At 40.6% G+C, this 288358-nt stretch overlaps 7 protein-coding genes across 23 annotated transcripts; 4 read left to right on the top strand and 3 right to left on the bottom strand.

Moving 5' to 3' along the window:
* The first annotated feature begins 15551 nt into the window (after positions 1 to 15551).
* ADAM23 (ADAM metallopeptidase domain 23) lies at positions 15552 to 91416 on the top strand. 10 transcript variants are annotated; one of them, XM_055718861.1, is made up of 26 exons: positions 15552 to 15918; positions 17017 to 17243; positions 26776 to 26852; positions 38905 to 38968; positions 43421 to 43503; positions 44200 to 44263; positions 46581 to 46653; positions 47177 to 47250; positions 48157 to 48222; positions 52050 to 52121; positions 53730 to 53896; positions 55918 to 56002; positions 56805 to 56895; positions 58506 to 58554; positions 60557 to 60656; positions 63266 to 63337; positions 64105 to 64191; positions 64337 to 64417; positions 66350 to 66400; positions 66866 to 66929; positions 68541 to 68646; positions 70071 to 70190; positions 71132 to 71300; positions 73156 to 73267; positions 76441 to 76531; positions 88132 to 91416. In XM_055718861.1, exons 1-26 carry the CDS (start codon positions 15738 to 15740, stop codon positions 88178 to 88180), a joined length of 2475 nt encoding a protein of 824 aa, XP_055574836.1. In that variant the 5' UTR covers positions 15552 to 15737; the 3' UTR covers positions 88181 to 91416. The 10 variants fall into 10 exon arrangements, with proteins under 10 accessions (XP_055574836.1, XP_055574835.1, XP_055574839.1 ...); XM_055718860.1 differs by lacking the exon at positions 76441 to 76531 and adding an exon at positions 81720 to 81810 and having other exon boundaries at positions 15553 to 15918; XM_055718863.1 differs by lacking the exon at positions 76441 to 76531 and adding an exon at positions 81720 to 81810 and having other exon boundaries at positions 15554 to 15903.
* Positions 91417 to 103135: 11719 nt separating this feature from the next.
* FAM237A (family with sequence similarity 237 member A) lies at positions 103136 to 110457 on the top strand. Its single transcript, XM_055718874.1, has 3 exons — positions 103136 to 103201; positions 105376 to 105791; positions 109953 to 110457. Exons 2-3 carry the CDS (start codon positions 105383 to 105385, stop codon positions 110090 to 110092), a joined length of 549 nt encoding a protein of 182 aa, XP_055574849.1. The 5' UTR covers positions 103136 to 103201; positions 105376 to 105382; the 3' UTR covers positions 110093 to 110457.
* A 2492-nt stretch (positions 110458 to 112949) lies between these two features.
* On the bottom strand, positions 112950 to 116568 carry DYTN (dystrotelin). Its single transcript, XM_055718873.1, is given in 5 exon segments — positions 112950 to 113003; positions 113006 to 113094; positions 113659 to 114139; positions 115388 to 115541; positions 116510 to 116568. Coding segments are annotated over 4 exon segments (774 nt in total). The 5' UTR covers positions 115538 to 115541; positions 116510 to 116568.
* A 10678-nt stretch (positions 116569 to 127246) lies between these two features.
* On the bottom strand, positions 127247 to 148042 carry MDH1B (malate dehydrogenase 1B). Of its 2 annotated transcripts, XM_055718872.1 has the most exons (14): positions 147950 to 148042; positions 147427 to 147539; positions 146349 to 146483; positions 146043 to 146185; positions 144881 to 145383; positions 143672 to 143813; positions 142590 to 142753; positions 141365 to 141504; positions 140565 to 140649; positions 135220 to 138830; positions 134152 to 134264; positions 133737 to 133783; positions 129700 to 131602; positions 127247 to 128020 (listed from the first exon to the last, which is right to left on the bottom strand). In XM_055718872.1, exons 1-10 carry the CDS (start codon positions 147969 to 147971, stop codon positions 138799 to 138801), a joined length of 1479 nt encoding a protein of 492 aa, XP_055574847.1. In that variant the 5' UTR covers positions 147972 to 148042; the 3' UTR covers positions 127247 to 128020; positions 129700 to 131602; positions 133737 to 133783; positions 134152 to 134264; positions 135220 to 138798. The 2 variants fall into 2 exon arrangements, with proteins under 2 accessions (XP_055574847.1, XP_055574846.1); XM_055718871.1 differs by lacking the exon at positions 127247 to 128020 and having other exon boundaries at positions 128035 to 131602.
* A 25-nt stretch (positions 148043 to 148067) lies between these two features.
* FASTKD2 (FAST kinase domains 2) lies at positions 148068 to 160453 on the top strand. Of its 2 annotated transcripts, none has more exons than XM_055718870.1 (12): positions 148068 to 148123; positions 148711 to 149451; positions 149861 to 149964; positions 151438 to 151546; positions 153021 to 153144; positions 155377 to 155516; positions 155824 to 155996; positions 156363 to 156526; positions 157474 to 157695; positions 158596 to 158680; positions 159763 to 159877; positions 160314 to 160453. In XM_055718870.1, the coding sequence occupies exons 2-12, from the start codon at positions 148807 to 148809 to the stop codon at positions 160431 to 160433; spliced, it is 2001 nt and encodes a 666-aa protein (XP_055574845.1). In that variant the 5' UTR covers positions 148068 to 148123; positions 148711 to 148806; the 3' UTR covers positions 160434 to 160453. The 2 variants fall into 2 exon arrangements, with proteins under 2 accessions (XP_055574845.1, XP_005442870.3); XM_005442813.4 differs by lacking the exon at positions 148068 to 148123 and adding an exon at positions 148307 to 148451.
* A 12125-nt stretch (positions 160454 to 172578) lies between these two features.
* CPO (carboxypeptidase O) lies at positions 172579 to 187453 on the top strand. Its single transcript, XM_014282902.3, has 11 exons — positions 172579 to 172724; positions 175989 to 176064; positions 176485 to 176609; positions 179145 to 179259; positions 181029 to 181130; positions 181907 to 182011; positions 182667 to 182777; positions 183949 to 184039; positions 184616 to 184818; positions 185754 to 185838; positions 187057 to 187453. Exons 1-11 carry the CDS (start codon positions 172642 to 172644, stop codon positions 187323 to 187325), a joined length of 1365 nt encoding a protein of 454 aa, XP_014138377.2. The 5' UTR covers positions 172579 to 172641; the 3' UTR covers positions 187326 to 187453.
* On the bottom strand, positions 175043 to 287401 carry KLF7 (KLF transcription factor 7). 6 transcript variants are annotated; one of them, XR_008733524.1, is made up of 8 exons: positions 286892 to 287396; positions 256112 to 256724; positions 237637 to 237760; positions 229504 to 229898; positions 228776 to 228860; positions 220657 to 220755; positions 215708 to 215870; positions 175043 to 175160 (listed from the first exon to the last, which is right to left on the bottom strand). XR_008733524.1 is itself a non-coding variant. In XM_014282900.3 (4 exons), exons 1-4 carry the CDS (start codon positions 286991 to 286993, stop codon positions 229847 to 229849), a joined length of 891 nt encoding a protein of 296 aa, XP_014138375.1. In that variant the 5' UTR covers positions 286994 to 287396; the 3' UTR covers positions 221708 to 229846. The 6 variants fall into 6 exon arrangements, 3 of the variants coding, with proteins under 3 accessions (XP_014138375.1, XP_027666355.1, XP_055574280.1); XR_008733523.1 differs by having other exon boundaries at positions 175044 to 175160; positions 228776 to 229898; XR_003561547.2 differs by lacking the exons at positions 175043 to 175160; positions 215708 to 215870; positions 220657 to 220755 and having other exon boundaries at positions 221708 to 228860.
* Positions 287402 to 288358: the final 957 nt, after the last annotated feature.

Here is a 288358-nt window from a genome sequence, read left to right as displayed (position 1 = left end):
TGTGTAAAGCATTGAAGCTGTGGTGGGTTTGTGGGGTTTTTTTCCTCCTTTCTTTTTCTTCAGCACTGTTTTAAAGAGCTACATTGCACTTTTATCAATGTCTTGACAGTCAAAATACGCAGGCTGTAAGTGGATTTGAAAGGACTGAGTGGTGAAATTCAAGCGCAAGTTGACCCTTGTTATTAACTTTAATTTTCATGTTTCTAACACTTAGAAGAGGACTATCACTTATATCACAGTCTCAGGTTTGTACCTACAGGAAAGGAAATTTTTGTTTCTAAATTATGAATTATGGTGGTTGTATGCTAAGTGTGGATGCTTCTGTGAGGAAAGGTTGTGGTGGTTTTTATTTTTATTTAAAGGAAATGTTTAAACCTAATGCATTTGATGTAAGTGAAGGTCACACTGCATCTCAGATGACTAGAAATCATTTTGTAAGCAGTGTGTGGGAGGATTTTTCGGCCACTTGGTATTACATCACTTAACACACACAATTTCTCTCTTGTGATTGCAAAATAAGATGTCTACTACACTGAAAATTAATGTCAGAAGTAGTATTAAGTAAAGGGGCAGGGAACACGGCTCTTGATTGGAAAAAAATGCGTATAGCATGAATTATGGCATTTACTGTCTGATATCAAGGTTTTATCCATTTGTATTTTTGCATGTGCTGGGCTTGTTTGTCAGCTAGAAAGTGTTTCATTGAAGGGTGGATCTCAAATTATTATGTTGAAGTAACTGAGATTTTGGAAAGTTTGTGTGTGGATCCTAATTTTGCAGTTTAGACACATTAATAAATACGAAATAAACTTTAGATTGCTATATCAGTTCCACTCAAGGCAGGGCAACAGGGCATGAATCCAGTAAGTTAGTGCCCAAATCATCAAAGGGATAACCAGCAAGCTTCTGTCAGTTCAAGGGGCCTTCTGAGCTTCAACTGAAATCTTTGATGTTTTGTGCTGATTCAGAGCCAGAATGCTGCAGGTATAGCAGAATATTTATCCGTATGATTGGGCTGAAATTGGCTGGTGTCAATGCAAAAGTCTCCAGTGGGAGAAGTGAGCCTGGGTCAGGCCCCAGACAGGGTGTGCCATTGCAGGGGGTATCCATTCCACTATGCATATTCCGAGAATATTTATGCCATTCATTTGACTTAAATATATAAATTATTTTGCTATACAGTTATCAACAGCGAAAAAACTTACAGGAAACAGTAATTTTCACAAGAGTCTACCTGCCTTGTACCAAAACACCCAAGAAGGTTAGTTGCATTAGTGTTTCTTACCTGCTGCTTCCAATTAAGAATCTATTTAGCTTGCTTTTCTTCGATGGTTAAAATGTTGGATAACACCCAATCCAAGACTGTTTCCTATCACTCTGCCTCGAGCCAAAATGCTAATTCTTCCTGCGTAGTTAACCGGTGTTTTGATAGCATGTATGGCAACACAGGCAACTGCACAGCTAGGCTGCCAGCATACGTTCTTCTCCCAGCTGCGCCACTGCCTCAGGCAAGCTAACTATAGCTTTGTTTTTGTGAGTAGTATGTCAAAACCATCTATTTATAAACCAAATTAGAAAATGCCTTGGAACTGTAATTTTTCTTTCAGGCTTCGCTTTCAGCTATCCAGAAGCTCAGTATTCCATATTAATGGATTTGGTTATAAAATTTAACTTGTCTGATGAATGAAAGTAACATACTAAAATATAAATATATATTCATATATAAAATAAGAACCCTGTTAAATTATTTACATTTTGGAATATAGATATCAATTATAAAATATTTTAACGTATTTTTATACCTTTACCTGCAAGATGAAATGTGAAGGATGTGGGGATGCACTAACAAAATATAGAAAAATCACATTTATTTTTTCCATTTTCCATAATTTCCTATTAGTTGTTATTCTTGAAAATATATCTTAATGATTAACTCTTATGTTGTTTTAAAGGCTGGAAAAGTAAGGCAAGATGCCTAAGGGAAACATTGTAAAGATGTTCACTAGGTTTTGACCTCCTTCAGTCTCAAATAAAGGTGCCCACTGACTAACATTCAGGGGTTTGGATGGTCTGGACATTGGTCCGAGTCTTTGCTAGATATTTGTGAGGATCAGGATACTGAAGTAAACTGAAATAAATATCAATAACAATGGAATTCAACATAAATGGAGATCCTTGAGAATGTGGAGATAAGCAGCCTTCCAGAATCCACAAAAGAAACACAAACCCTCCAGTTCTTTCAGATCTATAAACTGTATTGCAGGGGCTCAATGGTTCTTGTGACTTTGCTGGGACCTGGGTGATGTGGTGGAGTTCGGATCTGGATTATATGGGCCAAACTGCACTCACGCCCTGTGGAGCAGTGTTTCAGTCTGTAAGCAGCCAGCCTTTCCTCAGGGGAGCCGTTTTCTAAACGTGAAAGCAGACAGCACAAGGAACAAGTAGCCTGTGGTTGCCCATAGGCAGGTGATGCTAGGAGTTTCTGCAAAAGATTTTGGAAGTGTTTTCTCTATTTAATAGTTGCGCTCTCTCTCAGATTAATCTCCTATAACTAAGCGCTTTCTTTAAATATAAATGGCTGTATGCCACTTTTAGAACACTTACATTACTTTGTTAAATTATTAACCAGTTTTTATCATCAGTTGGGGAGTTTTTATAGAAATGAGAACAGGATCTTACTCACTGGTTATTTTTAAAATGTGCCAACGTGAAGGCTTGTATTTGTGACAAGGCTCATAAAGCATAACAGAGCTGTTGTACAGATTTTAAAGGAATTAAAAAGATTAGAGTTAGAAAAAAATCTTTTTAGGTGTAAAGCTCCATGCAGGTTCAGCCCTTGCAGTGTATTTTATGTTCTGCTTCTGAAATCAGTGGATGCTGGGGCTGCTTAGCCACTTTTGGTAAGTTTTTATCCTACTTCAGGATTCAGCTAGTAGGCTATGAATATTGGAGCAAGGGGAAAGCTGGTATTTAAGATTTAATTTATGGGTAAGCATTTTCTGCCCTGACATAAGACAAGGGTTGGCAGTAGGCTATATGTCTGTCGTCATCTCTCGCTTCTCCTGCTGCTTCTGTTGTTTGCATTGGTGCTGTGGGTAGAGAAGCACTAAGGTCCTTTTTTGCTTGAAGGCTTGACAGAAGGAAGGTCCACCTGTAGGGATGTAGCTGGTGGATTGCTGTGGATTAAATATTTGGAGGTCCTTACTCCCAAGCTCTCCATGATTTGCCTGGAGAATACTGATGTACCTGCTACCCAGCAATTCCAAATCCTGGGCAAGTGGAATGGGGTCAGGCACGGAGAAGCCTCTGTAATGATGCCTGCCAGCTTTTGAGCAGCTCGGCTTCTGGAGAGACATAGGCTCTTCCACAGCTGGAGCTCTATCCTCCTTGGCAGGCAACTGAAAACAAAATAAGTCTGTTTTGCTCCAGACTGCAATGAAACATAATGCAAGAATATATCAAAATCCACCAGAAAATTGAATTACCTTTCTGCAGAGTACAACTTAATCTGTTGTGACTGAAAATACTTTGGTGAAGGATGGAGTAACAAATGAGAGTTGAGAGAACACGGGTGTCTTCCTCCTAGGCCCTGCAGCATTACTTTCTCCAAATAAATTTCAAAGTCTCTGTTTTAAATCTCACATGACTGTTCCATATTTCCTATTCAGCTGGTTAATCATCTTGCTGAGCAAGTATGGATATCATGAAGGTGATTTGTGAAGTCTCTGAGAACTTGCATTACATGCTGGTTTTTTTCATACCAGTGTCAGTGTGCCCGAAGTTAAAATTAAAGATTCAATAACATCACTCCCTGTCTTGCTGTGCTGCGGTGCATGCGGTGCACGCCACCTCTCCTTTTTGCGCTATGCAAAACCAGATTTTATTTTCAATGGAAAATTACTAAATTTCAAAATTGTATACGGATATATGCCTTGTGCAGTTTATATAGCAAAATACCCTTCTGACATTGGCAAGGCATATTCAGCAGATGGCTGGGGAGAGTCTAATCCTCTCCCTCCTGGCACAAGGTGTGCTAACTACTATGTGCCTTGAGCAAAAAGCCTTCTAGATGTTCAGCTGCCTTTCATATTGGGATAGAAATGTCTGCTGGGGAAGGTAATGCAAAAAGATATCCGTGTAAATTCCTTGAGGACATCTTTACTGTAAAAATGAAAAAAATGCCAGAAATTTCTACTGTCTCCAAATGTCAATTGGAAAAGTAACAGGGCTTGCTGTCAGCCTAGTTCAGATCCCACCAGGGATTTGTGTTGGGTGGAGGTTGGTTTTGGCAGGATACGTGGGAAGAGATTACAGCTGCTTCCATCAAAACACATTTCAGGGAAAGCAGCAAAGGATCTTTCTGTGTCTCCTCCTGACCCAGCTGAGACCTGTGAAAGACATGGTATGAGGGTCACTGGATGAGCACTTGGCACTTCTTGTCTCATTTGCAGTTCCATCGAGGTGACAACATAGCATTGCAGCAGAGGAGCCAGAAAGAGGCCAGGAAAAACACCACTTGCCCAATGCAGGAAAAATCACTTGATGGAACCGAGATGCTCCACCACGAAAGCAACAGCAAACTCCCCTTCCTTCAGCTGTTCAAAGAGGGTAGGCACTCCTAACGCTGACCCAAACCTTCATTCGCAGGTGCCTCAGTTCCAACAGCAACGTGACAGGAAGCCAAGGGATGGGAAAGACAAAGGGACGCTGTGCTCGCCCTGGCACCTGCAGAGACCTGGCTGCCCTTACCCCACTGCTGCGGCCACCGAGCCTCCCTGCCCCTGCCCTGCCACTCAGCACCGCAGTGAGTGTGCCGGTGACCTTGCTGCAACAGCAAGTCTGCTGGGGGTGCTGGCGCCTGATCTGGTTGGCAGCAGGGAGCTGGGGAATTTGGAGAAATGCTGACCAGCATCTTCAGCTGGCTGTGAAGTTTCCTCCAAAGAAGAGGCTGGAGATGGCAGTGGGAATAGAGAAGGAGCTTGGTGCCTGGCCCACATACCTACCTTCCAGCGTGTGGTGGGGAGCCTTCTGGGCTGTTGGGAGGCAGCCAGTCACCTGGGGACATTCTTGTCTTTGTATTTCCTGCAAAGGCCACCAGACCCAAACCCTGCAGGTCTCGGGCACGATGCTTAACCCTTTTCCCTACACACCCTTGGAGTCTTTTACCCAGGGACTTACTCTGCCAAGATGACTCGCACCAGACAAGCCCTCCCATCCATGCCCAAGGTGGATGCCACGTGGCAACCCAGCCTCTGGAGAGGCAGCAATTGTGAGCTCCTCCAAGCTCCTCTGTGACAGTAAGCCAGCTGGGAGGATCTCCCTGCCTATAGGTGATATGGGCAATACTAACCCATTCTGGCTGATACTGTGGCATTAGCAAAAAAAAAAACCCAAGGGAAGGTGCTTATTTACCCACTATTTGCGCTTTTTAGAAGTTACTGTTGTTACCACCCGCTGTTTCCCTTCTTAATGCTCCTAACATACCAGCTGCTAACGTTTCAGTGCTGACTCTTTTCACTTGCCTCTAGAAGGTCGCATTTCTGCTCATGGTGATACTGGTAGAGAAGCTCTCAGGGTCCATCACCCCTGGCCTGTGTCACTGCTGCTGGGTGCCCTGCGAGTCCAGCACCAGAACTGGATGGGAATAGCTGAGAGGCAAATGGGGCAGTCCAGTCTAAGCTGTGGTAGCAAGCTGGGAAATAAGCTATCTGCACGCTCAGAGAGCATTCCTCTGCTGTGTGAGCACATTATTTTCTCAGTAACCTAGTTTTATGAATAAAAAAGTCCTCCCTCTTCATAACTACAGCAACAGAGAATTTTATTAATGTTCCCCACTGTAAAGAAAAGGTTACTGTGTCTTATTTTTACTAGGTTGCTTGAAAACCTATAAAATCTCTGTGGAAGTTAAGAGGTAGCTTGTGATCTGCTGTCAGTCCTATGTGCACGCTTCTTCTAGAAATATGTCTGTAGGGATGAGTCAGGCTTGGCAGCCCAGTGCATAGGTTCCCTCTAGAAAACAGTTACATCCAAAAATGTAAGACTCTTTCTTCATTTCTCTCTTGGAGGGGGGGGGAAAGATAAGAGTGCTAGGACGATCATAAATATTTTAAAATTGAGCTCTGCAGTTCAGCTGCATGGCAGCTCATAGAAGCCAAATAATGTTTTATAGCCTGACTGGATAAACACATTAGTGCTACCAGTACAGATTCTAGAAGGGTTCTAGAAACCAGTATTTAAATGGCACTTAAACCTGTTCAAGTGCTTATCTAAGCCTAGACTGAGGGCTGTTACCATATGCCCACATCTGTAAGGGCTGCTCTCACACTAGAAATCATTAAATGCATGTGGAAACCAGGAAGAGGTTTCAAGCAGGGCAGCTCCCAGGTGGTAACCTGTGCTATTTTACACCGGTCTGGATGCTGCACTGCAGTGCAGAGTGGGAAAGTCAAGTTTAAAACAACTGGGGTCAAGAAACTAGGGTCATTCTTTAGCTATCATAAAGCAGGCTGACATTTTGAGCTATGCTGTTGAGTGGCCAACCTTCCTTAAAACAGAAAAAGAATTGCATGAATTTCTTGTCGTTGTTAATTGGCAAAATAATGTAAGAGATGATATAACTCTGGTTACATTGCTTTCATTCTAAGTTGTTTGGGTTTTTTTTATTACAGTGATGCTCTTTCTCCATATCCATTCAGCTGTTATTTCCTCCACAAAGACTGTAGGAGGTACCATGTTGTGAAGGAGTTTTGTATTGCTTAAACAGTCACCAAACCAACGGATGGCAGTGACTGTTTAGAAGCAGTTTTCTCTGCTACAAGAAAAGTCAATTTATCTGTAGGCAGAATGAAGAAAAAGAGACATTTTGTGCTCAGCAGGATCTCTGGTAAATGGAAGTTCATTGATTATGCAACTGTGTTGGACAGCAACATAAATTTTGGGATGGGGCTAAAATAATATAAAGGCAGGAAAACACTGTCCAGTGGGAAGGGCCTTGAATTGCCTTTGGCCTGCAGAGGTCAGACTGTCCTTTGGACTGTGCAGCTAATCTGCTGTGTACCTTTGGGCATGCTTCCCTGCTGTTTAATGCTTCAATCCACCAAACTCTGTCAGTTGAAGTGTATTTGTTTGTTTGTTTAAGAAATTGTTTTGCACCCTAAGCTCCACATGCAGTATCAGCACATAAGAACAGTAATAAAAATAAAGAATAATTCAAGTTTCTGTGACTAAACTCTTTATTTTGTAGCCCTGTGATCCAAGTTTTGTGTATGCGTTTGTTATGGGAAGAGGGTTTGGTCTGAAACCCAGTTTAATCAGAGGTGAGATTTCTTTTGATTTCGGTTCTTGCTCAGGCACTTGACGCTTGCAATGCTTTGATTATCAGCAAACTGATCCCTTTCAGCTACAAGTAGGAGCAGCTAATTATCTGGAGTTGCTTACAATGAGCAAATATTTTCTGCTGCATGTTAATGTATACCTATAGTTTTCTTAACATTTATGTGAAGTTCTCTAACTGTGATAGTGTAGTTGGTGCAACCAAACCTTAATTGGAGGTGTGAACTGCTTTCGGTGATGTCTCACTTCAAACATTAGCTGGCACATGTATGCATACAGACAATTTTGCCATGCCATTTTAGCTCGTCTGCAGCAAGAAGCTGTCCTGGCATCATTATGCATTGAAGCCTTTGGTTTCTCAAGGCAACAGTCTTGAGAAAGAAAGTGACCTCCTTCTTTATTTATGGGGCTTCTGGTGCTCACAAGCAGGATGAAAAGGATGAGAAATTGAAAGATGATCAAAGTTGGAGCATATCTTAGCCATAAGATATGGATGGAATTTAAGAGAGGAAAGCAAATTAATTCCCCATAAGAAGCAGTTTTGTAACTAATAATTGAAAAAGTTAGTTTGGAAGTATGGCTTTTGAATAATAAATGCATTCTTTGTGGGGGGTAGTACAGGAAAACGAGCACTTTTTCAATCATGTATGCTACAAAGATACTCCATGCAGGATAAAATACTGCTGCTTTAATTTCCAAGGAGGTCTTAAAAAAAAAAAAGGTACATTTCCATAGTAACAACTAATAACGTGTGTTTAAACTTATAGTTAACTAGTGGGATAAGCAACTCCAGAAAATCATGGGGAACATATGCATATAGAGAAATAATAAGATTTTTGAAGGGTGACTAAGTGTGAGTTCATGTGGGTGAGAGGAAGAACGGAAGCAGCGAGGTAAAGGGCATAATTTCACCACCCCCAAGTGCGGGTTCTTGAAGGACAATCCACATGGTCAGGCTGTGTGTGGCTTCTGTGGGTGTGAGAGAGGAATATCCGCTTCCATGGTTGTGACAACTTGGGGATTAATCGAAGTTTTTATGCTCTAGAGATTTGTGGCTGAGATTTTTGTCTAGAAAATTAGCAAGAAGACTGAGGGGTGCACACTGCATCAGGAAAGACTGTTGGGGTCTTATTTGCCTTTGTACCAAGCTGACAAAGCAGAACTAATCCCCTGCGTTATTACTAGCTGCATTATGGCCCTGGCTGTTCAGCTCTAGTAAACTAGTAAAATATTATTGGGCTGTGATTCTTTCTGTGCTTTGGGAGACTGAAAATTTAATGGAGCTTCCTTAGAAAGCAAGAATCTGCTCAAGGTATTAATAGCAGAAATCATGCAAAGCATTCACTGGGATCTGCGCATAATTTTGATGTGATGTTGACATTACCAGATGCTGTCTTTGGCAGATAGGTCATGAGAATCACCAGATCTGTGACTGACCTCTAAAATCTGGGAATCCATAGGTCCAGACTGATTGTTGAGGAAAAGCTAAAAGAGGACTTTCTGTGGTCGAATATCAAACTTGTAAGGAAATTCGTTTAGAAGGTCTTTGGTGAGGGGGATGATAACACATCAATCTGTGATCCGCATCCAACACTGAAAGTTATTTACATGAAAAAAAATATATTCTAGTAACTCAAATATGTTGGGGACACCCTAGGACTTTAGTGTAACACTTTGATAAACCTTTGCATTGATTTTTCTCAAAAATTCAGACCATCTCTCCAGAGAAATCACAGCTAAATGGCTTTCTAGAGGAATCAGTGCCAAATGGTAGATACACCCTCAAATAGCAATCTTTCAGGATAGTGTGTTTCATGTCTGATTCATCCCTATGCCTAATCAGGAAAGGAGCAAGGAAACTGGTCCAAGTTTGTCTATGGAGAAAAGGCAGGTTGCCTAATTGGATATAGCAGTTTGTATTTATTTTCTTCCCCCTATTTCGTAGGGCTGCACTTTATGGAAATGCCAGGATTTTCCTCATCTGACTAACGTTGCTACTTCTTGGCATTTTTACCTACCTTTTATAGCATAGGATGACAGCAGCATCAGCACAGGTGTCTCTGTTGAAGGCAAGGCTGTGTAGAAGTCTCTTACTTGAGCAGCAGCCTTAGCATCTGCAAATTACTAGAAGAAGAATTTTTTAATTTTATTTTTGGGTGAACATAAGAAAAGCAACTACAAAACCTTTAAATGCTGCATGTCCATGCCCAGTGAACCAGCTTCCAAGTAGTAAATAGTAGCTGTAGCTAGTAAATTCTGTTTCCCGGTGAGGTTTAGTAGCTCGTGCATACATTGTACTGGCACAGCCATGTTCCTTCTGCTTCTCAAGCTAATGCAGTCCTTGCTATTTGGGGGCATTTCTGTGCTGAAGGTAACATCCTTTATGTTTTCAACTACAGTCTCATGAAATTTTTGCCTATCACTTGGGCTTAGATGCTGTAAGCATCAAGAGTCTAGTAATTTCTACCAGCAGGGGGAATGAGCTATTAATGCTAGTGTTGGCACAAGAACAAATGGGTTTCTGTTAGGCATGAATAAATTTAGGCTGGGAGGTAGGAGGATTTTACTTAGTGATTCTAATAATGAGCTTCTGGAACAGCCTTCCAGTGGGTAGTAGAAGGGCAGAAACCCCAATTGCTTTTAAATGCAATGTATGAAAGGAACTGTGTGACGGAATAGCCAGTGGTAGCTGGGGGCTAGACTTGATAACTCAAGAGATCCAGTGCAGCCCTTTCCTCCTCTGTGCATGTGCAAGTGGGTCAGGGGAAGAGTGATGATATCTTCCCTCCGCTTTGCAACGCTGTGCTGGAATAGCTGCAATCTGCTTTTTTACAACCTACCAACTGGAAGTGTTTGCTCGCTGTGGCAAGTCCATGGGATGTGAACTCCATGGTTTTAGTTTGAAGGAAATATAAATGAAAGCACCTATTTAAGCAAGATTTCCTCTGTCGCCCCATCTTTCTTTCTTGATGCTATGTTCACGTTTTAACTCACAAAAGTGAAACGAGCCAGCAAGGGCAGCAAGGGGCAGGCTGATGTCACAGCCACATTTAGAAGTGCTTCCTTATTAGAAGAGAAGCATTTTTTTTTTTTCTGCTGGTGGCATGTGTTTTACTTGCTAGGTATAGCTGTATCAGAACAGCTGACAAATGTGTTCTAGGTAGCCTCATTGACTAGCATGTTTCTGCTGCTGCTCTAAATTGGACGATATGGTGAATAACTGGAGCCTTTAGTATCATATTATTTCCACTGACGGCAAAAATACCTCACTGCGGTATCTTGTATACAATGACTTATGTGCAGTTGTTTAAACGTTGCTGAGGGATCCTACTAAACAACTTGTAAAATCCTTTGGCTGTGAATGCTTAGTTAATTATCCAAGAGTACACTGTGAATTAATGCTGAAATTAGTCTGGTGTGGTTTATTAAAATATTTTTTTTCCCTCAATCAGAAGATTACTGATGCTAAGTTATACCTAGATACGAATTGAACTGCAATTAATAAAACCTCCAACTTGTTTGCTATTAGCAGCACAGCTGTGTTCTCTTCCTGGCTGAATGTTGGTAAGGTAAGTTCTTTTTATCATCTTAGTTTCTTCACTTGACCTTATCAATAACATTTCACAATATTGTGGGGAGGGGGCTGGCAAGTATATCCTTACCAGTATGTATATTCTAACCTGGTGTGCTGCAGCATATGGTACTTGCAAATGAGTTCATTGGTGTAGTACCACTAGTGAGAGGAGTAGTTAACGATGATGTGCACACAGATCTTGGCAAATGAATGGCAGTTCTGATGGGGAAACAGCATTTTTACTGTATTCTATTTTATAGTATTACTGTGTTTAAAATAGTGTTGTGCCTGATATTGTACATTGTTCCACTATTGTACCTGGAGGGGAAAGCTGGGTTTTGGGCTCTGTTGAACTACACAGTAACAGGAGAAAGCTCTTCCTCTGAAGAGTACAAGGTTGAAATAAAGAAGATGGAAAAGTGAAGAGCATGGAAACCCTGTTCTGTTGGATCTATAGTTTGGAAAGCGATGCTTGCTTCAGAAGAATCTAGAGCCAGTGGTCTGTTTCCTGAGTCTTGTGGTATGTGTTTGTTGTGTTACTGCAACACTTGTGCTCCCCGCCCCCCCCCCCCCAGTTGCTAAAAAGTATTTAAAGAAGCTAAAAGAAACAAAATAAATGAAAAGTACTTATTCTTCTCTGACTAAATGCTGGGCTGCTGCTGAGCTGTTAGGTGGTGGGATGTATAGCAAGAGATGATCACGTTTTTTAAAAAAAAATTGTAATAACCATATAGAAATAGTCTCACAGTGACGACTGAGGAGCAATTTGAGAATAGCTGAATATGGAGAATCAGTGAGTATTCAAACAGGTATGATTAAGAAAAAGTTATACCGATGTAATGCATTGTTCATTGCAATTACCATGTTTCTTCCAAGTGTAAATTATCTGTACTCACATTGCATGTGATATGAAGTAAGGAAATACGAGTGGCATGAAGTTTCAATATAGCTTTGTCTTAGCTATTAAGCCCCTGCTGAGAAACAGAGAATGGCTACCACAGTCTTTTGCATGCAATATTACAGCTTATGTGGATTAGTTATGTGCCAGCTAATGAGGTCCTATTGTTGTTCAGTGTCCCCTGTGTAGTTACCTTTTAGACCGGTAGTGTGCTTGGTACCCCTCCTAGAGCTGTTGTTATGTTTCTTCTGTTATTTACAGCACTGGCTGGGTTATTTACTATTGCAAATCAAAAGGAAATGTCTCTTAACAGGCCTGCCATTTTGTCCTGTGTCTTTACAGCACAGAGCACAGCGGGACCTTGGTCTATGGCTGAGCCTGCTCATGCTATGGTAATATGAATAAATCATAATTATACTTGACAGCTGCACTTCCTTGATAGCAGATTCCAGCAATGGCTGCCTCTGCTGTTTGTGCTGCCTGTTCCCTATGGTGTTACATCCTTCATCACCCAAGGCCAGTCTTGAGCTGCCCAAGTGGTATCACCTGTTATCACCAAAGTAACTATGTGAGTCTTCTATGCTTAACCTCCTGTTAGACTGAATATTTGATATTGTGGTTTCCTCTTCTGTAATGATCATCACTATTGTAAACTTGATAGCCAGTGTACTTACAGCATCCTTGCAAAGAATTTTTTGATAAATGAGTCATCCATGTTTGTATCTCCTGAACTTGTCTCTTTCATATTCCATCTGCAACAGAAATATTCCCCTTTCTATTAAAATGGTAGACAGTTTGTCTCTGTGAGGAACATCCCATCTGCTCATTTGTTAAAGGCCCTAACTGGATTCTTGAAATAAGTGTTAGGTAAGAGACTACTGCTGAAATTTATGAGTTTTCTTTATTACCTAGGAAGACGCAGTCTTACTGTGCTCACTCAGCAAGATCAATATTATTTATGCCTTGCAAAGGGGTAAGTTCTTTAAAAATGTATTCTGCATAGAGGCTTTCCCAAGTCAAGTGATAAGGTGACTTCTTTTTTCAGGTGGTATCAGAAAAGGCATTTGATCGTGTTGGATGGCTGTATCTTTACTATTAGGTTAACAGAGCCTGGACTATTTCCCGACTGCCTGTCAATTATCAGCAGTTTTGCATCTGAACCTGTTTTACTTTGAAATGTAGCATTACAAGATTTCACGCCATGTGCTCACCGCGCCCCATCCTGGTAAAGGAGGAGGGAATTTAAAAGCTCTGGACAATCATCTGGAGATGTGATGTGAAGTTTAGTTATCACCCAGATTGACAGCATGTATATACCTTGCATAGTTTGCCTTTGCTCCCTCACCAGTCTTGAAGCACTACCAGCAGTTTCCTGTGTGCCTGACATGGACTTTCCCTTTTCTTTCATTTGGTACAGATGCTGCTATGATAATCCATGCTTCTGGTATTTTGTTTTCAGACATCTGCAGTGCAATCTATCTGGGATTATTTCATAGTGTCTTTCAGAGATGAAAGCAGGTTTAAAAAAAAAAAAATAGCAGCTGTCATTGCTATTGGGGAATTTTATCTTGAGCTGATTGCCCTCTGTGAACTGCGTGTGAGTATTTGATGGTTTGTAGGTTTATGAGACACAGCTTGAGTTACGTGTCCATCAGCAACTGGGAGAGTAGGCATGTCTGCTTCAGATGGTTATTCAGGTGATTATTTCTGTTGCAGACTTGTACATGAATTAAAAGAACTTTACAAAATCTTTGCCCTAGACAACTTTTGTAGAAAGAGGCAATCATTATTTTCTCCCCTTGAAATCTTGACAGCAAAAATAAGAACTGATCATTTCAGAGAGCAGGTGTTTCTGGGATTTGTTGTTGCTAGATTTGTTAATTTTTGTTGTTTGGTGAAAGTTAGTTTCTGGGTTCTATTATTTTGATGGTATTATCATTCTACTCTTTTGTTCTTTGCTTCTAAAATATTTTCTTAAACTGTATTTACTTATTTTAGAGCTAGATGCACTGACATGCAGTGACTATGACTGGTCCTTCTATCTGTTTATATGTTTATGGGGAGAACAGGAGATGCTGTTGCTTGAATTGTTCTAGTAATATCTAATGATGAGGAACAGCTGGGCTATGTGGGCTGCATGAAATGTGTCTGGGAGTGTAAGCATAAGGAAGGCCATTTTATACAGAAAACTGGTACATATTTCTCCCAAGACCCAGACAATAGAGGAATCCTAAGGCATGTTTTCTGTTACTTTTCACACCTGGTCATCTCATGGGTCTGTGTCTTCTATGCGTTTGTCTGCTGTTGAGTGCTTAGATTTTGAGCTTCCACAAGTAGCACCTATTGGACCAGGATGAGAATTCAGAATTAATTTTTTTTTTAAAGTATTTCTATGAAATAGTCTACACAGCAATGATTTGTTAAACTGCTTGTACTTTCTAAATTAACAATTATAATGAATTCTGGCTGGAATCTAAAGAAAATTATGCAAAGCAGAGAAAATTCCTATCTTTCTGGAAATCCATGTGGTGCACAGAAGACTCAGATTAGAAGGAATAAACTGACAAAAGCAATATCCAGACAAAAAGGAGAAACATCTTTATTTCCTCAGCAGTGAGACCTTCACCAAAATAAAACCTATCTATTCTTGAGTGTTAGAAGTCTGCTGGACAAAATGTGCACTGAGAACTCGGTATCTAAACTTGCCTCTGAACTGAGCTTCAGGTTTTCCGACTCCTGAAGCCATGGAACAAATACAAAGTAGCAGATTAATCTTCTCGTATGTGTTTGAAGTTATTTTTATCCTTGCAAATATTCTTCATAGTGGTGGCTCACCCCAGGCATGCTGAAGTATAAGAGATACCACTCACTGTGCAGAAATGTACTGCTACGTCTTTTTGTTCATGGTCCGGTGTCTGCTGCTGTGCGCAGCGAGCACGGGTAGGTGTACACCAGGTGCAGACCGTGCACCCTCCTGCACTGCTCGTCTTGTGTTGGTTGTGCACACGTCCATTTTCTGTGTCAGTACAGACACGCTGCTTTGGTAACGCTTGGTTCTCACTGCCACAGCCCTTGCATCGCGGGTTGGCCGCGGTCACAGGGACGGAAGCAGGGGGAAGCAAGGCACCATCTGTTGGCTGGCAGCGCTGAGGGGCAGCAGAGGGGAGCCTGGCTCTCCACACCAGCGGGGAGCAGAGGGGAGGGCAGGGGCAGGGGTGGCGGGGAGGGCCCCCCGCAGTCTCAGCCGCACAGCGGGCTGCGAGTGCGTTGCATCCCCCTTCGCCCGTCCCCCGCTGAGCCCCGGGCGCGGAGCCCGGCCCCTGCCCTCAGGGGACCGATCCCTCGCAGGCTCTGCCGAGCCTCGCTCAGCGGGGCCGGTTTGCACAGCCCGCTCTGCACGGCGTTCCAGGCGGCGGCGGGGTGTTTCCCAGCGCGCCTCGCGCAGCTGCTTCGGGGCCGCGGACCCGCGCGTGCCCCCTGCCCGCCCCAGGCCGAGCCCCAGCGCCCCCCGGGGCAGTGCGGGACGCCGCCTGCCCCCGCCGCGGGCAGCGCCGGCCGGGCCCGACACCCCGCCGCCTGCCCCCGCCCGGCGGCGCAGCGGACGGCGCCTGCGCGGCCCCGCCGTGGGCCGAGGTCGGTGCGCGTGCGCCCGCCGCGGGGTTGGCGGTTGGAGCCGGGCGGGGGGGGGGGGGGGGGGAGGGGGGATGTGTGTGTGAAGGGGAAGGTGCGCGCGCGCCGCTGCCCGCCCGCCCTCGCGCTGAGGTAACGGTCTCCCGTAACGCTGAGGAGAGGAGCCAGACGGGCGGGTGCCGCCGCGGGGAGCCGCCCGCCGCGCTTCGCCTGCGCCCGCCCGGGCCCCTCCTGGGCCGAGGGCGCCGCGCTGCCCCCCGGCCGGCCGCCCCCGCGCCGCCCCGCCCCGGGGCGCTATGAGCCATGAAGCCGCCCGGCAGCATCTCCCTGCGGCAGCCTCGCTGCGGCCGCCGCCTCCCCGCCGCCTGCCGCCCCGCGCTCCTGCCGCTCCTCGGCCGCCTCGTCTCGCTGCTCCTGCTCCTCCATGGCTCCTCCTGCCCCCGGGCCCGCGCGGCTGCAGCGGCCGCCGGTGGGTATGGCGGGGGTACGTGTGTGCTGGTGTGCGTGAGGCGGCTGCTGCTCCTCGGGCCCGTCCGCCCCCTCCCCGGCCCCGCTGCCGCCGCCCCGGGGGATAAACCCCCGTAACATCCCTCTCCCCTGAACGGTGTCTGCCTCCGCCCCTTCCAGCTCTGTGTGCGCCTCTGTTTCGGCGTGTAGAAAAACGGGGCTCGGTGAATGTTTCCTTGGCTGGCATGTGCACAGAAAAAGAGAGAAATGTGAGGTTTCCCCCCCGGTCTCCTGAAGCCAGTGCTGCAGTGTTTCGGGTAGAGGATGGGGTGAAACACGCTGGTGAGATATGCGACAAAAAAAAGGCTTAGGTGGTTTTTGTGTGTGTTGGGGTGCATCTGTACGGGCATCTGGCTGGGAAGCTAATTGATTTGTTTGGGGTTGGTTTTTTTGGGCTTGCTTTTTGTTTGCTTTTGATTGCATGTAGAGATATATATGGAATGCTGAGTATAGTCGGTTTGTGCATCATGTTATTACTGTTGCGTTGCTCGTTGATTGACTGCATCCTGAAATTTTAATGAGAAAGGCTACCGATTTCATCTGAAAAGCTGCCACTGAAGAAAAGGGTTCTTGACAAAGTTAAAAAGAGAGAGGCAGAAAACTTCGTATTATGTAAGAGAATTGATTAGCATTCGGTGTCCATGGACTGTGAATTCAGTTTTTCTTAAGAACATGAGGAGTGTTCTTAGCCTTTTGGAGATATACATTTGTGGTGTTTTTTTTTTTTTTTTCTTGCTTGTGTGTGTCTGAGAGAGAGAAGAGAACCAGCTTGGCTATCAAAGAGGGTGTAGGGGGTAATTACATATCCATTAAGTTGGTTTTTTTTTCCTCTTGGAGGTTGAGGCATTAAAATATTTATACTCCATGACTGCATATGAAAATGTATATGCATTTAAATAAATAATTTCTGAAATAATTTTGTGTGTGAAAAGCGAATCAGATCTAGCTCAATGAGTAAGCTATCTTTTTGTTTGCTTAAGTGATTAGAATACTGCAAGCTGAATTATGTAGCTTTTTTATGGAAGCAAACACATTCTGCCATCTAATTCATGGTTGGCATATCTTTCTTCCTCAGACCTGCACTGGAATGAAATGGCAGGCGATATAGAAGGAGTACTGGCAGATGAAGAGAATACATTTCAACAGAATAAAAGCAGTAACAGTAAAAATAACAGTTACAGCAATGTAATCCAAAAAGAAGTCACACTGCCTTCAAGACTAATCTATTACATCAACAGAGACTCTGAAACCCCTTACCATATCCTGAATACCAGGGCAAGGCACCAGCAGAAACATGACAAGGTAGGGTAAAAAGAGGCTCATCTGCAGAGTTTTCAAAATTGTAATATGTGATGGTGGAACTGTTTGAATGTTTTGTTATGTAGATCTTTGAGACTTTATGGTGGTCCTTCCCACCATTTTTAGGAATTAAAGGAGGACATGTAATTAAACAAGAATATAATTTCCCTTGTGTTAATTTAAAAATAATTATTTTGAATTTCAGGATGGTTCAGACACTGAACTGTAGATAAAACAAATGGGAATTATGTAAAGTTGACTTGTTTGATCAGCACAGAATCTTGTGTCTTGACTTACGATATACCATCATCAACTCAGTGCTTCTTCCAAAATAGCTCTACACTGCAAAAATGTCTGCATAAGGAGTTTCTTTAGAATCCTGAACTTACAGTACGAGTTACTTGGCTTTGAGTGTATCATGCACTACCTAATAAACGCAGTATTGGTTTCCTGCCAGTGTATGATCAGTGAAGGCCACTGTAAAATGTTACTGGGTTTTGTCAGATAATACTTGTATTTTTCATTTGTAATGACAAGATCTAATATTTCATTTTACATAGATGCAGATAGTAACTTTTTTTTCTGAAATTGCATGGGGTTGAACAAATTTTGGTTTTGTGAAATAACTTGGCAAGAAGTAAACCTATTCTAAACTATATCACTTAAGAGACACCCTTTAAAGTGATTCCATCCTGTTTTTATAGATTTTTATTTAAAAAATTAATTTCTTCCCACAGGTTAAAAAGGTAAAGCAAAGGTAAAGATGGTTTGTATAGGAGTAGATTGCCGTGGTAGAAAAGGTAGCAAGCCCATGAGTGTGTATGGTATTACCTATTGAATTGCATTTCTTTTTGAACTTTGTGTTGATATTGATTATGTACCGTTTCAGACGTGGAATTAATACGGAGGCACTGTGTAATCTTTGAAAAAAAGATGAGATGGTTGTATAGTTTTGATGTTTTCAGAGGAAGAAAGGTTGCTTCCTAGCTTACTGAACTTGCCATACCAGTATGCACCTCTAGATGCATCTGAATGGACCAATACGTTATGGACGGCACAGAAAAACTGTTCAGTTGTTGGTATCTGGAGCTACTTAGGAGGATACTACATTCAGAACTAATACCCCTTTAAAGTGAGACCACTCTTTTAAATAAACTTAAAAACTAGGGACTTTCTGTTCTCTTTGGAGGGGTGTGTGGGAAGAAAGAGATTTGTAAGTGCTTGCAGACCTGCCTTTGGGAATAGTGCTTCCTCTGTATTTCTACATGAGTTTTTTCTTGGGAATCCATGGAGGAGAATGTCTGCCAGTCTCTTCGCTCACCCAGCATTGCCCACAAGAATATTGCTGCTGTTGCCTATCCTTCCTATGCCCTACCTTATATTTTACCTGTTGGGGTAAAGCTCTGCAGAAATCAGTGCTGACAGAATCGGTATTGATTTCCTTGGGTATGCTTGCTGCTGAGTATTGTGTAAAGAGGATCTCCTTTCTACTTACTGTGTCCCTTTTAAGCGCAGAGAATGCTAACACTGCAGTTTTTCCCACAGGAAGAGTTCTTTAAGCTTGGGGCTTCGTGGAGAGTGACATTATGTTGACTTCATTCTTCTGGCATGAAAATTCTATTGCTTTGATCCATGTAATTGAAGGAAAGGGCTGATTATGTTCCTTGCCTGGATTGATTTTTGCATGTCTTGCCTCCAGAGCACCATGGAGGGCTTTCCTCCTGCTGCAGATTTTCATCTTGTGTTTTTCCTTGCATGAAGTAATTTCTTCATGCAAGTAATGGGGAGCAGGGAGACTGCCTGGGATTTAAAAGGAAAATAACCCATAAAGAAAACATGGTGCAATTGGATTGTGAAAGATACAAGAAGGTTTTGATATTTTTTTTTTGGGTGGTGGTGTTGTAATTTTTTAGTGCTTGCTTTTATCCTTTCCCAGAATTAAATGCTGTATTGTAATGAATCCTACTTGCAGGATTTTGCTGTCTCCCACATTGGTAATAAAAAGAAATAGCCAAAATACCTTTACGGTTAGGTAAACAAAGAAGTCCATATTTAGGATTGATTTTTAGCATGTGAAAAAAGTAAAGACAAGTATGATGACCTATTATACATACACAGTGGACAGCTGAGGAAGAAAAAATACTATTTTTTTTCTTTTTTTTTACTGTTCTTGGAACCATACATCATGTAACCTGTATTTTCTTGTCAGCCTTAATATAACATTTATAGGCATATGATGTGGATATACTCCCTATGGACATTATTCAGTAGACACCTTTCTGTGGAACTTCATTATAGTGGCTAGAAGCATATAAGCCATATGGGTAGTTTGTGGGATTAGGCCTGAATACCTCAGAAATGCTGAGTCACTCACTATAAGGAAAGGGGAAGAGTACAGGACATTTTGTGCATGTGGGAAGAAACAGGTAAAGCTAGAGAAATACAATTGCATAAAATGATTTAAAATATTTTGGTTTTTAAAGTCCCTTCCTCAAAGTAAGGGTTTGCAACATTCTTCAGGAAATATATGTAGAAACAAAAGGCTGCAGAAGAAAATTGTACTAGAGAATCAAAAATTCAAATAATAAATCGCTTTCTTAGCATTGATCCTCTTTATCCTTTTTTTCATTCGGTGAAACGCCGTCATAATGAGAGGGTGTATGTGATTTAAACTGTTGGTGGAACCTCCTTTATTTCTTCTTACTCTTCACGGAAGCTTTTTTTCGCTGTTGGAAAAAAAGGGATGTTCACCATAGTTTTGACTAAGTGGTCTATCTCCAAGATGGACAGAGTTCTAGTCTATAACCTATTTTATCTTTGTGCTCTAAAAAAAGCATATTTTAAATACATATTACTTGAAGACTCCAAAAACTGTATACCTGTTTCCTCATAGTCAAATTAAGGCTAGCTGATTTTGAGTTCTGAAGTTATTTTTAGTGTGAAGTGCTCAAAAATGAGCATCTGTTTATAAAAACACACTGAAGAAGCTGACAAGAATTCTTAAACGTGCTGAAGAGGTCTGAGTCACCTGTGTTCTCTTTCTAAACTTCTGCAGATGGAGGTAGCATTTTGAATGAACTGGTAATCTCTTTATTGAACCAGATGACTCTTTTATTTTCTCAGACTGTGTATACAAGATTATTAGGACCTAGCAAGAGGACTGCATGGGACACACATTGTCACAAAAGGCTAGGAGCAAGTCATTATGGTTGCCAGCAGAGGGGAGAAATCTTGCAACACAAGATGGGGTCTCAAGAGAATAGGATTGCCAGAGAAACACAGCTTAGGGCGACCTTACCAAATTTTGAGTGAAAAACAGCTTGAATGAGTTGCATATGAAGGAAGACTATCTGCTGGACAGTTTCTAATTGTTTTTAGATAATTGAATCATAAATTCTCAGAAGCTATAAAGAAGCAGTGTCTTTGTGCATAATTCTAAGCTGTTTGTGTAATTTTGGGGAGGAGGGAGTTATTAAGAAGACTGTGTGGCAGACCCTAACGACTGGGGAGGGGGAAGTATTATATTAGTTTTGACTGTGAAGACAGTTCCACCCCACCCCCCAAAAAATTTGTATTCATTGTGGGCTATCTTTCTTGAGGTGAAAATCCCAGGTGTTTCTGTTCAGCTCAGCTGTTTGTCATTTAAATAGAGAATGTAGTCCTGCCAGGCTGAATGCTGTGTTTCCTGCTGTGTTGCCCCACTTTAAACTTCGAGATACAGTGCTGCCTCAGTCCATTATGCAACTTTGGTGTGTAGTGTATGAAAGTTGAGAGGGAAAGCATCCTTAAGATGAAATGAAAAACAGTGGTATCGTTGTTGTAAAGGAGATGGTATTGAAGAAAAAGCAAACTCATTTTGTAAAAGATGAAAGATAGGGTTAACAATCTCTCAAGAGGTGACATCATGTGAATTCTTACTAAAATCCAGGTAAAAATCCTGTGCATTAATTACACTCTTCCCTTCCCTTGCCTCTATTAGGCCAGATCTTCACTTTTAATCCCCATGTAATGAAAACTGGTCAAAATAATGACTGCATTTTGTGGCTTATGTGTATGAGTTTAAGACTGCTGGAGAATCTTCGTAGTATTTCAGCCGGCTTTGCATTTTCCCCCCCCCCCAGAATTTTCTGTGGTGCAGCTTCAATTTACGTTACTTGCAAATGGGTGATTTTGTGTACTTTGTTTTGTTTCCTAGTCTATATTTAATTTATATTAATGCAGAAGGGTTATATGGACTCTGCATCTTCAGTAGTTACTAACAGGAGAGTTGAAATAGGTCTTCTTATCTTTGGTTTATGGGAGTAGAAGGCTGTCTTCCTTATGCAAAGTTCTTCTCAAGTAGAACCACATATCGGTTTCCTAGCTGAGATGTGGGTTGTGGTATTTCTAAAACTTTGTACTTTTTAAAAAAATTCCATTTTAATATAATTCTGGGTCCTCTCATGAGCTTCAAGTGATAACCTATAAAAGGTTTAAGTTGCGAAGTGTTAGGTAGTGCAGCACTTGCACTTGTTAGGCCTTGTTCTGAAGTAAAAAAGTTCATAGGTTTTCTAGCATTTGGGGGAAGCTGGATACTGCAGGAAAGTGGCCCAAGATATGGATGCACTACTTTGTAAAGTCTTACGAACAAAACCCCAAGGGGGATGTGAATTTTAGAGGTCAGTGTCACTAAGTATGTCATGTTGGGAGAGAATGGTGGGTTCTGTTCTGTGTGGTTAAAAGACCAACATTAGGCTTGCATTCAGAGGTAGGCCTGAGCCTTCGTTTGTGTGCTGACAACCATTCTTTCAAAGAAGAGTCTTCAAGGCTTGAGACTCAAGTGCTTCAAAGTAACCAGAAATAAATCATCAACATGAACTTTCCTGAAATACTGTATGTTTTAAGCAGGAGTTTTTACATGCTGCAGTGGCATGTATGTATGCTGTTCCCGTATGAAATGCTTTATTTCCAATGAATACCGGAAGGTTATCTTGGTATATGTGCCTTACAGTAGGTGTTTTCCAGACACTGAAGAAGGATGGCTTTTGTATGAAGTCTGGGCATAGGCAAACAAGCTAAAAGAAGAGTAAGGAACTAATATATAATAAATCACATTGATTTGTGACTAAACTTGTACTATTATCAGGATGAAGATCAAAAATATGTTTTAACAGTGTAAAATCCATCTAAATCTGACTTAGGTTTCTAATTCCAGAATGGCAGTGATGAAACCCCTTGGCCCAGCTGCTGAAATGAGGGAGGCAGATTTGGCCATTATTTTAGTCAGCAGAACTATATGCAAAAATGGATTTCTAAAAGCAATGAGCTTGTCATTTGGAGATCGTATCTGTATGAATATAGCAAAAGACCCATAGGTACTATCAGTCAGTTAAATAATGCTGTTACTTTTGTTTAAAGACTTGTGACAGAACTTATTTTTGAAGGGATAACACTTTATTACATGTGACATAGTTTTACTGTAAGGAAGTAAAACCAATATAGTACTTTTATAACTATCATCAATAAAAGTAAAGATAGAAAGTCTGGAGAAAGTGGATTATGGACAAATGATGCCCAAATGCAATAATGAAAACAATTAAAGTGTTCAAGTTGTGAAAAGCATCAGTAGAACTGAGATTCCAGTTACAGCCTTCTAATCCATTTTTATCTTGAAACTTACAGCAAGATAATGACTGATGTGAAACAAACTGGAATTCTTTATGGATTTTTAGCTTGGAAAAAACCCTGAGAGCTACTGCTTTGCACAGCAGCTACAGCAGTGTTAGTATGTCCCTAGTATGAAGAAACTCTTATTACAGTGACCACACTAGTAATCTGAGCTTCTGGAATAGTGAAAAAAGACCTTTCTCCCCCACCCCACCCCCATCTAAAATTTGGGTTTGGAGCAGGAAAAGTTTTAGTCTCAGACCCTCCTTCAACCAGCTCTTCTATATATCATCAGTAGGTCTTTGCTGCAGAAAAAACATGTAATTTTGCAGCTTTGCCATGGGAGTAGTTTATGCTGTCAAAGTGGGAACCTCTACAGAGGTTTTTAAATTATAAACATGTACAAAGGAACTTGGTCTCCTTTTTATGTAAGTAAAGAGTACTCATGCAGATGTGAACGTATGCATGTATACAAGTGGTACAAGAAGGTGATGTTTAGACATGGTAGGATATCCAGCCCATATATATTTTTCATAATATATGCTGATCTACATTATATTCTTGTTTGAATTTATATTTCTGTGCCAATCAGAGAACACTGTATTTCAGATTATACTTTAGGCATTGTATTACACAGTGGCTGATAAAAAAATAGTGTGAAATGATGAGCTGTGTAACAGAATTCCACAGATGCTTTTCTGAAATGCTTCCTCCCATCATGATGGTACATTAGGGTTAACGCTAAAACACCTAGTGACTTTTCCCTGGTATCTTTCTGTGCTAAGTTGTTACAGGAAAATGTCAGTTTCAGGATTGAATACTTCAGCCTCATTACCTTCACCAGATTTCTGGTTTATAGCTTTCATGGGTGGTTATCTGTTATTAAACTGGATTAAAAAAATATGTATTTTCCTGTAGCAGCGGTGTGTCCCACTGACCTGAATCAAAACAGTGTTTTTGCTAAATTGCAGTATTAAAATCCAGTGTTCTTTTTGTAACCAGCGGTTTGAGCTGAGTTTGGTGGAGAACATGCCCTGCTACAGGGTAGCAAATGAGTGTCAGCTGCTTTGCAGCAATTGCTTATGTGTACAGGCTACATCTGTTGTGAGGCACAGTAATAGATAGCAAATGGTGCTTTTATATACAGAAGTAATTGTTTTCAGAACTAGCAATGATATTCTGTCTAAACCTACAGGATCACCTAAACCTACTTTTTCTTAGGATATTGTAGGCTGAGAATGCAAATTACTTAAATAATACTGAATTGCAGAAAGATAAAGAATACGTGATTGATGTCTTAGAAACTTAAAAGATGATATACATGTATCATTGAATGTATACTGGACAAAATGACTGGACAAAAGAAAAGCTATAGCAGATCATGTCAGATGTCCACCTAGCTGTTTCTGAGAGCGATCAGTAGCAGGTGCTTAGGGGAAGGATATAGGCGTGTAACAGTCGTGGGGTGCTACTTCCTCGACTGGTCTCCCAGACTCCAGCAATTTGTGGCTCAGGATCTTCTGGGAACCAGAAGTTGTCTTTTGGATTTAATAGCCCTTGATGGGATTTCCTGATCTTGAGATTATCCTTTGGGTTTTTTTAATACATGTACATTTTTAGTATCTGTGATGTCATATGCTGAAGTTTCAGGATTTTGTCACATTTCAGTACACCATGATTGCTTTTGAAGTGCGTTTTATTTTTTGAGGTGGTATGTCATCCTCCACACTTAAGATTCAATCTACTTAACTGATGAAGAAAATGCTTATTGAAAGGAAAGATATTCAAGAGTTTGGCTTATTTAGTTGGCTTGGAATTGGCAGTCAGAACCACAGTAGTAACAGAAACAAAAATTTAAAGTAGGAGACAGAATACTTGGGTATCTCTCTTGCAGGTGATTATTTAGCCTCAATGCTGCTTGTGTTCCAAACAGTGTTTCAAAGAAAACAGACTGCATTACCTAAAATGCATAATGAGAAGTGAAAGAAAAGCTGCACTTGTATCGAACTGTAAAGAAAGAGTGTATTTTTATTTCTAAACTAACCCTGGAAAAAGTACAGAGTCACTTTTGATGTTGCCCTTTTGCTCAGCTTGGCTAAATATAGTTTTTGGGTTCGATGGTAGTTAGTGTTGTTTCTAAAATGACTTGGTAACATAATTAATGATATACTACACTGAGTAAATCCTGGTTAGGCAGTCACTTTTTGCCACATTATGTGTGTCAGGAATGTTATGTCACAGATCTGTAAATGATAATCTTACCTTAAAGGTAAGACCTAATCTTCATGGTTTGTATGTAAAAATGCAACATGGTCAAAATTACCATGTTTATCTTCAAGCAGGATATTTTGAAAAACTTTCAAACTGATTATATATATAGATATGTATGTATAAAACATAATAAATGCTAGGTACTTAAGAAATTTCTGTGGTTCTTATTTCTGATGTTTCAGAATGATCTTAATGGAATAGCACATGCTTTTAAACTTTCCAAATAGTTAATATTGAAGTCTTGTTTGTGGCATATATATGAAGACACACAATTTTAGGTAAACATTACATGTGGAGAAGACAGAAAGCAGCAGCTCCTGTAATTCTAAAAAAAAAAAAATAAAAAAAAATAATTCTAAGTGGGCAAAACTCATTCCAACCATTTTCCTGCAACAAAAACAGGTGCTTGAAAAGGTGCTTGTGACACTTGTTCCTTGGTTTCACTGTGCAAAAAAAATGGAGCAGGGAGTGAAAAGCCTCTCCTACTAGGTATGCATTTCAACTGAGATTCTAGACCTTGGGGCTGTAAAAGCTAGCCTTCATATTGTTTAAATTATGCTGGAAACGAGATTAATTTTATATAGTTTTTGTGACATACCTGAAGATTCATTGTGGTGTTTAATTAAAGTGGGGCTTTTTTGAGTTTTTGATTAAAGGTCTTATTCATAATGTTCCAACTTCATGTAATTATTAGTGCTGTATCAAATTGGTATATAAGTAAGCATGATTTGATTAGAACGTTATCAGGGAAGAGGTTCTATGAAATTCAGATCTAATCTCCTCCACCCTGCTCGAACAGTGTCTTCACAAAAAGAAATTCTTGAATCATATCTAATCTCCTTATTTTTCTAGAAAGCAGATGAGCATGTTTTCAATGTCTTTGGCTTCAGTATAAAACAGTATAGGTTAAAGAATAATATTTATATATCTGAAAAAAATTGAATATTGTGGAAGTTAATGTTAACTCCCTATGCGAGACAAGTCAATGTTGGGGTTTTTTTGGTGGTGGTTGTATGTTGGGCAGCATCAGTCTTCTGTACACTCGTTTGGCTATGGTGCCAAGTACAAAGCCTTCAGTTGTGAAGGGATTACTTTGAAAGGAGACTTTCTTAACATGTAATGAAAGTCTTGCTGTGGTTTTCTTATTTGAAGTTATGTATTACAAATGCTTCAATTATTTCAGGCCTTTTAAAGTGAATGAATGCATTAATATAATTAAAGGAACAGTGTACTACATTACTTATACTTTGTTACATAGCCATGTGGTTATGGCAAAATGTAGACATTTATGTGGGTCTTTTTTTTTTTTTTTTTTTTTTTCCTTCTTGTTTTTGTGAGGAATGAATATGTATTTGAAAGCATGTTTTTCAGGTACCATTTGCTTCTCTTTCTTCCTTACCGTCTAAAAAGGTAAGGAAGATTCCTTTTGAATCAGAATTTGGTACAAGGGCAGAGCTTATCATATGTCTGAGATTCATGAAAATAAGCATGTTTTCCATTACTTTGTTTTCCATGGGTCTTTATCACATATTTGTTGTATATAAAGCTCGGTGATTCTTTTGACAGCTTCAGTTATTCTGCAAAAGTGTAGAGTACTCCTGTGTGTTCATGTTTACAGGCTGTACATCTGGCCCAGGCGAGTTTCCAGATTGAGGCCTTTGGCTCCAAATTCATCCTTGACCTCACATTGAATAAGTAAGTACAAAATTTGGGGTTTCTTTCTTTCTGGCTCTTACTGTCTTTAACTTACAGTGCAAGGTCAGGGCATGGGAAATCTCAAGATCTGTGAAAAAATATGCTGTTATCCAAGTTTAATACAAAATAACATTTAGCCTTTTTAAGCGAGGTAACTGTTACCCTTGCTGATGCCCGTTACATAAATACCTTTAAAATTTTTATTGTTCATGATAAAATAAATGATGATAGAGAGATTCCAGTACCAGTAGTGCTTGAAAAGTGTGGATTTTCTTGTGCATTTTTTTACTTACTGATGAACTGTCACACAGATGTTGTTTTAGCTGCTCAAGTCAGTGTGTAGAAATATTGTAAATACTTGTATGAATGGCTCATCTTTAATGATGTAGAAAACATGCTATTATCACTATAATAATGGGTTCCCACCTCAACAGGAATTTCTAATGGTTTGCTCTACTGAAAGATGCAGCTACAGTCTGTTTACCAGTAAGGCTGACGATTTTACTTAATCATCAGGTCCAGAAGATCTGACTTGTAATACAGGTCAATGGTGGTTTAGTTGTTTGTATCATGTCTATTTATATCCCCAGTTGAAGATATGGAGCTATCTGTTTTTCTAAACATTTTAATGACGCTGTGGGTTTTTTTGCCACTAAAGGTTTACACTGAGGAAGTTCAAGAATAAGGTAGAAGTATAAAATCTGTACTAAATGCTGGACAGGTGAAATTTTCTACAGTATTGCTTAAAAGTACATTTGCCCCTTCTTCTGCCCTTGAGCCTTTCAGCGCACTTAAAGGAGAAACAAATTTACAGAAGCAATTGCATATTGGTTTAAAAAAACCTCTGTGTTCCTCTGGTCTTGAGGACCGTATGAGGTTTTATTTTGATTTGAACTGTTGTGTAATGAAAGTTTTGTTAGGGAGAAAAATGCAAGCTTATGAAATCTAAATTAAAGCAGGAAGCTATTGCTTTATAAAATTTGCTGAACTGATGTATTCATGTATTTTGCTGCTTGGCTATGAGTTATTAGATGTTTTGCTGTTAAGGTGAACCGGAAACATTTTCCTTCATCCATGCATGATTTTGAAGTCAGATTGCGCTTGCAGTTCCGTATTTTGAAATGGACACAAAACCTTGAGTGGCTGGCATAAGATAAGTTCATAGGAAGGCAGGGAATGGTGCAGACAATGGAGGGAGGAAGAAGGCTTGAAGATACTTGGGTGTTCTCTAGTCTCTGGAAGAACTATAGTGTAGGGCAGGACTATGTTGTTTTATGAGAGCTGGAGTGGGACTCATGCAGAGTAATTCCAGTGGAGTAATCATGATGTATTCATGAAGGGAATCTATGCCTAGTGGCCTCTAAGCTACAGGGAATTTCTCCTGTTGGTCTGCTTGCCATTGTTCCTGTTTGAACGTCAGCCAGTAGAGGGACTGAGCACACGTTCACAAGGTGGCACTATACGTAGGATATGGCTGGTTGCATAGACCATCACAGAGAAAAAAACATTGCCTTTACTGGCACCCCATATAAAAACAAACAGGACTTGGGTGAATAATATTACAAACAGCCTGATAAAGTTCTCCAGCTGATGAGCATTGGAAGTTTGCTAGTGAAAAACATGCACCAGCCTTCTCTGGATTCACAAACATGCCCACGTTCACAGACTCAAATGTTAACACAGGCTTTAAGTTCATCAAACATTCATGTCTAGGCCTCAAGTCTCTTACTTGGTCACTAGCTTAGACCTTAGTCTTTCCAGATACAGGTCTCCTCATAGTTGTTGACTGACTCTGAAGCTTGTTTGCGTATCGGACCTGCGCAGAATAGAGAGCAAAGTCCCATAGAAAACATTACAAGTAGGACTCAATAAAAACAGGTCAGACTGTAGAGATCAGGTGCAGGGCTGGACCAAGCAAACATACTAACTTGCAACTTACACAAATGACTCCTTTTTATGCCACTTCCTCTCCATTTTCCCGCATTTGCTGTGTCCTCATTCACCTTCCCCACTTTTGGCACTTCCCCTGAACAACCAATAAAAATGTTTGCACATTTGCACAAGCCCGTGCAGGCATGCTGTAATAAGTTTGTTCTTTCCCAGGAGACCCATGATGACATTGTTTACCACTTCTTATCTGTTCAAAAGTTCTGGTTGAACCTCTTCAAGGCCATGCGTGAGTGGCTCCTTCTGTGGCCTGTCAGTCAGTGACCTAACAGAGATAATTAACAAAGACCAGAACTCTTAGCTTCTGTTCATTAGGGTTTGTGTGTTCTGCTTATGGTTGCTTTTCCTGTCCTAGTCTCTTATGCTGAATGTCTGTTAGCCAACAATTACAAACCTGACAGCCTTACGTTCCTCATATCTCTTGGTTAACGCTCTTGGTACAAAAATGAAAGATTATAAGGTACTCTGGAGTAACGATTAATCCTATTTGAAAAGTTAGACTTTAGCTATAATTGTCTGCTCAAACTTGATAAATTCCCTATGCAATAAGCAACGTGTAGCATTGTCTTAAAACCCAATTTATATAAAAATCCTTTAAAAGTGTTCATTAACTTAAGTAAATTCATTTTTTGTCCTCAAACAATACTGTCAATTCATTTGTTGTAATTGTTTAATACATTACATTAGTATTTGAGTAATGAATGATCCTAGTATATCTGAAAAATTTCTTATTTTTTCATTTATATATTACATACATAAAAAGATGTCTGTGAGGTGCTGACAAATTACTTGCTAATGATCTCTTTTCCACCAACATGTAAAATTGCTGTTCTTCTGTTGTGTTGCAGAAACACGTGTTTCTGCAGGTAACTTATGTCTTGTTTAAATCTAGCGGTCTCTATGTTCTGGTGTAGTACTAAAACACATTAGAGAGCAATACTACCAAAAGCAGTGAATTAAAAAAGTCTACTTGCTGAGGTTTTTTTAGTGATGAGGGAAGCTGGGTGTATTGTCTGGCAGTTTTCAGCTGATGATTTAGCACCAGTCTCTAAATAAAGGAGTCTCCTCCAGCACTGGAGGCTGGGGCCATGTAGAGCCTTCCCCCATGGGGACTGTGGTGGCTGAGGCACATACAAGGAATGGGAAGTTAGGTACCTGAGCTGGACAGAAACATAAGGTAAAAACTGAAGGCAAAAAATTCTCTCCTTCCTACTGAAAACTTTCCTCAAAATCTCAGATTTTAGGGGAAGCAGGGCCGGGGGGAGGAAATCACTAGACCCAGCTTGTATGTTTCTGCTTTCTTTTCCCTATAGAAGTCCAGCTTTCCAGGAAAATCCATTTCCAGTGAAATGGATTTTCTGTTCATTGAAGAGATCATATAAAAAATATGTTATATTTGGCATGAACTGAGAAAAAAACAAAACAAAAAGCCTGCCGCACTTGATTGTAACATGACTTAAATATTAGAGACGTTAACATATGATGAGTATTGTGAAAAGTCAGTCTCATGTGCAGTGTTACAGTCAACATGTAACAGCCAATTTTGATTTTTATTCATCAGTTTAAAGCTTGTAATTGTTGTGTACTCCTTGTGGTGTATGTTTCTTAGGGCTGAATTTAACCTGAGAATAGTCCCAGAGGAGATTACATCATTAGCATAATTTAAAAACCAGTAGGGCAGTAACTGGACTACTTGAGAATCTATTTGATTTTTGGTTTTTCTGAAAAATCTTTAATGGAGATGAGAAAACTAGTTACAGTTTTCCAGAAGGAAACGTTAAATATTTATAACATTTTCTTAAATAAAAGCTTAAACATTTAGGGTACTGAACAGATCCTATAATATACATAAGCTGTGTAAATTAACTGTGATAATGTTACTCTGGCAAGATTTAACTCTAGTCTGCCTTTTAAAATTTGTTACAGATGAGATGCAAAGAACTCAGTGTTAGGATTTTACAAGAATGCATGTGTACTCCTGTAAGTGCAGTCTTGAGTGTCTCAGCTGTAGGTAACAGAACTTTACTGCCTCCTTTGTCACTCCCAGAACCGGAGGCAACCTATTAAGTTATCATTTATATCAGTAGGTGTTTCACATGTAAAAAGACTTAGACATAGATACTAAAACATCTCCATATTTTTCAAGACTTCTTAAGGCATGGGAAAAAGCTTTCTTTTGTTGTTTTAAAAATTATAAAAACATGATGGTATGAAGAAGCTTCCTTCTCAGTTACTGTGTTCAGCTGTAAATTAAAGCACTCATTATAAGCAGTTATTCTGTTTTATCTTAGTATTTTGTTTCTGTAATTTTAAGTGTTTAGTACAAGTCTCTTCAAGGGTTCTTTTCTATGCTTTCACTAAGGTTATGATAAAAATATGTATTCTATAGTATTATGTATGCATGCACTTCTGTATGTTCACTAATGTGCACTGTAGTATTTTACTCATTCACTCTTCCAGGAGTACGGTAGGAGGCAGCACCAATCCTGCCACCGATCAAGGGCTTGTACTCTGAGCTCAATGTCTCAAATACTTCTTTTTCAGCAGTATTTCCAGCTCCTTGTCATCTGCTTCTTTCATTCCTCCTATAACTTTACAGATCAGTCTTTGTAATATTTTTTCTTCTCTTCTGATCTCATTTTTCTTATCTCATCTCCTTCTCTTTAGGAAATGTTTCTAAAATAAAAAGTGTGTATATATGTCTGTTTCTATATATAGGGGAGAACTTACAACTGTAGCTACAGAAATCAATGTTGCAGTCCCTGACTTTCAAGCATTCAAGTTTTGGATTTCCCTGTAGTAATTAAGTAATATCCCTGTGCCTGCTGTGCAATGCATGGATAAAGTTGTATTCTACAGAATGGCTATCAATAAAATCATTGACAGCAAAGCTTATTTCAACAAGACTATAAGAAACTCGGTGTAAGCTGATTTGTTTGAAATTCCAATTTTCTTTTTTTTTTTTTCTGATGTAGGATCTTTTGGGATGTATGTTCCTACATGGGATCTGGGAGGCATCTTAAAGAATTTGTCTAAAAAAAACCCCCACACCCCAACAACCAAAAAAAAACCCCAAACTAAAAGAACTCAACATACCCCACCCCCAAACAAAACAAAAAACCCCACCCCAAAACCAACCAAGTGAAAAAAACCCCACAACCAAAAACCTGAGAGGACATGCTGTTTGTCTTTTGAAATGCAGAGGCATTGGTGTTGTGAACATGAGCCCTCTTGTCAAACTTCTTGCTTATGGACTGAAAAGGCTATTCTGTGCCCTCCTGATCCTGGATTTAATTGTGGGTCTCACACCCACCTCAACAGGGTTTTGAATGCCTGTCAGCTGAGATGTGAACACAGCCGTTGGTTTGGTGAATTGTTAGGGTCAGCAAGCTCATGGCAAGGTAAATGCACATCTGAGGCAATATGACAATGCTATAAAATTCTGTGTGGCAGGATGAAGGTGTTTATTCCTTCTCCCATGTAACAATGACAGGTATCAAATACAAGAGTTTTGAAAGGAGATGCTTCTCACAGAAAAAAATTAAAATGCAAATCTTGTCACAGGATACTGCACATTAAATTATTTACAAGAGTTAAAGGATTGGAAGAATTTACAGAAATCTGCTGGGGATGTTGAAAACAATTATACTAACTGGCACAAATGAAATGTGACACTAATGAAATCCTGGTGTCACAGATCACTGGGTGCTGAGAAAACTCCCTCAAAAATAGCTGCATGTGTGTATTTGCTGTCAAACATGCAAAGCAGTTGTCTGACTTGATGCATCCTTTCTTAGGTTATGTTCTTACTCTTTCCTCACATGTAATCACTGTGATGTGTCAGTGGTGAAGAACTGTTATCTTTCTAATCTAGTAGATTTTTTAGTCTTTCTGAGACTGTCCAGTCTTCTCAATAGTGAGGTCTTTATGCTGAAGTGAATTACTAGGTTCTCAGATTCTGGTATAGTTGGGCTGAAATCTTTGCATGTGGAGCTAGAATAAAGCCTGTATATACTTCACATGTAATTAAGTTTATCAGACTAGCTCCTAAGAGCCTATGTCACTGAGCTTAACTTGATTCAATGACAGAGCTAGAGTCATGCAATATAGTTCAACATGGAAGCATGGATTAAGGGAACAAAAATCAACTCTTAGTTTGCTGGAGAACCAAAATGTATTTCTGATTCTGCTGTAGTTAATCTAGTCCGAAAGTGCTCAAGTCAGCTCTCTATAAGTATAAATAAATTTATGTCACTAGTTTTAGTATTAGAAGTAAAATGTAACAAAAAACCCCCACATCCTCATCTCATTGGATTTTTCCTTGGTAGTAAGAGTTGGTTTAAATTAACATTAGACACAAAGTATCAGACCATGCCCAACATTTAGTGAATTCTTTAAGAGGAGAAGAAACCCAAGTTTCTTTTGTGTGTAAAACAGCTTGCTTTAAATGAAGGAATCTTTGGCAAATACTGGTTACCACTGATTGAGACCATTCTGGCAAAGACAGATGGCAGCCCTCAACCTTGCACTACAGGTTAATAAAATTTTTACTGATAATTCAAAACTACCTGTTTTTCAAGCTGGTGGTGGAAGAAAGGGATCAATTAAAATGCAACACTGAATGAACTTGAAAAGTTGTTTAAATGAAATCTTTATTTTGTCGATTGCTTTTGTGGGAAAGTTCTATCAGCAAGTTATTATGGAGGTGTTTCCCATGACACAGTACTTGTATCTTCTGTAATATCATCTTGTTATTCACTTCTTCATATCCTTTTATATAGCACACATAGTATCATCTTCATTGCTATGGTAAAGGTAAATACGGCGGAAACTGAGCAACATAATGTTCTTAATATTCAAGCTCCTACTTTTAAAATGCTTGCTGAAGTAGGCATTAAAATAGAACACGCTCTGTTCTCATATGGAGGGCGTCAGGACATAATGAGAGAAAGGATCATGAAGAATTTGTCTGAACTCCCTTAAACTGACTCAGTGCTTTTTGCACTGAGGGAGGCAGACAGGTCCAGAAAACAATCAGGAGTATTTCCTGCACCATTCTATATGACTTCAGAACACACTTTCCTGTCAGTCTTTTTTGGACTTTTCCCCATTTGAGGACCTCTTAAAAAATACTTAAAGTATCACCTAGGTAATTTCAGTTTAGTAAATTTGTTGTCAGGTCATCCTTTTCTCTATCCAAAAGACAAACCAAACAAAACCAAACGACAAGAGCAAGACTATGCAAGAAGTGATTTTTAAAGAAGTGTACTGTTCACTGTTAAAGAGTCATTATGGTATTAACAGCAGAAGTGAGTGTGGACCTTCTTTGATTCCATAGTTATGAGAAAGTTTACCTGTACACCTGGATCATCAGTTGTTTCTCTTAATTGCTTGTAATTGTAAACACAGATGCTTGATCCCAGTACCACATTTTGATTTTTAAGCTCCTTCAAGGTAGTAAGTAGTGAAACCTTGCTGTGTTTTAAAAAATAACAATGAATATTTGCAGTATATTTATTCATTGGAGACACTCTTGTCAGAGTAGCTTCAAAGACAACAATCAAGTAAAGACTACTCAAAATACATACTGGAAACATAATAGTAAATTCCTGTAAGAAAAGTTGCTTCAACAAAGCTGGTGGATATAATTGAAACTGGTAATAGAAACAAGGCTACAAATGGCCACTTCATTAGGTGACAGTGTCTTGATGATCAAAGAGAATGCTGTAACATGGTTTCAATTTGTTTTTCACATCTTTATGTGCTACTAAACTATATCTGTCAAATGGACAGAAGCATCTGATGTGTGTTCAGTTAAGTAATTCAGCTAAACTAGGTTGCTCAGACACTGGTACATACTGTACTTGAATAATTTCAGAATACTTAAAAAGATATTGCTTGGGAGTAGGTTAGTATAAAGATTATTTTGCATGCAAGAAAGGTAATTCAGCTGTAGTCTGATTTCCTGCAGTCTGCGTACTAGATTCCTGGAAGCAAACTTGGTTACTTGAGGTAACTTTTTAGTCATTTCATAGCCTTTACCTACCCCAGTCAATGCTTTTCATCAGGATAGTTAGATGCCAGCTGAGGTAAGCCACTTTTCACGCTGCAGCTCTCCTGCTAATGAAAACAGCAGCAGTGAAATATACGTGCCAGGGAAGTGGATGTGAGTTCTTCAGAAAGCATCTGCTGTTTGCTTTTAACAGCTGGCCTGTGTCTTCAAAGGCAACAGCTACTGGGAATGGCATATCCCTTTGCTGTTTATTAGCATCTCTCAATGTAACTCAGATAGGTAGTTGTTTTTATTCAGCTGTCCTGCATCACCAGTTCTCTTAAGACAACCAAGGCAGGATGGGAGGAACTATAGAAAAGGACATGGCAGACTAAAAAAATTTTTTTCTCATGCATTCATTAAGAATGTTGCAATTTGATGTGTTCACTGTAAAGCATCATACTAATGTGTCGCTAGCCTAAGTATGCTTTTGACTTAAGTGATCATGACTTACACAATTATTTCAATTAAAGCTTGCACTGTTTCTGGTGCTCATAGTATTGAGCAAAGCCAAATTTGCTGTACTGGATGCATTTCTGTTCAATCAAAATGTAAATGGACCAACTGAAAGGTGACAAAACACATTCCACTGTAGATGAGGTACAAATGTATTTTCTGAAATTCAGAGCTGCCCTTCAGAGGTAAATTTAGACATTCTGTAAACGATAATGAAGGAATAATAGTTATTTTGTGATGTGGAGACCCATTATGCATGAGTTCAGTATCTCATTCCTTCTTGTACTTCTGCATGAGCTCTGTGTATTCTGGGCCTTTTTTTTTGATGCCGCTTGCATAAAGGTTCCCATCACACCTACTGGTGAAATTACAGTGCTCTTCTGTGTATGTCTTTCGTGTTAGAAAAAAATGAGTTCTTTTCATTTTTTTTTTTCTTTTCTAAATAACTTCTCCTGTCTTTTGTCAGATTTGTCAGCATTAATAACAGGTAAAAGTTGTGGTAGGGAAAATTTGCAGTAGCAGCTTTATGCTTATTTTTACAGCTGTTGTTATTCCTGGAGCTTTAGCAAAATACAGAACAAACTCCTTTACTCAAATTCTATGATTTTTCTTTGTGGCAGTATTCAAATATTTTTTTCAATCCTAGACTACTCTGCAATGTCACACTTAAATACTAACCATTTATAAGTTATGGATGTGTTTGTACTGATGTTGCTACAAATACAGAGAACAGGACTGAGACTAGCTTTGTTACAGAAGCGACTGGTTGTGTGTACTGGCAGAGCTGTGCTGGAAATGCCTGTAAACATACTGTCCCCCTCCCGTTCTCCCCTATTCCCCTGAATAAGGTCATAGTTGTCTCAGATCAGCTATTTCTAAAAGACTTGAGAGATTTCTGGATGATTGGAAATAAGGTCTTCTTTAAGATGTTTGCTAGGGTAGACAGATACTTGAGATAAGAGTAAGTGATACAAGGTACAGAATCTGGGTACCTAACCAAGGTAGAGGCATACAGTTTAAGGAGAAGCTGGCTGATTTTTTTTCAATGGGAAGTTCAAAATTCTTGCTACCCTGTGGGAAATGTCAAGAGGAAAATACCCTTGCAGTACCTTGGTGATTGTGTGACCAGCGTAACATAATAATGATGAGAAAGTAATGTTAAATATCTTGTTACAGTGTAGCATGAAAATGGATTTGTGAAAGAGAGTAGTCTTACAATAGATTTTCTACTCCAACTTCTAGGTGGTAGATACTGTGTTACTTTTGGCAAAAGGGTGGTTCACAAATTACAGGTGCATTTTGTTTATGGCATACGTTTGAACAGTATGTCATGAATAGTACGCCTCAGTTTTCTCTGGCTATAATTTGTTTACTATGGAGAATTTCATCATTGTGCCTTATATTCAGCAGATCTCACAGGGCAGTAGCATTGGAAAGTCAGCAATGAAAAAAATGTAGAGACTGCTGGAAAAGCCACTGTGCTGCATCCTTGCTTTATGCTTGTAACGCATATATAGGAGTATTCCATCATAAGCATGCCATGTTAGATATTGTGTGGGACACTGTATTTACTACTTGAATCAGAAATCCCTTTGCAGCTGGAAGTAATGAGAAGCTGAAGAACGGCAAAGGTTGCAAAAGGTGAAGTAAAGAAATTTTGATCAGCCCTTATGTCACATGAAATGGGATAAATCTAGGAGATGAATGCAGTAATTAAACTACAGTTATTTGTGTGTCAGTAGACACAGTTGGAAGTCACCTACTATAAGTCTTACAAGATACCAAAAGCACTAGATAGCACTGATAGCAGTTTTGAGATCAGTCGCGTAAGGTTGCTAGAGGGGTGTGGGATTGTGAGCTTGACTTGGAAATGGGCGGATAAATCCTGATACTGGAATTGGTCTGAGGAAATCAAATGGTCACTGTGAATTCAAGCGGTTACCTCTAGTCTTGTCTATATTAACCTGTTAAGTACTGAAGACGACAGTGCTTATGCTTCATAATAACTATGAAAAATGCAAAGAAGAAAAGGACATTATTAACACTCTAAAGTTTAATTGCTTTGTATACGTAATCCTTTTCAGAAGCTTCAAACCTTGCCACATTGAAGAAGTGGATGTTTGCGTTGTAGTCAAGTGCTTACACTATTTATAAAGTGTTTGTATTCTCTTGCATAAAATTTGTAGCTTACTATGATACAAATAGAGAAAGTTAATTGATTTTTTGCAACTAGATTTATTTTTAAATCTGCACTTTAAAAATATATCTATTAAATATTGCTATCAAAATGAAGTTTAAGACAAGTGATGAGACTTAAGTAATTATTTATGGCTCTTCGTGTTGGTTTTGCAGGCACAGGGTGCCCATAACATGGTCCCTTGGTTCCATGAAAAAGTACTTTTTAAGAGAACTACTGGTAACTGACTTCTGCAGAACCTTCTCTGATAAATGTCGTGTCTAATAAATGTGGCATGAAGAATTGATTTTATAAGCCAATAGTCCTATAGTTAGAAGTGTTATCAGGATTGCTAATAGCCTAATCTGAGTTGAAATATCCATTATCATAAGTTGTTGCTAGTTGTGAATTCCCATCAGAGCTATTTTGTTAGACCAGGCTTCCATAATGATGGTGGTTTTTATTCATAGCAACAGTATTTTTGTTTTGATATATGTACCACTATCAGACTCTTTAATGATTTTTTTTTTTTTTTTTTAAATTTGGAAGGGTGCACACTCTTAGAGGCTTGAAAAATGCTGAGAATTCTGGACCACATTAAGTAAAATGCTTATCTTGTGTATATGGTGGGGCCAGTTAACATATTTAATTGCTTTGCTCTCCCTGGGCCGCTGTGCTGCAGGCCTGATTATAACGGGCTGAGAGGTGAATGGGGCATTGATGTTATCCCAGCATATATACAGGCTAGCTAATCTTATTAAAAAAAAAAAAGAAATTTGAACTGTAAATTATACAGTATGGGAAATTTTTATGCTTCACAAATTTGTCTTGTCAGAGTTAGGATAAAAATAAGAATCTGAGAAGAAAAAGCAAAAGGAAGAAAAAGAGTATTGGGGAGGCTGGGGGTGTTGTTTTTTTTTAAAGAATATTACTTTTTTGTAAAAAAACCCGGAGTATTTGCAGTTGTGAAAGTGAGGTACGGGTAAAGTATGTGTTTTTGTCTTCAGAACAATTGTGTATCTATTTGTTCAACCTTATGCTCTGTTTAACTTTTAGATAAACTACAGAACTTACTTAAAAACAATAATGAACTAAATATACATTTCGTCAGTACCAGTTACTGGAAGAAAACTAAGTCCTAAAGCCATGGGATTTTTTTTGCATATTTAAAAGGCTGATACTGTAAAGTTAAAATACAGGGGATTAGATTGCAGAATGAAATTCCCCCTTCTGTGACACACTCTGATTTCCAGTGCCTCAATAAATAGTTTAATGGATGGAAGCTGCTTGATTTCTTTTAAACTAATTTACAAGGAAAGAAAAAATGGTTTGAAAATTCTAACAAAAAACCCTGAAGCCATCTATAGCAACAGAAAGAATATTCAGATTTTTCTCATCTTGATTTTTCCTTTCTTTGATAGTGACCTGTTATCTTCCAATTATGTGGAGATTCACTATGAAGATGGAAAACAGAAGTTTTCTAAGGTACTGTGCCCCTAAAATTTGTCAGAATGGTCTTTATGAAGGAATAATGCCAATAAAATGTTAAAAAAATGGAAAAAAGTTTTGCAAGACTTAAAACCACCAGAAGCCTTTTTCCGTGCATACAAGGTAACTGATTTAATCTTGGAAGAATACCTCAGTAATGCAAGAAGAATTGTACAGGAAAGGAAAGCTGTGTGTCAGGGTGGGGGGTAGGCAGTGGTAGGTGGTGTTGGTAGTGAGGATGATCCAGATACTGCCAGAACAATTGCATCTTGTAAAATGTAGGGGGTGGAGGGGTTGAAGTCATCATCAGTATAGTCTTCATTAATTATTTACATGTCCTTAGCACGAAGAGCAAGGGAAAGGGATAATGGTAATGTAAGACATTTGAACAAAACAAAAAGAACTTGCAGTGACTTTTCTTTGTAAGAATTATACAGTTGTGAAACAGAAAATGAAAGACTTAACTCCAGAGGTTAATGTTTCAGTTATTACAAAACCAGCATATTCCTTGACATCCAATCAAATTTATTTGTCAAACTAGTTCCCAAATGGCATTTAGTGCCATAGGCTATTGATCCCAAGACAAAGAGATTAAAGTTATGCAAGATAGTTCAGCCCTAAGGGAACCAGATTAGTCTGTTTGTTTGTTGTAATAACAAAATGAGGACTGGTGGGTTCCTAGGAAGGTTATAAACTATGTTTTCAGGAATGACTTCTTTAATATTTGGTATGAATGCTGGAGTATTTGTTGTGAGCTTATTACATGTGAAATACATCTCTACTTAGAGTGAAGGGAAGCAAGCATTCAAGTTGCATTTATGCCTTTAGCAAGTCAGGACTGTTTGTCCAATTATTAGAAGTCTAGTTCATTATTTCACCCTTGTTATAGAGAATCACAAATAAAACAATATACTGCAGATGAGGGCAAAATTAAACAATTACATTGCAATACAATGATTGCAATATGCTGTTCTGTTTTTTTCCACTGAAAATAGAAAAACAGTTTCATGTAACATACTAAGAAAGTTGTTTCATTAAGACTCAGTACTCTGCAAAATAGGCAAAAATGCTAAATGATGCAAGAAAACAATTCCCTCTGGCATTTAGACAAGCTCATGCAATTGTCAGCTGCAGCACTAGCATACAGCACTGCGGTTGCTGAATCATGAATCTGACTGGAAAATTATATTAGAATTTTAGACTCAGCAAATGGGACTACCTTTGTGAGCTGCAGTAATTTGATACAAACTTCCTAGGGGATGTTTTTGGAACTGATTTCTTTAGAAACAATAATAGAGCTCCTGAGGTCACATTAATCTGTAAAAGGCCTCATTGTAAGTTCAGAAAAAATACACCATTTGTGTAGGAAATCAAATAAGGACTGTATCGTGGTCTTTTGCAGTATCTTACAACCCTTTTTAGACCTATGTAAGTAAAAGATCGTTTTGTTTCCTGATGTGGATGTAAAGAAGTGAGATCTTGATGAAAAGTATTTTCTAGAAAGGGCTAGTTTATTACTAGAGTGAAAACACTGAAGAACAAGCAGCAATTTCTTTACTTGGATGACTCTCTTTTGCAAAAAATTTTTGGAAAGCTACTTGTGTGAGAAAGTTAATCATGATTTAGTTGTTAAAAATTGGTGTATGCATTCTCACTGATGGAAAGCTAAGTATGTAGTGATTACTTTCTGTGTAGTACTTTGATTTAATTATGCACAACAGTCTGTTAGGAATTTGATTAAGTATTAAATAAGATTAAGTAAGATGCAAAATGCAAGTAATGCTGTGCATACTTAAACAAAGAGTACTTGCGAATTTGGTACTTCCTTGACTTCTAATAATTGCAGAAGGAATGCATGCAATATGCTTGTTGGTATTCAGATGACACGACACCAGAATTAAGAATATTTTGATGATCAATGATAGGTTTTTCAAACAGTGTGTGAGAGAGCCAACCATACTTAAGGGTTTTTAGTATAACTTTAGTTTAGCTGGGGTTATTGTTGGTAGACATTAAAGACCAACTACTTAAATGAGGTAAATCAGTATCATTCAGTTTTCCTCATTTTAGCTTCACTGACCTATAGCAGCAGAATTTCTGGTGTTTAACAGCTTCTAAATTCACTAGTCCTTTTCTTTAGAAAAGCCAAAGTAATGCTTCTTTGTTTCTTTCTAAACATTCATAGCTTGAACAGTCTGTTAATGTTGCTCTTGATGCTTTGTTTCTGTTCATAGGATATACACATACCGCTCTTGTTTACTCAGTTGAAACATTCCTATGAAGCCAGTTTATTTTACTCTTAGTCATGATAAGTAGTTCTGTAAGCTTCTAACAGGCAAATTAATTTATTCCTCAGCCATTTGTGAAGTTTTAGGGATTAGTAATTCTGCTATCCAGCAATAAGGATAGAATTAGTTTCTATATCAGAATAGAGATAAAGGATTTAATATTTGCCATGTGGCTGCCAGTAGTATGAAATGCTAAAAATATACTAAAGATTTTAGATTTTTATACATATTTAGCTATTTAAAATCACATAATACAAAAATCTTGATAGTCCAGTAGAACTCTACTTTGATTACATGGAGAAATTAAATCACACAAATGTATTACATAGAAGAGAATTACAACATACAGAGAAAAACAACAAACTGTGAAACTACAGACAGTAAAAAAATGAAGATTTAAAAAGATCTTAACAAAATTATTGTAACACTAGCAATTCTTGTATGTGAGTAGATAGATGATGCTTTGATAAAACAGTTATCGCTGCATTTCTCATGTGAATCATTTGTTTATTGTAGTCTGCTGTTAAGTAAGACCTCCTGCTAGAATTTCCTAGCCTCTGGGGTACAGAATCATGCTCCCTCTTTCTGACCTCATAAATCTTTGTGTTTTCTACAAAATGACACTGCTTTAGCTTGATTCATGTAGGGTGCTCTGACACAAAGTAGCCAGTAGCTTTGGAGACAGAGCACACTTTTAGAAGATGAGGAGATGTAAGTTGACTCTCCTCAAGGTGATGGGGAAAATTGTTCGGCAGTTGGGAAACCTGGGATGAGTGCTGTAGTTATTAGCCAGAGAGGAACATTGACGTGTAAGGGTCAATAGTTTGAAAAGAAAGCCACTGCAACTCTTATTTTGTGAGGATCCATCTTGTCACTGTCTTACTTGTGTTCTGAGCACACTTTAAATTGTCTGCCCACTTTAAGGAGGGCTTAGATAGGAGCTAGTTGATTCAGGAGAGGAGAGCTCAATTTAGGTCATCCTATGATGCGAACCAGGCAGGTCCAGTGAACCTGCACTTTTAATTCAGAGGAGGATGTGTAGCATTCACTAGAGTTTAGCTGGCATCAGACCAAGTTTTTTCTGGATTAGAACATTAATATTTTAAGTTCTTCTCTGTGGTATTTTGGTCTCCTGCTCTGTGCTGTCCCCCCTCCCATGTATTACACATGTTGTAGTTTCCCTTACGTTCTTTTGGAGAAGTGAAAGACTATACAGAGCTTTATTGCACACCCATTTGGTAGCACATTTTGCAGCAATTCTATTCAGCCTAATCCTTGCATCAGTTGACTGTTTGAATCTTGCATTGCAGCATTCAGCAGTGTCTCCCTTATTTTATATCATAAGGCCCTTTGAGAACTGAGGGTTTGGATTGCAGTTTTGGATGTAGTTTGCTTAATTTGGGGGTTTTATTTAAGTCTAAAATTTAAACACACTTGTAGGTAATTAAAATGTTACTATTTTTTAAATAAAAGGCAGGACCTTGTCTAAAACATGATTTCCAACTTACTTAGAGAAACACAAAAATCATGCCTTTTTTGAATGATTTGGATTTTGCATCTATTTGGAATTTTATGCAGTTAACAAGAGTTGACTTGTAGTATAGTATAAATGCAACTGTATGCTTCAGTGTTGCTGCACTGGATTCACTTTCTGGCTCATTCATCATTAGTGATACCGGTACCTATAGTCTAATGATGTAACATTTTAATTGATGAATTTTTACTAAGACAAAACTGGTGGAATCCAGTTCTAAGTCAAATGCATGCCAGGTGATTGATGAACACTGACAGTATCACTTGTAATTTTAACAGACCTGGAAGGCTTCAAGAAATGATTTGATGCTCATGTAACATACATTGCATAATATTTTTACAGAATTGGTTTGCAACAAAGAAATGCACTTAACAAATGATCAAGAATGCTGTGACTTCAACAAAAGAATAACCCATGTTATGGCTTGAAGACTTATAAATAGCCTTCACTGGGCACAGTTCTTGTCTTCCAAGCAACTAGGTCTGGTCATTGGTATTTACTTTAGCAGTCACTGGTTTCTCTGAAATTTTACCTAATGTGTTAGATCTTTTTTTTTTTCCTTCGTTTTAAGCAACAGACATTAAATCAGTGTAATTTTATGTGTGTGATTGTTTTAAAAATTATTAGGGTGGAGAGCATTGTTACTACCATGGAAATATCAGAGGTGTCAAGGATTCCAAAGCTGCTCTTTCAACTTGTAATGGACTTCAGTAAGTGCACATTCTCATTTTTCAAACAAGGCTATTCACTAATGAATACTCTTCAGTATTATCTCTTAATATGTGAGGGACTGAAATTCTACAGGCCTAAAGATTTTTCATGTTTTGAAATGCCATTAGTAGGTATACCAGGCTGCTAGCATTTGTTTTTAGTATCACTGAGATTAAAATCTTTTGATGCTTCCTCATGAAACCTTTGCATGTGGTAAGTGCAAATAAATCTTTCACCATGTGACTTATTATGGTAAAAGTTAAGCAAGAATTGTACTTCAGCAGTTTGCATACTCAGTATTCATGTATGATTCTGTCAGCCAATAGACAAATTGATCTGTTACATTGTACAAGGGAAAAATGTAAGAAATTAGTCCTTATTAGGATTAGTTGCTGTTAAGTGCAACTCAGCTATTGGTTATATTCTGCATGCTAATGTCTTCCCCTTTCCAAGGTCAAATCTTTACCCTTTGGTGCCTTTACATTCAGTGTTAGTTCATTAAAATGCACCTGATCTCTTAGAAAAAAATTCTTAGCTTTAGCCTAATGCAGTAATGTGAACATATATGGAATGTATTTTAATATTGATCAGGTTTTCAGCCCCAAGTTTGGTTTTAACTTGTCAAAAATCCTATCCTGGAGTGAAATTAATTGCCATGTAATCCTAAATATCACTTCTTTTTCTCCATGTTCTAGTGGCATGTTTGAAGATAGTACTTATTTGTACTTGATAGAACCGATGGATCTGACCCACAGTGAAGTAAGTTTATTTTTACGTAATTTATTTGGTTTGGGAAAGAGAGTGCTCAAGGAATAGCAAATGAAAGTGTTAGAATAATCAATAAATGAATGACCTCTCTTATACATTCATATGAAAAACAAAAGTATTTTAAAACACTTGACTGGAATTTATGTAAGGCAACAATTATATAAGTATGAACTACCTAAGATTTTTCTCTGCTTCTCTTTAATCTTTCTTTTCCTAGTTACTGTTGATCATTTAGATGTTAAAAGTAGACTAATAAGACTGTTTCCATAGCAAATGGTTATGGACTATCAAAAAGTGTTTATCAATTCACTCTAGTACTTGAACTAAAGGATTTATAATTCATAGAAGGGATCTCTGGAATTCATTTATTCATCCATCTCTACATAGTTGGATCAGATTGCTCTTGACCTGCCATGTTTCCACAAAGAGCTTAATGAAGTAGATTATTATATCTGGATGTCTTAAACTTCATATCTGTTAAGTCAGTGGTCATATCTGTTAAGTCAGTGGTCACTGTATAGCTTAAATGATTCTGATCCAGCGTATTCAGATATATGACTATGCTGGATCAGCATGTAGGACTGCATTTACAGAAATGTCTTGATAATTGGAGTACAAAAATAATAATATATTAAGTATTGTTATTGTAATACAGCTGTTCCTAAAACTTTAGTTATTAATAGAACTGACTCGATTTCATAGACAGTAAAACCAGGTAAATTTCTACCTCTTGCATTGATTGGAGTAATTTTCAGTGAAATGACTGCAACGTCAAAACAGAGAATTCTTAAGGTTTGTACCCCGCTTGGTCTGTAGGATGTATTTCTGATGCTCTATAACAGCTCTCAAGCTTGTCTCATTCTGGTACTTCCCAGTATATGACAAGTAATGTAATGCTGCAGAACTGATATATTTTAGTGACTATAAAGCTAACTTACAGTCCAAAGAAAGTTCTGGAAAATCTTTCTACTCCTGATACTTTAAAAGAAACTGGATCAACATTCAGAGGAATCAGTATCATTTGGATAGTCAGTTACTGTCCTGTGAATTAAACTGTAGAGACGCAGGAAAATAGTACATCCCAAAAGATTTCTCAGTCTCCTCAGGACCAATATTGCATGCCATGTGTTAAGCTATATAATGCATTTTGACATAGCAGATATTAATAAAGGTTGTAAAGCTGAACACTGACAGCACAGATACAGTACATCCATGGATATTATATTTATACAATAATATCCATATAGTAGGCAGAGGAGAACTTAACTTTTTCTGCTTGGGTGGACAAAGGAAACCAGGATCTCCATGTGATGTTTCAGTAAAACTTGGAAGTAGAACAAAAGTTCTAGTTATTAAAGTGAGATACCATCTGCCAGCTCTGCAAAGGATTCACATGGAGTTCTAAATGGTAAGACAGAGAAGATGAATTTTTTTCCAAACTCACTGAAGATCAAAATAATACAGGTACAGAGAGCTTCAGAGGCTCATTTTTTGATTGTACTATATGAGATAAATACCTTGGACACAGCCTTCAACACGTAGTTTGTTTGTTATAAATCTTAAATGGTGATTAACCGTAGTAGATACTGTATTAAAATCCCTCCACCCCCCCCCCAAAAAAACCTCTCAGCAAAAATATGCAGTATTTTCTTTCAGTGCGTTATGTATTTCTTATGGTAGTTACAGAACAGTAGCATCCGACCCTTTGAAAAGAGTTGCTTGTTTTGGCAGGCTCTGCAGAGGAGGTGTTACAGAAAAAAAAAAGAGTTGTTTTCTAGAACAGATACCAAAATGTAGTAATTTGGGGCATGTCAGACTTCTAAAGAATATATGCATTAAAAGTCTTCTCCTTTTTAAGTGTTGTATACACCAGTAAAACTGGGTGAAATAATCCTCTTAAAGATAGCATGTTGATTAGTTTCTTGCATTTTGCTGCAATTAGAAAGATAGATCTTTGTCATAAATAGTAATACTTGCTTTTCATCTGGGGGAGGAAGATTTCAACTATATACATACGTTCTCATTTGATTTATTGCATTCAGTTGTCTGTGTCCTCTAACACTAAGGCTTTTAAGACATCTGTGATACTTCAGTTTTGTAGGCTAGTAAATGCGCTGAAGCAGAGAGGCTCCGTGATTTGCTCAGGATTGCAGGTAGATTGCTTCAAATTAGTGCTATGCCAGATTGGTACTATGGTTGCTTGCATTTTATGGAAAAAATAATATAAATTATAAGTACTGAAAGAAGTGCCTCACTTTTCACTTGGCCTTATTAATTAGAAGAAAATGTCAAATTTTTTTCTTATCAGGAAAGTAAAAGTAGGCCACATATCATCCAAAGAACTTATGAAACACAAGCCTCCAAGCAGTTGCAGGACCTTGGTATGTTTTTGCTTATGTTATGAGTTTTTCAATATTGGAAATAATTGTATCTATAACTTGAAAAAATTGAAAATCAGGCTAGCAATCTATATAAAATTACTGATTATTTAGAAAAACTTGAAAAATAGATACTAACCTGACTTGTTTCACAATTATTGCGATGGAATTTAGTTGTCAAAAAGCAGCTGAAAGATTTCCTCCATGAAGAGTTGTATTTTGCTTTCTGCTGCAAATAATTTAATCAGTGATATTAATGCTATGGAGGACACAAGATGGAAGAAAACATATATTCTAAGCTGAAGTTACAATCTCTTCACCTCCCCTTGCATGCTTTATTTTTAACTTCAGATTTCTAAATTACTTTAGTTTTGATATATTTTACATTTTGTGTATTTTAAAAAATGAACTTTTTGATAGCAAAGGCTCTTCTAATTGTGGTGATCTTAATCTACTTTTGGTTTGGACAGTGTATATAAGCAGTTTAAAATAATGCCATGAAATTCTTAAATTGTAATTTGTACAGACACCGAATCTAGTTCTGAATGGCCCTTTCTGTCTGAACTACAGTGGCTGAGGAGAAAGAGAAGAAAGAGAGCAGTGAGTAGAAGTGTGACCTTGAGTTAAGACCATATTTAAACCCAAACCCACTAATTTCCAGATTTTTTAATGTTCAGAGAATGTAGGCTTTGGAAAACAAATACTTTTGGAGCGTAATGCCACATAATAAAATTATCAAATGATAAAACAAGAAGATTATTCTTTAAAAATAGAATATTTGGAGAAAAATGAATAAACTTTCTAAATTGACAGCAATACTGTACATCAATTGAATAAAACTTTAATAGTGAAAATGAGTTCAGAATTTTAATTTTTGAGTCCACTTGAGGATAAAGAATAATTCTGAATGAAGTCTTGCTATTTTGTAGATATCTGACTTTATTTCATTTGGCTTGTTAAGTTGCATGATTAAAAATCCAAATGAGGACACCCAGAACTGGGTTTTTGAGAGAACAGAAGTGGACAGTCCTCATGATCTGCACATGCATATGTGTCAGTTCAAGAAATAATTGAGGTAAAGATTAATCTGTATTTCTTTACAGAGTTGTACAGTCCACAGCATATTGTTTGAGAGTGCATCTATTTTCAGTAACTTCCTTCCTCATTATATCTTTGATTAATAGTACAGTAGACCAAATGGTTTTAGTGTTGATTTTTCTCCTTTATGAAAATAAGAGAGGAGGAGGGAGGTAGTGGTGGCTTCTGCGCTGAACCAAAAAGAACATTAAACATTCTTAATGATGTGATTCAGATTCTCAGCTAGTGTTTGTTATAACTCACTAAGTTACTGGAGTTGTCATTGTTTACCCTAGTTGAATGTCTGACCCAGTTTTTACAGGTTTACACACCCTATGTAATATTTATGGGTAATCTTATTAAATCAGCTCAGTTATTTTTGAAAATCACATCTTCATGACTTCTCAGAGAATTTCTTTAATCCATCAGGTATCTCGTGGTATTTTTGAAGAAATGAAGTATCTGGAGCTCATGATAGTCAATGACCATAAAATGGTAAGTGTATCAACTCAGGTAATCTTCCTTTAGATTATAATTTGTAGGTTGATGTACAGCACTGTGCTGCTTCAGCTACTTTTGGGTCAAATATTTTATTTAGCAGCAGCTGCTAACATTTGGACTGTAAGACACAGTATAGGCCATAATACCTAATAATGCTTAATGTTACCTAAGATTTTTCTACAGCAATTATATATTCAAAATATGTCTGAAACACTTTAGTATCATATGGATAATTGAATATGCCTGTAACCAGCAAAGTAAAGCAACAAAACGTTTATGTCCAGAACAAACGCTATAAACTTTTTAAAATTACATCCTAGCCTTAAAGTAATAAAGAGGTCAGAGCTTGTTACTTTGAGTTCAATTTTGCTAATTTAAGTTTTAATGCAGCAAAGCGTGTGGACAGAACTATCTGATTGTTCTTCCTGACTATTCCACACTTACAAACCAGATTCATAATGAAGTGGAAGATAAGTTGTTTGTTCAATTCAGAAAGAGTTGGCCATTTGATTTAAAAAATGGGGGAGGGGGGGGGCGGGAGGAAACCCCATTTTTTTTCCTTTTTGTCTTGAGAGATGACTGGAAGAAATCAGACCAAGAGACGTTTGTTACTTAAATGTTACTGCTTTCACTAATAATGCCAGGTAAAGCTATCAAAGTGCCTGTGTATTACCCTTACGAAAAATCAGGAGAGAGGGGGCTGGGGAGTAATAAGTCTTGGAAACCTGAACAACTGTTTTATAGGCCCTTTTTGAAAAGCATCACAAATTTGAGTCCAACAGCTACATTTTAACTAGAGCATATCTATTATGGAAAACTACTCGGTGTAGGTTTAAAAGTTTTATAGTAACAAAGAATATACTGCAACTGACGCTGAGTTACTCTAAAAAGAGCTTGATTATGCCTTGTCTCAGCCCTTGTCTCACTTAGCTTTCTCAGCTGTTCATTGGCTGAGGGGCAAATAAGGACCATGAACTCTTGGTATGACTTTGCGTGAACAAGACCTTTTTTTTTGAATCATATTCTGTTGATAAAAGTTTCTGCTTTTATGTACAAACAAAATAAACTTTTTAGTTTTTGTAAGAGCTCTTTGCATCTCTCGCTCTACTGCATATTTTCCCAATGCTTTATGTTGTTGTGGGCTTTTTTGTCAGCACTGAAGGATGATTTTAAAGAGCCAGAAATAGCAGATAACAGAACAGGATGCAGTTATTTTGTACTTGTTCCAGTGCTGAGCAGACAGATAATACAACCTTCCCTCATCTGTTTATTAAATCATAGAAATAGTCTGGGCAAAAATAACCTATATTTAAGCCGTGTCAATTCGGCGGGGGGGGGGGGGGGGGGGGGTTGGGGGAGCGGACTTTGAATGGGTGGAAAGAGTAGGACAGAAATTTCAACTGTTTTCACTTCTAAAGCCACCTGATAGGAAACCATTCTAAGAGTGCTCAGGAGTTAGTTGTTTAGGGGTGGGGCACAGTAACTGAAGTTATGGACATTTTGTTGTCTTTTTTGAGGTCTGTGGTTGGTGTTTCATGTAAAGATAAAATATTTCTATGTCTGTGTGTTTCCTCTGGCGTCCTGTATTACAGATGTGCTTAAAGGACAACCATCTTGTTCACTACCTTTGTTACAGACACTAACTGTTGTCTCCTCTCAAGCTTTATTTGTTAGAACACAAGCAATCAGGACTTTTACTTCAGGATTGTCAATGACTCAGAAGCAGATTAATAGTTCTGTTCAAGGAATAAAATGGACGTACTTAAGGAAGTGTTCACAAGTACGAGTTACAGCCCACCAATCCAGGAGATCACTAAATGTACTTCTAAGGTTTTCTGCTTACCAGTAGAGGGCAGATTTCTCCTGCAGCAAGGTTCTTTGGTCATTGTGTTGTTAAGTGATTAATACTATGCATTTTCACAAAATTTTCCTTTCCTGTAGCACTAAAGACACAGCTAAACATATTTAATTAGGTTGTTGCATTTTTTACTGACTTAGCTTAATTTCTGGTTGAGGAGCTGTGTTTAAACATAATATGTTGTATATCGCTATTAATTTTGGCATTTAAATACTTTCATGAAAACCAAAACATTTTCCAGAGCATGTTATTTTACCTTTCCACTTCTGGGAAGGTTTTGGATTGGCTCAAAATAAAAAACCCAAAGCCACCCTTCCCCCCTTATTTTGTTCTGGTGTCATGGTTCCCTAGGGAGCAAACAAGAGTCCCATCATACTTTTCTCAGTGTACATCGTAAGTACCTACTAGCACTGTAGCTGAAAGTGCTTGGTTTTGAGAATAGTTGTAGGGGAGGGGGGTTCTGCAAAGTTACACTGAAGGATCTTTGAGTATTAAAGTCTTCTGTGGATGTGCTGAAGCATTGTGGAACTTCACACTGAATAACTGCATATGTAAGAAATTTCTCTTCCTGCAGTCAAACGAATGAGTGTCATTATTGTTTGAACTTTTTGTTACCTCTGTGGCATTTCGTCCATATAAAAATAGATTGCTTGTGCAAAAATAACTGTAATTTTAAGGGATGAAAAATTTGTTACCTAATAAGATTGTGTGTGTGTCACTCTCCTGACTTTCAATTTGAGAAATGGATTATTTAATTTTAGAATTATTTAATTTTATCCGGTTTTACTTTGACCTTCGCACCAAGCATAATTCTGGAAAACAGGGGGTTTATCTGTTTTTTAATTCTAATTTGGGAAGGTAGTTAATCATAAAACTTAGTTGATGAGAGTAGCCACTCAGTTGCTCAGAGAAGAGTCAGACCCTCTTGTTTCAAGGCCTCTTTGGGTACTGTGTTTTGGAGTGGGAATAGCTGACACTTCCTGGAACTTGAAAACGTTTGTTCATGAGGTGATGAGATCTGTTGCTTTTAACCAGTAGTTGAAATCAGTAAGGGTTTTTTAAAGAAGACTTTTTACCCCTTTGTTCTATGCAATTTTGTGTTCCTTTTCTGTGAAATTTTGAATACTTATTTTTCCTGCCTGCAAATCATATTGCATAATGCAATTTTGGTTTATAACTTTACAGTTTTTTGAACATATTCAGATACCATAGCAACATCTTCGGAAGATTTGAGTTGGAACAGAGGATAGTTGTGGGACAGGATGAGGAAAGACAGGAAACAATTGTAATGACATGCACAGAAATTAGGAGGCAGAACTTGCAATATGGCTTATCTAAGTCTATAGAAATGTAATGAAGAAATTGAAATTAAAACCTAAAATATTCATCTTAACTCTATCCACATTCAGACATGTATTTACTTTTACCACTCATTCCCTCTTCCTTTTTGCTTTTTGGTATCACTAATGCTACTTGTCATAAGTCTTGTGCTATAGTAGAGAAATGATGCCTTTGCAAAGAGCTGTACACAGGACAAGTGATAAATGCTTCATCTTCGTGTCTCATAGTTACAGTCATGGAACGTGGCTAGTACAGTCTGACATTTAACTCGTCAGGTTAAGCACAGTTTTAATGGGTACAACATTCTCTCAATTTTAAGCTCATGTTTATGTTCGTGTTTACCTGTAATTTTGTCTTGAACATTTGAACTCTGATTCTGAGCAGTATACTTCTTGTGGCTAAATGCTCCTTTTATAGATCTGAAAGGCTGTCTAGCATACATGGCTTCCTTTATCTTCCAGGGATTCTTGTATATGAGATACAGGGTGTGATCTGAAAAGCTTTTCGAATTTTTCTCTTACTCTTTCCTAAAATATTCATTTTCCTTTCTTGCTGTAAAAATAAAGAATTAGTAATAAATATTTAAATTCTCACTGTGTTCTACTTTTTCTTCTCCTTTTAGTTCAAAAAGCACCGTTCTTCAAATGCATACACAAACAATTTTGCGAAGTCTGTGGTAAACCTTGTAGATGCTGTAAGTATCAATGTTTCTACTGAAAACTATGTCACTGACTGTGTTAGTTTAGCACTGTATTTAAAAAGTTAATGTTAGCAAGTACCAGGATAAAAAAAGAAAGAAAAAGAGCAGCTATAAAAATTATATTTAAAAACTAATTTCCATTTCCTCTGCAGAAGAATAGCCTGAGGTGAATGTGTAAGAAACCACCAAATTATCCTTGGCATTTTCCTCAAAGCTTGCAACTGCCAGAGTTTGTCTTTGGTATGGGGGATTTCAAACTTTAAGAAGCTTTCAGTATCTGTTTCCTTCCTGTTTGCTTCAGGAATAGTTCTCCTCTCAGCAAACACAAGTAAAGTCTTTATTGATCCACTAATTTCTGGGGTTTAACTTTATTGATTTCTCTTACGTGTCACTAATCATTTTCTATGTATGTTCTCAGTGTGTCTCCCTCAGATTGAAGCATATTAATATTATTTTTTCCTTCAGAGTTCTTGGACAAAATTGAGCTTAGCTGGTTGCTCTCTCTTGCTCTTACATTTATTGCCTTTTTTCCTAAGCTGAGTATTATACATTGAGGTTTTTATAAGGGTAATACTGCCTAGGTACAAGACTGGCATGATAGTCAGTGCTAGTTTATTCAGTGTAAATGTCATAACTGCAGGAGGTTATTTACAATTTATGTTGTGTGGTGTAGGTGTAATTTGACAAAAGATAATAAAAGCATTTATTTCATATAGTGCCTCATGGAAGTGACCAATTAAATTGCCTTTTGTGTATTTTATGCATTAGGCAGCCAATGTATTAATTACTGACTGCTTTTAGATCATAACGAAGTATGATCAGTAAGTGTTGCTCATGTCCCATGTAAGACTTGATGGGCAGACTGTCTATTTTGGATAAGGAATGCATCTTTTGTAGATTTGCAAGTTCTGAATAATATTAGTTAATAAAATTTGGCATTTGATGACCTGAACCTGAAGAGAGAGGCAGTTTATTTCCGTATCATGCACAAAGTTAAAATGGGTATTTTAAAGCTGTTTTGTAATTATTATGTCCTGATTGTCATTTCCTTGTCTGTCACTACAGTGACATTAAAATTAATAGAAAGATTAATATTCTTACTTCTCACATTACTTGAGTAGCATGAAGTGATCATACCATAAATGAAAACCAATCGTTATGTGAATTAAATTTTGGATATATTGGAGAACTGAGAAATTATTTAATCTTGACTTAAGAATTGGCTTTGGCTATTCATTGTCTTTGAGATCTTTCTTTTCTTCTACTTTGACATCACCCAGTGTACCTTTACATTTCTTCTTCGCTGATTTTTGTACAGGTTTTCTGCAAAACTCAGTGGTGAAATTATTTGACATGAGAATTTTAAAGAAAACGGAGCAGCTCACAAAAGGAGCAGCAAGGGGTTTTTTTGTCCTCTAAAACATAAAATTTAAGTTGACCAGAATATTAACTTTTGGGTAATCCAAGGCATTACCAGCTAACTATTTCCCCATGTTTCCCTCCTGCTTTATCCCTCTTGTCCTTCCGCTTTATTTTTGCTGGCTAACTGTGCATGTTTGACCCAGTGTTCTACTCCTGTGCCTGTCCTGTCTCTGCCTTCAGATATACAAGGAACAGCTGAACACCAGGGTGGTTCTTGTTGCTGTGGAAACCTGGACAGATAGAGATCGTATTAATATTAACCCTGACCCTCTGCGGATGCTTCATGATTTCTCCAAATATCGACAGCACTACATCAAACAGCATGCTGATGCTGTGCACCTGCTCTCGTATGTACCATTATACAATGATTTAGACTATTACAGTTTTACATGCTTTTCTGTTTACTGCTTTGGTCTACCTGACTCTTCTTGCTTACTTTTTTGCCTGGTATTCACTACATCAATCATCATCTGCCTGCCTTAGGTAGGTTAATCTATTTTTTAACATGTTAGTCTATTTTTAATAGGCATAGTGTATACTGTAGTCATGTTGATATGTATCTGTAATGAAATTTGGATGTCTTTGCAACATGGAGACAGTGTCACATATTTGAAGTGTCTTCTGATGAGCCTTTGACAGCTAGTTCTGCTCATCAAGTGTGTAACGTACCGCTTTCCCAGTAAAGAGCGGGAGAGGGCAGAACTGACGGTATCACGTGTTGCCAAAAGAGCATTCCAGTTACTATATTTATTCACACATGTAGCTGCAGTGATAATTTGTTAATAGGAAGTCTCCTCCTTTAGAGGAGTAATGATTTTTTTTCTGTGACACAGTGTATTTTGAGGGGAAATTCCACTTCATCAGACACAACATCAACCTTGGGCAACAGTATCTTTTTACTTCAGGGGACTGTAAACAAAAGAGGAGGAAGAGTAGGTCCCCTGTGCAGCTTAAAGATCTAAAGCCTTCTACCAGCAGCATGGCATACTATGAGGACAGAGTGAAAAAAGTCTTCTGTGTGGTTCTCCTATTACTCAGTTTCTGCAGAGGAAGATAAAAATAGGGGATGAAGACTTTCCTTCAGCTTCTGTCATAGCTGTACTGCCTTAATACAGGCATTGCAATACAATGCTTACTGCATTTTTTGTAACATATGTAAACTGTTGATGATGATGCAGTCTTATTTACATTTATGCATGTATTGTGTCCCTTGCTGAAGAGTTTGTCAATGGGCAAACGGGCTTTTCTCAGTGGTGCACAGTGAAAGATTCCAAATACAAACTGAAATACAGAAAATTCCATTTAAACATAGGGGGGAAAAAACCCTTTCATTGTGAAGGTGGTCAGGTGCTGGAACAAGTTGCCCAGAGAGGCTGTGAAGTGCCCGTGATTTGAGATACTCAAAAGCCAATGGGACATGGCCATGCACAGCCTCTTCCACCTGAGCTTCCTTGGAGCAAGGAGGTTGAATTAGACCATTCCCTGAAGTGCCTACCAACCTCAGCCCTTACTGTGGTTGCCTATTGTAAAGCATCTAACTTCAAGCGTTTAGTATAGTTAAGCTGTCATCTGAGAGTTCTGATGCCTGTCAGAGTGTTCTGCAAAAATAAATATATACCTGTATGGAGTATCCTGTCATTAAAAAATGCAGGAAGGTACATTGATTTTGCTGTTGTAAAAAGTTTTCATTTTCAGAGATTAGGGTCATTTGTTATGCATGCCCAGGACTGTGCAGATTTATTATTATGCCTGTGAAGTTAAAATAGGTATCATTCATAATAGTTTCTAGACATTTTATAGAATAATGTATATCTTCCAGATTACATTTACTTAACTGAATTATTTGGGACTTATTAAGAATAAATGAAAGGAGGCAGAGTTAAAGAACAGTGTTGAATTACTTTCCCTTTAGGTATATTTCTCAGTCCTTTCATTTGGAGTTGAAACTAGAACTTGAATTGGTTTGGATTAAGAGTATAATAAAAAAATAATTCAACACTGATACATTTCAGTACAGAATTATTTCCTGACAGATTATAATTTGGAATATATTGTTACCTTTTAAAGGAAATAGTATCATTGTATTTTCTTAGGAATCTAGTGCTTTAGCTTTCTCTGCTTGGTTTCTTTGTGGGTTGGGACTGATTGTGAGTCTAAAAGATAAAAATAGTATTTTTGTTGAAGGTTGTATCTGATTGGTTCTTTTGATGCCGGTGTTCTGTTCACAAACTTGCAGTTGCTTTTGATGCTAGATTAGGATTAATGTGCATGCAGTGTATCATTGTGTGTGTGGAAGTGTGATCTTTCAATAAGTTCTTGGTGCCCTATGTCAATGTATTATTTTTCTTTATTTTTATTTGTTTGTAAGGAATGTGACATTTCATTACAAAAGGAGCAGCTTAAGTTACTTTGGAGGGGTTTGCTCTGTGACCAGAGGAGTAGGAGTGAATGAGGTAAATTTTTTTTCACAATTAAAGTGAAATAAAATAGAAACTGTAGATTATAACCTCACAGTTTATATGTTTCAGTATTCAGGGCTGTAAAGGTAACTTACATATTAACAAGTTAGGATTCTCAGAGCCGGCCTTCTTGTATCATTATTAAACTACTGCACACTGTGCTTTTCTTTTTTAAAAGCATTCCTCCTGTCTGCATTATTCTCTCATTATTCTCTTCATAACATCTTAAACTTGCTTTTAGTGTATTTAACAAATTTAGACCCCAAAATCTCAGACAGAAGTATTTGAAATATAGCACTGAACATCCTTCTGTGTCTTCTCACTGTAAGAGGCTTCATCTTCTGAGGTGCTGATGACATGTAATTCTTAACTGATCTTTTTTTAACATTAAAACTAGAAAAATTTGGTCCTTGTGCGTTGATGATATTATTACTGTTATCCTCAGTGCAGTGTTAAATTGATAGTGAAAATCTCATGTTTTAACATGGATTAATCATACTACATGAAACTATATTACATATATATCAAACAGCCTCCTTTCTGTAGGTTAATTAGTGGACAGGGATTCCCTCAGGTTAAAGAGACAAGATTTTTTTCCATTGCATACTTCCTCATGTTTATTTTCATTATATGCAGACAGAATCGTGATTGGCTATACAGAATTACTGAAGTAGTAGGTCTGTGGTAAGCCAGAATGAGCGGGTGTAGTGTTCATTACAATAACTTAAGTTTTTTGTTTTGCTTTGCTTTGGTTTTGTTGTTTTTGTTTTTTAATTGTGCTCCTCTTGCAATGCAGTATGGCCTCCCTTTGGCCATGGCACAGGAACTAGCACAAAGTCTTGCTCAGAACCTCGGAATACAGTGGGAGCCAGCTGCCAGGAAACCGAGTATGTACATGGACATGGAGTCTTCCTCTGTCCTCCTTAGCTAATATATAAGCTCCTCCTTTGCAGTATTTGAAACAAATACCAAACTTGCTGTGACTGTAGAACAAGAATTGTTGCTTTTGGAAATATATGCACCAAAATTTGAGTTTAACCAAAATAAGAGCTACCAGTTTAGGACTCATTTTGCAATGACCTTAGTGATGTTCTGTGTCAGGAGGTTAGATTCATAACCAACATTCAAAGGTACAATGGTAAAAACACCATTAATTTAACTGAGAACTCCTTATGTATCGTAATGAAATCTGTAAGTACTATAAAACTATCCCTGACTTCTTAAAAAAAAAATAATACCTGATACATAATGGAAGAAATGGTAAGAAACTGTAACCTAGTCCAGGGTGACATTTGCTCAATGTGTTACCTTGCTGCTTCATAGCCAGATTAGACTGATGTGGCCTTAACACATACAGTGCAAAAGTCCTTTTGGGGCTAAAGAAGATTGTTGAGTTTTTCCACTCATATCTTGTAAGCAATTTGGCTACTTTCTGTCTTTGCTGCTTCTTTTAAAATGTGAATGATTATGCTGACTTTATTTTGGAATCACTTCAGAAATCTGTGAATTGGGAAACAATGTGGAAAAGTTTAGGGAATGTTGGTTTGTAAAGCCTTTTGAATTGTGTAAACTTGCAAATTGCTAAAATATTTTCTGTATTTTTTTTATTACAGGTAAAACATAGTTCATATAATTTGGAAATCAGAACCTTTTTTTAATTGTAAGATAAAGGTTTTTAAAATGATAGCTTAGTTTCCCTACTTGGATACTCTTTATAGTGAATGATTAATGAAAGACCTGCATAGAGCAGAAATAACTATATAAATAATCTGAATATTTTCTGTGGAGAAACAATACGGTTTTGCAGTAGTAACTAGAATACAGAACCTTTCTTCTTAAGAATGCTACGTCTTTCATAGATAATTTTTATGGGTAGTTTGTAACTTCTTTTTATCAACCATAAGATGGTGACCTTTTGGTTTTATTTTATGAATTTGGTTACTGTTGATTTACATGCTATAACTGTAAGGAAACTGTAAATCCATTTTCACTCAATTGCTTTTTCTAATGAATGTTTGATTGGCTGATTCACATATTACTTTTAATAATGCTATACTAAAGGGAAAAAAACATGGCCTGTCCAGTAACAGTTCTTATTCAGGGTGTTCTGTTTTAGGTTCTCTGTTTTAGGGAGGAGGAAATGTGAATACTTCTAATTGTCAGTATCATGGGTACTGCACATACCCTTGTGCTGCCTGTTTTGAGAGCATGTAGGGAAGAACATTGCCAGCTATTTTTAGCTTCTATACTGCCTGAAACTTTGTGTTGAGTCTAAGAACATGCACATATGGTAATTTGAAAGTACCACATTTATATTAAGTATATTATTATCTCTTCAAGTCAGCGTGATTCCCTTTTAGGGCTAGAATCTGTACAGCCAAGAAACCATCTTTGTATAATTAATTAGTCGAGGTCCATTTATATAGTGAGTATGTTTATTGTAAGCATATTTATAACTGCTTTCCTTTTCTGTGGTGTTTTGGTCTTGTCTGAGAAGAGTGTGACTGCACTGAATCCTGGGGTGGTTGCATCATGGAGGAAACAGGGTATGTCATAACTATCAGTAATCAAGGGCTCTGGAATTAGTTCATAGTTTACAGTATGACATAAATATTTGTGTATTGGGTTTTGTCCATGTGTTTTAGTACTAATAAATGAAAAAACAGAAGCAGTCGGAACAACTCAAACATGCAGATCAATTATTTCAGTTTTCAGCAATTCATTCCCTTTGCCACTTACATTTTAGGAAGTTATTTATAAATCTTATATTTTGAAGTGCAGTGCAGTGTGATCACTAATGCTTTGCTGCACTTACAATGATTGAAAAGTAAAGAATGTGTATTTTTCATTAAATATATCCAGTTATGCTTTTTACATGCAGCTGGAAAAGTGTTATAATACAGTTTTCATAAGTGATATTTTCAGTTTTCCTAGATTTTAATGATTTTTCCCTGCCAATTCCTTCAGAATTCTAATTTTGAGCAATCAGAGTCTTATAAATCACTTCCTCTCAGCATTCTTTCTCACTGTGGAAGCTTGATGCCAAAAATCATGGAGAAAATTATTTATAAATACGACAGAAGGAGCTTAGTTTCTTCATGTGGTATTTGGAAATTGGTTCTTCAGCAGAATTACTGTGTGGATTTCCTGTAGACTTGTAATTGTCAGCCACCATATGAATGTAACAGAAAACTATTCAGTAAGTTTGCTTCTGACATCCAAAGTAAGGCATTGATCAGAATAGGTACTAGCTTCCTTCTTCTGGTGAACTCATCAAAGTATCAGTCTCAGATGGAAATACCAGTAGAAGAGGTCGCGGAACAAACCTTTTGTGTAGATAAGGTAACAGTAAAAAAAAGTGCCAGTCACCCAGAATCCAAAAAAGGGCTGACTAATGAAATGAGTGAATAATTAGCTGCAGTGTTAAGCCTTTTCACTTAACTCCATCAGTGCCAGAAGATATTTTTTATATGTAGAATAATTCAGTGGGGAAATGTCAGCTCATTAGCAGTGAGCTGCTAGGAAAGGAATGGAGAACCTCCTTATTATGGCGTGGTTACCCCCATATTTAATAGTGTGAATAATCCTCATTTCCAGATCTCAAATCATGGCTAGTGAAGTATCAGACAGTTTCTGTGTGAGAAATTACTAATAAAGTATGTTTTCATCGGGCTGGGAAAAGCTGGAGATGAAGAAATATGAGAGAAGTCTGTAACACCATGAACAACATAGCACATGATTACTGTTTCTTCCAGTGTAAGACCTAGGGAGACATGAAATGAGACTAGCAAGTAGGTGACAGAAAAAACAGGATGACATTGTTCTGTAATTAAGCTGTGAAACTTCTGCTATAGCACCTTGCAGATGCTAAAATGCAATAAAGATTGTTAAATAAGACAAAATAAGACCTTCTGAGAAAGTTATTGAGCTGAAAATCGTTGGAAGCTGGAAATTTTTTCTGCAAGTAGTAGTACAGTGCTCTGTTCTCTACTCTTCCCTGGGCATATTCTCGGGGCCAAAAACAGAGATGAATTTGGGTAAAGTGGATTTTTAGTCTGAACCCTATACAGCTGTTCTTATGGCTACAATTAGTTTTACTTCAAAAAATAACCTTATTAACGGGATCAGATTAATGAACAGTTTTAAAACCCTGGCATGAGATTAGGGATCTGGAATGTAATCCATCTTTTAAAGTGAAACTGTGGGGGAAACAAGCTCAAGAGGACACTGGGTTATACATGCAACTGAGAGGGTGAATAGCAGCTATTTTGATAATGTGGTTTCACCTTATTCAGAAGATTAAAAGACTACAGTTTCATATACTCTAGATCCATATGATAGAAATATAAAAATGCAATATGTTTAAAAACTTTTTCTTCTGTTCTGATATTGTTGTTTGAGAATAAGAGTGAGCTGACATACTGTTGCTCTCAGTGGTTGTAAGAAACTGGGGTTTACATTATTAAAAAAATGTTGTGATCTCTCCACCCCCTTCAGTAACTGTTGCTGTTTCAAGGCATTTGCTCAGCTAATTCTTTGCCATTTTAGGGTATACCATTCCAGGAAATTCTCCAAATGCAGCATTGCAGAATACAAAGAGTTTTTACTTCGTGGGGGAGGTGCCTGTCTTTTTAATAGGCCAACAAAGGTAATAAATAATTTCACTCACACCCATCTGCTCTCATAATCATTCAGATATCTGTGTGTGTATTTTCTTGATGTTGTTTGTAATTAGCTGACTGGTCATTCCCATAACATTTAAAAATAATCTGAAGAAGAATGCAACTTGTTTTCTATCAATTCTTCATGCTCAAATAATGACAAATATTGCAGTTGATTTGTTATAGCTAGATACATCCCCTTTCAGCCTAAATGCAATACTTACTAAGCTGGAAACAGCGCAGAGTAAATCCAGAAGTGAGGTGGTCATGCATGCTCCACATACACTCAATTTGTGGACTTTTTGCCTGAGGTTGTTAAAAAGGCCAACTACCACACTAGGAATTAGAAATCAATAGCTTACTTCATATAGACAGTAGCAGCTTGTGGGTTTTCTCAAAGTTAAATTCATTTCACTTAATTTCAGATGTACATCATTTAGCAAACTCTAATTTAGAACTGTTTCCTTGTACCATCTATTGCTTTTTTTGTCTAAAAACTTACCAAGGTCATAATTTTTTCTAAGGCAGTATTAGTATGACATCCTCCTAAAGCTGAGTAGTATAAAAATATTCCATTTGGCTCTTTTTGCAAAGTAAGATCTATCCAAAGTATTAATATTCTATTTAATCATGGTGTCAAACTTGCTGTCCTTGTAGAATTTAATACCACATGAGACTATTAGGCTGTTCTGTTTACTGTGCTGTATCCTTTGGTAGACCAGCACCTTGCACAACAATTAACTAAAAAAAATTTGCTTGTTAGAGTGTTTTCTAATCTTTTCCCAGGGTAGCAATCTTTGCTTACAGAATAAGAATGTAAGAATTTTTACAGACAAGAGTAAGTAGGGAGAAAGAACACAGCTTCATTTCTTGATTATGGTTGTCTAGCAAGGTAATGTGAACAAATTGTCAAATTGATTATACAGAATAAAAATCTGGTTTATTTCCATGAAAATGCTCCCAGGAGAATTGGTGAATTATCTTCATATGTTATCTGTGTCAATGTTTCCCAGCTTTGAAGTTAAAATACTTTGGGGGGGGGAGGCGGGGAGAAATAATCTTACAATGTTTAGTATCCTATTATTTGGAGGTTGGGAGGTAAGATAGAAAACGGTGTGTTTAATCTTTAGGTAATAAAGCATAGTTGTGTTAAGCAGTCACCATGATGTCATTTTTAATTATAATCTTTTAGTTATGCTCCCACATATATATGATGGTTCCATAGGAAATTTTGTGTGTGTTCTCTTATTTTCTTGCATTTCTCTGGTTGACCCCTTTTTGTTTTCTTATGGGCTATAGGTCAGATAACCAAGTCTGTCTGATGGAGAACTGAATTTCAGGTTTAGAATAAGATCTCTTGCTGTTTACACTGAAGCGTAGTAGTAACAGTGGCTTATAGAGGGAAAAAAAATAATTCGGTTTTCTGAATTTTGTCAACATTGCTAGTGAGGAAGAGTACATATGGGTATTGCTTTAGTGTAGTTTTGCTCCTGGCATCCAAAATTCTAGGTGCTGGTGATTGCCTGTGTGGTTTATGCAACAAAAGTACAATGTTTTATTTCTTTTTGATTAGGCATTACGATTCCTCCCTGCCCCTCCTAAAGTACCAAAGAAGAATTCCATTCACATTTATAACGAATCTGTGTTGTATTACATGTTATGTTTTATATCTTGATGATCCTCAACAGTGGTACTACCACTAAGCCCACAGAGAAAGAACGTTTACTTGCACCTTTAACCCTTATCTAACTGTAGATTTATCTGTTCTCATTTGAACTTAACTTTGAACTTTAATTTTAACCATGTTCTAGTGATGAATGTATTTGTTGCTAATATCCTAGTTAAATGGGAGATTCCTGATATTATTACGTGATTTTAAAGTAGAATTATTATATTGAAAACAGACAAGTTTTTTGTGAAATTATTTCTGTGACAAGACTGAAAAAATCTTAGATCACCTTTAATCAAAATTATGTGAAACCAGTATAGAATCTATATAATCCTGAACTGTAGAATTTATCTGTATTGTGTATATATCTGGTCCTAGGATTAACCGTTTAGCACTATCTGTGTGTGGTTGCATTATTCTAAGTTACTAATAAGGCACATAGAACTGCATTTTGGCAGTGTTTCTTGATGTTTTTTGTTTTTGTGCACAGACATGTTACACTGGAATAGACAGTAGCTAGTTACAAGAGCAAGTATGGGTACCTGGGTAGACTGACATCATATTGCTGACTGGTTTCTTAGAGGAACTGTCAAAGAAATGGGAGTCCGTAGAATAGGAATGAAGTTCAACTGTTATCCCCTTAAGTATGATTTTATTGTCTCTCTGTTTATCATAATTCTCCGAGATCAGTATTCTCCCTTCTAAAGAGTGTTAGCATTCTAATGATTTAGCTGTACATCTTCCATGTCTGAACAATTCTGGCTAGCAGCACTTGAAAAACACGCTGCCTTCCCATTTCAGTAGCACAGCATGTATTTTCTCTGGGAGAGCATGTTTCTGTAGCATTGCAGAAATGGGCTATGTGTGACAGAAAAGTCGTTTGATGCTAGTTGTATTCTTACTTGGGGGGGGCTTTTTTGCTTTCAGCTCTTTGAAACCACTGAGTGTGGAAATGGATACGTAGAAGCAGGAGAAGAATGTGATTGTGGTTTCCGAATGGCAAGTAGAGTTATATACTAGTCCACAAGTCTTTCTTGCAAAATATTTTAAGATAACCTTTCCCCTTCCCTTACCAATCACATAATTTATGGAAATGAATTTGCTTTCCTTATTGTTTGGGAACAACTTTAGTAAAAGACTGTTAAAACATTTTTTCAAGTAAGAATGAGTGCAAAACCAAAGTGTGTCCTCAGAACAATTCCTGTTACAGTAATGATAAGATGTAGCTGTTGCCCAGCAATTTTTGAACTGCACTGTGGAAGTGCTTACCCCTTTACTTTTCCTGGATAATATGCCTGGAGTGGTAGACTCCTTATCGGTGCCTTGGAGATATGTTGCTTGTGTTCTGACAGAAGAAATAAATGTTTTCTTCTCTATAGTAGAAATATTCCAATAATGTTTTTGCAAAAATCTGCCCTGTAGATTTGAGTCCTAGTTCTAGTATTTAAATGTAATTGGACCCATAATTAGTTTTCTTTTTTCTGCTATTTAACTAAGCAGCATGCATTTGGCACAGGCTATGCCACACCTGTGTAGAGGCTTCAGAAGGTGCGAATCCCCGTATATGCTGTAGCATATATGTCACTGTTTTCCCTTTACTTTAGTATTTGAACATTGCAGAGGATTCTTCCCAGCTGGTAATTTCAAGTCATCGGTACTGGACTGAATCTTTTATCTGCTGGTATATAATAGTTTGTTGGAAAGATTGTGAAGAAAAAACTTACTTAGAATGGAAAACTAAAAATTTTGCTTAATGTTTTCTTTAGGAATGCTATGCAGACTGTTGTAAGAAGTGCTCTCTTTCTAATGGAGCTCATTGTAGTGACGGACCCTGCTGTAATACATCATGTCTTGTGAGTGTTGCTGCAGTATCTGTTGTTCTTGTCAGTGGAAGTCATGTGCAGCCTGTTATAGTTCAAAGTGTGTTTTATATAGAATGAAAAGGAATGGATTATGTACATATAATCTTAGTCCTGAGCTATATTCTTCGTTTTCTAGTTTTTCCCACGAGGCTATGACTGTCGATACGCAGTGAATGAATGTGATATTGCAGAGTTCTGCACTGGAGATTCTGGCCAGGTATGTATGCAGAAGCTTTCTCTGCTTACACTATTGATACTTGTTTTTACTAATTTTTATATCAATTTAAAAATAAAATCCAGATTCACAAATAGCATACTCATATACCCAAAATAACTATGGGGTATTGTTTTTTAATCCTAACAAAATTTTTTAAACATACAAATAAACTATGATGAACTCAAAAAAGTAGTCTAAGTAGAGTCAAAATACAACTTCTGTAGGTTTATTTGTTTTTTAAAACTCATGGGGGTTTGTGTGTCTGTTTAGTATTTGTGTCAGATATCTGTCTTTACTCTTTGTCTGGACTGTAGCGTAAGTACTAATAATATACTGCAAATGTGAATGGATTCAAGGGTAGTAACAGTTAGGATTTTACGTAATAAAATAGTTTTAAATATAATTGTTGAAAATTACAACTAATTGAGTGTAGATTCATAGAATCATTTAGGTTGGAGAAGACCTTTAAGATCATCAAGTCCAACCATTAATCTAACACTACCAAGTCCACCACTAAAGCATGTCCCTGAGCACCCCATCTACACCTCTTTTGAATACCTTCAGGGACGGTGGCTCAGCCGCCTCCCTGGGCAGCCTGTTCCAGGACTTGACAACCCTTTCAGTGAAGAAATTTTTCCTGGCATCCAATCTAAACCTCCCCTGGCACAACTTGAGGCCATTTTCTCTCATCGCTTACTACTTGAGAGGAGAGACCAGCACACGCCTCAGGACAGCCTCCTTTCAGGTAGCTGCAGAGAGCGATAAGGTCTCCCCTCAGCCTCCTTTTCTCCAGGCAAAACAACCCAGTTCCCTCAGCTGCTTCTTACAAGACTTGTGTAAAGTGTTATGTTTTTTAAGAGTGTGCACATGTATGATAATTTTAAAAGTTGTGGCTCTTATGCATTACTCTTGAAAACATTTGGCTAATACTTAAAACTATAAGAAGAAACAGCAACTAAAAGGTTGTTTTAACTTGAGTTCTTTTAAATAGCCAACATTCTGTACATCTTCCATTTTCACAGCAACTTTACTGCTTTAGGTGATACATGCTCCTTTTCGATACTGAGTATTTGGCATCAAGGGTATATAGGAGCTTAGTAACTCTGCTGCAGTAATCTACTGCATCAAGTTCTTAGCTTTAAGGGAATAAGATTCAGGATAGACCACATATCTCTGGGTATTGGTTGTAATTATAAATGCCAATAAAGTATTTTTTTATTATCATTCGAGACAGCCACACTTACACGTAAGTAGATATTGCTGAAGTTTTATTGTAAATCTTTTATTCTCTAGATGGAGCATTCTTAATGGCAGAGAGAAGGGCTTTCTTAAGATAGAAAGGCTGCCCTCAAGGTATTGGCAAATGTGGCGCATTGCAGCAGCATACCCTTTCCAAATCTTCACAAGTCCCTTTTTGATGAGGAAGAGCTTTGAGAATGGTCTTTTCCTATCTTTAGTAATCTGAGGCTTCTGTACCTAGTGACTTTTCATACCGAAAAGTGCCAAGAGAACCTGACATCATTAAAAAGCCGCAGCTCTGTGAGCAATAGACTGGTAGGCTACAGCTAGGTGCTGGCTTGCTTTCTTGGTGGAACTGCAATGAATGCAGTAACAGTGTTGCAAACACAGACCCAATGCTGGCTAGGAAATACCTTGTTACTGAACACATTTGTTTTGCTTTTCATTGTGCCTTACCTCCTTAATTTTCTACTTGGAATATGCAGAAAGTTAGAATCAAACCTTGTATTTCATGGCTCAAAATGTTCATTTTTTCATTTGTATTTGTAGCTATAAAGATTCTTGCACTAATCTTTTTATTTGGCCCCTTTATGTGGTGTGCAATTGTCTTTTAAAACCGGCAAAATTACATGTGTGTTCCTTTGATGTATTATTACAGTACACATGATAAAAAAATTTCTTAATTTTTTTCAGTGTCCACCAAATCTTCATAAACAAGATGGGTATGCCTGTGATTCTAATCAGGTATGCAGTGTTTTAAGGTCCCTGCACATCAGCAAATAGAAATCAACCAAACATAAGTTTTCTTTTTTTCTTTTGTAATCCTGTCTTCTATATTTGTTCATAAATTTTGTCTTTTGGACATCGATGTTGCTTTTGCTTTATGCACTCTATGAATAGTAAAAATTTCTACTTTGAGTAAAATCTGCTTGATATCTTTACATTTTACATGTAGATCTCCATGTTAATAAGTTCTTTACAACTTCATAAATGAGAGGTATAAAGCTGCTGCTGAAATGTCAGTACATATAGACACCAACTGGCTTTGAGAATGTGGGCCAAAATGTGTACTCCCTCTACCCAAAACCATGAAAACTATTATATAGCCCATTAAGTGTGTGAAGAATCAAATTGAGATGTTTGTTGGGGGAGGGGAAGGAAATTAAATAGTGTTCAGTTCTCCTTGCTAACATGTTGTGTTCTCTTTAGGGTCGTTGCTATAATGGTGAATGCAAGACAAGAGATAATCAGTGCAAATATATCTGGGGATCTAGTAGGTTGACTTTAACTACCTTAAATGTATTTTATTTCTGGTTCATTCCTGCCTTTGTTTTGTATTTTTATTTTTTGTTCTTGCCACTGTAAATTGAAGTTTTCTGCTCAGTAGAATAGACAGCATTGAGAAACTGTGGCTTGATTGCCGAGTGAAATTTCGAGTTTGGGAGTGCTGACAGTGAGATTGTTCTGACGTGATGCGGTTGCAGACACAGGTAGGGCAGCAAGTGCTGGACTCTGGTGGAATTAGGTGAGAAAACATACAAAGTATTGGCAACTTTGAATTACTGTTACCAGGGGGAAAACACCCACAGGATGTTTTGAGGATTTTTCTGGTGTAGTTCAAAACAGGTGTGTTTGGGTTTTGTAATGACAGTTGTCAACTCCATTATCCCAGCTAATAGTTCATGCTAAAGCTGCTCCACCTTGCCTCTCTTTGCTCTACCATCTTACAAGTCAGGAAAATTAGTGTGAATTTAAATATACATAGTATGAATTTAAGCCCAGAGGTGTTGAGTAAAATAGAATTGCAGTTGCAATGGATTTTGCTTGTGGCTGAGAGGGGATAGATGCTCTGTGTAATGACTTTGAGACAGTTCAGCAGAGCTGAACTATCAGGATGTCCCGTGCTACAGCATTTAATGTTTTCTTGTGCATTTTGTCTAATCTTAACTGCCGCTGCTGGCACTGCCTGTTTGGGGCAGAAGAATCACTCCATTCTGGGAGGGGAGTGAGACAGTTTTACTATTTATTGACTTGTACGATACAAAGATGCTATATAAGTGTAAAATTGGATGAAGACAACATTTTAGCTTTATGTTTCCACCTCACATTTATTGATAATATTAAAGGCATTAGGTGTTTTTGTTAATTGATTTATTTGTATCTTTCTTATATTTGGGTTGCCGTCTGTACAAATCATTTTACTAAAACTACCCTGTCTTATTTACCTTTAATATTTTATCTTCTTCTGTATAATTGTTGTGCCTTTCTTTTTTTAATTGATTTTAGAAAAAACAATTGAGCTTGTTAGTAAATAATTGCAGTTTTAAACCTGTTAGTTCAGATTTCTCCTCCTAAAAAGCCATAGAAAATAACTTGACTGATCAACTTTTTCTCTGTGAACTAAAAAATTATATAAAATAAATATTGATGTCAGAACATATGCTTATGGTATATGTTTTATTTATATATATATATATATATATAAACTTTGATCTCCTGAAATACAGATCAGGAATAATTGCAGTGAAAACATCTAGATTAAATCTATGTGCAACTGTTATGAAGTGAAAAAAATTAGGCCACAGATAAATTCAGATGCACAAGGCAGTACAGGCACTTTGGAGGTTGCTTTTTTTTAAAAGTTCAGAGCAAATTTTGAACTTTGAGCTTTATTTTAGAAAAGCCATCTGTAGGTATTGCGGTTCAGTCTGCTAGGTTCCCACTGTAGTCACTGGAAAATATTATCTGTGAACATACACATGTGGTTAGATTTGTGTTTTGTATTAAAAACATACAGAGAACTGCTGCAATAAATTATGCAAGTTTTAAAGCTGTCATGTTGCCGGTGGAAAGTACATTCTTTTTTTCCTTTCTTCATCAACAGAGTCTTCAGGATCTGACAAATTTTGTTATGAAAAGCTTAATACGGAAGGCACAAAAAAGGGAAACTGTGGAAAGGATGGAGACCGATGGATTCAGTGTAGCAAACAGTAAGTTCAGCTTGGTAGAGATTATTTGTATTTTAAATAGATGAATACTGGTTTAAAATTGTCTTTCTTTTTCATGAATGCTTCAGCAGTTTTGCATTATTTTGAATCTTCTTTCCCTCACAAGGTTGGCATCTTGAAAAGTTCCATTCTGACAAATCCACGGGTGACAGCAATACACTTACAAAGATTCTCAGATTTCCAGAAGAATGTGCTGGGACTTTAATTCTTTCAGAGGAGCTGGGGGACAAGGTGGCAAAAAGTCACAAGTTCATAAGATACAAACACCTCAGACTTGGCAGGGATAAATTAGGCTGCAAGTACACATACTGGTTTTGCTTGCTCTGGGATTGGTACCAGGTTATGCTATTTGAAGTTAGTTCCAACCTTTATTTTGCCCAGAGAGGGCTATTAGACATTTGGATGCTATAGAGAAAAAAGCCGATTCATTTGCAGGTGATCATTACTAGATGGATATTTGATTATCTTTACTTTTCAAGTTAATGACCATTAGTGGATAGACTTAAATTTCTCCTGGTTTGCTTACTTTTTTGTAATTTTTAAGTATGAATGTAAGAATTTAAGTCTCAGAATGGCGTTCTCCTTCTTTTGACTCTTTGATGTTTGTCAAGTATCTTTTTTTTATTTTATTATGTAATTCACGTTTCAGATAGGATCATAAGGAAAGGAGTTGTTTAATGGCTTTTTAATTTTTTTTCCTTTAGGTGAAAGTAGTGTTGTTGTTATATGTATGTTAAAACCCTCTATTGTATAAAAGCTTTTCTTGGTCAGTAGAAACATGCAGAAAAGTGGTCTAGCTGAAGGGCCGTTTACCATTTTTGTAATTTTAACAAATACAATTTCCAGCATTCATCCAGCTGCTTTATGACTTAGGACAATTAGAGCAGGAGATGGAGGTTTTAAGCTGATATCCTCCTATTGAAGATTGCAGATATAAAATAAGATCAAATAAAGCAGATTCTTTGCCAAAATTCAGACTGCATGCTAACGACTGTCATTATGGTTCTGTTGTCCTGCAAGGGAAATAAAATTCATCTAAAAATTCAAACATCACATTAACTTACAGCATCCAAGCTGCTGGAGATAGGGAAATGTAATTTAGCCTGCTATGACAGAGCTTTGTACAATTTGGCTTTTCTTAATTGTATTGTATTTAGAGTACAGATAATTTTTTTGTTCATGTGAACATTCACTGGTGCCTTAGAATGAATAATTACTTGTTTCTGCCTCTTGTCATTTATATCAACCAATATTTTATTTCCAGGCTGGTACTCTGAAAGTCTGTCGTGTGTGACTTATGGTAATATATTACTTAATGTGATCAGTAGCATCATTGCCACTCTTTCTTTTTTGTAAGTTTATTTCATATTTTTTCAGTAACTTTGATTTATGTTTTCATTTTACAGTGATGTTTTCTGTGGCTTTTTGCTCTGTACTAATCTTACTAGAGTTCCACGAGTTGGTCAGGTTCAAGGAGAAATTATCCCAAATTCTTTTTATCATCAAGGACGAATAGTGGACTGCAGGTAAAAGATAATGCAGTGTTCCAACGTGATTTTGCTCAGTCAAACCTAATTGAATTAAAGTAAACATAAACGTAAAATTGTGGGATTCTTAGATAATGAATATCTTACAGAAAATCATTATTCTGAGTGGTATTTCTATTAAAAAAAAAAAAAGCTTGATCACATTTAAAGAGGGTAAATTTGGGTTATCCACCTGATTACTCTTACCTTTAACGTTCAGAGTTTAATGCTCAGCATTATATTTTGTGGCGGGGGTGGGGAGAGGAATTGTAATTGCAATTGCCAAAGACTTATATATTAAACATAATGATTTTGATTATTAAATACTCAGAGAAATAGCTACAGGAAAGTAAAGGCTGAAAAGGGGTGAAACTGGAGTTGTGGCAGGATAAGATGTTAAGCTGCAGTTCAGTTAAAGGGCAAGTTAAGTGAGGTTTAGTCTACTGTGCATGATACTGGATTTGTATTTTAAAGACATCGGCAACATTGCTGTCATGCTAAGAATACTTTTACATAGTTAGGTCCTGAGTGAACAATGATTCTTAACTCTTCTGTTATTCCACTAGTGTTTTTACTTAAATGTCATCACATGGGAAGTTAGTTTTTTTACATTTTTCTAGCAATAATATTTCATAGCATTTGGAGGAAAGAAAAGAGAAAAAAAAAAAGCATGGCCCGTCAAAGACTATTAAAAAAACCCCAAAGCCTAAGGTGTCCTTTTTGAGTATTTAAGTCATTATAAGGCTAAAAAGAAGTCTGGATAACTGGAACGCCTTGTCAGTGCTGTGGACAGACAGAAAAACGTTCTAATTTTGTGAGTCTGTCTGTATGCTTGAATGAGAGAAAGGTATGAGGCTTTTATTATCTACACTGACATGTTTAATATTTTCAAAAGACTCCAGTCATAATACTAATAGTATCTTAAAACTTGTTTCTTCTAGTGGTGCTCACGTTCTTTTAGATGATGATACAGATTTAGGTTATGTGGAGGATGGAGCTCCATGTGGACCTCACATGATGTGTCTGGACAAAAAGTGCCTGCCAATTCAGTCCTTGAACATAAGCAGCTGTCCCGTTGGTTCCAATGGAAAAGTCTGTTCCGGGCATGGGGTGAGTCTGTACTGGGAGTTTGCAGCTAAGCTTCTCCGTCTCTCTCTGCTATGTCTGATCTTAATGCACCCTGCGGAGTTCTCTACCTGAAACTGTTCTGAACACCTGTTGGTCTGAAAATGCAAGTGTTAGGTTCAAGGGAAGGCTGCCATTCTGTGAAGCATAGGTAAAATTTCAGAAAGCAAAGCTGTCAGATTAGTTCTGCAATTACATCTATGTGGTGTTTTCATTACTAGCAAAAAGCTTTGACATCAGTTATTGTAAAGACTTGTAATGTACTACCCATATTTCAAACTACTTGCCATCTTCAGTTAAACTGTTTCGTGCATACTGTCATCTTTATAATATCGGATTCATACCTCATGACTTAAATAATCAAAATTCTAAGCTGTTGGACCACAACAGAGACGATACATGCTTCTTGAACAGATGCAGTCGATCATTTTACATTAAAGCACATTATATTCTGTTACTCTACGCCTACGTCCATTTGTCTAAGACATTAGGTATGTTTTGATGAACAGAGTCACTGTTCCATTTCTTAACTGTAATACTGATAAAATCTTTCCACTATGGGATGCAGTGGACAGATACTTGCACGAGGGGCTAGACTTTATACAGGAGGGTGTTTTTTTTTCTTCTTGTTATGTGCAATTGAAGATGAATTTGAATGCTTCAAAGAGGGTTAAGTTCAAAATCAAGAAGAAAAATTTTAAAATTGGAAAGGAAAGGATCTAGGAGATCTAGAAATTATCTTGGTACTTCTGGAGAGTGGCATGAGTGGTGAGAGAACTATTACCTTTTTTGTTTTGCTTTGGATTATTCCAATTCATAATTTTAAAAGAATACTTCAGTTGGTCAAACCTGCCATAAAATGTATTTATCTTCAGCTTCCTAGGTAAGATTTTTCTAATTTAAGAAGCAGACTGAGATAAAACTTTAGATTTTAAAAAATCACATGTACTACTTACTTGTAATCATCAGTGTGTACGTTATTTTCTGGGGTTTGGACACTGGAACATAATGTTAAAAATGCCATTATTAGCTGATGCCTAATGATCAACTTCAATTCTGGTCTCATCATCAAAACTTCATTCTTTGTTTTGTGTCTGTTTCTCATGTCATGCTTTTTCCGTAGTAACCTCTTCTAGCCACACATTCCGTGTTCTTTTTCATACGGAACATTTAGAGATATTAACTCGCACTATTGATCTGATATTTTAGGTTTTGTCGGTTGGGTAGGTTTTCCTGTATCTGATAAACGTACTGCCAATTCTACTGAGTCCTAAGTCCTTTTTTAGAAGTCTTTCAACTAAATGTAGACTTAGGAAGAACTGTTTCCCCTCTAGAAGACAAGCAAGCACTCCTCATTGCTGCTTAGAAAAAAACCCCGACAAAACCAATTACAATCTTACTATTTTTTATACATAGGAGCAAACTGTAAATCAGTGGTTATAAAGCATAACCATCAACCTTTTAAATGCAAATGCTTATATTCCTTCTGGACATCCAGGCTCAAAGTCTAGACAGTTGGTTAGTGAAGATCTAACTAATCTAGATAGGGGTTTTTTTGGATGAGAATTTCTGGGTTTTACATTTGTACAGGTATGTAGTGCAAGTGATGATGAGGCCAGTGGGAACAGTTCTGCTTTTCTTAGCATCTGAGTATATTTAGTGGGTAAAAGCAAACTTTCAGGTTATCGATGTATTATAATCATTCTAAACACTCAGTGCTATTGTTACAGTATATAGATGGATAAGTTTTATACCGTCAATTAAATGCCTAATTACCTGTTAAATAAACTTCATAAAATGTAGTTAACAAACAACTGCCGTCATTTCTTTTCTTTTCCAGATTTGCAGTAATGAAGCCACTTGCATTTGTAATTTCTCCTGGGCTGGGACAGACTGTAGTATTGATGATCCTATCAGGGATACTGGTAGCAAGAAGGATGAAGGACCCAAGGGTTTGTGTGATTTCAGTTTTGATGTCCTTTCAAGTATTTGTGACATTTTTCTGTTGATATGTGGCAGTAGAATTAGCATACAGGAAGAGAATACTATTGTACAGTCCTCTTTAGACCCAGACGGTAAAATTCTGCTTTGTGTAGATGAAGTAGGTCTTTCTGCTCTGAGAATTGATGAAACTTATTTTTCTAACCTAAATTTGGGGAAGGTTCAGTGCGTAATGGTATGTACTTTCTGTTTCTTCCTTCATCTCTTAGTCTCCATTTATATTTACAATAATTTTCTGTGTGAATGGAATCTAAGTGTAGCACTTAATATTTATATGATAATTGAGTATTTATGGTTTACTAAAAATTTCCAGTTCCCTTAGTTGTTCTCAGCTAATTCAGAGAGCTGTGGCATAAAAAAAAAAGGGAAAAGTGGAGTGTCCCTGGCATGAAAAAAAGCTTTGGATCAGATTTCAATGGGAGGAAAAAAAAATACATGAAGATTTTAAGGACTTTAATTATTTTTGCAATCATTATTGCTTACTGTTATGTATTTAGTAGGTATTTCAACTGCATATGAAGTATAAACACAAAGAGGAGCTACTGAGGAAGTATTTGCTCAAAAAACTTTTTTGAAGAGGAAGAACAGCACTTGAGATTCTGACTTCTCTGCCAAAGAATGTCTCTGGATTGTGCTGTCCAGTTTTTTTATGTCTTTCCTGTCATCGGGACATTGTCCAACATCAGACTGTATTTTTCCGGTGTTACGCATTTACAGATAAAGTTCCCAGTAAACAACTGAGAAACCCAAACAAAATTTTTCTGCTATGTCCCGGTTCCAGTTCTTCTGTCCCTTTATATAAGGCTGATGGAAAGAAGATAAAGAGTTGTTTAAAAACGTAATTCTTGGAGGTCAGAATCTAATTGATTACTCTTTAAAATACCCAAGGTTTCAAGGGAGGACAGGTATATATTTGATACCTGTTATTCCATTTCCTATAAAAACCTTCTAACTGTGGAATGTTGCTTACAGAGTCTTAAAAAATGGTGGAGAAAAGCACTATGGAGCTGGTTACTTCTCTTTGTGTGTGGATGAGGAGAGCAGTATTTACAGTTGTGACACTAAGAGTAAATTAATTTTCTATTTTGAAATCCTATAGTTAAGAAATAATTCCCTCTTCTGTAAAAAGATCTATAGGAAAGACAACACAGAAGGTATGCTTTTCTTGGTTAGATTTTTGTAATTCAGATTAACTCATCTAATTCAGAACGGAAATACCTTTATGAAAATTAGTGTGTTGATGCTGAAACATTCTGGGAAAAAGGCTTAAATGAGTAGTATGTGTGTGGTTTTCTGCCAGTAGGTACAAACATAAAATTTAGACTGCATATTTCAATGCAGTCCTCTGCAAAAAGGCAGAACATGTTTTTGTACAAGGTGCCTCAATGATTTCAAAAGATGGATGATTTTTACTTACATTGTTACAGTACTTCATTGATGTTGAATCACCTAGAAATCAATTTAGGAGCCTGAATACCGACAGCTACTCTAATGTCTTTTGGTGTGCTAATAGAGGAATTCCTTTGTCATAAGGTGTCAGAAGAATACAGTAGTTTTCTGTAAAGATCTAACATACTCAAGTAGCTTCCATTATGTTTTTTCCCCTTATTACCAGTACTTCCGATGTCATATCCCAGTTTACAAGCCTGAGACAGAAACCAAAATACCTGTTTTTCCTTAGCCCTAAATCTGAGTTTTGTTACGTTTCAGAAACAGAACACTCATTATGTGAAAATCCACTTAATGGACTTAGGATTTATGGTGTGAAAAATCCAAACCTTTTTCTTACTAAAGGTAGAGAATGTATAGCTAGGAAGTACTGCTATTTATGTATGTATTGTTGTGGTAACTGACAATTGACTGCTACTCCTGCTGTACTTTTCAGACCTTTTCATCATGCATCATTGCTTTTGGCTCCATACTGTATTTCAGGATTTAAAAAATCAGTCGTCCTTAATTATGTTGGTATCAATACATGAGTCTTCAATTACTCTAAACTTGGCAACCTACTGTGTCCTGCACTAGCAGACCTACACGGCACGCTAGCAGTTTTTGGAGGACACAGAGTTCTTGCAGTTACATTCTGGCCGCTGCAGAAACTTTGAATTACTTTAGTGTTGGCCAGTAGGACTCCATAGGAACACAAGATTCTTCCTTTGCCATTTCATTTGCAGAATTAGGCCTTTGTTTGACTTTTTGGAATAGTGTTTGTTTGGTTTTTAATACAAAATGTCTCAAGTGTGTGTTTGTGTGTGTGTGTGTGTATATGTATGAACCAGGAAAAAATTTTGAAACCATTTCAAAACAGACTTCATTCAATGTGAAGGCTATAAAGTCTTTGTCCCTTGGAGAAGTTCTCATTAGGGAATTCTGCTGCTTGCTTGTGCTCTATTTATGACTCAGTGAATCTATCAAGCTTTTAATCTTTAACACAGAAAACGTATAGATGTTTTTTTCTCAAAAGAGTTCCCTTAAAAAATGAAAAATAAAGCCAATGTCGTAAGAGAGGCTATTTGAACATATTCCAGAGTGTTACGTGAAGCACATTTCTAGGGTAGGTTATTCCATTTAAAATGTATCACCTGTCTTTAGGGCGTACAGATAAATAGAAAGTCCTATTGATGAATGCAGTTACAAAGGAAAATATGACTAGTAAAGGAATGAATTGAAAAGTTGGGTGTTTTCTTTTCCTGCAGTGGAACTTTTTCCAAACAGTTTTCATTTGCTTGGTTACATTATGGATACAGTAAGTTTCTGGTGATCAAAAAGAAGTTTTCTAACCGGTGGTTTACTTACATTTTGGCTGTTTTAAGTAAGCAGTAGGTGGAGGATGTTCCCTTTTAAAATAAATAATAGAATCACAAGCTAAAGGGAATAGTCTTACGTTTACAGGAAAACTTCTCATTGCGGTATTTGCAAGCATTCAAAGAAAATCAGATATAGCTTATTTCAGACTTTTTAAAGCTACAGTGTTTGGTAAATAAAGATTTGTGAGGAGTTTTAATTGTTTATCTGATGATGGATTATAGTATAAAGTAATCCTGTGAGGAATTATTTCATGTTTTCATTTCAGACATATATGTGATCATTTCCTTAAAAAATCTTCCCTTTTCCCTCCACACAGTGAGCATGGCCACTAACAGGCTAATAGGTGCAGTGGCAGGGACCATTCTGGCCTTGGGGGTGATTTTTGGAGGCACAGGGTGGGGAATAGAGTAAGCATTTTTATTAGTTTGAGTTTTATGTTTGGTGCCTAGTGTGTGAGGTAACCGTATGCACCTGAGCCCTCTGTGTATTACCCCGTTAGCTTTGTCATGTGGTGACTGTATTTGTCATGTGATTTGACTGTGTCTGTGTCATGTGGTTTGCTCATGCAGTGTTGAACCTTCTCCCGTCTGGGATAATGTGGGGCATAAAACAATAAGTTTGTGAATTTTTACATTGTCACGGTAAAATTAAATGTCTAAATGTTTCCATTACACCAAATTATAAAAACAATGGGGGGAAATGGAAGGTTGTGATTCTATATATTTGCAAAATAGACTGAGTAACGTGGACTATTTCGTAATATGCAGGAATTGTTTATTACGATGTGTGGGGCTTTCAGCCTAATAACAGGTCACACGATCTAGCTAGGAAGATGCAAGCTGCTGATAGTAGTATAGACAGCCAGTTTTACAGCAGAGCTGCCGAACGTTCCGTTGCTAGGATTGTGTTACCTCAAGGCAGAAGAATGCTGAAGTACACAATTCATATATAAAGAATATGTATGAGCTATTTTTATTGTCTTTTCATAGTTTTAGGGACCTGTAATCTTCAGTGTTAGCCCATTACCTCAGTTTCGATAGCGACTATGATTTAAATACGTGTGTGTATGTGTACATATACCCACATAAAAATGCCCGTAGAAGTTCTGTCTTCATTCTGCATTTACTGTGCAAACTACAGAATAAATTGCAGTTATTCTGCTCTTCTGACATTTCCAGCTTCGCTGTGTTTCTAATGCTGCCTCTTACCTCTGCTGTGTGACAGTGCCATCTCGCTGAAGGGGGACCTGTAACAAGACGGTTTGTGATTTCTAATCAGGCTGTGTGAAAAAACGTTCACACACAGTTCTAACTAAAGCTGCACAGGCAGCCTTTTGCTAGGCAGCGTTTTGTGCGTCTGAGTTCGCAGCCCTAGATACAAGCTTGTTAGCTTTTGCTGAACTGGACTGTCAGATTAAACTCATTTTAGGTTCTCAGAAGAGCAGAGACATTTGCACTCACACAGGACAGCTAACAGTAAAACAAGTAGAAGGCAATAGATCACCTGCTCAAGAAAGATCAGATTGGTGTTTTACTGGTGGCTTTTACCACTGTTTGCTAAAAATTGAAGACTGTGAAGATTGTAGGGGTTTGGGACCCAGATTGTGGAGCAGAGACTTTACCTACACGTTGAGGACCATTTACTTTTTGCTTACGTTCTGCCTTGTACCCTTCTGTTTTTATTTTCCCTTACCTGCTGTCTCAATCCACTCAGCTCTGACCCACGTCCCTGACCATTTGTTCTTGCTCCTGTATCCTGCTCTAATTCCACTTTTTCTTCGTTTTTCCTCTGCTCTTACCACTCAATACCTGACTCATTCTTCTTTCTGTTTCCATCCATTCCTCTCTCCTGGACCCCATCAGCCTTTCTCTGTCCGGAGGTTCCTTCAGATACAACATCCATTTAGGGCAAGCTGCTGCGCCTTTCTGTTGCTTGCTTTGAAGAAAGCACGTGGGGGACACAAACACCCTCTTCTGTTCCTAATGACCTTCAGGCCCTGGTGGCTGTCCCCGTCAGGCTGCAGGGGAGGCTGCGTTAGTCACAGCCTGATGTCAGGTCCTGCCCTTCTTCCTCCTTCCTCGCCACTTCACTTGCAAATTGCAAACTTTTATTCAAAGTGCTGAAATAACTTTAATTTCTTAATGCTTCATTTATTTATTTTAGTAATCATGAGGGACAAAATGGCAGAGTAGTGTTTTTCCAGATTTCATCCTGAAATGGACACTTGGCTTTGATAGCTTAAACCAGAGGATTTGGTTGGCAAAGTGACAGGCAAGAGAAGAACACGTAACCACCACAGTGCGTTGTTACCTGCGGGACAACCTGCAGCAAACTTGCCCCTTCTACAACTAGCAGAGTTGCAAAGCAGTGTATAGTAATTCTTGTAGAATCTATCTGATGATGATGAAGATTTAGGGAATGGTCTGAAGTCCACTGAAATTATGGGTATGTTCTGTTTTAACACCTTCGGCAGGATTTTTACAAGGGTCCTAAAAGCTGGCTAGAGATGATGCGGTAGCCATGCCAAGGCAGGCAGCGCCCGGCGGGAAGGGGGGGTGTGCCAGGTGTTGCAGTGCCGTTAGCTGCAGGAGCTTCCTCCTGGTCAGCCTGTCTGCAGGTCATACCAGTAGTATTGTGGAAAGAACGAGTACACCAGAAGTGCTGCATCTTGTGATAGTCTGGATGGAAAATGACCCCACAGTGTGGTGGTGGTGAAAACCTTCCTCTTACTTTTGGTTTGCATGTCAAGCATCTGAGTCCAGTGACTAGAGAGGCTTATTTAGCTGAACCGTACTGATTCATACTTTTCTTCATAAATTCCACTAACCAAAATGACCTGATGCAAAGTGGGCTTCATACTGGTAGCAATATTCTCGTTTATTAATAATAAAATTTCCTTGATAATGCTTAATAAAACATGAGGCATACACCCTTAAGGTAAGGTACAACATGTAAAAGTAGTCCCATTGTAAGTACTTTTACGCGCAGTCTGTTACGGTCTTAGAACGGCTTATCAATAATCCTCTTAAATCTCTGTATTTTGAAACTGGAATTCGTTAATTGGAGGACTCCATTCTCATAAATGTGTGGTTGCTGTTTAGTAATCCTAAGTATTCCACCAGCTTTGTTTTTCTATTAAAGTCATAAATGAAATTATAGTCTTGTTGATTATCACTAAAATTCTACGCTGAATGTAGCCCTTTCAGTTTCTGTGCTAGGGGAAATACAGATGTTTCTCTGCGTTTGTATGAGCTGCCACTCCCAGCATACTGTGAAACAGTTTTCAAATTATTCCAGAGGAATGGACGTGGCTTTATCCACAGCCATCTATCATTTACTCTGCTCTTAAGCTCTCTCTGGCAGATAGCCTAATTCTCACAGGCATTTGATTTTCAGGGTGGTTTTTTGTGTTAAAAATGAACATAACCTCTTTAGACACTGACATTTTATAAAATTGGCTCAGATCTGAAAAGTGGTTTTATCAGGGCCCATTTATTATTTAACATAATTTTAGTAACTTTTCTATTAACTGAACCTAATTGTTTTGTATTATTATCCTCTTCTGTTTAAATTTTGATTGAATTTTTCCATATTTATACTAAATAAAACCAATATTGATTTTCTGTATTGAAAGAACAAACTGCTGTTTGTTAAATTGATGTGCAGTATGAAATGGATTCCCCACTTCCCGAACACTCAACAACCAGGGAACATAGTAAGAAAAGGGATGTAAAAAAGTGGTGATTTGGTACTTCCTTAGCTACGTTATGACTATGTTTCTATCAGTTAGTCGTTGTACCTTTTTTGTGGGAAGAAAGCATTCTATGGCTAGAAAGAGATCAGCTTTAGAATTTCCCAAGGCTTCTGAAATTTATTACAGATAAATTACTTGCTGTGTTTTCAGTCTTTTCTTATGTGCAATAATTTGATGAAATCCAGAGTAAGCCATAGATCCAAGTCAGATACAGTAGCTCATGAGGCTGTTGTTGAAAGCACGCCTTAATTGGGAATATAATGCCTGTGGAATGGCATTCATTTACCCTCCCCCATGCTCACTCCTGTTCATTCGAGCCAGGTGTGACTTTAAAGGTAAGTCCAAATAAGATATGTTCTTCCAAATTCCGAAAAATTACCTTGTAATTATTGTTGTCAAATTTGTGCACTGCTCATATCTGTAAAGCTCACTGTATTTCTTTTCAGTCCAAGTTTTTTATTCATGTTCCTGAATACTCTGCATAGGAATTGCAGGAAGCAATTTTTAAAGCAATGTTTAGAAATTGGTTTTCTTATAGCTAATCTGATCTGCGGAAGCAGTGATATCGGAACCATGTAATGGATGCCATGAAGTTAGGTCACTGCAGTAAATTCTGTAATTTAGGGCACGTACTTATTGTAGCATCTGGGATGGGGCAGAAGGTGGTGTGATCTGACCTAACAGCTTAAAACTTTCAGCTCTTGCAGCTGCCCTTGCCTCTTTCCTTTGCTGATGTCTGGCTGCTCCTTTTTCCTCCTTATGTTGGCTGTCTGACAGTTTTCCAAACTCAGTTTCAGAACATTTAAAATAGGAAAAATTCAGTTGCTGTGTAGAAGTGTTGGTTTGGGGAGACTGGGATAGGAGGTAAGAACTGTTTTTGAAGGCTGTTCCCAAATATGTAAATGTTGGAACAAAAAGTGTGTGACATGCTGCAAAAGAACTGTTGGGATGGTTTCATTTTGCCTTGAGCTCAGATGCAATTAGCTTTACATCAAAGACCGCTCAATAGGGAAAGTTTTGTGCAGAGCAATTAAAATGTTACTCAGGCCTATTGTCAGTTTTCCTCCGCCCTGTGTAAATAGAGCACTTACGGGTCAATTATGAATATCTTATTTAGGTGTTCCCTTGCCCTCTTCAGAAAATTGCACAAACATATTTTGTGCTGCTTCTTATTGTTGCTCTTATTTCCTGCTCACTTTCCTTCCTCACTTTGTTGTTAAGTAGCTTCTTGAGGATGATGAAGAGATGCTTTGATGTTTGGAAAGCTTAATGGGAATAAAGCTTTTCTTTCAACTTTCGCTTCTTATTATACAGTCCTTTGCTTTTGTCAAACAAGTGTTTGTAAATTTAGCATTGACGTAACTGTAAGGAGTCTGGACTCTGATTAGCTAGTGGGGCTATGTGCTCTCAGCCTAAATCTCTACCACTTTTCAGGATCTCAATGGAAAAAAGTTAAGCTTTTTGATTTTTTCCCCTCATTTGCTGTAGTCATACAGCATTCGTACTTTTTCCTTTGAGTTGAGGAATTTTTCATGAATATCTTAGTGTCCTCAGCTGGCAGTTCATTCACTAGGTAATGGAGTTAGACACAATGGAATTTACTGTCAAATACTTGGTTTTTATCTATGGTAGAAGTCAAAGTAGCACAATGTAGAGACCAACAGCTTTGTTCATTCTTACTGGTAAAGATAAGTAAGTTGGGCTTGCTGAAATTGTCTGGAGACATCACCTTGTGTGCTGTCTGTATTCCCTGAATTGTTTGACTACCCTTCAGTTGCTTCACTTAATGTGAATAAAGTGGTTGGTTCTTATGTCTGTCTTACCATAATCCTTTATCACAGGTCCTAGTGCCACCAATCTTATAATAGGCTCCATCGCTGGTGCCATCCTGGTAGCAGCTATTGTCCTTGGGGGGACAGGATGGGGCTTTAAGTAAGCAATGCCGCATGTCTTCTCTTCAGTGGCTATGGCATTTCTATTTCTTGCTTACATCACTAAATTTTGAGTTCCTGCTACAAGATTTGTAAGTTAAATCCTGTCGTGTTCCCCTCCTAAACCGTAACAAACCGCTTTAAACGAAGTGCGAACACACTGAACAAGAGGAGGAAACTGATTTGAAACTAGCAGATGTTACCAGGGTGCAAAGTTGAAGAAAATAAAAGAATTAATTTAACTTTCATCAGTTCACCCTAACACTTCAGGAGCAAGGTCTTTTTTTCACCTCCAGTTAGTAGCTTTGTTGTCAGAAGTTGGCTACAGTGCCTGTCACCATTGGTGTTTTCAGAAGGACGCACTGATTTTTCTCTGAACGCTTGTTCTGAGGGAGGAATGCTCCCTGCGCGTCCCCTTGATGTTGGCAGGACCTGTGTGCATCAGCTCGGGGAGTCAGTGCTCCTCATCTGCTTTAGTAAGAGAAGATTAAATACAAAATGTATCAAAACATCCATCTTTAAGCATGGGTGTATGATCTTCATAAGCCTCTTTAATTCCTGCTGATAAATTTGCCTTGAGCTGCTGTTTTCTTTTTTCTTACAGCTTCTTCTCAGTTAAATAAATTCAGTCCACTTGTACAATAAATACCCCTAGGCCAGCCTCCAGTATTTACAAGTTACTACAGGGCAGCTCTAGACAATATATATATATTTTCCTTCTTTTAGTTTTAATTAGCTTTTAAAAAGGTTTTAATACAGTCTTTATATTTTGCATTGCATCTCATCTGGCTGAGATTTGTATTTTTCATATTTATAAACAGTGAAATAGTTTAGTATTTATGCATTTTTAATTTGCTATGCTCTTTCATCAAATGTATGTCCAAAGGCAGAAATTCAAATGAGGTGTGTATTTTAGAGTATGCAGCGACAGACATGGATTCGCATGTGATGTTAACACAAGAAGGAATTGGGATTCTTTTCATTTGATGGATTGAAAGGTTTCTTCCATGTAAAGGCAAAGGCCTAGTCTGGGAATAATGCTTTTTTACAGACTCTGTAATATTTGGACATATTCTATAGCATTAACTAGGTACAAGTGCATTTACAGTTTTTCTACCATATCCTACTACAGGCAAATTACAGGAGAGAGTTGTCTTTTAACCCAAATAAAGCACATGAGCGATAAATTAAAATTTCAGTTATGTGCAGAACTGAGGGGCGTTTTTTCCCCCTGCACTTCACTGCAATTAGCTTTTTAAATAAATACAGCCAAGTTTTCTGCAAGGTTTGCATTAACATTTCTGTCAAAATACTGAGAACAACAATGCATACATATTTAAAGCAATAATGTTAGGAACACCGATATTGCAAGTTCCCATGGGAATTAAGCAAGCTAGATTTTGATGGGGGAAAAAAAAAAAAAAAAAGGTCACATTGTACTTCTGGACCAGTTTTCTGCTGTCAGACACATCTGTTACTTCGCAGTTCGTATACTTTCCAGATACAGAGTCCTCATCCCCGAATAACACGTTTGTACTGCAGAAGGGAATTTGTTGAGAACTCAGTACAAGTAGTTAAAAATATAAAAACTCCAGGCAGTTTCTTCCCTGAATCTTTGTAAGCTGCCTTGTGCCCTAACAACCTTTGCTTTTTGGCATCAGTGTTGCAGCACCTGCTAGCAGCTGTGTGAGCAGCCTGGCTGCCGGCTGGGGCCACCTGTGCTTGAGAACTTGCACGAGCACCGCAGGTCTGTAGAAGGATCCTTCCCTGTCTGAAACAATACGGTTTTTAATTGATTATTTCGTCTTTGTGCTCCACATCTCTCAGACTACCCTCACAAGTGTTCAGCTTTGCATCCTGGTGTCATTTGTTTGCTCAAATGCAGAAGCTTGTTTATCCCTGTAGAAAATCTGTATTGGAAACATCTCTGGAAGCTCTTTCTCTCAAAAGAGCAAGATACGAATGTTTATTCTGTAGCAGAACCTCAAGTACACTGGCCTGGCCTAGCTCACAGCTTGAAGTGCATGATTCTTCTGGGGGTCAGAAAAAGCTTTCAGCTTGTACACAGGGCTAGCACACATAGACCCTGATACTTTGCTTCAGAGATATCTGGAGGGACAGGTGAGGGTAATTAAAGAGGATTTTAACTTTTCCTTTTTAAGCAAGTGATATGTTTAGTCTCTGCAAGTATGAGAGAAGGTAGCTAATGCTTTACAAACTGGGAGATGTGATTTCTGTTTCACAGGTTATCAGATGTTCATATGAACATACGGTACTGTGGTGTCAAGTCCATATCAAACGTAAGCTGCAACTAAGCAAACTTTGTTCATGAACTGAGGGGGTGGGGGGTGGAGGGGAAGTGTAAAAGGCGGCTTGATGCAAGTTTGTAGAGAAACAGTAAAAAAAAAAAAAGAATTCCAGTTTCAGGAGTAAATCCTAGTTACTTTTTCTAATGAAATGTGTGGCTAGAATAGGAAAGAAAAAAGTTAAATGACAATTTTAGGGGGTATGGAGCCTCATTACGCATTTCAGGTAGCTTGGAGTTAACGGCTGCGGGTGGAAACCTTGTTAAGAAATAGATTTTACTTCACTTGAGCCTTGCATTGGACTTTTAAAGCTGTTGGTGTTTAGGCTGCAATAAGGGAGTCCCACATATTTCTGCTGAACTCTGCTGGGTAATGTACAGAAGTACGGCATTCGTAAGCGTGAAGTTCATTTTGACGTAGCAAGTCTGGGCAAGATTTCAATATACAGTGTTTAATATAGGACTGATATAGGAAGAACGTTCTTACCACTAGAGTAGTTCTTCTGTGCATTGGCTGCAGTCACAGTCCCAGTGGCCCACACCTGCTTTGCTTCCTAGCATATATTCACTTACTTTTGCAAAGCTACAAGCAAATTAAATGCTTTTGGTGCTGATTTTAACAGCACTAAAGCGATTTTTGGTAATAAAGCAATACTGCTAAAAGGCAGTGCTAGAAAAAGTGACGGGGAAATGCACATGAAGAGCTACTTCTCATTATATCGAATGCAAAAGGGGCTGACAGAGAAGGGTTGAATGCAGGCACAGTTCTATTTCCAGCAGTGGTTTCTTAACTGAAGAGCTGCAGGGTTTTCTGTCCCTTTAATGGAAGATTAATGGACAGACCAAAGACTTACCCAGTATAACAGATGCCAAGTTTTTAACTGGTCTGTGCAGATGCATTTAGACCCCAAAAGTTTCTGGCAGTGGGATGCTGATGGCGACTGTGGGGAAGGAGGTTTCGGTCCCTGACCAGCATTTCCATAAAGCATGTGTCATGGACCTACATACCGTCACAACTACACAAGCTGCAGCAGTAGAATCAAATGTGAGCCGTTTTCTCACTTTTTTCCCAAACTACTAGAACAAATGGCAGGGTAACATCTTATTTTAAGCTTGCTAATTTTAGTCCCTCATTTTGTTAATTTGAATCAGTTTTGTGGCAAAAGATCATTTATTTAAGCTCTTCTTCAGCATTTGAACCATGCTTTAGGAATGCCTATGAAAACATTGGCTGTTTGAAGTGGTTAAAATATTGTTTTCTGATAAATCTTTAAATACTTTGGTAAAGCTTGGTATTTTTGTGATCACAGACAAAGGCACAGATTTGCAAGTAACGTACTGCGTAACCACATTCCTAATTAGTTGCAAAAAAATTGCAGAGGATTGCAGCAAGGTATTTCTTGCATACATTCAGCCTTTTTTGAACTCAGTTTTTCTTCTCTGAAATATTTTTTGTTTGTAAAGATGACCATGTTAGAGACACATTTTTTGGTTGGATTACAGACAGAAAGGCTGACCCTCATTATTTAAAGAGGCATTAGAACATTAACTTCTTTTTTTGCACTTACATGTTCTAAGATCTTCCATATAAAACAACAAGGAACTAGGGAACAGCATAATTCTGCTATGTGTCTGTCCATCAAGGACTCTTCTTGCCCCCTGCTTCGTCATTTTCCTGAAGCATGCTGAAAAGAACCTTGTACTAGTATGATACATCCTTATAAAGAGGTGCAAATATCCAGGACCTGATACTCAGCTGGTTTCCTTTCTCTTTATTGTAATTTTCTTGAGGAAAAGAGAAACTTGTTCTATTTGCCAACTTAATTAAGACTACTGTCTTCATTTGTGTATTAAAATGGTTGGTAATTTGGAATGAAGCTGTTCAAGCTGGTTGGGGAATCAGAACAGAATTTCAGTTCCTGCAGGGTAACACCGACTGCCTACCTCAATAAAGTGCTACAACTGCAGCAGAGCTGCAGCAGGCTCTTGTGTGTGCTACGTTCCCTTCTTGACACTGTACCTGATGCTCCCTATTTCAGTCTCTCAGGTTAAAGGCTATTTTCAGTTCTTCACATATTTCTTTCTCATGCAACACTGTTCGCAGAATATCCCAAGTGAAGAAAGGCAGTGGTTTGGTTAGTATCTTATTCCTTGAAGTGCATATTTCTGCTGGATAAGACTAGGAAATGAGTAACTATATGGTTTGGACAGACCACACAGCGGGGGCGCAGCGGATCTGCCTGTTGCCCCATGGCATGGGTGCTGCCTGAGCTGTCATCTAACTGAATGGTCCTTACAGGCAGAGAGCAGGTTAGAAAAGATTTGATAGGATAAAAGTCAAAATGAGTTTTATTACAAGAGTCGTATTGGGAAGCTATCATAGCCTCTGTCCTCTGTATCTTGTTCTAAGACTTTTAAAGTCCATTTCTTTAATTAAAATAAGCTCGGGTAACAGCATAGTTCAGTGTATATTCTAATAATTTGTCCTCTTCAAGCAAACAGGAATACACTACTTTCCTGAGAGGAGGACAAATTACATCCTGCATTACATCATGCATTGATGATTTAAGGGGACTGACTAATTACTCACTCATTGATAGTATTTGAATTCAAGTAGGCTAGACAGTATTAAGAGGGGGAAGAGAAGCAGACATGTCCTTTCCCCATTGAAACTGGCAGGACAAGTAGACACAAAGCAGGCTTTAACTCACATTTAACCAAGTTGTATTAGATTCATACTTCCCACCCTGCAGTTCTGCAAGTTGGCCTGAAAAAATAACTTGCTCATCTTAAATTTTCCTATAGTACAGAATGAGATATTGAAGTAATGTCAGCTTAATTCAAAAGGAGCATTAGGACAGTACTCCTGGAGGGGAAATGATTGAAAGATGAATACCGTGATCTTTCAGAAACCAGCAATTCTTAAGCATTCACCTTGTAAAAATGTAGGTGCTTGTACACAAGGGGAAAATAATAATAAAAAAAAAAGCAGCAAAGTATAGCTAAGAATTACCAGTCTCTGGAGGTCTTCTCAAAAAGAAGTTGCTTTTGCGTACATCCATTAGTTTCTTAAACCACCAGGCAAACCTTGTATATAGTGTATTTATAAATATTGTAGCAGTTAGCAGGGCAGCAGAAAATAGAAAATCCTGGGGCTGGTATGTAGTTTCAGGGAATTTATGAATTCCTGTTCTGTATTTTTTGCATGTTGGTTTGGTGGCGGTAGTGGTGCATATGCCCAACGTTAAAACTAAATGCATGAGCCCCTTGCTTGATGCCCCACATAAAGCCAGATACTGGGGAGGTTGCACCCAACTTTTGTTGTAGCTTCCTAATGTCTTGCTGTTGGACATAGGAGATCAGTATCGCAGGAGACTGGATATCACTGACCAGCTTGCTATCACTGTTAACACCAAATTCTAATCAGGCAATTTACAAAACTGTCCAGTCTCCTTCGAATGCAACGTCTTTGCTGTATTTTGCACCTTACTAAAGATTCACAGCAGTTACGGTCAATAGTTGGTAAGAGCTCACAGAGGCACTCGCTCTTCCGTCACGCTGAAATACGTAAACAAAATTCCAGTATTCTGGTACAGCCAGAGACGAGCACTTGCTCTGCAAACTCAGGTCTCCCTGTGCTTATGTATCTCCAGCACTGGCACTCCTGACTCATTCCTTGTAGGTGTACACATGCTTTCTTGGCCTAGCGGATGCACGCGGTACTGTGGGCTGAAAGTTTTCTACAAATTTAGAGCACTACTTGAAGTACTAGGGAAATAATTGAATTCTGTATGCCAGCATGATCTTTAAACTGCATAATGAAACCAGTGCTTGATACTATGCTACAGAAAGCGTGCCACCAAATTCCTGAAATTGTTACCCCTTGGAAAAGCTACTTGTTCAACTGTCTGTGAGCCTTTTACTTTACTATGACCTCAGCAGTGGCTTTGTTCCTGTTATATCTAACTAATGTATTGCATTTTTCTCTTTTCACCTCCTTTTGATGCAACCTGGAAGAAATGTCAAAAAACGAAGGTTCGATCCAAGTCAACAAGGCCCTATCTGAAGAAATACGATTCAAAAAGCTGCTTTTGCACTACTGGATTTTGGGTATGATGTCTTTGCTGTCGCTGCACAGGAACTAAATCAGTAAGGAAGAACATGAGAAACAGTAACTGTAAACACATTGTTGGGATGTTAGGATTTGAGGTGGTAGAAGACTGTCCTTTTTGGAGATAAGTTCAAAATACTTCCTCTCTTCACCTTTCTCTTGTTAACATTAACTGGCAAGTGGTACAAGCAAACTGTCGCAAAATCAGGTGGGTTTTTTTTCCTCAAGCAAAGGAGGAGACACACACAGACCAAGTGCAATAAGAGAACTGCTCCAAAATAATGAAATACAAGATTTTTTTCCCCAGCCTGCTGGCACTCTAACTTCACTTGAGTTCGCATGACTTCCTTTTTCTTACCAAACTCCAGTGGCATGAGGAGCTAATTTTGAAAGGGTAACCTGCATGGCTCACATACAACCAACCAAGCTAGCAAGCTGACCCCAAGCAGAATCCGCAGCCCAAAAAATACAAACCACTGGGAGGCCGATACCAGGCTCTGATAGCTTTTTGCAGCCACGCAGTGCGTTCTGCTGCTGGACTTCAGAGTTCCCTGCTCTGTGAGCTCACTGTCCACCTTGTTTTGGTCTCCTGGGCCAGGAGTCTGTCAGGTACGGAAGCTATCGAGTGATGGGTGTAATTCTTCCAAGAAGGAACAAGTGTAAATATGGAAATAAGATTTTGATGTATCATTTTCACAGATTATATATAAATATATATATATATGAGAGAAAAGGATTTCCATATAAAAAGGTTCTATTCTTTATGTAAATCTATTTTTGATGTTGGGTTTGGTTTTGGGTTCTTTTTGCTCCCCTTTTTTTCTGTAGCATGTTGTACAGCGGATGTTCTGGGCTTGCTCAAAAAAGGCAGATAATAGCATGCAGATGCAGGGAGTCCTGACACCAAACAGATGTGATCTGAAGTTTGTATGCTTGAAACCAAAAACAATTAAAATGTATAAATGCATATCTATGTATTGACTATAAGTCTGGATTACTGGTTTTTTGGCTGTTACAGGTTTTCTGTAATACAGTGTAAGACAAGTGACACCCTTTCAAACTAATCACAGAAGTGCCAAGCTTTTTTTTTTTTAACAATAGCTGCTTTTTTTTTTTCCTGTCTCAATCCCGCAAAATAAAAACTTACATAAGCCTTAAAATACTCACAAAATGTTAAAAGCTTCTTCTCTTGCCTTCTGCTCACCCACCCAAACCAGCTTGCAAAGGTGACTGAGGTTTCTAACTCACTCCCTCTGTCTCTTCAATGCATCTCACTTTCCAAAGTCTAATGCAAAAGCAGAGCTTTGACCCGCAGCTAACGATAGGTAGTTACTGTCACAAAGCGTGCAAAATCCCATGTCATTTCAGGGGGTTACGTGTTGCAATTACTTCTAGGTACACCTTGTGCACAAACAGATTTTTGCAGGGAAGGGCTGGGCTGCAGTGCGGTGCCCCTGGTAACCGGGCTGGCCCGGGTGTGTCTGGCTGGAGAAAGGCAGGGAGGTGTCTCACGCAGGGCCCTCAGAAGTACAGAGCTGTGCAGCCGGGCTCATCCTGCTCGTCTTGATTTAAAACCCAGGTAACGCAGTTTGTGTCAGCAAAGTGACCTGAAAATTTCATTGTTGCATCTGACAATCAGAATTAAAAACTTGTGTAGTTTGGGGTTTAATTTAAAGGTTGGATACTAGTAACAGCAGAAGTCCAGTTACACTATTTACTCCGTCTTTGTTCAGTGGAAATCCGTTTCCTGAGTTAGCTTTAAGAGCCAAAATACTAAGAAAATGCTGCAGATTTCCTGTGACTTACAAAATCTCATTTCAATTATATTTCTTACTATGATAATGTTCAATCAAACGGTCTCACAAGAGAACTGCAATATATTGTCTTGGTTGACAGTTACTATTAAATGTTTTTAAACAGCTTTAACGTAATCACATTGACACTACCTTATGAGTTAAAGGTGCTGCACACAGGTAGTCAACATTGATACACATTGTAGATCTTATTCTGAAAAATTTCTGCCTGGCCTCAAGCAGAATGAACTTAATGACAATACTTTTACGGCAAACCAAAAATACTTGCAGCTGTATTACTGTCCTCTAAAAGTACTTTGCTTGGGAACATAATCCCCAGCTTTGTTAGGGTTCTGCTCCCTAAGCAGGTGTAACCCACAACAGAAATACTAGCAGATTCTAAAAATGAAAATAAGTCGAATCAACTGGATATACATAAACTACCTGTGTAATAAACCTGTGAGAAGCATTTCACAAACAACATTGTTAGTGTGTGATGTGATGTTTTAAATCAGACCACAGTGGTCCCCAGTTACTATGTACATATGTTCAGTGCTGGAGTAACTTTTTTATTTACACCAGCAGTTTCATAGGTATTATGATTTCTTGACTGAATTTATGCTCCACTCATCTGCCATTGCGTGTGCGTGGAAGAACACATTCGCTTTCTGTCCTGTGTGCACACAACGCAAGTGACAACACAGCTCCGAGTAGGTATGGGCTGAAGTGCTTTCTGTGGTGGTAGACAAAAGCGCGGTTTTGGTAGGCATTGATTTTCTACATCCCACCTTTGCCGTGCCTTGGGAAGTACGTATCCACCTAGCATTGATTTGTTCATCACAAAGCATCAAAAGACGACCCAGTGGGCACTGCCTGCATTTCATCCACTGCACATTTGCTCCATTGTTTACCTATTCACCTGGACAACAAACTGTGGTCACTGTATAAGCTTGTTCCGGTTTGCTGCATGATCTCACCCATTTGATCTGATCCTGCTAGGCGAAGTCTGCTAGGCATTAACAGCTGTGTAAGTGCATGTGAAAAGAAATAGATTACTTAAGGCTGGAGTTTAACTAATTTTTCTTTACTATGCAAAGATGGGTATTGCACAAATAAATTCAAGACAAATGTCTAAGGAAATGCCCTAGAATACTTGAAGTTATGTTTTAAGCCTAATCAGTCATGTTTTATATTCATTACTGCTTCCACTGTTAATCTTCCTTTTAAAAGTTATTTGTAATTAATTATTTTTTTAAGTGCACAACTTGATGTTATAAATCAGTTTTTGTTTGAAGTTAATACTCATTCATATCTTGTTGGCTGCTAATGAATGGAAATTCAATAGTCCTTGTTCTGCATCTTAGCAAAATGAGTATTAAAAACATCATGAACATGGAATGGAGTAGTTTTTAATTTTGAATCATTTTTTCCTTATTTACTCTCTCCATTTTATTTTATTTCTGTGCTCAAGATATCACCACCTTTACAGTAGTGGAAACTGACCGGAGGTTTCTTTTGTTGAAGATTCCCAGCTGGCAGGGGGGTCCTGCCCAGGAGGGGACACTGCCCACAGGCTGCCCGAGGTGCAGCCCCCAGGCGCAGGGCTGGCCAGGCAGGCAGCGGGGGGGCTCCACTGCGCCGAGTTAGGCCTGTGTGCCTTAGTGGAGGGAAGCCTGCTGCAGTTCAAAAATTGAATTACGGAATTACAAAAAGTCTAAACTTATGTCATTATTTTAAAAAACATTTTGAAGGCCTCAACCACCAAATAATAGGGCCATCACTTTAATGGACTACGGAATGAAACACAGTTTGCCTTTTGGGTTTTTTTTGCCAGACTAACTCTAGTGAAGCCAGCCTGGGAAACTAAGTGCACACATGACACAAGTTACCGAGTAACTATGGGTATTTTTTTCGCTTTCTGCAGCTCCAGACAGGGAAACAGAATACACTCTTGTCTTAGCATCTCCCAAGGTTATGTATGAAAGCATGTTTCTCGTGTAGAACTGTCAAATGAGGGAACGCTGTCATTAACAGATCCACTTCTGTTTCCTGTTGTTTGACTACAGGAGGATTTATCTGTAAACTCAATATGGACATGCAACATTTTGGCTATAATTGTAGTAGACAGCCATTCCTAAAATAGGAGTTAAGCCTTTTGCAGTATATGAATACAAAAGCAATATATAGATAGATGCATAGCTGCTTTTGATTTTACAAGAAAATATCTTAAAATTGTTATGAAAACTTTCACAATTACAGCACGAAATACCAAAGAGTAATCTTGCTGGGGCATTTACCATTAAGAACAAACACCACAACACAACAGCAAGTCATGTTGTACAAGCCCAAAAAACCCTCTTTTGTTCTAAATGCACTACAGATTCCTACCCACAAGAGCTGAAAAACTAATTTAATGTGAATCATCCGTCAGAAGTACAGCAGAGACTGTTCAAGTGCCCTCAGAAAGCTTGAAGAAAAAAACATTAAATAAGTAATTAGGAATTTTAGTAGCAGTGAGGCTCAGACCAATACTATTAAAAGCAAAAGGTCACAAAACCATTTTAAAGCTGCACATGCTATAACTCAGCTCAGAGATTTGTTGTTCAGAACTCAGCAATCGCAGCAGCACATATTCACATTTTTGTAGGTTTGATGGATAAGTTATTTAGCAGAAGCACGTAACGTGAGAGGACTGGGGCCTCGAGGTGAGCACAAGGACTCCACATCAGACTAGCACAGACGTCCACTTCACATGTCTTATTTTTGAGCAACCACAAACTGCTGAAGGTAGCATGACTAAGGATGCCCTAACTTGTAGAAACCCAGTAACTGAGTGTCAGTCTACTTGTTGCTACTAACATTTCCTTTTAAAAGAGCTTGGTTTTGTTTAAAGTCATGGGACACCCCTATCTTTACCACCAATGGTGTAACAGGCAGTGCTTTAGTGTGGCATTTTCTGAGCTTCCCCGCCAAAGCTAGTAACTCAGAGCACGAAGGAGCTAACAACTGTTTTACCTGCGCTTGCATGCAGCGTGCAGCTGTGCCCAGCATCCATCCTATAACCCGGGGGAAGCTGCTGCTGTCAGCATTAACCTAACCAACGCCTCGGTCTCCCGGCAGTCCCCCCGCAAAGGCTGGGTTCAGTCTGAAGCACTGACCCAGGCACCGGTCCTCTTCAGGACACCCACCGTTAGCTGACACTTAACTGTGGAGAGGCAGAAACCGGAACAAATCTCCTGGTGCGAGCCCAGTTCTCAGACTTCATAAGCACAGCGCTGCGCCACTTTAAAAGAATTGTCTCAGCTGTTCACACATCATACACTGACAGATTTCCTCAGCCATCCAACCAAATACTGTAAGATTTGAATTTGCTTTTGGGACTGTGAAGCAGTAAGTGTTCATCTGCACTCCTATGGCTTTGTCTGTTGCTTGAAGCCCTGCAGCTACACAGGGAAGTTCAGGTTACTGAAGCTATGCTGTAACTGATGGCCATGGTGTGCGCGCACGACATGCTTGCTGCATTACAGACTGGTAACATGCTGGGGTTCCGTAACACCAGGTTTGCCTCTCCTGCAGAAAGGGAGTGTCCCCACACGTAAACACACGCTGCTTCTCTGTCCAGATACCCGGACAGTATCCAGCTAAACAATGACACAAGCAAACGGTACTTTTGACTGGTTTCCTATCTCCAGCTAAAGTGATGACCAGTTTCTACTCAAGCATGAAAAGCACCTAGATAACCTCAAACCTAGTACTATTTGCATAAGCTTTAATCTAAGAGAAATTAAAACATGGTAACTTCATGGCAGCTGTGCTAAACTTGCTTCCTTATCAATTGCCAGAAGCACTGGGCTAACAGCTGACAGCTCCAAGTTTCCCCATTTGACTCCTTTGAAAGTATTTTGCACGTATTCATGGTTATATGGAAACAAGAATATATCCTTATGCATGCTGCCCTCACATGTTAGATCCAGTATATAAATTTGACCACTTGCCTCGGAACAGAATAAGCGCTGACCTTGTTAACTCAGGACAGTTTTCCTTAGATGGGGTCTTCAGACTGTAAAAGTAGAGGGTTTAGATACCTACTATGTACCTGCTCTTTAGCAGGGACTCCGATATGTGTATTACTTGGGTTGCTATGAAGTCACAGAATGGTGAAACACTCCTAATCACTGCATGAAAGCTTTACTGTTCCCAGGAAGGGGCATTTGGTATTCCAGAAAATCTAATCCAGGTGACGGGGAGCACCTGGATGCCCTGTGGAGCTGCAGCACAACCAAGTAACTCACACTAATTGTAACAGCAGAGGTATTTTCTTACTTGGGAGAGAAAACCCCCCCCCTCTTCCCCTCAGCAGCCACTGATTTTCCTGTGACCCTGCAGCTTTGACTTGCCATGGACAACATCCTGAGGACACTCACACGAAGGTGATGGGAGCTGTGCCGAATGGCACCTTTTCCTGTCAAGCCAAAGAAGAGCCCAGAGTGTGCTGGCACGACACTCGCCCTGCTTTCTGCTGGTCAGCATGCCACGCTGCGTGGCAGCAGCATTGTGGACACTTAAAGCTCCAGCTGTCTATTGTGCTTAAGTTTGGCAAAGCCTGAAATACTGGCCTTAGTGCAGTCGCACGAAGTATGCTTCTGCTCACACCTTCAGCTTACGTGAGCAAAGATGTTACCTTCCTAACAAGGACCTCTTCCCAAAGCATAATTTATAGCAGTCCAGTTTGCTCCAAAACACACCAATAACTATGTAATTAGAGAATGAATGTACAGAACTTGCAGTAGCAGTGCTTGTGGTAGTGTTAAGCAGCCTCAGTTGGCGCTTTCAAAGAGAAGGCTCAAGTCACTTTTAAAATACAAGGACCAAAGTCTAAGCCTCCATACTCCATTCATATATTTATGTAGGCATTTGACATACGCTGACCATCCATTTCCTCCCCAGACCTATTCCCTTGTCAACATGCCCTGCTCTAAGTAGGGGTGGCACAACAATGAAATCAGATGGATGCAAAGTGCACAAGCAAGCCTATTTGCTTTGGAGTCACTCATTTCTCCCCCGTTTCCTTTCAGGCACATCTGAGCGCTGTATTGCTCTTGCAAGACTTACTCCATTATCTGTAAGTTACTCTTACAGATATTGTTAACAATAACATAGTTTACAGACGGTGCATGCTTGACTAGGGTTTCTGTGTAATGAGAAAGCAGTTCCAAGAAACTGGAACCATTATAATGCCCTCCAACATTTGCTGAAAAGCTTCAGGAAATTAAAGATTTTAAGTTTTCCTTTGTTTAATACAGAGGTCCTGAACTCAAGACTGAAAACTGCCTTACTTGCAGGAATAAAGAAATAATGCCCTCACATGGCCGGATCCTGACTGCATGCTGGTGGATCAGTGGGCTGGACAGGTAGGCAAGAGATTCAGGTCCCATCACATTTTCCTTCGGTTTTCCCTCCTCCGATTTGCCTGGGTATTTTTCACTTCAAATGTAGTAAGATCTCTAGGACAGGAACTGTCTTACTCAAAGGTGACGTTCAGCACCAAGCCCAGGGAGCTGGTTTTAGGCAGAGCTGGCTGGCTGATAAATTATGACAACTCCACACACAGGCATTCAAAAAAAGTTACAGTTTTTCATGAAATATGCTGCCCTTTAGGCATGCCCGATTAAGAACAGGACAGGAGAGAAAGGACCCTGTTAAATCAAACTACAGTCTCTCCAGAAGCTCTGATTTAAAGATAGACTTACTACACAGAATTTCCACCCTACTATCACCTTTGTAGCATCCCTTTTGAGAAAAGGTTTCAAAAGGTACATTTGTGGAAGAAATATGGGTGTTTCAAAGGCCGAGTGCTCTGAGCTATTAAAAAAAAAGACTAAAAATATTTTTTTTAAGAAGAACAATAATGCTTTATCTGCCTCTATCACACTGTTCCTTACTGAAAACATATGGGTTTCATGTGGTCTAAGTATACTAAATAACAGATCCTGTATACTTCACTTGCAAAAATTATTCAAGGCAGCAGATTTCCCTGCCAATAAGTTATGCATGACAACATGTTGACACTTCTAATCAGGTTTTGCATGTAAACAACCATTTTCCTCTGACAACAGCAGTAGCATTAGTAGATGTATAAGGCATCATGTCTCTGGTTTGGTGAGATGCAAGCAGTTTGAGCGCCAAGGAACCCTAGGCCAGGACAGACCCTAGTAGCAGAACATACAATAAAGCAGATTGTTTGCTGGACTGAGAATCAGCAGGTAACTAATGAAAGCTGAAGATCCCACAAGTCCATCCCGTTCACAGGGGGCAGAATATCCTTGCTCCCCTCCAGACTAGTTTCCCCAAACAGCTTCAGATCTGAATGTGCAGGCTCCCAGGATCAGGTCCTGGCTGCCAGGGAAGCGCCAGTGCTGCAGGGTGACCGTGACAGTGGCAGGGCTGGCATGCTTGGCTGGCCCACTGGCCTGGCACAGAAGGTGCCCTAGGGCAAGCACGCCCAGACACCCTCTTCTCCCAAGAGCCGCAGGAAAGGAACACCCTTAGGGCCAGAAAGGGTAGGAGAGACCACACTACAGTCCTGCTCACCTTCAAGAAAGAACACACTGTGAAAGTGTTTTTCTTCCCCAGGAGATCTGGCTGTAATGCGCTAGGAGAAATTGATCCCATAACAGGCTTGCTTGCTTAGACGTTAATGAGAGCTTTATGAAAGCACATTTCACTGAACTGCTCTTTTAACTGTGACATACCCGGGGTGACTCTCACTTCTGCCTCGAGTGCCTGAAGGTGAGAAGGATTTCTCTATTGGCTCTGAGTACTTCAGGGAAGCAGGGGTGGTGGGGAATCAGGAAGAACCAGTGACTTTATTCTTGAGCACAGAGATATCAGTGCAGCATCCAAATGGCAGTTAATTCCTTCATTCAAAAACTAGTAGTTGTCTGGATATAAATGTCTGGATGCTATTAAAATTAATCAAAAGCTCTCTATAAAACTGCACTGGATGGTTAAAGTGAGACAGCTCACCCACAGGTCATGAATAGTTAACTTTTAAGGTACTATATTAATCAGTTTGGGGTATTTCTATTATTTTCTTGGAATGTTTCAGTCTGGATAGAAATATGGGAGGTTCACAGTCACATTCTTTACAGAAGTCATGTGCGTTTATACTGTCACATGCCACCAAATTAAAGTTTCAAAAATATACATCCATTTTTTAACCTACATTGCTTAGCTTGCACTTGTAAAATACCTGCTCCAGGTATCTTTTTGAAGCTTGTGGCAAATTTATTTAACACAAGAAACGTTACCTCTTTCACACATTAATTTAAACCAGTGTCCATGAAGAAGCCACTTCACACTTCTGACTAATGGCACCTAAATTTACTCACGGAAAAGCACTCCAAATACACCCCTGGTGACAGAATTGCTTGCACATGAAAGCTAGTAGACAAGGAGAGGTAGGAAAACTTCTTTAATGAAGACTGACAGATCTCTAATAAGAAGGAACTGCAGTTCTAGTGGGAGCAAAAACCTGTGGAGATAACAGAATGCACACTTGACCCGTTTATGCTAAGGCCAAAACACACCAGTGATTCAAAAGGCCTCAACACGCACTGCTGAAACCAGGTGAGACGATCTAGCAATAAGAATTAAACCTAAGTGCCAAGATTTAGATGTCTGCCACACAGCAGAAAAACCAGAACAGGAATACAACCCATCTGCTGGCAAGTAGGGGAACAAACAAGGCACGCTGCATGGCTTGCATGCCACACAAATAATCACCTAAATCAGATTTATCCAGAAGAGATTAAGAACTAGAAAGGCCCTAAAAAAATTAGGTGGGCTTTGGCCTGGTTTTCTTAAATGAAACGCTAACTGCAGCACCAGCGCACAGTGAAGATCTGTACACACACTCTCTCTCATTACACAAGCAATTACCAGTTAGCAGCAAGTGGCAAAACCCCAATGATATTTCCAGGCAAACACCACAAACATTTGATCCTAACTCAAGCTGTGTTCTAAACTGAAGGGGCACAAAAATCTATGGATTCAAATAATCTAGAAATTAATCAAGAAATTAGACTTTACATTCTAGGCAAGTTTAAGGGTAGGACTGAACAGCAGTGAGAACAACTGCCCTTTAAAGTTATAGGCAAGGAAAATAGCTCTATCTAGCATGCATCAGGAAAGAAATACCAGAGTACTGCAACTTAAAACTGGCCAAGGTTTCACCAAAGAAGGTGACAAGTCAGAGGCACTAACGAGCTCTGTTGGTGGGATACTGAAGCACTTGGACAATGGCGGTGCTGTATGTTTGCACTGGGTCAGACAACAGATGGCAACCAAGAGGGGCTCCTGCTACCTCATGAAGACAGGCTGAGGTAACTTGGCTTGTTGGGCCTGGTAAAGAGGTAGCTAAGGGATGATCTAAAGAAAGTCTGTAACTTCCCTTCAAATAATTGCAAAGGTAACAGAACCAAATTCTTCTTGGTAGAGCCATACAGGAGGCAGCCACCACAAATTAGGAAACTCAAGCTAGAAAGTAGGAAAAAAACTTCCGCCAGGAGTCCAGCAACAGCTGACTTCATCTAATGTTGGCAACAGACCTGCTTCAAGCAGAAGTTTGATCTACAGACCTTCAGAGGACCATTTTCACCAACACTTCTCAAACTCCGTGAAATCCAGAGCACAGAAGTACATCCTGGTGGAGAAAAACAGTAGAAGCAGAGTACCACAGAGCTTGCCTAAGTCATCAGGGGTTTGAGTCCACTTCTCAGGCACAGGTCAGAGATATCCCAGGGCGTCCACAGGCTCCAGCTCCTGGCCCAGAAACACACTGGTCTCCTGCCTGTCCCCCGTCTTGTCTGCTAACTCCATGGAGATGTTTCAGGTCATAAACAATAGTGTATAGCACTGAATACTTCTATGCTTAAGTAACTACATCTCTCTACCAGAAAGAACCGGTTAAGCGTCACATCACATCCACCGACTTTCCTGTTGGCCATTTCAACAGAGAATGGATACAGAGGATTGTTTAGAGCAGCGTGGGGGTCATCACACACTTTGTGACTGCAGATTCAGTCCACCAGAAAATAAAAAAAGGAAAAAAAATTGGGGGAAGATTTGACATCAGAAGTGTATCAAGACATGGGGTTTTTACCAGTACTTTGATACAGACTACTTATCGAGAGTTACACAAGCCATCCTGGATGCAGAGTATGGGTGTGACCAAATCACTTGGTGAAGAATTTGTTGAGTTTTGTCCCTCTTTCCACTTACAAAACATCAGCCTCCTGCTAATAGGATACAGACTGCACAGTATCCTTTATGATTTCCTAGCCAAAATTAATTTTTTTGAAACAGATACTCTAGTTTTCAAACAGGTTTTGCAATTAGAGGCTTTCATTGTTCTTCACTAGGCAGCAGTGTAACTCTGAGTCCACTCAGACTCCTGACTCAAAACCCTCTAAATATCATTTTAAAAATTAATAATTTTTTTTCCACAGACTTTGGATCAAGCATAAGTATTTCATTTCCAAGAAGCTCTTAGGTATATTTGTCAGGGAGCCAATTTTAAGCACAGTTTAATCTCCTGCTTAAAAGAGAATTTGAAAAGGTATAAATGGGAGTTAGATTCCCCACTTTGCCTTTGTGGATTCTGACGAAAAATCAAGTCTCTGCCATGTACCATGAATTTAAAACACTAACAGACTTTTGGGTTTGGGTTCTCCCCCCAAGAATCACAAGTTTTGCCTTCGCTATTACTTAGCTAGCTTTCAAATAAAGCTGGGATGATTTGGAACCCAGTTCGGCAAAACACAAACTTTCAGCTAAGACTATGTCTTCAGAGCATTTTTTGGATTAAGGACTAAACAGGTTTCTTTCGTCATGCAGATTGTTACAAAGTTTAATAGTGGGCCCAGGTGTGATGGTTTATGGAAGTAACAGGCAAGCTGTATGTACCGTCACACATTGCTGTCTCTCAGTCTCAGTGCTGGATTTAATATTTTTTGGTTTTAAATTTGTAAATGCTTACTTTGCTCAAGCAACCATAAGCCATTGCCTATTAACTGCTAATGTTGAACCACATCAGAGGGTTTGCAGGGAGCAAATGCAGAAAGGAAGCAATACCACACAGTTGTTTATGCTTTTACTCAAAATAAAAATACTAATGAGATAACCTCCTATGTTTCTCCCTTTCCATCCTCTACTCCTATAACCTGATCAACTTTTGCTTGTATATTCTTTTTATATTTTCGTGGTAGAAATAACGTCATTTCTGTAGCGTTACATGATCTGAACTCTCTCTCTTATCTGTAAGTTAAGGAATCAACTTTTCTTGACAGAAATACCCTTTTGCAAATGACTCTGGAAATGACCTACAGCCCATTTGAATTACATTCATGCAAAAGATATGGAGACTGAAGACGTGAACATTGGCTGTCAGGGGAATACATCATGCAGCGCAATGAAAGATTAGTGATAGCCTAAAAAGGGCACAGAAAGCTTTACTAAGGGAGAGTACGTGGGACTGAATGAGATGGCCAGTCCTATGTTTCTTCTCCACTAGGAGGTTGAGGTGCCGAATCCAATTATCAAAAAACCTCTTTCCCAGAAATAGAATATGAGTGCTCTGGTTCAGAGGGAACAAAGCATAGCGGGCTTAGGAAGTATTTGTGGAGCAGAGCATTTTGTCTGTAGCAGTATTTCCCTTGAGTAGCAACTCTTACTTCTCTGAGAAACCCTGGTTCAGCACCCTTCGGTCTACCAGAAGGATTCTGACTGGAATGAAACCAATGTCGTTCTTGATCCAAAACCAGATAAAGTGCTCCCCAGAAGGGGACTCAAAGTCACTTCTTAACAATGAATCCAGAAATGTATCAGCTCACAGGAAACATTTTGCTTTTTCCTTTCCAGCTGCAGCCTTTTGCTCTGGCCTTAACAGCATGGGACAGCGTCCTTACAACAACGTACCACAGACCCAGCAATGTCAGCAAAAAACACTCCTACACCACCTTAGTCCTGCTCTGGCCTCCTGCACCCAGGCCAGCCAATAACACAAGCAGCCTCAAGAGTCTTTTCTACCCAGGAGCTGCCTTTAGGTTACATCACAACACCCATGTCTTGTAGGCACACTTTCCTTCTCTCCCTCACCCCGTCCAACCCCCAAACACAGAGGCTAGGAGAAGCGCACTGGTTACCCACTTGCCAAGGGGGCTCCAGATAGCACGTGGGCCCAGAATCAGCTCCTACAGAGCAGACTTTTAAAAAATGCTTAAGGATCATTTTAACCCTAGAACTGGGGAGAAGGAAGCCTGCTGGAACAGCCCACGTTTGATAGCACAGAGAAAAACACGGGAGATCCTACGTGCAATGAAAGGCTTCCCCCTGCCACCTTGCAAGGGCTCCTTCCAAGGGTGTTGCACTTTTCAGTGCCTCCTGAAGTCTGTTTCAGGAGCTGGTGCTCACTATTCCCCCATTCCGAACCCCACACTTCAGAAATAAACAAAACATTTGCAAATTTGCCCGGGTCCTACAATAAAGTTATCTACATTGGTTCTAGCCACACATTCTCTTGCTCCCAAAAAGTTCCCTTTGCTTTTGTTAAAAAGTAAGGCTACTTACACAAAATACACTCTCATGTTGATTGCTCACTGAGAAGAGGAAATAAAGTATCAGGAGAAATCAACAGCAGCCTTTATTGTTATAGGTACATCCTAAGATTATGGGTTAGGAAAGGAACATGCTTCTCCACTTACATGGACTGGATGCACAGCGAGACATAAATTCTAAGGATACAGATTAACAGAAAAACAGCCAACTTTCCAGCTGGTACAGACCAGTGTGGCCCCACTAACTTCAACAAAGATAAGCCTGGTGCTACTGAAGCACAGCTGCTTCATAGAGAAAGGATTATTTTTCTAAGTGCAAAGACAGAAGGCAGCTGCCAGTGAAAGTCTTTAAAAAAATGGGCTGTTGCCCAGTTGGTATGGACTGGTGCAGCTGCACTGGCTTCAGACAGTCAGCAGAGTGCTACATGACTTAGCCTACAGACTACACGGTTACAAAAAAAGAATGGTCTTGCCCTCCCTGTTGCTTCAAATAGTGTTAAACAAGTTATGCCTGACACTGGTTAGTAGCCTGTCCCCAGAGACCCAGCTCTTCAAGTTGTATGTTTTATACGTGTGAGGGGGTGCTTACAGCAGGCACAGCTAACACGGAGGGAGTTGTCACAGGCAGCATTGAGCTTACGCTTTCCCCTCCACACTGCATGTACTCAGAGATGGCCCCTTCACCAGTGGCTTCCTTCCACTTGCCTACTGGCTCAGCCTGTTTCCCTAATGCATACAGAGGTTTTGCAGCTGTTCCAAGATGGTAGCAGTGGAGAGGGGTTGCAACCGAGAACCTCACAGAAAGAAAATGCAACAATAATAGACAACTTCCCTCCCCCCCCCGAGGGAAAATGTAGCCGGGACCCTTCTAAGGCAGCTCTCCTTTACCTACAGTTGTGTGCACAGAGCTGTGAGCAGCTCAGCCCCACTGCTGCAGTTAATGCCCTTACTGGCTTTCTTCTGGGACTCTGCTCTTCTTTGGGTCTCTGCTTCAGTTCCCAGGAGAGACGGACCTGCTGCTGCATGGGCTGAGCCCTAGCCAGCAAATAGCTCCAGTCGTGCCACAAGACTTCTGCTCTGGGGTGGAGGGACGTCCAGCAGCCAAGCGCAGCGAGCAAGATGCCTGAGGAATGAGCCAGGTCCTGACAACTTGAGCTTCGAGGTGGGGGACTTGCTTTCTACCCTTGCCCCCCCCAGAGGCAGCACTGCTAGGAGAGGGGGCAAGGGGATGGCTGCAGCTCTGCCAGGTGCCCAGGTCTGTTACTCGTCCCTCGCCCCCTGCGCACAGCTCCCCCTCGGCCAGAGGCAGCACCGCCGCCCCCCAGGAGGGCCGGGGTTCGCAGGGAGGGGGAGGCAGGCGGGGCAGAGAGCGGAGCGCGCTCGCAGCGGGGGCAGCTCCGCAGAGGGAAGGAGGGAGCGGCGGCGGCGGCCGGGGCCCCGGGGGTGGGGGCTTCTCCCCGAGCCCTGACGTAAAAACTAAGCGGGGCTGCCCGCTACGGCTTCTTAAGGAGCGCGGCGGGCGCGGAGAGCCCTGCCTGCCCGGCCCGCCCTGCACGCCGGAGGCAGAGGTAAGTGCGGGCGCCGGGGCCGGGAGCGGGCGGGGGGCGGCCGGGGCTCGGCAGAGTCGCGGCGCTGCCCGGCTGCTCGGCGTGCAGCCCCACCGGGCCGGCGTGGGCACCCGTCCGGTGCAGGACCCGGCGACCCGCCGTAAGCGACATCACCGTTCTGCTGGCTAGGAGCTAAGGAATAAGCTAATGAACTTTTTAATTAGTAGTATTATTATTGTATGCACTATTCATGATGGGGAGTGGACTAGGGGGTTAAACTCGAGGAGAAGAGGAGGAAATAAAAAGGGGAAGAAAAAAAAAAGGAAAAGAAAGAAGTGGGAGCCAGCAGGTGTAGATAGCACGCACCATGAACCTGGGTTTACGGACAGGACCTAAAGACGCGAGCATGAGTGGGTGGCTGCGTGGAAGCATTCACCGCAGCACAGGTAGGACATCAATGTAAACTGACACATCTTAAGCATCCCCTCAGCTCTCAGCCATCTAAAAAAATCCTGAACTTTGCAGAAGACTAACAGCAAAATGCCTCGAGTTTGACCAGACCGTAAGGACTAGTGCTCTTGGCTACTGGCCCTGAGCAGTGCCACTCACAGCACACCTTAAATGGCACCCACCCTCATACCAGCGCCCTGCCATCTCCCTGCCGGGGCAGCCCCTTTGCTCACACCTCTGACAAACCCAGAACACTTGTCCTTGTCTTACCCAGTTCTGTAAGTTAGAAAGTTTCCAAAGAGGCTGGGGGGGCAGAGAAAGCAAAGTGACCAGTTCAATTGTTATCCAGTGTAGACCAGATGGCAAAACCATCCTTCAAAGGCAATTTTAGTATTACTCCTTTGTTTGAACGATCTGTTGGTGGTGGGTTTTTGGGGTGGTTTTGTTTTGTTTGGTGAGCTACACTAAAAGCCACCTCCAAACCTCTTACACATTAGAAATGTGTACAGAACTGTCATATTAGAAATACTAGAAGCATATACTAGAAAAGAAATTCTGTCCCCAAAATATTATCATTCTCAGGATTTCTCTCACTACAGCTGGGACTTTCCAAGTTTCACAATTTTAACATAACAGACAATTGTTACAGTGACCTGCAATAAGCATCTGTACTTTTATATATAAATCTCAGTACAGGAAAGACATGGACTTGTTGGAGCGGGTCCAGAGGAGAGGCACAAATATGATCAGAGGGATGAACACCTCTTCTGTGAAGAAAGGCTGCAGGAGTTGGGGTTGTTCAGCCTGGAGAAGAGCAGGCTCCAGGGAGACTTTGTCGCAGTCTTTCAATCCTTAAAGGGGGCTCATAAGAAAGATGGGGACAGATTTTTTAGTAGGGCCTGCTGTGATAGGACAAGGAATAATGGTTTTACACTAAAAGGGCAGATTCAGACTAGATAAAAGGAAGAATTTTTTTGTAATGAGGGTTGTGAAACACCGGAACAGGTGGCAGATGCCCCATCCCTGGAAACATTCAAGGTCGAGTTGGATGGGGTTCTGAGCAACCTGATCTAGTGGGAGATGTCCCTGCTCATTGCAGGGGGGATGGGGGTTGGACAAGATGGCCTTTAAAGGTCACTTCCAGCCTAAACTATTCTGATTCTATATGCATGTGTACATGTTGTACAACACAGCTGCTATGATGTGGCTGTACTCTTTTTCAAACTGTTCTGCATTTTAGCAGGTAAAACATTCCTGTTGAATGGATGATTTTGCAACCTACTATTAATTCATTAGAACACATTTTCAACCAATAGTTTTCCATCTGCTGTCTACAGATCCCTGTGAGTCTGCGAACTAATTTAAAGGGCTCATAAAATTTTGAGGAAAGCAAGACTGCCTAAAGGCTTAAATTCTCTGTAAAAAGGAATGGATTTTTACTGAAAAAGGTTAGAGATCTGTAAATCAGGAAAGGCCAAAAACTTTCAGTATGAACAAGTTCCAGATAAGAGAGTTCATCATATGGATTTGAGGATGATTAACAAATTTTAACACACGCTTCTGCTACAGAGTAATGCAACTTCACTAGTATTTCTATTCCTACATGCAAAAAAGCATATACAGATGTTTAAAGAGCAGAGAAACAGTTAAAAACATCTGAAGCGCCTTCTATGTAAAATAAGGTACCAGGGCTTTGTTCTTGCATCTAAGTGAGAAGTTTTTCAGCTTCTTTTCTAACATTTCAGTGACACAATGGACCTTGGGAACAGAGGAAGAATCCACTGCAACATGAGACTCATCTGCTCTTTGCTAATCATGGGAGCATTCTGCATGTCACCTTTCCTCTGCCATAGCCAAACTGATCCACTAGCTCTTGGGCGAGCAGATCCCCAGTGTTGGGAATCCTCCTCGGCTGTCTTACTGGAGATGAGGAAGCCTCGCATTTCTGACTCTGTCAGTGGCTTTTGGGACTTCATGATCTTCCTGAAATCATCAGAGAACTTGAAACATGGAGCTTTGTTCTGGGACCTCGCTCAGCTCTTCTGGGATATCTATGTGGACTGCGTGCTCTCCAGAACCCATGGCCTAGGGAGAAGGCAGCTAGCAGAAGCTGAACAGAAGATCACTACTCTACGTTCTCAGTTCACAGGGAGAAACCAAGGTTACTACTCCTTTAATACGTCTCATGGGCAATAACCAGAGTCTAGTAGAAAAGAGATACAGGCTTACTGTATAATATGGTAATAGTACAGAAACAGAGGACAGTGTGCAGAACTGCCCCCAACCCCATACTGAGCTACGTTTATGTTCAAAGTGATTTCAGTAAAAATTTAACCTCCAGATAAAAGCTGTCATTAGAGTTCCAAGTTAAGTTTCAGTTTGGTGGGGGAGGAGGGGCAGCAGAAAGCAAAACACGGGAGAGGATTCAAACAAAGAGGGCAGCTCAGCAACTGAACATACAAATATATTCTTCCACACCAGCATTTTTACCACTACTGTACCATGGACAGGCTAGTTCTGAATTCCTCATTCTGAGAGGTGCCTCACCCCAGGAACGCGTTGCACTGGTGCTGCTGAGGAGAGTGGCAGTCCTTCAGCAGAAGAGTAAGGATATGTTTATTTGCCATCTAGTAGTTAGCCACTAGATATTTCCTATTTCTATACTGGTAAGTTTTGCCCAACACACAATGGAAACAAACCGAGGACTCAGATGCATGCAGGCTTTCAGACACAGCTACAGCTTCAGGAGGAAGACCAGTACCTATGACACTAAATGCTGTAATTCCTAATCTTCAGGTTCCCAGCCCCAGAGCAGAATCCCCAGGCTTAATGTGTCTCCACATGCAGTAAGGTGTGAGCTGGCAAATAGCAGCAGGATCTGCAAAAAGTAGCATCACTTAGCCTCCCCATTCCCCGCAGGAAGATAGAGCATAGTTTTTCCCAAACCTCCGTCTCTTCTAAGGCATCAGTTCTGATCCCGCTACCAACAGACGCATCCTCCCCTTGAGAATGTCTGCTTTCAGAAAGGGACAGGTGCTATAATATGACGGAGGGGTAGAAGCGCTGCTGCCATCACCAACAGTGTAGCACATCAGGCCCACAGGGAGAAGGCAGAACTGCCTTTCCACTTGAATGGAGTCAGACACTTATCTCCACTTCCTTGATCAGTGTCTTAGTTACTAAGACTTCAGGGGAACATCCAGGGAATAGTAAAGAACCTCTCTGGACAGTTACTCATGAGTAACCAGAGTGTCTCTATAAAAGGGACTTGAACTCAGGATTCTTCCATCCCAGGCACACTACACCACTGGAAAGTGCAGCTCTTGCTCACAAATTTTAGAGGTTTGTGTATTGAAAGATAGGATTTGAGAGGAAGGATCGAGAGGTCCTTACCCCCACGGTTACCTACAAAGAGTGTCCTAGCCATTAAGCTAGGAGGTGGAGGATGTGTTAGAATCAATCCCCTCACACTGAAGAACGCACACAGGGACAGTTTCTAAACTCCAAACCAAACAACCACTATCTGCATTTTAAAAGCAAGGAGTGGATCCTCTTCTGCTCTGCAAAGAATCTGAGCTACCACGCAGCTTGAAGATGTGTGTCAAGAAATGCTGATGGCAGGCAGCACGGAATCCCCTGCTGGTTCCCAAGTGGCCTCAGACATCACAAATGCAACAGTTGCTCAGTCCTGACCAGACTGATGCACTCTTGGGTGCAAACAGAACACAGCTTTAGACACGAGGTAGTAGTACTATCAAAAATTGGCGTGCCCAGCAGGCTAAAACTCCAGATGATTTTTTGTTTTCAGATCGTGGCTTTGAATATCACCATCTAAGTTCCCCCTTAGCCTGTTTACATCTGTCTCTTCATGTCTGTATCACACTGTGGTTTTCCTAAACAATGAGATTTTGTTCCATTCAAGATTAAGAGGTAACAGTCTCATACGTTTTGAAGAATCAAAGTATGAGGTTTGTGATTAATACCGACTTTAGTTTACTCCTATACAGAGAGATTTTAAGCACTGTAAGTATTCACACTTTAAGACAAACAAGGATTCCTCCCCTTCTCTATTCTTTTACCTCTGTGCTTTGTGAATTGTAATCAGTTAATCTGGTTTCCTCTGCACAATTGATTAACATCAGTCAGTAGCAGGCAGCTTATAGCAGTTACAGCCTGAATTTTATTTTTTGGAGGAGCTATCTAACCTCTTATCCAAGTCTCCCAGTTTCTTAACAAAGCCGACTGTTTTAATCTTTGTGACCCTACTGCCTTGTTTCACCGGTGAAAGCAGAAATCAATTGTTAATAATCGCAGGTAGAAATTGCATCCTAGCAAACAATGAGGAATAGAATTACTGCTTCTTATGCGTAGAGGTGTACAAGCCTGTTTTCTTAGCCCAAAGAGCAGCACTAGTGGCATTTGAATGACCTTGTATACTCTACCGCACATCTACATGGCTGACTATGAACAGCTTTCAGTAGGCTTGTTCTAGAAGTCAAACAAAAAAGCAAGATTTTTTGCTTTATACTGTTACTTTTTCAACTATCGATACCATCTTTATTGATCCATACTGAAGTTTTTAATCTTATTCCTCTTTAAATATTCACCATTTTAAAATGGTTGGTTTGTTGTTGTTTTTTCTTTCTTTGATGGCAAACAGGATCATAAGTCAGGAGCAATCTGTAAGCTGCATTCACTGTAGTTCCTTAAACATATCATTGAATTGGAAAAGCAAAACAGAGATCTGTACTTGGCAGAGAAACGCCGATGTTAAGGTGGTGTTATTCTAGCATCAGATTTCAGAACTAAAGGATAAAACCCCATGAGGTCATTGCCAATATTGAGTATCAGGAACAGAGTTTTTCTAAGAAAAAAAAACACCACCAGAAAAGCCCTCCAAGCCAAAAAACCTAGTGAAGTCCTTGGCAGTGAAGCTTCTCAGCAGTACTGAACAGAAATACTTCATCACATCTAAGATACATTTCCCACAGTTGCCCATACTTTGACCTTCTGGGAAACAAGTCTGTCCAAGTATATACCAAGACAGCGGCAGAAGTAGCCCAGGTCCAAACCTATAGGTTCAAGCACCGTTTTCTGAACTGCTCTAGTCCTACCAGGTTCCTGATTGTAGTTACCAACAGATCTGAAGATAACTCTTCAAACTCTACAGGACCCATGAAAGACATGACAAAATCAGAACACCTGTATATGAGTTACCTCACAAACTGCCTCCAGCCAGCTAACATTCTGCTTAACCCAGCAGCATTTTAACTTCCCTAGATACCCTGCAGAGGAGCATTAGTCAGCTTTAAACTGAGACAAGTTGGGAAGAGTCCTTTACAGTTACACAGCCAAGGTATCTTTAGCAACACATCCCTTTCCTCTAACAAAACCAAAGCACTATGAAAAAGCAGGTTTCATAAAAACATTTCCAATGGAGTCAGACATGTTATAAGTCTTTATATTGTCACTTTAACAACTTTTAATGAGCCAAAATAAGACTTAAAACCACAAGGAAAACATAGCTTTTGTACTTACAGCAAATATTCCTGAAGAGCAACTGTACAAGATGACCCTCCTCAAGAAGCCATGTAGCACATCCTCAGTATAAACCTTTGAAGAATACAAACATAAACCCCTCTCTACTACTTTTATGCTTGTTCTCTCCTCACCCAGCAGTCTCTCTACCACCTCACCACCCAAAGTGGCCTCAGCTGTGTGCAACTCCCTCACAGGTGTAGGCAATTGGGCTCAGATCAGCCCTTGCACCTGGCCCAAGGCAGACCCAACTTACTGTCCTGACTCTTCTGGGCTGCAGGGTGCTAGGGAGGGCACTGGGGTGAAAGCTGCTGTATTATGTATTTGAGGTCTGGTAAATAAATAGATACTATGTTAACCAGTTACTTTTTCAGAAGACAAATGTGTCTGAAAGAAATAAAGCCAACCTGTTGGCTTTTGGAGATCATTGCAAAGAAAATGCCCCATAGTTCCTCAAGGAAATAACAAATGTGCTACTAAACAGTGTAAGAGATTACATCCACTGTGCAGGTAGGTTGATAACAAGCCAGTAAGTAAGACTGTGAGCAGACTTCAGTGCTCTACTGACTGAAGGAAAAGGTCTATGCTGAGGAAAAGATTACAAAAGTAATTTGTCACTGAAAGGCAACTTGTGAATGTAGAGATATGGCTACCACCAAACAAAAGGTTTGGGGTCAATGCTGATAAAATGGGGACCAGCAGCAGATAAAGACAGAGGAGTATTCGGCTGTTCTTTGCTGTTTAGAAACGAATTACTTATATGCATTTTCATGTTACTTTTCAGGGATATTTTCTCACGTTCAGAGGTCACCAGTTCTGAAGAAGAAAAACTCATTTGAAGATTTAATAAGTATCCACATGCATAAGAGTAGATCGAAATTACTTGGAAGAATCATTGGAGAGCTAGGGAAAAAGAGGATATAAACATTTAGTTCAAGATCTTTGTAGATATTTTTTAACTTCTCTTTAATTTTTGCATTTTAATCTATTGATGTCAATTTACATGGTGAAAGAAGACCTATAATCAGAGATACAGTGCTCATAGTTAACTTGGACTTGTGGGGTTTTGTAATTACCTAGGAATTCAGTTTCCTTATTAAACTGCATGATTTATAAGCCATTGCCTTCTTCAATCTGTGTGTACCTCAGGCTATTTTGTAATGCATGTGACTATTCAAACTATTGTCTTTCAGGTGCCAAAGCAGGAAATAACTGACCCTTCAATAAGACATAGACAAGCAAAGAGGGAAGTTGCCAAAAATCTCCACTGGCTCCAAGACAGGATTAGAGTCAAGATGGTGATTGATGTCGTATTGTATGCATAGCTGTATACTCATACAAAGCAACCACTGCTGAAAAAGGTCATCCTACTGAAGAACAGCAGTACATGTTTTTATATTAAAAATACATTCAAAAAGTGTTTTTGGTTTTCCAGAAAACGTATAAATTTTAACAGGTTTTACCAGCTCCTGTTTGCTTTCTCATTATATTTTTACAGTATTTTTCCTAAATTTTAGTCATTAAAAATGCCACTTAATGTTACACATTTTCACTTAAAGTGTTTAATCAAAAGAATTCTCACACATAACTTGAATTTGCTTCTTCTTTAGTTTATAAGTTCTTTGTAGATAAACCAGTTTCCTCTAACTGTTTTTTACAGCTGTAATAGACAATTTGATGTTAAACTAATGCAATATAACTTTCAGCAGGTAACATCTGATGCCTTGATGAAATGAAATATTTCTATTGCCTGCCTGGCTGAATGCAACTACAAAATTCAGCTTTCCAGGGCAACTACATTTGGTTGTGCATTCTATGTTTCTTTCCTTGAAATGTGATAATATTTGGCTGGGTTTTTTTTTCTTTTCCAAATGCCTAAAGAAAAACTCAGTTGCTGGGTGTTCATCAACTTGCAGAAATGTGTAAATGAAATCTTAAAATGGTTACTAGGTCTGAACAAAATAAAGCTTAAACATAGTCCCATTGGGTGAAAACCTGATCTTATGAAAGCAAACAAAAACCTGTAAGACAGCTACCAGCTTCAATGGCAATGAATTTGTGCTTAAAGTTAAGCATGCAACAAACTGTTTAAATGTTCAAGAGAAGAGGGAACACTAAAGCAGGGTAAGCACAGGAACATGGTTTACTCGGCAACACCTCCCCAGCTGCCTCTGCCTGCAGCTGCAGCCTGTGAGAGCGCTCTGCTACCACGTGGGAGGGACGCAAGAGCACTGTCACAACAGACCTGCTTGCTTCTGTACTACTGTTGTTAATTATCTAGATTATATTAATATAGAATTATTATATATTAACATCTATATATCTTTGCCCCATTGTGCACAACTTTGCATCAACATAAGGGACACAGTCTTCATCCACAGTACTTCAGCCATTAAGACTGGCAACTGACAGAACGTGTTAACAGCTGGATGCCTCAGCCAAGTAGGATTGGCATTGAAGTAGACCAGATGTTACCTGTTCCCGTAAGCTCTCAAGCTCTAGAAAATGTAAAACCAGACAGATTATCTGGACCAATACAGTTTCTCAGATGCTTTTTCCACAGGGACCTTTGGGAAGAGGCTAGTGCTTCCAGTTTAGATATGTCCCACCTGTAACCACGGGATCTCCTAAGAAAGGACTGCTGGCAGCTTTCTTCTTCCCTTCAGATAGCAACAGAAATGTTGAAATACCACTACGGGCTAAGTTGATGTTTAACTTAAATTCACAATACATCTCCGCTGCAGCAAGCTTCTTAATTAACAGGCTGTAGCGTCATTTGGCCTTTGAGGAAATGAACAGGAAAGGATTAGCATGTGCAGAAATGACTGAGAAAACTGAGATAGGCATAGGTCACGCTGTGGAGAACATTTGTAAACTGCTGATGTAAAAGAGACCGTCTGCGTTATTAATTGTGCTGAAATAAAAAAGGAGATACAACCTGCAAGTAAACCTGCAAGTGATAAATTTCCTAAAGGAACTCCTACCTCAGGCAATTTCTGCTCTTTGAGAGGTCTCTGCTACCTACAGCAAATCATCTACCTGTTTACAAATTTTGTGCAGTTTATATGTTTACTTACATGCATATATGCACTTGCATATGTGTGTACAGTCTTGATAAGTATTTTTAATACTCTGGAAGTTTTAGATATGTTCTATCAAATACAAAGTGCTAGTAACAGAGAAAACAATTACTTTTCTCAGATTTTAGATCCTGCAGGCAAAATTACATTCTTAATAACCATTCTATACTAAACATTACATTCTTCTTAATCATTCTATACTAATATATAAGTTAATCAATAATGGAAAGGCTCTTCTAAAGCCTTTAAATGTTCAAAGCATCTTTAAATATGAATTTAGTAGTTCAGAAAAATATGAATATGTAAATATCAAGCATTGAGAAGTCTGACTGAAGTCTCTTTTAGTCTAAGAAACAACAATGTGATAGTAAATACATCACTGAAACCAGCTGACTCAAGCCAACTCTCATAAAAAACCAATGTTTCTGAAACACAAGGACCTACCAATTACACAGCAGTAAGAAGAGAGGGCACTTGTGAAAGCCAGTGTAACAGTATTGAAGACATGCTGATTTTTATCAGCTGGGCCAACATCTACTGCACAGCAGCTGGAAACCACCAATACAAAAGGAACATGGTTCTCTAACACGATTTACGGTTCCTGGTGAAGTCAGTAAATGCAGAAATCTGTTATGCTGGCTTATTTATTACAGTGCAACACCTGAGACACTTTAAAGAGTCTGACATAGCATCAATTACCTTCAATAGTTCAGTGAAGCTGTAAGGAGAATGGTCTTTTCCATCATTTACAAGCTGGTGAAGTTACTTGGTTGATGAGGTCAGAAAAGGAACTGCAAACACGTTCAGCTGTAGAGAAGAACTCCTGCTGCAAAACAGACTGTTGAGCTGAAAACCAGAACAGATTTAAAGTCTTTTAGAGCAATTGAATGCTGCCAGAGTCCTAAAAAACTCTTTATAAATCTCTAAATTAAGGTAACTCTGTAGAAACAGCAGCTTTTTCTGTCATTCTCCTTACTGCATGCTCATTACCAAAAGTCAGGCATCCTGTGTGTTGAACAAAACTCCGCTGTGTAAGACCATTGGTTACAAAGGGATTTTGTACTCATGGAAGCCTGCCTGGGACTAGAGTCATAGTTACAATGTCACAGAAGTGGCAACAGTAAAGACCTCCAGTGCCCTCACCAGAATAGGTTTGCTCCTTAATTGACCGCTGAGACTCATTTCCTCTTACGTGCTTTGACTCATCCCATTTCAAATTAGCCCAATATTAGGGGCTATATTCCACCTTACAGGAGTATGTTCTACCTTAAAGTGTAGAGCTGTACTTCTACAATGGCAAAGGCAAGTTCCAAGTTTCCTCTGAGGATAAAATGATTATGAACAATATTACAGAGTAAACTGGATGAAGGGGAGACAACAGTCTAGATAACTGGGAGAACTTATATATACCTGGTTGGGCTTGGAGAGACAATGCATTCTTCAGTTTCATCACTAGCTGCTGCAGTTGCTCTTCCTCACTGACTTCATTCTCATCAGGTGATACCTGCACTGCAGTGGGGGTAAGAACTTTATTCCTCACGATGCCACTGAGGGAATTTTCTGTCGATTCAGGCAGGTATGTTTGATTCTCTTTTGCTTTTTTATACTGTCCCATATAAAATCTGTCATTCTGCAGGGACACTGACTCCAGTGGGTCTTCTGAGAACATAAAGTCCACTGCAGTGGGAACCACAGGCATCTGTACAAGCTGCATTCTATCGGCAGAGCTGGGAGGATTCAAAGATTTCCAGTCCACACATGTTCTGGAAGTAGATCTTATTTGAGCAGGATTTAATCCACCTTGCATTCTCCTTTCCAGCAGCATATGTGGATTTCTTGGCATCATATTCTGACACTGTGCAAAAGGATGCTCTGATGACTGTAACACTGTCTGCAATAGACAAAAAACAGAAACTATGTTGTGAAAATAACTGATATTTTGGTTTTCTGGTAGTAGTAAAATAGGTAGAAAAATAATTTGGGGTCAGAATAATATTTTTTTTAATTTCCAGTGAACTAAACCAATTCTTTTCACAAATATTTTCCTGCAATAAAACAGAACATTGTGTTTGAGTTTGGCCAGTTTTCCACAGCTCCAATCTGAAGACATTATATGCTTTAATGCCATTGAATAATAATGTTCTGAGAGTAAATTTGCAGGAAAATTTTCTAAAAACAATGAAACTAAGGGGGGGAAAAAAGTGTATACTAAACACATATCAAACACCTCACACCTGTTAACATTTGAAATTCCAAAACAAGGTTGGCTGTCAGTGTCACAATTGTACTTGGAATTTTCTAGACAGAACTATGATGGCAAATACCATCCATTGCATGAACACAGAATCTGATGTAACTGGGATGCACTCAGCTGACTGCACATGCGCTGGACACTTAACTGTCTGCATGTATGCAACCAGTCCTGTGCTGTGGACAGGCCTGTGACAGGACTGGATTGGATGACATGCCAGGTCATACTGGACTCCATGTGCAAGTGATTTCAAAGTGACCAACTGTGCATTGCAGATGTGTCTGGCTTTTCTCTTACGTCTGACCACACCTGAAAAAGACTTTAAAAACAGCTTTGCAGAAAATACTACAAAAATGCTTTAGGTTGTAATACGCATGCATTCGTATGAACGAATAAGGGCTTTTTCAGAACCTCAGAGATACTTCAGTACAATTGAAAAGAAATGAAATATTTTCTGTAAGAGGTCTGTCTTACATCCCAGTACAAGACAGCGATTAGGAATAACGAGAGTGTTTTATTATTCAATGCCAACACAGGATTGTTCTCTAAAGAAAAGACTGCAATGAAGTATCTAACAGCTCTGTTGGAAATAATTTTCTCACTCTTATTGGAATACCTGCTCATTATTTTCATTGCAGTAGTATCTGAACATCCCAGACATGAATATCTGTGCTAGATGCTAAATATATACAGAATGACAAGAAAATCACTGCTGCAAAGAGCCTATCTGCCTTCTCTGAAGACAAGAACCTAAGACAACTGAGCAGACAAGCAGAAGGTGCAGAAAATAGCATCAAGACTGCTGGTCTACAGGAAAAGGAATAGTTAGTGTTCAGTAATTGCCTATAGCTGTGAAGAATCCTGGTATATTTATCACTATATCTTTACTTCTTGTTTCATCTGCTGCAGCTTCATTTGCAGGTTTTCATGACTTGCTCTCAGGCTTTGGAGCTTTGCCTCTATTTTGCAGCTTTTTTCTTCCTGGCGGTTGTGAAGAAGTTGCATTTTGTCCTTCCACTTGTTGAACTGCTTCTTCATGTACCTGCCAGGGACACGGGAGGGTGGGAATTTTGCTAGATCACACATATACAAATATATCCAGTCATGGAAAAGAGCAAACATTATAGCAAAACCTTTCTCCTCTTCATCAGTTCAGGAAATTTTTGTCAGCTCTCACTGGTGTTAGAGGCCCGTATTTCAGGAACTGGGCTGTATCCGTTGAGCTAATAAGAACAAGAATGTTCTAGATGAGGAAAGATATGAGCTGAGTGGAACTGTGGCCAGGGCTGAGCCTTGCATCTAGGGGTTTTACCTTTCACACAAAGGTGGCTGCAACAGGAAAGACATTACAGCAGTCCCTCTGTCTAGACACAAACTACTTAGGGCAATTCCTTGACCTGCAAAAGATTCCACCGCTTCCCCCTGGGCAACAAAGGACTAAAAGGAGCCTCTGCCCCTTTTATTGAGTTCCTTCTTGCTCCCGGTATTCTGTGCAGCTTGTTTGATGATACCAGTAGTTTCTGCACAGGCCACTTGTTCTTGAAAAGATACTGTGGTTTTTGCAATGAGAAGTACCGCCCTCCCACACACACCAGAAAAGATCTAGAAATTACCTATTCAGGGCACAGTATGACAAAAATACCACCCATATCTCTGTTCTAGAGTTGGGATTTTTCTAAAAAGTCAGGGTAGAAATACAGTTTTGTCTTCCCCTTGGCTGAGGTGGAGACAGACTGAAAAGTTTGTTAACGCTACAGTAATAAACCAACTGCTTCATATCACACAGCTGAAATAGCTAACTCCCTTGCTTAGTTATATCCAGAATTTAATCTGATTCACTTTATTTTGGGTATGCATTGGCTCACAGACAAGAGCCCCATCAGTTTCACTGGAATTATGCAAGATTTGTCCAAGTGGGACAGCAAGCCAGATCTTTTAAAATTAAAAATAATATTACAGTGGTCCCTTATAACAGCATTTAAGGGATCTTTACAGTAAAATGCTGACTACCTTCAAGTAACTCGGAGCCCAGTTCTGTGAATAGGCACATAAATGCTGGATGTTGATCTACAAATAAGAACAAAGAGTTTCCCATGAGTAGTGTGAGTCATTCACCCAGTTATATGATAAGCTCTGGGTCACAGGGTGATGCAGTATTTCAGGACCAGGCTTGCCAGATACCATCTCAACTATGGCTGATCTAAACAAAAGCTGAAGATCTTTGCCATATCTCTCTGTTTTCCCATGTGAGAACAGAGAGTGAGGTAAGGATGCAGACTTACAATGAAACTGCAGTTGTTTTGCTCTAATCTTGGTGTGCCCTTGTGTGAATTCGGAGCAGCAATTATACATTGAAACAAAACAGGAACAGAGGGAACCTAACATACTGAAGGAAATAAAAGGAGTAGATTCAGGATCAAATTCTACACTTTGCCGTAATTCCATCGGTTTCAGTGGTCACAGAGATGATTATATCTACAGCACATTCATATATACCTACAAAGATGAAGGAGGGGAAAGCAAAAGTGAAAGAAAAAGGTAAGCATTGTTGCCCATACACCAGTATCCACTTGCCCAACAAGCAAGCAAACCACCCAAGAAACCTGTAGTTTAGGAATTAATACTTTTGTCATGTCAAAGGTCTGAATATCAGAAGGGACTTCTGCAATAATCTAAGTCATGGAATTTTTACCAATAGTTATTGTATTAAGCCTTGTAATCTCTATGTGACAGCATATTTTTTTGAAAGATACCCTACTTTGATTTAAAAACTATATATGAATTATGAATTTGTTTTGTTTAAGCCTTATTCACAGAAAAAAATTAAAACCTGTGCTACTCTGGTATTTTTATGCAATATATTTTTTCCCTTAAAAATTTCCTTTAGAAATGTAAACTAACAATTACAGAAATGCTGATGAAAAAAAATCATAATGTTGTGCTTTGCCAGAAATTATTTTTCCTGTGATGTCCATTTACAATTTTGTTGCTGAGTTTTTAATCATTCATCCCCATTTGATAGGATATGTTTTTTAAAATCTCTAAATCTCTAAAGTATGGAAAGATAATTTCTCTTCTAACTCTCCACCTGAGCAGCATTACCCACCAGTCTTCAGCCACTGTACTACCTGCATTTACCTACCTGCTCTCATTGTGAATGCTTTTGATGGATTCATGCATTTTTAAAACATCTGCTTCAAAAGAGGCTATGGCCTATAATAAAAAAGAGAAAAGTATCTGTTCATAACTTTATCAGCAATAAAATTTCATTTTCTAAGCAAATTTTGCTGTAAGAGGGCATGGCAAATTTGGGATTTGGTCTGTTTTACAGAGTTACTAGTTAACTTTTTTAATGTAACTGCAGTCAACTGATCCGTTAAAATATTCCTGATGGCTGCTAGAATGGACTGGAAAATTTACTCTACAGCACAAATTCTTTGTCCTATGACAAATTCTAAGTGTATGAGAATTATTTTGTTTTAAATTAGAACAAAAACCTTATTCCCTGGAATTCCTGCAAAATTGAATATTCTGATTTGGGAACAGTCTCTCCCAAGTCACACAACTGCTTTGGGACAAGGAGATGGAGGGAGAGACTGGATATAGAAGAAAGAAGAGAAACTCCTGGTCTTTGTATGGAAGCAGCAGTCTCTGGGCCACACAGGGGACAGTAGCCCAGAAGTCAGGCAGATAAACACTTCCCAGGTACTTGCTTTAGAGGCATGGTATAAACTGGGCTGGAATAAGGGCTGCCAGGAAAGTACGAGATTGAGAGCTGGATCCCCAGGACCTCCAAGCTCATGGATTCTACTAAAAGCTATCACTGGACTTACACTCTGCACCCTTTTAATCAACATTGAAATCATCTGCACTATAAGATGTTGGAAATCAGTACAAAACTGCTCAAAAATAATTCTCAGCCCAGAGAGAAAAAGAACAAGGGAGCAATGTGTGTGACAGAATCCTACTACAGGGATGCAAGTCCCATCTCGCTGTCTTCTAAAATGAAAAATGCCAGCCATCAAAATTATCTGCTTAAGCAATGGTTGTTCACAACTTCTGCAGATATGTGCTGGCTGGCACTGATACCTTGAGCTGGGCATCAGAGTCCTAAAAGATAGGTCTTCCAAAGGGCAGCACAGAAGTAGCAGCCAAAGAAGTGACCTGACATGCACAGCCTAGTTCTCAGTTACTGCACCCTTGGCTTCTGAGAAGAACAAGATGAGTGGATGACACAAACTGGTTTGAACACAACCCAGTGTTCCCTGTATTCCAAGTATGTGCAGATCTACCAACCTCTCAAATAAATATAGAAATAAAAAAACTGCTATGCACTTATTTTTTTCTACACTGCCCTACCCACTCCTCTAGCATTGTTTCTATACAAGGGAACCTGGAAATGGTTTAGTGGAGAGCTTTTATGTATGAGCTGTTTTAGTTGAAAAGGACACTACTCCGTGTTTATCCTTGAGAAGGGCCCATTCTGTCCTCTTGCTATTGCCATGGTGACAAAAATGGCCTGAGTCTAATAAGAATTACGGCATCCTTCCTTGACATTTGCTTGCAGTAGGAGGACATGATGGCATCTTTTACTGTCAGAATAGAGAGGACTCCAGGGACTCCAGACTTAGCTAGTCTTTAATGTGCTACTCTAAGACAACTTTGGGGGAAAAAAGTAACAGAGCAAATATTTGTACAGAGGCTTCTGAAGGTTATGGAAGTCCAGGAGTTAGTCACTAATCTTGGGAGAGTATTGAACTCAAGCTTCACTAAGTTTTCAGATTCCACATTTTTTCCGTAAGTGAGAAATGAACAGGAAGGTGAAGCTGCCCATTAAATTTCTTTTTCAGTGGTAATTAGAAGGCAAGTAGATAGTTAACTTGGTAGGTCTTCTTCACAGCTTTAGCACTATTACAGCTTCATGTTTTGCTCACCCAGGCTTTTGTCTTGCTTTGCTCTGGTGTCTTGCTGTTATTCTCACCCCTCTGCATTACAATCCTGTTTTCAGATATGAACTTGGGTGACTCCAGGATAGGTCTGTCCACTGGGAAAGAAAGGTTTTCAGGGCCAGGTAGTGGTGAAGCACTGAGTTCTGCAGGGAGACTGTATACCAACAGAGAAATAATGAGTAGAGAAAGGATCAAGCCTTACATGGCTTTTGTACCAGAAAGATCAAAATAAAACTAATGCACTGTAAGTAGACAGAGAGCTGTGCTATTGACTAAGCAAGAAGTATGGTTTAGCTATGCCTGCTGGCATATTTTGGCTGAAGGCATGAGATTCCTGAAAACAAATTCCACTCTTTCAACAGAATTTCAACAACAGGTTCTTCTTTCCACCTATTTAGTATCAGTACAATTTGCTGCTTTTCTTTTTTTGCTTCCTTTAGCCAAGAGCTAAATATATTCGGAAATTCAACTACAAAAAGATAGCAAAGGGCCAGATACCCTGCTGTTCAGTCCATTCTATGCTAGAAAAAGCCCAGATACCTACAGTCCCATTGTGACACCTGTACAGCATCCCCACATTCTTCTTTCTCTCATTGCTACCCAAGAATTAGGTAAGAAAAATCCCACAGAATTACAGACAAATCTTGATTGCTCACAGAAGAATTAAAGACATTCAAATGGAAGAAATACTTTTTGTTGCTGAATAGAAGTGGAGAAATACTAGCAATGGAAAATGTTTTGCATTTGACAACATTCTAAAAACCAAACACTAAAATGATATTCTCCATGAAAATCACTGTAACTATCATCCATTGGTCTTAATGTATATAAAAATAGGTATCCAATAGCAATGTACTTACCTAGCAGTGTAGTACAATCAAGTTTTATAAACAGATTTTTCTCCTCCTTCTTCCTTTCAAGGAAGAAATTGATTCTTTTAGGGAGAAATGACCATTTTTTCCCTATTTCAGTCCCACGGAAGCCTCATTTGGAGAACACATGTAAGGTGTGACTTGCTAGGTCTTTATACAACTAGGAAGGAATCTCACCCTTTGTATTTTTGTAGTGCTTCTCTTGTATAATCATTCCTTTCAGTTTCTACACCTAAATATCAACCAAAATCTCAGAGCAAGGAAGAAGAAGCTATAGGGAAAAATCACGACATGACCTGCAATGCTCACTATTAATCACTGTAATCAGTGGAAATACAGTAATGATTTACATTATTGATTACATTAACATGAAATACATGTTAAATATAAGCACACAAAACAGAAGTGATCTGAAAGAACTGGAATGGTGAGATCAGCTACTCACTCTTGTGAGTAATCTCACAGGATTGCAATTCAGTGGGACTTGAGCAGCATGTCTGTCAGTGAACACACTGTGGATCACATGTGGAAAGTATTCACAGTTAATTTCCAACACATTTGTCAGAGGAGGTGCCTAAAAATCCATGCAGTTGTGACAGGTACTAAATATTTGCAGTGCTTGACCCTAGACTGCGCATAAGAAATGGCATGGAGAGAAAGAAATGACATAAGGAAGGAGGGAAGGAAGACACAAGCATGTTATATTTTAAAAGACAACTGGTCATTAGGTTGTCAGCATGGTAATCATGGTTAAGCTACAGAACAATGTGTAGCAACTCCCCATTTATGCTTTCCCTTTTTAATGGAAAAGCTGTGGCATGGTGCCTGTCATAACAAAATCACTTACTCAAAGGATATAATCAAGCAGTATCCCACAGCCTGACACATTATTCAGAGATTATAAACTTATCTGAAACAGAAACTCACAAAGTCTTTTTGTGAGTAGGGAAATGCCTCTCCTCCACTGTCTCTAGAGCCCTCCTTCTTTGAGCTTCCTTTCTTCGGCAGCGCTCTTGAAATAGGTTGTTCCTGATGGTGCGGAGAAAGTGCTTTGCATTCGCCTTTGCTGACACCTATTGGAATGAGGGATAATAAAGAAGGGATTGAATTTTCAAACAGGTGCTGCCCACAAGTAGACACGGTCTGAGGCAAAGGCGAGACATAAGAACACAAAGGTTCACCTGCTCAGCAACTGAAGAGGCCCATGGCTGCTGTCTGAGCCCTAGAAGAGGAGCTGAGGTGGGTGATGATGCATGACCACAGGCAAGAGTGGCTCCAGTTCTGTTAGGAAAGCAAAACACTCTGCCTGGGCCAAATTCAGGCAGTCTGGAAATGCCTAATGCAGGATTTTGACAGTTACAGTGATTAAGCTCACAGTCACAGTAGTACTACCTGCCTAGTATCTAAGTTGCCTCTTGATCAATGGGAAGAAGTACCTTTATACTTGTATGAAGTGCTAATAGATACAGTCTCCTGTGCCTCACGTCCTCCTCTCACACAACACAGTAAAAACCACACTCCCATTTGTCACGGCAGTGTCAGACTTGGGTATAACTAAGCTCAGTAGCTGTATTATAGGAGGACACAAACCAATTCTGTCCCAGGAAGTGACTTCTGCACAACGCGGCGTGAGCCCCAACAGACTGAACAGGAAAACACAAAGAAAACATACAGCATGACTCCTAGTCGTTCCTCATCGTGGTAATAACATTATAATAACATTACCACAAGGTGTCAGCGTGGTAAGGAAAACCAGTGCTGATTATTTCAAATCCCCACTCAACAGCCCACTCCCTCATAGAGACAACGTGAAAACTTACCCAGCCAACAGCATCTGCTAAGAGTGGAAGATATGGGAAAAGTGGCTTACTACTGACTGCTTTATGTCCCACATAAAAAATACAAAAATGGTATCTGTCATAGTGAGTAGCTTATCTTTTAAATTTTGGTATAGATTTTGGCCGCAAAAGTAGTATTTACAGGGTTAGTGTTAAGAGTAGGACTTCATAAAGGAAACTAAGTTCAGCGATCCATTTGCAATATTCCAGAAACAATGTGGGAAAGCTCAATGTCAGACAATAGTATAGAAGGCAACTTCATTTTAAAACAAACCTGCTTTCACTCATTCATGCTTACTCACAGGCACTAACATACATGTGTCCAAGTAGCCTTTCTGGCATTCATACACCAAGGTGTAAGTATACATACGGTATGGCCATGATGACTTAAGAGTGACACGGAAGACAAGAAGATGCCAGTTCTCCTTAAGCCTTCTGGGTTCCTCTTAGTGTGACCAAATGCTGGTTTTTGGATGTGCCTTTAGCTCCTTTGGGAGCTGGCAGTGATTGCAATCTTTTGTCTCCTTATTTGGGTGTCTTGTTCTTTACCTTCATATCATCAGCTCTTGTGAGGGCATCTTCAAATGGCAGTTTGTCCTTTCTTTCAGGCTATCTTTTGTTTATCTGATTGGGTTGTTGTGAGAAGCTGTGTGTGGAAGTGCTGTGATCTTGCTGACCTGACCAACCTGACCTAGGTTGCATCATCTCCTGCCTTGTTAGATCCCTCCTGCCCTTCCTTTTGGCTACCTAGGTATCTTTCATGTTAAGGACAGGATTTCAGGAAGGAGACCATGAGGCATGGGGGAAACTTTCATGGGTGCTTTTCAGCTCATATACTGGAACAGAAGAAGAGACTGTTATACAGATTCACAAAAAAAAAAAAAAAATAAATCCCTGTCTGCTGCTGTGTGAAAGGTCTGGAATCTCCTGCTCAAAGGAGAAGCTCATCTACCAAACACAAATTCCTAGTGCTGAACTTCACCACTAGTGTGATGAAAGCACAGGTTGCCCCTGTAATGGAGCCCAAGTAGGTGAGCTTAGTTGGGCCCACGCTACCTCTCTGTGCTGCATCTCTGACTGTCAGAGACAAATGAGTCCAAAAGGTTTACAATAAAGTGGGAAAGCTCTCAAACAAAGCAGGTTGTACAGCTTTAGGGTAAATTAATTTCTGAATGAGTCCACATCGGGATTGGGAGGAAGAAGCACTGGGGCACACTGAGGGCCCTTTCCACAGGTTTAAAGATGATCTGCAAATGGAAAATTTGCCATAAAACTCCTTGGGAAGAGGATTTGCACTATGACATTTCATGGTTCTGGGCAGTTATTTCAGAACAAAACACTCCTAAGGTTAGAAGCCTCCTTTTTTCCTTTCCCTGACTCACTGTTCCCAGATTAATAATGCTAATATGTCATGGCCATTATGGCTAATACACACATAATTTCATAACCAATGTAGTTCAAGAGTCTACTGCCTACTTGCCTCCATGAAGAACCTGGACAAGGAAATTAACCAGTACCACGGGACTCTACCTGCACACAGTGTTCCACAACGGGATGTGACCTCTTATGGGGTTTGGTGAGACGGCCAGTGAAAAAGCAGACTTGACAAAGGTCAAAACTGAGACACTTCAGACAGCGATACCTGCAAGGGAAAATAGAAGGATTAAGTTACTTTTCCACAAGTAAGAACCTGGTGTAAGTGCACTTTATTACTGGAAATCCAGATCCCTGGGTTCTGAAATGCGGAGAATCTTGATTAGAATAATGACTTTCCTCAGCATTCTCTGAATCCAAGAGTTATTTTGTCCAAATGACAGTGGACTATTCTCCAGAATCCACAAATGATTTTGATATTATTTGCTGCATCAAAATTCAATCGAAGGAAGAAATACTTTTTCTAGCACCATTTTTGAGAATGTAGTTACACCTGCATGTATTACATGCAATTACACGTTCTTATGCACCAGCTTATCTCTGTTTGCTGCTCTCATGTAACTGTAACATCACTACATTATTGATGTAGGATTTGCAACTTAGCATAAAACTAAAACTGCAAAAAACTAAACCTGCAAGCTTACTATTAGTGAGAACAAAGTAACAGTAAAATGCTTTTCTGAGTGTTCTGGTCAGTAGGTAATGGTTAGTGTGGAGTGTTCTTTTTATACCATTAAGCTACTTTATACCATTACCTAGATGAGTAAAATGCTAAGATGCATAACTTAACTAGCCAGTTAATACACCTGATTATGGGGCAAAGAACTAAGAAATTACATGGGTTTAATTGGCTTTACCACTGAACTGCCAGTTTACTTTCCGTAAGTCTCCATAATCACGTCTGTGTTAGCGAACTAAAGAGAAGCAGGATGCAGGCTTGAGCACTAGCCTGTGATGGTTCTCTCTCTCCTTGTGTTACTTGTCAAATTAGATTATGCCCAAAGTTTTTTGCTTAATACAGCAGTTATAGCCTGTAAGGTATGTGAACAATGGTAAGAACTATTTATGTGGATGCTATAGACTACAGTAATTATTGACGCACCTGAGGCCTGTAATGGGGAAAATTTTGCAGACTCTGCATCTAGCTTGGTGAGAAACCATTTCTGTGGCTGATAATCTGTAACATGTAGGGAGCCACAGCAGAACAGCAGGCTCTGATCTCAGCCAAGACAAGAATTTTTCTTCAACAATTCCTGAATTCAGAACCTGGAAAAAAATATATGTCTCAAGTTCAGCCATTTACTTGAAAAGAACTGGTGTCTCATCTACAATTCCTAAAAAAAGCTCTGATATTGGACTCTGCTAGCATAGATTTTCCATTCATGTAAAATGTTACTGGGTTCCAAAGGTTTTGGAATAAATGCAAGAGTCTTCAGTAATATCTTACTAAACATCTTTTTTTATGAATATAGATCCTCCCATATTGTGAGATTGATAATCAGTCCTGCCCCTTAAATGTAGATGTTGGTGGATGTTATATGGTGATACACTTGCAATTTTAATACACTAGCAACATTCAGAATAATTTCCCAGGACATCATAACTTCACTCACCCCATGGAAACAGCTGTGAGTTGCATTTTCCACACAAGACAGAGTGCAGCTTTCTCCCACAATGGCTGGGATCTGCATCAAGAAGAAAGGCTCAGAAACACCTCAGTAAAACCCAGATGTTCCCATCATGCTCTGCTGAGATGGTGACAGCACACAGATGGTGAAGCATCTATAGAAATGCCATCTTACGTACTGTTCTGAAGAAAACCTGTTCATATTCATACTATCAGTATGCAGTTTCATAGTTCAGTATGTGACAGAATGATTCACTTCCAGCTCACTTACTGAAATGGATCAACATACTATGTTGCCATATTAGAATGCTGAAGGACACTAGGTTTGAACCTCAGGATTCATTTTCAGATCTCATTTTGAGCACCAGTTCAGCTGGAAATACTTGTATGCTAGGCATTTTTTTTTTTGCAAGTGCAAGCTATTCCAGTGAGTACAGACATCTGAAGCTTGAAGTCGCTTTAGGAACAGATGTATGCAGCTGTTCCCAGGACCTGTAAGCTCAGGCAAAATGAATGCACAGAGGCACTGAGATGCAAGTGGTTACTCTGACTGAGAAAAGCTACAGAATCTGATTCTTTTACCTATTTTGCATGGTGGCTGCCTGTGTCAACATAGTGCCCTACAAACTTCAGTCCCATAACGTAATCAAACATAAAATGTATCAGCCATGTATTTTTTTCTCCTAGATTAGAATACTCCCAACAAGATCTGTTGTGTAGCAGCACTGCAGTGGCATTACCTGGTTTAAGTCTGTTAGTAGGCTTCTCAGGGCACTACGGGTAATCAAGGCCACCTTCCCATCATGGACAGCATAAAAATGGAAGAAAGCTGAAAACAACCAGAGGAAAGAAAGTGCAATTCTGGCAGAGCCTGAAATGTCTTCTAGCTACTTATTCTCAAATTATCTATATGATGATTGCAGTCTACCAAATAAACCGCTCAAGAAAGTTCCCCTTTACTGTCTAACAGGTACTCAGTGACTGCTGTGACAATACTTCCTTCCTACAGGCAGGGGGAAGATAAGGAAAATAAGGAAATTATGGCAATTCCTTATTCCTGGTAGTTAAGACAGGTATGGATGAAGGAAACAATGGGCTCAGTTTCAAGGCTTTAAGAAAAATATTTAAATAAGTTTATACAAGATATGCCCTATTTAAATCATTAATTGTTGATTCCAAATTGTAATTTGGGAGGAAATATACAATATACAGCAGAAGAGCATGAGGCAAATATGCTACTTGTGGCCCATTTGTTCTACATTTTGAGCATTTAATTTAGGCAGAAATCCTTGTGCTGCACACTGCACTGGACCATGTTATCTGCTATACTTGGTTCTTTAAGCATTTTTATCTAATGTTAAAAGGGCTCTAAAAGTTCCTTCGCTCAAATACACAAAATTGTTTCTAATCCAATGAAATTTAAAACTAGGAGTTTTCTGTTCTTTTCTGCTAGACAAATAGAAATTTGTCTTCATTTTTAAGCTCTACTTATCTTAAACTTTACTATGACTTGTTCTGAGGCTTACTCTTTATGCAAAGATGGTTACAGATATTGATAGAAAAGTTTTCTTCTGCATCAGCCTTTCTCTACAACTAAGCAGTCAACATAATTTACTTTTTGCGTGGCAAAACTGAATTCTCTCTTAAAGTAAAAAAATTACAATGGAGATTTTTCTCAATGTTCAGTATTTCAGGCAGTGTATAAAATCATATATTTCCCACCTCTGTATTTAGCCAGTAGGGTGCTTCCTGAAAGGGCAATTAGGGCAGCTGCAGCAGATCTAGTTTTGATATAACCTGTTCCAGATCTAGGAAAATAATGTAAGTTACACTACGTTCACCAAGAATGTAAAAACTTAAACCTCTAAAGAAAAAAAAAGATTGCTATGTTGGAAGACAACTTCAAATCTTGTATCCTTTCATATGTATATAACTGATGTCACATTTTAGTGATATTTTATGTCTAGGACCCTTTGTCTCCAAACATAACTACAGAGTTAACTGTTCAAGGTACCATGCAATCAGAAAACAAAAAGACAGCATCTCCTTCAAAGACCTCACATTCCAAGTAAAATATAATTTTACATTTACAATACATGTCCTAAAAAATTCTGCTTTTCGTTTGTTGAAAGCTTTCCCAAATGTGGAAGAGAAAGCAGGATTAGAATCTGGTTATTGTATTTTATCATCAGGCAGCTTCACTGTGGCCCCAGATCTGCACTGAGCTTCTCTTGGGATGATTCCCTTTAATTTCACTGCAACTCAATTTAATCAAAGGGATATATGCAGAGGCAGGACTTTGGTTTTGATCGTTAGATCATAAAAAATGTAGCTTAATTTGGAACCCAAGTTTGTGACCTAGGCACCTAATGAAATAATGTCTCTTTATGCGAAGACAAGGCAGACATGAAACCATAAATCAGGAAATCCTGGAATTCAGTATTTAAGATATCACTTCTACAAAGCAGTATTGCACTTCAGAATACCATTACATGAAATTGTCTTCAAGAGTTTAGATACTGCATTTTTACAGACAATACTACATAAAGCTGCAATATGGTCTCTAAAGTATGTGCTGCATGGGAAATTACTGATCAAAAGTTTCTAAATTTTGAATGTATATATTTAGTTTTTCCAGAACTTTCACAGAAAAAATTCCAAGATTGAAGCTAAAGTATACAATCAAAACCCTTTATGATGTTTTGTGTAAATTTATTAAGTAAGCTACCACACAAACATGGAAAAGCCCTTATGTGCTCTTGCCATGAAATACATTCCAGTGTTGATAGTGGAGAATGGCCCTTTAAAGAGAAAACACGATTAGAAGAAAATTATAAGAAGCTTTTTCTATCCTATGTACATGGGAAGAGACTTGTGAAATTTTTTTAAAGAAATTACATCAAGAACAAAATGACACACTGTTCTAAGAAACCAGGAAAAAAGACAAGGATAGTCCTGTAAAGAAGATTCTTCTAAATTATTTCCCTCCAGTGCACACAAATTATAAAATACTTTTGATGTTTCTTGCTTTGTTTCACAGAATGGTCAGGACTGGAAGGGACCTCTGGAGATCATCTAGTTCAACCCCCTGCTAAAGCAGGTTCATCTACAGCAGGCTGCACAGAGTCACATCCAGGTGGGTTTTGAATGTTTCCAGAGGAGACTCCACAACCTCTCCGGGCAGCCTGTTCCAGTGCTGTCACCCTTAAGTTCTTCCTCATATTCAGAAAGAACTTCTTGTGTTGCAGTTTGTGCCCATTGCCCCTTGTCCTGTCACTGGGCACTGCTGAAAAGAGCCCGGCCCCATCCCCCTGACACTCGCCCTTAAGATATTTGTGTACATTGGTAAGATCCCTCTCAGCCTTCTCTTCTCCAGGCTGAACAGGCCCGGCTCCCTCAGCCTTTCCTCACCAGGGAGATGCCCCGCTCCCCCCGCCATCTCTGTAGCCTCCGCCGGCCCCTCTGCAGCAGTTCCCTGTCTCTCCCGAACCGGGTTGCCCAGCACCAGGCACAGCGCTCCAGATGAGCCTCACCAGGGCAGAGCAGAGGGGGAGGATCACCTCCCTCGCCCTGCTGGCCTCGCTCCTCTTCATGCCCCTCAGGGTGCCATCGGCCTTCTTGGCCCCAAGGGCACACTGCTGGCTCATGGTTTCATCATACACCAGTTTATTCCTAGCCTTAATTGATTTTTGTAAGTATAAAAAATTTCACAACATGGGACCACAAGCAGTACAGATCAAATTATTAATGAACAGTGATTCAAGAAAAAGTCCTGGAGACCACTTACATCTCACTTTCAGTAAAAAAAACTGTGCTCTGATGTAGAAGGGAATAAATTTCACCTGTGGTGAATAAATTGTACAATGAACTTAACCTTTGTCTTATAAATCTGGTACAACCACAAACCAATTCTGCCTTTAGTGAATTAATTCATTATTCAAAACAATGTGTGAGAAAAGTACACTCTGTGAGCTGCTTCCTTATTAATCCCATAAACTATCTGCTATTCACAAATATAATGATCTATAGGGATCATAGCTATGAGACAATAGTTTTGTTTTCATAATTGCATGATTAACTTCTTAAGCTGGAGAAAAATGAATAATGAAAAGCAACTGGCAAATTCTTGACCTATGCATAGGTACTGTCATTCAAAGGCAAATATGGATTCTTTTTCAAGAGTGTGTCAAAATACCTTGGCAGCCAAAAGAAGAGCTACTCTCTGTAAAGCTGTTCACAGAAAAGTTAGTATGGACTGTCAGAAATCCAGATATCCAGTTAATTAGGGAAACATTTGACCATTCTTTCTCTGATAAAGCTCTGTGCCTCATATTCCTATAGCTGAACTACTTCCATTGTGTATACCAAGCAAAATACTGTCAAAATGGGAGTGTTTCATACAGAAACAGTGAAAGAGTGGTAGAAATAGACTTAGTCTAGCAGTTCTTTCTGATGGATTTACATTTTTGCTTCCTCTCACCTGTCATACATGGTAGTTAGCAGGCTCAATGTGAATTCAGCAGCTTTTGGATCTACCTGGCCTGGTTTTTCTAATCTCACCCTTTGGAACAGTTTCATCAGCATCCCAGAGATCTGCTGCACTTTCAGAGAAATCTGTTTTTCCCTCTGGCTCTGTTCACTTGATATGATGTGCTGAATCAGAGAAACGTCAACCAAATCTACTGTGGAAAAATGAGAGAAATGCATGATTTTCCCTGCCTTTTCATGAATGGAAGCTAGCTAAGACAAGCCTGTAAAATGAAGTCTAAACCAGTATGCAACGTAAAAAGGAAACAATCTGGGAAAGGTCTTGCTGTGCTTGTGGATGTAGCAAAACTTGTGAGGCTACAAAGATAGAACAGCTCAACTAAAATTCCCTGGATGTGATTTTGGGATAGGTAGGAGGGAAAGAGAATAGCACTATTAACTGCATCCAAATTATATAGGAAAACAGCATGATTAACTGCATCCAAATTATAGACCCAACTTCTATTCTATGTCTAGATAGCATAAACTACATGCCATTCAGTACTTCAGAAAAAAGCTCACCTGGGACTGTGAAAACAATATGTGCTTTGATGTAAGCCTTTTCCTCATGCACAAAGAGAAGGGAGGCACTATGGCCAAGAAAGGGGCAAACAGGTTGTATTTTAAAAGTGCCATGGAATAACTAATATCCAGTGGGAAGAGAGCGCTATGGCTTCTTAAAGGTCACATTCAGTACCACGCAGGCACAATCAATTAGTATTAATATCAGAAAAGAAAGATTGTAGTAGATCGAAAGTTTGTAGACAGCTAAAGAACCAGAGAACCTAGAGTATGTCGTCTATGGTCCTGCCAGCATAGAGGGGAAAACAGTGTGAGATACTGGTGAATTTCAGTCTTACAACCCATGTGCAATTCCAGTCATCAGAGTTCAAGGAGAGGTGGAGTAGCTGGGATAGGTGCTATGAGTGCCTAGAGGAGACATGGAAGACTAGGCAACAGAGCTAATGAAAACGAGTATCTGTGTGAATCGGTACTCCTGTGCTATAAGATATAGCATGAGGCAGATTTACCATATCAGGGCTGAGATCAGACTAAATACATTCACAGAAGAGCATGCCCAAATGAAAAAATATTGCCAACAAACTAGTCATCTTTCCTGTGCTACTCTGAAGACCTCACTCGCAATGTACATTTTCAGCAACAGACTGTTTCAGGTGGAAAATTGAAGATTTCCATGCCTTCTGGCTCAATATGGAATTTACATCCAGTAATTTCAAAGCAAGCTGGGTGACTGGGGCCTTGCTCCATAATTTTTGCTTGCACCGAGTTCTCACTCACTTCAAAGGCAGGGAGAATGAGTGCTAGCCAGGGGTTTTCTGGTCTATCATATTTTATGTTGTTCTAATTAGTACTTATAATATTAATAATAATGCATGCCAGTGCATTTTTGATGGTCTATGATTATGTCCAATAGATCAGCTACTAAGAAACACATGAGAATTTGACGTTTAACGAGAATAACATAAAGATTCATTTTTCCAGTGATGTCTATGTAGCAGTGTTACAGATTGTAGTAATAATTTGATTCTCCTATGCCTTTAGAATTTTACTAATGTACTTCCACTGACATTCAAAAGGGGGGAAAAACATAATTTTGTATATGAAGTACTATCTAGCTCTTAAGTGTTTGTGATGCGTTCTGAGATTCTCAGGTGGAAAATGAGAGAGCAAAGTAGCATAATAACTGATGGTGACAGCAACACAATTTTTTTACAGATTCTTCTTCCTATCAAAGCACACGATTCTCTTCGGGTACTAACACCGGCACAGACTTTGTACTGAGCGTAGTTTTAGGGCTGTTCTGTAGACGGAGCTCTGAACATCATTGAAAGCCTCTGTGAAAGAAAAACAACACACATTAAAATAGAGTGGGGGGGGAAAAAGGAAAGAAAGAAAAACTAAGTGCTTGACTAAAAATAAGATTTGGACTTGGTCAAAACTCACAATACTCTGAAGGAAAATTTTGAAAAAATAAAAAAAAACGTTTTTGGTTTTGCTTTTGCTTTTTTTCAGTAGCTTTGTGAAGAAAATGGTCTTCTTGTGACCAGTGACACAACAAGTTGTAATAATAATATTTAACATAGACAGCACACCTGCTTCTTTGGGAATCAAGTCTATCCATGGACCAGAAAAAAGGATATGCACAGTGCATACTTTTAGCCAAGATCATAATGAAATAATATTTCTTCAGGCAAAACAGTTTCTTGATCAGAGATGCTCTTCTGCGAGGAAAAGTTTGTCAGTCTGCACAGCAAGGTTATTGTTTTGGATGCACGTTGTTTCAAGCATTAAACAAATTTTCTGTCAAGATCAACATCTGGGACTCTTGCAAAGATAAGCAATTTACCAGAGCAACTGGCTTTTGACATCTCGGCTTAGTAACCCCACTCAAGCTGCTTGACTAAATCCCATATCCTTACATGATTTCAGCTCATTCCTTTCACGTCACTAAAGGATGTTTTCCTGACAGGGAAGTCAGGGCCTCTGAACATGACCTATAATTGATACTTTACACATACAACTAGAACTTCCCGGCAAAAACAAAACAAAACAAAACAAAACAAAAAAACAACTTAAAAAATCACAAAGCTTTAGAAACTAGAAAGGAATTTATCAGTTATCCCCCTGTCCTCAGAGACTCTTTCTCCCTGTCCTTCAGAGAAGAAGAGTTACTCACAGTTGATTAAGGTCAAAGATAAGCAACAAATATGCATAACCCAGTAGAAACAACTCAGGAATCTCTTTACCTGTATACTCTGGAAATGAACCAATCTGTGTGCAATGGTTTCCCACAAATATACCAGACTAATGTTAATAGTCAGCAAATTATGGGCTCTGCTGGTTCCCAGATGCTGCCTAAGATATAGAAATAAGCCAATATCTGCTATACCATCTGTTTAGTCCTGCTCTTGTCATACTATGTTTTGTGATATTATTCGGAGATGTAGCATAGCATGTCATACAATGTGAAAAATGAGTTTTGACTTCCATGCATCATCAGTTCTCTTTCTTCAGTAAACTGATCCAAAGCTCTTTTGAAAGTAACAGAAAGACTCCCACAGTTTTCAGTAGGCTGTGGATTAAATTCCAAATGCTTATTTTCAAATACAAATGCTAGAAACATACACATGATCCAATTCAAACACCTTCCATGTGCAAGATGACTTTCTAAGTGGAGGGAATCTGTTTTAGTAGCCATCTGCTACTCACTTCAAGTCCATCCTTACAGACAAAATGTGGCCTCAAAGCAGGGCATTCTGTGCCTGCCAAGCACAGTTCCAGAATTAACTTGCAAGAGCACACAAGTAAAACAGCAGACAAAGAAAAAAAAGCCCAAATAAAATACAAAATATTTCAGGACTATTATTTATAATAATAAATGATAGTTTAGAAGCTATTTAGGGGCACTAAACTCTTTTATTTCTCATAGGAATGGAGCTTGCCCTTTAGACAGAAAACCAGCATGTAATCATTCTGCAGAATTTCACCTCAAGACTCATAAATGCCATTTTTTGCAAAGGTGACAAAGGAATTGCTACGCATATAGAAAAGAGTGCATTGTTTCCTGACATCTCCAGCTGGTTACCTGTTAGTTCTGTATTTTGTGCTACTTGTTATGTAGCAGATGAAGTATCTGTCAAGATTTTGCACTCAAAAAGGGAGTTTATGGCCATCATTCATGCCTATTTGAGAATATGTGAAAAAAAACTTAAAATATATTATAATTAGGGATCATGGCCCCTGTGCACGTGACTATTCCACGAGCCAATGTGACAATGGCAAGGAAGGTGCCAGGACAGATCCAAAAATAAAGGTAGGACATCACAGTTGTGAAACTTGTCATTTATGTGCTACAGCACAGAGATTCTGAAAATGGTGAGACTTCATTACAATTCAGTAGTTTCTGTTCAAAAAGACACAGAAATATCTTTTGAGAAAAGTTGGGGAAAAAATGAGAAAAATCCTTACCCTGAAAGTCTGGATCCATTTGAAATGAACAGATGGCATTAGGCGTTCTATAATGAAACAAACCAAAGTGTAAAACCACATTTTCTAGACAGAGACATATCGAACCATTCAAATCAAACCTTTAATCTGAACAATTTACTGGATGCAATTCAGAAATGAAACTAAACAGACTTACATAAAGCAACATAATAGTTTTGGTGCCAAGTGCAGAGAAACTCCAGAAAATTGCAGGCTCTCTGCTCAGGATAAAGTAGGAGTAACTCTAGTAACTACATAATTGTCTCAGGGTGAAAACAGTCCCCAGAACAGTTTCAAGTACAGGAAATGGGATCTTTCACTATTGAAGAATCCAGTGTTTACATACAGGATTACGACACAGTCCATAGTGTATAATTTCAGGTCAGAAAGGGTATACCTTTACACTAGACATCCCAAGATTCATTGGTTGTAGTTTCTCACAAGTTTATTTTGTAAAATTTTCAAACAGAACTGAAGTTTTCAGCTGAGCTGACATCATTTCTTCTTGAGCTGAGAAGGAAGCGAAAAAGGAAGTGTAACCATGAATCTACTTCTTTACAGAACCCTGAAAGCAAGAGTCCCTGATAGTAACAGAATCTGAATGTCTCCACTCAGGATTTATCTCATTAATGCTCTAAACTACATTATATTTTTAAATGTAAAAATATAAATATCAATTCAGTATATTAATTAACTTTCAGTTTATATTGCAGTTGAAAAACACTAGGTATAACAGATTTAAGCCACATGAGACTCCAAAGGCCTACATGTGGCTTATAGTGGGGAAAAAAAGGAAATTGCTAGAATAATTAAAAATTAAATAGTTGGAAACTATCTAAGACTTAAATAATAAATTAGGTATTAAATCTGAACTTACCCAAATGTTCACTTTATTACATTTTCCCAGTAAGAGTCATTGATCATTTGTCCATGACCATTTGTCAAACATGAGAGAATACTAGCCAATTACAAAGCATAAATACTCAAGGATTTGTAACTATTGAGTCTATCATAAATATGCTTCTTACCATTTTAACTGGTGAAAGCTGCAACTTTGTGTTTGGGTCTCTAAATAACTTATAAATACTGAAAATGATGTGATACAGGTTTGCTTTAATAACTTCTTCATTAAGTATCACAATGCCAGAGTTTTTTCTGAAAAGTCCTTCTTTGAAAGCAATACCACTATGTTTCTTTTTCACTATTCTATTTTTTTCCTTACTAAGGTTTAGATCTTGGACTCGACCCTGGGTTCTGCAAGGCTGCAGTTCTGGCCAACATTTACATAGGCATGTAACCTTGCTTATACAATTACTTCTAAAATAGGTGCAGCAGTGTATGTCTCTGTATACTTGACAGAAAAAGCCCATGTAGGGAAATCAATGAAATCAGAAGATTCTAAGCAACAAATTAAACATAAGTGTTTAGTGAAAGCTACATGTAGCAACCTAAAAGATAGACTTACAAACACACAGCTTGCCTCATGTTTTCCTCCTTTTTTTCTCCCCACCAAAGGCACACAAAAAAAAAAAGCAAGAAGATGAATGTAAAAATATGCAAGTTAAACTCACTTAAATTAGAACTCACTCATTAGAATTTGCACACTCAAGAACAGATCCACTGACCTCACTGAGTTGTATAGCATGCATAATCTATTAGCACTTGATACTTACTGTAAGATGATGAGCTCGCTATCCACTACAGCACGATGTCTAACCTTTAAATCACCCACATGGATAAATAACACTGTACTCCTGTACTAGGGTATTCATGGTCTCAAAGTATGTGTTTATGTGTTTTACCAAACTGGCTGTCATTGTGCAACATCGTAACAACATACCCATGAACCCTATCTCAAAAAAGTTATGAAAGCCCTTATTAACATATGTACAGTCTACATTTGTATACACAAAACTCTGTGGAGAGCTCAGATCTTAACTGGAGGAGGAATGCTTGGGTGAACAGGATCTACTTCAGTGGTAGCACATCTACTTTATAATTAACATAATATGAAAGTAGAAGCAGTATCTGCCTGCCATCAGATCTGAACTAACTGCTCATTGATACACTATTTCAGTCAGTGTGTTGTATTTCAGCTACATGTGTCCTTCAATAATTAAAAATGCTTCCACAAAACAAAAAAGAATTTTAAAATTAATTACAAATGTACAGGAAATACATTTTTACCATTATAAACCCCAGTCCCATGAATAGAAATACTTTTATGTGCAGAACAAGAGTAGCCTTATTCTTGAATCCTACTGGAATGTGCACGAAAAGTAACATGTTTGATTACTTAGATGTATTTTGTTTGCCTACACAGTTTCTCAGTGTATGTACTTTAGCAAATAAAATGCACTTTTATTCATGTTACATAATTAAGTTAAAGTACAGAGAAAGACAAACCAGATCAAGTAAGACAGAAATCTCCCAAATAGATCAATTGACTTAATTACAGAGGCCTGCCTTCTTTTGAAATCAACAACGTATGATCAATATTTTAAATATGCATAAAATAAACTACAATCACTTTTGTTTCCTGTGAAGGGTGAAAACATCCTATGTTGTGTTCAAAGGCTGAAATTATTGTCTCCTCTTAAATACAGTAACGGCACTTACCTTTCTCTCAGCTACTTACTAAAGGCCCAGAAGTCACACGATACCACCAAAGTAGTCCAGTAGTTTTATAGCACTTAAAAGTTGATTTCAAGACACAGTTCTACAGGTTTTGCTTTTAAATGAAAGCTGTTCACAACAAATGCCTTGCAAAGGCCCAGATCAAAGTATCAGGTAATTGTCTAAGCAGTCAAAACAGAGAGCACTAATTAATTAGTAATAAATATCCTGAATTATTGAAGATAAAACTTCTTTGATCTTTGTTTCAAAGCAATTTTTTCTTATGGTTGGATTGCAGTATTTCTAAATTGAGAGGCCTTTACCAAGCATCTCCCAGTTGCTGAGAAACAGTGTTGCTATAGAGACTGAAAATGAGGTGGAAGCTGGCACAACAATGCACCAAGCACAGTGTGCTGTAATGAACAGTTGGTACAACTACACAAAGAGGAAAAATAGTAAGTCCTAGTGGTAATGTCCTAAAATAAGAATTGTTCAGACCAACCGGAAAGCTTACACACTCTCCAGTACACCCAAATGCTAGGGTTTATGCAGAATATATATAATATCTGTAAGGTAGATACATTTATCTTAAAGCCCTTTTTCATAAATTTTTCAACAGTTACTCTAACACCCAGGTGGTAGGATTCATCAGTGCTATGAATGTCCTGCATACATAGCATTACTCAGTAACTTGTGAGAAAATGTATATAAAAAATTACTTACTACTTATAGAAAAAACAAACTTAGTGATGACTAAATTAATTCCTGTGTTACAACTGTAACCAACTTTGAATATGTTACCATATTTTACCTTGCCTATTATTTCTATTCTTTCTTTCTCTCCTAAACAAAAGCTAGGAAAAGAAACTTTCCCATTCTATTATGCTTCCATGAGGAATGACCTAAATTCCCCTACAGCCCACTAAGCAAATTAATTAGAATAATTTAGGATACAAGAGACGTCAAAGACTTTTTTTTTGTCTTTCTCCTCCCAACATCTGAGACGAAATTCTTTGTTTGTGGTTTTTAGGTAGTGACTTGCAAGTCCAGTAAGCCTGCTTATACATTGCAGAGAGTTCATTTCCTTCTCACTAACAGCTGTGCAGCGTTGGTGTTTGAATTGCAGTCTGTTTGAACTACTATCTTCACAGGTAGAATAAAAGAATTCAAAGAATAAAAGACTGCCAAATCATAATCTATACAGAAAAAAACAAATGTAAAGACACATTAGAGAAGCTAACTTTTCTTCTAAAGACTACTGTAGCATCCTTCCTGGCTATGCTCTCCTGAGACATCTGCCTTCAGATGCTCCTCAGAGGCTCAGCCAATTTTCTGTGCACACACTGCTGGAAACTAATGCCTTGGAGACCACTTCCTCATGAAATGAGTGATTCCTAACCACTCTCTTCAAGACTTCTTACATCACTGCCCTCTACCAGCTCCCATGTGAACTCTTACATGAAGATACCTGCAACAATATCTCACTTCCTGTAACTGTTGCTTCTCCCATGTATATTTCACATAAGAAACTACACTCTTCCAACTTCCTGATACCCCAGCCGAGCTCCTCTCTCTAAGACCAGTGAGACACCCCTTCTGTCAACATCAGCCGATAAACAGCAGATGAACTCCTCTTGGTTTCCTCATGTAAGAAGTTACCCCTGTTCAGAGCTGGAACCTCCACTTGACAGAAATAATGAATTTATTCCAACTACATGTATATAATTCAAAGAACATGAAACTTCTTATTTTGCTTTAAAAACTCACTTCTGATAAAAAATTAGCAAATACAATACTATTTCATTTAACACAGTCTCCATCTTTTAAGACACTAAAGACATGCAAGTGACAGTGGTACCTCATCAATTCTGTTTAGACAAGGACTTAATTGCATGTTTGACTTAAAACACATCAACAGTCCCTATGAAACTCATTGAATAGATAAAAGACATGGAGACAAAAATGATCTTGTCACTAAGGAGATGTATGCACTTCAATTTTTGTGTTAGAAAATTGTTTTTGCCTGAGAATGTATATTCTTATGCAAGTATTGTGTTTAATTACATCTGAAACAAGAATTTGGAGTTATAAAACTGTCACTCTGTGTGTGACAATCTCATTCAAAATTATTATAATATGATTGTTTTTGAAACAGTTTATTGGTCTGAAGAAATAAGTTGTTGGATGTAAATGAAATCCTAGACTTATTAAAGTCGGTAGGAATTTTGCTTTGGTCTCCAGATTAAGAATATTACATTCACACTGGTTTTGAAATATTTTTCTGCCTGCAATTTCCAGGTTTTTGATGAGGAAGGTACTGTAAAAACTATGACAATGTTTAGCCTTTCTTTGTAGTTTGCTACAATGGAAATGGAAACATAGCTTTAGCATGGGAATTTTCCGCATTCTCTCCTCCAGACAACTCTGGTTAAAATGAGCCAGTAGACAAGGCTTCCATCTCTGTAAAAAAGAAAAAAACAGCACATATTTTTGCAAACTTCCTAAAATACTTACACATGCAAGAAGATAAGCAGGGCACTTTGGTAATACTCAACTAGTACAGCACCTGCTACTAAGGTCACAAGAGTAGGCCATAACTAAGCAGTTAGCTGCTAGCAGCAGAATGGCCCTCTGCTTGGTTTTTAAAGCAGTCGCAAGAGGAATGGGACAGCTACACAGAGAAGCAGTGCCATACAAGTAGAGTGCAGACAGAGAATGACATTCCTACCTAATCAGGAATCTCCTGTCTGGATTAATCAAGGTCATGTTTATAACTTTTCCTTTTGCCAATTGCCTCACGATTGGTCATGATCAGTAGAATAATTCAACTCTGCATTTATCAAGAAAATATTATTGTCTCTGTAGTCCTTCCCTGAGAAACAAGCATGGATAACCAAAAGGCTTATGTGCTCACTAAAGGGCCTGGCCATCAAGCTCCAAGTAGTTTCCCCATTCTTCAGCCTGCCCTTAATGCACAAGAGCAGCTCATAGTATAGCAAATGCTGATAAAAAAGTACTGGAAAGAATCTGAAGGAAGGGAGAAAGAAAACTAACTAGGGAAAAGGCCTGTAGGACCTAAAAGTAGAAAGAAATGGCTATAACATTGGGAACGTACAGGGATTTCAGAACCTAAGAATTGGGGAAAAGTGAGAAAACAAAAATAAAACACACTTTAAAGTTCATCTGTTCTTGTTTTGATGAATAATTCTTCTTTCCTTTATATAATCTTAAGAGAACAGAGAACCTGAAAAGCAGAATACGTAGGAAAAGCAGCACAGAAAGACATTGGAGAAGATGTGAGTTTTATATTCTGCACAGGAAAAGCAGATTGTGGATTCAGGGGAGTTTTGCCATGGCAGTATCATGTAGCCTATAGCCCTCCCACATGCTCCTAAATATTAGGAAGGTATATCGGAGTTGTTCTGTAGATTTTTAGTTGAAATTTCTCATATCATCATACATTTAAAAAAACTATGTCATGATAAACTTGGTTTGTCATTAACAAAGCAAAATGGCTTAATAATTCATAATGTAGGGATCTCTAAAAGATCTTTCATCTGTTCTAATTGGAAGAAGTGGCAGATCTGGCTGCCACTTACCAAGATTGCCTTCTCTACAGAAAGCAGAAATATCTCTTTTTTTAGCCTACTGTCTTTGGATGTCTCAACTTTTTCTTCTTCTGACTGGCTTATAGACTAAAGATAGTGAATGAACTCTTTGGTACTGTAACAGATAGAAAAATGAGAAGTTTGAGTTCCAATTTACAGTATTTTTTTTTCTGTTAGAAATTCAACTCATTATTGTTAGATAGTAAAGAATAGTATAGTAAAGAACAGCTTCAAAAACATATGGTAGGACACATGGTGGAAGTACTTCAACTAGGTTAAAACTATTTTTACTAATAACCCGTGGTAAAATGTGTCATGCTAAATGTATTATTTGTGCTCAGCTTTTATATTCATGGTCTGTGAAGGACACAATAGAAACTTAACAAAGCATTGCTACCATGCAGGCTTGCCCTTCCTATCACCATGCCCCGGGCACAGTCCAGCATACATCAGAGAAGCACTGTTATTTATATTCCTTCCTAAGGTTCTTACATGCATTTTAAACCAAAGGGACATAAAGTAAGAATGCACTACTTAAATTCCCACTTAAAACTTGATCTCATCTTTTCTGGGGAGAAAAACCCACCTTGATGCAAAATTTTTTTACTAGTGATTTTTTCAGCTGCATATGGATGCATTTCTTTTATTTCCTTTAGCGCAATGAGCTTTTCCTGAAAAATAAACCCAAAACACAATTTTAATATCACCCATTCTTTTCATGCACTGTAATTTCTAGCACAAACTTAAAATACGTTAAAATAAAATAATCCTTACCTGTTACTAGTATGGCTGAAGATCACAAAATCTGATAGAAGCTAGAATGTTGAGTTTGGGACCAGTCTTTTCAGTATTTTAATATTTAGTCAAATTATTTTTGCCTCACTAACTCACAAGAAGTTTATGACAAAATTACTGCTGACTGATTTTATGTTTTCTGACAAAAATACTAGTAAAATTCTAGTAAAAACTGGCCTTCATTCATGCAGAGTCACCACAATAAGGATCCCAAAAGATATATCTGCTGGCATACTATGCTGAATACCACACAAGCAACATCAACATCAGCAGCGCAGAATGTAGAAACATTACATTAAAGCTAATATTTCTGTTTTGCACAAAGCATGCAGAACTCAGGGGTGCAGGTTCTACACTTACGTAGGTATACTTATTTTATCATATCCTTTTTGAGCCACAGAACAACCATCTGTTCATTTCAATATATAAATACTACCTTACACTTAAAAATACTGGGTATTTATCATGCATAAATGCACATGTGCAGTTTGTACAGCTAACGTGGAGCAAAGGTTTCAGTATACAAAGTTATATTGCAAGGTACCCATAGGTGGCAGAATGGGCATACTATTAGATACAAAAAATAATCACCTGAACCAGCTCATGGGCTAAGCGTCCCAGAACTTCTTGGGTCATTTCATTAATTTCTAATTCTGTCATGACTTCCCAGTTACCATTCTGGAACCTCACTGGCATAGAGAAGACAATTCCTTCAGGAATGCAAAATTGACCTGCAGAAGAGGGAAACAACGACCCAAACATATTATTTCTGAACAAAAAACATATCCTCACGAGTGTCAAGATAGTCTTACAGACTTGCAAAAGTCTGCAACTGTAAGATCTTAGTATAAATGGAGTGTACATTTCAAAGACTAGAAGAGCTCCCCTTTTACTGTAACTTTGTCTTTTAGTTAAATGTACATGAACCATAGAATGGTTTGGGTTGGAAGGGACCTTTAAAGGCCACCTAATCCAACCCCCCCCTGCAATGAACAGGAACATCCTCAACTAGATCAGGTTGCTCAGAGCTCCATCCAGCCTGACCTTGAATGTGTCCAGGGATGGGGAATCTACCACCTCTCTGGGCCACCTGTTCCAGTGTTCCACCACCCTGATCATAAAAAATTCTTCCTTATATATAGTCTGAATCTGCCCTCTTTAGTTTAAAACATTACTCCTTGTCCTATCACAACAGGCCCTACTAAAAAGTCTGTCCCTCATGGAGCCTTCTCTTCTCCAGGCTGAACCCCAATTCTCTCAGCCTTTCTTCACAGAAGAGGTGTTCATTCCTCTGATCATTTTTGTGGCTCTCTTCTTGACCTGCTCCAACAGGTTCATGTCTTTCCTGTGCTGTAACAGAATCGCTGTAACAATTTTACATCTTAAAAAGGGGAAAAAAAAGTTTTATTTCATACAAGAGTTAAATGGCTGTTGGGTAGTTACATGAACCAATAATGGAACTGTAACATTACCTAAGAAGAACATGCTTTTATAGCTTAGGCTCTAAGAACTATAAGGAGTTCTTGCCTAAAATACATGCACCAGAAAAGCATTTAAACCAAAGGACTAAGAGGCAACTTGGAACAAGACAATATTAAACTAAGAGATGATTGTAAGAAGCGAGTACCAAATCACAAGCTCTAGAGAGCAAAACTGCTTAGATTTGGAGGTTCTTATGCTGAAACAAACTCTCAGCCTCCCATTACATCATGATTTGTTTTACAAGTTTTTAATAAATTAAAAATATTGACTAAAAAATAACATTATGCATATGGGGAAAGCTAGACAAGAATATGTGAAGCAAAAGTAGATTTACCTTTACTAAGTATTCCCACAGAAACAATCTCCCCAGGAGGAGAGCTGTGATACCAGTATCTCAGTACAGTGGCTACCGCATGAGCAGGTAACATTCCTACATAATGACAGAGCCGGGAACTCAGTGAAGTCTGTGCAGATAGAAATTCTGAATGGATCCATTCACTACAACAAGAAAAGGGGGGGGGGGGGGAAGAAAAAAATAAAACCTGAGATGATTTCAGGAAGTGTAGTTTTCTAGAGGGAAAAATAACTAAACCTGAGGGAAGAGAACAGTTGAAATTTATTCAAACTTCACTGCTGAAGGCAAGGCACTCAAAGAAACAAAAAGAGGCTCAAAAGGTAAGAACAAACACTGCTTAGCTATGCAAGTTAGGTCATTTACCCAAGTCATAACCTCTCATAACCTAAGAACCCAGCCATGAACCATAATCCCTCTGTGGTCAGCACAGTAAAAGTATTGAACAAAAGAAATATCTACTGTCCAGTAAATTCTAGATTTGGAGAGTTCCATATAGCCAGGCCTGAGTGGATGTCACATCTGCTGCCCTCTCACTGCACCCATGCTTTCTCTGCTACTTTTCCTTCCACAAGAAGCCATCCAGTTGCCAGATATCCTTTTTATATATGTTAACAAATTGCCCATTTTGGGAAACTGACAACATTAGTGTGCTCAGGCAATGTGTTCAATGGAATTCATGTACTTCAAGATGCAGATAAATGTTTAGTATTATTTCAAAGTTTCCTCATGCATACTAGACATCTAAGTCACTAACCTGGACTTTCATTACCTCTTATAGGCTGTTCATCATACAATAGAAGAGAAACACTCTTAATGTGTAGGAAAATACAGTTACAAACGGAGTTGGCAGAAGAGTCAGAACAACGTATAGCACTAGGAACTACTCAACTTCTTTTACCATCCAAGTACTTAAACTTGAGTTTTCCTTTATGTACAGCACTAGTCAGTAAAGATAAACCTTGAAAACAAAAACCCTTCTTGATGTTTATTACACATTCAGATAAACATAGATTAAAAGATGTTTTTTTAGTTTTACTTTAAAAAAAAAATCTGTACTGTACCTATCATAAATCTTATTCAACAAAGGATGTGGAAAATCAGCTGGGCCCCAAATAGCACAGTCATATCCATAAAGTTTTGCATGTGACAAATCAATGTAGTTAGAACCAGTAATATTGCCCCACACAATCACGTCTTTAACTCCTATAACAGAAGGAAAAACTGAAATGAAAAGACAGACAAATACTTTCACAATGTAGACTGCACTAGATGACCTTCAGAAGTTCCTTTCAAGATGAACTGTTCTTCAATTCAGTGTCCTGCCTTTATAGGAGAAATTATTTGATCTGAAAAATGCAACAAGGTTCTCCATAACAGAAACCTCACCACAAACAGAAAAAGCAACTTTAATTTATATCATGTTATTGTACATAATAGGCAAACCCTAGTAAATACTTAGTTCTTTAAAACAACAACAAAAAAATCACATTGCAAACATACAGTGATGTTACTTTTAAAATCCTGTAAACATAAATACAGAATGCCTAATATTAAAAAATATATTAAAAAAAATAAATTAAATCTACCTGCTTTGGTACAAAAGGAATTTCTCAGATAATCTGCTGGTAGGCTACTCAGCCTATTAACTTACTTCTTTTCTGTTTTCTTAGGCTCCAAAATATTTAGACTTCTCATTTATGACCAGTCCCTACTCCTGCAACACTGAGCAGGCTCCTGGAGCACACTTTTGCTATGCAGTGCAGAACTGTGCAAATATAACCAAGCTGTAACAACTGACTTGAGAAAGAAAGCTAATTAACCCAGAACTAATACTACAACACAGTTCTATTATACTTTCATTATCTGCACAGCAGTATGATATCAGGTTTCTTCACAGCTAGTGTGTCTCCAAAATAACAGCTGCAGAGTGCAAGTGCAATCTTGAAGCCTAGTTCATGATTTGCAACACTGCTTAGTCCTTCTTGGTGTATTTCCAGCATGAAATACACACCAAAATGGCATGGCTGCATCCAAAAGTCAGCAAAAGAATTGACATTCATGGGAGCAGGCACCGACCCAGATAAGCATAGAAAATGGCAGCACCTGCTAGTGACACCCTGGCACTCTGTACAGCCATGCAATTCAGCGGGGGCACTGCTGGGCTTGCATTTCTGTATGCACATCAACTGTGTTCTGCAATGAAATACATAGTCACAAAGGTGTTCATCCACTGAATTCCCCAAATGCCACCAGAATAAAAAAGTATTCACCTGCTGCATTCATGCTTAGCTTCCTGGCCAGCATGGCTTTAGCTGCACTTTCCCAGGATGTTGCAACGGCAATGACATTTTCAGGCTTAATGGATGGACCGTATGTCATAATCATCATCGCCTTAAGGTTTACAAAGGTCTTTCCTGATGAAATTACTCTGACATCACTCTTGGCATTCTTCTCGATCAAGGGAGCATACACTTGACAGATCTTACTCACTTCCCTGATGCAGCACTCAAGGGATTGGACTTCACGGTTTAAGAGGACATCATCAAGAACAATGATAATATCGGCTTGAATAAAAGCCTCATCTATTTCAGTGTGCTCTGAAATACTGCGGAGGAGTGGCAACGCCATGTCTTCAGCTTCCATTACAATACCACAAAGAACTTCCTTAAACTGGTCAGTGTCAAGCAAATGGATACTGATTTCTGTGGTCATCCCAAACACCTCTCCATTTGCCAACAGAGGGATCAGCTGATAACAGATTGGAGCTGATGCACTAAGAGGAGAAGTATATAGAAAAATCATAGTTAAAGACTAACAACTGCTTGTTTGGAAGTATTACATAAATAAAGACAAAGATCTTTCTTTTGTATTTGGTTATGTTTCAATAGACCACTATCTTGCCTCCTTTGTCTCTCTTTCTGTCATTTTAACAGGTTAAAAATTAGAACAGCTCTGTCCTCCTTTTCATTTGAAGATTTTTCCATCCAATACATTTTAGTCAATACTGTCACTTAAAAATTGGTGTCTTTAAAGAACCAGATTTAAGATGCTCTTTTAGTACCACCAGAAATACAGAAATTTCTAAAGGTAGAACTGCAAGAGACTTATTTAAATATTTCCAAAAACATTTAATGCAATATAGTTGTGCTACAAAATTCCTGACTTTGTAAATACTTGCTTTTCCTTAAGGTGATCTGGGATCTAAATGTTGCCTGTTCACATCCCTCACTTAAACTAGTGCAAAATGCAACAAAAGTAGAAATAATTTCTAGATTATATACTGAATACTCAGGGGTGCAGAACCTAATTAAAATCAGCAAATTACAGGAATTCATGTATAACTTCAGATGGTTACACCTGTTATACGCGATAGGAAAAAGTGCTTTCTTCTGAAGCTGAGTGAAACTTTACAGATATTCTTTTTACTCTCACCTGGTGATCCAGATCTGCAAAGGCTTGATAAGACTTTTAATCTCTTCCTCCTCTTTTTCAATTTCACTGTGTGCCTGCAGGTTCTCCTTAGCAATGTCTAACAGTTCCTCACTCAACTTCATTGAGGTGACGCCATAATAATGCTAAGAAAAAAAAAGGATGATCTCAAATTAAATGACAACCCAAACACAGCAAGATAACATGAGAAAGGATAGTTTTATTTTACATTTGAAGGAAGAATAAAGAACAATAATGCTATAAGAAAACATAAAATATGTGTTTACTGTATTAAAGGCAGCTCATTACCTGAGCATATTCCAGAAAGTCATTAACTCCTCCCAGAAGCAGACCCTTCCCTCCACGGTCCAAAAGTTCTCTCCAAATGATAGGAGACTGTCTGTATTCCCATCCATTCTTTTCACAAATGTCATGAAGCCACTGCTAACGTAAACATTCCCACCAAAAGGTTTTAACACTTTAATATTTTTTAAAACTTAAATGTTACAGCTATAAACATTCCTGTTATTTCCTCAATACGTAATAATAAGGTCCTTCATAACTTACTCACATACCAGTGTGTGCAAGATGGTGCAAAACACAAAACAAGACATGGTGATACACTGTACAAAACTCAGCAAAAGGTCTTACTTCTACTTGATTTTACTGCTGTAAGTTTGCTTAATTGTCAATTGAAGACATCAATGTTGTGAAATAGTAAGTAAACTGAGGATTCCTATTTAGCTGCAGAAGGTAAGCAAGCTGCAGAGGTTAGTTAATTGCTGTTCACTTAACTGTTCCAGTTATTTGGCTGAGGTGTCAAGCAAAATGTAAAAGGCAATAAACGTCATAGTACTGCCTATCTCATGAAGTAATACTGCAGTTTTTTCAGTTCATTATAGGGACTACAGTGTAGACATGGCAATATGTCTACAGCAAAAGTACTCAGGAAGACCCATCCACATGGTAAACAAATATGTGAGATTTAATTTCATACTTTCATTGCAATTCAGAGCCCTTGAATGCCAGAAATGCTCTTGGCAAGTAACAGCTCTGAAGGCATATGCAATCGCAGTGTGCAAAAGATTTACAGGCTGAGCAGCCTGTAATAAAAAAATAATAAACTTCTTACTGACAAAACATAGCTTTAGGCTGACCCACATTTTGTGCCCATCTTCCATGGTAAGAATCACAAGAATGCCAGTCTCTCACAGGATTCAAACCTTTCCTCTGGCTAGCTTTTGCAGCCAAAGCTGCTTCTGCAACACCTCTACCCACACAGCAAAACACTAATTCAGAGGAAGAAGAGACTTACTACAGATAAGCACATTCGTTGCTTTGTAGAGTACTGGGGCATCTACTAAGGCCTCGACTAACGATCCCTTACCTCCCATTTGTCAGGGTGCTGGGTGATCTTGTGAACCCTGAAGTTGGGCAAGTTAGCCTGGAGATAGTCAGCCAGGAGTTCAGCCTTGGCATAGCAAGGGCAGTTTGCCTTACCTGGGAACACAACACCACAAACGGGAAATTTTGTGACTATGACTGATAGGGGCGTAACAGGTCAAACGTCTCTTCATTGTTCCAATTAAAAAAGTGTCTTACGCAACCATCATCCCGCGAGTTCCCAGAAAGAAACAGGACAAGCATATGAGCCAGCGAAGAAAGGATAACTTTGGAGGTGAAACGGTCTCCTCAGCCAGCGCTGAAGGGGCTGAGGAGGCCGCCCCGGCGGGACAGCAGCTAGTGACGCAGGACCCTCGCCGACGGGGGCCGGGGGGAGAAGGCTGGCTAGAAGGGGCAGGGGCAGCGCGCCGCACGGGCGCCGCTCTCTAGAGCGACGCGGGGCAGGGGCAGGTGCGGGGCAGGGGCAGGTGCGGGGCGGGCCGGGCGGTACGCGCGGGGAGCCTCACCCGCCAGCACCCACTTGGCCATGCGCGCGGCTCCCTCCACCGGTCGCCTGGCCGTTGCGCAGCAACGCGCCGCTGCCGCCGCTTGTCCCTCGGCTCGCGCCGTCCCTCTCGCGAGGCCCGCCGGGAGCGCGCGGGGCGGGGGAGCCGGGCCGTTATGGCGCCGCGGCGTGCCAGGTAGCGGCTGCCGGGCGGCGGGGTTGCGGCGGGTGGCGGCCAGCCCCGGTGTCGCCCGCCCTCGCGGCCGGCGTCCCCAGCCCGTGCGAAGCCGCCGAAAGGCGCCGGGCCTGCGCCGCCGGCACCGTGCCCCCGGCACCGTGCCCCCGGGCAGCCTTCCGGCGCCTGCAGGAAGCGAGCCCGCAAGCCAGAGGCCTTGCCCCGGCCGGGCGGCCCTGGGGCAGCGGCGGGGCGGCTGGGGCGGGCCGGGCGGGACTCCGTCCGCCGGAGCTGGGGGTGGCCCCGAGCCTCCGGAGCCGTGGCGGGGGGCGCGTCTGCTCGGTGGAAGGTGGGTGAGGAAAGGGCTCTCCCTCGGCACGTGTCGTGGTTAGAACAGCGAAGGGCTGACACCCAGGATGAGTTCGCCTTCTGCTGACTTGACTAAAACGTAGGAGGCCCAGTTGAAGTCCCTCTGCAAACCCTTTTCCAGGGATCTTTTCCCGAAGTGTTTTTCCCCACTCCTGTAAAAGATGTGCATAGATATGGAATTGAAACTTTAGGAATGGTAAGTCCAGTAACTAATCCATAATTTTCAATTGTTTTTGCAGATAAGTGCTCTTCTGCAATTTCTCCAGGACTGTTTCCACTAGTAGAATTTCATCAGATCCCTTACTTCGAATTGGCATTTCAAATGTACTCATGAGATGCTAGCAAAAATGAATAATAAAATAAGTTATTTGTTAAATACTGTTAGATGCATACATAGGTGCAATTCTGTGCTCGCTCCCAAATCTTCAGCCACAACAAGAAAACACACTTTATGGTTAAGTATTTTTCCTTCTCTGCATGGATCATCTCTTCGATTTGTATCTCAAAAGACAGATGTTTTTAGCACAGGTGCTAAAATACAGCCAGAGAAAAGTACGGAGGTTTTGGTGAGTCAGCAGGCTCCCCAGTGCTCCTTGGAACTTGAAAAGCTGGATGATTCTGGGAGCTTCAAAGTGAAGCATGTAATGGATCATAGCGAACAGTTTTTTAATAGTCTCCGGAAATGTACCTGTCCTTGTGATGCACTGGACTTGGCTTCAGAGTCTGCTGTTTCCACTAAGCACTTTACAAGCTGTTTAACTACGGTATGGAGGCTCTTTAAAAACCTGTCGGAAGACCAGCAGCGTTATGAAAAGCAGCTGATCTTTGAGCACCCAGCATTTGTCAAGCTTTGTCAGCAGCTGCTGCGGGACTCCAGAAGGATGACACGGGGCGATCTGGTGTTCAGTCTGCATGCCATGGTGAACCTCGGTGTTCCTCAGAACACTCTCCTAGTCCAGACTTTGCTGAGAGTGTGCCAAGTAAGTATCAGGATCCTTCTTCTCCTGAGTTTGGGCTGAAACCTTGAGGCTAATTCTGGGAAGCTGTGTAGCATCAGAGAGAGTTTTGTGTTATGTCCCTGGTTTAGTCTCATTTTCTGTGGAAACTGGGCTCCCATAGTTAATTTGTGTGTACTTCTAATTTCCTTCATTTTTGAAACCACTGCCTGATTTCAGACAGATTTAATAGAAGTCTCAGAAATCATTACCCTTTTCAAATCAACTAAATTTGACTGATGTGAGACCATGGAGGTCACTGTGGAATTAGAGCTTATGAATTGACTTCTGGAGGGAAAGAAAAGGCAGCAGGTACAGATTAAGACTGAGTAGTTTTTCTTTCCTGAAACTTTTACTGGTTTGAAGTTATCTGACACTGAAAACTTTTTAACAGGAGAAGCTCAATCAACTTGATAACCGATGTATCTCAGTTTTGGCAACTGCTTTAGCAGGGCTGGATAAAGACAAGAATGTGAGCGCTCTTCAAGCTGGATTACAGTGAGAAAAACCTCTTTCACATGTGTCATATTTAAATGTTGTTTGAATATATGTCTTTTAGAAGTCATGGAGTGGATGTCCACACATAAGACATGCTGTGGTTTTAGGACTTAAATGATCACATGAGTTAACAGCTGTACAAGACAGGGATTTTAGACATTGTTTTGCAGTTTCAAGCAGAAAGGCCTCCGATGGCATGGGGTGCTAGACTGCTCTGCAGGAGGTTCATATTCTCACTGCAGCTCCACCACTCTGTTTTTTTTGTGGTGTTGATCAAGTCACTTCACATATCTATGCCTCTTGTTTTATCAGTGTGTAAAAAGAAGGTAATGAGACTAGTTTACTTTGTGAAGTATTTTGATTTATCATGAAAAATGCTGTTTAACAGCCAGGAAGTATTTTCTTTTAATTTAGTAAGTAAAAATTAAGTTTAGATTTTATCTGTGCATCCAGCAAGGCCTTGTGTGTAGTGGTTTATCAGAATAACTTCTTTGGCTGTAGTGATTTTTTTCTGTGCCAATGAGATTTATGTGGGTAAGCAATCTCCTTGCTCCCATGAGATTTTTTTTTTTTACTAAGGCTGTCACAAAACTTGCCTTGGATTAGTACTTTTGGTCCTGTGTCAGGTCCAGTTTTGAGAAGGTGGGTGTGTTAGTTACACAAAAACTAGTTTCTGCTGGTACATTCTTGTACATTGGTGGAAAGCAGGAGATCCACCTACAGCTCTTTCTGTCTTGATGTCTAGAGCTTTTGCCCATTTGTAGGAAGCTGTATCTGCAGGGATGAATTTCAGAGCAGTGCCTTAGAAAGCGACAATTCAAATTTTTGTAGTTGTGCAGGTATATTTAAGGGTGTTTCAGACAAAACAATTACAATACCTCCTTCTGAGCCAGAAAAGGAGGTGCTGGGAATGCAGAACTCCATCTTGTGCTTATGATCCCTCTATGTTACAATATCCCCTTCTGTTCCTGCAGCCCACAGCACTGCTTGTTTGGTTTTTGTCCTCACTTACACCAAGTTGTTGTCAGTATCTGTCTCCAAGTTTCCTAATGGTTTCAGAACTTGCCTAGACATAGATGATTTTATGGTAAAAATGTGCAATCTCTTTTTTTTCTGCAGAAGAGTGTTAATTCCTTGAGGCTTAACAGCACTCACATCTGCACAGTCACATGTGCAGTCTGGTCAAGTGCCCCTGCTCTTAATATATTGGTGACAACATGCGTCTATCAGGATAACATTAAGAAAGCATGTAATTATTTCCATGTGCAAAATATCTGTGCTGCAGGTATATCATGTAGAGTTATGCCAATGTTGCAAAAAAGGAGGTGGGTGAGGAGCAGAGAATTACAGCTTTACATTAGGAGTATATCAGTGAGGGAAAATGAGGGTACCTACTTGTTTCTGCTGAAATGAGGAAAGGTCTATTAAAGTTACTCTCTGTAGCTCAAGGCCTTGTGTGTGTTTCTTCATCAGATTGCTAGTGGAGCAGCGCATTCCGAGTATCAGAGACATCTTTATACTGCAAAACCTGATGAAATGCATGGGAAAAGATGCTCCAGTCTTCCTGAAAAAGAAATTAGAGGTAAATTTAGTTGGAGGCTCATTTTTACTTCAACAAAGCCTGTGCTCTTGCGTTGTTTATAAATTGTGTATGGTTCTTTCCAGACACTCGGGAAGAAAGTATAATAAAGTGAATCATATTCCAGCTATATCTGTAGGAAGAACATAAATTTGGAGGCTGGGAATATCTCACCATGAAAGGGGGCAGAAAGCAATGGACATGGTACAAAAGGAATAGCAGTGCCCTCACCTCTTGTTTTGGTTGGCCACATGGTATTTCATAGAAGCACTTAGAGGCTGTGCCCTGATTCCCTTGCCCAGCTTGTGGCTGGAAGACAAGACAGAAAACCAGATCATGATGGGGCTGTGTCCAGTAGTGGTACAGGGCTAGACCACTGAGAACGAGGTGCCAGGAGAACTCGCCTAGCTCATGGCCTTATCTTCCTGTGTATCTGAAAGGTCCCCTGAGAGATACAGTGTCTGGGAGCAGGCTGTGGGTTTTATGACAGGGTGTACTGGGTTTCAACCCCTGATTTAAAGACAATTTGAAACCTTCTGTCAAACAGGGCCTCCTTGTGATTTTTAATCATATAGCTGAAGAGCTGTGAGGTCAGAATTTGTAGTAGCATTCATGAGGAAGTGAGGGAAGATAACACTGATGGGAAAACTGGGCGAGAATAAAGCAGTGCAGGGAGCTCATGCAGTGTGTTAGATGTAAGTAAATCCTAAAATCTGAAGATGTGGTGCAATATGGAACTGAGAGGAAAGTAACGTTTCCACATGTTAACTGAAGGGAGCTCTTAATTTTTCCGAGCCTACATGGTGCTATTTTTAATATTTTTAATATTGTGTAGTTTCTGGTGTAGATACATTTTGTATTTAACTTCTGATATGCATGCAGTAAGAATATTGTATTTTAATAGTCGCTGTGCTTTGTAGTCTCATTTTTAATGTAATTTATATCAATCTAATTACTGCTTTGATAAATGAAGTCTCTTTGTGGCATCACAGCTGACCTGCTGTGCCTCAGCCCACGTTTATAGCTGAGTGTTTGTATTAAAGATACACCATTCAGTGTGCTATTGGATCACTTTGAAGGCTTACAGCTTTTGCATGCATCCAAAACAATACTTGGAGTACTATTAAATAAGTCAGCTGTGCTAATTATATTTCTGCTATTTTTTTAAGAATTGGTAGAGGATACATATTCACAGCATTTGCAAATGAGCTTTACTGAGACTTCTTTAAAAAAAAATATAAAGGCAAATTGCTGGTAATTTGTATAGTGACACAGCTCTAGAATACTTGATCTGCTATAATTGTATATTAAATTCAGAGTAGTTACTTTGCTTTTGCCGTTTGTTGCTTGGTTTCTTTCATATAAGTCTAAACAGGCTGAGGAGTTTGGGAAAGTTTTGGTGAAAATGCCTTCATCAGAAAGCACTGATAACATACCTGAAGAATGAAGCATTTTATAAACTCTTAATTCACTTTAGATGGCAGTTTTGAAAGAGAGAGACCATCTGACTTCCCCGAATGCTCTGCGTGTGTTTTTGGCTCTTGTTGCAATGAATTATTGTTCCATTCCAATCCTGAATGCCTGCAGTAAAAAGATCCAGGGTAAGAAAAAAAAAAAAAGTTTATTAAATTTCCCTTCCTTATACCAAATTCTTCCTAATTATTGTCTCATCTCCCTTTTCTGATTTCCTTTAAAACTCAGGAAACATCTTTGTTTTACAGGATATTATAGTAATGTGGAACCATTTGACAATCAACAAGACAGAAAATTACTGATTAGTAATGAAAGCAAATAGCTCTTGTCGTCTGCCCTTCTTAACATTCACCTGAATTACATGTATTTTCATTTTTCTGTATGCAGAATTTAGGAAAAAGAATTGAATTCTAGCAAGAAAAAATAGATTTCAGATAAACTTCTAAAACAAATCTGCATTAGATGTGTACACTTCGCAGGATGGATTGGTGGCTTAGTGTGATTAGTTGATAAACGAAAGGGAACATAGTGTTTCCCTTATAAACTGGATTTAATTATTGAATGCTGCTTAATAACTGACTTAGTGCTGTAGCCTAGAAAAAAATTAAATGAACGCTAATGGTTTCACCTCTCCCCATACCTTTACAATACATTTCTTAAGTATATGTGGTCAGTATGTATTGATTCACACTTAAAAGACATTTGAATTTGTGTCTAAAAAACATTAAGATAGCAAAATAGCATTCTTAACATAAATGAACCAGGAGTGTTTGGGTTGCTTGTACAGCCTTTATTTGTCGTGGTTGCTCATATGTGTTAGGACACAGTCTTTAATTACACATACTGGCTTCTCCCATACGACTTTCACCACACTTAGTATGTAGGCTAGATGGATATACGGAGTGAGGAACTACTCAATAGTTCTTTCTGCATTTTTTAGTGCATATTCTCAGGACTTATATGCCAGACATCATGCAAATGATGCTCTGGGGACAGAGTGATTAATTTCTGGGCAGAAGTGACCCCTATCAGAGGCTGGACATGGAATAGAAAGAAGAGGGAGGGCCATGCTTTGAGGCCCATGGGGCAAAGGAATTCTCCATCAGGTTTTCCAGGTCCTATGCTGTTGATGGGTCTCTCAAGAAAGTAGCCCCCTCTCCTGTATCTGGGGACCTGACCAGAATTGTATTAACTGTGTACTTCATAGATACTAATTGAGTTAATTTTTTGCAGCAGCAAACGAGTGACCCAGTAGTGGTGGTATTCATTTCCTGATTATGCAGAAGAGATAGGTTAAGGTCAAAGTGTCCAGTAATACGAGATTCTGTTAGCCTGCCTTCTTTAAGAGTACCTAGCATTACAAGTCACTTTGTGATGCACAGATCTCACTGGCTTCAATTGCAGTTGTCAGCACTCTGCACTTGAAGAAATGAAGTAACAGCATTTATGCTGAGCCTAGAAAGTCACTAAGCACAACTTAGAGGAGTTAAATTCAGTTATTCTCCTGCTATCCTCTTGAGTCCTCTGTCAGAGGGAAAGATAAAGTCTAGTTTTGATGGCTGCTGCTCTTGCTGCTGTAACTGTTGTGTTCTCTTGCAGTCACTGTCTTTTATGACATGTATGCCCCTCATTGCAGCAAACAGTGCAATGTTCGGGAGAGAGCATTGTTCTTCAGTACTTAATCTTTTTCATCTCAAGAGTAGGTCTGTCTTGTGTAGTAAATGAAGCAGCAGTCTTTTGCAGAAGTCTGTTGTCACCTGGTGCTTCATCGGCATCACATTCATATGCCGAGAGGTTGTGTTATGGTTCCATGTTTTCCAGTTTGGTATACAGTAATGCTTTAGTGCCTTTTAGACATAGATTCATGTTCGTGGCTTCTTTCCATTTTGTAAAATGAAATGGGGGAAAAATGTAAATTTTGTCATGTGCTTGTTTCTGATTTATCAGCAGCTTTAGAATCCACCTTTCTGTTACTCCCTCAGCTGACATGGTGGACAGCCCAAAGGCTCAATCAGTACTAAAGGGACCAGTTTCAGGGTTTCCATGCTGAGTGGAGGGAGGTCCTTAAAATCAAGAATCTGAGAACACAATCTTCTTGCTGCTTCTGTTAATTTGCCCCCTTTTGCTGATTCATCCCTTCTAACCTGATCCTGGCTCACTTGGTTTCCTCTGCCTTTGTTTCTAAGTGTGTTCTACCTCAGCTGACTTTGCCCAACTATTCTCAGTCTGTTCTGCAGTTCCTTTTCTGATTTTTTTTTCTCTGCTCCTCCATCCCTTAGCCAAACTGTTCCCACAATGTCTCCAACCTACAACTCCCATTGCTTTGTATCATTTGTCCATTTTATGCTCTTCTGTTACAGAGAATGTCCATGATATTCCGTTTTGGCAGTTAATTCTCATTCTGGAAGGTTGCAGCAGTCTCCAGTACCGTAATGTAAAACTGTTCTCAGCATTAGCAGACTATGTTACTTCTGCTGCCTGCCTTTGGGACAAAAGACAGGTGAGTTTGAGACCAAATAATTTGTAGTGCTACTAGCAGAATATCATTGGGTACTTTCCATCTTACCTTTCATGTTTGTGTTTGAACTTTGCAGAACAGATTTTTTTTAGGAATACCAATCTGATGAAGCTGATATCATTGAATTTTTGAAATGCTTTTATATTTATTGATAAATACAGCAATAAGAAATAAATGGGCTGTTACAGTTTGAAAAATTTTCTTTCATTAAAAATGTCTTTTATGAAATCAACAGGTAGGATCCACTTCACTGGCTTTCTGGACTTTATAAAACTGTCTTTTCTTTTAGATTATCCTTCTTCTTTCTGCCTTTGAGACACTTGGCTTTCAGCCTAGTGAACTGATGGGTATTTTTGCGGAGAAGGTGACAGAAGATCCTGAATTTCTCAACTTGAAAAACCTTTTGATTGTTCTTCGAGTGTATTCACGACTCAACTATGTTCCCAGAAGCCAAAAGCATCTGTAGGTTTTATCTTAGAATGCCTGGTAATACATTCTCTTCATGTAGTCGTTAGATTTGACCAAAGTATTTGATTTCAGTTGTGAAAGAGATCATCATCTTGGTTTAGTAATCTGTAAGGCAGATTTGCTGTGCCTTTTCATGTTTTTTCTACATAGAAATTTTTCTTTGTAATCGAAAATGGAGACCTTGGTTCTAGTCTGACCAGGTTACTAAATCTGTTGATAGTAGCTGTATCCTCAAAGACATTACAGAATTTATGATTATACAAGACAATAAAGATTTCTGCCTTGCATTTTTGTTTGAAATCTGTTTTTTATATAGCCTTATTTGTGTATTAAGATACTTTTCTTCTCCTTTTGGAAAAGGTTTTTTGAGACTCTTCATAGCTGCTTGAATAAATACCTCCCTCAGATTTCCAACACAGAACTGCTGAAGGCAGTGTATTCACTTTGCATCTTGGGATATCTTCCTCATCGTGCACTTGATAAGCTGCTGCAAAAGGACAACAGGGGTGAACTTATACTGTCAGGTCAGGCATTATTTTGTCATGTTCTTGTTTTAAAAGTGATAGTCTGCCTCTGTACGTTAGTTATTGTAATTGTGTTAAAGTTTAGAAATTGAAGAATGCAAACATGATTAATACTAAATTTGAAGTCCTCAAGACTAAACTAACATAGTTATGGTGATCTAAGTGATCTGTTTCTGCACTAGGGCATCAGGCTTATTGTCTTGAGACCCATGATAGCAACAGTTTAATAGTAGATGTGCACATGGAGAGAGGTGGATATGAGATTTGTGGAAATGGTAGAAATGTAAGAGCCAGATGTTCAGGCATTTTTAAAAACAAAGGAAGTCCTAACCTTTGTGAACCAACAGTACCTGGAATCACTAGAGTAAAAGGGTTGGGGTTTTTTTGACTGCTCTGAGTTACAGTGAAGAACTTGTAGTAGAATTCGGTTTCCACATTACAATTCTGTACAACCAGTAGAGTAGTTCAGTGGAGCAGAAATCCAGTTTACAGTAAAACACTGTCTTGCTGTGAGCCTGCTGTGACTGAGCCTGAAAGCTGTAAAGCTGTAACTGCTTAGAGTCAGCGCAGTTTAGTAATCTTAAAGTACAGTTTCAAACAGAGTATAGTACAGACAGGCCAAGTCTGATATCTCTTCTTTGTTTTATAAATAGGTTTCTAGTGGTCTGGATTTTATAAATGGTTTTCATGCGCAGAGCTGTGTACAGTAGAGAGAAAGACTGGATGAATGGGCAGGTCCCAGCCATGGACTTTATTATTATAATTAGAGAATTAATGGTGTATATTTAACAATATATTGAAGATACTCAATAATATTCAGTGAAAAAAAATACTGGGTTTTGATTCCTATATTGCAATTCATTTCCTCTGCCAGAACAGACTATAAATGATAATAAAAAATCTGAGATGCTACATCGGATGTAATATTTTTTTTGTGTCTTTTTCAGATGATCTTTACAAAGAACAAAAGGAAGTGATGCTTCGCTGTGTGAAAGCATGTATGGAACTTGATAGCCCTTCCTTCACAAAGCCTGCATTTGTGCTGACTGATAATTTCCCCTCATTGGTATCTTTTAATCTCAGAAAGGCTCGGGAGGCACTGATAGAACTTCTGGGAGATGAGAACATGTTTCAGCAAAATGTTCACCTGCCATATAAATATCATATTGGTATGAAGCCAAATTACTGTCATATTCTTTTAAATGTAGATTTATAATCCCCAAAATAATAAGGTGATAATAAATTTGTGTAGGGTGCAAGTGATTAAAAGTGTAACACTTTGAAGACAGTCGTTTAACAAATGATGCCCTTGATTGGTGAATCTACTTTCTGGGATGCTTCTGTTAAAGTATTTAAGTCAATTTACTAAAAATTTATGATTGCTCTTATTTACAAAATTGCTTTGGACTTTTTGTTAAGCAACAGCAAGCAGATGTTAATTGTACATAATTGCAATATGGCCAGCTGTGTTTGAGAGACTCGACATGTTAGTACAAAGTCACATTAGAAATGAAGCCAAACAGCAGCCTGCTTTTGTTCTCTGACTTGTTTCTTCTCTGAAATTCTGGCTAAGGTTTGGGTTCTGCTTTCATTTATTAAATGGGATATAACCTTTCACAGGTGATCATTTCGTAACACTTGCTTTCTTTTCTATTTTTATATTACTTATTTTTTTGCCAGCTACCCAGATTACAGATTTTTCTTTTATTTGTAATACTTTTCTTCCCAAATACTTCTAATGAGGAATCATACTACGGGGAGATCTGAGTAGGTAGGGCAGACTGTGATCAAGACTAGTTTCTTGAAATGATGATTTCATTCCCATAAAGTTACATCTGCAGTTTCCAAAAATAAATGTTTTTTTTCTGGAGTTGTGCAAACTATAGGTGTTTATATTTGTTGCAGGGAGGCCATCAATAATGCCATCAATAATATGTAAATTATTAGAGAACAGCAATTAGAAACAGAGCAGTGACAGTGTCTGTTAACTTTTGCAAATGAGGTGTTCATTTTAAAGCAGTTGAAAATAATCCTCTTGCAGTATTAAGTATTTTGTTATTTTGTTTCAGATTTTGAAATCAGAATGGATTCAGACAGAAAGAAAGTGCTCCCAATAGCTGCAACAGATGATCATGCTGACTCAAGTGTTCAAAGGTGTCTTTTTTGACTGTGTATTTTTTCTAGCAGGGTAGTTTTACTTGTATATACTCCATCCAGTTACTACTTTGGTTCACTGATTTGCAGAAGCAAAGTAGATAACTGACTTGTTATTTGTAATCACTGCAGTATACAAAAATGGCCATGCCATTTCAGAGCAACACCTCATGCAGCTGACTACCTTCTTCTAACAGAGGCTAAAACTTAACATTTCAGAGAAAGAGTCAGGAAATGTCACAGTAATCTGATACTTTTGTAATGGGTACAGGTTTTGAAGTACAACTGAAATCCTTTCAAAAAAATTGCAACGTTACGGTTTTTAAATTCCAAGTATTGTGTGTCCAATTAAACATTCAGTTATTCTCTTAAGTCTCTAAAATATGCATCTCAATGGTATGTTATGGCTATTAATTCAGCTGCTGAGACATAATTTGAATAAAAATGATCATCATATCCACATTTTAGGTGATTAATTTAATCTTGTGTAGAAGAATGACCTCTCAGTTACTGAAGTGGGACATATATCATTTAAGTAATGCTTAAGTAGAATTGGGTAATATGTAACATTTGTGTGCTGGATCACTGCACAGCAAAGTATTTTGTATGGTTTGCTTTTTGGGAAAAGGAGAACTAGTGATTGTCTTAACAGAAACTCATTGTCAGGCTTCCAAGGCATTCAGCTTTCCTCTCCCTTCCAAGTAGGTTTTTATGGCAGGAAGTAGCTGGTCCTGAATATTAGCAAAGGATCATAGTAAATGCAGAAGCTGTCAAAATAATGTAGAGTTTTGAATGAGCTGCTTCCTTCTCATTGTGGGAGAAGCGGAGATCTAAGGGCTTAATTCTGCTGTATTGGTTTGATTGGTAGATGCTGGTACTTGTGTGAAGCTCATGGAAGAGAGGGTAAATTACTTAAGTCTGGAAAAGGAAAAGAATAATGAAATTTGTGCAGTCTTGACGTTTTTGCCTGTCAGAAAGACAGCTATATATTCTGCAGTGTTAAAGGACATCATTGAATCAGTCTTAAAAACGCGTATTCTGCATTTGTACAGTGGAGTCTTCCCTGCTTTTCTTGGTTGTAGATTGGCTTTTCTCTTTGTTCCTCTGTCTGCCTTCTGTGTGGGCACAACGCACCCCCAAGGGAAGCTGGCAGTGAAGAAGCGACATCTAAATAGACTGGGCTATCATGTGATTCTGGTAAGAAGAGTCCTGTTACTCTTTGTTTTGGTCCTGTTACCTGCACAGTAATGAGTATGTTTGGTAGAACAGGCCTTGCAGGGAATGGTGAGCCTTCTCCAGAGTGGTAATTGTATATCACCTCTACTTAGAAGGTAGTAATGGTGTCACTGGGGAGAAAGGCAAGCTACCACTTACGATTATCAGCAAAATAAATATAATCATAGTTCAGCGGGGAAAGAAAAAATCAAGCCACTGAATTGCTTTGTAGCTAAAAAACCTATGTGACTTTGGCTTATTTCCCTGATATTTATAGAATGAATGATTTAAGTCAACTTGTTTTCAAAATACAGAGACTCCCTATGTCCTTCCCATCACTGAGCACTTGGTTTGTGGAACAGAGTAGTTTGCTAAAGACAACAGAATTAATGTACCCTTTCCTTTTCCTTTCTTCCAGGTCTTGAACAAGAAGTTTCAGGAAATGACAAATGAAGATGCAGTTGAGTTTTTGAAAGGAAAAATTTATTCAGAAGATGCTTTCCCTTTTTCTGAAGTGACTGTGCAGGACAATAATTAAAATAAACTAACAACTTTGGATCTCCTGTTCTCTCTTTTTCGCTGTGTAATTAATGTAAGGTTTTAACAGAAGAGATAAGCAGTTTTATACATAACTGCCTACTCCAAAGTATTACAGATTGAGAAAAGTTTGTATAGTGAACAATGTCTGCTGAGGGGTATGTGTATGTGTGTTTGACTGAGTTTTCTGTAGTGGAAGGAACTACTTAATCCAAAAAGCATCCTGACATCTATTGCTTTTGAAATTTCTTAATTTTATCTTCGCTTTAGGAAGGGAAAAGAAATTTTATCTTCACTTTCACAGGGAAAAGAAGTGACTTTAAAGTGCTGTTGGAATCTGTCCTGCAAATATGCACTAGAAGGATTCCCCCCACCATCCCCTGTGTTCTTTATGCAGAACTATAGATGGTAAAGCAGTTAAATAACTCAGCTGAAGGGTATATTAAAATATCCAAAGTTATGTGAGAAGAAATCAGTCTCGCCCGGTTTTCATAAGTTCAGGCCAATAATGGTTGTTAGCTGTATGCTTTTTCTTTTGAACCTTTTGCTTCACTGCTCCTGTACTAGATTTTGAGACTTCTTACTACAAAAACACAGGTCTGGCATGTATTTATAAACTGACCCTTGCTCTCTGTTTCTGATATTAGCATCTCGCCAGCTATTTAAAGAGGTGTTGCAATACTCAGATTTGTTCACTGCATACTGTGATGCATCTCCACTGGCCTGTTATATAGTGGTGGAATTGATTAACTTGGTGAAGTTCTAGAATTTCAAAGCAGCTTTGGGCCTTTGAGCTGAAGGAGCAGAGAGAACTGGTAGACTTTTCCCGGTCTTGGTAACATTTACTCATAAAATCCATTTGTTGTGCTGGAGTTGCTGAAGTACTTAGTGAAAGCGTTGGGATGCTCAAAATACATACGTTTGCCAACAACAGCTTGCTTGTTTCTGTGCAATAATCAGATCTTCAGTCACAGTTTTGCTGTACCATCGCCACAGCCCAATCAGCATGAAGGGAAACAGAATACTTTCTACAGTGACTGTGTGCTACCTAACCGTGGTGCCCTTGCTTCACTTGATAAGCTATGAGCACTACGTTCTTTGTCTTTCAGAGGTAGCATGGACACATGCTTAAGGTATTACAATGATGAGTTAAGGTGAAAAGAAACAATGCGCTTAAAATTCACTGCCCAACTTCTTGCGGAACGTGTAGATAGAATATGGTGTGCATTTATGAAGGAAACTGCAACCGAAGAAGCATTGTCAGAGCAGTCTGGTGTAAAAAGCAGACCCTTTAAGCATTTCAGTCTGAAACACAGCACGTGCAGAAAAACAGAGTTCATGTAATTGTAAAGCTTAACAGCCAGAGCAGAGTTCGTCTGCTTGACTTGATGTGAAGTTTGTTGTGCCCCCTTTTTGGATCTGCTGATTTAAGAAAGCATTGTACAACTACATCTGTGAGGCAGACTGGTCAGAGCCATTCAGATATTCTGAGTTGGCTGACTGACTCATAGTCCCAGCCTGTGCTGGAGGAGGTCTGAACTACTGCTGGAGAGCCGGGCTAGTGCTCAGAGCTGTGTTTGAGAAAGTATTTGGTGCTGTTCAAAGCTGAAGCCCTGCAAATCAAGCCGATGCAGTGTCAGTTGTGGCTCTTGCCTGAGCTGGGGACCTGCTTCCTCTGCTTCGAGCTTTTTAGTCAGGTCCTCGGTAGCAAGAACGTAGCTCCCATCTCTTCAGGGACAAAACAGCAAGCAGGGAAGTATACTGTCCTCTCGTGTGCCAGCAGTCTGGACAGAATTAGCCACCGGTAGGCAAAAAAATGGCATAGTATGTTACATTAAATTAGCTGATCACCACCTCTTCTTTCTTTTTTTAAACACCTTATGAGTAGGTGGAAACTTCTACAAGCAGTATGGAAGTGTAGTAGGCTGCCATAATGATCACCTTGCTTATTAAAATATCTTGCTTTACACTCAATAATTTAAGTCGTTACTATGTCACCTACACTGATTCATAGTTCCAAGCAATATGTAGCTGCTGCCAAGAGAGACTTCAGAACTGTGCATTTCTCAAATCTACATCTGTTGAAATGCTACTCTGCTGCAATGTCTGAAATAAACCCAGGTTTCTCAGGTGTCCGATTCATGTAGTAAGGGAGATCTAATCCCCTGTTTTGTGCATGACAATCTGTATTTAGAATACCATTCTCCTCTCTCTCCTGAATCATGCTTATTAAAATTAGTGGGAGACTCCCAATGAAGATCAATAATAATAATTTTGCTCCTGTAATTGTGAGTTTTGTCACCACATGGATTGCTCAGTGCAAAAGATGCAAAATCCCCCTTTTTAAGTGAAACAGATACTGAACGTGTTTTTAGCTGACCTGCCAGTGAAGCTAACAAGTGCAAGCAGCACTTTTCTCTAGCATTTTCAGTCTGCCTACAGACTCAAGAACATGTGTTTCTAACCTTTATTCACACTTGGAACACTTTGTAAGTGCAGTAGTTGGAATTTTTTTCTGAACAAGGAGTGAGGAACCAGGAAGGTGAATATGACTTTTATTTCATACAGCTTATGGATGTAACTTATTAATGGATGGAACACAGGCATTTGCTGTGGTGTTTGACTCAATAAAGGTATATCTACCCTATCTGTAGCAAGGCCATGGTTCTCAACCCTGTGTAAAGTGAAAATAAGTAATCTATTAAGTAAACTAAATTGCTAAGGGAGGGGAGGATCTTCAAGGAACTGAAGGCTTGTTAAAGAAGATAAAACAAGTATAGATCTTAGAGTAATTACATAGCTATGACTCAAAGACAGTGGACCCAGCTGCGCAAAGCAACCATATATTTGACCAGATTCTTGTATGAAGGCAGCATATTTTATTCCTGGGCCACAAAGAAGTCTGAAACGCAGAGTCATACAAATCTTTTCTTCGTTCTAAGCTATGCAATACTGGACTTAAGTTTGTCCTGCTAATCTTAAAGAAACAGATACTGCCTTTTATGATTCCTGGTTTTTACATGCAGCTTGCTGTTAGACATTTTTTGGTTCATAAAATCTTATTACAAAACAGTAAGATGCCATGATAAAGTTGGCTTATCTAGTAAATTTTTCCTTGAGAATAATGCATATACTGTTCATCCTTTTAATTGTCCAGGTCATCTGAAGGATATCAACATACAAAAGGGTGACAAACTCAGATCACTGTCATGTATCACACAATCAATTGTGTATCACACGAACACTGTGAGAAGGATTTACAAATGTAAGTTATATAGCAAATTTCACTGGCCCAAGGATGATGTTAAGCATTGCAGGATGTGTGAACAGATCTAAAATGAGAGCAAGAAATGGGAAGGCAGAAGATGTGGGCTGCAAGGGTCAAGAAGGCTCTTGTGTGAACAGATCTAAAATGAGAGCAAGAAACAGGAAGGCAGAAGATGTGGGCTGCAAGAGTCAAGAAGGCTTTTGCGTGAACAGAAAATAAACTAGTACCATCTGAGCAAAAATGAAACAAAGTTTGTGAAGCAATGCAGAGTGAGAACAGTGAATGTTTGGAAAAACACAGTGTAAGCAGCTGGATTTGCAGACCCTGATTGCCTGTAGTTCTCTCCTGCTTGGATTTGCTTATGTCTAAAAATACTTTTGAGCCCTAACTCCAGCCTTCTCCGGGTATGAAATATTCCAGCCACTCATTCACAAGATACACCCAGGAACTCTCTTTAAAACTTCCACCTTGCTCTCAAATTGGCCAAGATGTTCAAAAGTGACTACAAAAGAGAGACTAAAAGTACACTGCACAAGATTTTTGTTAAGATACCAGAATCGAAATAAACTGGAGCTTGGAATTAAAGAATCAAAGTCTGTTTCTCAGGTATTGCAACTGTTTGTGCATAGGCAAGAGTTTGGATAATGCTTTGTATGCAGTGACCTAGAGATATGGCTCTGGGCAATTGCTGAAGAAGAAAACACTATGACTTCCCTCTAATTCTCGCCACCCCACACACCCCCAGTCATTGCAGTAGGTGTTATTTCATATTGCCATTTGTTAATGCTGTTCTCTTTGCACACAAATCTCAGAGCACATGAGCTTGCATGCATGAGGTTCCAGTTTCAATACCTCTTTAGTGACACTAGAATATACAAATTAAAAAAGAACTGCAGGTGTTTTGTAGATTTCAAAAAAGGTGGAGCATTCACTCCTAGGTAATATCTGCTGAAATTAGTTATTTCAGAACAAAAGCAGAGCCATGGTTATCTGTTGTTCTCTACATGCATATTTTTAAAGCAATTATGGTATTTAAGAATAGGTTTTACTGAACACATAATCCTGTAGTTTTGCTCTTTGCTAGTAACCATAGTGGTTTTAGTAGCATTGTTCTTCTCTTTTAAGTGATGCAAATCTAACGGAACTCTGAACTATGTTTAGGATCTGTCCTTCTCGTTTTAGCAGGTTTTTCCTTTTTTTCATTATTTCTGGACAATCGCAGTATAAAGTGAAAGTATGAATGTGGTGGTAACTGTAAATAGCCACCCAGGAATAAGAAGAAGGAGAATCTGTCTTTGGGTCTGCAGCAAAAGTCCTGGTGTCCACAAATAACCAGTGAGCTTTTTGTTTCATCCTATTCCCGCCCTCTAAAAATGCTCCTATGCTATACACCAGTAACATTGTTGCCATGGCACCCATCAAAACCCAGATATGCTCTTGCTTTATGCAGCAAGATGCAAATTTTTGTAAACAGGAGAATTTTTCACTTTTCACTGCTATTAAGTAAGGGACTCTATCCATGCCTCCAGAGAGAGGCCATTTACTGTACACTCTTTGTCACTCCCAAGTGTGTGCGATAGTTTACTCTTATCAGTTCGATCCACAAAGGGCACTTGCTAAATTTTTGGTATTTGCCTGTTTGATTTTCATGGTACAGATTCTGCTGCACATAAGATGTCATCTATACTTGACCACCCTTTAGAAAGGTGGGGAAATGTGTGGGGAGTGTGGGGAAAGGAGGAGTGGCTCATTCAACTGGTTTAAATTAAAGTCATTTAAAAAAATTAAAAAAAAAAAAGGGGCATTACAGCAATATACGCCAGCTGAGGCTCCACAACTTCAAAGGAGAAAATTTGAACTGTTACGGAGTCCAGTTTTATCCTTCAGCAGTAGGGAACAGCTGGTGGATTGGACTCTGACTGCAAAGAGGCTGGTGTAAATGGTAAGAATTGCCACTAAAGTCTTGATGTTTACTGACACAGATGAGATGAGATTCAGGAAATATACAGCAGCTTGTTGTGGAGGAGGTTATAGATTTGTATGTTAAGACATTATTGCACACAATAGCTAAGGAGGGAGGAGAGACATAAAATACTATTTAATATTTTAAAATATATATACTGAAGACCAATACTGGGTTGTTACTTGCCCTTTGTGTTGGCTCAGCAGTTAGGTATCAGCTTTAGTAGAACAACGGACAGTTCCTTGACACTGAGAATTCTATGGAAAATCTGAAGACAAATCCCTTGTAAGCTGTGGTGTATGAGGCAAGAAGAGGGCAAAGACTGCTGCTGGATTTGTCTCTGCTGTTTTAGAATATGCTCCATTTTGCTAATGAACAATTTGTCCCAGGTCACACCATTTTCTAAATGAATCTTCAGTCTGGGTCACTTCTGTATAAATGTAAGGAAAATGATGGACACCAGAAAAGTTAAGCAGGCAAAAAAATGTTTGTGCATGTATGTTTGGAGATTTGCTCTGTATCAGTCTATGCTCAAGGAACAGTACAAAATGGTGAATGCTTCACTGATGTCAAGCAAGAAGACTTCCTTCTCAGTAGGCAGTACTCCCCACAAAAGGTAGTACTGAGAAGGATGAAGGTTGGTTTGATTTCTGCTGATGCAGAATAAAAAGAAAACTTTCCAGACTTTACACTGCTTGTGGTAGGTTTGATACTCATTTGCTGAATCTAGTAACTCAGTATTTGAAGGGAGGGAAAAAACAAACAACAATGAGGGTACCAAAGCTACTCTTCGAACAGAGGCTAAGATGATTGGACACTAAGGTATTAGCAGAGACATGGGGAATTTGAGTTCAGCTCTCTGCTTGCCACCATTTATCTGTCTGCTCACTGGCAAGTCACTCAGGAAGTCCCCATGGTGCACCCTGAGTCCTGGTGTTCGCACCCATCTTGGTAGTGCCATGAGTCAAAGAAATTCCCTGCTTGGAAGCAGATGCAGTCCCAGTACAGCCACGTGTCTGTGTTCCCTGTCTGTATAATGGGGATGTCCCCATGCTGAGTTGCTTGTATTTGTAAGCTCTCTCAGACAGAGCTGGCTGATGTGTCAGATCTGCTCCTTGTACAAGGAATGGTAATACTTCAGCCATGAGAGCGGAGAAAGTCTTGGCTAATTGTAATAGAAGCTCCCTTTGCTGAAGAACCCCAAAATTGTGACCAAGGCAAGCCTGGTCAATAGCCTTACTGCAAGCACTTCAAAGTTATCCTACCCAGTCCCTTCCCAATATACTACTAGTAGCAATGACTTTTTACAAAATCAAGACACCAAAATACAAGCTGTTTGTACTGTATGACACACCTATATGTACAGAGAAGACTTCAAAACTGGCTCATAAATTCTTTAAGGTTCATTTGCAAAAATACACCAAAAATTTGGCTACTGAGTGTAAGTTACATAGAATGGACTTGTTTGGCTCAGACAAGATCTGCTTTGAGATCTTTTGTCAGGTACTATTTGTTTCATATAATAATCACTGAGATTCCTCAGGGACATCATAACCATTTTTAACAGATCCTCATGCTGGTTGAGGTGTTTGGAGTACTGACTAACTTGCATAGATGTACAAACAGAAATGCATAATGCAAGCAATACTGTTATGCTCAGTAGTGCTGGTATTAAACAGAAAGCAAAGTATGTGTATCATTGTTGATAGAATGGAGACCAAAGTTTAATATGAACATGTTTTATAGCTGCAAAAGTTAATTACTTAAGTTAAAGTTAATATAGTGTATATTGTTTGGGTCTAAGAAATCGTATACAAACATATTTGCATCTAATCATGAAGTATTTTAATGCTTGTAATAGAATTCATTAAAAATATTGTTGGTTATGCTAGAATACAGTGCAGTAAGCTTGTTTTTTAACCATTAAGCAATAATAAAGACTTATCTGCTTGCTGTCCTTTACAGTTCTGCTAGTAGCAATAAAATAATATGAGTTTATTTACTTACAAAGGTAATTATTTTATTTTAAAATACAAGATAGGCTTTTAATGTTATATAACATCTTTAAAAATGCCTAATTAAAACAAACAACATATTGCTTTGACAGCTAAAGGTTTATAAGAAGTTTTGTTTCTTCACAGAATCAAGAATTCTTGCCTAATACTTGCCCACTCAGAACATCAATATAGCATCAAACACTTAGGAAAATCCTTTTCCCCCAGAGCAATACCTTTGAAACCATAAGTTCTAATTATGTCATCAGAAGGTATTCTTATGAGGGAAAGTTTTCAGGACTGGAGAGGGTGACTGTGAAAATCTAACTGGTCTTTCTGACAGTGGATTCAGGCACATTAAAAACTGTCAGCAAATTAAATCTTGCCTTTGATCAAACTACAAATAATGCTATTTTTAAGCCAGCTTGTGTTTATGGACTTTGGGTTCAGAAGTTTACTGTTGCACCTGAAATATACTACTAGTATACTACTGCAGGGTTTGGGGCACAACTCCTTGTAAAGGTGATCACCCTTAACTCCTAGAACTAAGCCAATAGTGTTTGTTACCTTTCAGTAACAGGTAGTAAATATCCTCTCAAATTCAGACTGTATATTAAAGGACCGGCTCAAGGCTTCTTAGCAGTGACATTTTGCTGTCTAAAGGATGAAGAAAAAATAAACACCCAGGCCACCTGCAATTAATTAAGGAAAGACAATACACTAATGACATTCTCCTTTCCTGGTTAAAGAAAATCGTGTCTGAGGAAGCCAGCCTAATTAAACCAATACAGATTTTGTCAGCCTGCTTCAGCCCACTTCCATAAGGAACTGCTTACTGAATGGGTACTTTAGAATGCTGTCTAAAAACTGCATTACGGGACTTGTAGAAAAAAGGCAGGTGCTATTTCCCACACTGACACAACACACTGATATTTCCAGTTTTGGCTCAAAATACATCAGTATACATGTGTATAAATGCTGTAAAAACTATGGAGAAACCTTTGAAAGTATCTGTAAATGTGTGTCTCTTGAAATTACCAGATCATGTACGAATTGTCAAATTAGTTCCACCAAGCTAAAGCTGGGTGATCTGAAGGACTTTTAAGGTTGGCTTAATGGAACTAATTTTAAGATTTGCTAGTAATGTCATGCTAATCTAGTGTATGTTGGCTGGAATTCTTTCTGGTTTAAGATTATGTTAAAATTTCAAATGTAAGGTTAACGGGGTGTTTTCAGTGTAACCTGAGAGAAAGAGAGAGGGAAAACTCAGCACAATGACTCTAGGAGAGAATTGTCATAACTTAGCATAACTTCCAGTATATTCCCACTTAGACTACAATTGTTGCTGGAGCTAATGAAGCTTGAGAACAGTTAGCACTGTCAAATCACAATGGAGTCCAGAGAATTTCAGAAAACCCTTTCTCTGACAAAGCTGTGAAACATGAAGACTTGGTATACTGAGGGGAGCAATGATTCACATTGCGGACCACACAATGTACTGCTGAATATTGACATGCTACAGAATTAAGTCCATATACTTAATATCGTAGAATGAATTGGAGTATTTTGAAAATTGCTCAGAAAGACAGAAATATCTTTTAGCACTCATAGAAAAAGAAAATGCATACAGAATAAGCTATCTCCTATGACAAGTCAATGGGAAACAGAACTGTCAATTCATTGTGTGCTTCCTCCAAGTAAAGCTACAGTGATAACCAAAGGATATTTCAGTAAAACAGCTGAATTACCCAGCCACCGTCTTCAGTGGAGCAGAAGACTAGGATTTAAGGCACATTAGTCAGCATGCTACTGTATTGATCCTACTGAGTGATGATTCTGTCTTGGACACATACTGTGAGTTTTCTGCAGCAATGAGAGGAGATTTACTGGAGGATGTTTTTTTCAGAATCGAGGTGATGATTTAAAAAAACGTCAATCTTGTTGAATTCCATCTAGTTCTAGTTTGGTTTTTAGTTCAGATGGAGTCAGCGTGGGATTTAGCTGTGGAACTGGGAAAGCTTAACATGATGAACTGATGTTTGTGGAGACACACAAGTGTGTTAGATTTTTGCGTTTTTAATAAGCTCTTTGTCCTTGAAAGTTACATGCAGCTCAGTAGGAAATCCGGGTGCAGGCACCTACCAGGATCAAACTCACTGCTAGATGATAGTTGTTTAAAACATGTGATATGCTTCAGTATGGAATCTTTAAAAAAATCAATTCTAGCTTGCAGTTGTTGCTACACAGACTGTATGCAGATAAGTCACAAATAACTGAGCATATGTGTGGTGCAAGGTTAAAACAATAACAAGCAGGTCGAATCACTCAAACACTGGAAATCACTTTGACTCCAGGCCAAAAGCTTAGCTTGAGATGATATCAGTATGGGATAAAAAGAGGATAAACTAACAGGCTTAGCAGCCAGCTTGTTGGAGTCAGCATATAGTATCTATACTTCCAGCAGGAGAGCAGATGGTCATATATTTAAGGAAGCACCAGACAGGGAGTCAGGAGATCTGAATTCTATTCCTGGCTCTGCAGCAGTGTTCCTATGTCACCTTGGGGAGTCACTTTTTCCCCCTTTTTTCTTAATCTTTTAAGTAGTGGAAATAATATTTGCTTGCCTCACAGGGCAGTTGAGAGGCTAAACTAATGCTGAAAAAAATGCTCTGAAACTCTAAGAAGAATGTATGGAAGAAAGGAAAAGTAGACTTGTTTGGAAGAAAGGACACCACATGGTTTCATATGGCATGTTTGTACCATATGTTTATGACCTTTCCTCTCCCCGGAACATCCCATGCCTTTTTGCACACAGTTTTCAAGGAGGGAATAAATGGATTAAGCTGCCTTCCACATTTGCTAGAAAGATAAGCAGCTGCCAGTAAGAACCTGACCAAAGAACAGACTTTATTACTGAGAGAGATATTATTTATGCCTAAGAGGGCAATAGGCTTGTTGAAGTTAACTGCTCATCCCAAGATATTTTTGCATTGGTGGCAGAATAATGTCTCTAATGGCTTTTATTCTGCATTCAGCAGTGCTGCTTGCAAGCTGAATGTTAAGTACATACTTAAGTATTGTCTCTTATGAACAAATCTGCTGAAGTCCCCAAACAAGTCCATTTTTTAAATCAGTGAGAAATGTCCATGATTATTTGCACAGGACTTTCATCTGAAGCCCATTAAAATCAACTAGACTTCAAAGGAATCTGAATCAAAGACCTAGCAAGCAACTGTCATTTCTTCTGAATCCTATGCCCATTAAGAAAATTGACCCTACTTATCTTTGTAACTGTTTGGCATCATAGGAGTTATGTTTTCACCACAGAATAAATAGCTTCCGCTTTCAGCGTGGAGGTGTAAGCTTTGGGCTGGAGTTGAATGTTAGTGCAAATCATGATTTGCTCCATTTGTGCGCATCTTTTAGGCAAGAGAAAAAAAAAGAAAAAAAAAAAAGATTAAGCCTTTTGTTTTTTTCCTCTATGCCTCCACTTTTCCTGTTCCTAGATTCTGAGTCCCTGTCAAGGGACTGAACCCCAGTTCAAAGCCAGCTTTGCTAAAAGGGCACACACAACACTGCAGAAGACTTCAAAACATTAGTCCACCTCATAGCAGCAGAAGAGATAAATGAGGCAAAAGCAAAGGTTATCTGAGCAGGTGTCCTGAGTGTCAATATGGAATGTGGTCTTCCAACATGAGTTTGTTTTTCTGATTCCTCACATATGGAGCTGCCTCTAATCCTGTAAACTGGACTTCCTTCAGCTCTTCTGGAAGTCACTGTGGGTTGGATATCTACATGGAGGGAAACTGTTGCCATTTTCAGGTTCAGGCTGTTGAGCAAGTTATAGTGTCTGGAAATAAAATGGGAAGGGTCTGGTGCGGTTTATGAAGAGGAATGTATTCTCTTGCATGAAGCCTGGCTTTGTAAGAACACATTTTTGAGTTAAGCTGTTCTTCTTTTATAGTGGGATAGTTCTGCTGCCTGTTTCCTTGATGACAGCCTTGGTAGTAATGCAAGAGGACTTCATACTTTGCTGAGAAAGATTTACAAAGATACCATAATTACAGTTAATGTCCATTGCATATGTACACAAACAAACTGACTTAGTGCACTCTCTTCACCCAAAATCCATGCAGTTTTCTGCATTAAATCGCCACGAGATAGTGGTAATGCAAAAGAGAAGCTGAGCGAAACAATTTCTTTCTGAAGAACTGTGCTGTATGTCTAACTGTAGTCTATTAAGGGAGGAATTCAACTGTTCACTCTCAATGTATGAACTAAGCAAGAAACTAAATATTTTGGATAGTAACCAGCCCACTGTTTTGAGTATATAACAAAACCACCTTTTATGATAGTGTAAAGTTGATAGTCTGTGGTCAGAGACTGATCTGGTCCAACTGAAAGTGGTTTAGATAAGACTCTGACGTCCTCATCTTTCCTTTTTACAGGAATGTTGTTTGGTTCTTTCATGTCCTCTTTTTGGGTTGGCAAGTGACAGAATTGCAGTTAAGAGGTCAAAGAAGTGATCCACAAAGACACAAACACAGGGAGGAGGACAGCAAGGATGGAGCTTGTTTTACCACTCTTCTCTTGTTCTTCCCATCCCTATGATTTTTATAAGCTAATCTTCACTAGTTGCCATGGAGCTTGCAGGTAACACTCTCTCCAATGACTACCAACTTTGTCATGTAACATTTTCAAAGATTTGAAGGTGACATATAGAAAAACCTTCTCACTTCTTAGAAGAATTGCTTCAGTAGGAATGTTGCTATTTGTATATTTTTGTGTTTTGGGGTGTGGAAGAGAGCTTGGAGAATTAAGAAAAAGTAGAACTATTTAAAAGTGAAGTTAATGATTCAACAAGGGCAGGTTCTCTTCCAGGATAACTCTGGTTATATATTAGAATTGTACAAATAAAGTGTTCAGTCCAAATCCATCCTCCTCCTCTGTAGTCCTGCACTGTCAGGGCTGGGTTCTTTGCACAATGATGTGGCTTTTTCTTGGGATCATCTTTTCTGTGGGGACGTTAATTCCTGGAAAACTCAGCTTGAAGTTGCAATATGACGGGTGAGTGTGAATGGAGTATCAGGAAAAATTGTGCATGCAGTGAAATTCTCAGGAACTGTGTAAGAATAATAATAATTATGAACCGAAAACCTGGAGACAGGGTTACTAAGCTGTAAGCTTTGTAAAATTTGGAAAGAAAACATAAAGATGGGAAATGAAGAAAGAGTGAACTATATCCAAGCCAGCAAAGATATGGCTGCAGCCATAGGAGACACAGAAAGCCCCTCAAATGCACCTCAGGATGCTCTGCTTCCATTAGCTGAAATTCTTTTGGCTTAGCCTCTTTCATATTGAACTTTGAAATCAGATGCTGTAGGAATAAAATGCCTTTTCTGAGTATAAAGCGGGGGGTGGGGGGTGGGGGTGTGTGATTGACAAAATTTTTATCCGTTAATAAAAGCCAGCTGAGGTTATGTGAAAAAGATGCTGTCTCAAAAGCAGCTCAGATACAGAACCCCTGTTGGCAATCTGTAACAGTAACAAACAAACAAACAAACAAGCTAGTGGAGTTGGTCCAGAAAATATTCACCCCTAAGTGTTCAGAGAATTAGATTATCACATTTTTTATTATTGATTAATGTTTTCGTAAAGTATGAAATGTCTAGTTTGGCTGTATTCTCCTTTCGTGGTTCTGCTTTGCAAGAAAATGAATGATATAAAATTATGCTGTTTGCTTATCTAATCTATTTTGTTTCATTCACCCTCAACTTTACAAGGAATGATAGGTCACTCTGCCTTTCTAGCAGCTGGGATTTGCAGGAGGGGCACAAATACAGTGTGGAGGCCAGCTATCCACATATAAAACTTTATACACAGAATTTTCTAAAGTATACAGTGAAAGCAGTCCAGTGCTCAATGCCTCTAGACTAATTATATCCCCAGAATTTGATTTTTAAAAAGGAGAGAAAACCAAGGAATACCTACTGCAAGTAAGTTCCTTCATAGCATACCCATTCAACAACTCTCCCAGCAAAGCTCCTGGCAAAGCTTACAGAGTCACTACTTCTCTCTTTAGAACGTGTTATTTCCCTTGGATAATGTTCAGTCTTTAGATTAGTATCAGAGTTGCAGTCAGAACCTGTCAATTTCACTGAATAGAATGCAATAGACCCTTGGTAATGCAGTGTTCATTTTTGTTTCTAATTCTTGCCTGAGACTGAACCTGTTGAGTACTTGCATGAGATTTAAAAACACACTTATCAAATGGTCAGTGTGACTTTGGGTGGGCAGCACCTGCACAAAGATGAAATGACTAGTAAAGCCCATTTTTGTTGTCATTTACTCTGTTCAACATCTTAAATGAAGTATCTAATGTATGAGCATTCAAGGAAATGCAACTTGTGCTGAGAACAGTCCTTTAATTTGGTAAGAAAGCTTAACTGTAGCATTTAAAAAACTGTTATTCTCATGTGGTCACATGGGCTGACTTTGCACTTCTCCACTGAGAATCCTAGTACATAATCAAAAACAAGTGTGTGCTTTCCAATCTTAGTTCACTGTTAAAAATGATTTGTCTCCACACTGGCTATTGTAAAAGGTTTATCAGTAAATAAGAGCTGGCCATCTGGCAGCAATCTGACTGTCTGGCATTTCTTTCATTTGGTGTAATTAAGACATAATGTCAATGAGGATAGAAAGATATTACAGGATATTGTTTCCCTTCCTGACAGACAAAGAGCAAAGCAAGCCCAGGCATTTAGAGAGAATAAACTCTGAACTGCAGCTGAGATGTTTATTCTCCTAGCAAAGATGTTTATCCTGCATCTACAAGGTTTGTTACAAAGATATTACGGCTGCTGTACCAAATTGTTAGCAAATATAATCATTTTGCCCCACAGATGAGTGTCCTGTATGTTAACAGTCTCCTGAACCAGTTGTAAATGTCCTTTTTAACTATCAAGTTCTACGTTTCTCTATCAGCAAAGGTGATATTTTCAAGAGAGACACAAAAAACCCCAAATCTCCCTATTTTTCATTGGATAATGTGAATGAATAGTGAATTATATTTGCATGTGTATTAAGCTGATAATTGTATATTTGTGTATGGAAGCACAAATGATAGCAGTTGCAGTTCAGATGATGAAAGCATATTATATTGATGGCCATAATGACCATGGCTTTAATAAAAAGCAATGAAAGGCTTTTGCAACAAGAATTTCTGTTACAAAAGCTTTAACGTTCTTTTTTTGTACTTGTCCTGTAAAGGCTCCAAGGCCTGTTGAAGTCACTAAAGGAGACCGTGAAGCAGTAGTTATTGGTTACTAACAAATCTGAACATTTCCTGGGTTCCCCATTTTATCACATCAGTAGTGGATAACTGCTATCTCACCTTCCGGTAATGTAATGTAGTTGTGAAAATCCTCTCTTCATTATGAAACCCTTTCATTAGAAATGTCACACTTGCTATCAGTCCTGGAAAGCCGATCTGAAAGAACACTGAAAAAAATTTAAGAAAAATAATTACAAAAGGGTTTTAATAGAACATACAGATTTATTTTTTCTGCATTTCCAACCATTTTAATTTGTCCTTTGTAAACTTTCAATATTTTTTTTAGATTAAGCCTGTAGTAAATGAAAGTTTCATGGGGTCTCATGAAAATATATACTCAGATACTGGATCTGTGTGTCTTTTCTAGAAATATAAAATGATAGATGTTGTACTAGAAATATTTGTTTCCTAAGAATACACAGTTCTAGAGACCACCGTTTCACTATTTGCAGAATAAACTTGCTGTTCTCATGGAAAGTGGTTTGTGAACATCTCAAGCTCTAGCAATGTTCACTTATCATGGCTATCTTACGTTTTTGCATGCCTAAGCAGATCAGGAAAGCATCAAGTCTATCTGGAATAACTGAATAATTCCCAAACAGGGGGAAGAAAAAGTGACATCTTATCAAATATATAGTTTATTATATACTACCAATGATCTTGTTTTGGCCCTGGTCCTGCAAAGGCAGAAACACACACCAAGGCTCATGTGAGCAGTTGGCTTCTGTGAAGCTGGTATGGTAAATAAAGAATTGCCTCTGGCAAGGAACCAGAGTTAACCTAACGCTCTAGCAACAGAAAACTTGCATCACTTAGTCCTATTTGTAGCTAAAACATTCCAGGTATTCATCACTCAGACATGTTTTTGTTGGAACAGCACTCAGTTATATGCTCTGTCTTCCTTCTACATAACAAAATACCTCCTTTTGACTCATGAAATCATGAGTACTCTAACAGGCATTAAAACTGATCTTGTTTCTCTGGTGAATTTCCAGGGATCAGGTTTTGCATATTGTGCCAGAAACATTTCAGCAAGTCCAGCATCTTCAGCATCTTTGCAGCACTTTACTGGTGAGTAAGAATAATCATGTGTGCCCAAAGAGCAGAGTGGGGTCTTGGGCTGCAAAAAAGATTTACATGTAACTTTGGACAGGAATGAAGGTTAACATAAACTTGAAGAAGCTTTACCTAACTTTTTTTTTCTTAGCGTAGGGTAGAATTGCCCTTCCACTACCTGAAGGAATGTATGGGAAGAAGTTAAGTTTCCTTGCATGGCTCTGTGAAGATGCTGCTCCTTCTCAGTGGTGTCTGAATAAATGGAAGCATTAAAGCTTGTGCTGTATGCTCTATGAACAGATGGCTGGAGAATAGTTAAGGGGAGAATTTGAAGGAAAACTTCCATTTATTAATATGCAGCTACTCTATCTTAAATAATACTTTCTCATTCTGGAAACAGAGCTTGATTTGTGCATTTCTTTCTTCTCTGCACAGCTGGATTTGTGGAAGCCCCTTCAGCCTGAAGACATCTGGGCTGGAGAAGACTTGCACATAAGGGTCCCAGCCCCTCTGGTGCAGGAGGTGAAAGACAGCTTAGCTCAGCATATGATCTCTTACAGGTACAACCTCTAATTCCTTAATGGGAAAGGCTGGCTCTAACAATCTTCCTTGTTATCACAGAAGGACCTGGCCTTTCCAGTGAACCATCAGCAAGTACTGATGATAGGACCCAACCTTTGTTCCCAGTGCCTCCAACTTACTTTGACCTACCCAATGCACAGACACTATATATTTCTTAGAGTTTTAAAAACACATTCCCCTATGCCCTGATTATTCACCTTCCCACTGGCCTGGACTGTGAATTTGGAGCCAGGATCTGAGACAGCCCAATCTGTCTTGTTCCCTACTCTTGCCTTCTCAGTGACAGAGGATGGTGCTCAGATGTATGACTCAGTTTGTTGGCCTGAAGTCAGGAAGCCAGACTTGGTACAAACACGACTTATAGAAGCATGCTTTGCTCTTGGAAAGCATGGATACTTGAACACAGGGTCCTCCCTCTTTTGGAGAGCCCAAAGTTTTAATCAGTGTCAGTGCAGAGAAACAGCCTCTGTAGCTCTCCTTTTCCCTTTTCCCTTCCCTGTCTCTTATTGCTCTTCTGGTTTGGAGAAGAGCCCTTTCAAAGTGAATATTCAGCCAGTTTCTTCAAAGCTGCTATTTCCTATCCCTATCGCCCCCCCACCAGGCTGGTGAGAATTTTCTGCCACCAGCCAGCCAGAGATATCCCAGTCTGGGACAAAGGTTGGAGTGGCAAGTCCCCACTGCACACACAATTAGGAGCCATGAGCTGCAAATGGCCCATGATGCTTTATCACACCTACCCAGCCACACATCTTCACTAACTGCCATGCTTTTACTTCCAACCTGAAGACCTAATCCAAATACAGTGTTTATAAAGCCAAATAGGATTAAATAAAATCTATTCCTCACACAGTCCCATTCCCATTTGGAACTGACTTTTTCAGGTAACAAGTAGCTAGCTATATTTCATACAAACAATCCTGTAGTCATTCCGGGCTGGTGACAAACGGCCTATGGACATACACTGACATTCAGCAATCAAAGATCAGTTAAAGGAGGATTGGTGCCACTTCAAAGCTGTTTAGAGTTAAAGCTGATCTTGACATCCTGAATCTTGCCTGACAAATTCTTTTTAGTAAGTGTGATACCCTGACAACCAGAGATGGAGAGAGATGAGGTGGGAGCCAGTACAAATGATCTAGCATCAGGTTTAGGTATCCAGGACTTAGACAACATTCCAGAAGATATTTAACCTCTTATTTATATCAAGGCTCTTCATTTTCTAATGGCTTCGATTGATTCTTGTGGAAACTTAAAAGTCTAAACTGAAGTTAGCTGTTTGCTCCTCCACCACTACCCCCCCTTGGACTGGGGCCAGAACTGTATCTACCTTGTGTAGGGTACAGAAGAAAGAGGTGGGTAATTTAAAGTCAAGCTGAAATTTTGGCTTTGTATTGCAAATGGGTTGAGATAAGTATGGCAAAGTTAGAGTTAAAGTTCCTATAACTGATTCAAAGCAGGAATCACTTTTTAGAAGGCAGTTGACATGCAAGGAAGGTAACGTGACAGTTAGGTATATAATGATAGAGACATAAATGACAAATTATAATCAGGACATTAATATTCTGACTGTGTCAAACTCTAGGATTTCAATTCTCCAGAGCTCTGATAAGGCATTTTGCGTGTGTGGTTTCAGTTCATGGGAATTTGCCCTGCCTGAATTTTAGTTTGATGTTCAGATGTGAATAAACATCAAAGCTCAGAGTGAAAGTCAGCTGTAACCAGTCTTAAAAGTTTCTTATGTGCAGTTTCCAGAAATGCGGATCAGTGCTACTGTCAGCAGAATAGCCTATTAGCACTTAGAGTGTTTGAAATCAACAGTGTTTAAGCTGGCTTTGCAATTGTCTTATCGCAATCATTTACAATGGGCACAGATTTGTAACAGTGTTACAAGGGGCTGATTACAGTGAGAAAGCAGTGCATGATCCAAAGCACTCTGAAGCCAAGGAGAAGGTTTTATTGACTCCCTTGATCATGGAATCGCGCCTATGCTATACTCATTTCTGAATTAATTTGTAGCTAAAAAGCAAGAGCTTTTTGAAGGGAAGAGGGGGTTTGTTCCAATTTTTGCAAATTGCAATGAATACTTCTGTGAAGTCCTTGCAAATTGAAAATATCTCCATAAAATACAATGAAACACTAATGTAAAAGTTTTCACTTTTTCTCCTGTTCCCAAAAGGTGGTTATTTTGGAGTTTTTTCCAGAAGTAGAAGTTATAAAGAAAAGAAAGATATTGAACTTCTTTTTTTTTTTTTAGAAAATTGTCAATATTTTTTTTAAAATCTGGTAAAATTATTATTTTATTTTTAAAATCAGTGAAAATCTCAGTACTTTGAAATTTGTCTTACATAAAAGCAACCATTATGCTGATGGTGACTTATTTGCTAGACAGTCCACAACAAAAGAGGCTAAATCCTGTCACTTGTTGATGTAAGCAATGTACCCACCGTGATAGTTCTACAGTAACTGTTTGGGATTGTTTTCTTTTCTGTCTCCCCTTTGCCCTCCCTGCTCAGAGTCCTAATACCTGATGTGCACAAACTTGTGGATCAGAGCATGCCAAGGGAGAGGAGCAACCACAGACAGGTCCCAGAAAGTTATGTCTACACCCAGTACCATCCAATGGAAGAGGTAAAGAGGAACCCAAGTCTGCTTTCTTTCTTTGATGCTGCTATTATGTAAATGGCATAGCGAGCAACTCTGTGCTTGCAGAAAGCTCAGTTGAAGTCAGTGGAGCTCCTTCTGGCTTTCTTCTTTGCAGAATTAGTCCTTACTCTTTGACTAGAACCTTGGCCTGGTTGAATTGAACATGAATTTGTCATTGATTTTGATTAAAACCCAATTCCTCCCTGGCTAAAATAAACGCTCTGTGTGAAGCAGCCATATTGTTTTGCAAATAATATTCTGGGGTTCAGTTGATTTGTTTGCTACCTTTCTACCCTATTATGACTTATTATCTCTAGCATTTATTCATTTGAGCCCCAGGATGTTTGATGCTGAGCCAAATGTGAAGTGCAATGACTATTGTAGTCTCTGGAATCCCAGGGAGGAAGATGAGGTGAACAGTGGGAGACCTGTAGAAAGAAGTAATTTAAGGATAGGTTTTTGGCACTTCAGGAGAGAATAATGTCATCAGGGTGTGTAGACATGTTTCACAGACTAGTGGGTAAGCCTGGACAAAGGCATAGCTATACTGGACAAAGGCATAGCTATACTCTTCCTCATACCCACATCATAAGAGTGAGAGAGCAGAGTCAATATTCATGTATAATTTGTTTGACCTATCCATTGGGGATGACCCCCAGTATCAATACAGGCTGGGCAGAGAATGGATTGAGAGCAGCCCTGAGGAGAAGGACTTGAGGGTGCTGGTGGATGAAAAGCTCAACATGGCCCGACAATGTGCGCTTGCAGCCCAGAAAGCCAACTGAATCCTGGGCTGCATCAAAAGCAGCATGGCCAGCAGGTCAAGGGAGGTGATTCTCCCCCTTTACTCTGCTCTGGTGAGACCCCATCTGCAGTACCACATTCAGCTCTGGAGCCCCCAACATAAAAAGGACATGGAGCTGTTGGAAACAGTCTAGAGGAGGGCCATGAAGATGATCAAGAGTGCTGGAGCACCTCTGCTATGAAGACAGTCTGAGAGAGTTGGGGTGGTTCAATCTAGAGAAGGCTCCAGGGAGACCTTATAGCAGTCATCCAGTACCTAAAGGGGACTTACAAGAAATCAGGAGAGGCACTTTTTACAAGAGCATGTAGTGATAGGACAAGAGGTAATGGTTTTAAACTAAAAGAGGGTAGACTTAGGTTAGATATTAGGAAGAAACTATTTACTGTGAGGGTGGTGAGGCACTGCCACAGGTTCCCCAAAGAACTTGTGGATGCCCCATCCCTGGAAGTGTTCAAGGCCAGGTCAGATGGGGCTTTGAGAAACCTGGTCACGTGGAAGGTGTCCCTGCCCATGGCAGGGAGGTTGGAACTAGATGATCTTTAAGATCCCTTCCAATCCAAACCATTTTATGATTCTACGATGACTGCTGCTGAACTCAGATGTGGAAAATCAGTACTAATAGGGAAGAGACTGTAATACTGTTTTGAAGATTTGATGGTGTGGCTCCATGTCTCATAGTCAACAAAAAGATGCCCAATATGATGGCAGAATAGAGTGTCAGTGCTGTATTGCAGTGATGTTATCTTTAACATCCAGTGAGATATAACCATGCCTTTGCTCAGAGGCAAGTGGAAGGCCTTCCATGAGTGTTAAGTGATTATAGATTGAAATAAGCTCTGAGGAAAATGTTGCTTGCCTAACGGAAAGGAAATGCTTTAATCTGGAAATGGAGGTGGGAAGGAGAAGAAAACTCCCACTTTGGACCAAAAATTCTCTGTCACTGTTTCAGATTTATCAATGGATGAGTCAGATCCAGAAGAGCAACAGTGAGCTAGTGACTCAGCACTACCTGGGGAAGACAACTGAGAATCGAACAATGTATTATCTGCAGGTAAGGTAGGAACTTTCTTAAAATGAATAAAAGGTGTCTTCACAAAAAAGTACATAGGAGAAGACAGGTTTCAGATCTTTCCTAAGATAGTGCTTATTCCAGTTCACCGAAATAACAGGAGATGGTTTTACTCCTCTACAGTACAGTAAGATTTGCCAACTTTCATATACACTATCACCATAACATTGCTATTGCTATTATCCAGTGAAAACAACAAATTTAACTGCAGTCTTGTTTAGAAACACAAATCAAGCTGAAACTAGCTTGGCAACAGCTGTGTGTGAGGGTAAAGACTTCTGTTTTGTTGTTTTTCTTACTTTTTACAGCATATAGCCTTTCTGCTAGGAGTATTCTATGACATTTTTTATCAGAGGCTCTAGTAAAAACCGTAGTCTTAATAATTGGGTTAGTTATTATCTAATCTGTCCCTATCACTGAGTAACATTAGATTCCCTACCTCTTTTTGCTTCCTCTTCTGAAAAAAAATAAATAAATTCTCAAAGTAAGAACAACCAGTACTATGACTGACTAATATAAATGAAAAGAAACTGTTTTACTGACACTCCTGCTCAACAGACACTTTAAAACTCTTGCCCTGTGATATTACAGAGATGGGGTTATTAGGAAGGAGAGCTTCTCACAATGATGTCTGTAAGAATAATAATCTCAGATGGCTCAATGGCATATCAAGGCACATCCTTTTCTTTCTGTATTATGGTAGGCTATTTTATTGTAATGTAACAATTTTCCAAATGATCATTTTTACACTTCCTCAGATCAGTCAACCATCAGATAAAACCAAAAAGATCATTTGGATGGACTGTGGGATTCATGCCAGAGAATGGATCTCTCCAGCCTTCTGCCAGTGGTTTGTGAAAGAAGTGAGTCCTCACTCTTCCACTTAGACAATAAAAAAGACATATAACTTTGGATATTTCAGTTCTCTATTGTGCCTTCAAGAATTAGGCTTTTTCTGTTAAAATATGAATTTCAAAATTAGTACATAGTATGGATACCTGTGGAGACCTAAGTCCAAGTCACAATTTGAGATGAGATATGGGACAATATTTGCTAGCACATTGTTTGCTCCACCTGAACTGATTCCAAAGCCACTGATCTTGATAGCAATCTCTCAGTTTCCCACAGTGACATTAGGATCAAGCCACTCTGCATCACAGAGCCAGTCCCCTTGGAATAAATCAACCCTAGCAATGGACATGTGTACAATTTACAATCAGTACACATGGAAATAGCAATGTTCCATGTGTACTGAAAGTGCCTGGTGTGCAAGTATGCCATCATGCAGCTTTCATAGCTGCAAGACTGTATCCATACAAAGTACACTGTAACTGAAAACATTGTCACTTTGTTGATGGCAAAAGGTAGATATCTCAATGTATCTGGGGACCAAGTAGACCTTGGATATCATGGTGATATCCAGGACTGAGTGACTCCCTGCTGATGATGGTTAAACTAGCTCTTTCCCATTATTACCATTAGATTCTCTGCTCAGTCCTCTGTATTTTTTCTTTTCAGATTCTTCAGAATTACAAATCTGATCCAAAGATAAACAGATTTCTGCAGAATTTGGACCTCTACATCTTGCCAGTCCTCAATATTGATGGCTACATCTATTCCTGGGAAAAAGTAAGTAGTGAAAATCCAGGTCTAGATCAAAAGTTACATGTGTACAGCATGTTTTGTTAATTTTAGATACAACCATAGCAATCATATTTAAACAGAGAACAGGACAGAATTATTACTCACACAAAACATCTCACGGCAAAGAGGTTTTGTTTTTTCTATAAATCAGCTGTTACTTGAGATTACAGGGCTAAAAATTCCTAGCAAATGTCATAAGCCTTGGGGAGAGAGGACAAAACCACAGGATCAATTGCTTTTGCATGTTGGGGGATGTACTTACTTCCCTGCTAACAGATCAAGGCTTGGTTGATGGAGTTAAGCATGTCTGGAGGAGTCATTCTTCGCAAGAGATCTCAACCAGCAAATGAGTCTAAGCACCTTTTCAGCTTGGGACAGGAGGAGAATTGGCCAAATATTGGGCTATTTGGTTTTGAAATACGTGTGCCCTCCCAAGTAATCTTGCTTCTCTGATACGGAGGATAATGTAAAATGTTGGTCTTCAGCAACTCTCATCACGTTTCCAGGCTCTTGGGCCCAGTCAAAACACATTTTAATGCAGGACCACAGCATGGTCCAACAGGCTCAGCCTATTGCCATGTGGATCCTGCTGTCACCCAGCTTATTCCCTGGCAGGTTTGGGGCATACCACATGTTGCAGTTGAGATGCACAGGTAATTCAGCTGGGAAGCTCATACAGGCAGTGCAGTAAGGTCTGCAGAGAACCAAGTATAACAGTGAGTATAGCAGGGAAACAAGGAGCAGCAGCAAGATTAGCTAACAAAAAAAAAACATTCGTCCTCTTGATACTGAAACAAACGTAAGTTCAGCTGCTGTCTCTTGGACACAGAGGTATCCCTCACAGTGCCAAGGATTTCTTAGGAGTGCAACACCACATGGAAGCAGTTGAGTACTACAGAAAAAGCACACTTTTTTCTTTAAAGCTCAGGAGGCTCATTTCAAGGTGCATGCAGGCTTGGGGAAGATGACAGCCTGGCTGTAGTAGATAAAATGTTCTGTCACTAAGCTTTATCACCCTTGTACAGAAAGTTGCACTCTTACAATGCAAGAGTTAGTCAGAAGGCAGAAGTCTAAAATAAAGGAGATTTTACACTGTACTACCACTGGGTCCTATGGATCATTGAGTTGTTATGTAACTGAAGATACTTCTGTTTAGGATCGTTTCTGGAGGAAAAACCGTGCTCCATATATGAATGGCACCTGCTACGGGACAGATCTGAACCGGAACTTCAATTCCTCCTGGGGCAGTAAGTTCCAAGTATTTCAGATTGACAACACAAGTGTAAAGCAAGAGTAATAACTAGTCCCTGAAATAAGATGAAGTCCTTAAGAAAGGAATCTTGTTGTCATCAAGACATATGTAAAAATAAAAACCTGGTTTGTAACAATATTAAGTCACTGACTTTGAACTAGCTTTCTCTTTGTGAGAAGAAAATTGCTGCTTATATAACTACACTCCTAATTGACTGCAGGAGCAAGCGTCAGCTCTAGGCAGCAATGTTAGGAGTTAGTCACTTAACAGCCAGTATTTACGTTTGTCATGAATTTCAAGGAGTCTCCAAAGCTTCCCTGGCAGGTGGTACACTGTGGTGGTGTCAGAGTGGTTTTGTTGCAGCCAGCCTGTAAATATGTGTTAAATATTTCAGTCTTGTAGCAAATTTTAGTTGCTACCGACACAGTAAAATGTTGAAGTCCCACTGAGCTGTCTAGTCTCCCTGCCCATATAAACACACACCTTAACACTCCAATGTAAATTTCCCTGTTCCCTCTGAACTGGTGTTTCTACATCTCTCCTTTGATTCACTCTTCGTATTCTGCTCCAGGTGTTGGTGTTTCTTATAACTGCAACAGTGAAATCTTCTGTGGATCTGGACCAGAATCAGAGCCTGAGACAAGAGTTGTGGTTCAGTTTATCAAAAGGAAGAAGAATGACATTTTGTGCTATTTAACAATTCACTCCTATGGACAGTGCATCCTCACTCCATATGGTTCCACAACAAAACCTCCAAGTAACAGTGAAGAACTGGTAGGGCAAAACATTCATCTTCTACACTTCTAGAAAACAAGTACAGGCAGTAGCATGTGGCACAATGTGATTTGACTCTTGCCTTTCCTTCAGAGGAGCTGGGCTTATTCAGGGGCTTGGCTCCCAGAATTACTGCTGCTCCATGCAATATCAGCAAGGTTTATTTGCCTCAGAATTAATCTTAATCCTTCATCTTAAATCAGGAAAACTGAACTATTACAGATAGGGTTACTGCAATGCAAGGTAAAGTAGAGAAGAGCACCAAGTTCTTGCTGCATAAAAGAATGCGTTTGCACTTTTGGATGCCAGCACATTATACACACACAGCTGTCATGACTGTGTCTGGAAATGTGCTTACTAGGAGAATGGGAGCAAAGTAGGTGCCTACTTGATAACTTCTCCCCTCAGTTTCTGAGTGTTCTAATTTGAGTTCATTAACATGTATGTTTATAAATATTCCAGTAGTGGAAGCATTAATCAAGAGCATGAGGGACTTGGGTTTGGACTTCATATAAGTCATTGGAGAAGTCATTTAGTCTGTCTGTGGCTCAGTTTCTAAAGATGGTGGGATACAGTCTATGACAATTTAACAAGTGTAAGAGATCAATCACTGCTGTAGTCAGTATCAATATGCTATACAGCATAGACTCTAATTCTCCAAAATACAGCCCTCTAGCTTTACAACAAAGCAAATATGTTCTCTACCTAATAGCAGAGTAACTTGTAAAATTTTAACATAATTTACATTACAAAAATAAAGAACAATTTGCCCAAATTTTTAATGGGTTTCTCTAAAGTCCTTAATTAATATCAAAACTTAAAGCTGATCATATGTAAATGTAAAGCTGGAAGAGACAGAAATTTTGGTCCACTCGAACTAAATTGCCAAATGTACTGGCACTGATGACAATGCTGTTCTTATTTTGAACTTACAGATGCATGTTGCAGAGAAAGCAGCTGCTGCCCTGATGGAAAAGTATGGGACCAGCTATAAAGTAGGACCAACCTCTTTAATTTTATGTAAGTTTCTTTATGTTTCCCTTTGATTGCTGTTTTTCAAAGAAGAGTCATTCTTGTGTCACAGGCATCAGTAAGTACTGTTTTGCTGAGTTTCCTCTTTGAGTAATATTTAATGGGCTGGTTCAGTGCAACATCTAAGCAGCAGTCATTTGAATACAAGATAACACTGTACGTTATAAAGCTGACTGCAGGAATGAAGGAAGCATTGATCAGAAGCTAGTTCCTACATGAATTCCTCACAGATACATCACAGGGGACAGAACGAGATTGGTGATAAATCATCCTGATCCTGCTGAGGTCAGCAGCAAAACTCCTATTTGTCTTCACTGGAGTCAAGCAAAAATTAAAATCCCAATCAGGTCTATAGTTACTCCATCAGACACTATCACATGGCAGCTGCCTGCAGTTTTGTGTGAAGTATGTTGGTTTCAGCCTTGTTCCTAATAGACTGGTTAGCCATGTCACAAACACACCATCACAGCTGATACTAGTTGACAGCCTTTTACATAGAGGACTAGAGGGCCCTAGAGACTGCCTGGTAAACCCAATATTTTCCCAGTAAGCAATAAGTCATGCTAGTCACTCAGAACAGTAAGCAGGTGGCTCCAGTACCCATACGGTTTTGCCTGTTCACAGCATCTGTCTGTGCCAGTCTCCGAGTTGCATGAGTCACCTACTGCATGAGCAATGCAGTGTAAGCATAAAGTAACTTGTCCATGCCCATGACTACATTGAGCCAGGGTTTGTACTTACATTGAATAGGTAAGTAAAAAATCCAGGAGGCAGATGAACAATGATACAGGGAATTGCTAGAAATCTTTCAGACTGGACCATAATTAGGCTTAAACACAAATACACAAAGAAATTGCAGGCAGCATCAATATAGGAAATTAAGTACCAGGACAGACAAATGGCCAGTCTGTCTTGTACCCTACACTAATCACAGTAAAATGCTACAAACAGAATCCCTGGAACTCATCTCCTGTTATTGTACAATACTATCTTATGAATAATTGTTTCCCTTAGGAAAGTCCATGGAAGACCTTTAGTATAACTAAGAACTGCAGCACCTAGAAGCTCTGCTTTCCATGTCACAGTGATATACAGTTACTGCTTAGTTCAGGGATTCTAGTATAATCTTGCACTAACTATAGAAAGAAGTATTTTCAAAGAACCATGCTTAATACAAATATCTCCCCTCTATTTTTGAATTCACAGACAATAACTCAGGCTCCTCACGGGACTGGGCTCACATGATTGGCATTCCTTTCTCCTACACATTTGAACTGCGAGACAATGGTACTTATGGATTTGTTCTACCCCCTGAGCAGATCCAGCCCACATGTGAGGAGACTATGTTGGCTGTGACAACTATCATAGACTGTGTTGGTCAGAAGTACTTCCCAGGTGGGGCTGTGATGCTGACCTCCAGCAGCTTAGGCCTGAGTCTTTGCCTGACTGTTGCACTTAAATGGACTGTTTCTTAAAAACAGCTTAGACAACCCAGCAAGAGACTCCCATGGAAAGTATAATGTCCCTTTGAAAAGACAAAATTATGCAAGCAGAGGAACTAAATGTCAAGTATTTCAATAAAGGCTCATCACACAAAATACAAGCATCTACTTGTGGTTTTAATAGCTGTGTTTTAGGGAAGGGGAAGGATGAAGAGCTGTGGCAATTTCCCAACCTTCACTTGCTGGCTCTGCAAGAAGCCAGCCTGAGTACATGTAGGGAGAGAGCACTATTACTTCCTGGTTCTTGAGCATATTTTCAGGGGCTCACCTGAGCCTATGCAGCCCTTCTGTCAGCCACAGTCCTGCTCTGTCACAATTCTCCGCACTGCCTGACCCCACTGACTCCTGGGTTTTGCTGGCATTAGCAGGATGCCTGTGAGACTTAAATGTTCCCAATTCCCACTACAGAAAATTGGACAGCTTCATTGACATCCACCTTCCTTCTCCAAACTACCACACTGGGATTTACCAGAAAATACAGAGCCTTGAAAGCTGGTGAAAAGTCATAATCAGACAACAATCAACAGCAGCCTGAAACAAGCAGAAGAGTTGAGCTGGTGCAAGCGTGTGGGGGACAGGCAAGAGGTGTGGCCCCTGTCACTTAGAAGCAGTCAGATTAGTGAAGATAGAAACTGCCCAAATCCTTCAAAACTACAAAAGGGAAAGGGAAAAGGAGGGAAGATGAGGACAGGGTGCTATTCCTATAGAGCAGATCAGAGAATAATTTCTTTGCATCCTCAGCTTCCAAAAATGACTGATGGCAACAAATACTCTCCTAAAGTTACAATCCTAAGGGGTTTCATTACAGATGGTACATAAAGAAAGCCTATTTACAGAGGGGTGCCTTTCTTACAAACCACCTTAATCCTTTCCAGCTGACTCTGCAGAAGGACTGGGGCCCAGTTGCATGGCTCTCCAGCACTTGGGAGAGCTTGCAGCCTGCAGAAATCTGCCTGGGATCCTCATGTGAAGCTGGAAACTCAGTGGAGTGCCAGAGGAAAGGAAACATTCCAGCCCATTGAGCAAGGGACCCTCTGCCTGAGCCATTTGAAAGGAAACACCAAGCAAAGAGCTTCTGTGTTATTACAGCCAACACCAGAGGGTGCAGGGCATTCACTAACATAGAGACGACCTATTTTAATCCGTACTCCGTCTGCTTTTGAATCCTGGAGACCTGCATCCCAGAAATATGCCCACTAGGCTTGGCTATTACAGGTAATAGGATAGATATTTTTTTTCCCTCTTAGAAAATGAAGAGTTCAGGGCAGGGTGGGGGGAGTGTGTGTAAAGTAAAAAAATAGGTATGAGAGATCTGACTTTCCTAGTAAACTTCAAGATCTCACTTGAAAATTAAAAGTATTCTAACTAGAGATTTTCAACAAAATCTTTCCAACTTTGGGGAAGAGAATGCTTTTTTTCCACCTTGAGTGTTTGAAGGCCAGTGAAAGCAAATGCAGAGCAAGAGCTTCTGCCAGAAAACTCACAGATAAAGGACATTGAGAGGACTGAAATATTACTGTCCTCAAGTTATAAAGTACAGCAAGATTCAGTGACTTGACTCAGAGACCCCTTCATAAAGACTCTGTGGCAGAACCTGGAAAATTGTTTTGTCCAATTCTCTTCCAATGCTGCCAAGAGAAGGATGCAAATCACTTGACCATGGTACTGTTAAAAATGATTTTAAAAAAAAAAAAGATAAAACCTTGCTGTCATTTTTCCAAAGCACATCTTATTGTCATTTTGTCTGTACTGTTAGTTGACAAATCTTAGCTCCTGTGTTCATTGTTCACAGATTATTACCAACTGATATAGCTAAATCTGTTTGACTCCTGCAGGATCCCCAGAGCATAGTCCTTCCAGACCAACCACTCATTTACAGTAAGACCCGTCTGTTGCAGGGGTCTGTAGCAGAAGGTATCACTAATTAGCACTTCTCCCTACAGGAGCATCACTCCCCAAACTTATGTTTAGTTTAGGATGCCACTTGTATACTGTGTCTTTGGAACTGTAAGAGACAAGACAAGTCCATCTGGCCTATGACTATGAGCTGTCCTTAAGCAAGTGGGTTTTGACCACAAGCATTTCATAGCCATTTGCACGCAGAGCAGAGAAGCTCCTCATCGCCACCAGCAGCAGATGGCAGTGCCCTCTGGGGACTGATAGCCACACGCTCACCTTGCCAAAGCCACCCAAGCTTGGGCTGCCACAAAGTGCTTTCCAAACCTAATCCATGACTGTACTGGTATAAAAATGTTGTGGTCAGGGCTTCTTTACTGGATTCAGGGGCATTGCACAGCCTGTATGCCTAGATCCAGAGAGGAAGGGAGCTGGTTTTGCTGATCTTGGGTATCTTTTGATAGAATTATTTATCACTAAGAGATACAACCAGGTGTGCCCCAAAGTTAATTAGCAGTTTTCTCTGGACTGGCTCAGTCCCTCATTAGCTCCTCTTCTTGTAATAACTACCATCAGGCAGGGGAAGATGCCCCTGTACATGCACCTAGGCAGGGGGATGAGGGTAGATTTTGCCTCCAGCATCCAAGAATCATAGAAGTGGAGAAGATTTTGCCAGAAAAAAATGAGATATTTGGCAACAGTCATTATCTAGAAGAGTCTGCTGCTGTCAGTACACTGAGCATGCCTGGGCTTACGGCTCCTTGGATGTCAGCAATGATTCACCCACTTTGCATAGTGAAACCACAAATGAAGGTTGTGTGGAAGCAGCACCTTGCCCCCATTGCCACTGCAGAACAAGATGTCCTGCAATGAGTGCTTACATCCCCTTTTAGGAGCTATGATAGCACAAGCAAGCCACAACCACTAAAAGGCCAAGGCTGCAGCAAATTGATCTTTACAAACATTACACAGGCTCTATATTTCACACACCCTCCCAGTTTGCTGACTTCTCTGTGTACCTTTTGTGCTTGTAGAGGAGTGATATGTACGGCTGATAAAAATCACTGCAGAGGGTGTATTTATCAACCATGTTTTGCAAAGGATAATTTTAAATAAAAACATAGTATGGATGTCTCTATTGAATCTCCCCTTACTTCATTAATCCATTGTCTGCCTTTCTCTCTCCTGCTTTCCTACATTGCTTTCTCTGACCCTTGCTAGGTTTTGCTTTATGATGAAGTATGGAAAGAGCCGCATTCTGATTTCTTGCATCTTAGCAGCAGCATAGCATTATCCTACTAAGACAACAGTGTAAAATTTACTCATGTGTAAACACATGCAAAACTAAAAGTTATCATGCAAAACTAAAAGATTCTTTTATTCATTATTGTTTCTCCCCAATAATTTTACCAAGACCCATGCCCCTTCCCTTTCTTTCTCACAGTTAAGACACCCAAATCATGCATGCTTTATTATATAATTGGTATTTTGAAGGATTAATTACTTTTGGTCATTCAGGTTATTGAATAAAAACAAAGGCATCCCTGTTCTGAGTAACAGTGTTCTATATTATCCTTGTTAACATTTTGTCTATAATACAAAAATAAAAATTGACGCAAGGGCCATCAGTGATCTCATTCCATTTCATGTAAGGAACTTCTCTCTCTTTAATTTCTCCTCCATGCTATGTTAATTTGATACAGTCCTCAGGCTCCTAACACGTTAGCAACACTGCCCTCATTAAGGAAAGTGAAGATATCACGAGGGAACTATAATATTAAATGAACGTGTGTAGCCTCATTTCTTAGAGCATCACATGATGGAAGAGCAAAGACCTACAATTTTGAGGGAAGTGTGCAAAACACCTCTGTCAGTTGACCTTTCTGGGGAAGCACTTGTAATGCAGGTTGTTACTTCCTGATAAACTGCTTATGCTCCAAAATCCACTGAAACATTACTCTTTCGTGCAGATTCTATTCCAAGCGAAAAACTCTTGGACTTCAACATCTTAGACTGTGTATGAAAATTGGAAGCCATCTTCAGTGGAACAAACCTGCTCAGAAACACAGAAAGATGTTCTCAGTGTGTTCCAGACTTTATTGTAGATGGGAACGTATTGATTTATGACAACTGAAGACCTAACCATTTGTGTCCCAAATCCCCCTAGCCAAAACTCCCCTTTTTCCAAAGTAGCCTGGGACTACTTCAGACAGAAGGGTCAGGCTCTGAATGGAAATCAAAGTATCCTGAGCTGGTCTTGGGTTCCCTCAGCTTACAATCTGTAGATATTCATGGTCCTGGTAAGCTTTGTCTCATTCCCTGTGTCTTCTTTTGGCTTCATCCACAGCTGGGTTTTCTTGACTAGATGCAATGTCCAGGTATGTCATACACAAAACCCACAGAAGAACCTACTGCTTTGATGAGACATGCTGTGCTCACAATTTCCTGCCACATAAATGGCTGGTCAAGGCTACTTTGTTTTCATTACCACTAAGCTGAGAGGGGTCCAATAATAAGAAAACGTAAACAGAGGTTACGATTAAGCATTAGAATTACCATACTCGGGTACTCTTAATGAAAATCTCATCTAAAATGCATTTCATATTTCCTGCATCCTCCTTCCAACAAACCTGGATGATCCTTGTTAGTATAAAATATAAAAGAATAATTTGATGACAGCCTGTCATCACTTGCTTCTGTCTGCCAGATCTCATGGTGTCTGTTTATGCGCATGGTAGGCATTCATAAAACCAGCTTCTGTTCTGCAAGTTGGCAAACAATATGAGTGTGCTATTCACAAGACAGCCAGTGGCAAGCAGAAAGAGTAAATGCAGTGTCATGCTCACACCTTTTAATTCACCTTGGAATACTGACCCAAGGTATATCCTCATTTCAGCTGCACTCTATTGTGTGGGAATGCCTCAAATTAAGGCAACGTAATCTAGGGAGAGGTGGTTAGGATTGCATAGTACCAACTGCAACGGAAAATCCCTAGAGGAGGGAGAGCATTTGCAAAAATGATGGAAATTTATTGTGCTGACAAAGGTGTAAGTTACACCGGCTTTAGAGTGGGAAAGAAAAAATGGGTAGGTCACAGATGGACTAATAATGCCATTTTTTCTAGCTTTAGCTTCTTCTGCATGTGTCTAAAAGAAACAGCCCTTATTTTGAAAATGCAATCTCCTCCTGTTCTCAAACACCCATACAGCTTTACCTGGGTGAGGGCTGAGGAGGAAGAGGATTACTGATGAACGTTACTTAGCTCTGATTAGTGAGGCACAGAGCGGAAGAAGGACTAAAACTAACGAGGGAGATACTGAACACAAGCATAACCAGGCAGCAAGGAACACATGAGTAGGCAGCACACTCTGACAATTAGGTGTAATAGTCTATTTGCCAATGTCACATAACAGAGGTTTCCAGCCTGAGACTGAACTATAGTTTTTTATATATTTTAAAGGCTAGTGCCAGGGCAGGTAATCAACTGATTACAAGGATCCACTGCCATCATCTAACACAAAAAACCCAAAGTTTGTATTTAATATCTGTGTTCCTAGTTTCTAAACACAAAACAGAAACACATGAATCTATGAGAAACACCACTTTACTCCAAGTTCTCTCTTTATCACTTCAGTCGCTGTTTCTGCATATTCTTTAATTTGCATGTTACAAATTGTCTTTTCTTTCCCCTCGAGCTACCTAGTTAGAAACAAATTAACTTTTTATATATATATATAATTTAGTTTTAGGGAGTTTATGCTTTAGCTTTTACTTGAAAAATGAATCTTCCTTGGGAGAAGCAATGTCCCTTGTGGTTGAACACTTGTGATGCTGGAACTGTCTCTGAATTTGCTGTTGTTTGCATCACCAGTTACCTGTGACATTGACCTTAACCAATTATGGTGTGATTTTGAAAACACTTAAGGGGATCATTACCTAGAGGTAGAAATCTGGGAAAGACAGCTCTGTGTCAAACGGTTGAGGAGGAAATATTATAAAAGGGTCATGCTTAGGGATGACAAACCATCCCACACCAGGAGAATGTAATTCTATTAGGGAAATGACTGCACAAGAGTCCACAGCCAAAACGCATCACTTGGCATTGCTCCCACCTCAGAGGCAGGTATCAAGCTACTTCTGCATGAAGAAATCTATCCAGCTGTCTTTTGTCTGCTACCTACAGAATCCCATTAATTTCATAGACTTGTCACTGCCTTAAATTCCCAAAATACTATCCAAGGATATTTTTAGCATCCAAGCAACTGGGAATCAACAATAGTCTTGGGAAGGGGCAAGAAGGGAAATTAGGGTTAATAGCAATCATTCATGAAAAGCAATCTAAACCATTTTTTAATTTAATTTGGAGTGCCAAATTTAAGGATTCTTGAATGCTAAGGCCATTTTCATCACAGTGATCCTGTGTCTTATTGAGTAGGACCAGAGTATTAGTCATTTTTTGTGACCCTGAGTTATCAAGGACATGCTGGGCAAACGGCCAAGGTAATACAAGCTCAATAATAATAATCTATACTTAAAGTTAACATGATGGCTATTACATGACGGCTCTGCCAATTGGAGGAAGGTTAGAACTTCCAGCTCTGGTAACTGCTTGACTTAGCACTTTTTTTAGTGCATGAGAAACATTATAAAATAAAGCATATATCTTACAAGTGGGAGAAAAGTCATGCAATGTAAGCAGCAAAGAAATGGGAAGAGGTAGCAGAATGATGGGGGTGGAGAAGCAGTGAATCCAAAAGCAGTTTGGACATGTTTTTTAGAAAAAAAGGCAGTAAAACTCCCCTGGCTCCATCTGCACATAGGACTGTCATTGTGTGTGCCAGGAGAACAGATCAAGAGATTGATAGAAGCCCTGTTCTATTTAAAAGACATGGAAATGTGTGGAATCAAAGAAGTCAGAAATTACAAAAAGGCCAATGAAAGACTATCTACCTTCTAGGATTGTTCTCCGGGGTACATTTCTTGGGGGTGGTTGCCTAGTTGCGTCATTAAAGTCTCCAGCTCTCATCTCCAGTTTCACACTGTGGAGTTCTTTACCTTCAGTTTTTAACCTTTTCCAGTATGTATGACTCTGTTCAACACAGGAAATACATCTTTCATATATATGTATTTTTTTGTATACATACTTGTTTTGTTTAGCAAGTGTTACTGGTCTTAGTTACTACTGTGGATCCCATGGACTCTCAGGGATCCAGACAGCAACTGGCTTCACCCATTAATTATCTGTCTTGTGACCCACAATGTCCCAGGGACTGCAAAAGAGTGAGTTCCAGAAATTGTCGCTTCCTTCAGACTGTAAGGATAAGATCGTTGCGAAGCTTTTTTCAGCTGTAACGTGTGGATTTTGACCAGGTTACCAGGAATCTGATGTTGTATCTATTAAATGTTTCCTTTACAATATCAGCAGAAGATTGGCTTCCCTGACTACCTTCCAAGGAAAATCAGGAACTTCAGCTGAATGCTCTAGCCTAAGATTGCATTGAGACAAAACTTGTTCTAACTCTATACCTACTCCATGGTCAGGATCACTCAAATTAGGCAATCTGGTCAGTCCCACTGATGTAGCTATGTTATTCTTCAGTCCTCTGCCAGGTCAAGGTCCTCTCAGAAGGGCCATGTTGATCCAAAAGTGACCAGGAAAGAATAAGCTATTTCTTCTCTGAATAGGCTAAAATGGCACTTTCCCATACTGTAAACTTCCAGGGACAGACACCATTTATTTCACCTCCCTGTACAATCAAATACAATGACATTTACTGCAGAACTCTTTTGGAGTTCTGTGTTTTTGAACACAAAAATATTACCTTTTATGTGACCATAATACCTCCAGTGAGGCTAACACAGTGAGGCCCACATGGCTATTGAAAGTCTTACTCTTAGTAGCACGAGAAACTACTCAACAAAGCACATGTGAACTGAGGCAAAAGAAAACCAGCTTGGGTAAGAGTACCTAGCAAGATGGACTGCAGAACACAGAATGGGCCTGTATCTTTGGAGTCTCAGTCAGTGACCTACTCACTACCCTGTAGCATTCAAACTGATCCACAGAGCTTTAAAATGAAAAATGGCTTCAAAGGAAAATAAATTGTTTTTAAGCACAGGTCTACTTTAAAAACACATAGCATCCTAGAGCTAATCAATATTTTGTGCCTATCACATTTCTCTTACATAGTATTTTTAGCAATGTAGTGCAAATTTCTCATTTTGCCTTTCTACAGAAAAATAATTAAAAGCATTTGATAGTATGTTTAACAGGTATTCTAGTGAAATACACCCTGCTTAAAGTTCACTTTTTGAGAGACCTTAGATTTATATATGAATTACAGCAGGTTTTACTTAAGAGGACTAAACTCAAATGTTGACATGGTGCTATAGTACTCTGTGAAATTACTGACTCCACCTCTTCCTCAGCTTCAAAACATACAGATGCTTTAGAGAAACCCACCAGGAACATTAATATGATGATGTGTCAGGAGCAGACTGCAGCAAGCAGGTGAGTTCTGACCTCACAAAAAGCCAGAGTGTCTCAGAGGGCTTTTCGCTGAAGAACAGCAGCATTTTCCAAACATAAGAGTGGAAACAGAAGCTGCTTAAAGGGAAATAATCCTCTTTGTTGAGCAGTCATTTTTTTTCTAGATGAAAAGGAAGAGAATTTGCAAAGCCACAATGTACCTCCGAGATGTAAATATATATTTTATTTAATAAATTTTAGGAGAAAAGATAGTTGACTATAATTTAAATGGCCATGTTAAACTTGCTACACAGACTATTCCAAATTTAAGTTTGAAATTAGTCCAGCAGACCAGCAGTGTCTCAGAAATTTCTCAGGTTTCTGTCACCATGGTAGCTAAGTGGCAATGGGCTTAATTCTGCACTCTCTGAGTCCATGGTCAAACTTCTCCTGGCCTTAGCAATTCTGGATCTGACCCTGTAAATCCGAACATGCTTGAGACCAGAGTTTGATTTCTAAAATCTTTTTACCCAGTTTCCCACGGCAACTTGGGTTGGGAATTCTGTGAAGACCATTCACTTGAAAGATGTCTGGGGGAGATTTCTTTCATTCAGCAACAAATCCCTGACTGATTAAAAGAACTATGTTGACAGCTCAACAGGAAGCCATGCCATCCACTCCTTGGGCAGCAGGCACTTCTGGCAACATGTGCCAATTTAGAAGACAGGGAACAGTAAGGGAGGGGAATCAGGAGTCAGACAAGGTCCCTGGAAACTTCCAAGCTGTTTGAAAAATGAAGGGAATTGTTATCTTGTTTAAATGCAGTCCTCAGTCTCTCACAGCCAACTAGACAAATTAACCATTATACTAAAATATTTCTGTTGTCCTCAGTAGATGATGGTAAAATGTAATGATTAGATAATACACAGGAGCATACATAACTCCTCAACAAAATCATCAGCTCTGTGGGACAGACACTTCTAAAAACCCAGGTCCATATACATAAAGACTTGGGCTCTAATACCTTGTGGTTTTATCCTCTTTCCCAGAAGGTGTAAGGCCTGAGAGATCATGTTATCTATCTCTCAGCCTCTCCTTAATGACTTGTGAACCAGCTAGCTGCCTTCAACCAAACTGGCAATGTGAAAGAGGTCACAAAAGTAAGAAGTTTCTACAAGCTCTGTAAAAGAAGGTGGCTGTGTGGAGTACAGACCCCATGTTAGTGCCTTTAAAAGGGAAAGGGGTGTGCGATGAGGTCAGTAATTAGGTCTAGTTTGAAAAGAGCAGGAGGGGGCCCCTCCAAGAGGAAAGCGGAGGAAATCAAGGGTGTTTTTTGGCACACTTATGGTGGAAATTGAGGAGAAGTGTGTTACAGACTGTGTGTGGGCTGGGACACAATTTCAGAGGAAACTAGACTTCGTTAATTCTGCTGCTTAGTTGTATTACTGTTTTCTGTGAAAATGATGAGGATTATTAGACATAGCTGGCTCAATTGCATTACCAACATGAAAAGGCCTGAACCAAACCATGAGGATGATGAGAAAAGAAGCTCAAATGCTGAGAAGCCATGTAATATGTAGTCATACACAATAAAAGCCAATATCAACATATAACATATGCATGTTAATTAAAGTCATGTATGTGCTGAAAACCCTCAAAAATACGAAGGAACCTGCAGGGCATTTAGAGCAAGGGTGGCATCAACATAAATCAGTATTGTTTTTTGGACGTACCTGAGTTCAGCCAAAGGTTCTTCTGGGAGTTCTTTGATTCTTTGGGAAGTCAGACAAACCAAAACACCTTATTATTGCACTGAAGCTTCATGTGGAAGTGTTAATTCAGAACTGATGACTGCACTCTCTAGAAACACACCTGAACAACTTTCTGTTTTGTAGGAATATGCTTAGAACATCAGCATAAAAGCTTAGCGATAAAGCAGTCAGCCTTAGGACAGATCTCAGGTGAGGCCTGTGTAGAGGAATGAGGAAGATGTAAGCTATGCAGGAGCTGTCCTTATGGAAGTGACTAGAGTCAGATTCTGCTCCCATTTGTGGCTTGAAAAGCAAGAGCCAGCCTGTACAAATGCCAGGCTTTTTTTCCCATTTAAAGCCAATCTGGGGAAAAAATCTGGTTTCTATGTGAATTTAGCTCTTGCTGAAAAGAGGACTGTCTCACTCTTTAATTGTTAAAATACTGCTTTTTTAAAAGCAAGCAGAAGGCAAGGCAAGGAGGGAGTTTTGCTCTACAATTAGGAAGACCCATTAAGCACATACCCCGCATTTTCATTAGGTGACAGGATGAAAATCTTGAGCAACTTTTTCTGTTGAATAAGTATCACAAGGCTCAAGGGGACTGCTAATTCCCTTTCCTACAATGACTCAGGCTGGGATTTCCCCTAGTTTTGTAATTAGCCTAGTTGCTATTTTTCTTGCTACCCATTTTGTTGCTTAGGAGACTGCTAGTCATGCAACCCCCCACCCCCCCACCCCCCCCCCCCATCCCAAACAAAACAAAATTTAAAAAGCCAAGGCCCAGCCCTGCCACTGTGATCCCAAGTTATGGAATGCTGAATGCTTCTGCCTCCTGGGATCTGCCCACAGAGAAGGAACATGCTTTGCTAGTATAAAGAGTTGCCAGGGAAGTAGCTCTCCAAGCACAGCCACTGTTTGCTCCCCAAAAGCCAGGCAGTATAGATTTATTTTTAATTTTTTCAGGGCAGTAACAGGAGTTTTTCCAGCAGAACAATGTAACTGGGCAATGATTTATGGGGCAGAGGGTTGGTTATATGACAGAATCATAGAACAGCACAATTTCCCTGTCATTACATCAGGACTGTGCAGTCCTATAATAATTATACTTGCATCCCTGTCTAAATATAGGAACAAATTCAGGGATTCCTTTTCCTGGGGAGGCTCTGCCAAGCCTATTTGTACATATCCTAATCCAGTATGAATATGGTGCCCCATAATAACTGCTGGCTATTCTACCTCATTTTCAGCAGGAGACCTCAGTCTGCTTCATAAATCTTGTTACCATTAATTTCCTCTTTTCCCCTTACATTTTTATCCTCCCTCCCCACCTTTAATTTTATAAAATCACAGAATGGTCATGGATGTAAGGGACCTCTGGAGATCATCTAGTCCAACCCCCTGCTAAAGCACATTCATCTACAGCAGGCTGCACAGTTGCATCCAGGTGGGTTTTGAATGTCTCCAGAGAAGGAAACTCTACAAGATCTCTGGGCAGCTTGTCCCAGTGCTGTCACCCTTAAGTTCTTCCTCATATTCAGAAAGAACTTCTTGTGTTGCAGTTTGTGCCCGTTGCACCTTGTCCTGTCGCTGGGCACTGCTGAAAAGAGCCCGGCCCCATCCCCCTGACACTCGCCCTTAAGATATTTGTGTACATTGGTAAGATCCCTCTCAGCCTTCTCTTCTCCAGGCTGAACAGGCCCGGCTCCCTCAGCCTTTCCTCACCAGGGAGATGCCCCGCTCCCCCCGCCATCTCTGTAGCCTCTGCCGGCCCCTCTGCAGCAGTTCCCTGTCTCTCCCGAACCGGGGAGCCCAGCACCGGGCACAGCGCTCCAGATGAGCCTCACCAGGGCAGGGCAGAGGGGGAGGATCACCTCCCTCGCCCCGCTGGCCTCGCTCCTCCTCATGCCCCTCAGGGTGCCATCGGCCTTCTTGGCCCCAAGGGCACACTGCTGGCTCATGGGCACCTTGCTGTGCACCAGCATGCCCAGGTCCTTCTCTGCCAAGCTGCCTTCCAGCAGGTCAGCCCCAGCCTGGGCTGGTGCCTGGGGTTGCTCCTCCTCAGGTCCAGGACCTGACATTTGGTTTTATTGAACTCCATGGGGTTCCCTCCACCCAGCTCTCCAGCCTGCCCAAGCCTCGCTGGCCGGCAGCGCAGCCTCTGGTGCATCAGCCGCTCCTCCCGGTCCTGTATCATCAGCAAACTTGCCAAGGGTGTGCTCAGTCCCTTCATCCAGGTCATTGATGAAGAAGTTGAACAGGACTGAACCGAGTACTGATCCCTGGGGAACACCACGAGCTACAGGCCTCCAGCTGGACTTTGCTCCATTGAGCACAACCCTCTGAGCTCTGCCATTCAGCCAGTTCTCAATCCACCTCATTGTCCACTCTCTAACCCACACTGCCTGAGCTTGCCTATGAGGATGCTATGGGAGACAGTGTCAAAAGCCTTGCTGAGGTCAAGGTAGACACCATCCACTGCTCTTCCTTCTTCTACCCAGCCAGTCATTCCATCATAGAAAGCTATTAGGCTGATCAGGCATGATTCCCCCTTAGTGAATCCATGTTGACTGTTCTTGATGATCTTCTTTTCCTTCACGTGCTTTGAGATGACCTCCAGGATGAGCTGTTCTATCACTTTTCCAGGGATGGAGGTAAGGCTGACGGGCCTGTGGTTTCCAGGGTCCTCCTTCTTGCCATTTTTGAAGACTGGAGTAATATTGGCTTTCCTCCAGTCCTCAGACACCTTTTCTGTTCTCCATGACCTTCCAAAGATGATGGAGTGTGGCTTTGCAACAAGATCTGCCAGCTCCCTCATTACTTGGAGGTGCATTCCATCAGGGCCCATGGATTTGTGGGTTTCAGTTTTGCTTAAGTGTCTTTAACATGATCATTCTCAACCAAGGGAAAGTCTTTCTCCAGACTCCTTCTCTTACCTCCAGAGTCTGGAAAACTGGAGGGCCGACCATGGCAGTGAAGACTGCAAGTAAAGAAAGCATTCAATAATTCTGCCTTCTCTGTGTCCTTCATGAGCAGGGCACCCACCTCATTTAGCTGAGGGCCCACATTTTCCCAAGTCATCCTTTTCTTGCTAATGTATATGAAGAAGCCTTTCTTGTTGTCCTCGACTTCCCTCACCAGATTTAATTCCAAATGGACCTTAGGCTTCCCCATCACCTCCGTGCATGTTCTGACCACATCCCTATATTCCTCCCAAGTGGCCTTTTCCTTTTTTCCACATCCCATAAACTTTCTTCCTCTGTTTGAGGTTAGCCAGAAGCTCCTTGCTTATTCATGCAGGCCTCTTGCCCTCTTTGCTTGATTTTGTACTCATGGGGCTGCAGCTATCTTGAGCTCAGAGGAAGTGATGTTTGAGTATTGGCCAGCTCTCTTGGACCCTGCTACTTTCTAAAGCCCTAGCCCATGGGATTCCTCCAAGTAGGTCCTTGAAGAGGCCAAAGTTAGCTCTCTTGAAGTCCAGGGCTGCAATCCTACTTGTTGCTCTGCTTCCTCCACGCAGGATCCCAAACTCCACCATCTTATGGTCACTGCAGCCAAGGCTGCCCTCAACCTTCACATCCCCAGCCTGTCCTTCTTAGTTTGTGAGTACAAGTACCTTGACTCATTGGCTCCTCCACCACCTGCATCAAAAAGTTATCATCAACGCTCTGCAGGAACTTTCTGCACTGTGTGAGCCTAGCTGTGTTGTCTTTCCAGCAGATATCAGGGAGGTTGACATCCCCCATGAGAACCCGGGCCTGTGATTGTGAGGCTACCTCCAATTGTCTGTAGAAGGCCTTATCAACTTCCTCTTCCTGATCAGGTGGCCTGTAGTAAACACAGCAGCGCCCCCCATGTTGGCCTGCCCCATAAGCTCTCAACTCATTCAGCATCCACCCCTAGGAAGAGCTTGATACATTCCAGTTGCTCCCTCTCATAAAAAGCAACTCCACTACCTCTCCTTGCTGTGAAGGAAGGTGAAACTGCAGCCAAGAGAACAGGTCAACAGTAAGAAGTGCTGAAAATTTCTGGACCCTGGTCCAGTCCTCTAATGGATGGATATCACTCTGAAGAGAAACCAGTGTAAAATGCTGTAAAGCATTTCACACAGGCTAGAAAATTAGTCCTGCATTACAAGCCCTGTCTCTTGTTATTTTCTGGCTTTTGAAAAGGACTAAATACATAATTTCTTGGTGTGGCATTGAAGCTCTTTAGATTTCATCCCAGTTAAAATTTCTGGTGCTTATTTTTAGGATCTCAGCCACAGGTTTAAGAACTTAATGTCAGGCTCCTGTGCTTGACATGTTGAATGTGTGGGTTTCTGGCACATGTATTTTAAAAGAAATGTGTTATAAATTGGCTTCCTAGGGCCTGAGGACTTTGGCAAAAGACTTACTAAAAAATATGCAGCATTAGAAAGCAGAACACTTTCAAAAACTGCTGCTGTACAAGATGACTCATAAGGTGATACCACCAATTTTGCTAGTAACACCAAAGGAAAATTATGTCCTAGATCAAAAACACTCAGATGTTGTGGATTTGTTCCTGGGGAAGACATGACATGCTTCACCAAGCTTGTTTCCTCAGCTGAATAAAGTGACTGAGAATGTAGATAATACCAGCACATTCAATGCAAGGGGGAGGCAATGAGGGGGTAAGTTCTCATGTCTTGATCTTGCTCTTATTTGTAGATGCTGACACATCTCCCTTGGACTTTTGGAAAGTAGTAGTGACACCAATATAGCTGTCCTTAATTTCCTGCTTTCTCCTCCAGTCTGTTGTTCCTATCTCTTGTTCCCTATGACTGGTCTTTTTAGATACCCTCTCCAGGAGCTTGTTCAAGCCTTCTTATCTGTTTGCCTAAGCCAGCAGAGCAGTCTATGTAGCTCTTCAACTTTACATAATATTTGCTTACTGTCCAGCGGTATCTTTGAAAGAGCTGGCACTTTCATTGATCTATCTGAAGCATGTACAAAATGACAGATGTTAATGTCCTTTCAGAATTACTGCCCTTCCACTGGCAGCGGCAAGGACATAAGAAGGGTTGTATGTGAACCACAATATACGATTAAGAAAGAACAAAGAGACAGAGGCACTTTCCCACAAGGAGAAAGCTGGTGAGGTTTCATTCAGAAGATGGTAATGTGTGTTCCATCATGGGATGATGACCTAGGGTTGCAGACTCCTAGGGAAGGTAGGAATATGCATCATGGGGTCATGACCAGCCCACCCCTCCTTTATGGTTAAGGTGGGAGGATTTATGTATTAATTTCTATTTCTGTAGCTCTTAAGACCAACACCAAGAGGTCAGGGCCATGCTGGACAGGATGTGATAGTGACATTTAAAACCAAGACAGTGCCTCTTCCACAGTGCACATACCTTGCTACCTAGACAGAATGCAGCACAAAGGAGAGAGTGACACATAACGGGGAGACAAATGGGGGGCAAAGCAAGAGCCTAGCCAGGGGCACTAGGTCACACTCACTGCTCAGTCACAGGCAGAGGCAAACATCCTGATTGATGCCTGCTGCAAGCTAACTGGGTCATGCTGGCTGAGGGTGTGAAGACGATCTCATTTTCAGTGCCATCCTGCTTCTGCTACAGACAGCAGTAATAGCACAGTTCAGCTTATATGAGTTCAGGAGCCCCCAGGTAACTGCCTGGAGCTCCCAGTACAATCTTCTTGCCTCCACCAATTGGAGAGCACCTCCATCAAGTACAGGTGCTATAATCCCCCACCATTTCAACATAGGCAAGAACTGCCGAGTCAGATTTGACAGTCAGGTCTTCCAGCACCAGCTCCTGGACTTTGAGCTCTCATCTGTAACCTCCCTCAGCTGGAAACTGCTTGGCTCAGCTAGGAACACTTCACATTAATTTTCTCCACTGATTTCCTTTGTAAACCTGTTGTGCTTCACCTCATAACAAGCTCTTCAGCATCCTCATTATAGTCTCTACTTACACTGCCAAGCATGGCATGCCACCAGATCACTGCTTGGCATGTCCACACTTGAGTAAAATCCAAATGGAGCCATAGGAAGGGCAGAGAGAAGAGAAACAATTCTGAAGAGGTTATGGGGAGTATGAAAAGGGGCATATATCCCAGCATCCTGTTAGCTTCTGCCATGAGGAAAGGGGCAACAGCATCTATGGCAGCATCTACCAGGAATGACCTTGGTGAGGGAGGGGGAGATGTTAATTGTGGTTTCTGGTAAACTACAGGGACCAGTATATATCACAGCAACATTCTTTTTCTATTTACTCTAGCTTCTCTTTGGACAGTTTCTAGCTTTTTATCTTTTATCAAATAAGGGAAATATTTTATAATATTTGATATATTTTACAATATTTTATCAAACAGAAGCAGTCAGAACTATAGCCACTTCTGAGTACCCAATGCTTTGTTTTGGAAAGCTAGGGAAACACAGTATCTTCTCCATCTTGTCTGAAAGGGATAAAAGACATCATAGACCTTACACAGGCTCCTGAATCCTCATGGATTGTTATTGCAGGGTTAAGCCTTGTGTTTTAAAAATGGAGGAAAACTTGTATTATAAGTGCCTGGGGGCTTTTGAACTGGTTTATAAAAATAGCTGCCTGAAGAAGAGAAAGAGAAGAAAAAGAAATCTGAAAAACAAATTCAACACCAAATAGTTTCTACTGTGCCCATCTATTTCAACTAGTGTGATATTAATAGAACACACAACAGCAGGGAGTGGGAAAATAAACATATTTTCACTCACATAAAGAGACTGCCTAAATGACTCACAAATGCAGAAATAAATAAATGGCTCCCCATGATAATCTGAAACTATATTATATCCACAGAAACAACTCAGCTTCTTAACTGTAACTTAACGTGTTAAATTCACTCAGTTTTATTTGAGGCCACGGACAGATTGAGTGATCAATCTCTATTACCCTGAGCTTTTTTTTTTTTATCCCATCCTTACAGTGCCATTTTTCTTCTCACTAGACATTTCAGTTCATTTCCCTGAGCCTTCTTCAGCTTAATAGCTGAATTTCAGATTTACAGGGGGGAAAAAAAGGCTCTCAAACTTCCAAAGGGAAGTGAGCAAGAGTGCGTTGTGCATGGGAGGAGAAAATATAGCAAGAAATGAAAAAAGAAAAAAAAATTGCTAGCATTGCATGTGCTGCACTTAGCTGATAAAAGTTTTGTATTCTAGTTTCATAATGGAGATGTTTACTGTCAAACAGGTGCTGGCCTCAGATGCTGTAAAATCAAAAGGAGGGTGGTTTGTTTCTTTTTTTGTCTTGCAGAATTGGCAAACAGGTATTCCCCCGGAGAAATGGAACGAGGACATAGCAATTAACTCTCCCGTTCCTGCAATCAGAGTGCTAATCACATCCTTAGCAACTGCATGGTCACTATGGTACCGAGACTGTCTTTTGCTCAAATCCTTTCTGATTCATTCTCCTGGTAACTTTGGTGATGGTCAGAGCAGAGGTTACATACACTTGCTGACACTGTGCTGAACGGTTCCATCAATCTCCATTCTGCAATATTGGACTCTGTTGCAAATGAAAATCAGCTGCGAGGCCAGAAAGGAAGCCAGTAAGTGTCCAGAGAATCTATGCTGTTTGCTCTTCAGAAACACTGTGCAAATGACAAACACAATGCTTCACTACAGACTCTCTGCTCTAACAGTCTTAAATGTGAGGCTAATGAACTTTAGCTTTCAACTCCATTGAACCTCATTATACTTTAAATACCCTTTGTGTAACATCTTCTTGTGACTCAGCTGCCAAAAACAATCATGAAGCTATCAGAAAAGAAGGAAAAGAAAAGGCTATGATCTTAAAAACAAGCCAATCAGATTCATCTTTCCACAGCAAATATTTGTCCTGGGAGAAGCAGTGACAAATTATAGAGGCTGTAATGGAAAAATGCTAGATGTTGAGACATTCGTGAATGCTAACAGAATCAGAAAATAGCACCAAGAAACAGACGTTACAACAATCTGTCCCCAGTGGAGTCGTTTAGAGTGGTCACTGAATCTCTCCTGTAAGAAGTTCTATCCCACGCATTGCTGACACAAACAACTGGAACCAGCTTTCATTCACTGAACATTAAGGGTTCAAGTCACTAATCTCTTAACTGCTTCGAGTGCTTCAGTGACACAGAAGAGCTGCGACTCCAGTCCTCACTGTGTGTAGAGGGACTGCTGACCCCCTTGCCTCACTGGTGGTATGAAGTGGCAAAGGCAAATTTAATCAAGACTCCAGCCCTTTATTTTCATATCTCAATGTTTTGGTACACGGGAAGGCTAACCTTAGCATCAGTCAAGCAGAGAGAAGGAAACAAGTGTTTGTAGGAAGAAGACAGATGTCATGTAACCAATGTGTATGAAGTCTATGTCAGGACACTATGCAGTTAATGTGAATAGGAGGAAACATTCTCTGGGAGCATATTTTCAATATCTCCTCAGCTGCAGGACTATGTCCTCTGATAAAGCTGGTACTGATCATTTTTGAAGGCAGAACAGGTGGATGCTGTGTGGATCTAGCATGACAAACATCTATTTTCACACATAGGAGATAACATTAAAATTAAAGGTATGGATACTGGGAGGTAGCCAACTGGAGTGGAAGTTTCAAGTGGTACTGACTGAGATGTGGATAAATGCATAGCCTCAGAAAGATTCAGAGTGCACATTTTCAATAATGTCAGCATTTATTATATACTTCTAATTGGAGGACCTCAGCTCTCCATTTTCATAATTGATTCCTGTAACAAAGACACCCTGAGTGCTGTATACCGCTCACTGATTGCTGGGCAAACATTATTGAAGTGTCAATATTTGCTTTTTCCTAGAGCTATCATTGTTTGAGAGGGTATAAGTCATTTTGGATAATGCTTTACTCGTGCTCTATTAAACACGTATGAAAATCATCTGGTATGCTCACTGTGGGTTTTTTTCACTTTTTGTTTCACTTTGCAGTGAAAACAACTGCTAGCCAGTTGATAAAGCCAGAATACAAGACAAGGTATTTCAGAGGAATGCGATTTTACCTATCCTATTGGTATCCCATTACTGGAGCCTTAGGTTCAGAAACGGCAGGAATTCAAAATCTTTACCAATTTTACATTCTCAAAGCTCGTCTCTATAACCATGCATTCCCCTAACTCCCCACCTCCTCCTACCCAGGGTAGTGATGCTTTGTCTTAAACAAGAAGTCAACATCTTTATCACAGATAGTTTCCTTTAGAAGTTTGTGCAGCACCTAGCATAATGGGCACCCTGCCCCTAGTTACTTCTTGGTGCTAGCATGACACAAGCCTATGTTTTCATGTTAGTGGTGAAGGTTCTATTTGTTGAATGGGTAAAATGAAGCCTGACTGTGTGTCTGGACAGAATGAGGAGAAAAGTAGATGGTGGTTTCTTGTTAAACAAGGAAGAGGAATTATTTTCTGCTCTAGCCAATATATAATGACACCTTCCAGTTGTTCTGGGGGCTCATCTTTTCAAAAATCACATAGATTTTCTCTGTAGCCCAAGAACTTGAGCAATAACCACTGTAGTGGAGCTGGACATAACCCCATCATTGCGAGTTTGGCCAGCTTACCCAAAGCCTTCACCACAAACTTTATGAAAAATATTGCTTGCTATTTACATGAAAGTTGCAGTACACAGAGTATGGTACTTTTGTCAGGGTGACTGAGCTGCACAGCTATGGAGTAACACTTCAGATTATTCTATTGGCCCTTTGGTCATTCAATATATAGGTAACTGCATTTCATATAACACTCTCCCAAGGTAGACAGAAGATCACTGTGACTTCTGGTAATGAAACACCTGGGGAGTCTCCTGCTGCACTTGGAAAGAAGACAGAAGAAAAGTGGATTGCAAAATCCAAATGCTATGGTCTTGGCTCCCTGACATAGGTCAAGAGGAGGTTGTTTGGAAGCTGACTGCATATTTCAGATCTAGAAATCCACACCACAGGACCAGAAGTTTTGAAAGGACAGCTTTGTTATCCATAGTTGTTTTGCTAACTTCAATGTTTTTCATTCATCCTGCTCTATAATCAGGATAGAATTTGACCTTGTATATAAAAAAATGTGCCTTTCAGTGGGTGTTTAAAATAGGTGGTTATTCTTGTGCAAGTCAATTGGGAATGTGTCTAAATCCACTACACATGGTTTTTTACACATACAGAAATTTGTTTTCATGAATAGGAACTCCAGGCATCTGGAGTAGATAAAAATCTATGGTAAGGATCCGAGGAGAAACTTTTGCCTGTTCTACACTAGAACTTATATTTATATGAAATGTTACCAAGATCCTGCTGAATAGGAGTTTGTCTTGTCATTAAACTGATTGGTAACTGCTGGTCAGTGTAAGTCATGTTTTTCCTTTCTGCATAACCTGAAGAGAGTAAAAGCCTCTCAACTCCAGTTGCAGAGGATAAGTTCAAATATAAAAGCTCATGCTAACAGCTCTCTGTACATTCTTGTGACACTTCCCAATGGATCAGCTATTTCAATGTCCATCACAACACCACAAAGCTCCTTGCTTCCTCTTCTTTCACTTCTGATGAAACTTCCTCTATCATAGAGTAGAGCTAATGGTCTACATTTAATCAAGAAAAACATTTACATTTCAAAATAATGAGACACGTTCAGCTGGTAACTTGTTAATTAGTTCTCAAGCATTCTCCCTTTATCCTCTTGTGCTGCAGCTCCAAATACATGCGGCAGCAGCTGACAATCCTCCCAATAACAAGGGAGGTAACTTAGGCAAATATTATCTCAGACTCCTGCTTTGCTCCAGACTCAATTTACACCAATCTGTTGACTTCAGGAGAATTACTCCCGATTTACCTAGGGGTAAATGTCTTTATGTATCACACTGTCTTACTTTTCCTAAGAAGTTTTTGCCTTCTATTTTTGCATGCGGAATGTCTGCAAAGCAATTACATGCCTGAACTTAAGCCTCTCTGCCCCTTTATTTTTTAACAATGCTATACTTTCACTCTGGAGCTCCTAATACTTGAGGTCAGATTCACATTTACAGAAAAGCTATTTATATGACTTTATAAAGTCAGTACCATTTTTTTTCTTGATTCTCAAATGAAGGCTCTTCTACCCAGCTATACAAAGGTACCACTATATAAATAAGAATTTGTACATTAATATTTTTTTTCTAGCACACAGATTCTTCCAAGTGAGGATGAATGTAAAGAATGACGATCTGTTCCCAATTTCTCTCCCTGTACTAATAAAATCAGAAATACATATGCTGGGTTTCACAGTCTTCCCCAGCAGATTCCCTAACAACTGTAAAACTCCAGCAATTAGTCCCCAGCACAGGATGCGCTTCAGCTGACCTGCTGGCAATCAGTTGCTCCAGGCCCTAGATCGATTTTTGTCCTGTGATTATCAGTTGTCTGGTCAGACAGAACAAGATCTTAAAGACAAGAAGACATTTTAGGAAATAAAACCAGGATGTTCTACTCAGCACACAATTTCCTCCTTTACCCCAAATTTGCAAGGCATATAAGTGTGCACTTAAAGCACATGATTAATCACCTTTTTAGGAACAGGAAGTATTTCCTGAACTGGAGGCTATGTCTTCTCTTCTGCAGCTCTGTAGATGGGAATCTTTTTGTGTGTTTTCTTTTTCTTTCTTTTTTTATATCCTCCCCCCCCCCCCCCCCCTTTTTCCCCCCTGTCATATACAATGTGTCTGTGCAAAGTTCTTTTTCCTAAATATGGTGGGTAGGCAAGGAGGCAGTTATTTAAATAACAAGGTGGAGGAACAAGTTATAAAAATAGCACACATTCCCAACTTTTTAACAGGAATTTGTACTTCTGAACCATTTCAGTTTCTCTGGAAGCCTGAGGACAAAGTACACATAAGACTGAACCTGGCTTTTTTATTGATGTTTGTCTTCTGTAAATGAACTACTTAACCACATTTTTGAAAATCATAAATTAGCCCCAAGGAGCCATACAAATTGCAAGTAAAACAAAACAAAATAAAAGAGGAAGAAATAAAACTACCACGCAAAACTATCTTTCCTAAGTCTTCAGGACATCTTTTGAATACCCATCTAATTTTGTGACCATGGCAAAAAGTGTTCCCACATGTAGAAAAACGTTGCCAATACTTCTAAAATATTTTGACAAATAAGTTTCACATTTTAATTAGACATTTAGAGCCTGAATGTATTGCCTGTAAAGCCAATGCAATGATTCTGATTTTCACAGAAACGTGATCCAGCCCTGGGGTTGGCAGAAGTTGTGATTTTGGATCTGAGCTCCAGAGAACAAAATTCTAGAAGAGTGATTCATGAATTGGAGTATCTCAGGTGTATTTCACTTGAAATATTTGAAAGAAATCTAATCAATTCCTTAGAGATAATCTCATGTGCTTATAATGGTTACTCATGAAAGTTCATTTCATTGCAAAGTTTCCAGCTTGATAGTCTATAGGAGGCATAAGTCCTGAAAAGTATCACTTGATAGCTAAACTTGTGACAAGCAGCGTACTAATTGTCTGCATCTTCAAAAAACACTCATTTGATTAAAACTCCCTAATTAAATAGATGGTTCCCTAGAAAAAAGAAAAGAACTAAGAACTGGGGAAGGCAGGTTAATTAATTAAATATTTTTTCATGCTACTACTATTTCTTTTCTTCCCGACTCCTTTTTCTGTACCTTTAAAAAATACTAATCCTCGTAGAATAGTCTATCAATAGCACAGGCATTCACAACAGATCAGCCCAGAGGGGACTCTGATCCACTTTCACTGTTAAGACAAAAATTCCATTAATACCAGTGAGCTTGACCCTGGAACATGCATTGGTAGTTGACTTGTCAGAGCTCAGCTTTGCTGGCCACTTGGCATGATGCACACCATGCACCTATTTACTTAGGACCCAGAAGGAGAAGTGAGAGTTACAGAAAACCTCTTCTGAACTGCTCCAGTTTAATTTGGATATTTGTGGGATTCAATAGAGTGCCAGCAAGACTAACCTAGTTACGGAATAAGAATATTAGCCATTGCAAGTCAGGCTCTGGCTAAATTATTTTTCAAATACAAATAATCTTGTTGTGACTATGAATATACAGGTGGGGTTTTTTTTCACTTTTGCACGACTTTTGGAGGTTCTGTTCCTACAAAGCCTTGTGCATATTTTTGACCTAAACCTCTGTGGAGTAGCCCCTAGCCCCCTGCCCCCCCATCTCTCCCCACCCCCCCCAGACAACTTTAATTTCTTGAATTCTGCAATGTGCACTGTATAAGGTTAAGCAGCTCAGGGATACTTTGAGGCATTGTGGTCTATCATCTATACAACGGCATGGGAGTCTTCTGTGCATATCCACAGCAGCAAGAAAACAGCTGGAATATTGCTATAACAGTTCTGTGGGAGGAAGATATAAAAGGGAACAGCAGAAGAAAGAATATCTTGGAAAATATTTCAGTGTAATAGGGTGTGAGGTGGGAAGGTAGAAAAACAAGCATTAGATAATCTAGTCTTTAAAATCTACTGTGAGTTTCTCAGAAAATAACTCATTGCTCAGCCTAAAGATCTGAATATCCTTACTCGCAATTCCATGGCTTGTTCACTAGCTTCTCTATTTGATTGTGTATTTTTTATAAGAAAATTCCCCTTTCCAAATTTTTAAAAGCTACTCTTTGGTATGCTTCTTACCCAGAGGATGTTGCTCAGAATTACACTGTGGTCCCTTTTATTTACTCCTAATATATAGTTGCTTCTTGTCAGCCATTAATAGATAAATTCATAGATTTTTTACTATCTGGTTTTCTTCAGCTACTAAAATCTTATCTCTATAGATCCAATGGTGTCTTGCAACTGCCGAGTCCCTTTCCTCCCCCTCACTCTGTGACCTAACCTGCTGTCCTTGCTCTAGAGATTATAGTAAGTATTACAGTATCCCATTGATTTTTGACACTCCCCCATTCTTCAGAAATACCCATTACGTCAAGTTCTCCTTCCACTGTCATACACTCTGCTTTCACCTGTTATTATTTTTAAGCTTGTGGTATGCAGACATTGATAGTATTTATTTTTGGCTATCTACCTATTTTTAAACAACTCCTCTGCCTGTCTCCCCACTTTGGAATACACCACTGTGATATGAGTTTAGCTGTCCTCAAGGTCATTCATCATCCCTGTTCCCATCTTTTAGAACTGAAAACACAGTCAACATGCTAATGGGGGAAAAAGAACGTATGTGGAAATGCAGGCACTCTTCTACTCAAAGACTTGACTACCCACATCCTACCCAGTGCAGACAATGCGCTGCCTGATCCTGCATGGTGTGATGAGGTCAGAGCTGTGTGGCTGCAAGCCCCTTTCCATAATTAGATCAGGGCTGCATTTTCCCTTGGAAATGCTCAGTCTTTATCATCAAGACATTTCAAAGCTCACTTCTACTTTTTTCTTTTCTTTTTTTTTTCTTTTTTTTTTTTTTTATAAAGCAGTGGGAGAGCTGATTTTTCCTAGCAATTTTTCCCCTGTCATGAAAAGGATAATGAAAAACAATTTCTACTTTGAATTTTTTTCAGCTATTCCATTACTGATCTTTCCATTGGCTCACTGGAAACTGTGAGAGAGGGTTTGATTCTTTTCTGTGGAAAGAACATGGGAAAAACCATGTTAGGCTTTTTGTAGAAAAAGAACAATTTTCTTTTATCCAGCATTTTGCTTGCAATTTTGTATAACATTTCTTTGAAAAAACATGTCCCAGTTTCTTTTTAAATTTCTTTATTCTGTTCTGCTACTGAAAAGGCTGCAGATGGAAGGGGGGAACTAGGAACTCCCCGTGTCAATCAGCTCTATTCATTCAATGGCTGTATTTATTAGTTTCATTAAAAACATATTGAGCAGCCCTGGTTCCTCAGTTCTGCACGCCTACACAATCCCAACTGCCTTGCCGTCCCCCTGTCAGTTAGTGCTCTATCCTGAGGCCTCTCTCAGCTTGAGATTCCACATGAAACATGAATCCAAGAGGATATCACATCTTTTTAGGTCTTGCTGGAAAGATTTCACACAGATTGATGGTGGGGGAGGGGGTTGGGGGTGGTTAGATGAGGAAAAGAAAGAAAAAAAAAAAGAGTGCTTGAGATGGATTGAGAATTAACTTTTCATTAAAAAAAAAAAGAGAAACAAAGAAAAAGTCTGTGTAAAACTTGGAAGATATCTCCATTGTTACTGCCATTTGGTAATCTGTGACATGAATGTATGTATAACATCTGATCAGCATCTTAGTCATAAACTATAGCTTTGTAAGAAATATGGCACACTGGGCTGTCATCATACAAAAGAGCAGTTCTTTGAGAAGACCATTAATTTGCTGCATTATTAATGCTGAGGCATGGACTGGTCCCCTGCAGAAAATGTTACGCTCTCTATAGGCCTCCTCCTGTTCTTATTAAAATCAGAACTATGTGGAAGAGCAGAACCGTGGCAGGAGTCTGCTCCTTCTGGGGCTAAAAGAATGGGTGCTGACAGAAATATTATAATTAGATTGGCTGTCTTTTAGCACTTTTGTTGGTGTTTGTTAAAAAAATCTATTTTATTGTATGACAAAATAAAGAAAGTTTTGCATGAATCAAAAAATCTCCATATTCAGGACAGAATTAAGGTTGCAACCTAACCTCTATTTAAGTTAAAAACATGCCTAGTAGCTTTAATGGTCTTTAGATCAGATACCAGGCTAGGGTTAACTTTTCAGAAAAAGGTATTTTTTTCTGTATTCAGCCCTGAAGAGTGATCCATAAAAATCTATCTACTCAGACACACTGGAATGTAACATCTTCCTCTCTTTGGAGATGATCTCCCTTTCCGAAAACATCAGATTGAATAATTGCTACCCTAATTTCCTTCTTTGCTCCCCTATATATCTATGGACCATTAACTTTAATGTCTGCACCCTACAATTCTCCAAGAAAGGATGAGACTGGGGTATGCACTGATGCCCTCAAACACTCCCATGGATATACAGCATACAACCCCTTCCATATCTATCTTCTTTCTTTTCCCCAAGCAGGTCACAGTGTATTAGCACTGATGTCAGAGTTTCTTAGAAAGCCATGGTATATTTTTGTCTTTTATGGCAACAGAAATTCATGGGTACAACAACAACAAAAAAATCTGCTTAGTACCAAACAAATAATATTCCAGCAGTTACTTGCCCCCCTCAAAACATTTGATCCTCACAGTCACCCTTGACAAGGAATTCTTGGTATTGCTTCCAGTTCCCAGGTGAGAGTAATAGTGCACTGGCATCACAAAATATGTATCAGTATCACACAGCATACATCAGTTATGGCCTCAGCCAAGACTCAAATGCACACGCTTCCTTAAATTTACATGTCTTTGTGTGAAAAGAAACAACTCCTGCTGAGATGGAGAGCTCAACCAGCTCACAAGCACATGCTTGGCCCTTCCCAGAATACACACAACCACTGTGTGATGCATCACAGAAATCCAGTAATGAATACAATAGAGAACACAAGGCACAGAAGGAGGAGAACTGTGGTAACGCAGTACTTTCACCTACTGTGTTTGAGTACCATGGTGTGGCCACTGAAGCTACCACTTCGTGGTTTAGCAGTCAACTAAGGAGAAGTTAGTGTTTAACAGGATATTATTTGATTGAAGGCAATATTAGCCAGGAACAGCATGGTGTTATAAACAGATTAGCACAGACAGGTGAGGCCAGGGAAGTCAGTCTGGGGCTTCTGTCTCTTTGAGATCTGATATTCTCATTAATGCAGGTATACCTGTCTGGTAGAGGAATGCTATTATTCCTGGTTTAGGAAGTTGCTTGGAGGCTAAAGATACTTAGGCATTGAATTCCACCTGTGAATTTGGACTGAAGTAGCAGATTTACATTGTCATAGGATTATCTGTCTTGGCAGACAAGGCCTCTTAACACCATACTATTATTACACTCAGAAGATCTTTGTTCCTCTCCTCTCACATCGATTAAGTACAGGGGTGGGGGTAGGAGAATGTTCTCAAGGATTGTGTTATGGTACCACCAGGAAGGTCAGGAGGTTAAACCATGTGTTATAATCCTAAATATATCCCTAAATACATGTGTAAATACGACAGTTGGACTCAATGATCTTAAAGGTCTTTTCCAACCTAAACGATTTTGATTCTATGATTCCATAAATACATACACATATGTGGGGGACAACACATAAAGTGGTAATCATGCTGCTGATGATTACTGTTCACTCTGACAGTTGCCAGCACACAAAATAGATGTTAGTCTGGTTCTTAACAGATGTGTATCCACCTCCACAGCTGGCGATGCTTGGCACAGCTAAGGCAGTTAGAATTAATAAGCCTTGAATTTAAGTGGTGCAGAGATGGTTTTAGTCCTTCATTTCAAATAGTTCTTCTGGGTCAGGTGTGAAGCACATAGCATTTGAAGGAAGAACCATAAACTTCCTTGATTTATCTAATATTTTCACCAGCCATAATTTTCCCCCAAACAAACCAAACCCAAAAATATCATGAGCAGAAAGTGATTTTGGCATCAGACTCTTCTTGTTTGCAGTCCCATCACACTGTAAGGCATGCCACTGCATGTCACCATAATCAGACAAATTAAAATTATGGAGCTGTCTGAGGGTCATATCCTTCTACTGGAATAATGGATTTTTCTGAAACTATTTACACATTTTTTTCAGAAAAAAATCAACACAAGGAGTAATGAAGGCACTCCATGCCTTGGAGAAAATTGGTTGCTTTACTTATAATAAAGGGTATTGTAACCAATGGATACAGTTGTGTGGATTTGGTTTTGTTCAAGGAGAGGTGCCTTTCCTAACTTGGCGTCAAAGTCAACTCAAACACTCTGCAGACTACATTGTAAATTCCTAGAATCTGGATTTAGCAAGAATTCAGTAACAGCAAATGTTAGTTCAAACTGTCCTCCTTGGGCTTGGCTACTGTCAGTAAAACCCTCTCCCCACTGCTTACTGCTAATTATTGAACTTGCCTCATCGAAAGAAGAAACCAGTATTAGCCTTTCACAGCAGAATCCCTCAGGCAAAATGTCTTACGCAGATATTAACACCTTGCTGTGTGTTTGCTAGAGCCATAGAGCAAGTGAATTCCATGGGCATACTACACTTGTGCTATATAGGAGCATACACAGGACAAAACCTCACTAAACTCATCACTAAAATTGAGCCAATACAAGACGATAATATTTAGTTAAATTTACCTAAAATATCTGCTGTGGTATAGGTACGGTCTGGCACTTCCAAATTCTGGTACAGTTCCTTGCCATACAGCTCCACTAACATCTTGCTCTACTTAAAACCAAACTTGAGTTGAGGTTTTCTTTGCATGTTTTGTCTTCAGTGTCCTCTTCATCCTTTTCTCTTCTGTAAAAAAAATAAACCAAGAAGGCATTTAAAATGGAGTGTATATTTCTTCATTAAATTGACATAAACATACAGGCAATTTTCTCAGAGTTGTTGACTATTTTTCATCTTTTCATACGGCTTCCAAGCAAGTCCTTCCCTGTGTGGAAATGGGGCCCTTCTGAACCGTGAGGAACGTGCAGCCAAAACTCTTTTGACACAGTGACCTGCTGCCAGTGATTTCTGATTAATTAGGGGTACATTCTCCCCTTTGTATGCGTACAGTGGGATTCTCAGTAACATCAAAGGGAAAACTGCCCTCCTTAAGTTTGTCAGGCAGTAACTACCCAGGGGTTGAACAAGATTGTTCAGCCTATGGATGTGTTTTTCACCTGCCCACGATGGTGGGCCAGCTTCCTTCTGGAGCATGTGCTTACCTCCCACTGCCTGGCACCACCAAGCACATGCAGTGGAAGGAGGAGGTCTGCCCAGCCTGGCGGCCATCCCAGCTACTGCTGGCACAGCCACCATCTTGAAGCTTCTTCGCAGTGGCAGACATCTGAGGCACCAAGCCAGAGCAGCCTGGCTGCCAGAGGCTGTGTTCCGAGAGCAGCACAGCTATCTTCTCCCCCCACAGATCAATTGATTTCAGGCAACACCTGATCACAGTGACACACCTCCTGTGAGCCTGTCCCCCTGTCCTCACAGACAGCTGCAGTCATTGAAAGAGGCCAACAGCAGCTGCTGGAGAGAATGGCACTGTGTGGGAGTGCTGGTGGCATTCACACAGACAAGTAAACACACCTGGGGCCTTCTCTGGCCCTGAGGCTGACTGGCTCCACATGGCTTATGTCTCACACCACTGAAATCTCTTACCTTTCCCCACAAAATCTCCCAAAACAGTGCCCACACCTGGGCTGCCTTTGGGCACCTGCTAGCCCTGAACCACCCCCTGGGCGGTGTTGTGGGGTCTGGCTGACAGGGCCATCCCAGCAACTTAACAGTACAAATAACTAGGCTATAGCCCTGTAGGATTTAGTAATGAAAATGTGACCCGTGGATGCCTAGGTGGCTGGCTTTTATCCGTGTCGTGGCTTGGGAGGGCAGGCACCCAACATCACAAATGCTGAGAGAAAAGCAAATGAGTGGTTAATAGCAATCCTCACTATGAAGAACACAGTGGCATTTTATAGTTCTTTGGTTACCAGCACTGTGAAAAGAAAACCCTCACGGCTCAGCAGAAAGCCTGGCTAGCTTTGCAGGAGGGACGCCAAAACAGTGAAGTATGGGATGGGGACAGAAGGGTGACAGAACCACTGCACGGAAAAAGGGTGCCATCGCTTCCACATGCCGGGAAAATACCCACCTGACAGAAGAACATTTCACCCTACACTTCCCTTCAACCTTAATGCTCCTGCTGTTGCTGCGACAATTTCCAGTTGCTGAGGCACTGAGCAAGCCTAGTGCTCGCCATCAATACCCAAAGGTGCGCGAGGGGACAGGCCGGCTGCTGCTAGGACACCTGAGGGGAGAGCGGCGCCATTTTGAGGTGCCTCTCCTCAGCGCCTCCACACCGCAGGGGCCAGAGAGGCCCCGCCTCAGGCCCTGCCTCTCAAAATGGCGGCCGTCTGCCTCCTGGGGGTAGGGGGTATCGCTGAGCCCCTCTCCCCTGATCCAGGCTGTGCTGTAGCCCGGGGGAACACCTAACTAACCTTTTAGGAATGGGGTCTCTGAGCGAGGGAGGACTACACTGGACAAGCACATACATTCCTTGGGTGTCACACCACTGACTCACCAGTACATAAGTTATATTCTCTGAGGTGCATGGCGACCCAGCCACAATTTTATTTCTCAGGTCTCTAAACAGTGATCACTTTAGCTGCCTGTAACTCATCCTTAGCAATGAAGAAAACTGGGTTTATCATTAAATAATAATTTAATCATTAAATATCAATTAATCAGTTAAACGTAAAGGGGTGGTTATAGTCTTGGGCTAAGGAGGGAAACTGTCATCTGGCAGCATGAAAACCTGAAAAAGGAGAGAGATGAGGAGGTTCAGAGTGACCCGAGAGGTTTTAGGGAAATGTTTATAAGATAAACATCAGAAAAGAAAAAGCATAGAAACAGATTTATTAATGATGGTTACTTGGGATTTCAGGGTGTTTCTGGCAATGCTTTGGAGCTACTCACGTGATTTCACATGGAGATAAAAGATCTGTAGCTGAGACCTTCCATTTGGTGCCAGAGCTCATGAAGTGCATTTAGATTATAGCCTGGCAGCTCTTGCTGTTTCCCAGAGCATTAGGCGTTGCTCTGATCCTGAGGGCTGTGCCCTCCTTCCTCTTCCAAATTAGCTTCCTTGTAGCAGCTCCTCCTGCCACCATCAGCTAGCCACAGTATTTTAGGGTCACAGGAAAGAGATCGAAAGAAGCATACACTTCAGGGACCAAAACATTCATCTCAGAAGGCCAGGGTTCTCATCACTGACTTTTAGGAACTTGTATTTATTTTGCGGTTTTCTGTTGAAAGGGTAAAAAGGCTTTTGTTGAAGGGCAGGAAATTTCCTATTTCTCGAAGAACCTTCCTGAATATCCCCAAATACTTTTAAAATGGTATCACTCAACCATACTTCTGTCTACTTACAGGATTGGTTCTGGTCCTAGTTTTGCTAACACCAGATAGACTGGATCCTGAGGGGAAAAGTGCCTTCCGATTACCTCAGTAAAATCAAAATATCAGATAGGAGCCTTGGATCAGAAGGTGTTTGCCTGGATTGGAAGTTTCATTTCTAGTCCCCACACTCCATATTATTTGAGGCACTCAAGTTGAATTTGAGGTAACCCTTCCAGCTGTTTGGGATGCTTTTGTTCAGTCTGCACCCCCAAAAAGTCCACCAGAAATCCAGCAGATAGAGGTAAATTTGACTGAATTTGGAAGAGTGTCCTGAGGAATTTTAAACTCAAGACTAACTAGGTATAGCACAACTTCATCTTGCTCAGTTTTATTGCCTCTCCATCACTGAACATTAACCAACCAGAATATAAGCAGACAATGAATCTGAAACCATGCTGCAGGGGAACATGAGGAAGGATCTCTGAAAACAGCATGTGCCTGTTATGGTTTCAGACAGAAGATCTCCAGAAAACTGAAGTCAATGGATAAGCCACGGACAAGAAGGCCCCTAGAAGCCATAGTTCTGATAACCCTTGTCAGCTATCAGCACTTGTCAGCTGATGAGGTACACAAGCTCTCCATCAGCAGAGATGGCTTACAACTGGGCTTCTGGAAAGACTTCCAGCCAGGTGGTCAGAAACTGTTAATGAAAAACTATTTACTTCTTATCAAAACTGAGTGACATATTTCAAACTTAATTAAACTCAGAAGTATTACAGATATTTGTAAAAAGCTTTAAAATAGCATAATTCTGGTGGCAAACCCTCACTTTCATTCACTTTTAATTCTGCTCTCATTATTTACTCTCACTAGGAAAAGGTGAGGTAAAGCAAAAATAATTTAAAAAGGGGTGTGTGTGGAGAAAAACTTACATTTGTAAGTTTCATGGGAAGGCTTTTTCTCAGCTGAAGTAGCTTGGAAAAGAAGATACTTGAGGAAACTAATGCCTATGGCAACCTCATGTGCTAGAGTAAGCTGCCCACCAGATAGCACGTGCTGCAGTCATGCCTAGACAGTGCTCGCTCAGCCTCCTACAGCCTCAGAAGGGGGTGAGGACTCTTCAGCCCTTCTCTGCTTCAGCTGAGATGCATTTGAAGGAGAGGAACTGTGTCTGAAAAGTCACACAAAGTTTGGACACAATGAGTTTGCATCAGATGAGCTCCACAGGATGGTCTTATGCGTAGTCTAACCCTAGAAATGAATACATTTTTCTTTCCTTAGAGAACTCTGCACCCTGACAGTGGGAGTTGCTCAAGGTGCGTGACCATGTGCTACCTGAACAATTTCAGACAGAAGTTCTTTCACAGTATCTCTTTTCTCTGGCCTCCAGGCTGGGGAAGTGTCTGACAGCTATTCCTGCAGATTAATAACCTACTTGCTTCTAAGACAAAGTGTATTATAGTAATGTATTGTATTTTCTGGAAGTTCCTGGAAAACAAACTGGTTATATGTTTACTTGTAAATGATAATCCTCCCTCCAATTCATGCCAGTTGAATACAGGCCAAAGAAGTTGCCCCAAAGTTTCCTTCAAAACGGGGTTGTTCCAGAACTCTCTGGAAGTCCCTCTCACAGGTGGAGAGCAGAGGACTAATTTATGCTAGAAGTATCTTTACCTAGACATATAGACATGTAACTGTCAAAAAGCTCAAGGCAGGCAAGATGCTAAAAGCTTCCAGAGGTTTTCAAGGAAGAGAGAAGGTGAAGGAACCTGGACCTTGTCTTTACAAGAAAAAAAGCTATAAATTCTATTTTCAGAAAGAATTCTGTGTCATACATAACTTCATTCATACCTACTTCATACAAGTACTTCAATCTACAAGAGAAACCATTTTTTTTTTCAGCCTGTATTTTCATGGTAGGATGCCAAAAACTCTGTAACAACTGGCTGCCTCACACTCTGTAAGACACCAAGGTATCATGGCCACACTGAAGCAGCAAGAGCACTGTGTGGTTTTGACTTTCTGGAACACAAGCCCAACATTTTGACCTGTACTGAGCCCTTTTCCTGTGCTCAAGAGCATTCATTAGCATACATCCAAACAATGCAAATTATGTCCATCACTAAACATCTGTTACAACCTGAGTGACCAGAGCAGGCTTGGACATCACTGGAACTTTCGTCTTCCAACTTACCATGTGGCTTTCCAGAAATGCTTGATGTCACCTCAGCTCCTTTTGCATTCAACTCATCCCCTGGAGTGAGTCACATCTGGGTATGTGTCTCTTCATTAGCTACAGAGGGAGTATAAATCAGCACGTTAGAATGGTCATCTGGCTTCTAGACGCAGATGTCAGGAGGGAAACCCTACCCTCTGTCTGTCTGACATAAACAGTCCTAGCAGGTTTCCCAACAGGGAAAGTGAGGCATATTGTCCCAGAAATAAAACCTAGCAAGCTGGCATCAGACGAGCCCTACAGGACATTCATATGCAATGCCCATTGAGGTTGCTGCAGTGCGTGAACACAAGACAGCAAAAACGTAAAGGGATACTAGCTTGACTTGAAGAAGTAATTTCATTTTATGCCGTGACACTGCAAAGTGATTGTGCTCATAATTACTGGTTTTACTGCCTAAATACTTTTTAGTACTTGAGCATCCAGGTGGATTCAACTGTGCTTGCAACTCTGCAGACATTAAAGAGGGAGACTAAATGACTGAGACCAGGGAAAGAGAACAATACTGCACTCTTGATACATGGACTAGAGCATAGCACTAGTGCTCAGGAGCCTCAAAGTCTAGTCCTGTTTTGACCACCGACCAACAAAATGTATCGAAAATGCAATACAAGTGTTCTCTGTGTCTTTTACAAAAATAATAGTGGCTGAAATCTTCAACCAGTGTAAACTGTCAAATACCAGAAGTCACTGACACCAACAGAAGCAGTATTACAAGCCAAGTCTGGTCGGCGTTTAAGAATAAGAACTTCCTTCCTGAGCATCTTTTCCAAAAGTAACATGTGATATGGCATGAATATAAGTGACACTTCAACTGTTATAAAATACATTAAAGAAAAAGAAATCATTTAAATCCAAAAATATGATTCTGATAAGCTAAAGCATACTTAGAAGTTACATATTTTGTGTCAGTAACCGTTTACAGAACCATAGCCTTAACTGATACTCAAAAGCCATTTCACTCTTCACAGTTTTTATAAAGAAATAATATACAAGGCACACTAAACACTGTTGGGCCAAACACATTCTACTGTTTATTACACATATTACATTCTTAAATAAAAATGCGTCACATAACATTTTTGCATAGATATCTTACAATATACCAATTTAAAAAAGAATTATGAAACAGACCAGTAACAAAAATAAATTTTTTCTTCATTAATAATTTTGTAACATTAACATACCACCATCATATAATACAAATAATATTTTTAAATCTTAAGACTTTTTGTACAGCAAAAAAACTGACAAAGTAATATATTTATATATATATATATATAAAAAGCTTAAAAAAAATAAAATGTCAAAAAAAGGCAGAACTGAGGGCTACAAGATTGGGTACTTCCGTGATATATTAGAAATACCAGAGTAGGCCTGAGAGAACGTGACCGAGGGCATCTCCAAAATGCACTTGTCAGACACATCTGGTAAAAGAAAAATTATAGTGCAAAATGAAAGTCCTTCAAGCAATGTTGTTTGTTTTGTTTTTGTTTTTTTTTTTTAAATAGGAGCATTCATACTTTTTGTTGTTGTTGTTGCTAAAAAAAAATATCCCCCAAACAAAAAACTAATGTGTAGTAGAGAGCAAGAAAGGTTTCAAAGGACAAGAAAGAAAACAGGCCACTTTGCAAAGCAAGAAAAAAAATCTCAGACTGCATTATTATTTTTTCAACTAGATGAGTAGACATGCTAAACTAAGGCCTTGTTTCTAAGAGAAAAGTTGTCATGGTTTATATGCAGTGATTTCAAAATTAGGTACTTACGTTGGTGCAAGAACCTTCCTGTAGAGGTATCTTAATTGCTTGAAGCATTTCCTACACTTCAGCTTAACTGCACAGGATGCTAATGCAAACTCAGTCCAGGCAATCAAGTTAATAGGTGCAGCTACAAAGTGATTGCAACTAGATTGGTATTTTAATACAGGGCAACTTCCCTGGTAGAGACATGGCCTTGGTAACAAAAGTAGTGTTTAAACCAGTGTTTTGATCTACTTCCAGAATCTGACAGGCCTGGGGTTTAAAATACAGAGCGGTGGGTAAAATGTATGTTGCAAAATATAAAGATCAGCCCTTCAGCCATCAGGCCTTCCAGGGACTGCGTGCTAGCTTTTCATTTCCCCGAAAGCCCAACAATAAAGGCTAAAACTGTCACCTTTCTGTCCATTTTAGCTCGCTTTTAGTGTGTACGTGCTAAGCCCTCACACGCACAACCCTTCCCACTTCCCCTCCCAATCCCCACATTTGCAGCCTACTCATTCACGGTACACAGCAACATGTATTTTCCAGCAATGTTGAAAGTTCTTCTACAGAAGCTGACATGATTCCTAAAATGCAATGGCAACAGCAAGTGCCCTCCCTAAATCAAAGCAATAGGCACGGTTGGCTACTACAAACTGTAAGTCAGTAGCTCAGTTTCCTCTTCTGTGTAGGTATATACAGTATACTGTTGTACATCCACACCCACACAGAGACAGGGTGGAGAAAATGTTTCCTGGCAGTATACAGAAGTTAGGACCAAAGCACTTAAAAAAAATCATCAAAGCTTTCATTTTGAAAATCGTGAAGAGTTCCAACTTCAATTATTACACCAAAAATGCCATTAACAAGCATTAAGGAAAATTATAAAATCCTGTTTGAAAAATGATGCCTGCATTTGAAAATTTTCAGGTAGGGAAACCCATTCTTGAGGTGATAAAGCCAGCCTATCCCCCCGTCTCCACATTTTTATGTATATAATTTATATATACAACTCTATCATTATATATATAACTTATATAGCACAAGTATGTCTTGGACTTCTTCCTCTACGGGAGGAGGAAAGTCTCAGCTTTACAAGACACATCTTAGTACATGGTAGGCTGGATTCTACAGTTCTACAATGCTAAATCTTGCCACTGAAGCCAGCGCAGAGCTGTGGAGGAGAAAGACTGCCGTAGTCCACCCTAAACTATCAATAAAAAGAGACTCAAATGTGACAAAAGTAAGAAGAATATCCAACCTTGATCTGGAAAGGATCATTCAGGAAGGCGTAGATTTAATGCTAATGAAAGACAGGCAAGATTTGTCAATGAGTAGTTGTACTATCTTGGGAGGAAATAATTTTCATTTTTCAAGACAGAGTTAAATAGAGTTATTGTCAAGCATTGTTTTTTGTTCTTTGCAAAATGTGGGGATCTTTGCAAGTGCAATTCAATCTGAAATCAGCAAAAAGTACTTTAAAAGATTGTTGGGTTAGAGGCGTCACCCAGGATATGAAAGCTTAAAAACAGTCTTACTAGATGGAATGATAGGATGTGCCAAGTCCTGAATGAAATCAAGAATAAAAGCCCTTGATCCACTGGGTGCTGGCCTAGTAACATGAAATTATTTACAAATCTTTCCTCTTTTTAATTTTTTAGATTTATAGGTTTTGACATACATTAAGGGAACAGGCAGAGAAAAGGAAACACTTAAGCAAATTGGATTTTCATCAGTTTTGTCAAAAGCACCAATTATGACCTCTTTTGTACACAGATAAACAAACTATGTTAAAGAGGAGGAGCAACCTTTGTATTAGAGACAGCTAAAAAGCCCAAATTGTCTAGGGCCAGGTAAAAATGAGCGAGAAAGCCTGACTCTGTAGATATCAGAAAGGTCAGAGGTAAGATACACTCAGTCACTGCAACTATCATATTGATCAACTCCCATTTGAGCCATACACCCTTAGTGATTAGTTGTCTTTTTACTCCTGAAGTTAAAACAGTTCCAAAAGCAAGGACCTGGGGGCTCCTCTTGCATTCAGGTTCTTCTTCCCCATTTGTGTTTGGTCAGTGCTTTCCAAGTATTAAGTGAAAGTGTGCTAACCTAAAAAAACAGTAAACCCAATTCCAAAAGTCTGAGGAAACTAAGAATGAATGAAAAAACCCAATAATTTTATTTTCACCTTTATAGAAATATATGTTAGCTTAGGTTTCAGGTCCTGGAAACCATTTTTGAGACATCATATGGGTCTTCCAGGCTAGCAAACTTGTTTCCATAGTATCTGGTTGGTCCCTGCAGCTGCAGCGTATCTCATGATCTGATATTGCTTCAGGCTGGTTTGCTAAGGGTTTGGGTTTGTTTTTTTTAAGATTTCCTCCTAAGTGTTCTTCATGAAGAAGCCTTATAAAGTTTAATAAGGATGAAACTCTCAGAGTTTGAGAGAAACCTTACAGACCTGTCCTACAGTCTGTTCCACCAGCACAAGCCTGGGAAGAACTATTTAAAGTACACATTTAATCAGTGAGAGCTCTGAAATGAATCATAGAAACACAGAAAAATTAATGTTGGAAGGTACCTCTGGAGGGCACCTAATTTAACCCTCTGTCTAAAAAACAGTTTAGTTAGATCAGACTGCTCAGGGCCTCGTCCAAGCCATTGAAAGAATCTAGGATTTCAGTCCATCCCTTCTCTTCTTCACTTGCCATTTTATCCAGGTAATATAATTTTCTAGACTGAGTACTGGGTATTGAAAAAGAACAACTCTAAGATAATGAAAAATACTCTGGACTCTGGAATGCCCTTTTCTGTTAGACCAATCTTTATGAAATACATGTCATATTTTAGGTTGCTCTAAGGGGGAAAACAAACAGAACAAAGACACACCGAAGTGTTGTTTTGGTCTAAAAAGTAACTAAAATAACAGCATCATGTGTCTTTGTAATTGATACTGTACAACTAAAATGATACATTTTTTTAGTTGAAGGTAAACCAGCAATGATTAAGTTGGTAAAACAGAATTTTGCATGCCAGGCCTCAAGACGGCAGTAGAGAAAGCACATTTCTATAACCATGTTTTTATACACAGACACAACAAATCTGATTAGAAAAATCTTTATACTGGTACTTCCTAAATGATTTTTCGTAAGTTAGTTTTCAAAATAGAATCTTGTCATACAGTATAGCTCGTCTTAACTGGATAATGGAAAAATCCAGAATAAATGAATTATATCAACATTGTAACATATGAAGCACATCTTGATCTGGAATATTCTGTCTGGTTTTGATCTCCCCGTTATAAGAAAATTACTGACATATTGGAGCAAGTCTAAAAGACAGCCACCATGGAGACCAGGTTCTGGAACACGTGATGGATGAAGAGAGGCTGAGAGACATGGTCCAATCTTAGGAAGAAGAGAGTAAGGGTAGATCTTATTGCTGTCTACACATACCTAACAGAGGGTGCAGAGAAGAAGCTAGACTCTTGGAGGTGCACAGTGGAAGAGGCAATGAAAACAAGCTGGAACACAGAAAATTCCTACATGACACATGGATTTTTTTTAATTATTTTTTTTAAACCATAAGAGTGGTGAAATATTGGACCAGCTTGCACAGACAGGTTGTTGAATTTCCATTCTTGGGGATATTTAAAACACAGCTGGATATGGCCCTGAGCAACCAGCTCTAGCTGGAGATCGGCCAAGATGGCCTCTGGAGGCCCCTTCTCACCTGCATGATTCTATGATTGACTGCTCTGCTCCAAAATATTATTCAGCTCTTCACAAAAACTCACATTTGCTTTAGTTGCTTCTTCTGTGTACAGTATTTGTGAGATTTTTGTCTCAATTTGTTCTCATCCTACAGTTCCATGGCCTTGGAAATCACAATCTGACTTTCTTATAAAGGCTTCTCTTTTGCAAATAGGCATAAAACAAGCATGAAGGAAACAAAGTTAAGCTTCTCCTTTCTACAGCTGGATAACCCAATCCTCAGCTTGCTTCCAAGAAGCCTTACAGAGAGGTTTAGCCTTTCCTCATTAGTCTGTTTCTACTCATAGTTTACAAATAGAGGACAACTGTACAACTTTAGGAAGGAGACACAGGGCCCAAAAAGGTTCCAGCTGTAACAGATTACACAAGTTTGAAGGGCACAGCTTAAAAATCTGCAAAGAAACAAAACTTACTGTAAAAAACGAATCCTGGAATGTGTCACTAATTATGTCTTTCCAACTCCTACAAATACCAGCTGTGGTTCAAAATGTTAGTAATGACTAAGACACTTGTATATAAGCACCCAAAAACCGAAGTCCAGAGATTGACTAAGGACACCATGTACACAGTTGAAAAATATCTCTGTTTACAAACAGAAGAGATGGTCCCAAACATCAAAATTTGGCTTCAGAGTTCAAAACCTGCCACAGAGGGAGCCTGAGAAATCTCAAATCTGGTTAAGTCTCTTATTCCTCTTTTCTCTAATTTTTTAGGCTATTTGGATCCATGACTTAGAGGTAGGCCTGCCTCTAGAACAAAATAATCAGACATTTCAGCATGTTTTTTTTCCATGGGGCCCTTGTCCTACCATATTTAAATAAGATGTCAACAAGACCATACATAAATGACAACTGGAAGTAAATAAACAATCTTGCTTGATTTTTTCCATTTTCAATAGAGTCTGGTACTTAAACTGTCACTTAATAATTAAGGTTTTTAGACTAGTAATAGCATGTCTAAAGGCAGTTGTGTTCAGAGGTCAAAGGAGGATATTTATGCAGGTTCACAGCCAATGAGTATCATAGTGGTGGGTTTGAGAGCACACACTGTAGGACACGACAGTAATGGAAGTCTAGGATTCTCTTATCCTTTTGTTAATCTAATGCACTGACTGGATGCTCTACAGTTTCACACAGCTGAGGTTTCAGTTCCCATTAGACATCTGGCAGGATGCTCTATATATTCCAACACAAATTGGATTCTAGGGCCCTCAGTCCCAGTGGAACAACTGGGTGGAATGGCCATAAAAAGTATGCAAATACAGAACTAGAGAAATACGAGATTGTCAGCAAGCAGTGCTCCGCAATTTTTAAATGTATACATATATATATAAGCATATATATATACACATATAGAGTATAGTTAGTTTTAAATCTTTGGAATAAACTCAATTTCCGTTCTCTCTCTCTTTCTCTCTGTCTTTCTTTCACTCTCTCTCTTGCTCTCTCTCATGCTTTTATTATGAATGTTACATCATTGTCCCTAAAAGATGGTTAGATTTTGGTCCATATTTCATGCCATATGGGCCAGACATCGTATTTCCCCCCTGTCCCCAAAGTGTTCAGTCGACAGTCACAGTGTTTTGTGAAAACTGTGAGGAAATTCAGCATCTTTTGAGTAAATTCAATCTCTCACTGGAACCAAAGGTTGTAAAATGCTGAGAATTCAAGTGCCAAGGATCCCGGTGACGGCTCTTAAACATCTATCGAGTTTCTTGTTTTCTCTTTTCCCCCAAGAGTACAGTTTTACCTCCCAATACACAAATTAAGGGAAATATTTAACAGTCAATGAGTCAAAACAGTCAAAGAAGGGCAGTTGGCTAATACAGTATAAAAGAGCAGCAACCATTTGTGGACCACGTGCTGTTTTGTTTCATTTCTAGACACATCTTGGGATGGTCCCAGAATATACAAAATATACAACCTAATGACCACCTGCCTGCTTGCATAGGCCATTTTTATGGTCCTAAATGCAGTCTTTGGAGTCAGGGCCAGTGCCAAATAGTTTCAAATGCAAGTTACGGTAAGATAGATGTTTTTGTTTTTCTTTTGTAATGAAGACTTTAATCCACTTTGAGCCAACAAAATCAAATTATCAATAGGATTGACAAGGTGAGCATGAGACCTCCACTTCTTGATGGTTCACAGAGTAGGCCAAAATGGACCTCTAGGTTAATAATACTTTAGACAATCATTTGGAAAAGCCTCACTGCTGTATGTAAATTCCAACCCTTCCTTCACCGTTCACACTGTTACATTTTTTCATTTAGGAGTGGGCTACAGCATCAACTTGATGAATGGAAAAGGAGGACTTTAAAAGGCTAACGCTGAGTGAAGCCACTGTACTTGGAAGAGGTTCTCGATTTCCCACTCAAGACACTGGAGTAGGATTTTTGGCTTGGGTTTTTTTTTGTAAGATGCTCAACAAACATTAGCTTTAAATTAAAGTCTGCAGGTGCTCTTTACGCAAACAAAAGTCTAATATTTTAAATTGGTTAATAGAAGAACAGCAAGAAAAAGCAACAAAATTCATCACTAAGTCACTGTGGGTTGTGGCTAACATGCTCACATGATGTGGAAGGAATCCTGTAGTCATGCCTGTGTGGCCAGTCCCAGACCGATATCCAGGTGAAGACAAGGAGTTCTGAAGATCACTTGTTCGTGAAGAAAAGAGAAAAAATGTTTAAGCTTCCAAATAAGCTTTTAAAGTTTTTTGTTCAGCAAATAAACAAGAAGTCCTAGCTATGGCAGTAAGGTGAGGCCTACAGAGATATTAGGTGCTGTTTCTCAGGGGTTTATCCCTTGGCCACTTAGCCATCATGGCAGCAGCTTCCAGAGTCCCTAGTGCATACATTGTGCAATAGCCAAAATAAAAATTAAAATAAAAACAACCAACAAAAATATAGTCCTCCGTGAAGTCTACATAAACTCAGGCCAGAACGAGGATATTTGTGTCACAAGTGTCACTCCACAGTCTACTGCCATTAAGGCCACTGGTATTGACTTAAAAGGATCTCAATAGCTCAGTTCTAGGAAGAAGAACCAAAACCAAGACAGGTCAAACTGTCTGTGAGAAGTCTGACGCACTGAACATTAGGAATTCTCAGACAAAGAACAAACGAACCAAGAGGTTAATTTTGGCTACCAAACTGGGATTTGGTTTTCTAGGTCATTGTTTTCCCCCCATCTATTTAAAAAGAAAGTTAGTGCTACAAATATGCAACTTCAAGACGACATATTCTCCTATTGAGTTGCACTGAGAAGCAAGTTAAATAAGCCCCTCCTACTGCCGTCCACCTGCAGGGAAGCCTCCTCTGTTTTCTCTGATTTCCATTGGCAGAAACAGGAGACAAATCCAAGAGAGACGAAGTACTGTAAGCAATTGTTCCTTCTCATTGACTTCACCTCTATACCACTTCCTCGCCTGCATCTTCTCCCATCCAGCTGGGGCAAGGCATGAAGAACCAATGTACGTATTGAAGTATAATTGGGTGCATGACAGTGTGAGCCTGTGGTCTCTGTACAGAGGATTACATGTGATCAAGTTCTTTCTCCTGCAAGGTAGCACATTGTAACTTGAGTTCCACTTTCATCTCACAACACTTAGCTCAGATGACATCCATACCAAACTGATTGATATTTAGATGTGTCTCTTCATGTGGAGGGCGAGGTGATCAGACCTGGAAAAACACCTGCAAAATAAAGGAAGTGGGAAATCAAATAAATACAGGATTTGGGAAAACAAGGTTCCTGCTCCTTCCTCCTTATGTACAGGAGAAAATATATATCCAAGTTTAGAGACATCTCTTGTATTAAGCATGGTTTGCCACCAAACCCTGTGTGATTGACCTCTGTGACCACAGATGGCCAATATCCTGGCTCTTTGGCAGCTAAATAGGCTACTCTTCTTTCTCTGTTCCCTTCCCTCTCTCTGCTTTCACTGCATCAAACATCAGGGAAGAGCACTCATGTATGCACCTGCAGTATAAAATCAAGTATTTTGTGTAAGCGTGTGTGTGCATGTAAAAAAATGAAATAAAACAAGTCAGTTTTGCTCAAGTACTCAGCAACGCCAGTTTAAAAAAACACCACCTTTCTCAAATGCCCAGAACCTGCAACAAGCACAGAGGTATGATGCCAGTTTTGAGAGCTGAATTCTCATTTCCAGCTCCAAACTGGAAGGAAAACTTTTAGAATTACATTTGTCTCGTTTTAGTTTTGCATGTTTACCATCCGCAATGAAAAAGTATATTGGAAAAAAAGATGTCATTTTTGCTTATGTCAGATGCACTTTAGTGTAATTACAGTCCAATATGCTATTGAAATACAAAAATGAAAAACAATGCAACTTCATTGAGCCAAATACTTACTGCTCTTAAAAGTCTCTGTTGTCTTCTGTAAAACTCCCTAGATAAGGGGGGCCAACAGCATCTTGGCTCGTATCGGAAACAGCATGGCCAGCAGGGCCAGGGCAGTGATTGTTCCCCTGTACCTGGCACTGGTGAGGCTGCACCTCGAATGCCGTGTTCAGTTTTGGGCCCCTCACCACAAGAGGGATGTAGGGGTGCTGAGCGTGTCCAGAGAAGGGCAATGGAGCTGGGGAAGGGTCTGGAGGGCAAGTGTTATGAGGAGCAGCTGAGGGAACTGGGACTGTTCAGTCTGGAGAAGAGAAGACTCAGGGGGACCTCCATGCTCTCCACAGCTACCTGACAGGAGGCTGTAGGCAGGTGGGGTCAGTCTCTTCTCCCAAGTAACATGCAATGGGACAAGGGGAAACAGCCTCAAGTTGCACCAGGGCAGGCTTAAATTGGATATTAGGAAAAATTTCTTCACTGAAAGGGTTGTCAGTCATTGTAAAAGGCTGCCCAGGGAAGTGGTTGAGTTACTGTCCCTGGAGGTATTTAAAGATGTGGAGAAGTGGTGCTTAGGGACATGGTTTAGTGGTGGACTTGGCAGTGTTAAGTTTACAGTTGGACTCTATGATCTTGAAACTCTTTTCCAACCTAAATGATTCTATGATTCTATGAAAGCTGGTTCAGAATTTGGAGATGACAATCCATCAGCCCACACATCTTTCCCTTTCTCTCTGCTGGGAATCTGGGTGGTAATATGTGGATGTTCATGAATGCTATCTCCCTGAAGGATGTTGAGAGAAGATGAGGTATTATCCCTATTTTGTAAGAGCGAAAACTGAGAGACAGAGAAGGCAAAGAAATTGTAAATGACACAACAAATGTGGTAAAACCAGAAAAAAAATATGCCAGGAATTAAGCTTTCAACTTCTGTTCTTTATCCACAAAGCCATTTTTCTCCATCTCATAAGGAAACTTAATGTTTTGATATTCTGAGCATGTAGATGGATGCTGATGAGATGGACTTAGAGTGGCAACCCTAGAGAACTAGTTGAGTTTAAGGGCTGGTCTAAACATGAAGTTAATTGAGAATAAGGTAGGGCATGAATTTGAAATGAAGTATCTATTCTTGATTAACTCCCTCTCTAAAGGCTTATGACTGCCTTCTTCTGAAATGACTTAATCCACTTGGGAAGTGGGTTAAAATAATCAGAATAAACCAGACTTACTCCAGGAGAAGAGCAACACCACCAAGAGTCAGTCAGGAATTACTATTCTAGAACAGCTGCCTTGTAGTAGCCGTGCTGCAGGGCGCTCACAGCAGCACTCACAGCAGCCCAAATTCAGGCACTTCACACCAAGATATTGTCAGAGTGATCAGGGGAGTAAGTTCTCAGGAGAACGAGTGCCTTCCTTCCCTGTCATTCAATATATACCCCATTTTATCAGGACTGCCAATAAGCAAGAATATTTTTTCAACTTCATACCCATTAGAAATGGGATTGAAAGCACCAACCCATTTCACATCCACTATCACAGTGTCATTAAACATACGTGTGGCACCAGAGAGCAAACCGCAGGACAAGTGGGCAGTGGTTCTGGCTGCCTACCCCAAAGCCCTAAAACGGAGCCTGACTGTCAGAGCGGCAGGACTCAGACACTCTTAGAAATTAAACTTCTACTAGATACTTCAACTTGAGCACTATAATATGGGAGGTTTCCAAGTTCCCTGCAAATCTTGGCTTGCCTTCTTTCCACCCTAAGCCACAAGACACTGGCTTGTTTATTTTCACTAACAGCAAAAAAATCTATTATAAATATCACACAAAACCCACATATCTGTGGCTTTTGAATAAAATGCTTTTGTAGGCTTCGAGGGCATCAGGAAAAGATACTTCCAAAACTGAGTTGTCTGGAATGTCTTTTCACTGCCCCACAGATTTAGAATATAAAAGAGCCACCGATACTGGTCTGAAGAATATCCAAATGGCTTATTGTGAGAATCTGGATAGCTCATACATGGGAACTGAATGTATTTCCAAAAAAGCAGTAGCTGAGTATTTCATATTTTTCAGAAAGAAGGTAAAAGAACAAATTAAACTACTACTCAGCAAAAAAAAGCCAAAACTCAAAGATAAAAAAAAAGAACACTCAGTCTAAAGGCAAATACCCAGAGGATAAACACCCTAAGCAGAGAAAGGCTAAGAAAGAGAAGCACTATAAAAATGAAGAGATTTTAAATAGTTAGGGGATCTTTTCTGTCCTGCTGGCATTATTCCCCATCACGGGCAATCTACCTGCATCTACACACAGAGATCAGTGATCAAGAGGTACATTTTTAAGACAAAGGAAACTCATAAAAAGGCAAGTTTTGCAAGAAAAGGTAGACAGTCATCTTCTGTGGATAGGCATAGCTGTGCTCAATCAGCTGTCCTCTACTGATTTGTAGCAGCTTACAAGGGGGGTCAATACCTTCAGAGTGGCAAAAATTCAAAAGAAAGACTTGAAAATAGGATGGATGCTGCATTCCTCCAAGCTCCTACATGAAGCACAGTGAGACAGACAAGAATCTGACAATGGGCACTTGGCTTTCAACACAGCAGGCTCAGCACAGCTAGAATTTTCTAGCCCTAGGGTGCCAAAATACACCCTTGGACCAACATCTCTCTCCTCAGTCTAAACTGAGAAAGCAGCATGCTCGGGCTACAAGGGCTGCCAAAACAAAACAACAGCTTGAGTGGCTGCCAAAAAGACATGCACCAGCTGGCACTTCAGTCTAGGACTAGTCATAAGACCACCACCCAAGCATGGCTTTTCCTCTCCAATTGTCTCTAGTATAGATGCAACCCAGGAAAAAGTATGCTGAGTCACAGCACAGCAAGATCTGTTAAAAACATTGATTCAATACATTGTTTCACACCAGAAACCACTGTATTAGCTTCTAGTGTATTTTTCAGCCCTGGAATATTTTTATAGCTAATAAAATGATACCGTATTTGCTAGTTTACAGCTAATAAAATGGGACAATACTAATTCTCCACATTCTGCTGACCAGTTTGGTTAGTTCTATCTTTTGGTAAGGCTGGTGGATGTGGACATTTATTTTCAATAGTAAAACAGTCCCTACAAAATTTTGCAGCTAAATCCCACTGTCAAAAAAAGCTATTGATTAGTGGACACGTTTTTTTTTTCCCTTGTACAACTACAGGCAGCAGTGGAGGAGGCTTCACAGGATAAACTGTCAGGGGAAATTCCTTTCTTCCCAAATTAAGAAATAGCAGCTTGCTGGTCTCCAGTCCTGCCTGTGAGACAAGACCTTGCTCCACACTGCTGGCTCTACACCTCTTCCAGTTCCAGATCAGCTCTGAATATTGTACATGGGCCCATCTCAATCTTCCCCATCGTCCCACCCCGAGTCCAGCTCTTCTTAGAAAGGACAGTTTATGCTTGAAAAGATACCCTAATTCTGAAAGTCATACAGTGTTGCGTGATACATAAATTTCTTGCTCCCAAACACGATGCCTTCTTTTCTCTTTTTGCTCTATCTCCTTAGCAACAAGGTATTGCTTGGCACTCAAGCCTCTGCAGGAGTAAGAGGGAAGGCAACTACAATGAGAAGAGAAACTATTGCTCAGCCATCTTTCTTACCAGCTGTGGGTTCTCCACTGTGGGATGTGTTCATTCCAGCTAAATATGCTGTTAGCTTGCTTTCAAAAAGGAAACCACGTGTGCATGTACATGCACACACACACACACAGAGGAATATATACCCCAACAGTCTGGCACTATGCTGCTGTCTCCTAAACACATTTATGCAGAACAAGCAACTACCTGTCATCCTCTACCCCTCGGAGTGCTGAGGGCTTGCACTGTGTGAGGAACATAACCCTAGTCTGTGTTTCTGAAGAGCAAAATTCTGGGGAATGCTAATAACCAGCACATCCCTGGTGTCTGAAGGCACTAGGGACTTGTACACTGCGTTCCACACCACTTTAGCTGATTCTGCTTTCTCCCCTGCTGCCACCAAACCACACACCATTTGCAGTACATATGGTGCTTCTCAAACCAGTGGTAGTTTGCCAGCTATAACTAACAATGTGATCTGTGGGCTGCACGGTGTTGGGATAGGGCTGGGACAGCAGGAGAGTATCACATCTTATCTCTGTTGTTTTAAAATTGACCTGTACACAGAGGATATGAATAACCTTTTGATGTCAGCCAGAAGGTCAGAGACACAAACGCATCTGAAAACAGCCTAGGAAGAGAATTGCAGCCAGACTGTGCACACAAGATTCCCCTTCTTTGCTACGTGAATCACCACTTTCATGCTCTGATTGCCAAGTTATAGCCTCTGAACAACAGGCACATGTTTTGTGCTGTGTCAGTGTTGTTAAAAGCTCCAAAAGGCTCCTTAAAGTTTAGCAAGCCAGGATGTCTAAGGGAGTGACCACAGCTCCTGTCAATAATGGTGGGTGCAATAAAGGGTAGCAGTTCAATTAGGGAGAAACTATTCTCCAGCTGGGAACCTTGGCTCAGGAAGGGGTGTCTTTAACATTGAAAGTCTGCCTAAATAGTTAAGGACAGATTTAGGCACATGTTTCAGTGCTTGCTTGAGGTGATACCTGCAATAGGTGGTAGTAGAGAGATTTGTGAATGAGAAAAGAAGGAACAATAGTGATATGGCAGAATGGGCCAAAAGAACAGGCAGTATCACTCTACCAGCTTGCAACAACTGACTAGGAAAGTAAAGACAAATCTGTCTCCTACCACCACAGACAGATGGTATGTGCATGGAGTTCAACACTGCACAATCTCCAGCACTTTTAACTTACTAATAAATATGTTTTCTTCATCTACAGATTCAGCTGAGGAGCAGAAAATGCATTAGATGACTGCAGGAACATATCTCTTGACTGCAGTGACTGAGTTGGCTGTCAAAGAAAAAAAAAAAACTAGGTAGGAAGGGATAGTATGTAGAGGGAGAAGAATGAATACTTAAAGGGCTGAAAGAGACTGGGGAGCTGAAAATGCTCTTTCTTTAGATCTCTGCTAAAAATATTGTCTGTCCTGACACAGAAACCTGGAGCTGTGTAGGGGTGGTGGGCAGGTGGTGGGCAGGGGGGCCAGGATGCTCTTCAGAGGAAAGAAGAGGAAAAGCAATGCCTTACATTTACAGAGGACGTAACTGTTCTCCTTCACAGAGATGCTGATACACAAGCAGAACTCCAGAGGTCCCTACTTGGTTTATCCTGCCCCTCATTCTGAGCAAACAAAAGATAATCCAGGGATAAAACAAAAGATAATCCAAAAGGAAGTCCTCCATGGGGGAAGGGGGATGGGAAGAGGGGAGACAAGGGCAGAAAAGCACTTAAGGAGATGAAGCTCTTGGAAAGGCAGGATGTGAAAATGATCAAATTTCCTTCCCATAAAAGGATGGGGTCCCTTGTTTATGTCCCACACATCCTCTCTCCACGCATGTTCTCTGCTGGTCTGGTGTACCCAGAGGCTTCCTAGAGCCTTTATTGTATTACAAAACATTTCCTTATCAGAGCAGAGAACCTTAGTGCTGCATTAAAAAGATGGGTAATTTTCTTAAGCCTCTTTAAAAAATATATATAAATAGGATTAGCTGGATAACATGTTCAGATGCAAGCACATTATTTGATTACTCAATAGTGGATCGAGGTTTCACCCAGGGCACTGCCAATCTCCAACTGGAAGGGTGTGAGGGGGAGAAGTGCTCATTGTTCGATCCTGTCAGTGCTGTCAAGAGTCATTATAGGGGTAATTGCTTTTGCTCCACCCTAATTTGTTATCAATTGGGATTGGAGATGAGGAGGGGGAGGTTCTTTTGGTTTTGTTTCTAAATTCAAAGAACCCAGCTTTCAAAACCACTCAGCACCAAGCAAGGATGACCAGATTTTTCAGACGAGCTCATTGTTCATTCAAGCAGCTAAAGCGTGAGGACTGCAAAAAGGAATTGGTAGTGAGCAGCAGCAACCACGTCTCACGCTGGGAGCGGCTGGATGCTCAGCACCACCAGGCAAAACTGGCCCCTCATTTCTGAGTGCCCAGAGGACCGCTGCATGACAGGCTCTTCAGGAACCCTGACTCTGGGCACCTATCAGGCTTTCAAATCTGGGCCCACAGAGAATGAAGGTTCAGAGTATTTCCCATGTCAAACAGATGTCAAGGGTCAGTTTTAAAACTGTAGGAAAAGATTCACTAATTAGCAGGAATGTGCAGAGATCACTGATCCTACACAAAACAACCCCATGAACTTGAATTGTAAATGTGTCTATATCACTCTTGTGCTTTTGAAAATTATGCCCTTTTCTGTCTTTTTTTGATTCTCCTGTTACATCTGGGGAACCACAGAGCCCTGGACTCAGTGGTAAGAGAAGACAATGATCAGATCATATATAGAAATTAAGTGCTTTTTTCCTAGAGGTTTCGTATAGGTTTGGGGCACCTGTGGCACAACAGCCACACACACTCCCCATCCCCGCTATTTGTACACCCATGTATTTGTGAGGCCCACTCTGCCAAAATTCAGACAGCCAGCAGTAGTGCTTGGGGTAGTCCATGAAGCAGAGCAAACAGCGGGAGCTCTGCCTTTTTGCGGGCAGCAGGCTCATAGGACCAGCAGACGGAAAGCTGTGGAGATGCTTTGTTGAGAGGTCCATCACTGAAGTGGTCTAGGACCCTCTGGATGTCTTCTCTGCTTTAACAACATTAACAGAGCTGCCCTATGGACTGAATCTTGTGCCCACAACAGACACTGGCAGGCTTCAGTGAGACTTAACGCCTGGTCCCACATCTTTGTGCTGTGGGCTGGAAACACCTTAGGCTGCTTAGGAAGTATTCCCCCTCTGCCAGCCTGCCTGGCCACCGAGGCAGAGAGGACATGGGCAGAGTGAAGGGCCCCTCCTTGGCTCGGGGATTGAGGCAGTGGGTCAGGAGGCCAGAAGGGCCCCCTGTGCTAGAAGCCAGGTCTCTTGTCTCAAGGAGCTGGTGGCTCCATGCCGCTCACAAAGTCCACATGTTGCTTGAACACCGTGTTCGAAGGCTGCATTACCTGTCACAATGGTTGCATTTAAAGGGCTTTGCACCCGTGTGCTTTCTGTAATGCCTTGTGAGCTCGTCGCTCCGTGCAAAACGCCACTCGCACCCTTCCCACGAGCACTTGTAAGGCTTCTCACCTGCAGAGGGGAGGAGAGAACAGTCAGCGTGGCAGCAGGATTATGGAGCACTCAACTTGCAAGCCCTGTGTCCTCCCACCTTGTCTCTGTCCCACTCGGGCAGGTTAGCCCATCAAACAATTCATGGCCAGTGTGGGATGGAAAACAAACTTAGGGCTTGTGATGCATTGTACTGCGGATGCATCCAGCCCAAATTTTACTGCTGCTAAAATTCTTGCACAACCTTATTTCCCATTTCTAACAAAACCAGTCAATTACTCTTCAAAGAAGCCCTCAGAATGTTCCCAAATGCCTGTGCTGCTGTGTGGCTGGAGCCTGATTTTCAGTCAGCTTTACAGTTCACTCTACCCTTGCCAGATGAATTACTGTGGTACCTGTGAGTGGCTGTACTAACACCTGAACACACTGCAGGCGTGCACCACTCCAGAGTGGCCACCGCCACTGCGTCACATGCTTTACCTCAGGTGCCATTTACCCCTTGTATGGCCAGACTCATATCCATTCACCTCAAGCTTTCATGCCCGCTACTCCCTAGGACTGCACCTTCTTTAGTTGCTTTGGGCAACAGAAACTGTTCCTTGGTTCAAAGGAATCATGCGTCAGGACAGCGAGTGCAAGAAGAGAAATGTTTTCTTCTTTAAATCAGGTGTTCCTTCAGGCTTTTTGCACTGCACCTTTATCAGTTGTTCTTCTGCCCCAAAATATTAACTGTACCACTGAAGGCAGTGAAACAGTATAGTGATAAAACAGGAGAGATTCTGGTCTGCTCTGTTCATATCTGCCTGTCTTCTAACGCAAACCAGTCTCTGCAAAGCAAAGTTTGCTATGGTGTAACATCTGTGGAGTCATTAACACCTTCTGATGAAGAATTCCAAGGTCTCATGCCTCCCCTTCTCTTATTCGGTGCACATGCATTTGTGTGCATGCAAATTTATAACCTCCCCCCAGAACAAATGCTCCAGTGCATCTATTCCTATATAAACTCCACGTCACTATTCCCCATGCAGTCAGCACCGTATAGATGCATTGGGAGAGGAAGGAGTTGAAATAAAATGCAGTCAAGAAATCAGTTTCACTACCAAGCTTCTAAGCTGGGAGTTACAAACAGAGAAGGGATTATTACTTATTTATTTGTTCTTACAATTGCTAAGAACGTGATCTTAAAAAACCCACCACTGACCAAAGTGAAGTTGCAGTCTGTATGACCTCTCTATGGAGTCACGTGAAACAATCACTTGGCCACAGCAGACCAATTTCTCAGTGCAGAAATGCAGATTTCTATATTTAGCATGCCTATTCAGCAAGTAAAGGAGTGAGATCTGATTATGGGAGACCTATGTATTTCAAGGTGACAAACTGGAGAGGCCAAAAGAGCAAGAAAAGTGAAAAGGGCAAGAGAACTGCAGCAAAATACATGGAAAAAAAGCTGTTCTCTGGTGAGTTTCTGTGGACTTATTGCATAGGCAGCTCTGCTGCACAGTGGTCATCCGCCCCAGGGAGAACAACAGAGTGGGCTGAGACGTTAACTGGAATTGAGCTATTTTGCTGGCCTCTGAGAAGTTTCTTTGGCTCAGTAGCTCAATTAAAGGATTCATTGGGGTGAAGCAATGAAGGGGGGGGAGCAGCCGGCAAGACTTCACCAAAATATCCATTTGTCCCTCAGTCCCTGAGTGCAGAAAGGCCAGCCTGGATGTCTCTGTTGTGTGCCACAGTCCACCATGGGAAAATGCCCAACAGGACAATGGACTGAGCCAGCAATAACACTACCCCACTTAGATTGTGCCTGCCTGGTCATCTCTGCTGACTTGCCTTTTGTTCTTTGAATAGGATTTCTTCGCGGGGGGGAGGGGGAGGGGGGGGGAGCAAGAAACTTCTTGTTAGCGAGCAAAGTGCTGGCGTCTTGTTTCTGGCTGGTTACTCAACTGTAATTCAAACACTGTCACCAGTGCTGGCCCAGATAACTGCAGTGCTCTCTCCCCCACCCAGTACTTGACATCCTACCTGGCACACTGCAACTGCTCTTCCCTTCCCAGGGAAAAGGGATTTCCCCAGCTCTGGTCATGTCTGTGATGGTGCACTGGCTTTGTCTGAACAGTTCATGCATTATTTTTAAAAGCTGTCAGTAAACAAGCCTCGATGGTAATTCAGTTTCCTCAGTTCTCTGACGCTCTCTAGTGCCTACCTTAGAGCGGAGACAGCAAGGCAGACAAAATGCCTCGCAGCACAAGTTTGCTACACACTGCAAACACAGATGACTGCTCAGCCAGATCTGGCAGGTACAGCCACTCTGAAGGATACTGTCACCTACAGAGCAGAAGGGTGAAGGAAAAACATCCGGGGCTTTCTGTGAAACTATTAGGACTGAAGCTGAGTTTGGCTTGTTAACATTTATCAAGAGCTTTGAAAATGTACAGTGCTATATATAAGTTATGAAAGACAGAAATGCCAAGCACAGGGATGCCACATATCTCAGTTACTTGCTGCAGGGGCTCCTCTCTCAAGTGTTCCTGGTCTGGCCTTGCACAGCCCTGAGCTGAGTTTTGTTTTCACATGCTTCTCCTCTGTGACCCAAGCCCCATTCCACAAAATGTCAGACAGTACCTCTTTGTGCTCCAGACAGCATGCTGGCATACAGTGCTCTGCATAGCACAAGATAAATGCAAAGGAGCACAGTGACCTTTAAAGCCATGTCAGCTGGCTCCTTGACCCAGAGACCTCAAAGAGGTTAGATATCCTGCCCTCCTGCAGCAACTCAAAACCACGAGAGGGCAGGAAGAGAGAGAGACCTTTGCATCTCTGCACATGCAGTCTAAGAACAATCTGCTTCTTTAATGGCTGCTTTCACCTTACCAGAAGATGAAATGCAAGTGTATCTTGCCAAGGTGCACATATGTAGGAAGGATGGGAATGGAGAAGCGGGGGAGGGTCCTCCTACCTCACTACTGGCAATGGGAGGGAGAAGGAATGGGAAGGACCCTTTCCATGTGCCAGGCTGCTCTTATGTTGTTGCAGAGGATTAGCAAGAATAAAAGGATCGATGGTGAAATCCTCCTCTACTGAAAGCAATGGCAATACTCCCACTCACTTTTACAGGGCCAGGATCTCCCCCTTTTTAACAAATTAATTATAAGCTTCAAAATCCAATTAAAAATAGGAACATCACGGAACTGTGCCACACTGACTTTTCAGGCTCTGATTCCTCAAAATTAATAACTGCGCTTAAAACTCATGCCTGTGAGCCACTCCCAAGAAGGAGCTTCTATTCCTTAAGTCACCTTTACTCAACACAAGGATCTGTGCGGTGCTTAAACAAATCCACAAATCCACATTTATACAAATGCACTGAACAGAGCAGCCAATGCACATCTGAAAAGAAGCCGATACCCAGATATGCAGCTGTTAAATACTCAGCTGTTTCAGTTCAGAACATGCTCCACACTGTGGGGCTGGTTCAGCTTTCACACATCCACAAACACACCTGGGAAGGGCAGGCAGCCAGTAATGCAGACATACATTCAAGCAGTGAATTATGCAATTCTCTGAGATAAGCACTAGCATTAAAACAATGCACCATTTCCTTATGACAAATCTTCTACAACCAACCCAGAGCAGTGGATTTCAGCTTTTTCTAATTTTTTCCCTGGGAGGTAGAGACTGCTACTTAGTGATTTCAAGCTTACTGACCACTTTGCAGTTTCCTGGAGCAACATGTGCATCAGACAGCTGTGCAGCACAGTAAAGGCGAGCTGTAGAGTGAAACAGTGGGTATGCAGGACCCAACATCCACACTGCGTACGTTTGCAGGGTGTTATTTCTGGCTAGCACTGCCTGGTCCTATGGCCTGAACCCATCCGTAAGTGAACTGTGCCAGCTGTGCACTTGCAGAGCACCTCCTGGGACAGGCCATCCCAAACCCAGTTTGCACTCTGGCCAGGCTGAACCAAAGCACAGTGAATGGGGCAGCCGGAATGCTCACCTCAGAAGGGGATGCTTGATCACCTGAAAACACTCACACAGACACATCCTTAGCTGCCTGCTGAGGATCCCAAGAAGCAGCCTGCGCATGTCGGCAAGCCCACAGTGCACTGTGCTGAAACTTACTGATCTAGAAGGACCTTATCATCAGACAGGTTAGTGGTACAAAAACATTATCAGCCCTTTAGGTACGATTTAGGGTTTCAGTCCATCATTACTGCGTACTTCCATGAAGCAGCCTCTTTTCATTGTGGCTCTGTCCTGCTGTCCATAGCTCATTTTAATCTTCTCATCTTCCTCGTGCGTATTTTCATACCCTGAGACTGGGATGCTTAGCGAATAGGCTCTCTGTTCTACTTCTGTTTATGGCACCTCACACAACCTAGCTCTGCTTCTAAAGTACCTCCAAAGCACACCTCAGTACAGTCTGGCCCTCCATCCTCTTTAATTCAGCCAGACTGGTCCAATCTGGTAACTGGAAGACAAAGACCTTTGCAGATTTATGGGAAATATGCAATAGTGAAGTTAGAATTTATGAGTCATAACAAAAAAACATCAGACTTTGGCAGCCCTTAAATCAGGTCACTATTCCTCTGGTGACCAAGTCAAATGCAAGACTCTAAATATTAGGCATCTAGTTACAAAAATAAACAAATTATTGCTATAGCTTTCTCTTGAAGGCCAAAAATTTATAATTTGAAAATATGGAAGAGCCGAGCACACAATCCCAGCAGTACTACTATGGTAAACACACAGCAGGTTCCGGGCAAAATGTGATTGATAGAGCTGAGCTGGTTCTGTGATGGAGACACCGCACTGGTCCTTGGGACTTCTCCCTCCATTTCCCAGCCTCGGGCAGCCTTGGCGAGTTTCATCTCATGCAACTTTAGATATCGAAAGCCATCATCTGAAAAAGCCACCTATGGCTCTTTTCAAGTTAATGGAGAGGCAAAGGCATGTGCTGTGTGACACATCAGACCCCAGCCAGAATAGAATCAGAGGTGAATTTCTCTCTTTTGATGGTACAGGAAGCGAAGCAGGCAGCTCAGCTGCAGGCAGCTGTTATCTTTGCTCTCCAGGCACAAAACAGAGAACATCAGGTTTTCTCTCCAACACATACTTGGATTGTAAACCCTATACAAGCCTTCACAATAAATACTCCCTCACAAAACACAGCAGCGGGGACGCTGTCTCTTCTCAAAATCCAGAGACCCCCTGTCCTTGCCATCTACATCCCACACACAGATACCCTCTAGGTCCAGGGGATATTTCTTTTGTACAAAGAGTAAGGCAGCGTTTGCTACAGGCATCTCACAGTGACCGCTTCGACAAGAGTGATTAGTAGAAAGACTAGCTTGCAGGACGCAGAGGCACATAACCAAGATCAGCTGAGGACACTGTCATGATCACAAAACTACAGCACACAATGGACGCTGGGCATATTATAGCTTTTATGTCTGCATTATTTATTACCAACCCCAAAGATTAAAAGGTCACGAGTCCAGTGTCCCATAGAAATAATGAGATTTTAAAGGAGAAAACAACAATGTTTAGAGATTTGCCTTCTGCTTTGTAGCTAACCTAGGGCCATGATTTTAAACTTCTCTTTGCAACCCTGCAGGCTAGAAATACTCATTATGAAATACAGGGAAAGGAGTTTGCTCGCTATTCCCTGGATTTCAAGAGCAGGGACTGTAAGAAGGAAACCCTCCAGATTTGGGGATGTGCAACGATAAGATCACAGAGCTGGCAATGCTGTGGGTTGAAATCCTGGCTCCATCAAAGTAATTGGGAAAATGCCCACTAAGGCTTCAATTTCACCCCGTATCTTTACAGAATTAAAAGTAAACAAAGATATTATGACTATCCAATCCACCTGTATCTTTTTCCTTACCCCTCTGCTGCACCCCATCTTAAATAACACACCACAAACATACATTGATTACAGTGCACTTAGTAAAATAATCAAGTAGTTTTAGCCCCTAGTCCTCCAATGAACTTCAGAGGAGAATCACTGTCAAAACCCTTGCTGATACCTCTCTGTGCTAAAACGTGGTGCAGTCATGCGACTTCTGTTGTCAGTATGACTGATTTAGCTAAAAATGCTTAAAGAAACTGAGGGGAAAACCCCCAATCCGGCCTGTATGCACATTTTGAAGGACATTTAAATAAGACATTTGTTGTACTACGTTTTAAGAGCTCCTTAATATCATGTTGCATAACTACAAGAAACTAGCATGCAAGAAGTGTCTTTAAGAAAACAACAGAAACACCCCCTTAAAAATCACCATGTGTTCTAATTCGCTGTGAATTGGTCACGTATAGTTTCAGGATCCCTCAAAAAAATGTTTTATGAAAGAAACATAAATAATTTCCTTCCTTTTTAAAATATGTGATTTAAAAACTATTCAAAATGAAACTAGTTTTAAAAGCCTCAATGTCTAAAAATATGCATTGAAAGACAGCTTTAGCTGTGCTTGCTCCAAAATTGGTGTTTCTGGAGAACCAGACAAACAGCAAATTACAACTGAAAAAGGAATGAAATGCAAGTTTTCTTGCCTGGATTTCTCCTATGAGGAAGCTCTGGGGGCCTGAGCTGTGCAAAGAAATGTGTGAAGACTCAAATAGTGCCACCGGCTTTTTGAGAGAGTGTTTTAATAACTTTCCTCACCACCTTTTCTGAGAAATCCTTTTGGGACTTGCTGTTCCCAGTCTGGTAACTGGCACCATGACGTCGCAGGGAGCAGTGGTGTCACTGTGGGATGACCCAAGGCATCCTTCAGATGCTGGTGCCCATGAGGATGTTGTCGGTGCTGCCAGAAGTTGTACAAAAATGCTAGGAGCCGGTGAGGTTTTTGGTGAGAAGCAGGCTCCCAGATCACCTTGCAGAGGAATGCCAGGCAGGCATTCGTATTTGCTTTGCAGTTTGTTACGGAAGTCCGCCACAGCACAATGGGACACCTAATGTGGAACATCACATTAACAGTATTTTATATTTATGTAGCACTCTCCATCTCCAAGGGTCCCTGAGAGCTTTACAAGCTATATACACAGCATACCAATGAAGCCGAGCCATAATTCTTTCAATTAGCTGAACATCAGCACGCAGCACATGGCACAACAGAAAATGATACTGGTCACTCCTCTCTTCCTATGGAAAGAGCGATGTGATATTTAATAGAAGCATGTTGTAGAAGAACATCGGGTTTTAAGGACTCCTGAAAAAATGACATCTAACCGGACAGGCCTCCTTAACACCCGTGCCTGTCCTCCCTCATTACATACACACGCTTCGTCAAATATGAGGCACAGAAGAGGAGCAGCCCAAGATCTGCTGCTTGTTAAATATCCTCACTTTCACACTAGATTCAGCAAGTTACCATCACATGGCTCGGGCAGCTGCTCTACCGGTGAGGTTACAGAAAAGCTAGGGAGCAGCTACAGCTCAGCGCACAACACCATCACCCTCTTTTTAAGATTAATAAGTTAGTTTTTTCAGCAAAAAGAAAGAACAGGATATTTAATACACACATCCTCTGGAGATCAATGCTAACATCTAAGCGTATGTGCACGCAACCCATCAACCAGTAAAACTAATTACAAAAATCAATTTCAGATAGTTTTCTGAGCCTATCATTCCTCAATATACTCCTAATTGATTTTTGTTGGCGAATAGAAAGCCTAATTATTATTTTTATTATTACAAAGGAATGCAAGGGAGGGCAGTGGTCAGTGCTTAAGTGGCTCACCAACGCTTTCTACCCAAAAAGAGAAAAAAGAAAAAAGGGTATTTTATTCACAGTTTTGCCACCTGCTGGAAAGATGGAAAAGCCTTTGAAAGGGTGACAAAGCACAAGAGAAAAGCTGGCAGGAGACAGTACAGGGCAGAAGAGGAATGTGACAGGATTGTGAAATACACAATGTGGGAAGGTTGTACCTATTTTTAGACGGGCAGGGATGATCAAGTGTAAAAGCAGTACATTTCCATGAACAATGTACAAATACAGCTCCTTTCATCCGAAAAGGTCAGCAGTGGCCTTATACAGAGATGGCTCTGATCATGTCTATATTAGAGATGGGGGAAAAGAGGTTAAGAACCAGACCCAGTGTCCAATCAGTCTTTCTACACAACCTCAAAGCCCCAGATTAGTCCCTAAGGGCCTTGCCAAAGCTTGTCTACCAAGCCAGCAGCAGTCTTCAGCATGTAGCCGTTCAGGACACAAAAAGAAATTAATTTTTGCAGCATTATCTTACATCTTACACACACACACACCCCTAACACACATCCACAAAGCCCACTTGCCTAGCTGAAAAGCAGAGAAAAGCGAAGCATGTAGCAACATGCAAAGAAATGGAAATTTTCCATTTCCTACTCTACTTAAGAGGACACATTTAACAAATACCCACTGCCATACATATTGAGCGCTGAAGTGGGGAGGAACGCCATGCTTTATCCCCCTAGGTCTGTGCAAGACTACTGTCGAGAATGATAAAGCCTTAGAAACGCTGCTCCCTTTTCCAACCCCTTCTCTGCAACTCCTCTCAGAAGGAAGCTCCTGGATGGCAAGGAGCAGGGCCAGGGGACAGACACCAGCACCAGCCTGGGCACCTAATCTGTGCTTCTGCGCCATTAATTACTAGCGTACCCTCTCCCAGCCCCAGGCCTTGGGGACAGCAGCAGAGCAGCAGGCCCAGGCGGGCACCCAGCAGCAACACCGGCAGCAGAACTACCCAATTAAGCCTTCAGAATAAGGGGGGTGGGGGTGGGGCAGGGTGGTAAAATAAAAAGAAAAAGCCCCAAAAAATAAGGATGGAGTTGCTTGGCAACAGGGGGGCAGAAGCAGCTGTGCAGCAGGGCGGGTTGGTACCCAGGCGGGCTGGCCCATTAGCACCCTGCATCTCATGCATTTAGTGCCGGGGTCTCCTAGTAACAGCCTGTGCATGCCGGGCTGTTGCACGCTTCCCCTCCTCTCCTCCTGCTTCTCCCCATCATGCAAGGCATTGCTGTTTGCCCTAATTACACATTCTCCACTGCTTCAAGCTGCCATTACTTCAGTCCCCAGAGGAGCAGCAAGAACTTTAAAAAAAATCTCCTCTAATAAGGGCTTTTAGTTTCAGATTCAGTGGAGCTCTGTGAGCTCAAAGATGCAAGGCAAGGTAGCAGCAAACGAAGGAACAGAAGAAAAAGGAAAAAAATTCAGCAGTTCACTGGGTCAGATTTTTCTAGGACCCCGAGATATATTTTTTGCCTTTGTTTTTATAAGATATCCCACAGGGTGAACAATGAAGACAGCCCTTTATGGGACGTGGCGCATATTTACATAATCCGGAGCAGCGTATCAAAGACATGCTCTTTGGACACCTGCACTTTAAGCCAAGAGTTTTTGAGAAATTCCAGGCAAAATATAAAGGCAAATACTCCAGGCAAAATATAAGACACATGTATCACAGACGAGAACCAACAACAAAAAAATAATTAAGAAGAACAGACATCCCCTTTTCCAAATGCTAACATTTAAAATGGTTTTGCTTTATGTTTTTGTTAATGAATGTGGGGGTTTGCTTATTCAAAGTATTACAGTGCGGATGTTTTTCACCATTTACATATCACTTTATTTTCTTCCTTTTGCCACTGAAAAATCAGAGAAAGATTACAAAAAAAAAACAATGATGCAGACTGGCAGAGACAGCACAAGGACAAAACACAAAGGGAAGATAACACACATTCCTCTCTGTTTTCCAGTTTTGTCAACAACAAAAAGAAGGACGGAAGACCCAGGATGCTTTCATTCATTCAGATATTGGATTGGATTTGGGAGTGGAGGCGGACGGGAAATCGTGTGCTGGGGCTTAAAATACAGTGGCAAGCTCTCCCAGTGAAGGCTGCCCTGGTGTCAGGGCAGGGCTACGTACACGGTGGCGGGCATGTGATGTTTCTGAGGGAGATCCCATCCTTCCCATTGCTTTCTCCCCGTCCTGGGGCTGGAGGCGGCAGGCTGTGCTCAGCAGAGCAGGAGCTCCTTGCTTCACGCTGAGCAGGGCTCTGTAAAAAGCTCTTGGCAACACTGCTGGGCAAACCTTGGTGAACCAAGCAGCCTGGTCTCTAGAGCACAAGGCAGCGAGTAAAGACAATTAATTTTACTGGCTAGGAAGTTTCCTCATCGGGATTTTGAAAAAGGCACATACGATTATCCATCCTTAGCTCTAAGGGAGGTATAAGCACCCGGCTGGAAACCACCCAGGTCATTCATGCTGCCAGATGAGTGTAACTACAAAAGGACACAAATGTATTATGACATTACGTTGCTGGGTGACCCTGCATCTTCAGGGAGAAATTTTAAAAAATAAAGAGGTTTTTTGGATGAAACACATTTCCCAACACATATTCAAAGCCAAAGCAAGCCCAGGAAAAGAATCACTTTCAGGGTTCTGTGGGGTTTGCACAGAATTAATAATAAAATTCTGTCACCTGTGCCACACATATGAAAGTCAGTTTACAACAGACTATAGCTTAGTCCGTTCAAGTTAATTTTTATCGAGAAATTCAGAGATAGAAGTCTCCTACTAAAAAACTATTTTCCATTACACAGGCCAAGTTTTTAGGTAAACTTGTAACACTGAAGGCAGCACTTTTCTCCCGGCCCCTCCCAAACACGCATGCCACATTCTCCTAAAACACAAGTATTTTTCCTCCAACTTCTAAAATAACAAACAGTAATCACGCTGGAAAAAGATCAAACGTGGAAAAATTCACTCTGAAGAAGGAAAAGCTTTGCAAAGTTACAGGTGACCAACAAGAAGACGCCCAAATGGAAGTTTATGCAAAATTAACCGTAATACATTTCCATGCAGTTACATATTGAACACAAGTACGTGCAGATGTGCATGCCTGTATTTTTGTAACATCCATTTCCAAGAACTAATACAAGCTTCTAGTGCACTAATGATCGCTTATGGTCATCATAAAAAACTAGAATGACATTGCGAAATTGTCTAAGTAATCTGTTAAGTTCTCTCTGTCAGTGGTAAGAGTCCAGACGTAACGGGAGGAAGGCATAAATCCCTGCTAAGCCTCTGAATGTGCACTGCCATACAGTGAGGACACCTTTCTTTCAGAACTCAGCTGGGGATCAGCTTTTATCTCGAAACACATGCTTGTCATCATTACCTTAGGTAACACGCCTGCAAATGTTTTTTCAGTGTTCAGCTTTTGCAGCCCCAGTTTTCAGTCTTGGGTCTTGAAGGCCAGACATCTTTAGGAGCAAATCTGCCTACCACAGCATTTGGGTGCCTATCTGCAAATGGAGACTGTGGGATTGCAAACTGGCCTGCAATGTTTTAAAGGTTTTAATTCTTTTAAACCTTCTGATCATGTATAAAGCTGACCAATGGAAAGATTTTGGTTCTGCAGTGACACTAAGGTTTTGGTCACTCTCAGAGACCTGTTGATAAAGCAAGTCCCACGCAGTATTTCGTCCTCCCCTTTCTGAAATGGCTGCAGTGGTCTTTGAAACTGCCCTCACTTGACATCCCTGTCTTTCATTCATTTCACTCTACTGCAGCACATCACCATTCAACACTTGACATGTGGTAACCAACTGGCTTTTGAGAGCGGTGTTAGAAGTTTTCTGAAGACACAAATACACTTTCTCAAAAGTGACAATTTCGTTCATTAAATCTACCCTGCACTCTCTGCATCATAAGCTTGCCCTTTAGCTATCTTTAAGTAATTTTTTTCAGCCATTATTCCTAGTGCTAATGCAGGCCTGGCTGTCCTCCTACCCACAGGTGGTCTGTACGATACAGCGGGCACCATGACATAGGCGGTTTTATTCGGGACCCTGCTGCCCTTGACAGAAGCATGGATGCCTCTGCTGTATTTAGGTCTGCTTCCACGAAGCCTTGCAGTTCATCTGCTCCTGCTTGCAAGTTGCTGCTGGTAGTATGTAGGTGTGTGGGACCATGTCTGCATGGGGTGTGAAAGGTAGGCTCTGGATTAGGAGCGGCCCATCCAGGCTGCTGCCTGCTCACCCAGGTGTGACCCAGACTCAGATGCCCACACTGCTTAGGAAGAGCCTGACCCAGCACCTGCTTTTGAGAGGAGAGGTAGCACACTTGGCTTTTCCTTCACAGAGCACTTCAGCTCTCCCAGTCCGCTCAGACCCACCCCATCCAGCAAGCCCACCTTAGCCTAAAACAGCGTATCTGAGCACACATCTCTGTCAGGCCTGGTGTGACCTCAAATATTTCAGAAGTGCCAGTGCTTTCAAAAAATGGACAAGAAAATCACAGCTTCTCGCCATCAACCTGCCAGTTGGATCCAGCATGGGACAGCAGCAACACAAAGGGAAATTGGCAGAAGACAAGTTGAAGGGTTTTAATTTGAGTCTTTCTCTGTGACCCCCATCATTTTCCCCCTTGCCAGGTAACTTATGGGGGCTCAGGGGTGGACGGGTATAAAGAAAACACCAGATGACAAACCAGAGGTGGCTCCTCCGTGCCTTACTGAGGCAGCCTGCCACAACACTTAGAGGTGCCTGCACTCTCCCTCCTGCAGCTGCTGAACAGACAGCAAACATCACTTTGTAGGTTTCGCTTGTGCCAAAACTCATCTCACATGGCAAACAAACAAACAAACAATACCTATTTACATTTTCAAACCCAAACAGTAAGACTGTCCTGTGCTATTGATTTGGCAAATGGTGGAGCAGAAACATGGGACTGAGAATTCAGGTATTGGCAACTAAGCAATGGATGAACACCACATTTAAAACTGGTGTTTTAAATGGCAGAGGCTGCTTTTGGCAGGGCCTGTCCTCCTGCCACCTGGGAGGTTCACGAAGCTTATTTCCTCAGCCTAAGCTCTTGCTGTAATAATGAAGTGAGGCTCTGGCCCTCCACATTGAAATCACAACACTCCCCTCCAAACTTGCAAAATGGCTAAAAGGCTTCAAAACCAGACAATTTTAAAGAGCTCATGATCAGGCTGGGCTTATTTTAATCAGCTTTGATAAACTCTTGTTATGCTTTTACCCATAAAATTTCAAAAAATCCCAGCCCCACCCACAACAAAACGTATCTTTCCAATTTAGCAACGCAACTGTACCCCAAAACAAATCCAGCCCGGAATGAAGGTCTTCCTCACACCCCCCTCCTCCCTCAATTCCCTTGTTCTTGTTTCCAGTGGCAAATCCACCCATTGCTACAGCTGCTGCCGTGGGAGCTTCAGCATCCTCTATGTCCTTCTGTGTCTCCTTGCTGGGCTGCAGCCCTGCACACTGGGGACTTGCTATGAAGCCATGGGTCTCTGTACAAAAAATATTGGGTTTTGGCTGTCATTTCTCTTACGCTATCTATACTGTTCTCCCAAATTCTTTCCCCTAAGTCATTATACAAAATCTTGCATCCTGCAGAATTGGTACTGTGCTTGGCTATTTGATTTTTCTTTCTCTTCACTGACTTTCTGTTCACAGGTGCTATCACACTAATACAATAAAGCAACGTAGCTTCACATTCATGTGGTATCACTGACACAGATAGTCTTTATTTTTTCTACTATTCCTTTTTATTATTATTATTATTATTATTTATCTATCATCCAGCTTACTCTCCTCAGTTTGGTCTTTTCCAATCATTTCCAAATTCTGGACATTGCCTCTTCTATCTCCAACACTTTGGGAATGCTCCTCTCTGTTGTTTTAAATTCCATCTCAAAACCCTTCCTGTTCATTAATGCTCTTTCTAATCTCTTGTGTCTCTCATCTTTTTCTTGCAAATGTAGTGATTTGTTTTTCTGCAGGGTGGATTTGTTTGTTTTAGTTACTCTCACCCAGCACTTTGGATCAAAGAACTATGTAATTTAAAACAAGATGTCCTGACTGTGAAATAAATATGTGCTATCTTAAGATCACATGTAGATTCGTAACATCAATTTACATGGGTATTTCCCACTTGTTTAGACTTTAGAAACCCAAAGATGTGAGGTGCCGTCCTGCTGTTTCTCAGGCTTGAGCTTAGGTTGTATCAGATCCTGGTTTTAGATGGATGAAGAAAAGAACTCATAAAATGCAAACCCCAGCAGAACCCTCTATAGGTCATTTGTTATCACTATCTGAATCTTCAGGATTTCCTGGTCAGTTTATCTGTGATGCTTACCTCTGGCCAGAAAGCTGCCCATGCCAAGCATGCCCTCCCCTATACTGCAAGGAAGGCTGATGTGAATGGTTTTGTCAGGAGGTAGAAATCTCCTCCAGAGGTCTTTGATCTGGGAGACACAGCCATGCCCCATGACTAATCTTTCCACAGGTCACAGGCCAGCCGACCCTTAGACTTATCCAGACACTTGCCAGCGATATCCCGTTTTCTAATTTAGGAAGTACTGATGACTATACATGGATTTTGGCTCATTCAAATGCCTTCCCTCTTCATTCTCCATTACACTGGCAATTCACCTCCATGCATGTGTGAAGGCTGGAGGAAAATTTCTGTCTCGCAAAAGATACAAAATGTCATTGTTTGCACTGATGTCTGCTCCATGAATAACTGTGAGAGAATGTGCTAAGGTTGGATTACCGTGCCAGTCCTGGTGGCTCCTTCTTTAGATGTTTTTACCTCATCCTCACATTGGCAGCACGGTCTTTCCAAACCTACAGCTCACCTTTTCCTCCTGTTTACAGGCCCAGCTGCTATTTCTCCCCTGAGTGGCTTCTTTACTGCCCTCTGACAGTCAGTCCCACCACTGCTCTTGGCAACTTTACACACCCTTCGCTTTAGATGCTCCAGCTTACTTTGAGCTCAGTCAAATACTTTCATTTCCCTTTCCATCCAGACAATGTTTTTCCCTTTCCCTTCCTGATTAAATTCTCTCCCACACAGATGATTGTTTTTCCCTCTCCAAAGGTCATCCAGAAAGTGGTTTCATAACCAGTTCAACCACTGGTGGGCCTTAAAACGCTGTCCTCATTCTCTTGTGAATGAGATGCAGGAAAATAATGTGGGGGACGGGGATGCACCAAGGGCAAGGTGGGATTTGAGTGTCTCTGGGCTACCCAGCAAAGTAAAGTGCTAAGAGAAGATCATCTCCAGTCTAAAAAGCTGCTGTCAGTCTGTATTGCCTCCAGCCCAGCCTGGCTCATCATGCAGCAGCGAAGAACACCAGCCAGCATCTGTCTGGTCAGTCTTACATAGGAACAAAAGGAATGCAACCTCCTTCCGCCGCCTTGCACCCGCCAGCTCCCCAGCCCATGGTTTTCTTGTTTTCATGCACTGCAGTAAATCCCTTTGATCCAGCAAGCGGACTTCGCACGTGCAAGCTGGGTGACCAGCCTGCATCTGCCTCCCTGCCTGTGAACGCCACACTGAGAGCTCTGTGTCTGTCAGGGCACTCACACCTTTCTACACAGAGCCCACGCTGGCAGACTGCTCTTGCATGACATACTAACAAACTACCAGCCAAAGGAAAATATCTCACAATCATTTCAGACCCTCTGGCTCAGTCCCTGACTAAGCCAAGTGGCTACTATCCATTGGCACTGCTGGATGCATTTGCAACCCACAGCACACTCAGCTCAGGCGTGAAAAAAACAAAGCACCGATGGAGGAGAAGGGTCCTTGTCCCTAGCCCTGAAGGTGTGCATGGGAAAGGATGCAGCCCTGCCATTTATAATTCAGTCCCAAATTTCCATAGCTATTCCGCTCTGTCCCTCTCTTCTACCAGGGAAACCCCACTGCAGAGGTCAGCATGAACAGATTTAATGTCTTGATTGTACCAGCTCTGATTTAAGGCATCCAGTGGTCAGTGTTTTTTTAATGGAACAGAGCACTTAAACAGGACGAAGAGCTCTGAATGACTCTGTGCTTTGGACTCAACTAAGCTAGTTAGGTAAGCCCATCACACCCCTCCCCACGATCCGCTCAGACTGCTCCCAAGATGTAAATATTCAAAGCTGTTTACACAATCTGCTTTCTACAGAGATAAATGGGAGCCAGGTGCCTACCTGCTCCAGGTTCTGCACCAAAGATGTATTTTAACAACAAGGCTACATCCAGTCCTCATCGCAAAATGCAGACATGCTTTCTACACAGCCGTGCACAGCTAGGACATGGTCAGGCGCAAGGTGGTTATATTGCTGCAGAGACAGGACAGCTCCTCACCCAGGTTTGTATTCGTTCTTATCCTTTGTCTTCCTAACAACCGAAGCTATCTGCTGAGGACTTGGTGGACGAAAACAGGAACACTCCCATACACTAGTAAATAGTTTAGGGGCTGGTGAAACCACTGACAGTTTAACTGGCAAGATCAGAGGAGTAGCTGAACCCGGTAGGTAACGTGCTGGGAGCGGGAGGTGCGGGCAATGCACCCAGGCAGCTGCAGCCTCACCATCTGATACAGGTCTTCCCCATCTGCCAGCAAAGGTGGACTTGTCTTTCTCACCCTGTTGAGCACTGCTGTGGATGGGCAGACACATACACATCAATGGCACTAGGTACAGTCTAAGGCTATTCAACAAAGTATCACAGGGCCAGGGAGAAATGTTTCTCATCACGTATTAACAGTAAAACATAAGGTTTCACACATTGATGTTACTGAGGGGAAAGGTTTTCACCTCAAGATTCCAAAATTCAACCAGACCTAAGGCTGGGTTCAAAAGCATGCAAAATGTTGCAATGTTTTGACTCCAAAGTGTAGCGGTGTTGAAAGAGTAGTGGGATTTGCAAGTTCTCTCAGGACTCCTGGTCCACATCCCCACCTACCGGGTGAAAAAGCCAGAAAAACTCCACAGGTTCACCCTTCCTAGGTGATTGCGTCACGCCCCTGGCTAACATCAGGAAAAGCTGTGTAAGACCCACCACTTCCAGCTCGAGGAGGAATGCAGGGGTCACATCCGAACAGGTAAGACCACCGCGTCAATGACTCTCATGCTCTGTATTTGTGCCTTCATGGGAGCCCTGTCACCTGCTGGAAGGCCTTGGCTGGGATGTCCCCCGGACAGCCCCGGAGGGGGCCAGCCTCACAGCAGCACTGCAAGAAGCCTCCTGACCATGTTGTTGCAGATTTTAAAATGACTGCACTACTTTAACTGGCTTTCAAATCACTGGATCACAAGTGAGGTCACTCCTGGTAAGGTGGCTATTCCCAGTAAAAGCACTAGAAAGCCCATATAAAAAGATCAAAACCAATGCCTTTTATGTCTTAATATGATTTATACTTCAGACTGTGTAACTTTTACAGGGCTGCCTAGTATTTGATGGATGCAGCGCTCTTAACAACCCACATATTTGTTTGATTTACTGCGCTGGTCCAACGTGTTATTTTCTACCTTGCAAGAACAACCTCGCTTCTAGGAATCTGCCTGCATGATAAGATCATGAATTAAATGTACAGTTATCGTAAGAGACCACACATTTTACAGTAAAATTGAGAAAACTGATTACAGCAATCCTTCTGGAAACAAGAATAATCACATGATAAGACAGTGCTAATGGGAATTTATCATCTCTCATCACATGTGAAGCTTAGAACAAAGCAGCAACGCACACAAACTGCACGGCTATTACTGCCAATGAATACCAACTGAAAAGCTATTGGGGACAATGAAGAAATGACAGGAGAGCGGGGATCCTGAACAGCCCAACCTAAGCCAATTCGGTATGCTTCAAGAAGCTTATACAGCAGAGCTTACATGCAACATGAGTAAATACTACCCAAAACAACAGCCTGACATCTTTCCATACTTCCTACTCCTTCTCTACCTGCACTATTCCTTTCAAACTCCGTGTCATTCTTTCATTTGTTCTCACTGCATTTTATCACCAGAGAAGTCCAAGATCGTAAGTATCTCAAGGGTACGTGCATCTCAGTACCTACACGTCTGGATGTACACACATGCTCCCTCATGCACACATTACTCCTAAACCACATATCTCAGATCTGAAATACATTTTTATCTTTCCCCTATACAAAAGGCAACAAAAACCTACCCACGCTATTTTCTATTTGAAGCAATTAACACTTGACTAAAATTAACATTTTAAAAGTTGTCTTGGGGAAATGAGTGCCGAAAACCCAAACTGGCATGCCCACAGTTTTAACATGCATGATACATCCACATCGCTTAGATATTCTAAAATTACTTTGCATCAAGCCCCACAAGACGTACGAAAACCCAACAGGTTAATGGTAGACAGTGAACTCTGTTCTGTTGAATAATGGGTACATTTGCTGGCCTACCATATTTTTCCACAGCCCTGTTTCATAGACAGAAGCTTGGACTTTCAGAAGAGATTATTTTTTTTTCTTTTCTAAATGAGAATAAAAGGAGATGGTTACAGTTAGGTGGCGGAGGACAAGATGAAAGAAGCATCCTACGTAAGTACCTGTATGAGTCCTCTGGTGAGCCTTTAAGTGGGAGCTCTTTGTATAAACCTTCCGGCACCCATTAAATTGACAGCGATGAACCCTCTTCTTGTTTTCTGGGGATGCGTCTGCCCCTGTACCTCCTTGTTCACTGTCACTTTGCCCGCTTTTTATCGTCCCCGCGGTTGCTGTTGCTACACCCACTTTCACGGAGCCGAGTGAAGTTTTCTTGGCCACCAGTTTCAACGTCACCGTGCCATCCACCGATGAGAGAGTCTGTGAGGTTTTTACAAGGTGGCGGCTGAGCTCCGGAGAGGAAGGGGGCGTTAATGAGGTTACTGCATTGAGTTGGGCCTGGTTGACAGCTGTGTAGCCTTCTGTGGAAGAGCTGGTAGACTGCAAGCTGAGGCATGTCTCAGACAGCAGCTTGTCCCGTGAGAGGATAATGTCCATGTTGGCACTTTTGTCACACGTACTTGTCTCCACTGGTAGAAGGATGGGATCCAGTCGTCGGATATTGTCCTCTGCATCTGAGCCTGAGGAGGCATGAAGGAAGCAGTCCAAATCCTCACCAAAGGTCTCAGAGATCTTCCGTGGTTCAGTCTGAAGGTATCGCTCCAACTCCAGGCATGTCTGCAGGAGGGGAAGGGAGAAGGGAGGGAGAGAAACTACTGTTAGAAAGAGATTACAGCATAGCTCCCACCTAGGGCAGGAGAACAACGTGGTCCAGAGCCATTCAGAGACATTACCCATGCATGCCAGCACCTTCTCATGAAATTGTCACATTTTGGGAGACATGAGGATTTGGCACTTGTTTGATGCTCCTCCAAGACACAGTATGGGAATATCCACAAACAGTAGGAGAAATTATGGTAGAAGTCAAGATACAACAGAAAGCATCTACTACATTTTCAAGAAAGTCTGTACATTGCCCCATGGATACCAGGGCCTTCCCAATTTTAAGTGTAACCTGGCCAGCAGTCACTTCCATATGAAACTATCCTAATGGCCCCACTGCCTGGCCACATACAAATAAAGTCACCTCTCCAAAGAACTGCTTCCTATTCCTTCGCAAACACTAAATTTCACTCCAAATTTAACTCAGTGTAGTTGGCTGGGGCCGTCTGTTCCTAAAACGGCACAATTCTGAAGCGTAGCATTTTAAGATAGGAGATAGAGAACTTCCAGTGACACCACAGCTTTTTTAAAGGGCCCGAGAGAAGGAAAGATGTGACAGAAAAAACGGACCTACTGCCAGTTTTAGAGGGTTTTTGGCACTCTGGTCAAATGTGGCTTCCAAACGAGACACGAGACTTGCACACAAACACACGCACATGCACCTTATTAAAAAGTAGGTGAAGTTCCAGTCAAAGAGGCTGCCACATAAAAACGTGTTCCTGCATCTCCACAGCAGTGATCATCGGCATGAGGATGGGGTGAACCTCCTACTTGAATGTACCTTATTATGAGGTGCCCTGAGTTAGCCCCAATAAAGCCTCCAGGCACCGACACGCTGCCCAGTGTTCTCCATAACCAACATTATAAACTTTTATTGTTTATAGAAAACCATTTGCTGTAGTTTCAGGAGCTTTTAATGGAGTTTATTAGTGCTATTTTTCATTTCTTGCTGCCTGAAAGGCTAGCTGGTTTAATATCACCACTGTGATTTTACAGGACTTGAAGAAAGAGACATTCTAATACTTTTTAGAAACCTCTAAAAAACACTCCTCAGAGAACCCTTCTAGAGATATTAAGAAAGGGATTTTAGACAAAAGCCTATGGGAGCTGGTGACCCAACTACATCTCAACCTGGAGAGTCCAGTACTTGATCAAGAAACAAAAGTTTTCTATGACTGCGGGAGAGACAGAGACTCCTGCCTTCTGGGTACAAAGATCCCATCTACAGGACTGTAAAGAGGCCCAACTCACAGCTCTCCAAGAGCTGCCAGGTAATGCAAGACAACACTTTCAATGCATCCAGGAAGCAGCACTGCTGGTTGCAGATACAACATGGTGGGATGAGTTCCAGAATTCACAACAGAATTTGCCAGACAGTCATCTGTTGTTTCTTTTTAAAATAACAGTTGATTATAGACCTGAGCTGTAGAGGTGGACTTGAACAAAAAGCAATAGAATGGCAATATATGCAAGTGAGATGTGCTATACTTTAGCATGTGCGTTATTTTCAGAGGGATGACACTGTCTATACGATGTGTCTGTACACAGGCCTGAAGGTGGGACACTTATTGGTTAGTACTTGCCTTAAGCAACCCTTGTTTTCTTTTTAAAGTGCATTTCTGGGGCCGTGAGGAATGGCTTTAGCTGGGGTGGATTCTAGACGAAACCTAACAAGTTTGGGGAGCAGCTTTCCAACATGCCCTACAGTCTTTCAGGAATAACCCCCACCACCAGGAGAGGCGGTGCTTTTGAATTCCCCACATCATGTAATTTGGGCTTTCTGGTCCACTTAGCATTCACCCAGTGGGGCAGAAAGAGGTTTAGGGGCCTAACAAATACAAGGCTTCCAAAGGAAAGAGGCAAGCATAATCACAAATTGGGGGTGGAAGGCAGGGGGGGGGCAGGGGGTGAGAGAGACAGGGACTCAAGGCCATTAAATCTGATGACAGTGACATGAAATTTCAATTGTTGTGGGATCAGAAAGCTGTGTGCCGGCTCCAGGCTGCCCGTGGAGGGGAGGAGAGTGGAGCAGGAGGTGCTGCTCCTTTAAGGCATCACTACCCCACAACAACAATAGTGGGCCTGACAGTTTTTTCCAGCTTCACCATTAATTTTCCATAAAAAGCAGTTTCTCGATGAGCCCTTTTCAGGCAAAGCCTGATGCTTCAGAAACCTGTAATTATTCCTGGCTCCCCCCTCCCGCAGCCATTGCACCTGTGCCATTTCAAGACACCAGCTGGTCATGTCTTGCCTTCTGCCTCTGAAATCCAAAACCAGTGGATCAAGCCCATCTCCCCATAGAGGGGGGAAAAAAACAACTCAAAGAAACAATATAATACAGTCCCTCCCTCCCACCCCCCCTCAGCCTCTCCACAAAGTCAATAGGGGAGAAAAGCCTAGCAACGCCAGCCAGAAAAGCCCTCCACCTAATCTGCATGGCAGACAAAGCCTGGCGAGGGGTTTCGGCTGCAGCCCTTCCTCTACCCCCCGCCAGGGCCCTACCTGCTGCTGCATTTGCCAGAGCAGGCAATTGCCGGCAGAAACAAAGCGTCTTCCCCCATATGTACGTCCCGGCTCCTGCCAAGTACCTTACGCGACCTTCCCTTCTCCTGGCCCAAATCATCCAGGGAGCGGTGAGGCAGGGTTTTGAAACCAGCCTGCTTTCTTCACTCCTGCCCTGGCAAGACAATTTTTAGGTCAGCTAAGCCCTTCGTCTTGAGCTCTGACCTGGAGAAACCAGTCAGGTTGAGACCACTAAGGTCCCCACTCCAGGCCAGTGGACCATCAGGAGGGGCATGAGAGTTCTTCTGATCTCCATTTCCACAAAGTTATTTGCTAGCAAGCGCATCAAAACTACCAATGTTTTGTGCGAGCAGCAGGATATTGACCGCTATCCACAGGCATACGAACCCAAACTGTTGGATTCAGATGATGGTGAACTCCTGCAGATCTCCGACTTCCACTGCCAGCCTGGTAGGAAAATGGTCCAAGGATACTTAAAACAGGAGCAAACTGCTATTGTCATGCTTTTGTCATAGTTCTGTTGGATGTCCAGCTTCTCCTTAACCACTCACGCATGAGGGGGGAGACTCTGTGTAATGGATGTAATACATGTCACATGTGACATTAAGTTTTGATTCTTCTTTGTTTGCTACATTGCAGGCAACTTGGTGGGTATTAAACTTTCTTCCCCAGTGCCTGTAGGATTTACAGCAATAAAGACTTCAAAAACTGCAATGGGAAGAAGACAACGGCCCCCTTCAGGAACATGAGAAGATCCATAAGTGCTGTTTGCTGTCAAGCCGGTTTCACAGGCTAAGGATAAAAAGTGACCCACTACTTCAACCCATCTGCCCCCATTAACAAGGGTCATTCTCCTTGCACCTTGTGCCTCAATTTAGCCAGTTAAAAGAAATGATGATTCATGGCTGACAAATAATAGGATGTGACTTTGCGAGACCCCACATACTTGCAGAAAGCCAGCTAGAAAAGGATGGCAGTCTGGCATGTGGACAATGTCCACAAGGCCTCAGTCTAATTTTACAATTTTGGATACAATTGCAAAAAGGCGTACTTTCCCAGCAGCAACACATTTCCACCACCTGCAAGAAACTATGTGTGTTTCCTGCCTACACGGCGGTAACTCAACACCCCTTTGCTCCCCACATTATACTACCATCTCAGTCCTCTGAGGCACATACAGCAGCAGAATACATGTAAACTGCACACCACGACACTTCCATGCGCAGCACCAGATCCTTCAGACAGCAGAAGACAGCCACTGTAGTGCTGTCCTATGCCTGGTAAGGACCTACTTCTTGTCCTTTCAAAGTCTGCAGTAGCACTGATGCAGGGAAATTCAGTGTTCAGTATGTCTGTCAATTCAGAAAAGTATGACCTCTAATCTACCTTATTCTTACCTCTGGAGCACATCTAAAGCCCATCTAGTGAAAGTAAAGATTATTTACCAAACACATTGAGTATGCTCACCGCTATGAAATATAAAGCAGGAGAAACCCAGTGTGTGCCTCCGATAGTAGAGATGTGATACATGTGTACCATTTTCAGCAGAGCTTAGCACTCACCTAATTCTGCAGCCAGCAGAAATCAAGACAGTGCTGCTACTAAATGCAACAAGAAGACAAAACCCTCTTGCAGGTACTTGGTTTGGCTCAGAGAGCCTAAGTTTCAGGCTGCTTGCCAGCTGTTGAGGTTAAAGTGCAACGCAGAATGTTCAAAATCCAGATACAAAGGAGCTGGAGTCACCACTCAGGATGCTGATGTTTGACTCCACTCTCCCCCAAGAGCAACCAGCAGGAAGGCTCTAACTGGGACCACCACTGCCATCAATGTGCCAAGCCTCAAGGAAGTGCAGGTACCTGATGTCTCTGTCTCCCCTTTAGAGAATGATGGGGGAAAGATATGCCCGTAGGCCAGAGGCCTCTGCCGGGACACAAGTTTGGCATCTGGGTTCAGGTTCAGACAGCTCTGGTAAACCTAATTCCAACTGATGACCTAACACGAACTCTCAGTTCCCGGCATATAAACGTAAACTTGCTCCAATGAACTGCAAAGAACTGGTCTTGATCGGCAGCCACATTATGTATCAGGATTTGATCCATACGTACAGGCTCTTGAAAAATCACAGATCACTTCAGAAGCACCTGCCTATGCTGTGAAGTCTTTACAGCACTCAGACTCCTGGGCATTTTGCACAGCTGAAGACTATGTGGCAACATCAAAATTCTGCCAAAGATAAAACAAAGCCCAAATACTTAAAATTATTCAAGGACAGAAAGTCAGGGAAGACACCTTATCAACATGTTCACTAGGTTTCTCTGTTTTATTGATGCTGAGGTATTTTGTAACATCTTGATTTGGATTTTTCTAGCAGATCATGGGAAGTTCTTATCTGGAAGTGCTAGTTACTTCTAAGTGCCATTTCACTGCAGATATAATTGGACATCAAGCACCGATCTTGGAAGTTATCCAAAACCTAATTAAGTTAGATCAGGCTGTGACAGAGAATGAAAATGTTGAATGTGGTTGACAAGCAGGTCTGATCTACTAGTTTACAGTACTTGTAAGGACTCTCTTTGCAGCATAATTTATATGAGCAAAGTGGAATTATACATGCAATAGTGAAGGTCAAATTCCAGCCTCCATCATGACCCCATTGCTTTCCACTGTCATGTAAAAAAGGAGCCTCATCTTTAAATTAAGACTGCAAAGGAAGAGAAAGCATCACCAACCTGAAGGCAACCCAAAACACTAATTCTAAGGTCAGTGCCACCACAGTTCACTCAAGCTCACAGCAAACAGTGGCACCAGGTCCAGCACACGGCATCAGTATTTCATTCTTCAGCAGAACAGCGAAAGCTTTGAGCTACAGTGGCAGTTGCATTGCTGATGCCAGAGGTAGATATTGAACTGGGTATTGTGGGGCAGCCCTGAGGAGGAATAAGAGATTCAAAACTCACCTGCCCTCCCTGAAATGCCATGCTATTTTTGTCCTTAACTCTAAAACAAGGTTTGAAAGACGCATCTTCTTTCCACTGCAAAAAGCCTTCATTACTTCCTGAACAACAACAAAACCCAATACTCTTGCCCATCTATTCCAAGACTGTCATCTGTTCCCACCCAGCTGCCAAAACCTCCAGCTTTTCCTCTTGGCAGCCTCTGTTGGGCAGTTGCTAGTTGTCAAAAAGCTGTAGCACATCAGAAGCTTAGCATTTGGGACAGCATAAAATAAACAGAATTTTAGTATTAAAATAAGTAGTTTTGCAAAATACACTTGGGAAAATGTGAAAACCACAGTCTGAAATGAATGAATAGTAAGAAAAAGTTTCAGGCAATAGCTAATAATTTCTATTGCAAAAGATTTAAGACAAAACTCTTAGTCATGTGCCAGCACACCTCACTATGTATTACATAGTTCACGGGGAAAAAAAAAGACAGCTAAAACCACTTTTCAGGTACAAGATGATGACACTTAACGACAGCTAACTCGTGGTAAAAATCTGCATGCATGTTCCTAATCTCTTGTATATGTGAAGCAAATCAAGTTAACTATATACTCAACAAACAGGCTTTTGCCAAAAGCAAAAAGCAGCACACAGATAGTCAGCAAAGACAATCTGATAGGCAAAGACTTGTTTTCCTGTGGTAACTTCACCATACGCCTGAGCTGCCAGGCTAGTCCACTCCAACACTGGCTGGATGGGCCTCACCAGCCCCCAGAGTCTACAATGGACAGCTCTATTAACGCTTAAGTATGCTACACAGGACTCAAGCCCCTGTTAGCAAATTTCTTCAATATAATAATGGCCTGTGCCCATTTTCCCCCTTGGTCTCAGCCCAAAGAATGAACTTTCCAGGAAATGTATTTAGCCAAACCAGCCCATTCACTGTTATTCATGCACAACAGCACTCTCAATGAACACTCTCCCACCATGACCCAGATGGCCTTCTCCCTGGATGTTCTCCACAGCATTTTTCTTCAGAGCATAAATGGTGCTGAAATCAGAAGCCTCAACCACATTCAGAAAAGATACATTTTAAGGTAAAAAAATTCAACTGATTTACTTACGACAGAATCACTACCTTCATATAAACACAAGCCATTTTCCTGTTGCTCTGGGGCATGATGCAACCAGGGTTATCAAAGATTTTAATCAGCCCCTAAAGCTCAAAGGATCAAAACCAATTTTGTCATAAATTTTCACCAGCAGAAATAGGTGGTAAAACTAACGTTTCAAACAGAAAGTGTCTGAACCCATAACTCCAAGGAGTTAAAAATCAAGGAGTCAAAAATCAAGATTTGCTCCCAAACTTAGTGATAATGAAATATATCTTATCTACCAAATATTCTTTTAAATGGACAAGTTAAATCTGTTCACTAAAAATCTGTGGTATTTGGGCTCTAAGCATACAGAATTTCAGTGCACTGGTTGTGAGATATTGAACAAAGGACTGCAGCTAAGCGTGGCTGAATTTGATAGGCATCTAGATTAAAAAAAAAAAAAAAAAAGGATGAAAGAAATCTGCAAACACTGAACCAGGGCTTTGGAGGGCTTTTGTTGTTTTTTGACTGTTTAATAAAGATAGAAAAAATATCTGCAACCAGCCACAACAACAAAAAATAGCATCAATGTCAGCAAAGGATTAAGGATAGCCAAATCAAGAATTCAAAAGTGCAGGCAGCCCATTGTGCTAGTATGAAAATATGATAAAACCCATGTGTGCTTGCGCACCAGCACTTGCCCTGCATGCTGCCATGAGTCCAGACGGCAAGTAGCCATGTAATTTGAGAAATGATATATAGGTAACCTAAGTGTGTTTCAAAATCTTTCTGAAGAGATAATTTATTTATATAACAACCTTGAATGGCTTTGAATGAGCTGGCCAGTGGCCCTCACTGCAAACTTTTCTCCAAACTCCATGAAGTGTGTATTTCACGTGTTGCTGTCTGGTTTGGAACCAGCTTTAATTTAGCATCATAAATAGAAAAAGGCACAATTAGCTCCTTGAATTGCCAGTCGTAGCTCCCACTGAAATCAAAGGATCAGGTTCAAAGCATGCCCCAGAGTGTGGTAAACTTCTCACAGGAAATGGATATGCAAGAGCAAATGCTGATGGCTGTGGAATGTACAAAGCAGAGCAATATTTTAGGTCTCGATCCTCAATTAAGATTCATCCTTACAAAGTATTGCAGTGGGGTTACACAGCAGAATTGGGTTCCTTGTAATTACTCTGAATAGGATCATGAATGAAAAAATGTACTCTTTGGAGATGTTTCATTAACATCCAGCAACAGCTTAACATTTCCTCCTTAGCATCCGACAACACAAACGTACACACCAGTTGTGTTCGTGCACTCTCAGGCAACAGCACATTCATAAGCACAATTCTTCACAATTAGCTTATTAAATCAAACCTGGAGAAGTGATCAATACACTCAACATACGGTATGTTTCATAAGAGTCCTGGGTTGTGAGTCATCTCTTCTGCTCTGACCTAAAAACATATTAAACAAGAGGATGCATAACACTGAATTCCTAACCCAAAACCATACAATTCCTCATCTCGATTTTGTGCTATCAACATTTTTTGCACTGGGACGACTGTATCTACCCTGTACATGATGCCCATTCATTATCACATCTCGTGGCTCAAAAAGCCTTTTGTGTGTTCCCTTTTGTATTATTTTTGGCTGTGGGGAGGAAGAGGTGGGGACCTGTCTGGGAAACAGGAAGCAGGAGGAAGGAGGGGAATGTGTTGTAGAACAAGGGCAGAACAAAAAAGAATATAAAAGCATTTATAACATTTCTAAATTATAATAAACATATAGGACCAAAGTGCACCTCCAGCCACGCAGGGAGCAGTAGGCTGTTTGGCTGAAGTTTAAACTTTAACGTGACCTGTCCAAGCACATTTACAAAAAGCCATTTGCTGCTTTTTTCTTCTTCTTTTTTTTTTTTAAATAATTTGGGCAATTTGTTATCTTACAAGAGCAAGAAGATGCATCTGCTACTGTGATAAATATGCCAGTCTGGGCAAGGAAAAGAAAAGACAAGATGAGTTTCACCATTGCACTCAGAAAAAAAAACCTCAGACTAAAAACAAAGTGATGGGAAGCACAACCAGATTCTCAGCTGGGGTAAATCAGCACAGCGCAGCCCTGATTTCATGGTTCCTGTTTACATCAGCTGAGGACCTTGCCAACACTCAAACTCCATGAAATTTTGCTCTTGATTAGCACCATTTAATTTTGTGGCTTATGTGAAGCAGAATTTGACATGTTCTTTGACGGCTGGAGCTGGTTATTTTATATTACAAATCTTGCCTACTTTACTAGGAACAATGTGACCCAAATGGAAAAATGGGAAGAATTTAAAAACAACACCAACTTCAGACATCCTGATACTTGTTTTTCTTTCTTTTTTCCCCCTTTTTTATTATTTTTATTTGGGCAGTCTGTATGGAGGTATTCACAAAAATGGTTTGTGCCACTTCTAGGCCAAAGTTTTCATCATCTATGCACAGAAACAACAGCCTTCATGCTTGAATGTCCCACTGCAGGTAAACTTGCCTCTCCCCCAAAAGCCAGGTGCCCTCCAAAGGATGCTCCCCTAAAGCCAATTGTGTTTTTCCATTTCTTTTCTTTTCTATGCTGCTCTGCCAAGGTTCTTTTTCCAAAACCCTAGCCACCAGGGATTTTGATCAGCCTCAAATCTCACAGGCAGTGCACTTGGGCTTCTACACTCCCTAATAAAAGCAGCATGGTCCTCTTTAAAAGCAATTTGCTAGAGCACATTGGTAAAGTGCCTGCCAGTACTGTCCCAGCTGCTCAGCAGCATCCCAGACAGCTGCCTGCAGGCATCTGAGGAGACCTGTATCCCCAAAACACATTAGATCAAACAAAAAGTCGATCCGGCAGGGTGTTTTGTGGATATCATCGGCAACTCAAGGTGTGCTGTCAGAACTGTACGGGGCTACAAACACGCACTGCTCACTCCTCCTGAAAGGATCACGAGATCAGCCATGTGTCAGCACAATTTCCAGCAGGCTGTACGGCTACCAGCTGCAGCATGGCACAGGAAGCTGGGAGATCCCATTAAGAGCCCTGCCATTTATTGACTTGAGAAAGCCCAGCAGGTCAGCTCACCAGCTGCTCAGAGTCAGCACACCTCTGTGAGCCAATTTACACAACCACGGCTCTTGCGCTGGCTCACTTTCTTCGGTCTGTTGACTGTGGACACCCACCCAGTTGTTATGGATTTTAATATGCTGCAATATGAAAGTGCTATTTCAGGACAAAGTTATTAATAGCAAAGCAGACAGAAAATAGCCTAGAAGGAATGCAATGTCTTGGTGTTCCTGGAAGATACGGCGACTTCCCAGCATCTAAGCAGCCACCACGGTTAATTCAAGATGCTTCTGTGCACAAGACTGCCTTTTGTTAGAGGAGCAAATTATATGATAAGCCATCGTGACATGCCTTCAGAGATGCCCTGTAGGGTACCTGCAGAGTCCCAAGTGTGCAGAGACTACAGTGCAGAAAGGCCCAAAGGATGGTACTTTGTTACTCTAAACAGGCTGGTAAAAAGCAGGGGCTGGGGGCTGTGATGAAGCATCAGCAGAAACAGAGGCCAGGAGAAGCTCTGCCCTTCCTGAAGGAGGTGGAGGATGGGACAGGACCTGTGTGAGCCCTGCTCAGCAATCTGACTGACTCCAGGATCTCAAAGAGGCTCTTCTTCTCAGCCTATCTTTGCCTACAAGCACCCTTTCCTTCTCTTGTTTCTTCATGCTGCATCTCCTTGACAACCCTCTTTACTTGGGCAGAAGCCTCACAGTCAAGCCAAGTCACTGTCCCCTTCCACGCTCTCTGTTAAACCTTCTGTTTCTCCTGGAAAAATATCCCTGGAAATGTATTGGAGAATACTGTGCAAAACCACCAGACCCTGCTTCAAGTTTACCTTGGCACTTTTCCCCCTAAAATTAATTGGGAGGGTTCCCAAATTAATGCCAGGTACATCACCAAATGCAACACCCAGCATCACCTTGCAGAGATGACACCAGATGAAGGCATCTCTCTGCTGGCAAGGCTTCTAGCATCCCTTCTGCCTGCACCCACGCTGCGGAGAGGCTTTAAGTGAGGCCTTTGGCTTTCCGGCCCCATCCATAAGCATCCCCCATGAGTAAACCAAATGAAACTCCACACTGCGTTTTTCCCTGAGACAAAAAGGCCCAAATGATGACGCAAGGAACTGGAAGATGTCACGTTCACAGCCCTACAGCCTTACCCATTACACTGCCATAGACAGCTCCAGCTCACTACCAAACACGCACTACAAGGAACTGACTGCGGTCCCTCACCACTCTCCAGAAAGGAAACAAACAAATCCCACTTACCAACAAGGAAAAGAGGAAACATATTGTAGCCATTGTAATCCCAACAGTGGACATGTTATCTGGCGTATTTCCAACTCAGACATTAAAAAATGTAGTTAGTTTACCTTAAGTGTCCTGTTTTCCCCGATTTCCCTTTTCCACTCTATTTATGCCTATGCAACATCTCCCAAGATAAGACGGCCTCCGTGTGTTGGCTGTATACCATTCCTTCCCTCTATTGTCTTTCTGAGATGGGATGGAAGTCTCCAGTGTCACGGCTTGGAAGACTGTGGCCAGGCTCTCTTGGCTTGATTTGTGGGAAGGAGAAGAGGAGGAACTGAGGAAGGACAGCCTCTCCCACTGCAGGAGGGGGGTCCTCTTCCTCACAGTACAACCAATCTTCCCTGGCATTTTGTTTACAATCGATACTGCTTAACTAAATTGTTTTTAGTAGCCCCCAAAGGTGGAGTCTGTTGCCAGCTATCATCATCCCAAACACTTCAGATCTCTGTCACTGTGCTTTGGTACAATCCCCGTAATAGCTAAACACAAATATTATGTTCCCCCAAATACAAATTACAGCTTTCAGGAGCAGCAATTTTATTTTGGTTATAAACATATGAAGGTAACCTTTATGCTGGGAGAGGAGGAGACCACAGGCTGAGTCTCTGCTTCACAGGGAACATTCCTGGGAGCATTTTGCTGCTTTGCCTCCAGCCAGCTCCGCTTCCCAAGTGGTTGCACTTCCCAAGCTGTTGTGCTTCCCAAGCAGTTGCATGATTTCAGAGCTGAAGCAAGAGCCAAAATGCCTTGTGGTGGCCAGGGCTGCTGAAGGGATCTCCTTCAGACCCAGCAGTCCAGGAACTGGGACTCAAAAAGGGAGAGAAATGCACTCAAACCGTGCTGCTTTAGCTACGGCTGGCACTATTGGTAGCCTACACATTCAGGACAGAATTTTCCAGACATGACTCATGACTTAGTTGCCACTCTGAGCCCCTGCAGAACAAATCACAGCACTTCTGAACACGTGGGGTCTGCTCAGAGAGCCCCGGAGGTGCTCCCACCATCATCAGAGCAAGGTTCAGGTGTTTTCCTCCATTTCAAATGTCTCTAACCCTTCCCTACTCTGCAGATGTCCCATCACTATCCAGCACCAAGCTTGTGACACCTGTCAAAGAAGCACGATGTCAAATTGCCCCTGCAAGCCCCTGAGTGCCCCGAGGCATTTCAGTCCTCCTGTCAAGCTTGCTAATGTGTCCCTTCCCTGCTACGAGTAATGATGCATTCCTGGAAGCAAAAACTGCATTAAAAGTCTTCTTTACATGAGAGCTAAGAGCTTTCTGTGCCTCATACCATTTTTACTCATAAATATAATATCAAGGTGATCGTGTTCTTCTCAGACTACTCAGAGTGTTCTGTAAGTAAAACCTGCAATTGGCAATTTATCAGATGGAAAAATAAAAGCCACATTTGGTTTCTCCCTACACTTAAAAATGACCACATGCAGTCTCTGAAGCAGACTGATCTTTTTAACAAGGTCATGAATATCAGCCGGCGGAGGGAACAAAACCACCCTGCACATGTTTTTCCTTCTACGCTGCCTCCTTACTGATGTTTTGCTCACTTTCTAAGCAAAGAGGAAGCCTCTCCTGTTCCCGTCACCCTGTGTTTATCCACATTCCAGCAGCCAGCAGCTGCTCCTCCAGGCACCTTCCAAGGGCAAACAACTGGATCTCACCGCAATGCATTTTTGAACTTGAGACAGTCCAGCTCTGAGTGGGAATGAGGTGGGAGCCCTGAGAGCAACAATGATAGAGACAGCGGATGGTGGAACACCATGAAATCTTTTGAAAGCGTTGCTCCTGCAGGCTAAGACAAAAAGCACAACACACCCTTCGCCTAGGGAAAAGACTGGAAAACACACTTTAGGAGGCACAGCCTTAGAAGTCAGAATAATCCTCCCTGATGTCCCTGGTGACAAAGTAGTCCGGTTTGATCAATACAGCAGCATTATTAACACTGCGCTACCTTACATGAGGATAGTCATATGTTCTTCCCTCTGCTGAATGTGGGGGAAGGGGTGCAAACTCCTACAGCAATTCACAGGGGAAACGTCTCTCTCAAAATCATTAAGATTGCACAAAGAATCTCTTACCCATTGCCATGCAAGCTGCTTTTTGGGGAGAGCTCTGCTTCATTAGTATTGATCAAGCTCAGGTAGAATCCCAGAAATAGTGCCTGCTTTATGGTTTTCTCAAAAAGAAATGCTGTTTTAATGACTGCAGGATCCCCATCTTCTGCTGTTTTCTGCAGCCATGAAGCCACTTCCTTTTAGGGGCTGGGCACAGACACATAAATGTAGGTGGTTAACAACAGAAGGTAGGACTTTATGGTTAGAAAATTTTGTAAAATGGCTAGGAGGATTAGGGGGTTCGGTTACATGCTTTTGGATTCAGGCAGAAGTAATGCTAGTTACAGGGTATATATCGCTGCCCCAGCCAGAGTCATAGCCTTCCTGCATTTGGCTCTTGACAAAAACAGTTCAGACAATCTTGGTGAATAACTTGGGAATTGGTAAAAGAATGGAAGGGGAAGAAAAACAGTCCTAGCTAATGACCTGCTTAACCACAAACAGCAAATCTGAGGATTTTGTAAAAACTAGGTCCTGTGTGTGCCTCATGACAAGTTTGAAAAATGCTACGGAGGTACCACCCCTATGCCAGGTGACTCAGCATGACAGAAAATATAGCAGAGAAACTAAAGGCTGTGTGGTAAATACCGACAGCATGGCAGGAAGGACTGACTGTAATAATAAACACAAGACTAGCAAATGGCCTTTAAAACCAGGAGAAAGACCTTTTTAGCCACAAAGAGAGGTGTGTCATCCATTGCTGGAAAGAAAAACTACCACAGAAATGCTGCATCGGCAACAGCCATCTTTCTCCAGCACTCAGCTGGGACAACACATCGCCAAACCCAGGGAAAATGACAGACTCACTCCTTGTCCACAGGGAAGAAATCCTGCCATGAAGCCCTTCTGCCATCTCTCCACCAAAAAACACCGAGACTATCAAAGCCAAACCCTGCACCAGGGGGCTGAAACGCTGAGTTTGAGCACACCAGGCCACCTCCACACTGTCTGCTAAGCGTTTCTCACCAGAAAAACGTGGTGCTGCTCCAGAGCTGCTGGCGTAGTCTTCCCAGAATGGGGTGCTGCAGAAGTGTCTAGACAGACTAAAATTAAAAAGAACGTATTATGTGACACTGCCCACCTGCCCACTGCCTGCAAACCTGGGGCAAACTCTCAGAGGGAGGAGTAAATCGCTAGCACCGCAATCATAGCTAGTGGAGTCATCTTAATTTACACTAAGCAAGGATCTGGCCCAGAAAAACACTCCTGTCAAGTTTGCAGCCAAAAATTCCTCCACCAGACCACATTCTACCAGTTAAACTGCCAGGGAAGACAACTGCAGAAACAACTTAATTAAAATGGAGATCAGAGATCTGGTATCCTTTTCAAACTCTGCTCTTACTTCCTCTCTCCGACAACGGAGCTCTTGGGTGCCCCAGTTTCCCATGTAAAATGTAAAATGGGTGTGCTACAGCTTCCCTGCTCTCTAGGGGCAATGGCTGTGAAGCATCTTATCTGTTCTAAGCCCAACCATCAAATCAAACAGACATCTGAATGCTCTAAACCTCTGGGTTTTGGATGAAAGGGTATGCATTTTTCTCTGCTGAAACAGCTCGGAGCTTGGTCACTGCTCTTGGAAAACTCGAGCTTCAAAAAGGCAACTTGTACGTTTTGCTTCCAAGACTGTAGTTGTCAGGTTCTCTGACTTATTGGGAGACTGCTGAGGATTTTTGCTGCTCCATACTGCACAAATTTGCTGGCACAATCTCTGGTACTGAAATAGAGGTAGGCACAGAGAGTACTGCTTTCCCACAATTTCCTCATATTTTATTTCTGAACTTTGACTTTTGTACTGATTAACATCTGGATGGACAGTGGATTTTCTGCATACCTCTCTGTTTTCAACTCTTCCAGAAAGTCATTAGATGGAAGAATACACCCAGGATGAAGACCAGCACAATCACACCATCAAGTTGTATGTATGGTGCAACGTGGTGCCTCATTGTAGCAGGTCCTTTCTTTGTTTTCAGTCCTTAATTTCTTTGTTTTCAGTCCTTAATTTCTGTTAAAAAATTCTGCTCTTAAAGTGCTGGTCTGCAGGATCATTAGCAACAGCACATGGTTTAGGACCTGTTTTTTTACAGTCTTCATGTTCCACACAAAATCCCCTCAGGGATACCCACAGCTTAAGAGTTTGCTGAATAAAGGGGAGAAAGATGACAGTTTCTGTGAGAAGTTTTCAGAGGCAGAACTAAGCAAAAACAGCAGAGCCCTGCTGCCCACAGCCAGCTGTGCATCTCACTGCTATTTGACGAGGCCCCACTGTTCTGTTACAACCTCAGCACACCCTGTATGGGACAAGCAGCTTTTCTCCTCCACAGGAAGGAAAGGGAATCACCCACCTTCTGAAACACCAGGAAAATATTTGCTGTGCAAGCAAGCCCAAGCTGACTCAAAGGAGCAGAGATGGTTAAAAGCAGCACAGCAGACAAACAGCAGGAAGGTCCAAAGCCTGGGGTGACCCACCAAGCGAATTGACCAGTGCCTTGCAGCACAGAGCAGCTAATGCTCCCCCCAGCTCTGGCAGACTCCTTAGCCTTACGTTAGCAGCTTTGGCAAATCCCCCTTTAAGATGGCGGGGACAGGGTGGCAGGGAGCCACCCTGCTCAAGGCCACCACAGCCACCCACCTCAGTGGGTGGTGGGAGAGGTGGGGACCTCCAGAGGGATGGTGGTGGGACCCTGCCACTGACCCTGCAGTGTTTCAGGCAGGCCTGCTCCCTACCTGCGTCAGAGCAGCTCCCCTTTGCTGAAGAGAAGGGCAGAGGCGTGCTGGGTGTGCACCAAAATTCAAGGGTCCTTTACCCTTGATCCAGGTTAAACACCCACCTCGCATCCATCAATGACAAAACCAGTGGTCTTCAACTAACTAACTAACTAACCAGCACATAGATACTGTTTCCCAAACAAAGGGCAGCAACTCACAGCAACCCTACTCCTCCAGATACTAATACCACCACATGATTTTCAAGCCCACAGTTGTATTGTGTTTTTAGGCTCTTCAAAATGCTGAGATCTTCCACGACTCTCTGTCAATAGCCAGCACTTAGAACCACCTACCACCAAGTCATCAGCCCCAATTTGACTTCATCCCGTTTAAAGTCTGATCTGTTTCCTTAAACAAACAAAAAAAATTTGGCGTAAATTTTTTTGTTTCTGTTTACTCTGATGGATCGCAGCCATCACTATAAAAACATGCTTAATAAAAACAAATTGGAAAACTAACGAAACTGATAAAAAGCTTTCATTGTGAAGAAAAGCAGGGAAAAGGCCTTAAGGAGGAAATGCTAAATTTTCATGTGATGCCAGCAGAGACAGAGGCAGTATATAAAGAAAACCACGCAGGGGCAGGAAATAAATCCTTGAGATTGAATTTGGAAAAAGACAAATTAATGCATTTATGGAAGAAACATCAACACAACACTCATACTCAGTACAAAGCAGAGATCCAGTAAGGCTGAAAAGAGACCTAGAACAGAAAAGACACAGAGAAGACCGATATAGCTTTGAGGACACATTCTTAGCATCTGATATACAGCAAAACTGGAAGGCACACTGAGATGGAAAGTATGACAAAATTGAAAGGGACAAGCACATTTATTACTATTTATCACATCTGTTCCACAGTCGGTATTATAATCTCCAGTCAACGAGCAGGGGTCTCATTTTACATTTAGATAAAAATCCTTGAAAGAGTTAATATCGATAAAGGGGGGGAAAAGCATCACAGACCATGCAGCTATGAAGAGGGTGAACCCAAATAAAGAAATAGACTTGCTCATGGAGAAGAGAGAGGATATAAGAAGGGGAAGAATTACTCAGGTTGGAGGCACAACAGCCTGTTAGATACTCCTCCCCTAAATTAGGTACATGCTTCCAAGGAAAGCAGGGCTTCATGCTAGGTGGATTTCAAATGAGACTGGAAAGCAGCACTGAGGCATACAATAAGAAATGGCACCTGGGCAGAATTTTATGATCTAACAGTGCTAATTTCCAGGCTTATTTGCTTCTGGACCAGATCTGCTTATATACACAGTTCCTGGATGATGATGGTGACTGAAAATGCCTGCTCTTGAATCTCATTTGACTTCAAAATTAACCAGTAAGGCCCCATTGCTGAACACAAGGTCTTCCCTGACTCCCCTCTGACCTTAGTGGCCAAACTGCAGTCAGAATATGTCCCCACACCCTCTCCATGACATGACGTGACATGACATGACATGACATGGACTTGCTTTTGATTCTAGTCAGCGCAGGAGGAAGCCCCCACCTCCACAAACCTGTTCTATCCTCTGAGACACATTTCCAACCTGATACACAGTATGTATGTCATGGAGTCTCAAAATGAAATGTATCTGGCCGCCGTATGTGCACATGCAGGGACCCTTCATGACTTACATTTACCCTACAGCTTTTTGACATCATTAAAACAGACCAAAAAGGTCTCAGAGAGGACTGACTCAGAAGCAGATTTTAAGGTCAGAAAGGGCCATTCTGATAACTCAGTCTGACCCCTGGACAACACAGCCCACTGAATTACACAAAGGGCTCCTTCAGATGCTCATTTACACCCACTTTCAGGTTGGTTTCCACTGCTGGATGTGAAAGCCCGAGGGTAAATCAGAATGGGATCCTTCCTTCTTCCCATGCATTGAGACTGTTCAGAAACCTCTCTCATCTGTCTTCATTTCACAGATGGGTATTACTGTCCTGGGGGAAGCAATGCCCACACCAGACATCATCCTACCTTACAGTGTTGGGGAAGCACATTTAGCGCTTAGAAACACCTTCTCATTCCCTCCCACCCCCACATTTTCTTCATTCCAAAAACCAAAGAAAGCAAATCATGCTACATCCTTTGTTTTATAGAGGGCAGCTCAGGACCTCCCACTCTTTCACGGAAAGAAAATTTCTTTCCGGCACAGTTTCTATTATTTATTAGCTGAAGGTGGGGAGAGAAATGGTATTTATAGGATGCCTAAGGCTATGCTCACTATAAAACAGAAATAAGCCAATATAGCTAGAGCACAACTTAGTGGCCTATTGTGCAACATTTTAAAAAATGTACTCTCTCATTATGGCACTTGAGAGTATCTCCTTCCCCCAACACCACTGGAAATACATTTACGAGAGCCATAGAGCAGCAGTATTGTTTTAATCAAATCATTAAAATGGGTGTGCTGTTTTCTGCCCACATCCTGATATTTATTCCACATCCTGACAAGACCTGGGATTTGTGTAGACCAGTCTCCTTCAAGGTGTCAAGTAACTTCATGGACATGAGGCCAGTGTAAATCCGCATATCACCACTGTGACTTTGGCAGATCTGCATCAGTTTGCATCAGCCCAGGATGTGACTCACTGACTGATGTGAAATCTCCAACGTGATGTGGGTACTATTCTTCCCATTTACAAAGAGAAAAAACATTCAGAACTGAATGTCAAAGGTTTCCTTGACCTTTTCCACTTAAACATGAAGAAATGGAAAGGAGACAGAAATTCCCATCTTATACCACAGTGCAACATCTGACCAGAGATGCAGCTTGCTCAAACAGAACACTGACTGACTTACAAGGCCTTGCAGCTGATACAGCTCTCACTGCATGAAGATAATCCATGTGAGACAGTCCCAGTGAGGAGGCCTCTTCAACCTAGGGTATCCACTCAATGTCCAGCTTGACAGGCACTCAGGACTTGGAAGATAAGTATTCAGCATCTTCTGAAAGTCACATGTGCCAGGAGGTCTCTGAGAGTATGAAACCACCCACACCTTGTTTCCCTTGCTCTCCCTCAAATATTTCCTTCAAAAAAAGGTAAAATGATTTTCTCATGTCAGAAAAAGAAAACCCAATGCAGCCTTTGCAGGGCTCTGTGCACCTACCATTCCTCTCAGCACTGAGAAACTGTGCTGGGAAGTCACCCATCTACCAAGCCCTTCACACCAGAAAGTAACTGCACTGGCATTCTTCTGTTCTCCCTCAAACAACTGAGGCTTATTCGCATTTTAAACAAACCACCAAAGCTCTGAAAGCCCAAAATGAGCTCGGCACACTCAGCAGAGTATTTCAGCTGAGTACCCTGAAACTCATTTACCAGCATCCAAGAAAGATTAATAAAGGAGTCACTCTTGGAAAACACAAAACTGTCTTGAGTGAGTAGAAAATCAGGGCTGTCTGAAGAGAAAGCATGAGCTTTGCAGCCAACTCAGAAGTACAGCATGGTGCTGTACAGTGTGGTGCCATGGGACCAGGCTGTTCTGGAGGCACACAAATGGAGCAGAGCAAGGCCCCCGCATTACTTTCTTTAACCCCCAAATCACCCCAGCTCCTGAGGCACTGATTCAAGCAAACATCTTCATCCAGGGAAGCACTGGAGACAGAGATTTCAGCCTGTGTCTGGGAAGGTTTCATCCTATAATCAACGGAAGAAATAGGAAAGCCTCTCCTGACCTTAACTGTACAATCAAACACCAAAGACTCATTCCTTCCAGAAAAAAAATCACAGATTAAACAAGGCCCTTCTGTTTTCAAACAATGTATACACACTCTTTCTTTTCACTTGAAAAACACAGGAGAGCTAAGGGATGTGCTGCTAAGAGAAGTCTACCCTGTTTTCCTGCGGTAGACAGTAGGAAACTACCCCAGGAGGCATCTATTTACCCGGAAATTCTCAAACCTGCAAGAGAACACCTTACAAGCTCTTTCACTGGGTCACATCAGCACTTACAGCAGTCTGCCTCTTCTTCCAAGATACTGGAGACCTCCAAAACTGTAAGTGCTTCCTTCCTCTGGTCTGATCAGACAGAAACACCCTTTACTCTATTTGACTCCAACTCCCACTGCTCTTTCACATGTTTCTTAAAGCCCCAACTCTCAGAGGCTTCTGGTTGCATCAGAACCATCTTTCTCAGCACCAAAACCAAGCTCCTGTTCATTGTGCAGAAAGCTTACAAACCTGACTTCACACTATCCCAAAAGATCAGAAACCAAAGGCAAAGAGAAGGAACATGCACCTTGCTAAGAACCTGATTTACAGCAACCTTCAGATGTTCGCAACCACTCTGAGGTGCTGGCACAGCTGAGGAGGACTGTGACACCACCAGTGAACTAGGACAGCAGCATCAGATGGAGACAGAAAAAAGCCACTTTGCCCAAACTGGCTGTATTCTCAAATCAGTCAGAACAGTGTCCTTTGCTTCTTCCTTATTATTTTAAATTGTGGACAAATTTAAAAATAAAAGCAAGAGATACTGAAGTTCATCCCCATCTGATCTAGTCACTAATAAGGGAGGTTTCTTTTCACTGCCATCAATTTTCCATTGAGCAGCAAATGCAGCCTCTCCACTGTCCACGTGTCGGAAACAAAGCCACTCCTGGCCTGATGCTTTCCATATGAAACACCAGCTCCCATCTTTCTTCTCCCCTCTCCCTTCCTCCTTTCCATACTTTATTACTCACACGGCAGCTGTAGTAGCTTGCAGATGAGTGGAATGTTTTCTTCAGAGCAGCATAAATTTTCCAGGCTGACAGGAGAGGCCAAAAGAAAGAAAAGAAAAAAACAAGCCCCACACCAGGATTATTTAGCACTTTTCACCAGCTTGAAGCAGGCAGCAAGCTCTGCAGGGCTGGCACCCTTCAAACTGCTGTGCAGCCAGAGGAACAGAATAAAGCCCCTGAGCTACTCACCTCACCCTGCACCCCGGGATGTGGGGCACCTCAGACCCAGCAGTAAGCCAAAGGTGCTAGGGGAGGGTGAGTGCACAGAGTCCTTGCAAAGAAACCTGCACGGCACCTTGCTGGCTGCAGCTGAGCAGAGGAGAGAGAAGTGACCAGCAGTTGCAAGGATCTAAGGAAAAAGTGTGATTGCAACACTCTTGTGCATCTCGTGCAATAACATGCCTTGCCAGACCCTTGCCCAGAGGGAGGGAGAGCAGGCACCCAGGTTAGAGACAAGAAGTATCCAGACATTGCTTACGGCATCACATAGGGTTGTGGCTGCAGTTCTCAAAAGATGCAAGAGTCCCAGGAATGCAGACTCTGGATACCTTTTACTAGCCAAATTGCCAATAGCTGGGGAAAATTAACTGAGTTTTAGGGGCCCAAGCCCTGAAACAGAAGGCATTTGACAACAAAAGCCCAAGATGTTAGCCAAACCAAGTCTCTCACACCAAAAACAGGGCCTGCAAAACTGGTTGAAATATTTCTACCAAAGATTCTCCAAATGCTTTGTCTAAAGTATTTTACTGGAATACATTTCGTTTGGAGCCACCATGTTATCCACTGAAATTTCACACATCCAAGATGTAATCTGCAAGGGCAGACCAGAATCAAGCAAAGCAGTGACTCAGATCTGGGTCTCTAACATCACACCTAAGCGCTGTGATGTGGCCAGTGTCCATTTTGGGTGCAAAAAGCAGGCAGACAGGAGCACCTCTCACCCCTCCCACTCTTCCACCCTCTGAACATTTTTGCCATGACCTCTTCTGGCTGGAATCTTTGTTTTCCATCCAGCCCTGGTGGAGAATAAAAGCAGGCAACTAAAGGCAGTCCCCTACTTCACCCCCACAAGCACGGAGCAATTCAGCACAATGCCGATTCCCCTCCTGGGCTGGAGTGCAGACAAGTCAGCAAAAATTGCAAATGTTTACAAAACAAAGAACTTTCGTTATGCTTGACAGTGAACTTTGCCCACTCCAGAGTCAGGATTAAAACCAAATGCCTAACAGCACAGTAGCCTATTAGCAGTGAAAGCATTTTAAAAATCTAATTTACTTGTCATGCCACATGCATTTTTCCTTACTGCACAATCCAAACAGTCATTTTCACTTTGATTTCCAGTCACTTCAGTTGCACGAGAAGAAAGCTGCAGCACAAGAGCTGCAAAGGCAGCAGGTGGGCAAGCCGACCCTGTCCAAAAATCATAAACCCTGCTTCTAGGGCTTTTTAAATTATATAGATGGAGATACTTCCATTGATTGCAGTTACTGTCAGAACATGTTGGTTTACAAAGGTCCATCACGGTCAAACATCAACCCTATGTCAGTGTCCCTGAAAAACTGACCTTCAGTGGCTGCAGGTTTAAAGGCAGGATTTGTGAATCAGGACACTAATTGGAATGTCTCAAAAATGCCTCTCGCAAGCCAGCGTCCTTCTCCTTTGCATCCTTCCCCATCAATCACGCTGTCTCCCCAGCTTGACTGTGTCACTGCCTACTTCTCTATCCCTTGCAGAATAGGAGCTGTTGACCCCCACGCATGATTTAAATCCCAGCTTTGCACTCAGGTCCACAATGCTGGGAAATAACCAAGAGGATTTGGACATGTGAGACATGGCCTATAAACACCATGTTCAAAACCATTATGAGACTTAAATAAGTATGCCTGCTGGACCTTCAGCAAGCATTAATATGCAGTCTGTGCATAAATGACTCAGAGTCTTTAGTGTATGTTGTAAGGTATACCACACGAACTTAATAGCTCTCCAAACAAGAACACATCTAATGAATACACAGTTGCAGTGAGCGGAAACACTCTGGATTGGAAAGGATCCTTCACATGTAGGAACATGGAGAGGATGGGTACCTGCTTTAAAAGGATTAAGAGCATCAGAGCAGCTTAATATATCAGAGCTGATATATTAAACCTTTTAAACAAAAAAAATGCCATTCCTTCCTGCCTGACCTCCCTGCACCCAACTCCAACACCTTTTAAAAATCTAGAGAAGACTTCGAATTAATGCTACGCACACGTTGTCTCTAAGACAACACAGACTTCTGGAAAGGGGGATTTAAGCTTACCTTTCAGATCGTTAATTCCATTTTTTTGGAGAGGTGACGCTGCACCCCGCTGAGGGCTCCCTGCACAGGAGCTGTCCTGCACTTTCAGCACCTATCAGCCCGTGGGGCAGGATTTGGGCCGGCAGCTTCGGAGGGGCTGGCAGCCCATCTCCCCCCAGCCCAGCGCAACCCTCTCCTGCCCCAGCCGCCGTGCCCGAGTACCGCAAACCCCTGGTACAAATCCTCCCAGCGGCCCTATGAGAACGGAAGAGCTGCCAGCTCATCCTGTACCTGAAGAACTGAGAAGCAAAGGTTTGGTGTCCTGATTAAATCCAAGATGTCTAACTATCTTTCAGTATTAAAGGCTGAAATGACTTCTTCTAAGAAAGGAAATGAGACATAACTCTGCTCGCACAGGCACCCTTACAATCTGAACAGCGAGGCAGCCTTCCTTGCCAGCTGCTGCCAGAGCAAGGATGGCAAATACAGCCTGGTGAACACAGCAATACGCCGGCTTTTTTCTGATGTACACACCTATCTCTGTACTGACAGCTCTGAAAATGTCACAATGGTGGCATTTTCGTAATGCTGCTGAAATCAAGTAAGTGTTGGAAACCTCAGGGGTTTATTTTTGAGAATAAAAGACAATAAAAAAAACCTTAAGTGGCTCAGAAGCAAGGAAAGTAAAAGGAACATCGAACTGAAAAAAAGAAAGTCTGTGACTTTAAAGACAATCTCGGTGTCTTGTGAACCAGGCACATGATTTTTTAAACTCAAAGTGGCAACGCTGGGAAGGACACCCAGCCAAGTGAGTACCAAACTCAGACACTCAAAACATGTGTAGCACCTATCAAGACTGAAGCCAATGGAAGAAAACTGGGATGGTCTCAAATACAACAGCATCAAGCTCAGGAATACACCTGTGTTAACATCTGTACTCCAAACCTGTTCTCTACCCAGGAAAATTTGGGAGGAGGGGAGGCTCTTTCCCTGGCAGGTTTCTTTTGTTTGTTTGCTACAGAATCAGTTGAAACCTGCAGTTCAAGTGAATCCAGATTCACTTAGACCAAGGCAGAATCACCCATAGTACAAAGAAGACCTGTGGGGAGAAGAAATGCAGCAATTCAGGAGGGTGATTCCTGCAACTTGAGCCTGAAAGACACTACAAAAACGGCACTCCCAGCTCCTGAGTGTTGCTGGGAGTGTGGAAGGAGTGAGGGCATTATAGATGAATACATAAGGGAACAGGTAGGAGGCACTTGAGAGTCCAAGGAAACAGAAAGGAAAGAAGGACTCAGCACCATTCTTGAAAACACCTTTATTAACTCTCCAGAATTCAGGTTTACCATCAAAAAGGAAAACCGCCACCAATTACAATTCCTGTGGATCACTTTCTATGAGGTTTTGAGTGGGGTGATCAAAACTGAACATTTTTCTTCCCTCTGCAGAATGTGACAAACTTGACAGGAGATGAGATGTACTATTATGCCATTGCTTAATGTACTGAACACCAGTGCTGCTCAGCCAGTGAGCAAAATCCCTTTGTCTTGTAAGGACAATTGCAATCAAGGTAGTTCATATGCGGCTACAGAGTCAAACAGAAGCAGTTTCCTTCTCACTTCTCTGTAACATGTTTCTCAATGCAGAATGGAGAAGCAACACACTGGGTTTTTCTCAGTGGAGAGTCATTTGACAAGGCCTCAGAAAATACAACAATATCCAGAAGATACCATTTGCCTCCATCCTGGAGAGTTTAAATGTGAAATTACTGCCTGGAACTGGAGACCTTCTGCCATTTCCACATGGAAGTATTACATTGCAGACTAGCTACAGATCATGATTTTTATGTAGCCTACTCTAATCTACACATCGCCTATTCAATAGGACATACAGATATGTGTGGGCTTGGGGGATGGAGGGTTTAAGCATCCCAAGCAAGTAAGAAAGTATTTTCTAGTTGAGTACCCACATTACAGTTATGTATGTATTGCTTAAAGGTATTTACCCCATTTCAAAATCACTTGACACAAGTCACACCCATAATCAGCTGGTTTAAGACATGTAACATGGATTGTGGGGCTCTACACTTCCCTAATGCCAAGAAATAATCACTTATAACAACAGATTCTGTAATTAAGGAATCATGAAACAATAGAGGGAGCAGTTTCAAGTTTGTCTTTCCTCTCTTTCTCCGTCTCTTTCTGTAAGGTGACAGGAGCACGCGTTCAGCACATGGAGCAAGCAGAAAGCCTGCAAGCATAAATGGAGCGGCAGTCAGAGTCTGAAATACACTGCATTACACATGTGGCTGTTCTTGGAAGTCAACCATTTCTGCAAGTTATTCTCAAGAGGTATGATGTACTATAAGCACTTAAGAAATGTGTTACACTGTGACTGGAACCAAGATGAAATAGCAATATTAAAAGAGATGGTTTAGTTTATGTAGTGGCCAACTATGCCATTAAACTAGAACAATGGAGAGCATGGAGAGGCAGGAATGTTCTCCGGTGTGATTTATTCCTTTCCAGTAGCAGTGGAAATTTTTCCTATAGGCCTGAAAATGACCCTGTCTGCCAAGCAGAAGTCAGCATTAAGATGTAAGAGTTCTGCTAGATTAGTCACTTCGGGATACTCTGCTCTCTCACAGCACAGGGATCTCAAAGCCCTTTGCCAGAATGGGTCAAAATTCAGCCTCCCAAGCCCTGCAGAGACCATGTGTTAGCATCATTGTTGTCAGTGATTTCAGAAAGAGGAAAACTGAGGCTTGAAGGATTGATTAAAAATATGCAAACAAGGCTCCATGACAGAGTCAAGAGTGAAACAAAGGCTTCCTTGATCCTATGCTTTACAGGAAACGTGCATCTTCCTTGGAAGGATCATTGTTTGCTGCAGCTGAGAGCAGCTGGGTCAGCCAAGGCAAGAGGAAATGTTATCCGGCAACTGTTATCATGCAAACAATATAATGCCATTTCCACTTCTGCCAGCCAATTAGACAATTAGACCTGTTCTGCCTAATGACACATGTGGGAAAGGCTGGCTCTTTTAGCATAAGCCAGGGTTTGGCACCTACACCCTGCTGATTTTGTACACCTGCCTCAGCTACACACATGGTGACCCTGTGCATCTCCCTGCTCTTTGTGCTCCCGTGCTCTGACATTACAGCAACTGCCATGCTAGAGGCTGCCCTGTGGCCCCCACAGAATATGAAGAGAGCCCCCAAATGCCTCCTGATCAGAGAGCCCTTCTCCACACAAGGATGATGAGTCCAGAGTCCTTCAAGGGGCCTTTGGAGGAGAATAGGGATGATTTTAAATGTTACCCCTAGGAAGACACATCTGACTACAAAAGATGCCTTCTGCACACTGATCTTTTAGTGACACCCCCCCGCCCCCCCCCCAATAACATTGTGAAGGCCCGGCAGGAAGAACAGACTGAAGCCCCATCTCCAGCCCTTCCCAGCTCTCAGCCTTGCTCTCCCCCTTTACAGCCTGGCACACTGAGAGTGGGACCACGTGCAGCTGCACGCGCTGTGCTCCTCACAGTCGCCTCCCTGAGAAACAGCCTCCTACCCACTTCCTTCCTCTGCAGAGTAACGAGGTGCTCTTCAGCCTCGTGCTGTCTCTCCCAGCAGTCTGTTTCCAATCCCGGGGATGCCACATCAGACAGCTACCCCCAAGCAATGGCATATGTGGCCAGAGGTCCTCCCGCTGCATCACAGCAGCCACGCAGGTGCTGGAATCTCCCCGCACCCTGGTGCTGAACTGCAGAGTCAGCTCGCAGGGACAGAGCAACTAGGACAGTTCAATCAGAGCCAGGATGAAACACCAGGCAAAAACACACAGATGCTGAGATACCAGCCAGCTGACATACAGCAAACGCTTCATTTTCCGATGCACAAAGCCCACCTCTTCCTTTAATCTCTCCCAGTGCCGTGGCAGCTCAACACTGCTGGAAAAGCTAAACAAAGACTAAAGAAAGTTCTCTCTCTCCTGATGCAGTTGTGCTATGAATTACTCACTAGACTCTGACCTCCCCACTCCAAGAAAAAATCCTCCTGACCTCAAAAGTGTTTTGCCTGAAGGAGTACGCCCAAAGCGGACATAGTGAAGCTAAGCTTTTGCTGCCGAAAACCCAAGCCCTCCCATCCAAACATGTGTTTTAAAATAACGTGATACACATCACAGATTCAGTTCCAGCTTCCACTTCTGGTATTTCCACTTTTACAACGTAAACTATGTCCAAGGTGGAGTGAGGATTTTTTTGTTTGTATTTTTTCCTCCTAAAAAAAAAAAGCCTACACAAGAGATGACAATCTCTTCCTACATAAAATCTGTTTGTTTTGTACATATTGCTGGGTTGCTCTCATTCAACTCCAGTGCTAATTGTCAGAACAGACACCAAACTTGCTCACATTTCTCTTGCAGTGGGAAGGAAAAAAGGGAGAGATCAGCTGACTGCATGCAAGCATTTAGCAACCTGCCTGTGCTGTCAGTGCCCTCTGTGAGTGATGGGTGTTTCACAATTGGAAACATGAGCAACTGCCCCAGCTGTGTAGTCCTCAACCAGCAGCTTCAAAAGCATGGTCCAAACTCAGGGGAAGACAGGACTGTGTCAACACTGTCACCCCAAGGTGTGCTCTGATTTTCAGTAGGGTAAATGCATCTTTTATGGTATCACAGTAGACACCGTTTCTAGGAGCTGGAACTGGCACGGACTAACCTCCCTCACCACATCAAGCACTAGTAGCTACTAATCACAACACAACTGGAGCTCACAACATGATAAGGAAGCCTGATCTTAACCCACACAACTACTTCCCCCTTTTTAAGAGACTGAAGTAATCTCCTGGGGTGCTGCTTTGCTGCTGGGAGAAGCACTGCTCTGAAGCCTCTGTGGAGCTCGGGTACGGCATCAGAGCTCTTCATAGGAGCAGAGGCAAGACCCATTCAAGTGTTTTCACACAAAATTAAAGCTGCCGCTTCCCAATTCTGATGCTTCCCGTGGGTAAGCTGCTGCCCTGTCAGGTCTCTTCCCTGGGGTTTTAAGGGATCCCCGACAGTTTTAAGGGATACCTTTAGAAACACACACACATGCACACACATCCTTTGTCCCAAAGTTGCTATAGTTTGCCTAATATAAAAAAATCCCCAAGGCCTGTCTACATCTGCAAGTGATTCAGAAGAACGAAATTGGGGTCTCTGTGTCAGTGGGTCTGCCAAGCCTGCGTGACAGCATGCTCTGTACAGCCAGCTTCAGCTGCTCCCACCACTGATACATGTTTTGCTGCCTGTTGTTTGCAAGGAGAGTCCAGGCAGCAACAGGGGAATAAAAACAAACTGTAAATACAGGATGTATTATGAAACATCATGGACTGGTTGGAGGATTTGTGGGGGATAAGGGAATATGTAACACATTATTTTCAACTTCTCTTTTCAAAGATACGTGGAGAATCAGTGGGGTTTAACCAGGAGAGTGCAAGTCCAAATTCTGCAATGGTAACAGTGGGCTTGGGTAGGCACATTGTACTGTATAAAACAAACTGCCACTCTTCTAAGCATAAAAGAAGGCAGCAGGAGATAGAGTATCACACACAGTACTGCCTAAAGCATGCTGGCTATGTCAACAGATTATCCCGCTTTGGACTGTCTGGACTGTTACTAATGTGCAACTGAATATGCAACCAACCCAACAATGATGCTACAAAATTAATTTTTAAAATGAAATTATATTAACCTCTTCAGTTTAATTAGCATGTTACAAATATAAAAGGAAAGCAGATGTGACCATCATGGATGTGCAAGCTGAATATTAATAACAAAAAGCATCCCCTCCCCCTCAGAGGATAAAGCAAAGTTGGATTGGTCATTTTGCAAATTAAATCCTGAATGTGTTCACACTGTAGCTGTCTATAAATCACTCCTGTGTGTGCACATGCACGCACAAAGCTGAAGCCAAAACAATTTTATTAGGGTAAACCTTTAAAGATCCAGCCCCGGTCCAGCTGGATGACAATGCTACAGCCCGAGTGTTCTCCTGAAGCACTACCATCCATGTTTCTCCCCATACACGCTTCTAAGGAAAAATTAAATGAACACCCCAAGCTGTCACTTACTGGAGACCCTTATGCCAGCCAAGACTAAGGTGAATGTTGGCAAGATAAAATCCAGTGGCTCGTTATTCTTATACCAATAGTACCACGGGTCCGTGCACTGCATTAGCACCACATGTCATCCCAGCCACACTCCACTATTCTTACCCACCAGCGGATTTTTTTTTTCCTTTAAAGAGACACTAGTTTCCAGAATTTCACCTCGCATATCACCTCTGCCAGAAAAATCACACCAAGAAACAGGATTGTCTCACAATGTCCTGCCATAACAAGAAATCCTGCCTTGGCTTTTTCCTCAGTATCCCAGCTGATAACTATTTATAGATCTATGCATTTGGCCTCATAGTTCATTTTATACAACTCTTTTCTCTGTAACCTACTCTTCTCCTTGGTCTTATTTATTCACGCCACCAGTCATCACTTTAATGCATTCATAATACTTGATTTCCATCTTCATCCTAATTCTGTCTGCATATTAACCCTACAGTGCCTCAAAACACTCTGGTTGACTGGAACCAGCCTAGGGTATCATTGTTTTAAGATACAGCAAGAAGTGTGTGTTTCTCCCCACCTTCTAAATAATAAAAAAAAAAAAAAAAAAAACCAAAAAGGAAAAATAAGTCACCTCCCTAGTTACAGAATTTAGCCTTAAAGCTTTTGCTAGTGCTTCTACACACCTGCCCACCCCCCACCTCTGATTTAAGCTACAATTTTTATTGACGTATACTAATTACCTGAAAATAAGAATGATCTATTCCATTTCCACCAGCTGCCAGTTGTTCAGCACTGGCTGGAAGGAATCAGCCTTGTTTAAAAGAACAACAATAACAAAAAAATCAAAGCCCAAAAATAAAATCAAAATAGTAGTCATCATAAAAACAAAACCCTGAAGAATGCCACTGGATCTCAGGTGCTGCCGAGTGTGCTCAAAAAGGGCTGAAGGCGGACAGATTTGAATGGACTGCTCAGTTTGTCATGGCAAAAAATACAGAGATTGAAAGGTCTACCCACGCGGAAAAAAAAAAGAAAAAAGAAAAAAAAAACCCAAACCCAACCCTGAATTAAAGAACAAAAATGAAATAAAGTCAGAAATGCAGCCCCAATGCATCGACTGTCTGCGCTTAAGAGATTTACAGGAGTAATTTAAACGATTCACCTGCTGCCAGTTTTCCTCCAAGGATGGCAAAGCTGAGAAGTAGCCGGTGTCGTGGACAAGCTGGAGTTCCTGGAATATACTATAACTAGCCAAGACATCCATGCTGCTGCTGAGCAAGACCCTTTCTTTCTGCTTTTGTGTGTATTTGTTTGCTCGGGTGGGGGGTTGTTTTTGATCATAAAAAAAAAAAAAGGAGGAGGAAAATCAACCAATGATAGTTCCAGCGTCCCTTTGGCTTTGTTTTGTTTCAGTCACACTTGAGAGAGAGAGAGAGAGAGGGAGAGAGAGAGAGGAGAGAGAGAGAGAGAGAGAGAGAGGTTGAGGATCAGCGCGGAGGGACGCGAGGGCCGGGGGCCGGGCCGAGGACGGGAGGCGCCGGCGCGCACCGAGCACCCCGCGGCCGCCGCACCGGGGCACGTCCCCGCCGCCGCGCACCGCGCAGCCCCGCGCCGCGGCCATGCGCGCTCGCGCCCGCCCTCCCCTGCCCCCTCCCCTCTTTATTTTCGGGTGACCACATCCCCCTCCCCGTTTTCCTCTCACCCTCCCTCGGCAAACCCGGCCTAGGAACCCCCCCCACCCCCCCCCCCGCCCGCGGCCGCCACCGCCGCCTCACGGCCGCCTCACGGCCGCCCCGCCCCCGGCACCCCCCCTCCCCCTCCCCCTCCCCCCCCCCGCCTCAGCGCGCAGCCGCGCGGCCCACTCAGGCAGCGCGTGACCATGTAGGGTAAACGGCGGGGCGGGAGGGGCGGGTCCGCGGCGCGCCTGAAGTCACTGCCGCCCAATGGCAGCGCCGCTCGGGGTGCGGGAGGCGGTGCCGTGTCGCCGTCGGCGGTGCCGATTGGTCGGCAGCGCGGCTCCCGCCTCCTCCCCGCGGCCCGCAAGGCGGTGCGCGGCGAGCTATTTTTAGGGCGCTATATAAGAGGGCGGCGGAGCGCGCAACAGCGGTGTAGTGCGGCGGGATGAGGCGCGGCGGTGTTAGTGCGCCGCGGCCCGGCCGCGGTTGCCGGTTTCGGCGGATGGACCGCTGCTTTTGAGGGGCTGGTTGGCCTGGGGGGGGGGGCTGTCCCGGTCCGCGCCGCGCTAAGGAAGGGGCCGCGCGGTGCCTGCCCATCCCGTGCGTGCGGAGCTTCTGTCCCGCCACTGGCACTGGAGTACCAGGGCCTGGGGGTGGCCGGGCCAAGAAAAGCACTTTCTATTCACCCAGTCACAGGTGGCTGGGGAGAGACGCCTGGCTGGTGAGGGTGTTGGAAGGCACTGGAGCGGGAGTGCCCGCGGAGCGGGAGCAGCATGTGCTTGGTGCCCACACATGGAGAGCACAGCAGCCCAGCTTCTGAGGCTGCATGGGCAGCCCTCAGCATTGCTCTGCCCAGGCTACCTCCAGAAATGCTTGTGTGCTCATTAAGGCATCTACCATGGCATTTAACCAGATTTAGCTGTGAGCACTCTGGATGTTAGTGTCGGTTGGCT

The sequence above is a fragment of the Falco cherrug genome, chromosome 8 (genome assembly GCF_023634085.1).
Source record: "Falco cherrug isolate bFalChe1 chromosome 8, bFalChe1.pri, whole genome shotgun sequence".
Classification (NCBI taxonomy): Eukaryota; Metazoa; Chordata; class Aves; order Falconiformes; family Falconidae; genus Falco; species Falco cherrug.
Note: the sequence above shows the minus strand (reverse complement) of the source record. Positions and strands in the feature narration are given on the sequence as shown.

What these genes read in the sequence shown, in the direction of transcription:
- FASTKD2 (XM_055718870.1), top strand. Translation starts at nt 148,807, where the DNA reads ATGCTAGCAAAAATGAATAATAAAATAAGTTATTTGTTAAATACTGTT. An exon ending in GCCTTTGGGACAAAAGACAG is followed by an intron (nt 155,517 to 155,823) that starts GTGAGTTTGAGA and finishes CTTTTCTTTTAG; the next exon opens with ATTATCCTTCTTCTTTCTGC. An exon ending in GGGTGAACTTATACTGTCAG is followed by an intron (nt 156,527 to 157,473) that starts GTCAGGCATTAT and finishes TGTCTTTTTCAG; the next exon opens with ATGATCTTTACAAAGAACAA.
- FAM237A (XM_055718874.1), top strand. Translation starts at nt 105,383, where the DNA reads ATGGACCTTGGGAACAGAGGAAGAATCCACTGCAACATGAGACTCATC. An exon ending in GTTCACAGGGAGAAACCAAG is followed by an intron (nt 105,792 to 109,952) that starts GTTACTACTCCT and finishes GTTACTTTTCAG; the next exon opens with GGATATTTTCTCACGTTCAG.
- KLF7 (XM_014282900.3), bottom strand. Translation starts at nt 286,993, where the DNA reads ATGGATGTCTTGGCTAGTTATAGTATATTCCAGGAACTCCAGCTTGTC. An exon ending in TCACCAGAGGACTCATACAG is followed by an intron (nt 237,761 to 256,111) that starts GTACTTACGTAG and finishes TCCCCTCTGCAG; the next exon opens with GTGAGAAGCCTTACAAGTGC. An exon ending in AAATGCAACCATTGTGACAG is followed by an intron (nt 229,899 to 237,636) that starts GTAATGCAGCCT and finishes TTTATTTTGCAG; the next exon opens with GTGTTTTTCCAGGTCTGATC.
- MDH1B (XM_055718872.1), bottom strand. Translation starts at nt 147,971, where the DNA reads ATGGCCAAGTGGGTGCTGGCGG. An exon ending in ACTTTCTGGAATATGCTCAG is followed by an intron (nt 146,186 to 146,348) that starts GTAATGAGCTGC and finishes TTTTTTTCTTAG; the next exon opens with CATTATTATGGCGTCACCTC. An exon ending in TAGCCCATGAGCTGGTTCAG is followed by an intron (nt 140,650 to 141,364) that starts GTGATTATTTTT and finishes TTTATTTTTCAG; the next exon opens with GAAAAGCTCATTGCGCTAAA.
- CPO (XM_014282902.3), top strand. Translation starts at nt 172,642, where the DNA reads ATGATGTGGCTTTTTCTTGGGATCATCTTTTCTGTGGGGACGTTAATT. An exon ending in TTGAAGTTGCAATATGACGG is followed by an intron (nt 172,725 to 175,988) that starts GTGAGTGTGAAT and finishes GTGAATTTCCAG; the next exon opens with GGATCAGGTTTTGCATATTG. An exon ending in CAGCATATGATCTCTTACAG is followed by an intron (nt 176,610 to 179,144) that starts GTACAACCTCTA and finishes CTCCCTGCTCAG; the next exon opens with AGTCCTAATACCTGATGTGC.
- ADAM23 (XM_055718861.1), top strand. Translation starts at nt 15,738, where the DNA reads ATGAAGCCGCCCGGCAGCATCTCCCTGCGGCAGCCTCGCTGCGGCCGC. An exon ending in GAAAACAGAAGTTTTCTAAG is followed by an intron (nt 38,969 to 43,420) that starts GTACTGTGCCCC and finishes AAAAATTATTAG; the next exon opens with GGTGGAGAGCATTGTTACTA. An exon ending in GTGATTGTGGTTTCCGAATG is followed by an intron (nt 63,338 to 64,104) that starts GCAAGTAGAGTT and finishes TGTTTTCTTTAG; the next exon opens with GAATGCTATGCAGACTGTTG.